This window comes from Mytilus trossulus, chromosome 3, assembly GCF_036588685.1.
Source record: "Mytilus trossulus isolate FHL-02 chromosome 3, PNRI_Mtr1.1.1.hap1, whole genome shotgun sequence".
NCBI classification, from domain to species: Eukaryota; Metazoa; Mollusca; class Bivalvia; order Mytilida; family Mytilidae; genus Mytilus; species Mytilus trossulus.
In genome coordinates this window covers 67,837,274-68,087,433 of record NC_086375.1, presented here as the reverse complement: position 1 = coordinate 68,087,433, position 250,160 = coordinate 67,837,274, and the positions used below count along the sequence as shown (strand labels likewise).

General features: G+C 31.9%; 9 protein-coding genes and 1 long non-coding RNA gene across 14 annotated transcripts; 4 read left to right on the top strand and 6 right to left on the bottom strand.

Annotated features, from left to right (window-relative positions):
- Nucleotides 1-4,285: 4,285 nt before the first annotated feature.
- Nucleotides 4,286-16,694, bottom strand: LOC134712217 (3-hydroxybutyryl-CoA dehydrogenase-like). The gene is made up of 8 exons (XM_063573546.1): nucleotides 16,386-16,694; nucleotides 11,592-11,728; nucleotides 10,730-10,835; nucleotides 9,771-9,865; nucleotides 8,995-9,091; nucleotides 8,204-8,302; nucleotides 6,584-6,709; nucleotides 4,286-6,183 (listed from the first exon to the last, which is right to left on the bottom strand). Exons 1-8 carry the CDS (start codon nucleotides 16,435-16,437, stop codon nucleotides 6,020-6,022), a joined length of 876 nt encoding a protein of 291 aa, XP_063429616.1. The 5' UTR covers nucleotides 16,438-16,694; the 3' UTR covers nucleotides 4,286-6,019.
- Nucleotides 16,695-16,709: 15 nt separating this feature from the next.
- On the top strand, nucleotides 16,710-35,556 carry LOC134712216 (calmodulin-lysine N-methyltransferase-like). Its single transcript, XM_063573545.1, has 11 exons — nucleotides 16,710-16,908; nucleotides 22,683-22,852; nucleotides 23,742-23,803; nucleotides 24,477-24,537; nucleotides 24,939-24,993; nucleotides 27,629-27,692; nucleotides 28,140-28,206; nucleotides 31,502-31,576; nucleotides 31,984-32,047; nucleotides 34,478-34,606; nucleotides 35,294-35,556. The coding sequence occupies exons 1-11, from the start codon at nucleotides 16,861-16,863 to the stop codon at nucleotides 35,372-35,374; spliced, it is 876 nt and encodes a 291-aa protein (XP_063429615.1). The 5' UTR covers nucleotides 16,710-16,860; the 3' UTR covers nucleotides 35,375-35,556.
- Nucleotides 35,557-40,598: 5,042 nt separating this feature from the next.
- LOC134712215 (egl nine homolog 1-like) lies at nucleotides 40,599-59,090 on the bottom strand. Its single transcript, XM_063573543.1, has 5 exons — nucleotides 57,951-59,090; nucleotides 53,169-53,288; nucleotides 50,832-50,968; nucleotides 45,291-45,355; nucleotides 40,599-42,805 (listed from the first exon to the last, which is right to left on the bottom strand). Exons 1-5 carry the CDS (start codon nucleotides 58,881-58,883, stop codon nucleotides 42,738-42,740), a joined length of 1,323 nt encoding a protein of 440 aa, XP_063429613.1. The 5' UTR covers nucleotides 58,884-59,090; the 3' UTR covers nucleotides 40,599-42,737.
- A 10,653-nt stretch (nucleotides 59,091-69,743) lies between these two features.
- LOC134712214 (patatin-like phospholipase domain-containing protein 7) lies at nucleotides 69,744-152,899 on the top strand. The gene is made up of 34 exons (XM_063573542.1): nucleotides 69,744-69,939; nucleotides 75,232-75,240; nucleotides 79,358-79,439; nucleotides 79,764-79,852; nucleotides 83,984-84,075; nucleotides 84,548-84,694; nucleotides 86,085-86,244; nucleotides 87,384-87,464; nucleotides 87,766-87,827; nucleotides 88,290-88,356; nucleotides 88,888-88,968; nucleotides 90,318-90,426; nucleotides 90,797-91,053; nucleotides 93,608-93,685; nucleotides 94,355-94,429; nucleotides 100,157-100,290; nucleotides 100,678-100,809; nucleotides 104,708-104,881; nucleotides 105,312-105,451; nucleotides 105,933-106,067; nucleotides 106,492-106,555; nucleotides 106,803-106,971; nucleotides 108,199-108,381; nucleotides 108,946-109,064; nucleotides 109,546-109,702; nucleotides 110,645-110,708; nucleotides 111,454-111,576; nucleotides 115,359-115,475; nucleotides 118,428-118,576; nucleotides 119,372-119,524; nucleotides 149,658-149,789; nucleotides 150,468-150,582; nucleotides 150,814-150,998; nucleotides 151,548-152,899. Exons 1-34 carry the CDS (start codon nucleotides 69,865-69,867, stop codon nucleotides 151,599-151,601), a joined length of 3,963 nt encoding a protein of 1,320 aa, XP_063429612.1. The 5' UTR covers nucleotides 69,744-69,864; the 3' UTR covers nucleotides 151,602-152,899.
- On the bottom strand, nucleotides 101,680-103,924 carry LOC134709664 (collagen alpha-2(VIII) chain-like). Its single transcript, XM_063569813.1, has 3 exons — nucleotides 103,806-103,924; nucleotides 102,661-102,714; nucleotides 101,680-102,161 (listed from the first exon to the last, which is right to left on the bottom strand). The coding sequence occupies exons 1-3, from the start codon at nucleotides 103,885-103,887 to the stop codon at nucleotides 101,746-101,748; spliced, it is 552 nt and encodes a 183-aa protein (XP_063425883.1). The 5' UTR covers nucleotides 103,888-103,924; the 3' UTR covers nucleotides 101,680-101,745.
- LOC134712213 (uncharacterized) lies at nucleotides 120,398-145,036 on the top strand. The gene is made up of 2 exons (XM_063573541.1): nucleotides 120,398-120,884; nucleotides 142,112-145,036. Exon 2 carries the CDS (start codon nucleotides 142,124-142,126, stop codon nucleotides 144,959-144,961), a length of 2,838 nt encoding a protein of 945 aa, XP_063429611.1. The 5' UTR covers nucleotides 120,398-120,884; nucleotides 142,112-142,123; the 3' UTR covers nucleotides 144,962-145,036.
- A 4,280-nt stretch (nucleotides 152,900-157,179) lies between the features above and the next one.
- Nucleotides 157,180-177,701, bottom strand: LOC134712212 (uncharacterized). Of its 2 annotated transcripts, none has more exons than XM_063573539.1 (11): nucleotides 177,555-177,701; nucleotides 172,274-173,543; nucleotides 171,250-171,394; nucleotides 170,625-170,728; nucleotides 169,906-170,053; nucleotides 169,201-169,532; nucleotides 167,699-167,819; nucleotides 166,749-167,024; nucleotides 165,189-165,269; nucleotides 164,427-164,594; nucleotides 157,180-163,647 (listed from the first exon to the last, which is right to left on the bottom strand). In XM_063573539.1, exons 2-10 carry the CDS (start codon nucleotides 173,495-173,497, stop codon nucleotides 164,431-164,433), a joined length of 2,595 nt encoding a protein of 864 aa, XP_063429609.1. In that variant the 5' UTR covers nucleotides 173,498-173,543; nucleotides 177,555-177,701; the 3' UTR covers nucleotides 157,180-163,647; nucleotides 164,427-164,430. The 2 variants fall into 2 exon arrangements, with proteins under 2 accessions (XP_063429609.1, XP_063429610.1); XM_063573540.1 differs by lacking the exon at nucleotides 177,555-177,701 and adding an exon at nucleotides 177,344-177,531.
- A 14,593-nt stretch (nucleotides 177,702-192,294) lies between these two features.
- Nucleotides 192,295-220,356, bottom strand: LOC134712211 (26S proteasome regulatory subunit 6B). Its single transcript, XM_063573538.1, has 9 exons — nucleotides 220,236-220,356; nucleotides 215,524-215,622; nucleotides 208,845-209,031; nucleotides 198,984-199,130; nucleotides 197,681-197,884; nucleotides 195,359-195,526; nucleotides 194,059-194,135; nucleotides 192,988-193,212; nucleotides 192,295-192,478 (listed from the first exon to the last, which is right to left on the bottom strand). Exons 1-9 carry the CDS (start codon nucleotides 220,266-220,268, stop codon nucleotides 192,365-192,367), a joined length of 1,254 nt encoding a protein of 417 aa, XP_063429608.1. The 5' UTR covers nucleotides 220,269-220,356; the 3' UTR covers nucleotides 192,295-192,364.
- LOC134712209 (uncharacterized) lies at nucleotides 211,205-215,181 on the bottom strand. The gene is made up of 5 exons (XR_010106264.1): nucleotides 214,554-215,181; nucleotides 213,513-213,720; nucleotides 212,944-213,010; nucleotides 212,507-212,578; nucleotides 211,205-211,523 (listed from the first exon to the last, which is right to left on the bottom strand). It is a non-coding gene; the product is annotated as an uncharacterized LOC134712209 (long non-coding RNA).
- LOC134712210 (clathrin heavy chain linker domain-containing protein 1-like) lies at nucleotides 220,295-239,126 on the top strand. 4 transcript variants are annotated; one of them, XM_063573534.1, is made up of 10 exons: nucleotides 220,295-220,412; nucleotides 222,790-222,974; nucleotides 223,403-223,590; nucleotides 224,131-224,276; nucleotides 224,635-224,967; nucleotides 227,050-227,103; nucleotides 228,631-228,873; nucleotides 236,389-236,563; nucleotides 237,463-237,848; nucleotides 238,754-239,126. In XM_063573534.1, exons 1-10 carry the CDS (start codon nucleotides 220,376-220,378, stop codon nucleotides 238,966-238,968), a joined length of 1,962 nt encoding a protein of 653 aa, XP_063429604.1. In that variant the 5' UTR covers nucleotides 220,295-220,375; the 3' UTR covers nucleotides 238,969-239,126. The 4 variants fall into 4 exon arrangements, with proteins under 4 accessions (XP_063429604.1, XP_063429603.1, XP_063429607.1 ...); XM_063573533.1 differs by lacking the exon at nucleotides 227,050-227,103 and adding an exon at nucleotides 225,714-225,767 and having other exon boundaries at nucleotides 238,754-239,125; XM_063573535.1 differs by lacking the exons at nucleotides 220,295-220,412; nucleotides 227,050-227,103 and adding exons at nucleotides 220,450-220,556; nucleotides 225,714-225,767.
- The last annotated feature ends 11,034 nt before the right edge of the window (nucleotides 239,127-250,160 follow it).

Below are 250,160 nucleotides of genomic sequence, written 5' to 3'. Positions count from 1 at the left end.
ATATGTCCTATGTCATACATCTAGAGGTCAATATGTCATGTCATACATCTAGATGTCGATTTGTCTTACGCATTCATCTAGAGGTCAATATGTCTAATGTCATACATCTAGAGGTTGATATGTCTAATGACATTTGTCTAAAGTTCAATATGTCTTATGTCATACATCAAGAGGCCAATATGTATTATGTCATTCATCTAAAGGTCAATATGACTTAAGTCATTCATCTAAAGGTCAATATGACTTATGTCATACATCTAGAGGTCAATACGTCTTATTATGTCATTCATCTCAAGGTCAATATGACTTATGTCATTCATCTAAAGGTCAATATGACTTTTGTCATACATCTAGAGGTCAATATGTCTTATGTCATTCATCTCAAGGTCAATATGACTTATGTCATTCATCTAAAGGTCAATATGACTTTTGTCATACATCTAGAGGTCAATATGTCTTATGTCATTCATTTAGAGGTCAATATGTCTCATGTCATACATCAAGAGACCAATGTATGGTATGTCATACATCAAGAGATTAATATGTCATACATCTATGATTTTTATCTTAAGGATTACATTTGGTATTTTATACATCAAGAGATCGATATGTTATATATCTAATGGTCAATGTGACTGGTCATTTATCTAGAGATCAATATGTTATACAGCAAGAGGTCAATATGTCATTCATTTAGAGGTCAATATGACATAATATGTCATAATTCTAGAGATAAAAATTTCATACCTAGAACTCAATATATCCTTTATCATACATCTAGAACTTGATATTTTGTACATCAATTTGTCTTTTGTCATATATCTAGAGATCAATATGTCTTATGTCATTCATTTAGAGGTCAATATGTCTCATGTCATACACCAAGAGACCAATGTATGGTATGTCATACATCAAGATATTAATATGTCATACATCTAAACTCAATATGTCTGTCAGAAATCAGGAGTTCAATATGTTTTATTTCATACAACAAGAGATCAATGTGTCTTACATCTAGAGGTCAATATGTCTTATGTCATACACTAAGATATCAATATGGCATACATATAGAACTCAATATATCTTATGTCATACATCTAGAGCTCAATAAGGTTTATGTCATATATCTAAAAGTCAATGTGCCAAACATCTAGTTATCAATGTGTCATACATCTGGAGGTCAATATGTCTTATGACATACATTTAGAGGTCAATATGTCATGTCATAGATATAGGAAGAAGTGGTGTGAGTGCCAATGAGACAACTCTCCATCCAAGTAACAATTTAAAAAGTAAACCATTATAGGTTTAAGTACAGCCTTCAACATTTATAAGTTTAAAAGTTGATATGTCTTATGTCATACATCTGAAAATTTCAGGCAGATACATCTTGACCTGATTAACAATTTTACTCCCTGTTAGATTTGCTCTAAATGCTTTGGTTTTTGAGTTATAAGCCAAAAACTGCATTTTACCCCTATGTTCTATTTTTAGCCATGGTGGCCATCTTGGTTGGTTGGCTTGGTCACCTGACATATTTTTTAAACTAGATACCCAAATGATGATTGTGGCCAAGTTTGGTTAAATTTGGCCCAGTAGTTTCAGAGGAGAAGATTTTTGTTACAGATTACCAAGATTTACGAAAAAATGATTAAAAATTGACTATAAAGGGCAATAACTCCTATAGGGGTCAACTGACCATTTTGGTGATTTTGACTTATATGTAAATCTTACTTTGCTGAACATTATTGCTGTTTACACTTTATCTCTATCTATTATAATATTCAAGATAATAACCAAAAACAGTAAAAATTCCTTAAAATTACCAATTCAGAGGCAGCAACCAAACAACAGGTTGTCTGATTCATCTGAAAATTTCAGGGCAGATACATCTTGACCTGATAAGCAATTTTACTCCCGCGGTCAGATTTACTCTTAATGCTTTGGTTCTTGAGTTATAAGCCAAAAACTGCATTTTACCCCTATGTTCTATTTTTAGCCATGGCGGCCATCTTGGTTGGTGGACTTAGTCACATGACACATTTTTTTAAACTAAATACCCCAATGATGATTGTGGCTAAGTTTGGTTAAATTTGGCTCAGTAGTTTCAGAGGAAAAGATTTTTGTAATAGTTAATGCTGGACGACGACAGACGTGGGTATTGGCTCTGCTCATTGTTGAAGGCTGTACAGTGACCTATAGTTGTTAATGTCTGTGTTATTTTGGTCTCTCATGGACAGTTGTCTCATTGGCAATCATACCACATCTTCTTTTTTATATATACAGTATGGATTTTCTTATTGTATAATGTCATACTGTGTCTCTTATCTACTTAATTACTCTGGTGGAAAGTTCTCTCATTAACAACCATACCACATCTCCTTATCTATGAAATGACTAAAAACAGATAACAATAGGATTTTTTTCCTGTGAACTATTTTTTAGCTCACCTGACATGAAAGGTCAAGTGAGCTTTTCTCATCACTTGGTATCCGTCGTAGTCCATCGTTGTCAGTTGTCATTAACTTTTACAAAAATCTTCTCCTCTGAATATACTGGGCCAAATTAAACCAAACTTGACAACAATCATCATTGGGGTATTTACTAATTTAGTTTAAAAAATGTGTCTGGTGACCTGGCCAACCAACCAAGATGGCCAGCATGGCTAAAAATAGAATGTAGTGGTAAAATGTAGATTTGGGCTTATATCTCTGAAACCAAAGCATTTAAAGCAAATCTGACATAGGATAAAATTGTTTATCAGGTCAGGATATATTAGCCCTGAAATTTTCAGATGAATCCGACAACCTGTAGTGGGGTTGCTGTCCCGAGGTTAGTAATTTTTACAGAAATTTTGCAGTTTTTTTGTTATTATCTTAGATATCATTACCTACAGTATCTAATAATATCTTTTATCGCTATTTTGCGCATTTTTCATTTGATTTTCTTTGTGATAATTTTCCTATCATGCTTCTTGCCGGAGATGGAAAAAGTATCGCTAGAAACTAAGCAGGCACGTGCATTGCTAACGAAATTGACATTGAAATTGACAACGTTGTCATAGGTAAAATAGCGATAAACAGATTATCATTGGTCATCTTAACTCGATTGCTTTTCTCACTTTCGCTGTACCAGCTCAAGCGAGAAAATCAATCTCGTTGAGATGATCAACGATAATCTATAAATATCTAATACTATTAATTATGTTTTAACCATATTTTAAATAATTTCCAAAGCAATCAGTAAATACAGGTGAGCGACACAGGCTCTTGCTAGCCTCTTGTTTTTTAATTCAATAACAATTCACCCTTCAATTTCAACAGTCCGTAGAAATATTTCTGATGCAGTGTTACATTACACTATCTCCTGCTGAGATGAATTAATTGGTTAAACTGACTAGAAAGAGGAGGAGAATATAGCATGGGTCAATAGTTGTTAATAGTTTTCAGCATAATTGACACAGATTTTTAGATAATCTATATGTGATCCACAAAAATTAATCAATAGTCCAGAATGCAGCTTACACAAACTATTATTTCATTGCTGCATTGCTACAGTGGAAATTGGAAGTTATATCCCAGAATGAAAGATATCAATGTGCCAAAATTACATAAAACAATAAACAAAAGATATTTTGCTGTGACCTTCACCTCCACTTGGTTATTTAAATGAGTTTTTAACATTACAAAAATTTTAAAAACTTGATGTGTTAAAATTAGACCATGAGGGACTGAAAGGTTCCATACTACGTTTGTACTCGAGTTTTTACATGATTTGCATATCTACAAAGGACTTGAGGATTAGTCTGTTAGAAATTTTTCCCTTGGTTCAAACTTTAATATACCACATCGCTGGAACTACTTTTGTAACATATGTAAATACTTTGTCATTTTCACTGTGATCTATTCCTACTAGATACAAAACGCATGCATGGGATCATCGAAGTACAAAAAATTTGAAATTAAAAACAAGAGTGTATGTCTCACCAGCTTATTTTTCAATTATGATTAAATAATAGAGCTGAGATGAAGGTCAAATGAACCCTATTGAATATCAACCAGATTCTTAGAATAAACCCCTCTATTACCTGAAGATAACTAAAATGTCAAATTTACTGTTGAAGAAAATATCAAACACTGTTTTCAAATCAGTTTTTAATTATAATAACAACAGTATATATTTACTAAACAACAACAAGAAATAAAAAATAAAATAAAATTAATTGTTTTTTGTTTTAAAAACTGTATATAAAACATTTATATTGTACAAACGATGTTAATCTAAAATACCTGATTTTTACACTACATACTTAAAAAACATATGAACCTGACTAATTAAATTTTTAACATATCTAATATAACTGTCCTTATAACTGCAGAATTTAATAGTGTGAAGTACAATCTGAGAGCTAATCTCAAGAAATAGTGTGTGGCAGATTAATTGGTGGGACGTAATATTTAATAATTCAGAAGGAAGAAAATATATATAACTTTTGTTCCCCTTCATAATTGCAAATATAAAATATATATCTGTTTGTAATCACATCTTAATCTTGCAAAGGGATTTTTGATAATTGTTAAAGTTAACAAGCCAATTGACAAGTAATAGTAAAAGTGATTTTTTTTCTCAAATGATTTGCTTTATTGCAATACAATGTACCAAAAGTCAAACATTTGACCATGAAGTCTGGATTCCAGATCACCAAAGAATAATAGCTGAACAAACATGATTATCAATTGTTTTATAAAATCATAGAAAACAATATAAGCGTATATATAAAACAATATTATCACAGACATTAAAACAATTATATCACAGACATTAGTATAATACTCTTCACTATACTACAGTTTCCTTTTTTCAATATGAAATATTATGCCATTATAGAAGTGTCATTTTTTTTTATCAGTTCAGTTTGTATTTAATTATTGGTGTAAGATAATTTTGTACACAAAATACATTGTTACATAAAATAAAATACCACATAACAGTTACAAGATGTCATTTTAAAAATTTTCATTTTTGAAAAATTCTTTTTCTACATTACATCGCATTTTCATATGAGCCACAATACCAACTGAAAAAAGTGTCACCATTTATCTATTATGCATGTACAGTTCCTGCTTTAGCTATATGATTGTATATATTTGACCAAAACAATACACTGTGCACAGGCCCATAGTCAGGAATTTCTAAGGGGGGGGGGGGGGGACTCACAAACTCGACTTTAACAGTCACAATTCGAACAGACTATTGATTTAACAGTGCTTATTTGATTTCAAGGGGAGATTGTCCGAACCCCCCTCTGGATAAGGGTATGGTGCACTTCATAGACAAAGGGTAACAGATCTTTACAACAAATTAACCAAAATAATCATAGAAACAGTACAACAGACCACATCAACCAACAACCGCTAATGCCTCTGAAAATAATCAACATATATACACCTTTAAAACAATAACTAAGGTTACACTTATATTCTTTCTTAGGGTATTTTAAAAAAAAAACTGCTTATTCATTTCCTGTACCCTATGAACACAAAGTGAGACAGATAAATGCCATTTTCTGGTGAACTAATGTTTGTTTTGACATAAATTCATATGTTTCCCTAATTCTCTCTGTTCAGGTGGCATAAACAGAAAGTTAATCCTAAAACCATTTAATCTACAAAAAACTATGAAATCCAACTGTACATGTTCTGAGGCAATTCTATCATGGTTCATTCTATTCCAATGTGAATTGCATGAGATTTGCTATTGAGAACCAGTAAGGTTTTTCTCAAGTCATTGTAAATAAAATAAGAAGTGCAGAACTAAAATGAAGTCATTTTCTTAAGTTTAATTCCATTGCTTCTAGTTTATCAAATGTGAGACATTTTGTGTGGCAAACTTTAGAAAAATGTCAGACACACAAATGAACAGGACACAAACTATTTGTCTTCTCACAAATAATGTGGGCCCATATAACGAAATGGTTGAGGAAAGATACATATCTTCAAGAGACAACATTTAAATTTAGCTAGGAATGATAAACTCTGATAACTTCTGTTATGTCTTTTCTACAGATAGGACAGGCATCTTTTCTGTTTAGTAACATCTTTGTACACTCATAACAAGCTACTAAATGATGACATGGACATATCACACTGTTTCTTGATCTATCCATACATATAGCACATTCTTCTGTAAAACATAAAATAGTAGGATTAAGTTGGATTGTTAAATTTGCAAGTCTCATGTTGTAGCCTTACTTTAATTGATATATACAGCCAATGGGTTACATTCCTATATACAACAGTTCAATACTTTACTAAGATTCTGCAGTACTTAAATGTAAATGGCAATATTTAAACATTTCAATTAAAAAGTTAGTTGGAACCATTCATGACCCACATTAAAATAACAAAAATTTCAAGTATTCAGAAGACCAAATACCAAGATTATTATATTGTAAAAATCTGATTCTGAAATCCCAAGTTTACCGTACTAGAAATAACATGTCTGAATATTTATTTTTTGTTAAATACAAAATCATGAAAAAAAAATTTCAATTGTAAAATACTATTGGTAATTCTTGATTTACCTTTTTTGGTTTCTTTGACAGTGACAACACTGCCCCCATGACCTCCTGGCTCCAAGGTCAAACTTGGAATGGTTTTCTCATATAGACACCCCATACCTGATGAGTTTAATATTCTTTCTAAACAAGCTGAAATAGAAATAATTCTTCACTCAGACATTTTTCATTGGTTTTATTCATTAAACTATTTAACATTAAATTTTGATTTGGTACATGTTTTACCATATATATTTTTGTAAGTTACAAATTGCTTCACATTTTGCTTGTGGTAAAATATTTGGAATAATAAATCATAATAATTACATTAGATGTATGTTTCATTATAATACGTTATTCTGATTGGCTAACTGCACATCACATGTTATTCCGTAAGCAATTGCATGAGACAATAAAATTTATCATTCATGATGACACGAGGTCCCACAATAAAGTGCACAGGTGAATTAAATAAAACTTGATAAAGATCGTGTTTTCATGATCCTAGCTAAAAAATGTAATTATAAGTATTGAATGCTTCTTTTTGTAACTTTATAGGGTTGTATAAGCGTTGACCTTGCGTACATTTTTAAAATGAAGCGCCGAAACAAAATGTACTTGGGTCAACGCTTTTACACCCCAATAAATTTACAAAAAGAAGCATTCAATTCTTAAATAAATTCAACCTCCATGAATTATTTCTATTATTATCAGTCAAAGATGGTAATTCTTCTTGTATGGTAGTGTTCTAGGTTCCCGTAATTGAAATAAATAATTACTAAAATTGAATTATTTGGTGTGTTTCTTGGGAAAAGAAGGAATTGAGCATTGCTACATCAAGTAATCACATTTCAAAATGATACTTTCCATGAAAAAGGATAGTTGAGTAATGCTCCAACAATTATTTGTGTATGCGGACTGCAGATAAATATTTAATGCCAAAGGAGTAGGTCCGGTAAGGACCGATTTTGGCCTCTAATTTCAGGTTCATCTGACGAAAGATTTTGACCACTTTTTAAACACTAAAGTGTCTATTTAATTTGAATTAATTAGTTAATGTGAAAGATTTTAACTGATTTAGTCATTACAAACGATCCAATTCAAGCACAAATATGAAAAATCTACCAAATATGCCGAAAAATGTCACTTTTCAGATGTTTTTTTGAAAAAATGGAAGTGGTTGCATCCGTGTTCATCCTCAACCTTTATATATGTTATGTATTATCGTCAAATACAACTTACATTTCAATATTAGGGATGAACACAAATGCGGCCACTTTCGTTTTACACTAAAACTGTCTAAAATTTAACTAAAATGCTAGAATTGTGAAGATTTCAGTAATTTAGAATGACTTAATGGTGCTAGTACAGGGTATATGTGCATTGTATTATCAAAAACAGCCCATATTTATGTAGCAGAAGCATTCTACTGTGCAATGAATAACTCAAAGTTTACATTTTATCAATTTTGTAAAACTGCTATATTTTGGGGCCAAAAAGGGGTCTTACTGAACCTACTGAATTCATTTGTATAATAACCAAAGTAATTCAATAAATGGTTTTATTTTTTAGAAACAGGCTTGAATGAAATATTGAACGATAACGTTAGTTCATCTTAAATATTTAGCATGGTTAGTGATGATATACCTTTCTTTCTTTCTTCTCTCTGCAGGTCAGATAAAATCAAAGGTTGTGTCCCAGATCTGAAGAATAGTACTTTACCCATCTTTTCCAACATTTCTCTTACTATAAAAAAAAAAACCAACCAATTGTTTTACAGCAAAAATAAATAATTCTGCAAAATACCTATACATTATATATCTGAATCACTACAATTTATCAAATTTGTTATTTGAAATGCATAATAAAATTGAGAATGTAAATGGGGAATGTGTCAAAGCGAAAACAACCCGACCGTAGAGCAGACAACAGCCGAAGGCCACCAATGAGTCTTCAATGTAGCGAGAAACTCCACTCCCTCACCCGGAGGTGTCCTTCAAATGGCCCCTTAATAAATATGTATACTAGTTCTAGTTCAGTGACAATGGACGTCATTCTAAACTCCCAATTATACCCAAGAAACTAAAATTAAAAATCACAAGACTAACAAAGGCCAGTGGCTCCTGACTTGGGACAGGCACAAAATTGCAGCGGGGTTAAACATGTAAACTTTATTTTATAATCTATTCCCTATGACGGTGGATTTAGTAAGGAACAGTTGATGCTATGAAAAGTTAAGTTCAAGCGCAGATGATGTGTGACATATTTTTTATGTATGATTTGACATTGATCCCTGTTAGTTTTTTTAGAATGGTGATTAGCTAACAAGTCTGTTGTAAACTTAATTTGCTACCATAAAATCACCAATTGGTGCTGTTGGAGCCTAAAATACATTTTTCTTAATTCATTGCTCAACAAATGACCTGTTAATTTACTACCTTTGGTTACATTTCTTTGAGAGGTATGTTGACAGGGAGTAAGTTCTACTTCTGGTATGGTAAATACTGGATACAGGAACCTTAATCCAATACATCTCTGTAAACATTCAAAAATATCACTTTAGAAGAAGTAAATACTGGATACAGGAACCTTAATCCAATACATCTCTGTAAACATTCAAAAATATCACTTTAAAAGAAGTAAATACTGGATACAGGAACCTTAATCCAATACATCTCTGTAAACATTCAAAAATATAACTTTAGAAGAAGTAAATACTGGATACAGGAACCTTAATCCAATACATCTCTGTAAACATTCAAAAACATCACTTTAGAAGAAGTAAAAACTGGATACAGGAACCTTAATCCAATACATCTCTGTAAACATTCAAAAATATCACTTTAGAAGAAGTAAAAACTGGATACAGGAACCTTAATCCAATACATCTCTGTAAACATTCAAAAATATCACTTTAGAAGTAATATTTTGATACCAGGTTGAATTCAAAAGCTGAAGTGATTTTTTAACATTTCTTATTTGAAATGAAAATGCAATATCTATAATTCAAACATTTTAAGAAACTGTCAAGTTAGAAAATCCACCCCATCAAATGTGTGGTGGATCATAGTTGATCATCAATAATCAAAATGAAAAAAATAAATCCAATATTATTTTTTTTTTTAATATATTTCTATACCGTATAAAATATCAGAATGGCATCAAAACATGTATTAGGAGATCTACAAACAATTAATACAGCATATTTCTATACCTCTTTGCCTTGAACTTTACAGAAAACATCATCAACTTTAAGTCTCAGTGAATTTGTGCATATTATTGACTCTGGTTTGCAGGAGTAAGTTATTCCTGAAAAAAAAATCAATGAATGTTTTATAGACATAGTTCATTTTAAATCATTTAATTCTAGATTTCATTTTTTTAAGGAGTAAATCATGAAGAAAAAAAACGCTGAAGGCATAATAGTAACACGACAAAATTATGCCCATGAGCTTATTGACAAAAAACATTCAGTTAATCAGAAGGTATGTTGAATCCAAAATTTAATTATGATATTATTAACTAAAAGATCTATTTGCTATTTGGTCTTCTGTTATAGTCATATGCTATTTTAGATTTTTAAATTCCAATGTGTAATTTAACTGTTTTATTTGTTTTTTGTCTATAAATTTTTAATTCCAATGTGTAATTTAACTGTTTTATTTGTTTTTTGTCTATAGATTTTTAATTCCAATGTGTAATTTAACTGTTTTATTTGTTTTTTGTCTATAGATTTTTTAATTCCAATGTGTAATTTAACTGTTTTATTTGTTTTTTGTCTATAGATTTTTAATTTCAATGTGTAATTTAACTGTATTATTTGTTTTTTGTCTATAGATTTTTAATTCCAATGTGTAATTTAACTGTATTATTTGTTTTTTGTCTATAGATTGAGTTATCTAAACAGGGTTGAATACTAATACACAAGTACCGGTAGATCGCCCAAAGTCAAGAACCTTTCAGTAATTTTTTGTCTACCTATATTTTTAATTCAGTGTTGATGAGTCTGAAAAAAGTCTGTGTTTATTTAACAACAACTTGTAAAAACGTATATAATATCTCTTAGATTTTATTTCATTCTGAAACTTTCTTTGATTTAAAATTGATGTCTACTGCACATCTCCATTAATCATATTATATAAAATAGGAGGAAAAACATTAATAGTAACATACTTTCCATTAGTTCATTTTTGATGCTTAAATCTTCAATGACACATTCAAATATAAAATCTGCATCATTGACTGTTTCTTCTAGTCTACTCATACACAACACTGGTCCCTAAAAAAAGAAAAAAAATGCATTGCTGCAAATTCATTCATTCAAGTTGTTAAACACTGTTCTTAGATCTTTGAATGTAGTTTTTATCAGTGTAAATAAAGATTGTGTTATATCAAAACCAATCACATAATACTGTAATTAGAATATTGAATATTGTTTTTATCAGTTTAATTCAAAATAATGATTTTGTTAATCTCCTTCACTAAATCCAATGGATGTTGGATATTAACTGATTGATATTTTAGTCTTATACACATGATGTTTTATGCATGTAATTTGTTATTGACTTTAAACTATCTTTTGGTAACAACAAGTACTCTAAGATCTGTACCCTGTGTCTTGTGTTTTTAATAGGGTTTTTATGTGCGTTGAATAGATCTGATGAGTTAAGCACTTTCTGACTGTTTTTTTATGGTTGGTTCTTATGTAGAACTATTATACCACTGCTCCAGGTTAGAGGAGGGTTTTGCAATAACAAACATAATTTACCCTGCCACATTCTGTATGTACCTGTCCCCATCAGGAGCCTCATCAAACTATTTGTGCTATGATAAATTAACAAGGTATTGTTATTTCTTCACCAATTCAGAATCTTTATATTTATCTCTTAGAGATCTGTAGACAATAGAAACTTTCTTTCATTGAATAGCTTGTAGAATGTGAATTTTAGTACTTAGTTCTGGTCAAAGCAAAAAATATGAAATTAACAGAAGCACCATCAAATGAAGAGCACAGTATTTCAATTCAATTTCTTACAATATAATTATTGGTTAGAAGTAGTCCATCATTTCGTAGTTCTTTTTTGTCATTCTCCATTCTACCGTAGACACTGTTCAGGGATCCAATGTTCACATCATGGATCTTTACTCTGTGTCCATAGTAAGCCATTTCACCTAGAATCATATCATACTTAGATCACATTTTATTCTGCACAATTCAATTTATTATTGACCGATTTTTTGGGAAGCATGTTTATATATAAACTTCGATTAATTTCAATTAGGGACTTTATTTAAATTTTTCAAGGATATAATCACTTTGTATTTTCTGATAAATACAACCATGTATGAATTCAATAACAGTCATGTATGACATATACCATTCAAGCTCCAGACCATTTTACAATACACAGTGACACCTTATCATAATTTGGAAATTTGCACACGTTGAACTATTTATTCATACAACAATCAGTTTTCCATTTGGGTGTAAGTTATTTTCGATTGTGACATAAACATTTTACAGGAATCTTTGTGATATCCAGTAGTAGTAGACAAATCCACCTTATCACTATTTGTCTGGCATTACTGTACAATGTATATCATGTACACAGGTTTCCGAAAAAAATTACGTAAAAAAACAAAATATCTGATGCTACGATGTAAAAGTTATTGTGGTATGATGTCAATTAAAGTTCAAGCGGCCAGGTCAGCCGGGAATAGCAATAAGTTGGGGTCTCACTAATTAGCGACAGCAAGCGACAACAAGCGACAACAAGCGTCAACAAGCGACAACAAGAAATATTTTAGCGACAACAAGCGACAAGAAGACTATTTAGCGACAACAATTTTTTTTTTTTATTAGATATAAAGAAATTTGTTTGTAATGTGTTTTTTTTTAAAATTACGAACAGATATGTCTAATTAAAATGTTTTATTATATAGATAGACGAAGAAATGAAACATTTGTGATGAAGAAAGAGATTGTGAAGTTTATATTAGTATATTGGTAGATGAAGAAATTAAACATTTGTGAAGAAGAAAGAGATTGAGTTTCTTTTTTTTATTTCTAAATATGAAGAATATGTTTAAGATAATGGATGTATCTGTTTTCATCAAAGTCAAAGTATAAATAAACGAATGGACATATATAAAAAAAAAATGTCAGCCCACCATCTGTTGAAGTGGTGGACTCTGGGATTGCGTTTAACTTTCTCCCATGAGTCAAGAATTTTTGCAATGGAATATAATATTTTGATTCATTTGCTTAATACTATGCTCTAAGTGTACTCTTGTTATGTCAATTCGATGCTTTATTTGTAGAACTCTTAGCCACGCTTTGCCATCTTTATTATTTAAGCGTGTTTCCAGACCCCACGACGAGGACGTGGTTCTACCTTGGGGTCCATATACATTTTTTTTTTTTTTTTTTTTTTTTATTATTTTTAGTCATTATATAGTAATATGTACATTCCTATCTATCATAAAATTTATACATTTTGTACATGGTGGTCCTATTTTGATAAGCCGTAGATTTTTACCACTAAGGTACACTGTATTTTTGCCCTTTTTGAAGTTGTAGTTTTAGCATTTTTAATACGTTTCCGTTGGCAAGGTTTACGTGCACATGCACTTGTTTTGGGGATTGTCAGCCCACCATCTGTTGAAGTGGTGGACTCTGGGATTGCGTTTAACTTTCTCCCATAAGTCAAGAATTTTTGCAATGCAAAAGCCTTTTCTTTCTCTGATTTGATCTGCCATAGAGCTTTTGTGCATTGAAAATGGCTTACCGAGGAGCTAAGCTCAAAGTCTCCATGTCCATAAAGTGCGCCATTGACAAGACTTTCTTGCAACTTTATTTCTTTGTGAATTTTATTAATTAACTCTGGAAGTTTCTCAGGCTTCCAATCTTGATTTAGTTTCAAGATGTGATTGATTGATTCACAATTATTGTTTTTCCATTGCAATGGAATTCTCGACTCTGTTTTTCGAGCATTGTACACGTAATCCCTTATAGTAGGAATAACTTTTTGCGTAAGATATGGACCAACGAGGTCTTCATATTTTCTTTCAATATCAGTAACCTTAGTGGAAAAATCTACCGTCGTATCTGCTTCTATCAGACCGTTATCCCCAAATAAGTCTGATAAAATTTGTTTTGCGTTCTTGTCATTTACGCCAACCTTTGTTCTCAAATGCCTTGTAACATTTTCACTCAAGTGCCTTGTGCACAATGTGAGTTCAGATGTTGGAAAACTGTCTTTGATAGCTTTTACTAAAGCCTTTTCCTCATCTGAACCAATCACAAGATTGCTATAACTAAGCAAGGTATCACTTATTGTTGTATCAAGCACTGAGGCAATATGAGTAAAAAAACGTTGGTAGGTGTGGCAAGCACCATCCCAATGCAAATAAATTGGTCCCATTATTATTGGGTTTGTGTTTTTCCCTTTGCCTTTAAGTTTGTTTTCCTGGAAAACAGTTGTTGTGACAAAGCAGGCGCCCAAATTGAATGTTCTGTCAACACCAGTTATTGATGATTTACAAGCACTGGCAAAATGCTTCATTTGGAAATCTGTGTAGCAGATAACACTTGGTGGTTTGCCTGCGGTCTGAACAATTTCTTTCAAAAAAGGATGCTTGGCAGAATTCATGTTAATAACAGTTTGCATGTCATCAGCAATATTTTGTTTGTTGAAAGGATTTTTTTCATTATTAACATGATATTTAACGTTTTGAACATATTTTGAGTCACGTGGCTGATGTTCAGATTCAAAGTTATCAGTGAAAATTTGTTTGACTGATTTTCCAGCTTCTATTTCTGACCTAACTTGCGATTTAGTATCAGGTGATGTTCTGATATATTCTTGATTTGTCAATTTAGCATTACCATGCTTGTTAACTACTTCAATAGGATAAGTTCCTATGTACTCTGCTATGGCTTTATTCATTGTTTCCAAAGAATGGCCAGGCATTTTATTTTGTTGAGACTTGGACAGGGTTTCTTTCTTTGATAATCATGCTTTGTTCATTTAATATTTGTCTAGAAACCCTGTCTTCAACCAAAGAGCTCATTGCAGAATATGTATGGTTTGTCTCCCCAATAATTTGTGTAAGTGGTTCTTTTCTTAGCAATATTTTCTCTACATTTATGCCATCCGTCAACAAATTTTTACTTGCATAAGCTTCTAATCTACTAATAGAAAGATCATAGTCAAATTTATGATCTTTTGTATGACAACATTGTGTACATATGAAATCACAGCTTTTAGTCTGACTTAAGATCCGAAACTGATCTTTTGTTAATTTCTGGCATTTCTGGTGAAACCATGTTTCACATTTTTCACAAAACACACACATTCGAGTGCAGTTTTTTGTACAATTACCACATGGGTGTGCCATTTTTAGAGTGTAAGACTATAATATTGCAGGGTATAACTTCCCTTACTATTTCCTTTGCCCAAGAGGAAAACCCTTATCCCAAGGGATTCAGTTTGGCACGGCGATGTGACAAAATAAGTGCGTTTCAATATATACCCTTGCCCAAGGGGATATCATGAACGGACGTGTCCACTATAGTATAATTATAATACTTCTAATGTGCATTTATCGAAGTTCGAGTCGTAACTTTTTTTTCCCTTGCCCAAAAGGAAACTGAAACCCTGTACCAAAGGGTTCGTTTGATACCGCGCAGTATCAAAGACGTACAAAGTAACTGATTTATTAATCAAAGGTAAACCGAGTTGCGTTTTAGATTCTAGCAATTGCACAGAGCACGTACTTTTGCGAGAATAATTGTGAAATACTGACAATTTACTTTATACTAAACATAAAAGTTAAATGGCTTCAGTCAGCTTGGTAGAGCAAAGGAAATGCATACTCTATGAAATTGAAACAAAAACAAAAAAAGGTCAACTTTCCTTTGAAGGATTTATTGAAACAAAAACATGAAATATTGTTTCCTTTCTAACAGTATAATTCATTGTTCTTGATAGGAACAACATTAGATGTGGCTTCACCCTAAGGTTATAACAGTACACACAATGTGGAACATCAAATGAGATTAACGACACGCGTGTCCCCTGTTTTATTGCTACAATAACATCCAATTAACACCTTTAACTTTGTACACGCGTCAGTCTATACAATTACACGCGCCAGAATATACAATCATTGTAAATATTGAACACCTGTTGAAAACTCAAGATTGTCATTAATTTCCTTTCATCTTCAATCAATATGCATAAACATAATAAATAACGTTTAATGAGGCAATAAACAAATATAAAAGATGAAAACATTCACATTTCAATTTTCTTGTCCTTTTGTTTGATTTCAGTTCTTTGTATTTCACTATTTGTGTCAAAATTTTCAGGACAATGATGCACAAATAAATCATTTTGCGAGCTTAATATATATCAATTTCAACTTTCTTGTCGCTAAAATTATTTTCTTTTACATATTTTTTTTAATTTTTAATACAATAATTAATTTTAATTAAAAAAAAAAAATTGTTGTCGCTAAATAGTCTTCTTGTCGCTTGTTGTCGCTAAAATATTTCTTGTTGTCGCTTGTTGTCGCTAAAATTCTTGTTGTCGCTAATTAGTGAGACCGATAAGTTGTATTACAAGCACTGTTATAAAGCATAAAAGAAATATAAAGATTAAGTAGTTAGTATACCAGACTTTTAATTTATCTTGATCTATATAATAATACATCATGCTGTTAGGAACAGTTTATTTTCTTATCCCAGTAAAAGGCCAGTCATTTTTGGAGTTAAAAATTATTGAAAATATGTATTTCAATTTCTGTCTAATTAATAATAATATACCTGCAATCTTTGTGCCAAGTAATCCAGCACCTATTATTGCTATTTTCACCATTTTTGTATTAATATGTGAACTACAGAGTGCCAGAATTGTTTATTACATATCTGTGTACTGTTTGTTTACCTCTGTGTCCACCATTTTTAATTTATTACCTCCCTTGATAGGGAGAACTTCTTGAGAAGTATTTTACTTTTTTATCATTTTTTTTCGAATTGAAATCAGCATAATTAATTGAATATTTACTTAAACCATTATTTTTAAAATTCATTGATATAAACTATTGATTTAAGTTTGAATTATGAATGAGGTACATATTACCTGAGACTACTGTTATAGTAGTCTCAGATATTACTCTGAAATAAAGTCTCCATTTGTTTTGAAAAGGGGAGGTAATTATGCAGTTAACACTAACAGGTGCTGTGTGAATGTAATGTAATCGATTTGACAGAACCAGTGCAGTACTAGTTGTGTTTAAACATGAATAGAAAGGAAAGAGCTAGACAGAGATGGCAAATTTTAAAAGAGGTGAAATTTATTTCGAAAATACATAATGAATACATGATAAACTGACATGATAGAAACTTCAATTACACCTCTTTGAATATATTAAATCATAACACAAAATCAATTCTTCTTTACTACACATTATTTATGATAGATTACTCTGATGTCCAACAGCTGTTTTGCCAGACAAACTGGGGACGTGGTCATGGTGGTCCCACAGCCTCAGCTTGTCAGGCAAAACAGCCGTTGGACGTCAGAGTAATCCCGGACTATATTTATAATTACTTAATTTTAAATCATCAAAGGAATCATATATATAAAGTCTAGTACACATATTACACAAAAGTTTTTAAGGTTCATCAGGACAAATGCTGGATAAATATGACATGTATGACCGTATTTGAACCTCTAAAACTACCATATGTATAGTCCAAATAATTATGACGTCTTTTAACCCTCTTGCTGCCAAAGGGACATTTATGGCTTCTACACACAAAACTTGTTGATTGTGTAGAACGTCAATGGTCTATTGTTAACGTCACAATATAGACGGGCACCTAAGACGTCCAAAGACGGCGGGAAAAGATAATTATGGCGGGAATGAAGTAAACTACAGCAAAGTTAGTTTTTGGTACTTGGAACAATTGTTCAGAAGAAAATGAGCGAAGACATAAACAGAAATTAATTATTTGTATGCTGAACTTATGGAATAAAGTGATCGTTTATATATTTTTAATATAATTTTAATATATTACTCTGTTGTTATTTTATTTCGAAAATATCTATTGCAGTGCATGTTTTCCCTCTTGCTTACGAGTAACCTATTCATAATACAAACATGATTTATATAAAAGCACTGATTAATTCACATGCGTGACGTCTGAATGAATAAAAGTAATGATAAATAATATATATTAGGGTAAGTCCCAGTCAAGCCATTTGAATCCACTTGTGATGTTGGTTATCCTTTTTGGTACAGTCTGTCTCAGTTTCATATCCAACTAGTTATTTAAATCAAAAGAATATAACATTTAAACTAAATAAATATTATCTGGATTTCTGATGGGCTCAAAAGGTTTCCCGAAAAAACTATAATGACGTCATTATAATATATGACGTCATCATCCTTCAATCATGGCGTCTGGGTCAGAAGACAGCAGTTCGGACATCGACGGAGAAATTTTAACGGATGACGAAGAAGTGTCCAGTGATGACGATGACTTGCAGTTTCCCGAGGGCGGACGAGGTCCCTGGATTCCTGTTTTTGACCAGCAAAATTATGTAAGAGATCACATCAATGACTTTATCACAGATGGTCCTGTTGGTCCAATCAATAGAAATCTCATAAACCCCCAACCTATAGATTATTTTGAAAATCAGTTATCTAATGGTGAAACAAGTTTATTTGAATTGTTAACCAATGAAACTAACAGATATGCAGCACAATTTTTCCAGCAACACCCTGTTCAGGACCTGCCACCGAATTCAAGAAGCAGACAGTGGATCGATGTTACTTTAGCAGAAATGAGAACATTTATTGGCCTATTGCTTCTCATGGGCATAATACAAAAACCAAGCATAGAATCATATTGGAGTACCAACTGTCTTTTAAGTACCCCTTCATTTGCTAATGCAATGAGTCGTAATAGATTTCAATTGATACTAAAATTCTTGCATGCAAATGATAATGAACAAAATCCGGCCAGAGACCACCCTGATTATGACCCCGCCGGAAAGTTAACAGAAATGGTAAACTTATGTAACCAAGGATTTTCAAGAAATTACAGGTGACTTATCATTATTAAATGTTTTATAATCTATAATTATTCAAATTTAAAAAAAAGAAGCATTTAGGAAAAAAAATGATTTTAGATATACTTGGAAGTACAAATACAATCATCATGTCTATGCACATTTTGGTTCTCAAGATACAGTATTATACATGTTATATATGAATATAGATTTAAATTAAAATTTACTATTGATTTTTAAACCTGGATGATAACTACAACTCTCCGCTTTCAATCATACTCTAACTTGACTCATTTGTCCTAGATTGTTATAATGGAAACAGCTGTAATGTACTTTTAAAATGTACTTCTGAATTCTGTATCATTTTGGTCTCTTGTGAAGAGTTGTCTCATTGGTAATCATACCACATCTTCTTTTTTATTTTTTTTATTAAGAATTAAAAAGTAACCTTTAACATTTAAACTAAAACAAAATATTTGTTTTCATGGTTACAACAAAGATTACAATTTATGGCAAAACACTCTATAAAATTGTTTTCAAATACGCTTACATTTTCTTTTATTATGTGTGTATCCGTTACTGTATATCTCTATGTTTAGATTAGCAAGAGATATAACAGTGGACGAAAGGATGGTTGGGTTTAAAGGTCGTCACCATATGGTTCAATATATGGCCAACAAAAAGGCACATCGGTGGGGCATTAAGCTGTGGACTCTTTCGGAATCTGACACCGGTTACACCCATCAAATTGTGGTGTACAAAGGCAGACAGGTACAAATATTAAATGAATCGAAAAACTTGAAAATGTTAGTGCATTTGTTGTATTTATAAAAAAATACTTTAAGTTCCAGTCGAACTGTAAAGTTGATAGCTGAGTCTGCAGAAAGAATAGGCGAAAATATTAATAAAGTAATCGCAAACCAGAAACTAAAAGATTACACCAAAAAAACAAAAAACTACAAATAAAACATAAAAAAATAAAAGAAATTATTAACTTACAATTTGTAATACTTGTACTATAATAACTGTAGGAATCGTGCATGAAGTATGTTTAATGTTCACTAAGTAATTAGATGTAATTAAATGTTATATCTTTTGAAAGAAAAGTTTTCAGTGACTGTCATCTGTATATTTTTTTAAGCTGTTGTTAACTTTTTTTTAAAATAAGTATTCGTCTCGTTATATACTCGAATAATTTAGTCCTACTTAAAATGACCACACCAACGGCTTACGTTTGTACCTTATATATATAATATATATGTATTTTCTTTTATGTTCTCTTTATAATATAAAGAACCTAAGCAGAAACTAAAATAATCATTTGTAGCGACAGAATGTAGTGCAATACCCAAACGGCCTTGGTTATCATACAGTTATGACTTTGGTGCAGCCACATTTGGAAAAACACCACCACGTAACCTTTGACAGTTTCTTTACAAGCCCAACGCTTTGCCATGATTTATTAAATATGAATACATACTCAACTGGAACTGTGTGTGTAAGGAGACGGGGAATGCCGAGATCATATCGCAACCTTAAACTGCCAAAAGGAAGTACAAAAGTATTAATTCAAGGATCTCTCATTGCTGTACATTGGTCAGACCGCAGAGCAGTTAATCTTCTTAGTACACTTGCATTACCCAGGTCAGCTTCTATATATACCGAAATATCTCTTACATACAAAATGAAGTACTATCACTTTCTTAGGTCTATTGATCTACAATATTTTGATAACGTATTACAGAAATAATATCATGAGACTATATCTTTTTTTTTGTCTGTGAGATATATATCATTTTCTTTTAATTAATGATAAAAAAAAAGAGAAAATACAAATGAAGTTGACAAAATCTACACACGTCCATCGCATACATGTAGCACATATTTTTTGTAATCCATTTTTGACTTATTGATAACTCATTCAAGATCGGTATAACTTTTGTGTTATAGAATGGAAAATCATGCAAATAGCAGAGGACAAGAAAATGAAGTGCCACAAGTTGTCTCTCTTTATAACAGAACAATGGGAGGTGTCGATCTTGGTGATCAACTCATATCAGAATATACTCCTGATATAAGATCTTTGAAAATGTGGAAAAAGGTTCTTATCAATTTACTGGCAACAGCAGAAGGTCAGTGTATGATTTTGTTTTTCAATGACTGCCTCAAATAACCTCGTTTAATACCCTTGAAGTGTTAATAAAGTTTTCCTACAAAAAAACGCATAACAACCTAGTGTATTATGTTCTCTAATAATTGCAAATGGTCCCAATCTTATCGATTTAGAGTACCGTGAGGTACCAATCCATGGGACAGCCCTAGTCAATCTACAACACACGTGATTTTGTACTTGGTATATCGCATTAACAAGTCTTACATATAATATCAATAATACAGAATACATTATTCACGTTTATTACGGACTTTAATTTTTTTGCACAGATTTAAGAAACAGAAAATTTCCGAATACATTTATATCTTAAATGCAAAGTCTGAATATGTCGAGATCTTACACGGTTTAAAATAGAACATAAAAATCTGACTGTGGTTAAAAAGCTTATACTTCTTTATAGATCATATATATATATTCGGCTATAAATGTAGAAGTAAAATCTCCGGATGGATAATTTGCATTCTCTTTCAATTTATTACAGTGAACGCCTACATTTGCTATAAAAGAAATAGAAATATCCTCAGAAAAATGAAAAGGCTAGACTTCGTCACGGAAATATGTAGATCATTAGTTCAAGTTCAGGTTGTTCATAACGAACGCAGAATAGGCAGACCGCCACAAAACCCTCCGGCGCGACTTCATGGCAGACATTTTATAGAGAGAGTCGCTGGCGGCAGAAGGAAGAAATGTCGTGTGTGTGATGCTCGTGTCAGGACATGGTGTCCAACTTGTATGGTTGGATTGTGCTTAGGACATTTTAGGCGATACCATTCGGTGATACATTACGAGGAATAAATACATAATGTATTAGTATCGTTTTAACGTGACAGTGATATTGTATTTCAGTTATAATAAGAACAGTTAACAATTGAATTACGTTTTTCTAGATTTTTATTCATTACAAAATATCATGATAACTTATTTTTGTTTTTGTACTATATTTTTAACATAAATACATAAATAATAACAACAGATGTGTAGCAGTATTTGTATAGTATACATTTAACTTGCTTTATGAAAACCAATTAAAGCTTTCTTGTAATTAGTTAAATTGTCTGTCTTTTTTTCAAAAAAAAACTTCCATCTTACAGGTAATTTCAGTTATGCATTTTTAATCAATATTAAATGAAAGTTTGCAATATATCTCGTTATTAACATGACTTAATTTATATGAATAATCACTTATCCGTAAAACGGATACATTAACGCGGGAAAAGTTACAGACGGCGGGATAACGCCGTTCTTCTCAGAAGCACAACTTTTGCAACGTCACAATCATGGAACGTAAAGGCAAATTTGGCGCGACAAAACAAGAAAAAAACTCGGCAGCAAGAGGGTTAAGGCTATTTTGTTTTTTTTCTGGGACGATTTCCTCTGACAGTAAGGGGTCCCATAAGAAAATAAAATAGCCTTGCAAGACGTCATAATTATTTGAACGTCATAATTATTTAAAAAAACTCTAGATCTGTGTACATGGTCACATGATGGTTTAGAGACATACCTGTGCAGTTTGGAAAGTTTTAATGCCTGGCATCCACTAGATATATAAAAGTTAAATTTATTTTGCATATCAGAAAGATAAATTGGTGGGCATTTTGTTCGTTCCTTCAGAAGATGTAAAAATAAACAAAGAGAAATACCTAAACATGCTAAAGGTACAAAGATTAGAATGCACAGTGAATATATTTTTTGTGTGTATGATAATGCTATTATGATGACAGTTACATATGTGCAATTTAAGACAAGACTCTATAAAATAAAATAAAATTGAAATCGGAATAAAAATACACAACATTATGGTTAGACTTTTCAGCTAGCCAAACAAAAGATGCAGTTTTACAATTCCAATGTCTTATTTCTTCCATCGCAGGCTTTAAGTGGGAGACAATCATCTGATACATGTAAACATTCAGCATCTGTCAGAAGGTTCAGTGGATATGGATTGTTAAATACAACTGTACAAGAAGTGGAGGGTTTCAAAGGTGCTGTGTGGTATAGATATACATGTCCTTACCAACAGGATTTACAAATGAATATAAGGTTTGTACAAATTGTATAAGAGTTTCATCAGTTTCTATAACTTAGTATATTTGTATGTCAAATTTTTGCTGATGGTTAGATTTTTGTTTTACTGGCCGGTACTTATCTTGTCTACATGTATCAGGTAAATATTACTACACTGATATTAAGGTAGTGCCTTCAAACTTAGATGTAAATGATCTTTTTCTGTAGAAGATAGCTTAAAGAAAAAAGATTTGTGTAATATAGCATGAAGAAGAAAGGTTTGTGTAAAAAGACAAAAAAGATCTGTGTAAGACAGTCTAAAGAAAAAAAGTCTTTGTATGATAGTGCATTGAATTCAATGAAGAATTTTGTTTAAGAGAACTGTTAAAAGGAGATGTACTAAATGTATAAGATAGAAAATTGAATAATTTCCCATTAAGATAGTAAGTAGAGGAAATTTCTATAAAGGATATGAAAATAAGTAGATGTCATATGATTGCCAATGTCACAACTATCCACCTTAGGCTTAATGGTGCAGATGTAAACAACTAAAGGAACTACTAGCAAAGGTTACCTACCACCTTCAACAATGATAAAAACCTGTACTGTAAAGTAAACTTTAAGCAATACTGGCATTTCTAAATTTTAAACAATTCAAAAAAGGAAACCAATGTCTTCATCATGATGATAGTGCAACATAATTAGATTAAAAAAAATAGGAGAGAATATACATAGGGTTATTATTCATTCTCTTTTTTCCCCTTCATTCTAGTTGTTAATTTTATGACTTACTATATTTTACTAGACTTAGCTTTTCAAGTTTAAAATACAGGTTTTACAATATTGACGTTATTTGAGGATAGTTTTATTTAAGATATTGTGGTGTGATTTCCAAACATTTATTTTACATCTTTTCTGTTTGTAGACATCTTCCTGGAACAATAAATGCAGACACATTGTTGGGTTTTAACAACACTGGAAATGTTTGTAAGTAGTCATGTAGTTAGTTAATGTGAAAATTTTTATACAATCACAAAATTGATTTAAGATACATATTAAATGAAATTTAAGCTTTCAATTGAATAGTACCAGTCTTATAAATTTCAGAACTTACAAATCAATTTTTTTAATTGTAGTGCTAAAATATGGATACATGAAAATGGGAGTTCTTTGAAAGTTTTTATTTTTAAACAAATGGCCCTAGGGTAAAGTGTCCTCTCTTATTCCACTTAACCAATTGAAACCAAAATAACAGATTGATTCTCTTGGGGAAAAAAATGTTTCTTTGAGAATTTCATTTTAGTTCATCAACTAAATGGCTACCATTTTTTTGTGTAACTTTTACCATTCTAGAATTATGCACCTTTACAAATTGAAAAAAAATCTGATTTTCTTGATTCTGTTCTCTTACTTAAGTTTGCTTCAACCAAATGTAATGCAACATATGCACAATGCTCTTTCCCACAAAACTCAGATGAAGTACAATTTGATTAGTGTCATTTTTACCTTTCCTGAGTTATGTCCCTTTATAACACTTTAGTCAAGCAGAGACATCTTCTGTGTACCATGGACACCTTCACCATAAATTTGATTTTATAAAACAGTATTTTATTACATACAATCAACTATACATTTATTAAAATACTATTATACTTTTCAGGTGTATGGCCATCAGAAGAAATAATGGCTTATTATTGCGTGAAAAATATAGAGCAGTTCAAGTAAGTTTTAATTCTGAAAATGATCAAAGATGAGCATAAGTTTAACTATATATAAGAGAAAAAATTAAGTCTTTGTGTTGGATCTGTACAGTAAATTTATACAAAAAGTTAGTTTTGTTAACATAGCTTAACAAGTTTCTGTTTCAAATTAAACAAATAGTACTAAAGCTTTAAATAGAAAAAAGAAATCTAGACATAAAGAAACATATTTATTACATTGGTTGCAATGAATTACATTGATTTCCCAGTTAAATGAAAACTGATAATTTCACATGTGAAATATACATAGTTATTTAACCTTGCTTGTTTTAATTCTGTAAACATATAAAGGACCAAATTGATACCAAATGAATGGTTTAGTGATTGCAAGAAGATTTCAATAACTTATTTTTTTCTTATAGAAACTGTCATGTATGTGAACTTGGAGGAGGAATGACCTGTCTTGCTGGTATTGCTGTAAGTAGGAAGGTTTAATAATAGTATTATATTGCAAAGCTTGCATCTTCAATTTAGAGAAAAAAATCATTTGATTTCAACAATTTTGTATATTAAAATTATTTTGATTATCAAACATGTAGAGATAAAGTACCGACTACTAGCAGGTACAAGATTAGAACAATGTAAAATTGTTTGTTTAGCAGTTTTGTAACTATGTTTCAACACTTCAGTCATTTGTCTCTAATTATATTAGACTACGGAATGTACTATGAGGGCTGTCTATAATTAAACATTCAACCTTTGAAAATGGCAATTTTTTATTACAATTGTTGAAGTATTGTATATTCTTACTTCTTTACTCATTTATTTTTTTGATTTTTTGGAAAATGACGCAGTCATTGTTCCATTACTGCCGACCTGAACTTCATAACATTTCTCTGCCTACCGTTCTTGGTTTTGTATTTACTATTTTCCATACAAACTGGAATCTGCTTGTGTTATCATTATGCATGAACATTGTGTAGTTATCAGCCAGGAACCAGTTTACACTCGGTTTCATAATTTACTATACAAACAAACTGGTTCCTGCTTGCATTCCACTACACTCGAACAAAATGTTGTAGTTTGACGGGAACCAGTTTAGAATTTGTAAACTACAAAACGTAATCGGTTATTGTTCATTCCGTTTTGGTGTTTCATACCGACTTATATGGTTTGAATAAGCTTAAGACCCTTCAAACATTAATGTGATAGGTATATTAAAGACTGTTTTACAAAAGGATGGAACTGTTTTACTTTCAAAGTATGATGGAAAATAGGTTTTCTCAAGAAAATACCGCTAACGCTCGCAGAGGAATTGAAACGTACAAGTCAAGTCGGCACCTGGTTAAATTGGCATCTAGTCAAATCGGCACCTATTTGACGTCAATTCTGCATCCAATAATATTTGTTATATTATTTTCTATTCAATTAATTAATAACTGTTACCAAGTACATAGTGAATATGTTGTTGTGTATAAAGGTAAACAACGAAGCCCTTACCCAACTGTTGTTTTAACAATTAGACAATTATTAAAATAAAATGGAAAACTATGAGTCCCTTTCAATAAATCAAACTTTCATGCCAAACAATAAGCAAATTTAAGGTGTTTTTTTCCAGTAAAGTTTAAACAGCATTAAACCAACAATCCTGTAAAATGCTCAACTGGTTAAAATAATGCATAAAAATATCCAATATCTCATGTATTAGTCCAAATAATTATGACGTCTGGCAAGGATATTTTTTTTCTTTTCTTGGCGTCCCAGAAAAAAATTAACATAGCCTTGCGGTCATAGGAAGGTGTCCCAGAATAAAATTTAAAAAGCCTTGCCAGACGTAATAATTATTTGGACTACTCATATATATATCATTAAAAATACACCAATAAAGTCATTTAGTTGAGAAAAATAAATATATACAAAATGTGCATGCACACCCAAAAATGTGAAAGTGAGTATTTAACTCTTTTTGCTTAAATACTGAAAAAAATTCTGGCAACCCCTTTCTTATACTTACTCTTTTTGCTGAAAATACTGTTAAAAATATATATTTAACATGGGTGACGAATTGACTATATCAGGTGTCGATTTAACCAGGTGCTGATTTGTCCAGGTGCCAATTTAACCAGGTGCCGGTTTGACTAGAATTCTTTGACAATTGTTTGAAATTACCTGAGTTTCATTAGGCCTTTGATAACAGTAACAAAAAGATTATTTACTTAATATTTTGTGGGAGAAGGGGGTTCAGACTGTGGTATCAGGTCTGTTCGCGCCCAATACACTTTCACACCCTACATGTTCGCAGCTCGCACATTCGCACCCAAGGTCCGTTCGCACTCTACTCATTATCGCCCTATTTTAATTCAAATTCAAGTTGAATAATTGGAAAATCATGATTGTTGTTTTAAATTGCTTTGGTGTAAATACTGAATGTATTTATAGCTTGGTATGAGTAAAACATTGAATATTTTAAAGGAAAAACACAAAAGATAATTGTTTTTAACAGCTTGGTCCCTTTGATCTGAAACAACGAAGCAATAAAATTAACCAAAATATAGCAGTCCACTATTATAACCAAAACATGATAAAATTTATTCAACACACAGAAAAAAACATAGTCAGAATCTCACTTCATTTTGAAACAAGTCAATGAAACAAAGTTATAGCAATACACTAACTAAAACATGATTAAGAGTTATTCAACACAAAATAAAACGTTGACAAAATACCACTTTATTTAGAAAGGATTATTATTATTTTTAACAATACCCTATCCAAAACATGATTAAGATTTATTCAACACTTTATTTTTGAGACAATGACAACAATTATACTTATAAGAAAACACTTGCTTACAGAGTTATTAAACACAATTATTTTTTACAGGTACCAATTTTTCGTTCATAAGGGAAAACTTGAATTTTCTTGCATATTTTAAACTTTTGTAATTTTTATTTGTGGTCCTGCTGTACCAATGAAATCCAATTGGTATCCAATGATTAATAATGAATTCACAGAAGCATTAATAGTTTCAAACATGAAATCAAATAAAACTATCAAACTGTGAATTACAATAAATCACCAATATGTAAGATTTTATTTTCTATTTTTGTAGATGTGTATGCTGTCAGAGGCAAATAATATTTTAGTTACCGATGGAAATGAAGATTCTGTTTCAAGTAAGATTTGTCAATTATACCTTAGAGCACAATCAAGATTTGTTTAAGTTCTGTTTAAGTTTATGTTTTTGAGTACATTGTACTACCTTTTGAGTAAATAGCATCAAAGCTGGTATCATCATCAGCTATAGCCCTCTCCAGAAACTCATTTGCAGAATTGCTCTAAAATTAGTACTTGAAATTGGTAGTCTCCCTTCATGGGAAGTAGAACTGCTTCCCAGCAATAAAGAGTTTAAGATTAGAAGTGTTTAAACTCTGATATTTAAACATCAAATTTGGTTTATACAAATAGCTATTGCTAGGGATAAAATAATCCAAAATAAATGCACAACCCATTGTTAAATAAAGCAAATCTACATCTGCAATGATTATTTCTTAAGTGTCCATGTGCTACAAACAAACCGTCTTGTATATTAAAGATCTAACATGCATTCTTTTCATTTACAGATTTAAGTAAAATTATTGAAAACAAAGAGAATAAAGTTAGTTTTAAAGTTGAAGATTGTGACACAAGGTAAATTGCCAGTTTTGGTCGGAGAAGAAACTACCCTAAAGTCCTTTTAAAGAATGAGTTTACATTGAAAATTCTTTTATTGAGAGTGGTTCCTTCTAAAACAACATTTTGTAAGAAATATTGGAAAATTATACTTCATTTCTTGAAAAGGTGCTATTGGTAAGAGATTGCCAAGAGAAGATCATTTTAAATGAGTTATTCTCCCATGACCGGATCTAGGCATAGTTTTTTTCACAACAAGCAAAAACTCATAATATTCATCGTTTCTGGAATCATGTCTTTCACTGGAAAAGATAATCAATTTTGCAGGCCTTTATGATGTCATTTACCAGATAGAAGGCGCGTCTGTATCCCTGCTCAATTAAAAGTTTTCAGCACTTTTATTATACAATGTAATTTATGATCCATAATCTTGATTCCCCTAAGACTGAGGGAGGATGACAACCTTATTTTATTTTCATTCCCAAAATATTTTGTGCATTATTAAATATAACACTTTTCACCAATTTGATCAACATGCGCTGGAAGTGAAGATGCCTACATTTTAGTCATGTGGAGATGGAAGTCACATGACAGATTCAACTATATGAGACAAAACATCAAAAGCTGCCAAATTAACCTCATTTTGAAAACTTGTAATTACTATTTGCAAGAACTATACCCAATGTATACAGAATGTATTTTTCAAAGATATTACAAACATAAATTCATCTCATTTTTAATCTGACTAAAAAATACCTATGAAAGAAATGGCCATTTAAGTTCAAATATTGATATATGAATATAGACATGTTCATGGCATCACACTTACACCACAATAAACCTTTCTGCTCTTAAGTTTCAAGATTTATCAATAAAATTAACATAATTATGAAAGGCTTTAATAAGTTTACTTGCTATTTCAAGGATCAAATAATTGCTCTTATCTTACATTTTCCTTTATGCCCACGTCACACTGTCCCGATTTTAACGCCGATGACAACATGATTACAGAAAATTTCAAAATTGGGACTGATCGTATCCAGATCGGGCTCTTCATAGTGCCATCTTTAACCATCTTTAACCATCGGCCACTTTTTCAAGCCTTCGGGGACAACTTCGGGAATGGTTCTGAGTTTTTTAACATGTTAAAAAATCCCTGAAGGTGCGTCCGATGTTAAGGGTTCGTATTGAGTTCGTATCACCATCCTTACCATCGTAATGTCACCGGGAATGCATCTTTAAACATCGTATTGCATTCATGTTTCCATCCTTTCCATCAGACAGTTTTGACACTACGATGTCTACACGAATGAATCACGAAGCTACCCGAAGGTCTTACGATGGCAACACGACTTCGTGAAGACCTCGTAATCCCGTCGTGTTGCCATCAAATAAAAGTACGAATGCCACAAGATGGAAGTACGAAGGCCACAAGATGGAAGTACGAAGGCCACAAGATGGAAGTACGATGGCAATAAATCCAGCTAAATGTAAGTTAATGTTTGCGCTAAAATACATTTTAAGTGCCATGTGCTGGTCAGTCTAATACGACAGTTAAGAAAGACGTTCACAAAACATGGAGCTCATATCATATGATTCTATGAGAACAAGAAAGGTGACAGCGTTGATTCTATTAATTCAAATGGAACAAGAATAGCAGCTATTACAGGCTCAGGATTTACTTTTACAAGTAAAATATTATTTTTTGTCAATTTTTCATAACAAGTAACATAATGAAAATCATAAACGCGCCTCAATCGTACACCAACACTGCAGGTACACGTATATAGGGAAACCGACTTTTTCTTCATTATTCTGATTTTTTATGTAACGTCTGAGTTTTTGTCACACGAATGTTTACTCCATAACCATTTTGTTTTCTATATGTCATATTTTGCCGCATTTGTTGCTTTCCCCACATCCTTCTTTTTGTCTATATTATTATAATATTCTCCTGGAAAGAGCTCTTTTTGAATAAAAGGGATCAACAACATCACCTTACCTTTAAGATAGATCAGTAAACATGGGCATAATTATGGGCGATTATTCAGACTAGTGCACACATTTTACTGTTCAAACAAGGCGATGCCAAACGTGGCATCCCCTCGTATGTAACATATTGGGGACAAATATGGCCACTATATTTGTATATGACACATGCAGAAAATGGTAAATTGGATATGCATATTTGATACATAAACTATTTATTTAGAAATCAACCAAAACATTCAGTAACTGGAAATACCTTTAATATTGTCTTTAGAACCAGCAGGTAAAAAAATGAGCAACCAATTTCCTGTGTATTATGATATTTCAAGGAGAAAAAACAAGTCCATCTGCATGACCTTGACCTTTGGCCTTGAACGTAAAAAATGTCAGATCATTACCAGGAGGAACAATATACCAAATGTGGTTAAAATCTTTTGAAGCATATTGGTTTTAAAGTGTCCACAAGGGTTGTATTGCCTTGTATTACAACTGCCACTGTGACCTTGACCTTTGAACTTTAAAGTCAATAGCACTAAAGATATTCTTAACGAGTAACACCATACCAAGTCTTGAGCATTTTGGTTCTAGAGTGTCCATAACAAATTTATCTACACGCAGCTTACATGTAGTAGGCGAGGGGATAATAAACTAAGTTTATAAGAAATTCTGTTCGTATCATAAAAAAGTTAAAAACAGGTAGAACACATTTTTAGATCGTTTGTATACTTGTATTATGTACATACATGTTCTTTACCTTTATTTATCTTTTTTAAAACGCGTGATGACTTCGGCATATAATTTAAATGCATCGTAAGCTGTACACGACGTCTTTTAGACACTGTATGGCCATCGCACCATCATCGTAATCCATCGTGTTGCCTTCGTAATCCATCATTTAGCCTTTCATGATCCATCGTGTAGGCTTCGGCTGAGATATTAAGCTTAAATACCCGTCTTCGGTTAACCTTCGTATGTCCATCTTTTGCTATCATATATAATTTCGGCACCATTGTATAGACTTCGTTATTCATGGTACTTGCTTCGGTCAGTTTTGGGTATTTTAACGAGATGGGGACCAACTTCGTACGAACTTACAATTTTCGCATTCGGGTGTCCATCGTATATAAAAATCAGGACAGTGTGACGGGGGCATTACCTTTTTCAAAATTTTGCCTTCTCTTAGGTCTTTAAAGTCCACATGTTATGGTACCAAGTCCCAGGCAATGCATACTTTATAAAAATCTGAATATCACCATTATGGAGACTGAATATATATGCTAAGTCACATATACATATGCACCTAGTTTTAAATTTAAATTTTCAGAGTTCTTAGATGGGGAGATGGAGAGTTAGAACAAGATCTGACAAATAAATATGACTTTGTGTTGTGTGCTGACTGGTAAGCTAATCTATTACACAGAACCTGGTAAAATTCTAGGCCTTTCACTTATATTTATTTTAGCAGTACTGTCTATCCATTAAAGTCTTGTCTGAAACTACTCTGATTATCAATCTAAATCAAATTCCTGATAAATGTTCTGTTTAGCAAGCCATCTAACTAACATACTTGTCAGTTAATAGATAGAATCATTGATAACTCACTTTTCTAGTCAAATCAAATTTGCTATTGAGACTTTGTGTTTTGTAAAAAATTATTTGTTGGAAGAATATGATAACTGTGATGGTTTTCCTTAGATATAAGATTAAGACTGCTTAAGTTCTTTTTTTTTTTCCAGCATTATTTTCTCATTATTTTTAACAACGGCATAATTTTTGCGGTCACATATTTGTATCATTTTATTTCAGTTTGTTTTTTGAAGAAGGAAGAGAGGATCTAATCAAAAAAGTTTTTAATCTCTTGAAAGATACGGTATGTACAGAGATAAAGGGAGACAACAAATGTATCCATATGTACATGCACAATCTGGTACATTCAATTTACAGTCTAACTTTTTAGAAATATTTTTTTTCCTATCTGGAGCTTCCTTTTACAAAACTTCTTGGTACTTGTTTAGTTTTGATTTTTAAAGTGCAATTGATGCAGGTTATCTTAAACCTTAGAATTCTGATGATTAGATATAGGAAGATGTGGTGTGAGTGCCAATGAGACAACTCTCCATTCAAATAACAATTTATAAAAGTAAACCATTATAGGTCAATGTACAGCCTTCAAAACGGAGCCTTGGCTAACACCGAACAACAAGCTATAAAGGGCCCCAAAATTACTAGTGTAAAACCATTCAAACGGGAAAACCAAAGGTTTAATCTATATACAAAAAGAGAAACAAGTATAAATTACATAAACAAACGACAACTACAGTACATCAGATTCCTGACATAGGACAGGTGACTTAGGACAGTTTGCCATGATAAAATTCTCAGGTTGTCTCTATAAACGTCAAATCCATATGTATGACCATGATCTATATTAAAAGACTATGATGCTTTACTTTAAAAGTTTTCCCTTGTCTGTCTGTCTGTTCAAATGTATGTTTATCGTTCTAACAGTCAGTCCGATCCAAAGATGGTTTCTTTTCTCTAACTTTAGATTGCCACACCAAAATGATATGAAACCTATACACAATGCTTATTACTACAACATTCAGGGCAAGCTTGAATTTTTAGGGTGTCACTTTTATTGTTCTAGAGGTATGCTCCTTTAAAAATAGAAAAAAATGCTGATTTTTCTGTTTCCATTCTCTGACTTAAGTTTGACTCGGCCAAATTCTATAAAATTTATACTCGATGCTTAAAACCACAAGATACAGACCTAGTGGGAATTTCGATGGTGTCACTTTAAATGTTCTAGAGTTATGCCCTTTACAAATCCATTCAATTTTTACATTGAAAATTTTTCATCAATACCAAAAAAACTAAATGTTTGGTTACTGGAACAAGTCAGAAGTTATCAACCCAATCTTTTCAACCAAATTTAGTAATAAATTCAGAAATACTACAAAATTCATCATGTGAGAAATTATTAGGTGTTAAAATTGACAGCACGCTTAGCTGGAAAAACCAAATTGATCAAATTTGTGCTAGCATTTCATCAAGAATATACCTTCTTTCTAAATTAAAGAAATTTTTAGATATAAATGCCAGGAAAGCATATTATAACGGGTATATTCTGCCTCTCATCGATTACTGCTGTATTATTTGGGGAGAATGTAAAAATGAAGGGATAGTAAGAATATTAAAACTTCAAAAAAGAGCAGCAAGATTAATTCTTGATGCAGACCCATTATCCCCTTCAGCCCCCTTATTTAAAAAACTTGGTTGGATGACAGTAGAAAACAGAATCAAATACCACAAATATTTATTGCTATTTAAATGTATGCAGAAAGAAGCACCACAGTACCTAATTCAAAAGTTTCAACTTATATCTGTAAATAATCCTTATGCTTTAAGGGGTGTTACTCAAGGTAATTTGATAGTTCCAAAGCCAAAAACTGAACTGTTTAAAAAATCTTTTGCTTATTCTGGATCAGTTTTATGGAACGGACTACCTTATGAAATGCGTAAAGTGCAAAACACTTATTCTTTTAAACAAATTATAAAACAATACTTGAGACAGTCCCAATATTCAGTCTGAAATGATTGCAACTATTACTCTTAGAATGTATGATTTTAATGATTTGTATATATATACTAGGTCTATTTACCACATGCGATATGTAACTGTTTCATATCTTTTAATCATGGTACATGTACATTGAACTATTATGTCTTTATATGTTGTATGTTTGCTTTTTTCTCTTATTATTATCATTTTGTTTTTACTTGTATTACATACATGTATATGAGGGCCTCAGGGAAGATTAGTGATTGTAACTAACTGTGTTTACCCTCTTTAAATAAAGAATTTATTATTATTATTATTATTATTATTCCCTGAATTAAGTTAGCCTCAACCTAATCTTAAGAAACTTATACAAAATGCTTATAACCACAAAATACAGATCATGTAAGTTTATTTTGGTGGTATCACTCTTATTGTTCTAAAGTTATGCCCCTTTACAAATGAAAAAAAAATGCTGAATTTTTTGTTCCCATTCTCTTTTTTTGCCTCAAGCAAATGCTATGAAACTTATACTCAATTGTTGTTACCACAAAACTCAGATCAAGTACCAATTTGGGTAGCGTCACTATAACTGTTTTTCAGTTATGCCCCTTCATAACTTTATATGATAAACAAGCTGTTAGCAGGGGCAGGGGACACATTCATTTATTTATTTTTCATTTATTACAAAGCAAGCTAGACAATTCTTATGTTACATACTTTTATATTTGTAATTTCCAGGGAACATCATTAATGTTTGCTCCAAAAAGAGGCACCACTTTTGATGAATTTGTTTCTTTAGCCAAATCAGTATTTAATGTAGAAGTGATAGAGAATTATGATGATACTATCTGGGATTTACACTGCAAGGTAAAATGTGTTAATTGGTCTATGATAAAATCAGAAACATTAATTAAAATAAAACTTCTTAATCAATTGTTTACTGCAAAATGTTGCTTATGTTTGATTGTAAAAGCCCACCATCATCCAAATGAAGGTAGACACAATGTGTTTTTGTGGTTACTTTTTTGTTATTTATTTATTTAAACCTAATAAAAAATATACAATTGTTCATAAACTACATAGGTACAAGTTTTTCTACAGTATTTCTTAAAAATTTAAGATGTCAGGGTGACACAATTTTATAATAAAAGCATTCTGAAAATTAAATTTTTTAAAAGAAATATACAAATGGTTGTCATTATCAGTATTTTTTTGTGTATCCATGATTGAATTATAGTGTTGATAGCATGTCTTTGGTAAACCATTTAGAATTTTTTTCAACCTGTTTAGACTCATTCAGTCTAAACAGGTTCAAAACAAATCTTCAGGGTTTACCAAAAACACTGGAATTAATGTATGGCATACTTTACTAACATTTGTCTATTATTGAAGACTGTTTAATTAAATCCAAATATTTTTCTTATTTTTACATGTATTATAATATCAATTCTGCTTTCTACTATCCAAAATCATTTTATAAATAATCTGAATTTTCAGTTCTTATTAGTCTTAACATATTATATTTGTAACAAATTCTCTTCATATTATTTTCAGTTAAAAGCAGATGCCAATGGACTTTATGATGAGAATATACATTATCCATTGTATATGAAATTGACAAAGAAACTTACATGAACTACTCAACTTTTACCTTGTGATATTTATATTTACATGATATTTTTTTTTACCACTTTACATTCCTTCCAATGTTCAAGGTCCTAATATTTTTTTACCGCAATAAATAATTATTGACCTTAGTTTGCATCTTTTTCCTGCAAGTTTTATACTTTGCTCTGGCTTACAAATTCAAGTGGCCCACCATTTAATGCTTTGTAATGGCATAAATTATATAACTACTGGTAAAGTTTATCAAATTATATTTTCCAAAAATATGGATAAGATTGGTCACAATAAATCAAGAGAACAAATCAAACTAATATACAATTCAATAACAGACTACAATCCACATATACACATAACCCAATAACTGGTTAAGGAGTGATAATTCTCTTAAAAGTTATTTTACAATCAAAGTCCTTGAGAGAATTGAAGGGCTAAGATTGCTTTCATTTGACAATTGTGAATTAAAAATCAAATACTGCATTATATAATTTGTAAACAATGGAACATATTTGGGCAATGCTTTGAAATGAAGTTGTTTCCCTTTGTCCTAATTGTAGTTGAACCTATTTTTAGGACAGATAGATTAATATACCATACTCATCTTATGTAAGTTTTGATAAAACAGTTTTTTTCTTGGCTGTGTTGAAAGTTGAAAGATTACTTTCCAGTGATGATGTAAACTGTTTGTAAAAACTGGGTGCTTCAATGCTTGTATGCAGATGCCTTATGTTACTAAGTTTTCAACTGTCATATGTCTGTTGTCCTTGACCTCATTTTCATGGTTCAGCAACTTCTTAAAAAAATGTTTTGTTTTTTTGTTGAGCCTGCGACTTTTGTCGCAGAAAGCTTGACATAGGGATAGTGATCCAGCAGCGGCAGCAGTGTTAGCTAACTTTTTAAAACTTTAAATTTTAGAAGGTGGAAGACCTGGATGCTTCATACTTTGTATATAGATGCGGCCATGCCTCATGTTAAAAAGTTTCCGTCAGTCACATGTCCAATGTCCTTGACCTCATTTTCATGGTTCAGTGACTACTTGAAAAAAAAGTGTTTTTTTTGGTTATGTTGAATTCTCTCTTATTTTAAGTAATAGGATAACTATATTTGGTATTTGCAGACCTTGCAAGGTCCTCATGCTCCTCAGACAGTTTTCACTTGACCTCAACAAGGTTAAATTTTGGTGGTCAAGTCCATATCTCAGAAACTATAAGCAATAGGTCTTGTATGTTCAGTGTGGAAGTATTGTAAGGTGTACATGTCCAAAAGGCAGGTGTCATCTGACCTTGACCTCATTTTTATTGTTCAGTGGTTATAGTTAAGGTTTTGTGTTTTGGTCTATTATTCTTATACTGTATGCAATAGGTTTACTATATTAAGTCCATGGAATGACTGTAAGGTGTACATGTCTAGCAGGCAGGTATCATCTGACCTTGACCTTATTTTCATGGTTCAGTGGTCAAAGTTAAGTTTTTGAGTTTTGGTCTTTTTTTCTAATACTATATGCAATAGGTCAACTATATTTGGTGTATGGAAATATTTTATAATCTATATGTCAGTCGTGCAGGTTTTATTTAACCTTGACCTCATTTCACAGTCCATTGCTCAGTTTTAAGTTTTTGTGTTTTGGTCTGTTTTTCTTAAACTATAAGCAATATTTCAACTATATTTGTTGTATGGAAGAATTGTTAGCTGTACATGTCTGTCTGACATGGTTCATCTGACCTTGACCTCATTTTCATGGTTAATTTGTCAATGTTTAGTTTTCTTGGTTAATGTTAAGTTTATGTGACAGTTGTAATAAAGCTTTATATTTAGGACTATCAACATAGTATCAATGATTTGTAAAGAAGGTGAGACATTTCAGTGTGTGCACTCTTGTTTGTCATGTGAAAAACAGTACAGCAAAAAGGCCAAACACTAAGGTAAATTAAAATTATCAACCAATGCAACAACAGGAAAGCAGCTGTCATATTCCTGACTTAGTACAGGCATTTTCCAAAGAAAATGGTAGGTGTAACCAGGTTTTATTACTAGCTACACCTCCCACTTGTTTATAGTATCACTATATTAACAACTAGAGGCTCTAAAGAGCCTGTGTCGCTCACCTTGGTATATGTGAATTAAACAAAGGAAGCAGACAGTTCATGGCAAAATTGTGTTTAGGTGATTGTGATGTGTTTGTACATCTTACTTTACTGAACATTCTTGCTGCTTACAATTATTTTTATCTATAATGAACTTGTCCATGAAGTTTCAGTGGAAAATGTTAGTAAAAATTTATATGAAAATTGTTAAAAATTGATTATAAAGGACAATAACTTCTTAGGGGGTCAATTGACCATTTTGGTCATTTTGACTTATTTTTCAGTCTTAAATTGCTGTACATTATTGCTGTTTACAGTTTATCTCTATCTATAATAATATTCAAGATAATAACCAAAAACAGTAAAATTTCCTTAAAATTACCAATTTAGGGGCAGCAACCCAACAATAGGTTGTCTGATTCATCTGAAAAATTCAGGGCAAATAGATCTTGACCTGATAAACAATTTAACCCCATGTCAGATTTGCTCTAAATGCTTTGGTTTTTGAGTTATAAGCCAAAAACTGCATTTTACCCCTATGTTCTATTTTTAGCCATGGCGGCCATCTTGGTTGGTTGGCCGGGTCAAAAAACACAATTTTTAAACTAGATACATCAATGATAATTGTGGCCAAGTTTGGTTTAATTTGGCCTAGTAGTTTTAGAGGAGAAGATTTTTGTAAAAGTTAATGACGACTGACCACGACACCGGACGCCAAGTGATGATAAAAGCTCACTTGGCCTTTTAGGCCAGGTGAGCTAAAAATAAGTATTGGGATACTACATCTTGTATATGTGACCCTTACAAGGTCATGCTGGTAAAATAGGGTTTACCTGACCCAGACCTCATTTCATGGATCAGTAACCATGGTAGTCCATTCCTCAGGTACTATATATTTATTATATAGAAAGATTGCAAGGTGTACATGTTTGACAGTTAGGTTTTATCTGACCTGAACCACATTTTCATTCATCAATGTCAAGTTTTTGTGGTTAGTTGTATTTTTCAGATACTATAAGCAGTAGAACCACTATATTTGGTGTAATAAATGATATAAAATGGTCATGCCTGTCTTTTACCTCATTTTCATGAATTGTGATTCATTGGTCAATGTAAGGTTTCTGTGGTTTTCTTTTTATTCAATATTATTTACATACATTTAATATGACCTTGACCTCATTTACATGGATCATTGATGCTTAGTTTATGAGATGCTTTTAGTACTTGAATTTATAAGTAAACATCATTTATATATGGCTTGAGATTGATTTTAAGATCTGAGACTGTTTGTCAAATTGCATCATGTTATTTGTCCTTTTTAAGGTAGAAATGAGGCCTTGAAATTTCACTAATAAAGCCAATGTGTGAACTTAGGTACTCATAGATTGTGTCTGTGGTTGGTCCTAAATATGAATAGATGAAGACTGGATTGTGGATAAAAAACATAAACATATCCATGGTTATCTTTGAGGCAGAAGTGAATCAAGTCATAATGTCTTTCAAATATTTATACATAACCAAATATCCAAATTACAAATGGAACAGTCATTGCAAACCTGAGAAATACAAACAGCTATTTTGTAACAAAGGGTTAAGACAAGACACTACATAGAACCTGTAAACTTATATCAATGTAACATAACTTTTTGTTATACATGTGATAACGCTTGAAACCATAGCAGTACTGTCCTGTTTTGAACAGAAGAGTATAGATCTTTTTTATCAACTAAAATGAATTTTCAAAACGTATTCACAGTTTTTTTTCAAAGTACATATGATTTAATCAAACATATTTATAAAACATATAAATATAATTAGAAGATAAAGTAAATTAAAAACTTCAACTTTGCTCTGAATGACTTGACACTAGCCTTATACATACATGTACATGAAATGTAAAAACTGCATTCATTGCATTAAAGTACAATACAATGTCAATATTACATCTAACTGAACAACCAGTAGAAGTACATACACATCCACATACATCTGAGGCTATAATATAGTATATTAGTCCAAGAATACATGTTCATGTTTTGAGTCTCATTTAAAATGCACCTAAAGAATCATCAATTGATATCTCATATTTTATAAAGTGGACTGTGAGTAACAGCACAAATATAATTATGGTGCAGTTTTGCTCTCCATTTTTCTCTATATATTCTGGATTCATCTTCAATAATTTGCATTGTTTAAGATCCCTTTTGATGTGTTTGAGTTGTTGGGCTGCTGGTTTCATTGACATACACACACTACCATTTATTTATTTAACTTAACTAAAGCTTTATGTATGTGAAGAACATATGATTTTAAATCCTTGCATCTGTTATTCTACTTTGGCAAAATACCTGTTTCTAGATGTCAATTAACACAAATAGTTCAAATTTTTGGTTATCAGACTCCATTTCCCACATGAAAAATTTTCCCAATAAAGTCAATGGAATAATGCAGAGTACATCAAAGGCACAAACAGGGTATATTTTGTAAACATCTGAAAACTTCTTCGGCTGAGACCAACAAAAACTGCAAGAATAATCACTATAAGTTTGAGTAACCAAAGTTAGAGAATTTCTGAAAATGTGCAATGTTGGTACCAGAACCTCATTATCTATAATAACTTCATAACTAACGGTTTGTAAACAAGAGGGAATATTATATTTATATTATGAGGGTGACGGATTGGTGTTGAACATCCATTGCAATTATTACATTTACATAAGGATGAGATCTTTAATTTGATACCAACCCTCTTTTGTAAAACATGGACCTGCTGAGATAGGGTCTAAACATGCTAGTTAACCAGGTAATAGTTTGCAGAAAGACACACCATCCAACCCACAGTCCCACACACATTAATTTAACTCCAAACCAACCAGTCATTACTAAGATTGTTAATGTTTAAGTGGGTAAATTATGTTATTTTTGTATGCTTTTGTTGAAACAAATGGTTGTTTTTTTCAAATAAAGTTGTCTTATTTGTTTTGTAAATATTCCTCAAGTAAGTCACTGTCGTATTCATGTTGGACTAGTATATTGTGTGATCTCTGGATCTGGATCTTAGACCATGATATCACACTTTTTTTTCCTTGACCAACCAACAAAACACCTCAAATCAATATTAAATCAAACTCAGCACTTGAGAAAAATAAGAAAACATTTACATATTTTATTAAATTTAACAAAAATTTTATCAGACAAAACATGAAATGATGATGTAAACATCACATATATGCAAATGAGCAAGAACACATTTACGAAGATAAGCACATTCAAATGAAAAGAATAAGCACTTCATTGTTTACAGCTTGCATGATGCATATATTTTTTAACAGAAATTTCTATCCTTGAACAGAGATAATCTTAATAAAATCATGTGCACTTTTAGGAACAACATGTACAAATACCGCAAATAACACATTAGACACCTTTCATTTAATTTATAAGGCATTTACACCAGACCCATACCTGTCAACTTTTCAAAATGCCATGAGGGTTTTACATGCAATATGGTGCTCATAGTTCTGAAAAACCTTTAAAGGAGTCTTCAAATTTTTTTTAACATTGTTTATTTGCTTCTTCATACTTAAACAATAATATATCCTATTAAAATGGATTGTTTTGTTTTAAATTGTGGACAAATATTGTTCTTTCAAAATATCCATTTGGGAGCCTCCATTGAAGAAATCCCCAGCAAATAGTCACAGTTGGGAGGTTTGCAGACCATTCAGAAGGTTGTAATTGTTTGTTATATGTCATTGTATTTCATGAGGGCCTCAGGGAAGATTAGCTTTATAACTAACTGTGTAACCCTCTTTAAATAAAGAATTATTATTATTGCTAGTTTCTCATTTCCAGAATTCACTCCAAGGAATCTGCGTTTTTTTTTCATTGAACATACATTTAAAAAATCGGTACTTTTACACGAGTTTGAAAAATCTGTGATGAATGATAGACCAGAAATCCACTTTATTAAAAGTGGTTTAAAATTTGTTTGTGATATATAAAAAAATAACCATTTTGGGTATACCTCTGTTGAATTGTGAAGGCAAGATATTTATTTTTCCTATGAGAAATATTTCTGTAGCACCATTGGAAAACATAGAACTACTGTTCATAAGATATCATTTAAGCTCTGTCAAAGCACTATATAGAATATATTATAAAGAGTTTATACCTGAGAAATGTGTGTTATTTTAGAATATATACACAAAACACAAGTAGATACAGGGACCTAAAATAACAACAAATTCTATTACCGGTAATGTCCTTTACTATAATTCATCTTTGACCTTGGAAATCAAACAATGACTTTGACAACTCATAGTTAGATCTTACATGCTTATTAATAGATTTCAATTTGAAGCAATCAAGTTTTCAAGTGTCACTGTTTCCTTTAAAAAATATACATATCACTACATACGTTCTACCTATTGACTTCCTATTTTAAGATCCTTTATATAACTGATAACATTTACACAAATTTCTTGACACCTTTGTCTAACTTGTGAATTGCACACGATCTGCTATAGTTTTTATCATGTTTAAAGTGTTAAATATATTTTCAGGTGAATAAAATCAAAAAGTACATGTGTACCCAAAATTAAAAGAGTACTTCTGAAAGGTTAATTACAAAATTAGCATGACAGGCACATCTCTGTGTCCACACAGCCACTTCTGTAATTATTTCCACTTGTTGACATGTTCTGTTCATATCCTCAGCAATCAAGAGTTCTTATCAGAGAGGTATATTGATAATATATTTATTAAAAATTATTTAGTACTTTAAGGCCCCAAAAAATAATACATGTGTTTCTGATAACGTTTAGCTGGTTACTACTAGAGGAAACAGTCAGACTTTAACAGTGCTTGTTCCAAAATGGCATAAAAAGTGTTACGGTAGGCACTAAAATTTAGGATAGGTAGGGTTAGCTGAAACACATGTATTATTTTTTTGGCCTCATCATATATTGTCACATTGACAGCAACTTTTTACACAAAATACTATTATCTGACAAAGTAGATTTTATCTAACTGACAAAATATGCACTATGTGATTTTTAGCAGAGACAGAAATTGATATATCGTAAAAAATATGGTTAAAGCAATGTTTATTCCTAGAACAGAATGGGGCATCTAATATACTCTTAACATTTATATAGTACACTGCATCTAATATATTCTTAACAATCATATATAACTAAGAACCACAAACTTAAGCAACACCTGGGAATGATCAATCTTTAAAATTATAATTGAAATGATATGTAACAAATAATTAAAGTCTCAAAGACTTAAGTGTCACAGTTAACAGATCTTTGATCATGAGAATGTAATGGAACTATCTCTGGCTTCATACCTCCTACAAAATACAAAAGAAACATGTAGTGAGGATAAGAAAATACAAAGTAAAGATAAGAAAATAAAATCAGTAAAGAGTTCAGCAGCACCCCACCCCCCTTTTCTCCCAAACAAAATTTGTTATGTGCCCTGCTTTCCTATATACCCATCCTAAATTTCATTCTAAATTATTTTACCTACTTCCCATCCCCTTTTTCTGCCAGGAGACAGAAAACAAGTACAGTATATCTATATATATCTATGCTGTGTTTCAAGTTAATATTAGCCACCCATCCTTTTTACCTGTTAGTTGGTCACAGCTTTTGTCACACTGTTTTTTAAACAACTTTGACAAACTGTTGGTCTCTTTGATTTTGTCTTTAAAAATATAGATTCTTTTTTGCTGTGAGAACATGCAACATTTCTCGGAACAAGATTCATTAATGTCTATGGTTCTAAGATTGGTATTTATAAAATGCACTTTTAGCAATATAATGCTTTAGAATTTGAATTTCAACATATTCAAAGAAACTGATAATGAATAAAATCTTAATAGTGTGAACATTGAAAAAAAATTGTTACTTAAAAATACCGTAGCATTCTGATTCAATTTTTCCTTGTCAACATATTGTAAAATTTAGAACAAGAGTGCACACACTGAAATGTCTCGCCTTCTTTACTAATCATTGATATTATGTTGATAGTCCTAAGTATAAAGCTTTATTACAACTGTCACAGAAACTTAACATTAACCAAAATAACTAAATAAATACCAATGAACCATGAGAATGAGGTCAAGGTCAGATGAACCATACCAAGCAGACATATACAGCTAACAATGCTTCCATACAACATTTATAGTTGAACTATTACTTATAGTTTGAGAAAAATAGACCAAAACACAAAAACTATTCAATGAACCGTGAAAATGAGGTCAAGGTCAAATAAAACCTGCGCCACTGACATATAGATCATATAATATTTCTATAGACCAAATATAGTTGACCTATGGCTTATAGTATTAGATAAAGAGACCAAAACTCAAAAACTTAACTTTGACCACTGAACAATGAAAATGAGGTCAAGGTCAGATGACACCTGCCCGCTAGACATGTACACCTTACAATCATTCCATACAACAAATAGGGTAGACCTATTGCATAAAGTATGAGAAAAATAGACCAAAACACAAAAACTTAACTATAACCACTGAACCATGAAAATGAGGTCAAGGTCAGATGACACCTGCCAGTTGGACATGTACACCTTACGGTCCTTCCATACACAGAATATACTAGCCCTACTGCTTATAGTATCTGAGATATGGACTTGACCACCAAAACTTAACCTTGTTCACTGATCCATGAAATGAGGTCGAGGTCAAGTGAAAACTGTCTGACGGGCATGAGGACCTTGCAAGGTATGCACATATTAAATATAATTATCCTATTACTTATAATAAGAGAGAATTCAACATGACAAAAATTCTGAACTTTTTTTTCAAGTGTTCACTGAACCATGAAAATGAGGTCAAGGACATTGGACATGTGACTGACGGAAACTTTGTAACATGAGGCATCTATATACAAAGTATGAAGCACCCAGGTCTTTCACCTTCTAAAATATAAAGCTTTTAAGAAGTTAGCTAACGCCGCCGCCGGATCACTATCCCTATGTCGAGCTTTCTGCAAAAAAAATTGCAGGCTCGACAAAAATCACCATTCAACAGCATTGCCTTCAAATTTTTCCAGTTAATTTTTATTCACCACATTAAAAGCTTTTATTTATTGCCTATATATTTGACTGGTTCATATTTACTGCCTGCTTATAGTTTAACACTATGTGTTAAACCATAACATACAAGTCAACTTTGATATTGGTGTTTTAATTTTGTACCATCCAAGAGTTATGCCCCTTTGTTACATAATAAGTTTGGTTTTTCTTCGGTTACTGGAAGAATCTTTTGAAACTTGAACACAACCATTTGGATCATTAGTTTGCTTCTTATGGTTTTAACAATTGCTGTTTAATAGTTATGCCCTTAATTACCTTAAAATTGGAATTTATGCAGTTTCTTAATACATGTAATTACTATACAGCTTCACAAATCCTTTTTAAACTATATATATAATACAATATCATGAACCATAACAGACAATTGAGGCTTGACCTTTACTTTGCCATTTCAGAGTTATGCCCTTAGTCGCCTGAAAAAAGTTGTGTTTTCTTTTGTCTCTGGTTGATGAAATACTGTTTCACCAAACCACTGGAAACAAGGACATATTGTTATGAAGCATAAGTTTGAATGGTTTTACACTAGTCAACTTCAGGGCCCTTTGGGGCTTGCTGTTTCGGTGTGAGTCAAGGCTCTGTGTTAAAGACCGTACTTTGACCTATAATGGTTTACTTGAGAAATTGTGACTTGGATTGAGAGTTGTCTCATTGGCACTCATACCACATCTAAATAAAATATTTGTTTATTGAATTATAAATTAATATTTATGTACCTTTGTATCCCTTGATTGCCTTTTCACGTTGATCAGCATCATAATACCATACAGTTATTGCATATCTGAAAAACAAAAATAACATAGCTTTTCTTACAATACATAAAAAATAACAATACAAATTAACAGAAAAAGAATAAAACATATCATTTCAGGGATGAAGCTCCTACTAGGCCAGGATTGACAAAGTCTGTTTTGTCTACTTATGTATTGATCTTTTTTGCTATCATATTTTATCCCCAACAATTATAGTTCTGAAGAAGTTGACCTTAAAACAAAATGGGCAAAAATTGCCATTTAATGTTAATATTAGTATATTGTCAATTTTAATCATGTTGACTAAGTTTAGTTTCTCTCTATGTTTTTACTTGTTTTATTTCACTTGGCTGGCCAGGGTTTAACCAGTTTGCTCTTTAAAGATCAGTCCATCTATAGACAGGTGTTTTGGGATAAATTCATCAATGAAGTTTGCAGCTAATCACCCCTATTCATACACTCAGTTCATTTGTATATATCCGTCTGGTGACACTGATAGGTGATTAGAAATCAATAATATTTATAACACCAATCATCCTTATCATATACATCTTCAAATAAACTGTCCTCATGCAAATTACAACTTAACTCCACCTGATCAGTTGAAAATAACATTGGTAATACAGTGTGGTTAAATTATTATTCAAGAGCAATAACTCTTGTAAAGAATCAATTGACAATTTCAGCTGTATTGATTTATTTATAGATCTTTTCTTGCTATCTATAAAAGAACTTAGGGGGAAAAAAATGATTTTTTTTTTAAAGACATAACTTCCTCACAACAAATAAAATATCACAAATAATTAAGATTAATTGTTTTAAATGTTGGTGTTTGAACCTCATATTCAGCGACAGTCAATATATCAATAATGGCAGACTAGTAATCACTGTGAATGGTCTCTTAAGACCACTCAGCCGCCAAGGCCTTGCGAAAAATCAGGGTATCCGTTTCAATAATAAAAAATAAAATTAAATGATCATTCTATTGTCAGAGTTGGAACAAATCAACTCAACAGTGAAATTTCAACAAAGTTCAATCATGATACAATGAGTCAAAAGTGAGAATAATTATACAAAGAGTCAAAATTTAGAATAATCATACAAAGAGTCAAAATTTAGAATAATCATACAAAGAGTCAAAATTTAGAATAATCATACAAAGAGTCAAAATTTAGAATAATCATACAAAGAGTCAAAATTTAGAATAATTATGGATTGACTGTAATATTTTTTATGTCTATGAAGAAATAACATAAAAAATGTGGGGCACACTGAATAACGCGCGTAGCCGGTTATTTAACAGTGTGTACCACATTTTTTACGTTATTTCGAATAGACAGAAAAAATATTACAGTCATTTCTTATAATATAATTTTTTTTTCTAGATTCTATTTTAAACCGTAGAAGCCATGAAAAAACATTGTTGACGTCACGGTCACATGACTAAATTATGTCTCTGGGCTGATTACAAAATAACGTCAGCCAATCAGAAGACATGTTACGTTCAAAATTGAATTATTTATACATAGAGTCAAAACTTAGAAAAACTATACAAAGAGTCAAAATTTAGAATAATGGATACATATTAGAATACAGGAATGTATATTTCAGAACTTAGATTACTTTCAAGGACTAGCAAGTTCTACTAATTATGTAATACTAAATTTTTAACAAGTCCAGGATAAAGTACCAGTACATTTTGCTTTCAACCAGCAAATGTATCTTGTTAATTTTTTAATAAAGAATGATACAATTTGACAGCCAAGAATGTCCCTGCACATTTTGTTGCAATTTTCCTAGATGAAATGGGACATTACTCTGAGACGACTGACAACACAAAGGAGTAGTTCCGGTAAGGACCGATTTTGGCCTCAAATTTCAGTTTCATCTGACGAAAGATTTTGACCACTTTTTAAACACTTAAGTGTCTGTTTCATATGATTTAATTAATTTATGTGCAAGATTTTAACTTATTTAGTCATTAAAAATGATCCGATTCAAGCTCAAATATGAAAAATTTGTAAGGGTTCCGCGGAACCCAGTGTCTCGCCTACTATTGCTCTAAATCACAGGCTCAACAAAAATGAGGAAAAAAATCAATAAAAATATTCCTCTTGATATTATCTTTTGATTGTAAGAAGCTTCTGTCCAAGTTTGGTAAAAATCTAGGATAGTTAATGAATCTAATAAATGTTTTGAAAACTTTAACTGCAGACTGTATGCAATGTTAACTGGAAGAAAGTCCAAATTTACTTCTGGATACTATCTTATGATCATAAATAAGCTACTGTCCAAGTTAGGTACAAACCCAGGATAGTTTAAGAAAGTAAACTTTAACCACAGAGTGAATGTAATGTTTCCCTGCAGAAAAACTAAGTCCATTTAAAAGTAAATACGGAAAAAATGGATTTATTTTTTCACAAAATTTACTTCTGGATACTATCTTATGATCATAAGCAAGCTTCTGTCCAAGTTTTGTACAAACCAAGGATAGTTTAAGAAAGTTATTAAAATTCTAAAAACTTTAACCACAGAGTGAATGTAATGTTTCCCTGCAGAAAAAGAAAAAACTAAGTCCATTTATAAGTAAAATACGGAAAAAATGGAATTTTATTTTTACAAAATTTACTTCTGGATACTATCTTATGATCATAAACAAGCTTCTGTCCAAGTTTGGTACAAACCAAGGATAGTTTAAGAAAGTTATTAAAATTCTAAAAACTTTAACCACAGAGTGAACATGGTGAATGTAATGTTTCCCCGCAGAAAAAACTAAGTCCATTTATAAGTAAAATACGGAAAAATGGAATTTTATTTTTTCAAAATTTACTTCTGGATACTATTTTATGATCATAAACAAGCTTCGGTCCAAGTTTGGTAGAAATCCAGTATAGTTTAAGAAAGTTATTAAAATTTCAAAAACTTTAACCACAGAGTGAATATTTGTGGACGCCGCCGACGACGACGGAAAGTAGGATCGCTTAGTCTCGCTTTTTTGACTAAAGTCGAAGGCCTGACAAAAATCTACCAAATATGCGAAAAATTACACTTTTCAGATGGTTTTTGTCAAAAACGAAAGTGGCCGCATCTGTGTTCATCCTCAATCTTTACATATGTAATGTTTTATTATCAAATACAACTTCCATTTCAATATTTTGGATGAACACGAATGCAGCCACTTTTGTTTTACCCGGAAACCGTCTAAAATTTAACTAAAATGCTGGAATTGTGAGGATTTCAGTAATTTAGCACGACTTCATGGTGCTAGTACCCAATATATGTTCATTGTATTGTCAAAAACAGCCCATATTTGTGTAGCAGAACCATTTTACTATCCAATAACTAAGTAAAAGTTTACATTTTAACAATTTTGTAAAACTGCTATATTTTGGGGCCAAAAAGAGGTCTTACTGGACCTACTCCTTTAAAAGTCTGTGTGATTTGATTCTAAGCATAGTGCGTAAGAGCAGAGATCTTTCTCTGTGAAAATTTGCTATATTCTATATGAAACAGTAGAGTACAATTGATTTTAAAATGCATACAAATAGATCTTTTACAAAATTTGAAATTGCCAAACAGAAACTGAAATCATACTACGTGACATGAAAAGTTTTGCACATGACACTGTGACTGTGATTCCTTCACTAGTGTATGAGTTTCATAAAATTCTGATGCCACAAAATTAAGTTTGAGTGCAGAAACGAAAAAAATGCAATTTTTTAAGTTAAAAAGGGGCATTATAAGCTAAAATAGTAAGTGAATCAATGCCCAAATTCAAATCTGTCTGCAAGTCTTCGTTGTAAGGATTGTCTTTGAGTTTTATAAAATTTACTCTCAAGGTAAAACTTATGAAAGAGCAGAAAAATTTGGATTGACAGACAAGAGAACAGAAGAACAGTCAAGGGGAACACTTAATGTTCTCTGCCCTTACCCTACAGCAGGGACATTAAAAATAATTTAGAAAGTTAATCAAATATAACTCCCCTGCATCAAGATCAGAGAATCATAGACAAACTTCTTGATGCTGGTTCATTTAAGTTCAGAAACCTTAATCCAGACAGTTTTAGTAATTGTTCTGTGATTCTAAGAAAATATGTGGTCTTCAATATGATATAAGCAGAAAGGTAGTCTTTGATTTGGTATGGGAGACCCTAGAAATTACTGAGATAACAATTAGATTATCAGTTACTGTGGTTTCATTTATTTTCGTGAGTACAAATTTTCTTGGATTAAGGAAAACTTCGTGGATATTTAATTTCATGACTTTGTTGAACTGCATACAAGTCTATAGGAAATATGTCATTCATTGGTTGAACATATAATTTCATCTTTTCCCTCAAAATCCAAAGAAAATTGGTATCCACTGAATTAAAATGAATCCACAGTACACAACTTAATGTCCCAAGAAGAATTTGTGCAACTTTGGTTATATTTGTTTTCTACAAGGATTACTATAAATGTTTGTTTCCAAGAAGTTACAGATTAACATAGAATGTGAAGTGGATAATGATATCAGTGATGTTAGTACACAGACAAGATGAGTGATCTTTATATGTGACTAGCATTAATCTATCTACTTCATTTGGTCACATGGAAACTAAAATTAGCTAGAAAGGACAAGGACAAATAGGTTTTACAATTACATAATTTGAAATTTGCTACATGTATTACAAAAATAAATGATTTATGAGGAATACATAACTAAGAGTCAATCTGCCATGGTCTTTAACATTTATCATTCAAAAAAAATTATGTAAAGAATTACAATAGTTCTTTACAATGACTTCTGGCATATAAATAAAGAGATACGTGACCCATTGCAACTGATAAGTTATCAACTAAGTGCACTATGGAATGCACTTTTGCCACGTGACCAATAAGTATGCCTTAAACAAACACAATTCACCTATTTTAAAATGGATAAGATTTTTTCAAGTTTTTTTTAAACTTTAGAGACATTGAACTCAAGTACAGCACATCAACATTACATAACTGAAATAGTACATCATTCCAAAGTACTTAAAATACAAGTCCCATTTGTCTTTAAATCAGTATAAATAGTATTAAATGTTGTCATACTGCTAGGTATTTTTTAGAAGCAAATGTGTCGATGTCTGAGAAAATTATTAGACTTAACGCAATATGTTAGAAATGTAACAGCTCTCTGTACATACTTTTTTGTAGTGATACATCATATATTTTATTGTTAACTAACTTTTTAGAGGAAATAAAGTTGTAAATACTATGGAAACAGAAACTGAAATTTAAAAAAGACAGCAATATTTTGGTGTTACTTAAGATTTAAATTGAAGTAAAATAACTAAATAAGCATTCAAGTTTCAGTGAAAATAGGAAAACTTGATTTTGATATTTTGTTTTAAAGAAAAAAAAATTAAAATTAAAGTAACATACATATAAAACACTGGAATAGTTATTCAATGCTCAAAATATCAGACTAGGTGGAGACTGGAGGAGTTCAATCACACCAAAAATAGCTATACATACCTTGTTTTAAAAGCTTTCATTACTTCATGAGGGTTCCGTCGATCTGACCAGAAAAATAAAAGTCTATCAAACACTGGTTCAATACTAGCAACCCTGTCCTGACCCTCAGGGTAAATTCTAAGCAGGCCACCATATTTCTAAAATATATATATACAGATATTTAAGATAAACTTTGTCTGATTTTATGTACTAAATTTACAATTTTGAATCTGCTTGTAGAAATGGACTTTCCAGTTATCAAGATCTTTGAATTTTTACAACTGAAAGTCTAATGATACTTGTTAGGAAAGTCTATTGTCAGACTCATCAGTCATGTATGTAATATATGTTTCTTTAAGATTAAGGATATGTATACAGGCATGTACACTACATCTACAGTGAGTATGTTTTTCTAGGAACATATGATTTAATATCTTTGTTCTAGTTTATCTCCTGCATATTTGAGTACATACCTGTAAAATCAAAGGTAATTTATTTCATTCTATCTGTGTTACATGTTATACCTGTAAATCTTGCAGAGTTTAAAACATCTGATAACAGGACATAGGTTTATTTTTGTACAAGTAATACATGTAGTGTCAACATAGCTTTTATATTTTTTTGTTATCTTTATTTTTATATGCAGTGTTAAAAAATATGTCAATTCAGATAAAATACCATAGTAGGGGATTATTCATGTATATCAGACATCTGTCAGGACTGTTTATCTCAGTTGCTGTGTTATTTTTCTAATAACAATACAGACAACATACATCCTTAGCTCTCAAAATGCCATAACAGGAAAATCAATAGTTTCTTGTTGACATATTTCTAAGATAAAGTGTGACTTTTGTCTGAGATTTAGTTGATTTTGTAATTATTTAACCTTTCTGCGATATAGCCTTTTTGTGCTGATGCAGCATAAAGCAGTCACCAATAAATCAATTTATTTAACCCAGTTATTTACCAGAGCAAATCATCCTACATGTATGATACAATACCAGTTTTCATGTTTGATCACACACCTTTGAGTTTTGATATCAGTTTACTTTTTCATCTATTGTTCTACCTCCAAGCGTGAATGAAGAATAGAAACATGTTTAATTAGGTCTTCTTCCAACCAACAGTTAAATACTGTTGGGCATCCATTTGGTTGTGTGGGATGTAAGAGTATGTAGTCATGTCCCCATGTAGGAAGAGATAGATCTACCTCATGTATTCATTTATGTTGTGGTCAAGTTCTGAATATGCATGAAATATTTCCAACTGGACTACAAATAATCACTCAAAGAGTTAATCTTATGTTTGCAAATCAACTTGCAATTATGCTAATATAAACAGCCGGCTTTGAACAAGCTTAGGCTAACAAAGGAGTAGGTCCACCTACTTCGATAAGGACCGATTTTGGCCTCAAGTTTTTAAAAGTGTCTATTTTATTTGAATCAATTAATTAATTTGAAAGATTTTAACTGACTCATTAAAAACGATCTGATTCAAGCTCTGACAAATATGAAAATCTACCAAATATGCTGAAAAATGTATCTTTTCAGATGATTTGGCGAAAATTAAAGTGGCCGCATCCGTGTTCATCTTCAACAGACAACCTTTACATATGTTATGTATTATCATCAAATACAACTTACATTTCAATATTAAGGATGAGCATGAATGCCGCCACTTTCATTTTAAACGAAAACTGTCTACAATTTAACTAAAATGCTAGAATAGTGAAGATTTCAGTAATTTTGCACGACTTAATGGTGCTAGTACCTGATATATGTGCATTGTATTGTCAAAAACAGGCCACATTTATGTAGCAGAAGCATTCTACTGTCCAATAAATAACTAAAAGTTTACATTTTAACAATTTTGTAAAACTGTTATATTTTGGGGCCAAAAAGGGGTCCCTACTCCTTTAGGATATTACTCTTTAAACTCTGTTCCTTTTTTAGTTTATAGAAATTGTGCCAAAATACTTCAGCATTTATATCTTTTTGATAAAAATCTGACATCTTAAATCATCGATTGCCATAGACATGATTAACTTCATGGAGAACATAATAGCGCTAAAAGTTCTGAGTTATTCAGGCGTCTTAAATTGGACACGTTTTGGCGAATAACAATTATCTGACATGTTTAGGGGATGTATAATGGAAACATTTAGGCCAAATAAGACACGTTTGGTGGAATCTGACACATTTGTGGGGAAGGACATGTTTAGGAGTGTTACACATATATACATGCTATTTATGGATGTGTATTTATTCTTTATAAAGCTAAAAAGATATTTGGCAAGAACAGAACAAATGTTATAAAATTAAATGACATACTTTAAGTGATTGTATTTATATACCTTACCTTAGCTTCCCAGTTTTTATTGAGGTAATATATACATGTTATACATCTTCCATCATCATTTGGATTATCAACATGACGTAAATACTGTGTACCATTTCCAGGATAACATGCAACCATTGCCTTAAATATGTTAAAAGATGATTAATGATATAGTTATTTACGTCAAAAATCTAAAAACCATGGTAAAAATTTGAAAGTACTATTTGGATATTATGTCTAGGTCATCTTTCAATGTTTATCATTGAAAGACTTTGTTAATATACATCCAACTTGTTTAGACTTTAGTTGCATTTTGAACAAGATTTTTCTATTGTTGACCATCAAATGTTGACATCTATATGTCTTTTATGTTGTCTGGTTGCTGTGTCATTGATGTATACATCACAACACTTTTTTTTCAGAACATTTTAATCATATTTCATGAACATCATAGTTTCTCAAAAATCTAAATAGCCTAAAAAAAGTGCCTGGAAATTGGTAATCATCAAATTTATAAATTAAATTACGTAATAAGGTTATCAGTAGAAACATGTCACTGACAACAAAATTATCATGACATATATGTACATGTATATACTGATCAATCATACTATTATACATCAAATAGCAGCTTAATATCAGTGAGGGTGGCTAATAACATTTAAAGTTTAAAGATTTAAGCATTACTACAAGAACTATACAAATGTAACACATCAATGATCCATGAAAAATGAGGTCAAGGTCAGATAAGCCCTGTCAGATTACACCTTTACAGTAGGCTGCCACACTTTATAACAGGATACAACAATCGGCCACCCATGAGAATACTGTGCAGCTTTACTTAAATTTCAAACTTTTCACAAGAACAAAAAAACATTCAATTAATAAAATTGAGAATGGAAATGGGGAATGTGTCAAAGAGACAAAGGCAAAGGCCACCAATGGGTCTTCAATGCAGCGAGAAACTCCTGCACGGGAGTTATGTATGAATGAGATAATAGAAGGCATTAATGCTACACCAAACCAACAACACTATGAAACTTTGGTTCAACACCAGAAAACACTGAATACTATTTTGTGTGCTGGTAAGAGTAAAAGGTCATACATGTTCTAAGAAAATAAAATTACTTCTAAAAACTTGTTTTTAACATGATTATGTCTTTAATTTTGATAAATAAAGATTGCCATTGGGATGCAGTCTTATGATACTGTTGTCAGGTCATTAAAAATTGCATATTTTGGCTTTAATATTGATTCACTGATAGGGTCTTTGCATCGGAACTAAACACATTTATTTCTAAAAAACAGTTGTTGGCATGACACAGGTTATGTTCTTCTCATATATTTTATGATAGTATGTTACTAAACCCCTAACAGGAGGGATTGTGCCTGATATTCATATGATGAAGACATAATCTTTCAATCAGTTTAATTGAGGTCTGGAGCTGGCATGTCAGTTAACTGCTAGTAGTCTGTTGTTATTTATGTATTATTGTCATTTTATTTATTTTCTTTTGTTACATCTTTTGACATCGGACTCGGACTTCTCTTGAACTGAATTTTAATGTGCGTATTGTTATGCTTTTACTTTTCTACATTGGCTAGAGGTATAGGGAGAGGGTTGAGATCTCATAAACATGTTTAACCCCGCCGCAATTTTGCGCCTGTCCCAAGTCAGGAGCCTCTGGCCTTGGTTAGTCTTGTACGATTTTAAATTTTAGTTTCTTGTGTATTATTCAGAGTTTAGTATGACGTTCATTATCACTGTACTATTATGCATATTTATAGGGGCCAGCTGAAGGACATCTACGGATGCGGGAATTCTCGCTACATTGAAGACCCATTAGTTGCCTTCGGCTGTTGTCTGCTCTATGGTCGGGTGGTTGTCGCTTTGACATATTCACCATTTCCTTTCTCAATTTTATTGTTTACGATAAAACTTTCAACATGTACCAAACACTACCACATCACATCAATATCTCTAGTAAATTACTGAACTCTTATGACATTCCACACAATCAATTAAATATGCATTAATTGCATTCATAAATTGCACGTATAGTTTTTGTCGTAATTTTATTTTTCAATTCCTTATGTAAATTATATCAACTGCAATTGTACTAATTATGTCTTATAGCAGTGACATACCTTGTCAAATGACACATGAAAGTCATTTCACACAATGGCAGATTAAAAGAATATGTTACATATACATGATATATATATATATATACAAAATAACATACATGACATATATGCTTTTTCTGTTGAAACTAACAAATGTATGAAAGTCAATGGCATTATATATAGATGCAAATTTAAGTCCTTTCATGTGCCCTGCAAGCATACAATAAGCTAATAATATTGATATACATGTACTTCTTATCATAAATTTATTATTGATTCTTTGTCTCATTTCTTAAACACTGGACATAAAGCAAGCAACAATCAATCACAAAAAAGGGGATACATCATTGTTACGTTTTCTTCAATTAAGTCAATGTAAGCGAATTGCGAAACAGTCATCAATATTTCAGCAAATGATTTAATTTTTACTTCAAAATCCAGAAGAAAATAACATATCAAACTCGTCAAAGCCATGCAAAAACATGTGTAAGATAATCTCAACATACATGTATAAAAAATGATTTATAATTAGTAACCAAACACAGAACTGGCCATCCATCTAAACACTTATCTGAACTTACTGTGTTACAACATTTTGGCAAAAATGGAGGCCCGAACTAATTATAAGTATTAATGGGCCATTTTTATCTTTTTTCCAATATTATATATATACACATACACTACGTTTACATGTACATGTATATGCAACTTGAGTTAAAATATCTCTTATACATGTACAATGTATGTCTCACATGTACTTTGGTTAATATTATTCTTGCAGAATTACAAATTACATGAAGTATAATCAACAGTTAATGAAATTAAATAGTAGTGGCATGAAAGCCAATGAATGAGCATGATGAGACATCTCTACACAAAAGACCAAATGACATAGAATATTTAAAACAAATATTGGTACCTGTACTGCTCTCAAACAAAAATGAGCAAAACCAGTACTGTGTAGTCAGCTATGAATGGCTGTGAGTATTCAAAAGGTTTTTGTCCTTTCTGATACAAAACCAAATGCTAAATCTTTTATCCAATACAATTACAGATTAAAATATTTACAAACTGATTTATATATCTGAATAAGCATTTTAGCTATATCATATCATATATCATGTAAAAATGTATATACATACATGATAAACAGTATTACTTCATATCCTATATTACAAATGTATATGTTTTCCCCCCTATTTTCAATCATTTATTGATAATAAAAAAAAATACTGTGGTATACTTTAGTTTTTTGCATGTACAAAAATGTACAGTAGATCAGATGTGCATTGGTTTAGGGAGCTACCATTTGATTTTTATGGGGGGCTAGGATGAAATCGTTGTAATCCCTGTCCTGTCTTTTTATTTTTCACTCTATCTGGTCCTGCTTTTTTTTTTTAGTTTATCCTGACTTTTTTTACATAAATTGTCATTCTGACTTTTTTTTTTTGCAAGTGTCTCATCCTGCCTTTTTTTACTCAAAACTCCTGTCCTGCCTATTTTTTTCAAATTTCATCCTAGCCCCCCCCCCCCCCCCCCCCCCCATAAAAATCAAATGGTAGCTCCCTTATCCCTTTCCTCCATAGTGACGCCACCCCCTTTACTCCATAATGACGCCTTTTGACGCCTGTGTAGTACCTCAGTTGCAAGGCTTTGACAAAAAAGAATCTGCTTCAGACTTAATATAATCTGTATCCAATATGAAAAGGATATTCATAAGAATATCTGACTTGAATTTATTTGATGAAATATTTGTTTTTCGCAATTTGTTTATACTTTAAAGTATATGTTTAGCATTTTATTGAAAAATCCTATGCGAATCAGGTATGCCAAAAAAAATTGTCAATGGAGGAAAGGGTTAAATAACAAATGATCTTTAATATCAACATATTTTTCCTTTTGATTAATAAGATACAAAAAAACTAATTTAATATCCCTTCTCAAAGTAGACAAAGGTACATTTTTTAGCCTTTTATATATATTATTTAGAAATATAAACTGAGATGTTTTGAAATATAACCATCAATGATTACAGTTATAATACATGTACAGTTATGGGCCTCATTCAGAGTGAGCCTGTACTTGAAATTAGAACTTTTTAAAGTGTTTTCAACACATGTATAGTCATGATAGTACAAAGTCAGTTGCATGTACATGACTTTACATGAACATTTGCATCATGTACATTTTGTAAATCTTTGTGAACTATTTTTTTAAATAGGAATGGAATTTTTTCACAAATGTACAAGGTATGTTATGTCTGACATATGCATGTACATGATGTACATGTTGTACAATGTATCAGTATAAATTTTTGTAAAATCATGTAAATTTTAATATTGGTAACATTACATGTACATGTACATTGTATTAGTATAAATTCTTGTAAAATCATGTAAATTTTAATATTGGTAACATATACATGTACATGTATACATTTTGTACATGTACCATGCATAAAAATGTATAGATGTAAACTTGTGAGCAACTTTCATAGTTTGGTTCTATTAAATTTATTGATTCTTCAAGTTTGAACATTTTTCGGGGCTACATGTATTGATGTTGTGTTTGTAACTTTTACACTTTTAACTCTCATGTCATGTCTATCACAGGATATTTGCCTCTGAAAAAAAACCAAGTAAACAAACAAAATGAAAACAACAAAATAGTATCTACCTTTGTCCTCCCATTTACACTACAATTAGTCAATTTGCCAGCACACTTTAAAATGACAGCATCCATGGAGGATACAAGAAATCCAATGTCTTCACACCCCTCCTCACTACCATCAACCCAAGTTAAAACATCTCCTCTAACATGTTTCAAATTTGAATTTCCACGTTCAGAGTTCATTAGTTGTCCTTCTGTGAATAATCCTTTTCGATGCATGTCTTGGACTTGTTCATGAATTTCAAGTCCTTTTCCATTTCCTAGAAAATTGTCAATAACACACACGCCATAACGATTTAAACAATTGCATGCATAGTCTGCAAGCATTTCAGTCCTGGTTTCAAGTACTGAAAAGTATGTCTTGCTTGTGTCAAACTCTTCCTCCGTTGTTGGCGGCATTTTGTCAGAACTATTTCTTTTCTTAGAAGAGTGTCTAGCAATATTTTGTCGAACAGATTCTGATGTAAAAGGTTTTAACTCTGAAATATTTGAATGTAAGAAGAATTCCTTTGAGGAATTTTTGCCATTTTTTGGAACAGTAACTTGTTTATCTTCTTCCAAATTCAATTGTTCTAATCTGGTAACATTTCCAGCAGAATTCGAGGATCTTAATTCACTCATGGTTTTGTCAGTGTCAACAACTTTTAAACTTACATCTTCACTGTCACGTAACCCATCCACACGTGGGGAACCCTCCGGTATTGATATTTCGTTACTATTTATAGACGATTTTGTTTTTTGACCCAATTCTTGTTTTTCGTTTGATGGTTGTTCTGGCTTTTTGCACTTCTTCTTATGATACTTCCAGTCATATTTCTGATGCTCCCTGCAACAATACCATGTTCTTTTACAACCTGCACAGATCATTAAATTATTCACTTGGCCGCAAAGTTGGCAAACGTTGCGTATGTTCCCCTTGTCACGTACACATGCAGCCATTATTTCCTATGTTTACATTCATTTGATCCATTCCTCCATGACACAGATAGTGTTCAAGTTGTCACGAATACTAATGAATATTTGGCTGTTTGTGTTATTATACTTTAAAGATACATGATGGTCTACACGACGAAGCTGTCTTGAATATCACGACGAAATTGATGTTTTCGGTACTCAGACTGCTCTTTATTTGATCCGACAATATACCAAAAAACAAGATGTTAGTCTGCGACGCAAATGTCCTCGCCCGAAAGCTGAAGCTTCAGCATGTGTCGGTGCGATACGAACCTATTCAAGGCATAAAAACAATAATGAAAATAATTATATTTTCGTGTGAAATGAAGGAATGACACAGACAAGATGACTTCTTGCACTGCAGAAGAAGAAGTTTTATATTTCAATTATTAAAATGATGGGCCGCTCACAAGAAGCTTTATAGGGGTACAAGTCAAATCGGCATACATTAGACATCAATAAAAGTTAAAAAAAAAACAATAACAAAAGGAATCATAAAATATAAATATGTATAGTTCCAATTCATATTAGGTATGTATCGTAATCATTGGCAACAGAACAATTTTTTGGCCCTCCCCCTTTTTTCTTAAATCCATTATCTTTTTGGTTTTCCATTATTTTCTTTTTGTATAAAGTCTGTATAAATCTATATACTATGAGCTTATATTTAACTTGTATTTGCTTTTTACTATCAATTCCAAGATTACTATCAAAAGCGGTCACTGAATGATCTCTGGACCATTGTATGTGTTGACTGAGCATGAGTAGTCTCAGCTGATCCGGATATGTAATAAAAGACTATCGTATGGTGTGATTGCCAGTGACTGCCTTGGAATTGGTAGTAGGTAACGAATACATGTTACTTCAAGTATAAATAATTGTATTCACGCGAAAATTATTCCAATTAAAGTGGGGAAATAACGGCGGATTTGAATTAAAACTGCTTTGAATACAAATCACCGATGTTGTCGAGACTTCAGAGGATGAGTGAAGTGTTTACATATTATTAAAAGAACAATCAACTGCCGAAAAATTCAAATGTCAATATACAACTGTCAATATATACAGATTTGGTTTTGAAGTTTGCATGATTTTTTATTAATTGTTAGTGGCTTTGCACTAGTTGCAAGTACTCTCAGATCTGTTCATTGTGTGTGGGGTTTTTTTGTCGGGATGTACAAGTACCCGGCCACGTCCACTTGTATTTTTGTCCATCTGATGAGTTAAGCCTTTTCAGTGGCAGATCCAGAATTTGTCATAAGTGAGGGCCCACTGGCTGCCTAAGAGGGGACCCGATTTTGTCACGCTTCAAAAGGAGGACCCCCTAAATTCTTTTCATAGATACAGAGATATGGTTTGATAGTTTGGCTGTGCATGTAGTATTAAACTAATTTATTATCATTGATTTTGTTTCAAAAAAAGAAGAATAGATATCAAATATGCAATATATTGCTACATGTGTACAAGTATAAGAATTACTGATCCTATATCTTTGGTTGTTTTTTTGACACGGAAATAGTACAATTGAAGTATCGCCAAACCAGGAACATATATAATTAGGTATACTGATCCCAGTTCAAACATAGTATATGATTCTAACTAAAAGAAATTACACATATCAAGCACTACTTACATATTCATTAATGTGTACTAAAGAGTTGCATTAAAAAACACAAAGTAAACAGCTTGAAACAAGAAAATCCACATAAAATATATAATTCAAACAGCTTAATTCGTATGTCACCAAGAGCAGATACTATAGAGCAAACACAACGTAGAAGAAACAACAAAATCATACCAAAACTTTACGACAAAGTATTGATGATTTCAGATTCCTAATTGTGAACTTTCCATTTCTTTGAAGCAAGGTACCAGCAGCGCCTGCATACGGAAAATATATCTCCCAATTGATACGATATTCCCTGGCCTATATTTCCTATCATGATTTCCTTGATAAAGGAAATTATTAAACCAAGAGTTCCAAATGGTGAGCATGAAACCATCCCTTCGTGAATTTTACGGACGCCATCACGAGTTATAGAATATCTGTTTCACAGCTGATATCGGATATTTTCCTTATGTCGTTACTATAATCCCGTTCCCTTTTCACGATTTTGACCAACCGAATTAGACTATTCACCGGGTTTGTTATAACAGGAGCAACACGACGGGTGCTACACGTGGAGCAAGATATACTTACCCTTCCGGAGCACCGGAGACCACCCTCAGTTTTTAGTGTACTATTCTTTGACTGTTTGTCTTTTTCGTTTTTTGCCATGGCATTGTCAGTTTATTTTCGATCTATGAGTTTGACAGTCCCTCTGGTATCTCTCGCCTCTACTTACCGTTATAAGTACAACAATAAAGCACACACAATTCAGAAGTACAACAATAAATCACCCACAATACATAACATAAACATCATAACACATTATAGAATTGCATGTAGTCCAAGCAGAGACATATAATATTACATGTATCTAGTCCACGTGTATATTACAAATTAGAGGCAACGTGTTAGCATATTGCCAAACACTAACTTCGCCATCCTGTGACGTCTATACATGCATGTAGTACCAGAAAAAGAACTTCTGTCCTATGTATAAGTTTGTAAAACTAAAGTGCCACTGTTTATTATCGGTCACGAGTTTTGATGACTGCACGTTACGCCAGATACACTATATTAAAAAAAACTTTATTGGTGATCACTGGAACGGATAAACTGGCAGAATTCTGGACAGCTTTGTAAGCAAAGAAGCAAGCTGTTGGAGGAGACACCTATATAATTTTGCCGCACCCTTTCTTTTGCCAAAATTAATATTATTCAATTGAAAATAACAGGAAAATGAAAGAAGGCATGGTTGACTTTAACAAACTGACCGAGCGTGTCTGTGTACTTTACAACACCCAACACAGACAAACGGATGATCCACTATGGCAAGCGATTTCTCAGTAGTACTACATTTCTGAAGAAAACGAGGCCCGCCATTGGGGTGTCCAAGTTGTCACATTATCACTATGTTTTTGCCAATAGAGTAGCCGTGATAATCATTAATTACTTTGCTCAACAAAATAATTAAAAATGCAGTCCTAGATTATGAATATAATACTGAAATATTTGGTCTGGTAATCAAATATAATATAATAAAGAGCCAAGTAAGTCACATAATCATAATCCTCATGAGGAGGCTCTAAGACCAACGTGACCACATCTATTCTCAATGAGTGGTTGTTCTATATCATGTCGAAAGTGACAAGCAAAACAAAACAAAAATTAAAACAAAAATAAAACAAAAACAGTAAATAAAACCAAGAAAAAAAAGGACGTGGCTAATGCCGGCTCTGATTAAAATACCCTTATTCAAACCGGCAACATAGCCTATTTCTATAGAAGTGGCTATTTTGCCGGTACCAGCAATGTACGTTGAATTTATTAATTTGTAGTTTATTTGTGAAGAGTGAAATTTAATATTCACTTTTTAAAAGTACTATGAAAATGTGCACTGTCAAGTTCATAAAAGAATCAAATAATTACTGATGTACCAGTAGTAAATAAGTATACAGCTAAAGTTATACATCATTTGAGACACACATAATCGTTTAAAAGCATTTATCAGTTGAAGTATAAATAACTATCAAGAATGCATAGCCAGAAGAAAAAAAACTAAAATAAATATTGGAATCCATTTGTTGCAATGACATCATATTTAAACATGTACAAAATGTAGTTGTAATTATTTCTGAAATCAATCAGTGACCGTCTTATGCAACTTTGTATGCATAAGAATTAAATCTCAGATTTTTGTAACTGTGTATTATAAATAAAAACATAAGTAAAAGATCTCTTTGCATCATAAATTTTATAAAATTGTCATACAAATATAACAAAGTCAATCGCATAGCTTCAAAAATAAAAATAAAAGGCATGTGAATTGCATATGTGTAAACAAAAATGTGTTTAGCTTGGCTTACCATGCTCAGGAAAATAGTATATTTTCTATTTCCCAGCACCAGCAACAACTTCACTATATTGCTAGAGCTGGTCAAATAGCCATTTCTCATGATAGAAATAGGCTAATTTGCCGGCTTGAATTAAGATATTTTGATCAGAGCGAAATAGCCACTACCAAAAAAAAATAATATTGTCCCACTCACACACACAATGTTTCAAAGAGTTGTCAACTGAGACTATATTGGCTATTATCATTAACAATATTAGTTAACTTGTCGAATTTTTCTACGGATTTTCCATAAGCTTTTTTTTAATACTTGAAGGGAGATTCATATAAGATATAAACAATAAACAGAAATCGAGGCGCCATAGTAGATAGTACCCATTGGAATACCGATAATATAGTTTTAAATTATAGAATTTTTGCAATAATGGAAAAAAATATCTTGATGAAGGAATCGTTTAAATAGAGAGAAAAAATGGGCATTCAAACAATTGAATAAATATATGAATTAGTATTGAACGAATATGACAGATTATAAAAAGATTGGATTACCTCCCTTGTTTACCAATCTTCTAAATTTGAGTAAGAAAAAGCAGAAACGATCAAAACAAAGTCATGAACTTCACTCCTCCTGATAAGTTTGCAGAAGAATGGAAAAAGCGTATTTCAGACATTTCAAATTTAGAAGTAAAAACGGTAAAAGTTTTTATCATCGAATAAGCTAATAATTTGCATTCTGATGTGTTTAGAAAAAGACTAAAAGTGTATGCAAGTCTGTCAGAGACCACAAATTTTAGACTGACAAACATTTTGATGGTAAAAAATCAAAGTGCACACTATATTATTTTGCAGGGTTTAATACTGTAAAGAAGAAAATATTGAGTGATTTGTTGAAGAACTTTCGAGTTAGATCTTTAATTTACTCTGTTCTGTTAGACATGTTGTGTTAAATTTTACATGTAAGTTCTGCTGAACTTGAAGACATCTTCCATAAAGGGTCATGATCGTATGTAAAATCTTTACAACAATCTACATTAATGAATGAGTTACACAGGTTGACCCAAGTTCAAATAGTGTAATGACATAATGGACAACTTTCGAGTTCGATGCATTTCTGTCAAAAACTCTAGTTTTAGTGAACATCATTTATGCGTTAATTGTCAATGTGAACGAGATTCATGAATGGTGGAGGGATTTTTTAGCAGCACAGAATTTTGAATGTTTTAAGTGTTACATCGCACCCAAAGTCTTAAATTAACATTTTAATAGTTACTTTACACACTTTGAACTGTAATATAGACCTTATAAACTGTAAATAATTATTTTATGTCCATGTAACTGTCTCCAACGCGCGACGTGGCGTGAGTGTTGGCTACGGTGTGTTTACCTTTTGCTTCAATATAAACATCTAGATTTTACCATTATCATCGCTTGTGCGTCATTTTATCATTTTTAGTGATATTATAAACTTTTTATTAATTTACCAGAACTTTTTATGCATTTCTAGTAAATCCAATATGGCGACCCACTAAAGTCCGTGCAGAAATTTGGCGCCATTTTTTCTCATTGAACATTTGTACAATCATCTCACATCTGAACATTTCATTGCCATATTAGTCTTCATATCGCTTATATATTATAATCTGCAATTTACTAATGACAACAAACAAACTTAGAAAATACATTGCAAGACAGCAACCTACAGTACAAGGTATCCAAAGAAGAACCCCTTTGTTGTTATCTGACAGCAAAGGAACAAGGCTTGAAAGAGAAATCCAATCAGACAACGCAATCCATGACAAAATTGTCTTTAAATGCAAACCAGGGGCCTCTACACAACAGTGTGTTGATTGGTTAAAAGAAAATTTTAAAACCGAAATCAAAAACTTTGGAGATATTCATCTATATGTATGGGCAGCTACATGCAACCTGACTACTAAACACAGAGGTGGCTCTATTTCTCTAACAACATCAAATAATAGTTCAATAGATCTAGTACTACAACTGTACAGAGACATTATAAGCTTCATTGAAAAATTTCCATCCTGCCGGGTTACCTTTTTGAATATCCCAGTATATTCCATATTCAAATACAATGAAAATCTAAAGGTACCCAATCCTGAGGACGTAATTGAACAAGACCATAACTTACTCCATCAGATCCACATTCTCAACGCTGAGATAAACAAACTAAATCGTTCATTGAGAGTCACATCACCAGACTTTAATGTAAACCTATGTGTTAATCCAAAACACACCACACGTAGAGGACAAGGAATTGCCTCCAAATTATCCTATAACTTTGAACTTTATCAGGACGGGATTCATCCCAGATATTTACTAAATACAGTTTGGTTACATAAACTTGTACTACAAATAAGATTTGATTGCTGGTTTGTTTAAATTCTACCTTAAAGTACTCTATAAAGGAATATATTGTGGTCAGTGTGGATGTTCCCACGCTACACCAATACCAACCTATATACAGAGATCCAAGACATACTGTAGACAACTTTTAAGTAAGTGTATATATAGATACCTAATTTTATCAATTTTATCCAAGTCGACGGTAAGTGTGGATGTCACCACGCTATACCAAATCCAATCGTAACTGATTTGCTATTAATAAAATTTCAGTAGTCCAATTATTTATCAGTGGTAAGTGTGGATGTATCCACGCTAAACCAAAACAGATTCATTAATATAATCCGCCGCCTTAAAAAAGCTGATTTATTACTAAGCTTCTCTATACCAGAAATTAAATTGTGCGTTACACAACACTGGTAAGTGTGGATGTCACCACGCTATACCAATACCTATTTTACCTGATTTATCAATAAAATTTATGTGCCCGAAGTAGCTTTTCCGAAAAACAGCAACAATATTTCACTTATCGCAGAATTCATACTAATTTGCCATATATATACCAATACTTGTGCATTACACAACACTGGTAAGTGTGGATGTCACCACGCTATACCAACTCCACCTCATCTATCTGATTTATCAATAAAATTTGTATCCATAGTAGCTTTCTTAAAAAGCTGTATCAAGATTTCATATATAACAGAACCTATTCTATACCAGAAATTAACTCTGCGTTTCATAATACTGGTAAGTGTGGATGTCACCACGCTATACCAATTCCACCTCATCTATCTGATTTATCAATAAAATTTGAATCCGTAGTAGCTTTCCCAAAAAGCAGTATCAAGATCTTATATCAAACCGATTTTACTCTATTCCAGAAATTTAATTGTGCGTTACATATATCTGGTAAGTGTGGATGTCACCACGCTAATCCAATACAGACTCGATATTAAATCCTGTTGCCCTACAATCTTTCCAAAAAAGAGGTATCAAGATTTCATTTAATACATAATTAACCTAGCTAGACCTCTATATATATATATATATACTTAATACCGAATCTATAACTCATACAGCATTATTACATGGTAAGTGTGGATGTTACCACGCTATACCAAATATAATTAATCAAAGGAGGTAAATTTTAACATCATAATTTTCGTGAAAGATAGAATACTTCTGTGGCTCCCACTGGAACAACTATAGGATACAATAACACAAACAGCATCAGGTATTAGACTCAGGTGTTGTGGTAAGTGTGGACGTCACCACGCTATACCATAGATATACATATAATCCAGGAAATCTTTAGCTAGCTTCTCATTCTTTTATCTAAAACACAGCTGACTCCATAATTACACAGACCTTCTTATTGTGGACATTGTTAATATCTCTAGCGGTAAGTGTGGATGTCACCACGCTATACCTCATCAGAATACAGAAATATATAGTCTAAACGCTAAACTTCTTACTTCAAACACATCTGTTGGCAATTACACTAACTCTTCTCTTGTGGATATCAGTATTACATAAAGTGGTAAGTGTGGACGTCACCACGCTATACCAAAATCTTCATCTTCTTTACAGACAGCGTCTTCTAACATATCACACATCTGGTTGTATTTATTCTGGAGGTCCGACCTGTTGTGGAATTAGGCGAAATTTTTCTTATATATAAATAAAAATCAACTAACAGCAGCTCTAAACAACGTGGTAAGTGTGGATGTTCCCACGCTATACCAAGATCCTATCTACGATACAATCCAACATCAACTCTGTTCAGAAACAAATATTATCCTTGGTAAGTGTGGATGTCACCACGCTATTCCATCATCTCAAGCTTTATCTGATAAAAACATACCTAAAATCAATCTTTCTATTATGGCAACTCTAAGACCAACTAGAGACCGGATACCTACACAAGTCTTCACTCCATCTAAGGTCAACGTCTCAGTAAAATCCTACTTACTGAATGAGCAAAAAGCCATCGGGAAAATAGTGGACGCCACCATACGACCAACAGATGTAGACTTGCAATATAAACATGGTAATATTATCTTGGAATTCACTGCAGCAACATTTCTGCATTTCAGCAAAACTCTACTTCAACATCTTGAGGCTCATACTGATGTCACATGTAGCATACATGATAAACAGGACAAATCTGGTAAGGTGGTAGAACAATCTATTGCAGTTAAATGCAATCAAAACCAGCGTCAACATTACAGAATCAACCTATATAACACCACCTGTAGAGTGGAAGTGAATGGACGTAACCACCACATGTTTTTTGATGAATTACAGGCTATATCTAAACAAATGGACTGCATCAAAGACTATTCATCTGTCAATAAGAAAATTAGGGAAGAATGTATTAAATTGCAACAAACATCTGCAAAGAAAATAAATAAAACATCTCCTCCTGCCATCCTGAACAACGGTGCATGTGATGATCAAACTGAGACTACCAACACACTCTCTAAAGAGCTGACTGTTGTGAACAAAAACCACCAGGACACAGTTAAAAAAGGTGCTGACAAATCAGATCCAGACAATATTTGTCCTAAATGTAATCGAACACTACTTTCACGAGGCGTCTTCTGTATTAAAGGCAACCATTGGATTCACTATGCCTGTGAAAAGCTAAAAAAATCTGAAATTGAAGAACTTGAAAAAGAGTCGAACAACATCCAGTACACTTGTACCATATGTAATGCAAGAGACTCTATACCTGCTGATGGAAATATACCAACCAGGCAATCACAAAAAGTCAAGAAACTTATGCCAGTTGTCATTCCGGATGTTGCATCACCAATTTCTTGTGTCTCCGCTGCCAGGGCTATCTTAAATGAGGAAACAGTCATCAGAGATCAAATAGAGGACCTGCCTCAACCAATTGTACAGTCACATCTGTCACTTACAAACAGAGTCCCAATAACAGTCACAAGAAATGACATTTCCTTATCTGACAAAGAATTACGGCAAAAGGAAGGCAAACTGCGTAAAATGGAAGAGGAATTAAAAAAGGAAAAAGTGACAATTAATGATGCACTGAAAGACCAGGCACATCTAAAAACATACTCCCTCAGTCTAGAGGCCAAAGTAAAAGAACTGGAAAGCTCAAATAAGATATTGAGGATGAAAATTGTAGGTACACAACACTCAGGCTCTACTGAAACCATGAACAAACAACCTCAACCTATCTTTCAAGAAAATCAACCAGTGTATACTCCTCAACACACAAATAGTATGGATACTTACATCTCATCACTTGAAAATAACATCATCAAAGATAGAATAACCCATATTGAAAATACTCGTCAGTTATATAGACAAATGCACGACATGGAACTGCAGTCCATCCAACAGAGGCTCAGAACTCTAGAACTGACATTATCACAATCAGCTAGGCCACACTATCAGCCATATCATACAAGCCACTTCCAAATGCAGTACCCAATTCCACAGGGCCCTGCCTACATGGCTAGATTACCTACATATCCCCAGCAGTACAGACCAATGAGCACCAACTGGCCAGGTCAACCACAACACACGCCAGCTTACCTTCCAAACATGCAAAGACCAATATTTCCTTCGCATGGATTACCTCCACATCCTTCAAATATTCCGCCTCCATCTTATTTCCATCATCAAACAACGGTAAACAACCAACATAACCGTCAACCAGCCCAGCAAACATTTACAGGAGCAAACCTGCACTTCAGGCATGACAACAAAAACAACCAAACTGTGAATACTGTTATTAATTCCACAACAGGGCCTCAAGCAACCAATTTGGTCAATCAGCCTCATAAATCTGTCACAACTACACCTCCGACAGAAAATGCAATCTCAAACATGGCAACAACACCAACCATGTTAAATCCTACAGATACATCTGAACTTCTTAACACAGTAAGTGAAATCAAAAGGTCACAACAAGAACTCACAACAGAACCTGAGGACGTCAGCAGTACGTTAAACAAGGAACAATCTATACCTGACAAAGAAGTTCCAAATGTTCAAAGAAATCAAATATCACAGGAAGCTATTGGACCCAGCTCAAATACTGAGGATTATCCAACAAATCAGCCGGACTCTTTTTTAGAACTTTGCCAGAACATCCAGATAATCACATAGCACAGGATGCCTCTACTTCAACTTTACTAAGAATATCCTCCTTCAATTGTAAAAATGTATATAACTCCCAATCTTGTATAAAAGACATTTTAGATTTTACCGATTTTATATGTATTCAGGAACATTGGCTATTCAAGTTTGAACAGGACAATATAGGAGATCTCTTTAACAAAACATCTTGGACATGCAAGTCAGTTGACGAAAACAACCCTATACCTCCAACTCAAAAACCTAGAGGATATGGTGGAGTAGCTATACTTTGGAAACAGCATCTCGATCATCTTGTAGAAAAAATTAATGATGGCTCAGAGAGAATTATATGTATAAAGATAAATGTAAAACCAAAGCCAATTCTATTAATCTGTGCTTATATGCCATGTAGAGGGTCAAAACAGGCAAACGAACAGTTCAAAGAATGTCTTGACCAGCTCCACGAGATAATTCTCAAATACTCCGACACATGTACACCTGTCCTATGTGGAGACTGGAACTGTGATCTGATGAAAACATCTATTAAATCAGCACGGTTAAAGGAACTCGAAGACTTCATAAGTTCTAAGAAGCTATTGTTTAAAGCAACCCCATTAACATTCATTCATCCAAATGGCAATGAAACATCAACAATTGACTATATCTTTGTACACGACAGTCTAGCCGATAAAGTTTACAACACCATTAGACTGGATATGTTGTCAAACAACACCTCTGACCACTATCCTCTTTTAACGGAAATTGAAACCGAGATTATTAGCAAGAAAAAACAAGACCAACCAGTAGTGTCAAATAAAATCAAATGGGATAAGATAGATTTACAACAATACCAAGATAGTTTAACAAAATGCCTTCAAGAAAATCCCATTGACTACTTGAATGATTCAACTGCAATAACAAGACTTATGGAAACCATAGTTACAGCTCAAAAAAATATAGTACCATCATCAAAAATATCAACCCAACGAAACAGACATATCTGGAATGATGAAATTGAACAATCACTGAAAATGAATAAATCATCACTTGATAAATGGAAATTAGAAGGAAAACCAACAGCTGGCGAAACTATGCAAGAAAGGAAAAAAACTAAAAAGCAACTGCGCAAAGCACGGAGACAAGAAATTGCGCGGCAACGAGATGAATCGCTACAGAAGATCATGAACGCTAAGCAAAGAGATAGCAAAATATTCCATAGACTTGTAAATGCACAAAGGAAAACCAAAAAATCTTCCATATCAGACCTGACTGTAGAAGACAAAACCTATTCTTCTCGGGAAGAAATACTTCAAGGTTGGAACGAGCATTTCAGCAAGCTCGCAACACCTGAGTCTAATACCACGAACTCGGATCATGCCAACAAAGAATTTGATATAGACATTATTGAAGAAATCTGCAAACAAAATGCTGTACCATTAACTTTCACAGCTGAAGAAATTGACAAAGCCATAAACCAACTGAACACCAACAAGGCACCTGATATATACGGTATTACAGCAGAACATGTCAAATATGGTGGAGATACATTACTGCAGGCAATAACATCTATAATCAACAACATCTGCTCCTCTGCAACCATACCAGACTGCATAAAACATGGAATCTTAACACCAATATTCAAAAACAAAGGACTACCAAATGAGGCAAAAAATTATAGAGGAATCACTGTACTCCCAATTATCGGGAAAATCCTTGAAATACTACTGAGGAAACTGCTAAGAGACATCATCGATATTCTCCAAAACCGATTACAAAGAGGTTTCACTCCTGGGGTATCGCCTTTATATAGCGCACTCATACTCCTAGAATCCATAGCAGAATCAATGGACCAAAAGATTCCTGTTTTTGTAGCTCTGCTAGACGCCAAATCTGCATTTGATGTTGTCAATCTTAACAGCTTACACCGTAAACTCTTTCTATCAGGAGTCGGTGGGACCCTCTGGCTACTTATCCGCCAACTGAGTACATACGCCACAACCTCTATAAAATGGAACGGTCTAATGTCAAAACCATTTCCTGTACAACAAGGAGTAAGACAAGGCGGCATATTAAGCACCGAACTGTACAAAGTTTACATCAATGATGTATTGGACCAATTAGAAAACAGTGGCCTTGGCACCTACATAGGAAATATATACTGTGGATCCCCAACTTGCGCAGATGATGTTGCTCTCATTGCCAATTCTCCTAATGACCTCCAAACAATGATAAGTACGGTTGAGAATTACAGCTTGCAAGAGAAATACTCACTCCAACCAACAAAAAGTGTTGTATTAAAACATGAACCACCTTCAAAAGATACAGGCTTCAGCTTCAAAATTAATAACATAGAAATGAATGAGCCAGATTCAGCTGTGCATATTGGCATAAAACACAGCTCTGATTTAAAAAAAACTACCAGCATCCATGTTGATGAAAACATCTCAAAGGCAAGACGAACTATGTATAGCCTGATGGGGGCTGGTCTGCATGGAAAGAATGGGCTAAATCCAATAACATGTCTTCACATTTTCAACGTTTATGTTCTTCCCGTTCTTATCTATGGAATTGACATTCTTCTTCCAGACAATAAACAATTAGAGCCACTAGAAGTATTCTATCGAAAATCAATTAAACAGATCTTGTCGCTTCCCAACAACACGGCGGATGCAGCAATTTATACTATAGCAGGAGTTATACCACTCCAAGGCATTATACACAAAGCAGCCTTAAACATATACAACAAGATTTGTGGTATGGAATCATCCGTTGAAAAAGATCTGGCAGAAAGACAACTCTTGATATCCGGATTTAACTCCAAAAACTGGTTCTCTAAAATACGTTGCTTACTTGCACAATATAACCTACAATCAGCTCATGAACTTATACAGAACCCGGTCAGTAGATACAGATGGAAAGCAATTGTTAAGAAGGCGGTGGACAACGTTTGGTATGAACAACTCAGGACAAAAGTATCATTATTCAGCTCTCTTCGCAATTTATCTGCAAACAATATTCTATGGTACAATATTCATCCATGTCTGGCAAGTGTTGGTACCTCTGCACAAGATATTAGCCGCCTACAACCAAAATTAAAGCTATTAACAGGAACTTATTACCTGCAAAGCAATAAGGCTGCATTTAACCAGAATTCAATAGATCCAACTTGTCTTCTCTGCAACGAAAATTCAGAAACTGTTGAACATTTTATTCTAGATTGTAAACCTCTGAATAATATTCGTATACCATACTTGTATGAATTAGACTGCTTTCTTCGTAGCATTAAAAACTGTGATAAATGCTTTAACCTAACCAGCTTAGTAATAAATAAACAGCTTATTTTAGACCCAAGTAGATTATTATGCGCATGTGGCTGTAGATGCAAATGCATGGACAACTGCTTCAAAGTGGAGTATATAAATAGAAAACTGTGCTATGCGTTACATACCAAAAGAAATGAACTTTTGAAAGCTCTACCGTCAAACAAACGAAAGGGCCATTGAATGTAGCCAGCATTCACCCCACGGGCGTAGATTTTTACTTTTTTGTTTACCAAAGACCCCTGTAAATATAGTCCTGTAAATATATATATTGTGAACTTTTAAACCGATTCTGAAAAGAAGTGCTCCTTTGAAGGAGGGAATTCCTTACACAGATACAGATAAGGCGCATCGCCACTTCGGTTCCAATACACCTTATCGCTATTTTTCCGCCATTACTGGATATCACACGGATTCCCGTAAAATTTTGACATCATAAAACAAAATATCTGATGCCACAATGGAAAAGTGATTGTTGTATGCGTCAAAAGGTCAAGCGGCCGGGTCAACCAGCCGAGTAGGCTAATAGCAATAAGGTGTATGTTGAGCTAGGTGTTAAAAACCTATAATGCTATATTGCATGAATTATTCCGCAAATGAAAAAATACTCATTATTGACAATCAGCACTGCTGTCATTAGGGAATTGTGATAAGGTACTTACAAAACAAACATTATTTCTAGTTTATCCTGCACAATGACGATCACTAAGACGCTTGATGAACGTTAATAGTGCAGGGATACAGGCGATCCCCTCTATCTGGTAAAGGATGTCATGAAGGCTCTCATAGTTGATGATTTTTTTCTGATGAAGGATGAACTCGAAAGTGGTCTATTGAACAATCTGTTTGTTCTGTGACGTAACATCATAAGCACTATGACAAAGCAAATATTCAGCAAAGTGCACAAATTCAAAAGTTGTCTATTTGATAGAATCAATAGATATAATAAGATGTGGTATTAGTGCCAATAAGACAACTCTCCATCCAAGTCAAATTTTGAATTATAAAAGTAAACCCTTACTTTCTGGAAATCTGCAATGGTTGACCCCGAGAATCAGCTCTCAAGTTTCCATTGTGGCGACAGATATTTTCTATTAAGATGACAAAATTTGACAGGAACATTTGTGATGTCTAGAAATGGCAGACAAATAGCGATAAGGTGTATGAAATCATTCCCCTCAATAGTTGGTATTATTGACTATCATTATAATTGTTGTCAAAAGTGTAAGATATTTCCAAATAGAGATTAGAAGTTTTAACCTTATCAATGCCCTTTACAGTTCTTGAAGCCATGTTGAATAGGGGTAGATTTTCATAATTGATGTAAAAATGGTTTATAAATAAGGGGAAACATCATTGCAACTTATGTTCTACCTCGCTTTGCTTGTTTGAACATAAATTATTTCTTATGCTATTAAAGAAACAACAAAGACTAATATGGCAGGAGATACACACCAAACAGTTTTAATATAACATTTCAAAATACATGTATGCCGTGCAATTAAATATTTAAGTCCATACATCATGCGCCATAGTATTATCTATAAAATCATCTCAACCGTTCTACTAATATTTACAAAAAGAAAATACAAAGAATTAGGGTTTATACAAAGCATAATATTTCAATCTAAATGTAATAAAGTTGTCAAACAAGTTAGGTGTGTGAATTCTCGATGAAATGAAAAGGCCAAAAGGGCACATAAAACAGTATATAAAGTCCGAAAACAGAATTACTCAGTATTGCGCAACAGAAATGGAAAGAAATCTCTGACAAACGAAAAGAAATATAAAGAATTGTTACTTGGAAACATGCATAGGATTTACCTGTACTTTCATCTCTATCCCCAAAATCTACTCTGCATACAATTATGAATATTGCTGCAATAAACATGAAGTCTGACATTGTACTGACTTTATGGTCTGATCAAACATTTTGTACCTGATTATGTCAACAATTTAGTTTATTTTCATTTTATTCATATTTGATATTTTAATATCCCAAGTCTGAAATAAACATTTAATCAATAACTCATACAACATCTTCCTATACATGTATCTACATTGTATTAAACCAACTAGCAAGTCAATGAAAAACAGGAAGGTAGTTTTTTTCATAAGACAAAAATTATAATTAAAAGGAACAGATTGAAATTTCAAATAATCTTTATTTCATCATTCATACATCTTTTTCAGATTTGATGACGATCTAAATCAAATTGGTATCCATTAATTTTATCTTTCATTTTAATAAACTGTACCAGCCATAGACAGTAAAATATTTTCTAAAATATCCGGTACTGAAAACCGGATTGCAGGATTCGGTCCATACAGCACATTTTGTCCCTCTTCAAATCTATGGATTCCACCATTGTTAGCATCAGCGACAATGTAATATGGTGTTATTCAATTGTAACATAATTTATTTTTTTCCCTGAAAAAAAGATCTGCCATTTGATTTGATTGTCATTTGTTACATCATATTTGCTATGGATTTGGAATCTGCCCTAGAGTTGGAACTCACAATAGATTTGAGTCCTACATTCATATATATATATATATACATGTATGTACAAATAGCTTGAAATGGTATGCTTGACAACATTATTATAGGCTAGACTATAAGTTTATGGGCACAAAACAGTCCACTATTGGAAGTCCTAATCCAACTCTAACTTTTGTCAACCTGGGATGTTGTAATACTTAATGTAAAACAAAAGCTGATGATAAAAACCTACCATCTACACAGTGAAAGAGCTGCATTCAGTCAGAATCAAGTTAACCTCACATATGATATGAAGATTCAAATATGATAGAGTACTTATGCTCTTACATTTACATTTATTCACATGTCATACTTTCTTTTCTATCTTCATATTTCCACACTCAGTCACAACCTGGGCTCTCCTTCAATTTGTTTTATTAAGCATTAATGCTTTTGTTATATTCTACACTAATTAAATATCTTATCTTATCTTGTACTTTAAATATTTTGACTTTATTTTAAATAATTAATAAAAAAAGAAATACAACAATAAACTCTTATTCTTCAATATAAGTTGTTTTATACATTGTAATAAAATGTGATGGTCTTTCTAGTGAAAATCCAAGGTCAGTCTTTTATCTCTTCTAGAGAGCCACTGAATAGAATGAAACCAAACATGGCATGAATGTTCCTTATGAGGTTCTGACTAAGTGTTGTTACTTTGTAACTGATCTATCATCCAAGATGGCTGCCAGCGGGGGACTTAGTTTAACACAGGACCCTATTGGAAATGCATACAAATGACTTCTTTTAGAGAACTGTTGAATGGAATGAAACCAAACATGGCATGAATGTTCCTTATGAGGTACCGACCAAGTGATGTTACTTTGTAGTTGATCCATAATCCAAGATGGCCACCAGCAGGGGACTTAGTTTAACATAGGACCATACGGAAAATGCATACAAATGACTTTTTAGTGAACAACTGAAAGGAATGAAACAAAACATAGTATGAATGTTCCTAATGAGATGCTGACCAAGTGTTGTTACTATGTCGCCAATCAAACATCCAAGATGACCGCCAGTGTTGGGACTTAGTTTAAAAATAGGACCCTATGGGAAATGCATACAAAAGTCTTCTTTTAAAACCACTGAATGGAATGAAACCCAACATAGCATGAATGTTCCTTATGAGTTGCTGACCAAGTTTTGTAACTTTGTAGCAAAATTTTATCTTTATTTAATATGATTTCAAAAACTAAGGTAGTGTGAGGTGAGTGATACAAGCTCTTTAGAGCCTCTGGTTTGAGTTTGAGTCACCAAATCATAGAAAACATAGTTGACGAAGAGTTAAAAATGTATTGCTCTTTGAAGGACAAAGTGTTGAACTTAATTTAAAACACAATACAGGTTTGAAATTGTTTGAAATATTAAGATAAGATATTTTATAAGTGTAGAAAATATAACAAAAGAACTGATGCTAAATCAAACATTTTATTTTTGGGTTTAATTTTCAACAGGATAGTGTATTGCACAAAAGCAAATGAACAGGGTAAACATATTTTTTTTGGGGGAGGGGGGTCAATTGGCTACTTCATGTCTTGCACAAAAGCAAAAATTGAATATAAATTCAAATCATATAACCAGTTCTTTGACTAGGTACAGTTATTCTGTGTCAGAAACCTATAATTGTGTCAAAAATTTAATAACATCCCAACTTCAGACCTGTATCAAGCCTGAATATTGTGTCCATTTTCAATTTATGGCCCTAACTTTTCAGGGCTGGACATCTACGGTCGTATCCAGCTGTGCTCAGCAAAGCAATTTATTATTTGAATATATATAAGCCATTAGAAGTTTTTTTTTACCTTGCTGTGAATCAAAAATAGTAAAAAGGTTCCTTGAAACATACAGTCTCCCAAATAAAGTTCAGAGAGGGTATTAGATTTGCTCAGTGTTTCTTCTTTCTTCTTTCTCACACCTGAACTTATCTGCTGCATTACTTTGAATCTGAAAGTCAGATGTACTTTATGGTTGGATAATATGTATAAGGTCTTATGTATAATTGTGACAGATGTATTTGTTTTGTGCAACTTTGAAAGGACAGAGAAAGTGTTGGTCTACTATACCGTCTATTTTGTTGTTTTTCTTTTTGGGGAGGGATGTTTTGTAATATTTTAATCCTTAAAACCATATTATTTTAAGTTAAATGGGTGTATATATACTATAGAGCAAAATTGTTACAAACATGTTTACTTTTTAGATTGGTAATGGAAAAGATTTAAGCCCCTATAGACTCCCGTACTATTTTCTATTTTTTAGAAGAATCTTTTTGATTTTTTGTTTTAATTGACAAATTGTAATCTGATCTTGTTGTATTGATTGTTTTGTTGAATATTTACCAATTCTTAGACAAAAAATGAAGTATAGTTTCACCCAGTATGATTCATGTCAATCAAATTTTTGAAACATAACCATGGTTTTATGATTTAATGATCAGATCAATAATATTGTGTAATACTGTTATAGTTTGTCATCCTGATTTACCAAATGGAGATACATGTACAAATTGTAGTAATATGTGTGATTGCTTGATGGGACATGTAATCTTTGGATGTATTTAAAATTTCAAGTTTGCAATAAGGTAATTTAGAATTATGGATATTATGCTTTATCTAATTGCTTTGGGGAAAATGCCTAGATTAATGACATGATGATTTTTTTACAATGATGACTGAAAATATCTGTTGTCAAGCAAGAGGATGTAAGAAAACTGACAAAAGAAATTAGCCAGTCTTTGATAATGTTTATCAGAAATTAATTAACAAATTTTGGACAAAAAATAAAGTCTTTTCAGAGTCTGATAAGAAAAAAAAAGAAGAAATATTTGATGGTCTCCCATGAACTCATGTGCTATAACTTTACCCTTATGATTGATTGCTTGGTGTTTCACACCTCTATCAGCACTATTTTGTTATTTCATTGTGGTCAGCTTTTTTGGTAGAGGAAACTTTTCCTTTGACTGACTAACCCAGACAGAACCTCTGACTGTTGGTAGGGAAACTGACAATCCTTATGAATTGAGATTTAGAGTAGAGCAGTAGTTGAACTACTTAGACCACTACACCGCTGAGACCTGTTAACCATATGATATCAGAAATAATTTTCTAAAGTTGTATTGTCGAGTTTGTACAGAAAGCTTAACATAGTGATAAGGTGGTGGCTGCTGCGTTAACTTATCTCTTGAAAGCTTAATATTTCAGAAGATAAAAGACCTGGATCCTTCATACATTGTATATAGATTAGATGCTTCATGCTATGAATTTTCCATCTGTCATATCCATTGTCCTTGACCTCATTATCATGGTTCAGTGACATTCTTAATTTCTCTCTCATGATAGATAATAGGATAACTAGATTTGGTATATGCATACCTTGTAAGGTCCTCATGCCTGTCACAGTTTTCACTTGACCTTAACCTCATTACACAAATCAATGAACAAGGTTATGTTTTTGTGGTTTAGTCCATATCTCAGATACTATGGGCAATAGGTCTATATTTGGTGTATGGAATGATTGTAAGTTGTATAAGTCTGTCTGACCATGATCTCATTTTCATGGTTCATTGGTCAACCTTAATTTTTCCTGGTTTAGTTTGTTTCTTAAAAAATTATGGAAAAGGTTAACTATATTTTAAGTATGTAATGATTGAAAGGTGTACAAGTCTGTCTGGAAGGGTTCATCTGACCAAAGACATATTTTCATGGTTCATTGATTTGTTTAGTTTTCCTGGTTCAGTTTGTTTCTTTGATGTGCAACAGTTCAACTATGTTTTATATTTGGTGTATGGAATGATTGTAAGGTGCACATGTATTTCCAGTTCGTTTAGCTGACCTTGACCTCATTTCGTGGATCAAGTTAAATTGATGTGATAATTGTTTCAAAATATTATATTAAGGACTTTCAACATAATATCAATGGTTAGTAAAGAAGGTGAAACACTTCAGCATGTGCACTCTTGTTATAAAAGATAAGCAGCAAAAGATGCTCTTCCAAATCCTGTCATTAGTTTGTTGGTTGTTAGCCACAACAAAAAAATGTTACTTGTAGCAACCTAGTTAAAAATACAAGGCATCTCTTTCAGTTATTCTATCATGACATTAAATCTTTTGAATTATGAGAAAATTTTTAAATGACAACAATTATTTTTTCTAATTTCAGAGTATAATGATAGCTATTGGTGTAGCTATTATTACATTCCTGGTAGTTTTATTCTTTGGAGTATGGAAGCTAAGGACAAAAGGTTGGTTTTTATTACGGAATATACTGTTAACAGCTTAAAAGAGGGACGAAAGATACCAGAGGGACAGTCAAACTCGTAAATGGAAAATAAACTGACAACGCCATGGCTAAAAATGAAAAAGACCAACAATAGTACAATAGTACACATGACACAACATAGAAAACTAAAGAATGAGCAACACGAACCCCACCAAAAACTAGGGGTGATCTCAGATGCTCAATAATTAAGTTATTGAGTATTTGGAATGGCATTAGGGAAGAAGATAAATTTATAACATGACTATTTAAATAATGAGGTTAAGTAATGTCTTATTTTTATCTACAGTTTTGCCAAGCCGGGCTGGGATGCCGAGAAAACCTAGATTTAGAAAAAGAGATAAGATGCTGTTTTATGGAAGGAGAATGTTGAGAAAGGTATAGAATACATATTTTGAATAATTGCCCTCACAGAGGGTGCTGCATAATTTAAGCCTTTCAAGGAACACATCCATCATGCATGGCTTATTTATGTAAAGCTTTTACTCTCTGACTGACTACATGAAAACTAGGCAAATCCTGATATCATAGATTATTTTTGTTTTTTTGTAATTTATAGACAATTACTGGTAATCTTTTTTCTAAATTTATTATCCAAAATTTTATTTGCTAATGTCTTTTAAAAAGAACGTTTTGTGAAAATCTGCATTTGATCAGCTTTCTGTTGGTTAAGCTGGATTATTAAACTAAATTTGTTGAAAAATAGAATTCATTCCTTTAGAAAAGTAAAATATTTACATTTTCAGTTTCCTAAAATTACTCTGTTGTATAGGGACCTCCTTTCCCTTTCTTGTCTTAGTTATTTTTATCGTTTTTAAGTTGCCTTTTCCTGTGAGATTGTATAACCTAGATAACATATAAAGTACAAAAATATTTTAGTTGTTTGAAGAGGTTTACTGATGAAACAATCAACACATATTTTTTTGTTCTTCATACATGAATAGGATGATGTGGTATAATTGGCAATGAGTCAACACTTTACCAGGGACCAAATGAAATAGAAATTAACAACTATGTATCACTGTATGGCCTTAACCATACCACATAGTCAGCTATGAAATACCCTGGAATGACAAAACCTAACCCTCCACCTAACATGGGACAGTGGTGGAACAGCACAACATATAATCAAATGCTTATTTCCTTTCAATGGTGTTTCTGTTTCATATATTCTTATTTTGCTGTCTCTAGGAAAAAATGTGATATATTTCAGAAAAACTAATTGGTGATAAACAGCTAGAATAAAATGTTTTTTTTTCACCTTATACACCACATGATAAAGTCTGTATCATAAATGGAAGTATCCTTTATTCTTAATAAATCCCAAATTTATCAAATTTTATTATAATTAATACTGAACAAATCCCTGATAAACTTGTTTTCTATTGAAAAGACATCTTACATCTGCAATATTTCTCTCAACAACTTTATTTCTAAAATAATATTCAGTGGCATAGGTGTAATATTTTTTTTTATCCACAGGATTTTAGTTTTTTTCAAAGCAAAACTTATTACAAATATGTGAAATGGAGAAAACAAACTTTGTTCATATCTTTTTTCTAGTTAAATGTAGTCCTTGCTTATCACCCCTGATGATGTTATATTTATTGTTTATAACAGGGCAGCTTAGTAGCTACAGAAGTGGCTGGTTTGGCAAGTTTAATTCTGTGTTTTTTTGTATAGATTGCCACTGTCACATTATTTAATTTCTTAGATTTAATTTATATCACTGTATTGATTCTACTCACTGACTACTTGTTATCTTTCTGTGTGCTACTCATACTCTTTGTATAGTTTAGTTATGTCTAGTGTTGAAAATAATAACCTGGATTTTATAGGTTGGATAAAAAAAAGATTCTGCATGTAAATCTGTTTATAGATAACTATATAAACTTTATCTAGTAATGTATAATCCAAGAATTATGATATAACAGTAATGGTATAACTACAATGGATGAACAAAAATGTCAGAAATACCAATGTAAAAGACAGATAAACAATTTTCAGGAACTCAAGATGAACAAAAACAAGGTCACCATTTGCCTTTAAACAATGAGTGGATATTCACACTTAAAAGTTTAGAAAATGACAGGGTACAATTTAATTGTGCTTAAACAGATCACAGGATTTTTTTTTTCATATTATCATTGCTTTGTAGTTTACAAGATTTAAAGTGGATAACAAAACTAACTTACTTTTTATGTATCACAGTTTTGAATTGCTGTATCAATGGTATAAACATCCCAACTCCTTTTACTTACCCTTCAAAAGATAACATTGACTTTTTGGTTATTAATGGAAAAAAATCTTATCAAACAGATTCCACATGCACATTTTGAGTTGTGATTAACATAAGTGAGTTATCCTCCTTGTTTTATCAGTAAATTTAGATAAAAAAGGAAAGTGTAAAAAGAAAGCTAACAACAGTTTTTTGCTTTTTTTAAATGGTGGATGCCCTTCTGAAACATATAAGAAATGGCTAGTACTGGGGATATAATTTGGAACTCTGTTCTTTTTCTTTTTTTGCATAAATTTTCACAGCAATTAGAAATCATTAAATGTATACAGAGGTGCAATTTACCTTGTTCAAGGAAGGAAAGATATGCCATCTGTTTGAGTAATACGTGTATAAATATTAATTATAATTTTTTTAGTAACTTTCAAAGTATTTTTTTTTTTTTAATATGCATCTCAGACTATTGAAGTAACAACCAATTTGTATTTGAAACAATTGCAGTGTAATCTTATGTTTTCAAATTATTAAATAGAATAGATTGTATCTTATTCTAACGGGGTCAATTCATATTAAATCATTTAAAAGAATAACAATACAATTGAGGGTACCAGAGTTAACTTTTGTTAATAGGTCAATCAGATAATCTTATTTATGAAAGACTTTTAAATTAAATTCATATGTACATTTATTACAATTAGTTAATAAACTAGGAAGGCTAAGTTTGTGATTCTGCTTAACTTAAAAATTAAAACTTGGTATGGTTCTTCTGTTGCTTTATTTTAAAACATTTTGGCATTTAATATGAATTACTAGTTAGAATTGCATCCTTTTAGATTTTTTATACATCTTTTATTCTGAGAATAAAGCATAATACGTAGAGAAAAAAAACATGATAAATTTTTACAGAAGATGTATGGAAAATAAGATTAAAGATTTAAAAGAGTATTAGTACTGAAAAGTTGCCATGGAAATAAGACAGATTTGACAGTAGCAAAGACATACTAACTGGTGACAAGGAGCTAAACAATTTAAATAAACATATTCATATGCTTCAGTCAAATACAAATGGATGATACCACAGATTTGTATAGTGATACAAATCCTCCATAAAGTTACATAATTTTAGAATCAGATTCTTGAAGACAAAAAATCAAAAGAGTACCTTTTGGTTTTTGTTTGATATGTTAAGCTCACCTGTCCAAACGATGTTGTCATCTTTTAACTTTTACAAAAATCTTCTTCTCTGAAACTACTAGGCCACATTCAACCAAACTTTACCACAAAAAAATAGAGATATTTAGTTTTAAAAATGTGTCTAATGACCCTTCCTCTCACCCACCCCTATTTGCCAACCAAGATGGCCAACATGTTTTAAGAATGAGCATAGAGGTTAAATAAAAGTGTTTTATTTTGAAAACCACTATAAATACAGAAAATCTAAAAGTGTCAAAATATATAGGTACAAGAAGATGTGGTACAAGTGCCAGTGACTGAGATAACTCTCCATCCAAGAAACAATTTGTAAAAAGTGTTCCATTATATGTAAAAGTACGGCTATCAACCAAAGCCTTGGCTGACACTGAACAGCAAGCTATAAAGGGCCTCAAAGTGACTAATGTAAAACAATTCAAACAGGAAAATCAGGTTTAATCCAGATAAAAAAAACAAGAAACACTTATGAACCACATCAACAAATGACAACCACTGAACAACAAATTCCTGACTTAGGACAGGTGCAAACAAATGCAGCAGATTTAAACATTTTAACTGGCAACACCCTCCCCCCTTACCTCAAAAATTAGAAAAAAACCCCACTATAACAGTTCAATTGAAATGGCATACACTGAACAAATAAATTTGATCTATTACACAATGTAAATACAAAATTAATTTAAAAAAAAAGGGGTGAGATGTAAAACAATATCAGTAGTATGTTTAAAATGTTGAGATCTACTATTTGTTCATTACAACTAAATTGTCTGGAGTCTTCTAACAGGAGTTATTGCCTTAAATGACAAATTTTACTATTTTTTTCTCTTCATTTTTGCCTTTTACCTTGAAAAGTGTCATTGTTACAATAGATTTATAGAGTGATAGAAACTTTAAACATTAAAAGTGATCAGCAAAACAAAATCTACAAATAAGTCTAATGACATAATTCTGCAGTCGAATGGTTATTTTAAAAGATGTTGCTAGTTAAAGATAGTTGAACATTTTATAATTCATGAAACCAAGATTTTCTGGTTGAAAATAAAATTTGATTTCGTTTACAGGTTAAAAGTTTTACAAAAAACACAGTTGGTTCTTTGCCACAAGGAAGAGGAAAGATAAAGAATAAACAACTTGTTTTAAAACTGGCAAGAAAGTAGGTTTAAAACTTATTATTGCTTGTATTTTGACCATTGTATTTCATTTCAGGTATAAAAATAAATTCTACCATTGCATAAAAGTTGATTATACATTATTTATTGAAAACTATAATATATAGATAGACACTTTAAATTGAAAAGTGATCAGCAAGACAAGATCTACAAATAAATCCACATGGATGAAATTCGCATGCAACTCCATATATAGATCTTCATCAATTATGAAAACAAATCTCATGCAAATTATGGCAAAAAAATACCAATGAAAATTCAGACATTTTTGTCAAAGTCATTTATAAAGTTACTTGATATTACCGGTTAGTTGAAATGATAGGACATTTTTTTTAGTAGGAACTCACTTTTGTCCTATGACTGTATTTGTTACATGCTATAATAGATGTTTTAAGTACAAGCTAAGTTAACTTAATTCAGTATAACTATACATGTAATGTACAATTTTATTTGTAGGTTATTACAGATGAGAAGACATTCAGCTTTACCCCAGCTGAGACATAAAGAACCACCACAGTCTTTCCTAGAAACTGATTCATCAGAGATAGAGGAATCAGACCACAGACTTCCTCCAGAAGTGTTATACATGTTAAGGAGCACTAGGTAAATACCTTTAATTCAAAATGTAAAATGGCAATATTTAAAAAAAATCATTGCAGTATAATTTTTTTTTATAGCTTACATATATCATTAGTATGGAGATTTTTTATAACACATACAGTCATTATCACCTGCACTTAAAACGTTAAAATATACCACTAAACTATAACTATACTAAACAGCAGTAATTCATCCTAACCATCCTTGAAATGTACATAAAGTATATTTCTGGTCATTTTGTCCAAACTGATATTGTGATACATTAAAACCAAGTTGATAGTTTTCCCTACAGATAAATATTTTTGGTCATAACTTAAAGAGGTTTTCAGTGACTAAATTAAAGAGTGTACAATACATGCATGTAAAACTAAAGCAAAACAGATCTTATTGACTAATCAAATGATAATATTTTTAGGACAACAATGACTATTTTCTCTCTGAATATTTAACTCTAGTCCTTCATAGGTTAAATAGTTAGATATAGGCCCTAATATCACCATTCTGGTTTATTGCATAGTTTTCTAAGGAGTTCTTTTTGTCCACAGTAAAAATAGTTGTTCGAATACATTTTGATGCCCAACCTACGATAGAAGAGGGGCATTATGTTTTCTGGTCTATGCCTCCGTTCTTCCGTCTGTGCGTCCGTGCATCAGTTCGCTTCAGGTTAAAGTTTTTGGTCACGGTAGTTTTTAAAGAAGTTGAAGTCCAATCAACTTGAAACTTAGTACACATGTTCCCCATGATATGATCTTTCTAATGTTAATGCCGAACTATAGTTTTGACCCCAATTTTATGGTCCACTGAACATAGAAAATGATAGTGTGAAGTTCAGGTTAAAGTCTTTGGTCAAGGTAGTTTTTGATGAAGTTAAAGTCCAATCAACTTGAAACTTAGTACACATGTTTCCTATGATATGATCTTTCTAATTTTAATTCAAAATTAAAGTTTTGACCCCAATTTCACGGTCTACTGAATGAGAAAATGATAGTGCAAGTGGGGCATCCGTGTACTATGGACACATTCTTGTTTTGAAATTTATTATATATTTCATTGCATTAGATGCTACACATTTCTTAAAGCTTAAAGGAGCAGAACTTGCATTAAAATAATTTCCAAACCTTTTTTTAGCGTCCTAAGCAGTATGGGTTGTGAAGGCTATATGGTGAAATATAGTTGCTAACATTTTCTTTGTATAGTATCTGGTTGGGATTTGTCTCATTGACAATCATACCACATCTTCTTATTTTTACATAAACAATTATTTAATGCAGCATGTTGTCCTTTTTTATCTAAGTATGATTGACAAAATGAAAATAGGAGATGTCTCTTAGTAACTTATATTGAAATCACATTATGGCTGTTTATTTAATATTGTCTATTTCTTTATTTATAGAGTATTTGGACATTTTGAGAAGCCGTTATTCCTGGAGTTGGTGAAACACATGGAAACAAAGAACATATCAGCTGGTTCCTATTTATTTAGGATTGGGGACCAAGATGATAGTATTTATGTTGTACAGAGTGGAAAGCTCAAAGTTACAATCAAAGAACAGGTAAACATATAAATTGTGCAATTTCTATGTGCCCCATATTCTTTATAATGTATTTCATTCTGAAACGTCAAGATTTGCTAGTATGCTCTATGCAGGATATTTGTCTCATTATGAATCTTACTACATCTCTTTATTTAACCAAATTTTCAAACAGAAATAGATTCAATGTTTCCCTTTTCAGTTTAATATTTTATTACACTGAAAAATTAGGCCAAAAAGGTTTTATTGAACCCTATCCTTATCATGAAAATCAGCCATTTAAAGACACTCAGTAATGCAGTTATGTTGAAGTTATTTGAAGGGGAAAAAAATAAATCTTTTCATGCCCCAGCAATAGCAGAGGGGCATTTAGTTTTACCCTTGTCCATCTGTACGTACTTACATACATGATGGTCATCCATACATCTGTACCTCCATACATCCTAAAATTTGTTTCTGTTCTCTTACTTAAGTTTGTCTCAGGGCTATTCCAGAAAAAAATGTAGTGGGGGGTTGGAAGGCACATTGTATTAATAATACATGGGTGATGGGTATCAGAGCAACTTTTCCCACTATAATGCACTATAATTCTCAATTACAATTGTCCAGGTGGCGGGTGCTGACAAAAACTGCCTTCCAATCCCTCCATACATTTTTACTGGAATAGCCCTTAACCAAATGTTATGAATCTTACACACAATGCTTATATCCACAAAACAGTGATCATGTTTGAATTGTGGTGGTGTCACTTTAACCAATCTAGAGTTATAGCCCTTTACAAATGGAAAAATTGCTGAATTTATTGTTTCTGTTTGCTTACTTAAGTTTGCCTCAACCAAATGTTATGAAACTTATACACAATGCTTATCACCAGAAAACTCAGATCAAGTACACATTTGGGTAGTGTTACTTTTACCGTTCTAAAATTATTTCCCTTTATGATGTTTTTATACAAGCGAGGGTATCATCTGTGTCCCTGTGGACACATTCCCCATTTATTTTAATAAATCATGTTCTAACAACTATAGAAACAGTAGGAAGAAAAATTGAGATCAGATTAAATTTAAAGTCTTTTAGATTTAAATGATTTGATATATGTGATGAAATAAAAGGTAGATGTTATGAATTTGATGTAATTGTTCAAATGATTTATTTGACAGGACAGTACAGAATGTCTGGTGAAGTATGTAACAACAGGAGAAAGTCTTCATAGTTTACTTAGTATACTGGATGTCTTAACGGTAAGTAGCTGGAAAACTGGTCTTTTAAATGGATCTAGTGGTAAAACAAAATGAAAATTTGTTTGTTTATTTTTTTGGTTTCAGAATCAATCAATCATTTAGAACAAATAATGTTAGTTATATTAGAAAAAAGGTTTTCCACCGATTAATTTTATCATTGGCTTTTTCCATCAATGGCCAATCATATTCATTGGATAATGTAATTTAATATTTTCTTATTCAGATGAAATTTATAAAAAAAATTGTAATTATAATATTTTAAGTCTTTTGAAAATTAATCACATATTACTATTTTCTATAGGGACATGTACGGCCGTATAAGACAGTCAGTGCCAAAGCTGCAGTAGACACAGTTGTCCTCAGGTAATTAGTCAGTGAAGTTGTAAAACGTTCCTTCAGACCATGAAATGTGATTTTTGATAAAAGTTGAACACTGAGTCCAGCAATTGTTTTAAATAGAACACAACTTTAAGTGATAAGAACAATACACCTGCTTTTAATATACATTTCATCAATTTTCCCTTGTTCACATTGTGCAGTCATTTGATGAGCTCAGCAATAAGTTTTATTTTGCATTTCTCATGATAATTTAGTCCTTTATAAGTGTCATTTTAAAACTATGAAAGAAAATGTTTTTTTATTGGTTACACATGAAACTTGAAATCAAAAACAGTGACTTGTAAGGTAATTTAATTTTGCCATCCATCGCAATGGGATGTTAGGAACATAGAAAAATCTCATACTTTTACAGTCACAATTATTTCCTGATTTTTACGAAATTATTATCAAGGATATATGTTTAAATTTCATTCCTTATATTTTCAGACTTCCAGCATTAGCATTTCAGTCCTTGTTTGAAAGATTCCCAGAATCTCTAGTTCGGGTAGTTCAGGTAAATTCAGAACTTTATAATCTATAGTCTGGGTAGTTCAGTTAATATCATCAGAGTTATAGAATCTATAGTCTAGGAAGTTCAGTTAAGTTTAGAGTTATAGAATCTTAAGTCAGGGTAGCTGATAAATTTCAGAGTTACAGAATCTATAGTCTAAGATATTCAGTTAAGTTCGGAGTTATATTATCTAAGGAACAGCTTTTTTATTAATGTTCTTCTTCTAATAGTCACAGAGAGGCCTTCAACATGGAACAAAAACAATAGATTTAAAGCTAATGCATGGAAGTATTATTGTTTATGTTAATAGCTGACATGTATGTCATTGAAATGTCAGTTTCAGTTGGACTTGGTTAATCTGATTGCTACAATGAAAAAAACCCAGACAATACATATGTGCTTTATTGTGACATATTATCTTAATTTTTGCTAATAGTATTTAAAATGAAGTTGTTTGCCAATAAGAAATTTCTATGATCTATCTATCTGTTATTGATTAAAATTGATTTAATTTTAAGATATTTATTTTTTCAGATTATCATGATTAGATTACAGAGGGTAACATTTACAGCATTACATAATTACCTTGGTCTCAGTTCAGAATTACTTAAATCAGTAAGTTATCACATTTACAGCATTACATAATTACCTTGGTCTCAGTTCAGAATTACTTAAATCAGTAAGTTATCACATTTACAGCCTTACATAATTACCTTGGTCTTAGTTCAGAATTACTTAAATCAGTAAGTTATCACATTTACAGCATTACATAACTACCTTGGTCTCAGTTCAGAATTACTTAAATCAGTAAGTTATCACATTTACAGCATTACATAATTACCTTGGTCTCAGTTCAGAATTACTTAAATCAGTAAGTTATCACATTTACAGCATTACATAATTACCTTGGTCTCAGTTCAGATTTACTTAAATCAGTAAGTTATCACATTTACAGCATTACATAATTACCTTGGTCTCAGTTCAGAATTACTTAAATCAGTAAGTTATCACATTTACAGCATTACATAATTACCTTGGTCTCAGTTCAGAATTACTTAAATCAGTAAGTTATCAGTAAATATGTGACAATTTAGATCTAAGTCCAGCATTTCAAGTCAGTTATCTATACTTGGGACAGTATCCCTAATGTGCCTTGAAATGAGGAACTCAAAAGTCATGTGTAAGCAAAATATCTCTGTGTAGTGATATTTGACACTTTTCTATGATAAACAAGTGACTGAGTTTACCCATTTGAGTTAATTTAGAAAGTAGGGGAACACAGAACAAATGTGTAAAATCTATGGAGCTATTAAATGTGTTCAAAGTATTAAATTTTCAAAGAACTTATTGTGTTAAAAATGGAATTTTCTACCATGAGGAGCCACATCACAAAAGGATACTTGGGGTTTGCTAATTTACAGAAAAAGTAATCTCACTGCCTACCCCGAAAATTTAACCACATATGTCAAAATGTCTCTGCTTCAAAACAAGCCATCACACATATCCAAGTTAACGATAAGGACAGAGTAACAGAAGGAACCCTTACCATAAACACTTATAAAGAAACTAATATGCATCTTGACCCAATTACAATAAATTTAGAAAAGAGTTTATTTGATCAAAGAGGAGAAAGGGTTAAAATAAAAGAATATATATATATTTCAGTAATTGCTGCAGAATTACTGAGAGAGAATTTTGCAGTAGGTGCTGTAGAAATATGAAAAAGGGATAGGTGGTATGATAGCCAATGAGACAGCTATCCAACAAAGTTAAAATGAAGTGGTTGTAAGCAATTATAGGCAACAGTTTAGCCTTCAAATAAAAAAAAAACTATACCTAAAGTACATTTGAAAATTTCCTAGGTCATTCCATAAGATTAAGCAAATACATCTTCTTACACAACATTGACTATTATTTAGTTTGACATGTATTTCATCACATTTGAACTATTTTTTGCATTGTAGCAATCAGATAAACCAAGTTTACTCTCAATATCCAGCATTAGTAACCCTAACAACTGGCCAACTAGTCCTCGTAAACACAGAGGAAGTTTAGACATGGAGAAGTCAGAGGGTATAAATACTTTACCTTACAATTAATTATATAGATTCATATATGATCAATTTGGTTACTTGATAATAGGATTTTTGATTTTTGAAAATTTATTTTTTCTCAATTTTTAAAAACAACTATTAAACACCTTTTTTTATATATAGATCTCCTCAAGGGAGTTGAATGATAAACTTTTTGCCAAAGAAATAATATTATTTGTATCTAGAGATACAATTTGTCTCTTTACTTATACATTAACACTTTATAAGTCAGGTGGCTTTTAAAGATTTCATGATTTCAACTTTGTTTTCATAAATATGATGAAATAGGTAATTATTCTATTAAAGAGATTATTGAAAATGTACAATTCTCTATTAATATTTGATTTAAGCTTCCAGAAATCCAAAGTTTTTTATTGACAACTCTGCTGACAAACCAAGGTCAGATTTTGATGTTGCTTGTGAGAGAGCAGGTGTAGAGAACATAGGATCCACTGAGATCGTAGATGATGGACAACCTACTCCTAAGCTTAAGATACCATCTGATACTGGTACTAAGAGTCATCATTCAGATACCAGTCAGGAAATAACTGATGATGTTATTTTACAGTTGGCAAAGAAAGATTTAGTTAATATTATCAAAATTCAGGTATAATTTTGTTAAAAACTAATTTTAGAAAGAAAAAAAACAAAGTTATAAACTTGTGTTAAAGATGGAGCCCTTTGTGATAAATTAGTGATATTCATACCTGTCAACCTGTGACGATGAAAATGCAGGTCATGACCTGCATTGAAGAATCAAATCTCAGGTCATAACGCGTACGAACTTTTTCGAGCTGAATTTCAGTACTTATGGTACATTTTTGTCGAGCCTTCAACTTTAGTTGAAAAAACGAGACTAAGCGATCCTACATTCCGTCGGCGTGGTCGTCGGCGGCGTCCACAAATATTCACTCTGTGGTTAAAGTTTTTGAAATTTTAATAACTTTCTTAAACTTCACTGGATTTCTACCAAACTTGGACAGAAGCTTGTTTATGATCATAAGATAGTATCCAGAAGTAAATTTTGTGAAAATAAAATTCAATTTTTTCCGTATTTTACTTATAAATGGACTTAGTTTTTCTGCGGAAAAACATAACATTCACTCTGTGGTTAAAGTTTTTAAAATTTTAATTACTTTCTTAAACTATCCTGGGTTTGTACCAAACTTGGACAGAAGCTTGTTCATGATCATAAGATAGTATCCAGAAGTTAATTTTGTGAAAATAAAATTTGTTTTTTTCTGTATTTTTCTTATGAATGGATTTAGTTTTTCTGCGGGAAAACATTACATTCACTCTGTGGTTAAAAGTTTTTAAAATTTTAATAACTTTCTTAAACAATCCTTAGTTTGTACCAAACTTGGACAGAAGCTTGTTTATAATCATTAGATAGTATCCAGAAGTTAATTTTGTAAAACAATAAATCCATTTTTTCCGTATTTTACTTTAAATGGACTTAGATTTTCTGCCAAGTAACAACACATTCACTCTGTGATTAAATTTTTAAAAATTTTGATAACTTTCTTAAAAACTTGGGACAGAAGCTTCTTACAATCAAAAGATAGTATCAAGCGGAATATTTTTATTGATTTTTTCCCTCATTTTTGTTGAGCCTGCAATTTACAGCAAAAGTAGGCGAGACACTGGGTTCCGCGGAACCCTTACAAATTTTCTTGTAGAGTATATCAAAGATACCACAACATCAATGCATGTTCACTTGGTTAAGTCATTTTAAATCCTATTAATTATTATTTCATTGCACTTTTAAAGATTTTTATAATTCTGTGTAACAGTCTTATGTTCTTTACTATTTGTAATCATCCAAATAAAGAATTAAAATTGTTCAAAAGTAATTTTTAAATGTTTGAGATTACTGGCTATGTAGCCTTTAAAAATGCCAATCTGAATGAAGTAGGAAATTAGACTGTGATAAAATATAGTAATATAGTTAAAGAAGGTATAAATGTAAAAAATAATTTTCAACTTTTTTTTTTAAAATTGTATAAAGGTATATAAATAATAAAAATTTAGTTTTCAATATGTATTTGAATTTTATATTTATTAATGATTTAATCTTTTTCACCCATAAAACGTAAATAATTTTGAATGGTGACAAATAAGGGGAAGTAACTCTAGACGTCTACTTGAAATATGTTTACAATTTATTTACGACCTAAAGCTAAGGTAATTGGTGTTAATTAACAGTTTGTTTGACACCAAAGCTGTCAAGTGAAGCCATACACTTAATGGGTCACTTAATTTGACAGTTTGCATAGCTAAATGAACTTCCTGTTCATGGAAGAATTACGAATTTGCCGGTATTTCAAAGGAATATTACTTATGAAATCAATCTCAAAGCTAAGAAAAACGGGTGAAATCGGGTCATTTTCGGAATTCCCGGGTTATTTTAATGACCCGGTGGGTGTCCCGGGTGATCCCTCATAATTGTGAAAATCTCGGGTCACACCCGCAGAATACGGGTCAGTTGACAGGTATGGATATTCAATTCTAACATCTGTATACTTTGAGAAGCTTCATTGCCAGAGTGGTCTAAGTAGTTTTTCTACACTAGCACTAGCCTGTCAATAATGGGGTTGTGAGTATTAACCCAACACTTAGCAGGTACAAAACTCCTAATTGATAAGGATGGGCAATTTTCATACAAAGATCTATGGTTCTCTCTAGCCAATCTGGCCTTTTCCACTAAAGAAACTAGCTGTAAAAATATAGCAAAAAGTGCTCAAAGTGGCTGTTAACACCAACAATCAATCAGTCATTTATATACTTTATTTTAACTTGGGTATCAAAAAAGTTTTGATATACTAAAGGGCATTCCAGTATGCTTTAACCAAAAGTTGCAACTGTGAATTAAAACACAAAAAAGTAGGGGACACAAAATAAACCTCTATTGGGTATTATAAAAGTTCAAAAGTTTTATGTTTGCAGCCTTCATTGGACTTAGCTATAGATATTTACGGAATGTACATCTTATGCATTAAACTTATTACTTATCAGAACAAAGTGCTTGTCTGGGTTGAATTTATTAATTAAAAGGACAAAGTGCCTTTCTGTGATGACCGACAGAATGAGTTTTGGTATGGCCTTATTATGAATTTTTCATGTTAAAAAATTGTCAATGTCATCTTTTTTTTTTATCATAGGACCAATCATTATTAGATGACAAGTTGAAAGTAAGAAGAATGAAGGGAGGACACTCAATAATAAGGCAGGGGGATCAGGTAAGATATTCACTGCTGACCAGTCATTGTGTTTATACAGCAAGTCTGTTTATTTATTGTAACATAAAAAAAATATGCACAGATTTGATAATGTTTACAATAACCATTTGATTTTATAGAACCTATATATAACTTTGTTTATAAATTTGGAGGCTTTGTGGAATTTAGTCCACTATTTATTTTGCTGCATCCAGACAAAATAAGATGCTTCAATTTTAGATTCAAAATCATAACTATAGAAAAGTAAGATTAACCTAGGATTCAGGAGAATTCCAACCTAGTGTTTATGTGGTTGACAGAGTAAAGGAAAAGTAGATATAGTTAAAAGATGTGCGTGGAATGAATAGTTAGATAATTCTAAGACATTGACTTAAGCTGTAATTTTTCATTTGTATTTAACTTCCTTGTATTAATTAAAAACCAACATGTGGTTATTGGATATCAATAGTATTAAAATGAAATGAGTTAGTCTTTCTGCTATATAAATGATAAAAGAATATCTGAAGGGTCTCACTGCATAAATAAGATTAGTTTCTTATTTTAATCTACTTGTTTAGAAGTACCTAACCGTGAAATTATGTCTCAAAAACAAAATTCATATGACATTGAGGTACACACAAGTCTGATTTATCCTTAGAAACAAGATATTTAATACATTTTTCCTTACAGGATGCTAGTTTGATATTTGTGGTAACAGGATCGTTGAATGTTGTACAGCAGATGATTGGTGATGAAAAGAAGGAGGTATGATGCTAAATATAGCCATGATGACATAGTTTTGGTTTATTTCACGACTTTATTTTAGGTGGACAGAATAGAATATTTTGAGTCTATTATGTTTATATGATTTTTATGACATAAAATTTTCTCAGACATTGATTGTTCATTCAAATTCCTCCTACACATTCATAACTCTTTCTAACAAGGTAATACAATTCTAACAACAGTCAAATAACATGCTCTGAAAGTCCTGTTCTCACTTAAGTTTGTGTGTAATTTTAGTTTATGTTTTCTGTACTATAATTGTTTTCATTGTTTTGGACATGTACTAACATAAAGGTTAAATATTCAATGTTCCTTCTAAAGTAAGATTTGTATTATAAAATGTTTTCAGTGTGCATTGATGTTGTAACAAGGCTTTTTAAATAAATGTGTTTAATCTTCTAATATCCATATACATGTAGGATTAAATTTTTTTTTATATAAGTTGTCCTTTTTATATGACTGCAAAAATTAAAATTTTTGTGGTGGTATATTGGTATCATGTCGTTGTCATCTTCAGCGCCAACGTCAGCGTTTTCCTAAGACAGGTGGTTTCTAGATAAAAACTTTAGTATAAGTAAATAGAAATCAATAAAATTTTAGCACAATGTTTATAAACACAAAAGAAAGGTAAGGATTGATTTTGGGGGTTATGGTCCCAAAGGTTTATGAATAAGGGGCCCAAAGTTTTTGATCGAAGTAGTTTTTGATGAAGTTGCAGTTCAATCAACTTGAAACTTAGTATTCATGTTCCCTATGATACGATCATTGTAACTTAAATGCCAAATAAGAGTTTTTACCCCAATTTTAGGACAACTGAACATAGAAAATGATAGTGGGAGTGGGGCATCATTGTACTTTGGCCACATTCTTGTTTTTAATAGTTATTCAATACTTTTTTCAGAATAGAAAAGTGAGTTGAAACATACTTTATCTATAAACATGTTAAACTCTTTCTTGGTAAACATCACAATCCTGATTTCAAATAAGTATATGAAGCATAAACAACCGTATATCAATTTTAGATATTAGAGTTACCTCCCTTTTATCTGCACAAGTATCTATTATGTTTAGGTCTACTACAGTTAACTATTGTTTGCCTTTCTTATACCCCGTTCACACTATGCATTTTTAAACCGGGTTCGACCCGAATTAATTAATCCAGATTAAATTTCAATAGTGTGAACACGTTAAACTGGGGCGAACCCGGATTAAAATTACCCCTCATCTGAGGTGGAGTTAATATGGGGCGAACCGGGATTAGTTACCCCACATTCTAGTGTGAACGCAAAGTGGAGTTAATGTGGGGTTGTTGCCATAGCGTTACGTGACGTTTTCTGCCGTCTGTCATTGCCAATACAGAATATATATTTTTTTCTACCATATAGTGACTGCCTTCAACAAATTGAAGATTATGTCACAGGAGGAAACTTACAACAAGACATAAATTGAAAAAATGTACAATTTTTTAAAAATATACGAAAAAATTAAAGATATTAATTGTTTTGTATAATAAAGTAAGATGTTGTAATTAAGTTAATATTGATGCTTTGAAATTGAAGATTTGAAAGAGTCTACTGAAGTGCAAATTACAATGTTATCTGGTAGTTTGTTCCAGTAAGTAATAGTTCTTAGAAATTATGATTATTTTCTGTACTGTTTTTTGCAGGACGGAATTTGGAAACTGTTCGAATTAGAATGTCTTGTTTGTCTTTTTTGTGGAATTAATTTGTTATTTTTAGGAATTGCAAACTTTTCGTGTTCAATTTTGTAAACCATTACCAATCTGGAGTCTATTCTTCTGTCAGAGAGACTGCGCTATTCAAGATGTTGTAACATGTTACCAACGCTTGAGGTGTTTCTGTATTTGTTGGTAACAAAACGCGCAGCCCTCCTTTGAACTTTTTCAATTCTATTTATGTCTTGTTTTAAGTATGGATCCCAAGTAGGTATTACGGGGCGCCGAATGGGACTCTTGTGGTTTTGTACAAAATTCAATTCTGTCATAACAAAATCATTTTTGTCTTACAAAACTATGTGCTACAGACTTGTTTTGTAGGAACTTCAATTTTGTGATGACAAAATTCATTTGTGTAGACAAAATTCATTTTTGTGATGACAAAATTCATTTTTGTAGACAAAATTCATATTTGTCATGACAAAAGTCAATTTTGTCTAAAAGGTATGCAAATATAAATATATTTGCATACAAAATTGACTTTGTGAGACAAAATTGACTTTTGTGAGACAAAATTGACCTCTGTGAGACAAAATTAACTTTTGTGAGACAAAATTGACTTTTGTGAGACAAAATTGACTTTTGTGAGACAAAATTGACTTTTGTGAGACAAAATTGACTTTTGTGAGACAAAATTCAATTTTGTCAATTTTGTTGAGACAAAAGTCAATTTTGTTAATTTTGTTGAGACAAAAGTCAATTTTGTCAATTTTGTTGAGACAAAAATCAATTTTGTCAATTTTGTTGAGACAAAAGTCAATTTTGTCAATTTTGTTGAGACAAAAGTCAATTTTGTCAATTTTGTTGAGACAAAAATCAATTTTGTCAATTTTGTTGAGACAACAGTCAATTTTGTTAATTTTGTTGAGACAAAAGTCAATTTTGTCAATTTTGTTGAGACAAAAATCAATTTGTCAATTTTGTTGAGACAAAAGTCAATTTTGTTAATTTTGTTGAGACAAAAGTCAATTTTGTCAATTTTGTTGAGACAAAAGTCAATTTTGTTGAGACAATAGTCAATTTTGTGACCACAAAATTCATTTTTGTGACGACAAAATTCAATTTTGTAACAACAAAATTGACTTTTATGAGACAAAATTGACTTTGGTGAGACAAAATTGACTTTCGTGATACAAAAATCAATTTTGTTGAGACAAAAATCAATTTTGTCAATTTTGTTGAGACAAAATTCAATTTTGTCAATTTTGTCTCACAAAAGTCAATTATGTCTCACATTGGTCAATTTTGTCTCACAAAAGTCAATTTTGTCAATTTTGTTGATCACATTGGTCAATTTTGTCAATTTTGTTGATCACATTGGTCAATTTTGTCTCACAAAAGTCAATTTTGTCAATTTTGTTGAGACAAAAGTCAATTTTGTCAATTTTGTCTCACAAAAGTCAATTTTGTCAATTTTGTTGAGACAAAAGTCAATTTTGTTGAGACAAAAGTCAATTTTGTCAATTTTGTCTCACAAAAGTCAATTTTGTGTAACAAAAGTCAATTTTGTGTAACAAAAGTCGATTTTGTATGCAAATGAGTTCACAGAAACCAAACTAAACTAATTTCAATACAAAATTAACTTTTGTCGCCCAATTTTCAAATTAGGTAACAAAAGTCAAGTCTGTGTAACAAAAATGAATTTTGTCATGACAAAAGTGACTTTTGTGCGCTGATAGATAAGTTTGTATGACAAAATTTTAAATTTGTAGTATGATACAAATTTTGTTAAACTGAACTAATTTTTGTTGAACAAAAGTCACTTTTGTCCGTACAAAATTGAATTTTGAGTACAAAACCACAAGAGTCCTATTCGGCGCCCCGTAAGTAGAGCAAGCATACTCTATTGATGGTCTTACTAGGGACTTATATGCTTGCTCTTTAATGGATGTTGAACTTATGTTCAGGTGTCTCCTTAGAAAGCCAAGTGTGCTATTTGCTTTCTTGCATATGTTGTTAATATGCACATCCCATTTAAGGCTGGAACTGATGGTGACCCCCAGTTACACTTATCTGGGTGGAATGTCATTTTCCAGGTAGTTCCCCACGATGCCAGTTTGTCAAGATCTTTTTGTAGTGTTACTGCATCAAAGTTTGATTTTATTGCCAAATAAATTATTGTGTCGTCTGCAAATAAACGTACTGTAGATGTTAGACCAGTTGGAATGTCATTAATACAGTACAGGAAGAGACTTGGTCCAAGAACTGACCCCTGTTACTTTCAACGTGGTGAGAAGGGAAAATTCAGTTAGAATAGGACAATTCAACAAGAAACACCCTTGTTTTTTCTTCAATTATAAGAACAATGGGTGGCTTGGGGTATCTTCGTTCGGCACCGGAATGTAGACAGAGAATTAAAAACTTTTAAAAGAAACTACTTTAATGCAAAGAACAGCAACAAATTGAGTGGAGATGGCAGAACAACTTGAAGATATTATGATGAACTTGATGACATTTTAGGAGGGCGCCCGGCAGTAAATCATGTAAATTTTCTTTTAAAAAATCAAATGTTTCTTTGTTGATTCTGAAGTTTTGGATCCATACTTCATCAGTAAAACATGGAACTATATACAGTCCCACCAATTCTGTGAACGGGGTTTGCTCCATACCCTCCTTTCTGCCGGTTGTAAATTTGAGCGTCTATTCATCAATAATAAGTTGTTTCTTGCCATCAAATACATCCTTATTCTTCTCAACCTAGCAAACCTATTTTTATATGCCCACCTATGATAGTAGAGGGGCATTATGTTTTCTGGTCTGTGCGTCCGTTCGTCCGTCTGTCCCGCTTCAGGTTAAAGTTTTTGGTCAAGGTAGTTTTTGTTGAAGTTGAAGTCCAATCGACTTCAAACTTAGTACACATGTTCCCTATGATATGATCTTTCTAATTTTAAGCCAATTTTTACCCCTATTTCACGGTCCACTGAACATAGAAAATGATAGTGCGAGTGGGGCATTCGTGTACTGAGGACATTTTCTTGTTTCGCTTTAAATTTGTAATCTTCCGCCGATTATTCCGTATCAGTGACAAAAGAAAGAAGAACAGTACCGTGGCGGTTTCCATTTCGTTTGTTGTCACAGACACTGTTTACAAGATGTTGTGCATGCGTGTCTATTTTTGTTGAAGGGGAAAACCCAAAGTGGGGTAATTCTTTTTCAAGTGTGAACCGGTGTAATTAATTCGGTTTAGATTTCATAGTGTGAACACGGTATTAGAAAAAACAGTAGTTTCCTGTTTAAAGATACTTTCATTTTCTTTGACTGAATGGGCATGTAACTTTTTATCACTGTTTATGAATAAAAAGATAACTGCTTTTCTTCATTAATAACTGTTAAAGAAACATACTGTTGTGGAAAAAGATGTGTGCTAAGTGTCCTTTATAAAAAATCAATTATTGCTAAATTATGGGATCTTTGCAAAAAAATATCAATTGGTATGTGTAATTTTTTGTTCAGCTGATTTTGAAAGACATAACTACCTTAGGTGTTTGTACCCTTTCAATGAAAATGTATTATGAAGAAAACAATATTTTCAAGATGCTATTTTTGAATACTTATCTGTTTGCATTTTAGCAAACATTGCAATATATTGTCTTTATGTTCCTGACTGCTAAAAAGCTGGTAAACTTGATAAATTGCACATCACTCCTTGTCAAAACTGTTCCTTACACAATTAGATTGCCTATTGCTGGATGCTTTTATTGCTTGACATGCATTTAAATTGTATCCAGCTATACCATTGATTGCATGTTGTTTTTTTTTTAATGTAGAAAGAGAAAATGTGGTATGATTGCCAATGAAACAACTCTCCGCCAGAGACCGAATGTCATAGAAATTTACAACTATAGGTCCTAGAACAATCTTCAACATGGACCAAAATCTAAGGATAATGCTTGAGCACAGAAAACATGAAATTTAATTGAGTTTCAAAGAAAATATATGCTAATCTAACATATCTATTGTGTATTTTTCAGACATTGCTGTTTGTTGCTTTACCTGGAGAGATTGTTGGTTCCCTGGCCGTGCTGACAGGAGAACCCTCCTTCTTTACAATGCGTGCCAAAGTAGATACTATTGTAGTAACTATATCCAAAGTAGAATTTTACAGGTAAGGAAAGTCTGCAGTTAAAAGTTTTCAAAACATTTATTAGATTCATAAACTATGCTGGGTTTTTACCAAACTTGGACAGAAGCTTCTTACAATCAAAAGATTGTATCAAGAGGAATAGTTTTATTGACTTTTTTCCTCATTTTTGTTGAGCCTGCAATTTACAGAAAAAGTAGGAGAGACACTGGATTCTGCAGAACCCTTACACATGTTTGTGTATTTTCAGTATTATGAGGGAACAGCCTTCTGTAGTATTGAATGTAGCCCATACCATGGCGGTTAGACATGTTTTTTTGTGTATTTTCAGTATTATGAGGGAACAGCCTTCTGTAGTATTGAATGTAGCCATTACCATTGCAGTTAGACTTGTTTTTTGTGTATTTTCAGTATTATGAGGGAACAGCCTTCTGTAGTATTGAATGTAGCCCATACCACTGCTGTCAGAATTGCACCATTTGTCAGACAGATTGACTTTGCTTTAGACTGGATGATGATTGAAGCTGGAAAAGCATTATTCAGGTAGGTGAACTTATTTTTAATAGAAAATAATATTCATGCTAATTTCATTTAATTATTGTACTTCAATGTTGAATCCATAAGTAGATTTTATATGTATAAAAAAAGCTTGTCAGAATAGGTAACAGAAGAAAGAAACTTAGCAAAATGTCAAGGATCAACATATATTAAGAAAGGAATACTAGCTGTTACTGACATCCCAGCTCCAGACCTCAATTAAACTGATGGAATTATTTTGTCTTCATCATATGAAAATGCAGCACAATCTCTCCCAATAGGGGTTTAGTATCATACCATCATAAATATATGAGAAGAACAAAACCTGTATAATGCAAACAACTGGTGTCAGAATAACTAATTTTTCTGATGCCAAGACTTCATGAGTGAATTAATATTAATTCCATAAAATTCAATATTTAATCACCTTAGTTTTCTTGTTTGAATTTTTTACCTCTGTCATTTTGGGGCTTTTTATAGCTGACTATGCTGTATTGTTGAAGGCCATACAGTGACCTATAGTTAGATTTCAATTTCTGTGTCATTTGGTCTCTTATGGAGAGTGTCTCATTGGCAGTCACACCACATCTTATTATTTGTACAACAATATTGTAACTATATCCCTTCTAAATAAGTCTGTTTGAAGGTTTGGTAAGTTTTTGAGGTAAATGACAACTTTTTTGTACTTTTATAGAATATAATCATTAAAGAAAGAATGTAAAATACCTGAATGTATAAGATGCCTGCATGTTAATTTATATCTATGATGCCTGTATTAAAACCCTGGTGTGATAATTTGTTTGTTAATATTTTTCAGTAAACTATATATTTATTGATGTGTCATTTTGGTTTCTTGTGGAGAGTTGTCTCATTGGCATCCTACCACATCTTCTTTTTTTTTATATATATAATGTATAATGAAGAAATAAATTACTGATAAATTTATTGAGCAATCAGATATCCTGAAAAAGAGGTGTAATCATCATCGTCACTATAAACATTATTACTTTCACATGACTTAATGGTAACTTGGTCTCCCTTTTGTAATTCTAAAACCATGTTAATAGTTGCTTGAACATGTTGATTCCCCAATGTCCATCCTCCTGACATCTTCACATCATTGTACCAAAGATGGACCACAAGTTTCTGGCCCTTGTCACTCATTACTGTGGAAGAGAATTGATAAACGCCAACTATTGGTGCAGTGAATATTCCAGAACTGGGATTGTAGCCATTTTGTATATTGGTCACAACTTTGTCAAATTTAATGGTATCTTTTACTACAAGTGATTGCACCTTTGTTAGAATAGCTGAAAAGGCAGGGGTTGTCTTTTTATTTAGACTGCAACAACCATTGTCTGAAAATATCAAAAGTTTAATGTTAATTAGACAATATACGTATAGTGTCTTGAAATATGAAATTTATTTGTGTGAGGCTTGACCGAGCATTTTCTGTTCCTAGCCGAATACAAATAAATTTCATATTTTAGGTCACTATACCTATATTGTCTTTACACTGAATTCGATAAAAAAAAAATTAAAAGAAATATTCTGTTGAAAATTTCCATACCTTAAAGCAATGGTCTTTCAGGAATAAACAACATTTTTATTTACAGAAAACAGTACCTCAACCATGCATATAAAATAAATGATCGAAATAAAGTATTACAAGAGAGGCGAAAGGTAGTAAAGAGATGTTCAAAATCATAAGTCTGAAGCAAACTGGAAGTGCAATGGCAAAAAACAAAACAACATCTAAAAGACAAACAATAGAATACAAAAAAAACAGCAACCAGAACATTATTATGTTATTAACTCTTTGAAACTCAACTTAAAACATGAAGGTTTTATACATACCTGAACCTTTCAGTTTCAACACCATTCCAATGAGGTCTCCTACAAGAGAACTCCCTTAAAACAAAGACAAACTTAATTGATTAATATATTATTAAAATTTGATGATAAAAAGATTTGCATGCAAAATTTTGAGTTTGTTATAAATGAGTAAAATTAAATAATCCTTCTTTTGATAAATATTTTGTTCAAGTTGTCTTTGCATTCGTGTAAACTAGTAGTAACTTAATAAAGTGATACATAACGATTTTTCAAAGTTGATATCCTGTCAGAATATAATGAAACAGCATTGAATGTACTTCAGTTTGGTCGAAATCATTTGTATTCAGTGTACAGTACCAAATGGTCACAGATTAAATAATTATAAATAATGGGAAGTTACCTACCTGAAAAGTTGAAACAATTACAACTATGATACTATAAGTTATCTACGTTCATATCCGTAGATATGAATATTTTAACACCCTGAAGTACGCCAGTACACCATGAGGCGTAGCCGAAGGGTGAACAGGGCACTGAAGGGTGTTAAAATATCCATATCTACGGATATAAACGTAGATAACAAATTTATCCCTGGTCTTAGTCCCAATAAGATGAGTTTTTATGGAAATTTGGGTACAAAGGTTAACGTGAAAACAACATTTTTTTTCACTATCTAAAAAGGTTTTATTGAAATTTGGAAATTTTACATATTTTTTAAGGGGTGTGGTAGAACCATACTGGTAGTCAAATATAAGATGTTTTTAATACGGAGACAGAGAAACTGGATTGAGTCAAATTTGGGGCTCAATGTTGTGAAAATTAGGTCATAGAAGTATGATGCAATGTGGGTCATTTGCATAGCTAGGTCAGTAGTCCCATGAGTGTAAATGATCAGCATAATAGGAAAAAATCATTAATGAACTAAATATTTATTTACAAACATCATAGATAATCTATAGAATTCAATATTCCACAAGGAGCAATCATGGAACAAGGGAAAACTTGCATGAAATTCCCCGGGATAATGGTTAGCAACGTCCAGTGATATGGGTTAGCAACACCCAGGGGCTATGGGTTTTGTAACGATGTGCATTAACCAATCAACATCCTAGATATATACTAAGCCGGGGATAAAATAATAATATTTTATTAAGTTTCACACTTACCAAGATTTGAGTTGCATGTTCCTTTCACCATCTCTCCGAACAAGATCAGTGCAAGGACAGGAATGCAGCATATCATTTTCATGGTGTACTTTGCTTTTTCAAAATCTTATGAATTCAATCAATTGGTAACATTTCAATACTGTCACAGCATATTTATACATAGAAATTTAAGTACTACAATAATTAAGGTAGTGAGAGTAATTAAATGTAATTTGATATATTTAATGTCTTTTGTCATGCAACACTATAGAAATTCTAGAACAATGTTCACATAACTTTTTCCAGGAATAATCCTATCTGCTGTTAAGTTACTCTATGTATAACATAACTTTATAATAAAGTACTATTGGCCAAATGCCAACTAAAAAATATGCAGTATCTAGAATTTATTTTTTCAATTAACCCAACATAAACATCCTGTCTTTAGTTAGGAAACTGGATTTGGACAGTTATTTTTATGGATACCAATATTTGTGGATTGAGTGGAAATTTATTATGCTCCATAAATGGACATTGTGTTTTTTGGTCTGTGTGTTTGTTTGTTTGTCCATCCATCTATCCGTCCGTCTGTCCCACTTCAGGTTAAGATTTTTGGTCGGGGTAGTTTTTGATGAAGTTGAAGTCCAATCAACTTGAAACTTAGTACACATAATTCCTGTATTATAATCTTTCTTATCTTAAATGCCAAATTAAAGTTTTTACCCAATTTTCATGGTTCACTGAACATAGAAAATGGTAGTGCCAATAAATTTGTTAATTCTTTTTGTAACTTTATAGGGTTGTAAAAGCGTTGACCATGCGTACATTTTTAGAATGAAGCGCTTCCGCGCTTCATACAAAATGTACTTCGGTCAACGCTTTTACACCCCAATAAATTCATTCAATTCTTAAATAAATTTCAGACAAGGGGACCAGTCAGACAGTGTATATATCATACTAACAGGACGTCTAAGATCTGTTAGAACACATCACAATGGTAAAAAATCACTTGTGGCTGAGTATGGACGAGGAGAACTGGTTGGCATTGTGGAAGTTCTTACAGACACTGCTAGAACAACCACTATAATGGCTGTCAGGTAAGAAGGTGTACAGAACTATACAGGAATGCCCAAAATATTGAAATGAAAAAACTTTATAATTAGGTAGCAGTTAGGATTGGTGTTTTTGTAATGATTGGTAGGAAAGAGCTTGAGATGAAGTTGATAGACATTACTTTTTTAAATACCACACTCATGTTTGCTTGTCATAAATTCAAGTCAGATATAGCTTAAGGACAATTGATTTGATTCTCAAATGCACTTAAGATAAACTCTGAACTACATTACTGTATAAGGTATCAATTATCATGAACTCAAAAAAATCTTACGTTTAAAGGACTGACCCTTTTGTTTGAAAGAAGTTATGTAATGTTTTATTTTGTATAGTAGGTCACAGTTCAAGATCATATAATTGAAACATACTTTTTATTACAAAGTTCATAATATGATAGTAATTACATTTTTACAGAGACACAGAATGTGCCCATTTGCCAGGTGATTTACTAAATCTAATTAAACGAAAGTACCCACAGATTGTAACAAGGCTGATACATTTGTTAGGACAAAGAATTCTTGGTCATATTGAAACAAGAGATGAAGTACACATGAGTAAGTTACATACATGGTATTTGATAAATAAAATATATTTTACTCATATTGTAGTTTTCAATTCTAGATTAGATGCTAAATATGGTGACAACACAGGAACTCAGGAACTAGCATTTTTGCTAATTATTTAAAAAATGTGCATGGAAAACCTGAATGGATGCACAGAAAATGTACACATCAAAAGTATCCAGCAATATTAGATCTTATGGACCTATGATAGATAGAAAGCAAAATCTATTTTCAGGCAAAAATACAAATAAGTCATCAGTTTATTGATGTTATTGCCCTTTAGTAGGCTTTACTGATGAATTTTATGAACAAATACTCTTTTGGATTCTATCTCAATACTTCAGGCTTATAATCCTCAAGTTGGAAGTTTTAAGTGAAATAAAAAAAAATGTGAATGCTTTCCTGTAATCTTGATAGAAACTTAAATTCAAAAATAGATTAAATTACATTATTTTATCATTATTTATTTCAGATCTTGATCATGTCTCAGGTATAGACAAGAAGGTATCAGTGGGTAACTTGTCTACAATAGCAGTATTAGGTTCCAATAAAGATGTGCCTTTAACTAGCTTTACTTTGGAATTACAGCATAGTCTACAAGCTATTGGTTAGTAGAGACAAAGTATATATTATCTGGCAATAGTTTGATGAATTTGTGTATGCATTTAGAACTTGTTAAAATTCATCTGAATGTTAAATATAAATGATATATCCCAGTATGTAACATTTATAATTCTAGAGATTACAATCAATTTAAATCATGAAGTAGGTTTATTAAAGTGTAAAATGCATGTTAAAAGCTTTGAAATATACTGTTTTATAAGTTAATTTTTTTAACAAAATTGTTTTTAAAATGCTTTACCCCTGATCTTGTTATTTACGAATATTTGCAATTTTTATTGGGGGAAAAGCAACAGGAAATGTATCATTGCATTTTCATTTTTTAAAAGCATTATTTCCTGAAATTGCAATAATCAATCTCTCATTTTTCTTCAAAAAAAAAATTAAAGTATATATATAATCAATTGCAGGTAATACAACCAGATTAACCAGTGATATAGTCAAACAAAACTTAGGAACTGGTGCTTTTGAAAGGTAAATTTTGTGAACTATTTCAGATAATTAATTATAGTATTTTTTAAGCGACCAAAAGTTTATGGCTCTACATTTCATTTTAGATATAGAACTCATAACAGAAATTGTTTTCAAAAATACTTTTCTCCTATTGGTAGATAGTTTTATATAATAATACTCAGTCTGATGGCTAAAACAATTTCAATTACACGGGATAAAATTATTTCATTCGTGTTGATTTGATAGGAATATTGTCTGTATTTTCCAGTATAAATGAGTTCCGACTATTTAACTGGCTTGGTCAACAAGAAGACATGAACATCATAACCTTATATCAGTGTGACTATTCCATGACAAAGTGGACCAAACATTGTATCAGACAAGCTGACTGTATATTAATTGTAGGGCTCGCCAAAAATGACCCTTCAGTAGGGGAGGTAATTATTGATATGTGATATGCCTACTTTTTTAAACAATTATTGCTTTTATTATATCCACTGCTATATTGGATTTTTCTTGTCCATTCAACCATATGTCTAACAAGTATTTCTGACACACTTTCTCAAATACTATTGAACAGAATGATTTCATCTTTGGTCCTTTGATCAGTAGCTTGATGGTGATAAGTTGTATACGCTCATAATGCTGGCGATTTTTGAATCTGTAAGACACCTTATTCATGATTGCTGATCCTTTGGATTTTTGTATGGAATTGACAAAATCCCAAACCAACTAATTGTCTTGCGGATTGGCAGACAGCCATGTAGGAAAAAACTTATTTCTGTTACCAACTCCTACAGTTTTCGATCAAGATCCCTGAAACTTCACAGGTAGATTGCACATATTTTGAATTTTTGTGCCTGATAAGATGGAGTTTTCAAGTTCTATAGTTTTCAACCATTGAAGGTAGATTGATGGTATACCGCCTTCTTGGATTGTACAATCACAGTACAAAATCGGTTTAGTTATTTGCCTAAATCTGCCAATTTAGAGACAGAATTGTAATTCAATAGTTAGACTGTTTTTCTATTTGAAGAAAACCTGTTTATTAATGGATTCATTCAAAATATTTTATCCAATATCATTTTTTGGGGGTTTTAAACTATTTTTTTCAAATAAGCCATTTAAGGGGGAATTAACTCTTTTAGTACAAAATTTATACTGGGCTAAAAGGGAAATTTTTAATTTTTACTTGTAGCAAGAAAACAAGTTCGGTGACACCATGTTTTCTTTTTATTTTCTTCAAACATATTATGAAACCTTTCTTCTCACAATTTATTTCAAAATTCTATCTCATAGAATTTTTTTTATGCACACTGATGTGTTTTTTCATGAACAAACTAACCAAATTTTTGCAATTTTCAACGACTCATTGCTTGAAAAATAGCACGGTGACCCATACTTTTTATTAAATTTTTGAAAAGAGCATAGTAAAATCTTCATTTTGGCAAATTATAAAAAAATCTGTCTCAAAAAATATATACTGGTGATCTACCTTAAAGACAGATTGTACACATATTAAAGTTGTGCACCTGTTATCATAATTGTTGGAGGAATCTTTGAGGTTTCACAGACTTGGGAGCCTAGTTATTATCCAACAAAGTTAACAACTGTAACTGCAATGCAAGCATTCTTTATTGATTATTCACACATATTTCTTACAGGTAGAACAACAGATGGAGAACATAGCTGTACGAGCTCAGAAAGAGTTGGTTCTGTTACATGACGAGGATGCAGAATCACCTAAAGGGACAATAGAATGGTTAAATGCTAGGGGATGGTGTTCATCACATCATCATATTAGATGTCCTAAAAGGGTTCTCAAAAAACAAGCTGAAATTAGAGTGGTAGGAGTATAGTCTTGTTTATTTATTTTCTTTGGCACTTATGTAGCTCAATTTTAGGATGTGAAAATAGATGCCTCTGGTATGGCAACTATCACCAATAAGTTATAGTAGTTGAGCTAAATAAGACAAACATTAAAAATGTGGATTATAAAGACACTTATTTTACTTCTTCTGGTTCCTGGTCATTATTCAACAAATGTTACCAAAAAGTCAGAAGGGGGTGTTATGCGGTATGTTGTCATAGAAATTTCTGTCAAACTATTTTACTTGATTTTAGTCTTGATTACCTATTACTAGTTTTTATCAGTTTATAATATAGGCTTATAGAAGTTCATTTAGTCACACAAAGTTGACATAAAGAAAGAAAGAATATTTTTAAAATAAATTATAACAATTCATTGGATTCATGAATCAACACAATAAAGTCATAAACAAAAAAATGAAATAAACTATAAAAATTTGTACCGTGTACATGAAAGTTACATAATGAATCAGTTGTAAAGGTCAATGTAAGAAATTTATTTGTTGACTTCTCAGATAAAGTTATACACAATGTACTTTCAGGTTGAAAGTTATGAAAGGGTTTATCAAACAAAGCCAGACAGATTATCAGATTTTTCACGTCTTGCAAGATTTTTGACGGGGACATCTGTTGGCTTAGTATTAGGTGGGGGAGGAGCAAGGTAAGATACAAGATTCTGATTTAAGTTTGATCTTGGAAATCTTCCAAAATTTTGAGGATCTGTCTTAATCAATTTTATAATCAATAACATACGTTGTGGAAAAGAATGTTTTATTTTAATCAATCAATCTATTCTATACAAAACCAGTTCTGTTTTAGAAGTACATTGTATTCATCACAATGTAGCTGGTTTGTATTAGTTCACAAATTTAATTTAGACTTCATGTTCAAACTTTCAAACTCATTTGTCTTACTCTACAAAGAACTTGTCGTATAACCTGACTGTTGGATTCATATAAACTACCAATGTGGCTCAAACACATTGCTTATCTGACAAACAGCTTAAGTAAGTGCAAGTGTTAAAAAAACACACCATTTGAATGAACATCATGAAATAATAAAAATATCATGTTTATTGTCTGCTGGTGTACAGTCATATTATATAATAAACAAAATTCAACAGTTGAGGCTTTTTCTTTCAGAGGCCTTTCACATATAGGGATTGTAAAGGCCTTACTGGAGGCTGAAGTCCCAATAGATATGGTAGGGGGAACCAGTATGGGCTCCTTTGTAGGTGCTGTATGGTGTGAAGATAGAAATATAACCAGATTTACACAGAGATGTAGAGAATGGTCCATGGTTTGTATAATATTAAATCAAACTATGGTTAATGATCCTATGTTTTTGTTATGTAAACAATGCATAGGACTTCATCTGGATTTAATTGTATTGGCATTCAATTTCAACTTTGTTGTGATTTGGCTTGTAAATAAGTGTTTTTTGCATATTCCTTATTACTCAAATTCAGTTCTTGGACCCGTAGGGTCGAGGGCCAATACAGCTGACCGAGAATCTATACCAGTGCCAAAACAGAAACAGCCAGTTCATAACACTTTTATTAAATGATTATAAGAAAATTAAAAACTGTACTCAATACAGGGCCAATATGTTTTTTTCCCCACCTTTTTCTGTATTGGCCCTGTTTTTCTTTAAAACAAACGTGATCAATACAGGGCCAATACATTTTTTCCCACTTTTTTCCTGTATTGGCCCTGTTTTTTTCCGTATTAGCCCTGTTCGAAGAGCAATATCAAATCTTGATTTATATTGACAGTGAAACGTTTTCAATATTGCACATGATGATTTATCCGTATTAGGGCTTATTTGCTCATATCATTTAAAAGTATATTATCAGTATTAGAAAGTGAAACAGAAAGATTGATTAATGAATTTAATATTTTTTTTGTGTTGAGCAATACTTATATGCTTATTTTGAGGTGGTCAGTTTTGGTTGGTACCGGAACACAAAGTGTATAGAGAGAACCACAGAATTTCAGCATGAAAATTACCAATCCTAGTCAATTAAAATAGGAGTTGAGCATACCTGCCAGATGCATGATTGGAACTCACAATATCAGTGTCGACATGCTTATGATTCAGTAGTAGGACTACTTAGACCACTAGGCTATTAAGGCCCCTTTTAAATTATTTTTACAATAAAGCAAATTTTATTTACATATAACAAATATTTAGTTTTTTTCCTCCATGAAATTTGAATTGTAAACATTTGTTATTTTACAGGACATGACATCAATTTGGCAGAAAGTATTAGATCTGACTTATCCTATTACCTCAATGTTTACAGGTATATAATCATATAGAGAAATGTTAAAACAATGTACCCTTTAGTTTGCTTTTTTTGTCAGTGAATAAGGATAACTTTAAAAATTAAAAAAAAGAAAGAGACAGATTAAAATAGTGGGATTTTTTATCAAATCAGTTTTAAAAAAGAAATGTACTTCTTGATATAAAAAAAAGATGTGGTATGATTGCCAGTGAGACAACTCTCCACAAGAGACTAAACGACACAGAAAAAATTAACAACTATAGGTAACCATACACCCTTCAATAACGAGCAAAGCCCATACACCATAGTCAGATATAAAAGGCCCCGAAATGACAATGTAAAACAATTCAAATAAGAAAGCTAACTTTTGTACAAAAATTGAACGAAAAGCAAATATGTAGCACATAAACAAACAAAAACAACCAATGAATTACAGGCTCCTGACTTGGGCCAGACACATACATACAGAATGTAATCCATTTTACAGAGCAAAATATTTAATCTATAAAATTCAATAATATGTTGAGTTTTTATCTCTCTTTAAATATTTTCTTTATATTTGTTATGCAGTCACTTGAAACAACAGAAATTGAATAAAATGACAGAAAGATTAAAGATCACTAGACTCACACATACTGAAAAATAATAGCACTATAATTGCCAAAATATATAATCACACAATTGCTGAAAAGTAATCAATTAGCTCTGAATTATGTAAATGAAATAGTTTTTGAAAATGTATATGTGCTTTACTTTACTTTAGGTCAATCCTTTAATGTGACATTAGAGAAAACCTTCAAAGACCGACAAATAGAAGATTTATGGATTCCATACTTCTGTATTACTACTGATATTACAAGTTCTTCAATGAGAATACATACTCATGGTAAGATTAAATCTTGGTATTCATATTTCCCATTATGTATCTTCATTACAAGTAGCCTATAGATTTGAATGATTTTTTTTTTTTTTTTAAATATTTACAATTTTCTCTTACAATCTGGAAGTATGTGTGAATACATTTGTATATCAAAATTATTGTGGCTTTATAGTACCAGAATATGGGGGGGGGGGGGGGGGGGGCGGGGGGGGGGGGGGGTCTGGAGATCATGGAAAATAGTAACTAATTTGTATTTGAAAGGTCACATGAGCTTTTGCGACCACTTAAACATCTGTCTTCAATGGTGCCATCTGATGTAAGTTGTCAGTACCCCATTCTTAACTTTTTTTAAAATCTTCTCTGAAGAGACTACTGGGCCAAATACTACAAAACTTCAGCTAAATGTTCCTTGGTATCTAGGTTCAAAAAATGTACATCCCGTAACAGAGTAGTGATCGAATTCGCGTTTCTTTATCGTCAGAATAAGTTACGTTATCGACAAACTTATTTCAGAAGTGACATAATTTAATTTTAGTCATTGACAAAATATTTCATCTCCAACATGTAAGTTTTCATTCTTTAAGTCAAAGTTTTTTTAACACAGTAAAACATTTTTTATAATCAACCTCTGTCATTGGCATTTTCATTTTAACGGTAAAGGATCAAATACAGGATCTCCGAAATTTCTATCATTTGTTACGAGGAAATTATAATTCAATCGAACATATGTCTTTGTTCATGACACATATTATGAAATACAAAGGAGTTGAAATGATCAAATACTTTCGAACTGAAGGAAACAAAAATACATAATCTAGAATGTGTGTTCTGTCATAAACAATGGTTTTGTCGTGCGAATTGACGAGATCATGTTACATGTAACTGATCTTAGCTGTAGAAACAGTTGGGGTGACCTCGATAAAATCTTTATCAATTTAATATAAGCGATAAATATTCATGACTACAATGATAATGAATTTAATGGAGTCACATCCACTGTTTCTACTGTAAACATGAACTCGTCGGTTAGTGCAATGAAGACACTTTTAAAGATTGAGATTGTTGGTTTATTCTTTACACCTTCGAGGTATTAAAATTATTTCAGTGTTTATTTAAAGTTGAATTTATTTTCAAATCTCTTCTGTTTAAAAATTCGAAACTTCCGTTTAAGATTTCTGTGGTAAACTATCTATTAAATAGTTAGGACCATTTTATAATAAATACCCTTTTGTACAAGAATACTTTCTTTATAGAAGTATAGATCTGCTGGTTATAGATTTTTTTTTATAACTTTCATTATTGTGACGACGCGCAATGAAATTCAGATTAATTTATAAATGAAGTTGTATATAAATTTTTGGTCATAATCACAAATCTTTTAAACAGTTCGACGAGTGCGTCAATGTTACAGTAGTCTGTTTACTGTAAGCTACTAAGCTTGGCCTGATTCATCTGTCATTTATGGAAACTAATTCACCACTTTCTGAGACATTCATTTTTATTTCACCATCAGACATGGAGCTACATTTGTAACTAAAGGAAAACTCTCAAATTAAAGAAATTTGCCATGATATGCTGAAACTTTCTTATAATCAATTAAACCACTGCGTTGCTTAGATATGTGATTTTTCATGGTCAAACTTTTTCATTGTTAACGGACATTTTGAGATTTTCAAAATCAACATTCAAAATTTAGAACTTCATGAACATGTACAGGAAGGTGAATTATTGCACATCTATGTACTACTTAAAATTGTACTTCGATCTGTTACGTCCTTAAAATGTTCTGACCGTCCTAAGATTTAATGTACCGTTTTTCTCATGGATGGAGTGTGGTCACTCTGTAAATTACCCCATATCTTTTCATTTTCCTATTTACCGAAGGTTCCATGTGAAAATTTCCATTGGATCATATCTGTTAAACTAAATGTACAAAACAGGCTCAAGAAAAGGCGAAATTTCTTTTTCAAACCCAAACTAGAAATCCATTTTTTTCTAATAGAGCACCTGACATTATCGTCAATGAGTTCAGGCATGTGAAAAATTATATAATCATACACAAGAAAGAAACCCTGAACAGGCTTTCAGCAATAATTTATACCTATTTAATATTAAGTAAATATTAACATGTACATGTATTTGATAAAGTACAGATATAACAAAGAAACTGCCCGGTATCTGACATAAGAGTACACTTTTTACTGCACGCGTAGTTGGGTGCGTTCACTAAGAGGACACTTGTACCGAACTACGCGTGAAGTATGAGTACAGAATCGTCCCATACAGGACATTTTCTATGTTATCCTAGTATATTATGACAGTTAAGAATAGAATCTGGTCAAATTTTGAAGTTGAACATGTGGGAATTTTTTATTTTGCCATGGACCATTTAATTTTCATGGAGAAAGGGGCCTGGTAGTTTTAAGAAAACAATATTCTATAAACCCTGATTTTGATTTAAAAAATCTGCTGCCTCAATATTTTTGTCATATGAAAAAAAAAAAGAACAAAATTTTCCTGTATAAATTGTTATAGAAACCAGAAAAAATGTGTCTATGAGACACAGATGCTCCCGCCAAACAGGAAGAAGACAAATGACAGACCTGAAAAGGGGAGACAATTCACCTTGATAAAGCTTTAGACCAAATATCAAACCAATCTGACATACACAAGCCAATATATATTTGACAAAAAAATTTATAGACCAGACGTTCAGACAAGGGTAAACCTTAATGCCCTGTCACCTAAAGGCGGGGGGCATAAAAATCTGACCTGTGAAGCGGTTATTAAATTATTCTGAGATACATAACTATATACCCCTCCCCTCTTCCCCTGCTGAAAATCAAATGATTCGTGCCTTAGCAGATGTTTGTTAGCACTAAGTTGTTCAATTAACGTGGTTAAGCAGAAATGTACGTGTATTTCGACAAAAATTGGTAAATTAACACCAGAAATTCCTTTGTTTGATCGAAGAGTTTTCTTGCTTCAAGCTGAATAATTCACACCATGAAAAAAATTATTTAAAAACCAAAGTTCCAACGAGCTTTTTCACGTCGAAATGGTGCATGGACATATTTTGTTTTATATTATTAGAATTATTTTCAATATTATCGGTATTAAACTTGATTATCGACACATGAAAGTTTGTCAGCATTGTCAATCTTTTTAACGTTAAAGTACCAATAGTTTGGTCACTACTCAATTAAGTTTGTCGATAACGTAGCTAATTTTGACGGTAAAGAAACATCAATTCAATCACTTCTCTGTTACGGGCTGTATGTCTGGATTTGATCCATCGAAAAAACATGACCACTGCTCCTATAAATAGAACAAAGCAATAAAATGTAATTTTTGGCTTTTACCTGTATCAAAAATGAGAGCAAATCTTACTTGGGTAAAAGGATCAGCCAGTCAAGTTCTATCTCTTTTACCCATTTAAAAGTTATTCCCCTTAAAATGTGAATTTTGGGTAAATATCAGAGTTTTTGGTTCATATCTGAATAGATTTAATATTTAAAATAAAGTTTTGGTTTGTACTTTTCATGCATAAGTGGCATATTTGTTTTACCAAATAGTCTTGGACATTCCTTACACAAGCAAAGTTCATGTTGCCATTATTTTAAAGTGTTAATTTTTCATACATTTCTTCTAAGCAGACAATCTTGGCAGTATGTCCCTGTCATTCACATTATGTGTACATGCTACTTTGATGTTGCCTTTTCCAAATTTAGACCGGTTTTGAATGAATTAGAATGAGATTAACAAGTATAATTTCTTCTACATTTCAGGCAGTTTATGGCGATATGTGAGAGCCAGTATGTCACTGTCTGGATATTTGCCACCATTGTGTGATCCTGTAGATGCCCATTACTTACTGGATGGAGGCTATGTCAATAACTTGCCTGGTTTGTCTGATCTTTATTTGATAGACTAAATATAAACTATTGTTAATTCAGATTATTGCAAGTTAGGAAATAATTACACACAGATATATGTATTTTGGTATATGACATGAAACATTTATAGGCTGTTTGTACATGTAGATATCGGAGAAATATTGTCTTCATTTTACATTAGGAAATAACTGGTATATATAGTATCAAATAACAGAATGTGAGTTCTTATTATTGCGATACTCAAGAAGTTGCATTATTTGCATTAATAAAAGCTACACAATAATTTCTGAATATACAGTATTGCGCTTTCAACAAGCACAGTTTTAAATGAAGCCTTTATAATTCTGTCATATTCAAAATAATTATTTGTGCTTTCAAGGAATTATAACATTGTCTTTTTTTTATCCTGCGTAAAACATTGTGGGGGACATAGAAATAGTTTCCCCACTCTTACAGATACAATTCTTGTGAGATTTTTTTAAAAGTTAGGTTAATATCTCAGACAAGTTCTATATTGGTGGACAATTGACTTTTTTCTTTTTATACCCCCGCTTTAAAAAAAGGGGGGGGTATACTGTTTTACCTCTTTCTGTCCTTCTGTCAGTCCGTCCGTCCCATGAATATTTTTTGTCGCATTTTTCTCAGGAACTACAATACAAGGATTTCTGAAATTTGGCTTCAGGGTTTATCTAAGTCAGCTATACCGTGTGATGCGTTTTCAGGTTGATCACTTGACAACTTCCTGTTTACATAACACTTTTATGATTTTACACATGATAAAATTGAGAATGGAAATGGGGAATGTGTCAAAGAGACAACAACCAAGTTGAAAATTTCGTCACATTTTTCTCAGGAACTACAATACAAGGATTTCTGAAATTTGGTTTCAGGATTAATATAAGTCAGCTATACCGTGTGATGCGTTTTCAGATTCATCACTAGACAACTTCCTGTTTACCGAACACTTGCATATTTTTACACTATTTATATTATCCACTTGCGGCAGGGGTATCATCAGTGAGCAGTAGCTCGCAGTTTCACTTGTTTAAGAGTTGTGCCCTTTAGAAATATTGAATTTATGGGTAATTGCCTTGTCAGGGCTCTCATGGGTACAATTCTTGCCAGATTTTTTATTAAACTTATACTATAGGTTAATACCAGCAATATCATGGACAAGTTCTTAAATGGTAGAGGAAAGTTTGTGTTTCAAATAATTATGCCCCTTAGAGATATTAAATATGTGGAAAATGGCCTTGTTAGAAATCACACATGTACAATTCTGGTCAGATTTTAGATCCTTATACTTTAGGTTAATTTCAGCAATATCCCAAAATATGAAATTGTGGACAATCAACTTTTTAGCTCACCTGGCCCGAAGGGCCAAGTGAGCTTTTCCCATCATTTGGCGTCCGCCGTCGTCCGTTGTCATGCGTTAACTTTTACAAAAATCTTCTTCTCTGAAACTACTGGGCCAAATTTAACCAAACTTGGCCACAATCATCATTGGGGTATCTAGTTCAAAAAAAGTGTCCGGTGACCAAGCCAACCAACCAAGATGGCCGCCATGGCTAAAAATAGAACATAGGGGTAAAATGCAGTTTTTGGCTTATAGCTCAAAAACCAAAGCAATCAGAGGAAATCTGACAGGAAGTAAAATTGTTTATCAGGTCAAGATCTATCTGCCCAGAAATTTTCAGATGAATCGGACAACCCTTTGTTGGGTTGCTGCCCCTGAATTGGTAATTTTAAGGAAATTTTACTGTTTTTGGTTATTATCTTGAATGTTATTATAGATAGAGATAAAGTGTAAACAGCAATAAGTTCAGAAAAGTAAGATTTACAAAAAAGTCAACATGACCGAAATGGTCAATTGACCCCTTAAGGAGTTGTTGCCCTTTATAGTCAATTTTAAACCATTTTTTCGTAAATCTTAGTAATGTTACAAAAATCTTCTCCTCTGAAACTACTGGGCCAAATTGATCCAAACTTGGCCACAGTCATCTTTGGGGTATCTTGTTTAAAAAATGTGTGGGGTGACCCGAACATCCGACCAAGATGGCCACCACGACTAAAAATAGAACATGGGGTAAAATGCAATTTTGGCTTTTAACTCAAAAACCAAAGCATTTAGAGCAAATCTGACGAGGGTAGAATTGTTTATCAGGTCAAGATCTATTATCCCTGAAATTTTCAGATGAATTGGACAACCCTTTGTTGGGTTGCTGCCCCTGAATTGGTAATTTTAAGGAAATTTTGCTGTTATTGGTTATTATCTTGAATATTATTATAGATAATGATAAACTGTAAACAGCAATAATGTTCAGAAAAGTAAGATTTACAAATAAGTCAACGTGACTGAAATGGTCAATTGACCCTTTAAGGAGTTGTCCTCTATAGTCAATTTTTAACAATTTTCCTAAAATTTGTAAATTTTTACTGACATTTTCCACTGAAACTACTGGGCCAAGTTCATTATAGATAAAGATAATTGTAAGCAGCAAGAATGTTCAGTAAAGTAAGATGTAGGAACACATAACCATCACCAAAACACAATTTTTGTCATGAATCCATCTGCTTTCCTTGTTTAATATTCACATAGACCAAGGTGAGCAACACAGGCTCTTTAGAGCCTCTAGTTAGGAAGAGTTATGCCCTTTAAAAATATTAGATAAGTGCAATGTGGCAGATGTGGGTGTTAGTTACCATGACAAGTGCATCAAATTTTCCCTCAATTGTTTGCATATTTCTATCTTATACTTCAGCTCAACTTAGAAGTGTTTTTCTTTGTTGAACAAAAAAAAACTAATAAAGATTTAAAAAATAGCTTTGGGACAAACTCCCTACAACAGTAACAAGAAAAACACATTGATAAGCTTTTTTTAAGAAGATAGTGCATATAGCATTTACCTTTGTATTATGAATAATTGTATCATTATTTTTTATTTTTTTCTATTAAAACAGCTGATGTAATGAAACAGTTAGGGGCCAACTCTATATTTGCTGTAGATGTTGGGAGTCGAGATTCCACAGAGTCTTATAACTATGGAGATAAAATCTCTGGTTTCTGGTTACTGGCTAACAAATGGAGTCCATGGTCAGAAACAGTTAAGGTATATAACTGGACTTTCATTAATTTGTTGCTTTAAATTTTTTACATTTTTTAAAGCCATAAAGAAAAAAGAGGAAGAAAGCAATTTCTTTTTAAATTTTACGGCAACATTATTACTTAATTAAAATCTTAATATCAATATCTATAAAATATGATACCCTAAGCTGACTTGATTGTATAGCTAACCATGACAATACTAAATGCAACATTGGTATTCTTTCGACTTAAGAGAGTCCACTCAGTTTCCTACAAACATAACTTAAGCTTCATCTATATTTCAACAAACTATTAAGAAAACTTTATAAAAGCCAATTAAGTTTCTACATACATTGATTATTTATATAACATTACAACTGGTACATTGGATGTTTATGGTTAATGTGAACATTCATTTTAGTCGTCACCAAGTTTTAGAGTTATATAGATTTGCATTTTTATGGATGTTTGATTTCGTGTTTTCAAGATTGATATGAACAACCTATAGAAACATTGTAAATAGATGAGAATTTGAACTGTGGATACCTCCTTGCCAACAAAGTTGATGAAAACTGGTATCCCGTTGAAAGTTAATCCACAGTGATTTTCTTCAATATTTTTATATCTTTTCTGAAACTTCAAAAAAAAATCAAGTAACAGACAGTTTAGGACTGAAGGTCACAGGACAAAAAGTCACAGACAAAAAGTCACAAAACAAAAAGATACTTATCAGTTTTGAGATTATTTTTGTCCTATGACTTTCTGTATGCTAACCCTTACATCATTGTGGTATTTAAGATATACTTTTTTTCTTGTAAAGGTACCTGATATGGCAGAAATCCAGTCCCGCTTAGCCTATGTATCATGTGTACGTCAGTTGGACCATGTTAAAAACAGTGACTATTGTGAATACATAAGACCACCAATAGATAAATATGGAACACTGCAGTTTGGAAGCTTTGATGAAATAGCTGTAAGATATTAGTCATAAAATTAAGTCACAAAATCACATAATCACAAACCAATGTACAAGGTTCTGAAAACTACACAAAAAAATCCAGCTGATGTAAATATTTCTACTGTATTTTAATGTCCCAACTCTGTTGCTTAAAATAAATCTTTGGATATATCATGTTGGGGTTGTAGAAAAAAAGACAAAAAGTATAAGAAGGGTTTCTATAAAAAAAAAATGATATAACATACAACAGAAACAGCTAATGAACGCAATCTTTATGTTCATTGTTTACAGTTCAGTAGCAAATACTTCATGCATGTTCAGGACAAGAACAAATTAACAGTCCATATCCAGAGGACAAAATAAGAGTAAAAGTTTAGAATTGTGTGACACAGAAAAATATCACTCAACAACCCAATAATTCTAGGTGTTGAGATATTTGTTTCCCCCTTTTTTGCTATTTTGATGGCATAAAGTTTTTTTTATCTGTACACTGCAAAATAATGTAAATAGTGTGAAGATTACTAATGAGAACATTTATAAAACATAAGCAAAAACAAGACATTTCATGTTATTTTAGGATATTGGAATTGAGATTATCATAAAACAAAAATGGATTTAAAAAAAAAAATCAGACATTTTTATAAAAAAAAATTAGGCATTTTTATTTTCCAAATGTTTCGTTATTTTTGTGAAATGAGATCACTAACTAATCCTCATAAGAATTTTTATTTTCTCATGAAGCTGATAAAAAAATATTAGACCATTGTAATTGAACAACTTTTTTATTTTATTGACTGATTATTTTAAATGTGTATTATCTTTATTATTTGAATCACCTTTTTTAAGAAAAAAAAATTTAAAAAAGAAATCACAAGATTGTTGTTATAATAAATATAATAAACAATTGTTGAATTTTACTTAAATGAAACTATTATCAGTAATTTAAATGTTTATTTAGTTAATCATAAGTTAACTTTTTACCTGACCAGGTGGTCAGTAGGTGTCAAAATTGAAAGTCTTCAAGGAATACACCAAATTTACCTGTAAACTTAATCCCTATACAAAAAGGTGTGAAGAAAAGATGCCACTTTGATGGACTTTGTATATTGCAATTTCCCCATTTAAGAAAATGTTCCTTAGACATTATAAATTGTCATTACACAGGGCAATAAAACTATTGTTTTATCAAATCCTGTCTTTTGTTCTTTTTGAAATTGTTGACGTCGTATATTGTAAATATTTGGATGTCTCAGCTGATGTAGAAGATGTGAAGATATATAAAGACTTTTGAACTGTACCATATATACTCAAATGCATTTTGAAGTTAGTCAAGTCAACAAGTAATAATCCTGTAAAGATCAAAGAGAAAATTAAGGTAGGTTTTTTATTATTTATTTATTTAATTTTAAGAAGGCTTCAATCAATTAATATTAAGTTTTAACATTAAATTATTTTTTTCCGTATAGTTTTTTCAAATGTTATTGTATGGTCTATTTTTCTTGGGTTTTTTTAAAATATTTTTTCTTAAATTGAAAAGATAAAGTAGGCAAAGTGTAAAAATTAATTTATTGTAGCCATACAGTTATGTATTACTATGTGGTAGATAAAATAGTTGTGTGATAAACTGACAAAAAGTTGCAGGACAAAATTTCTAAAAAATAATAGGGCAAAAAGTCCTTTTTTTTTTATTGTTTAAATATAAAAGAAAAAAATTGAAGAAAAAAAATAATATACTTACAGGATCCATAGGTTTTACAGTTTAGGCAATTGTAAATGTTGTTAAATGAATATTTTTAAGAATTAAATTATACAAATGGTAGATTTCTGGGCAATAAGAAGCCAATTTGACAGCTTGTTTTCTTGACAATTGGTCCGAGACCACCATTGTCGTCCCTTGATTTTCGTTGTTCACAAATATAGTCCCTAGTGTTGACAGTGGGTTACTTGCCATTAATTTTTATACCCCTTCCAAATTTATTTCTCCATGTTCAATGCCTCAAATTGCAAGTAGGGGGATGAAATTACACTGTAAAAAAATTTGGGTCCAGAATTTTAAAGGAAAGTAGTGATTTGGTCCAGCTGAAAAAGGTTGAAAATGAGCACTTCGGAAGCTGTCAAAAGATTTCAAGACGCCCTAAATATAAAATTGTCCATATTTTGAGTTAGAGGCGATGAAGTTTTCTATAAATTTGATATGATTTGTCCCAAAAGTAGTACAACACACTGTAAAAGTTTCTTTGAGAAAGCGCAGGTGGGATTTTTTTTATTTTCATTTATGTTCTAAAAGAAATGCACTACGAATTAATTGTGTTCTCGGACCTAAGAGGTGAAATCTGTAAATATAGAAATTGTACTCTGGCAACTTCCCTAAATGATTTGATGGTATCAACTTGTCAAATAGCATGAAACTAAAGGATTTAAACTTTTATTTTATAGAATTTCTGCAAAAATGACAAATTTTGGCATTTTATGGTCAAAATAGGCATTTTATAACTTTTCCAATATTGATGTATAAATGGCATCCTGACTTTCTATCTGACAGGTTTTAATGTGTCAATATTTGTGTTTTTATGCCTTTATCTGCTTCTTTTACTTATTTATGAACTCTGAATCTACAGAAAAGAAGTTTATCTCAGATAAAATGTGCAAAGTGTGTTGTATAAATGACCCTTGTCTAACGCCTTGTTTGGATGAAGTCAATAGTGGGAAGCTTGGTATATAAAAATTTGATGTCCATATTAGAGACCTCACTAAATTTGTATCAAATGCACTTTACAATGTCTATTGTACCTGTTCCATTTCACATAATATATTTCTTTTCTTCTGTAGGATAGCAAGTGGTTTAAATATAAGCCTGTTGAGAATAAATTGCATGCAAGTTTTTCCCTAAAAAGGCAAAACTCTTTGTTTCAGCCCATACTGCTTGTAAGAAAAGTTAATTGTAAGAGTCTTTTTGTGCTCAGATTTGTTGTATCATGTCACATGAGTATAGAAATGATAAAAAAGACACAAATTTTTATTTTTTATAGCCTCAATATGCATTTTTTAATGTAAATATGTGGCACGGCCTAAATTGACCCTAATTTTTTTCCAGTCTTACTTGGCCTAAGACCCTTTTAAACTAATATGATATGTTATTTGTAACTTTTCTTTCCATTTAAAGTACTTTAAATACATATGTGAGGATTATTTTTAACCAAAAAGCTTCACAAATTTAAAATTGCTGGAAAATATTACATCTTTATGTAAGGTCCCCCTTCATTGAAAAACCTAAATTTTTAGGCGCGGGCTGATATAAATTTGACTTTTGAATAATTATGCCAAGTCTGATAAATCAAATGAGTACTCTATTGCTTTTAGTACATGATAAGTTATATATGAAGGCATTTAAAAAGAATTTTTTTGCAATATTTTAATTTTTAAAGCCCCAAATGTTGATAGTTGAAATTTTTCAATTTTAACGTCAAAATTTTACACGCAAAGATGAGTATAGAACTTAACTTAATGTCTATAATATACATCCTATTGTCATGAAACTTTGTAAGCAGTGTTATAATACATTTAACTTTGTTCATATCAAGTTTTTTTAAGATTTGTCAACTCTTTCTACCCTATTAGGTCTGAGACCACCATTGTCGTCCCTTGATTTTCGTTGTTCACAAATATAGTCCCCAGTGTTGACAGTGGGTTACTTGCCATTAATTTTTATACCCCTTCCAAATTTATTTCTCCATGTTCAATGCCTCAAATTGCAAGTAGGGGGATGAAATTACACTGTAAAAAAATTTGGGTCCAGAATTTTAAAGGAAAGTAGTGATTTGGTCCAGCTGAAAAAGGTTGAAAATGAGCACTTCGGAAGCTGTCAAAAGATTTCAAGACGCCCTAAATATAAAATTGTCCATATTTTGAGTTAGAGGCGATGAAGTTTTCTATAAATTTGATATGATTTGTCCCAAAAGTAGTACAACACACTGTAAAAGTTTCTTTGAGAAAGCGCAGGTGGGATTTTTTTTATTTTCATTTATGTTCTAAAAGAAATGCACTACGAATTAATTGTGTTCTCGGACTAATTATTTAATTATTATTGAATTTTGTCAGAAAAATAAAATTTTTTAAGTTATTTTATTTATCATATTTGCAAAATTGATACAAAATGATATCTTAAAAAGTGATTTATTTATTAAAGAAAACGTTATCTCTTAACATAGTTATGAACTGTGACTTTCTGTCCTACATAAACAGACTTATTGTTGTAGTAATAGAGAATAAAATAACATGTTGAAGGTTTTTCACTAGATTTTAATTCTATTTATCTTGAGTTTTGAAGTTTTAAAACCTAGAGTATAATACTTTTTTGTCTGATTATCAATACATGTATTTCTGTACAGTCAGACACAACATTATTAATTCTTAGATTGAAAAGTTTTTATCCAAGACATTTAGATATTTTCTTCAGCAATGACTAAAATGTGCTAAATGATTTTTAAAAAATATATATTTCAACTTTGAGTGTGTTACTTTGCTTCCCTTGAGTAACGTATTACTAGTAGGTCAAAAACATTTAAGTGATAATTTCTTTTCGTTCATGAGAGCTCAGACTTATAATTAATGAATAATGCTTATCAAAATGTTCCAAGATTTAAGTTATATTTGTGTGTAAAATAAGTTATCATTAAAAAAATTCTTCTTATTTTTCTATAAATATTGAGATTTTTGTTGCTGAAAGGTTTGATGGCAAGGGTTTGAATTTGCATATTACATTTTGTTTATATGTTTGAGCTTGAAATAGAGTTTAGAAAATATCATAAAATATTTATTTTTAAATTCAAATTTGTGCAAGACATTTGATTAACTAATCCTTCTGATTTGTTGAAAAAGTGTCACTTTGGGTAAGACAAATAAAAATGAATGGGCATCCTGAAAGTTTAGGAAAAAGTTTTGACCAATAACTGATCAAATTTATTTGCATGTTTGGAAAAGAGCTTAGATAAGAAATTTAAGAAATTTTCCTTGTTGATAGATAAATGTACTATCCTAGACTTGCAACTTTTATACACAAAATAATGAAGCCAAATAAATAAGGTTGTTAAAATTGCAATTTTTAGTACAAATAAACTATGATCTGTCAGTTATTTTAAGTACATGTTTATTAATCCTGTAGTAAACAAGGATTGTATATAAAGAAAGTAGAGAAGCATCAACTAAAACCTTAGTGGTATAAAGAATATAAAAGAAAATTTGATTATGCCCTGTTAAGGAGGCTTGCGGGTATAAGATTTTCAGAAAAAAAATAAACATTTATTTTTTCATTACAAATTTTATCAATAACCTTAACTAGTTGTTACTTTATCATATTGCACAAAAATCATTCCAAAAAGTCAATTCGTGTTGGCCCCAACTGACTTTGAAAATGTAGATATCATTGAAAAAGCTCCAAATTATCTCCCTTTGGTGCAAAAATGCCATTTTTTGGCATTGAAATTAAATATCTTTTTCAACTCATCGGTGACCTATATTTTTAATTGTTGTATAAGCTGTACACAAACTAAATAATTGTAAAATTTTAGCTATTTCTGTAATTAAGTTCTTTTTTAATTTCGATATTACCGATATTTCTCCTATTAGTTCAACAGAAAAAAAGGACATTAACAAAAATGCATGCTCCTTTTGGAGACAGATTGTGAGCGTAAATGAACGATGACCCCATTTTTTTATTTCATTTTTCTATTAAGTATAAGATAAAGTTCATTTATAGAAAAATATATCGAAATCCTATATTAAATAAAAATTTCGATCTAGACCCGTGAGCCCCCTTAAAACAAATAAACATTACTGTATGAATATGGTACCCAAAGATGTAACTGAATTGCCTTTTTGTTTGTTGGTTAAACTTGAAATTAGGATCATTTTTATGCCCCACCTACGATAGAAGAGGGGCATTATGTTTTCTGGTCTGTACATCCTTTTTGTCCGTCTGTCTGTTGTACCGTCCGTATTTCCGTTTGTCCCAGTTTCAGGCTAATGTTTTTGGTCAAAGTAGTTTTTGATGAAGTCTAATCAACTTGAAACTAAGTACACATGTTCCTTATGCTATGATCTTTCTAATTTTAATAACAAATAAGAGTTTTGACCCAAATTTCACAGTCCACTGAACATAGAAAATGATAGTGCGAGTGGGGCATCCGTGTACTGGGGACACATTCTTGTTTATAATTGAGATGTATCCACCATTCTTTGTACAAATAAAAACATAAAAAAGAGACATTACGTTTGTATACGCAAAGCATTTAGATTGAAATTATGGGAAATTTATTACTATTATATCATTGATGTAGATGGCATATCTGATGATCTCTGTGTCTGTTGATCTGTTTACTTGTTTCTTTCTCCATTCTTCTGTCCACACTATTATCAAAGGCTCTAAATTGCCTGATGGCTTAGTACAATTCTCTTTTTATTTCTTGAATCATATAAAATTAATGTGGTAGAAACAGAATAAATCATCTTGTAGCCAAAACTCATCAACTTAATTTCTATGCATTTTCCTGTTTTCTTTATTAGTTCATTATGCTCCTGTATAAAAACTGTAGATGTTGATAAGTCTACATAAAGGGGTCGACATATATATCCACAACTCCTCACTATATCCACAATTCCTCACTATATCCATATCTTCTTCTTGTATACATAGATCATCTTTGCACCCACAGTATCCTATAACACTGGTTGGATATAATTAAATTCAACAGAAGATATTTTACAAAGTACTATTTTGCACTGGCTGTTTTATGTATGAACATAGTTATTCTTGGGAATTCATATATAAAAAAATTTACTGCTCTATTTTTAAAAATGGAGGACCATGGAAAATATTTGACCTCTGTTCATTATAGTATTTCAATAATCAAAAATGGAAAATGTAGATTGACAAAAATATGTTTTTGAAGTCCATGATAAAAAAAGCTTCCAATTCTAAAAAGGTAAAAAATATTACTACAAATAATAGATTTAATGTAAAATGTAGAATTTTAAAAAGTAATAATACCAATCTCTTAAATTTGAAACAAATTTGTAGTCTTTTTGACTGCAAAGAAATTGTTTAGAAATATGAAATAAAAAAACATATGTCCCAAAGTTAGTTTCCATTCTCTAACTTTTTATGCTTTTTACAACAAAACACAGATCAATTTTGAATTTCAGTTTTGTCACTATGACTGTCTAGAGTTATGCTCATTTTTAAAAGTGAAAAATTGCTGAATTTTAGTCTCTGTAAACTTTTTCCTCAACCTAATGTTAAGAACTTGCTGAATTTAGTTTCTGTTCTCTAATTTTAGTTTGCCTCAACCAAATGCTATGAAACTTATACACAATACTTATAATCAGAAAACACAGATCATGTTTGAATTTTGGTGTTGAACTCCATAAGCGTTTTAGAATTATGCCTCTGTTCTCTAACTTAACTTTTCCTCAACCTAATGCTTAGAAACTAATACACCTGGCTTATTACCCCAAAACACAGATCAAGTTTGGTTTTGATAGTGTCACTTTATCTGATTAAGTGTTATGCCCCTTCATAAATGGAAAAATTGCTGAATTTTTCATACCGTTCTCTAACTTAGGTTTGCCTCAACCAAATGTTATGAAACTTATGCACAATACTTATTACCACAAAACACAGATATAGTACACTTTTGGGTAGTGTCACTTAAACTGTTCTTCAGTTATGTCCCTTTCCAACTTTATATGATATGCAAGTCGGGGCAACTGTGTCCCATGGACACATTCCACATTTATTAAATTTTTTCAACTTTGCCATATAAGGGGAATTAACTCAGATAATGTAAACTTTGCAAAGGAATTTGTTATGAACCTTAAAATAAGATAAGCACCTATTTCCTTTGTGGTAAGAAAAAGAGGCTTTTTTTTAACTTTTATTTTAGATGGCACACTATTGGAGCTATTTTATCATTTAGGTTTTTTTCTACCACACAAAAATTGTGGTTTGTATGCAATCTTCTTCAATCTGACAATTTTTCAAAACCCGTAGCTTGTAAAAAACTATACATGTTTTTGGATATTTGTAAATAATGCATGAAATAAAACTTCACTGGCAAATTGTTAAAAAAAAATCTGTTATACTCATCCACCTTAACAATTGTATCATGTAATTTCCTGCATAAATAGAAATACTGGGGATCTGTCAGTCTGTCCTGTCTTGTAAGTGTTCTCACATGACTAATTCTAACCAGATTGTTATGAAACTTATACCAAGGGTTTATATCAGCAATGACTTGAAAAAGAACAAAATCAGTGCTGATCAATTATTTTTATAAGTGTTGTTTCCATTCCAAACCTTAAGTTTACAGAAAATTGCATGTAAGAGCTCTCATTTCTACAATGTTAGTCAAAATTTTATGAAACTCATATCATAGGTTTATATCATATGTCTTTGATTAGTTTGAAAATTAGTGCAGATCAAATATTTTTGAAAAGAGTTATGTCTCATTGAAATATTAATTTTATGGAAAATTGCCTTGTGAGCTCTGTACAATTCTTTGCAGACGTTTTTAGAGTTACATTAAGGTTTATATCATCAATGCTTTTGATGAGGTCAAAATCAGTGCAGATTTATTTGTTTTAAAAGAGTTTTGCCCCTTGGAAATATTGATTGTAGGGAAAAATGCCTTGTTTGCTCTCTCATGTGTACAATTCTTGTCAGATTTAATGAAATTTATATTATAAATTTATATCAGCAATGTCTATAACACTTTAAATAATCAGTGTGAATGAAAAAAATTAAATTCTAATATAAATGGCATGCTCTGAAGCCTTCATTTCTAAAAAGAGATTGATCAATTGTTTTAAAAAGATGTTTCATTTTAGAATTGTGCCAATGCTTATTAGACTGGTTAGATTATTCAAATAAGGGGAATGCAGCTTTGTAAAAAAAAAATATATTGAAAATCTTTTTAAACATAAGATAAATTATAGATTAGGATTTCAGTTGACTGGATTTTTACAGATTAGTTTCTGTTGCTAAATAATTTACCCAAAATAAAAGTTCATGCCTCTGTGTGTCAGTTATTGTGTCTTTCTATCTGGTTTGCAAGGATTCTTATGCATAGAATTCTTGATAGGTTTTTATGAACTCTTTTTTTCAAAGATTTTAAAGCATTGGCTAGGACATTTTAAAAAGTCTATGACAAACAATGAATTTTAAAAGGAGTTATGATTCTTGGAAATGTCTATTATATTAAAAATTTAATTATAATTGACTAAGCTCGTATTTCTCATGTGAGTTTAATGAAATTATATCAACGATTTATATTGGTAATTTTTTAAACAAGTTAAAAAATCAGTACTGATCAATTATTTTAACTGCTGTAATGTGGCTTTTAATGTGATTTTTTTTTTAAATTGCTCTCAAGTTTGCATATCTTAAAAGATATATTTAAGAAATTTATGTCAAAGGTCTTTATTAGTTGTGTTAATTGACTTTAAAATCAGCACTGATCATCTATTTTGTAAGGTATTATCTCAATTTTAAATATTATTAGCTCACCTGGCCCGAAGGGCCAAGTGAGCTTTTCTCATCACTTGGCGTCAGTCGTCCGTCGTCGTCCGTCGTCGTTAACTTTTAGAAAAATCTTCTCCTCTGAAACTACTGGGCCAAATGAAACCAAACTTGGCCACAATCATCATTGGGGTATCTAGTTTAAAAAATGTGTGACGTGACCCGCAAAACAAAACAAGATGGCCACCATGGCTAAAAATAGAACATAGGGGTAAAATGCAGTTTTTGGCTTATAACTCAAAAACCAAAGCATTTTGTCAGGGTAAAATTGTAAATCAGGTCAAGATCTATCTGCTATGAAATTTTCAGATGAATCCGACAACCCGTTGTCAGGTTGCTGCCCCTGAATTGGTAATTTTAGGGAAATTCTGTCCATTTTCACTTATTATCTTGAATATTATTATAGATAGAGATAAACTGTAAACAGCAATAATGTTCAGCAAAGTAAGATCTACAAATAAGTCAACATTACCAAAATGGTCAGTTGACCCCTTTAAGAGTTATTGCCCTTTATAGTCAATTTTTAACCATTTTTCGTTAATCTTAGTAATCTTTTACAAAAATCTTCTCTGAAACTACTGGGCCAAATAAAACCAAACTTGGCCGCAATCATTATTGGGGTTCCTAGTTAAAAAAATGTGTGGCGTGACCTGGCCAACCAACCAAGATGGCTGCCATGGCTAAAAATAGAACATAGGGGTAAAATGCAGTTTTTGGCTTATAACTCAAAAACCAAACCTTTTAGAGCAAATCTGACATGGGGTAAAATTGTATATCTAGGCAAGATCTAACTGCCCTGAGTTATTGTCCTTTATAGTCAATTTTTAACAATTTTCCTGAAATTTGTAAATTTTTACTAACATTTTCCACTGAAACTACTGGGCCAAGTTTAATATAGATAGAAATAATTGTTAGCAGCAAGAATCTTCAGTAAAATAAGATGTACAAACACTTCACCATCACAAAAACATAATGTTGTCATGAATCCATCTGCGTCCTTTGTTTAATATTCACATAGACCAAGGTGAGCGACACAGGCTCTTTAGAGCCTCTAGTTTGTATTGAACATTATGTTGAAAGTACTCTGAAATCTAAATTTACTGTCTGATAAGGTCAGTTAAAGGGTTACCTCTAATGAAAATAAAGATTTGTTGTGTAGCAGTTGTATAAATATGGCACACCTCATTTCTTTACAATTGCTTAGCCCCATCCACTCCATCATAGTCTATTGACCTTGAAACTTTATTTGTAAAAGTTTGTAATAAAGTCAGTTTAAAGTGAAACACTTATGATAAGTTTTTGGCATTTTGTATGCAGTAATTTAAGCTTTGACACATCTCATTTCTAAGGAGATCATTTGGGGCATCTGTGTACTATGGAAACATTCTTGTTTTAAAAGAGTTATGCCACTTGGAAATGATATTTTTTGGGAAAATGGCATTATAAGCGCTCTCACAGGTACAATTATTGCAATATTTCTATAAAACTTATACTATAGGATGATATCAGCAATATCTCTGACCAGTTCTATAATGGTGGCTGATCATTTTTTATGAGAGAGTAATGCTGCTAACAAATAAAAAATGTATGGAAAATAGCCTAGTTTATGCTCTCACAGGAACAATTCTGCCAGACTTTTATAAAACTTTAAGTATAGGTTAATATCAGCTATATCTTTAACAAATGACTGTTTAACTTTAAGAGTTATGTCCCTTGGAAATATTAGATGTATGGAAAATGGCCTCATTAGAACTCTCATTGGTACAATTCTTGCCCGATTTTATTAAACTTATACTATAGGTTATTATCGCTATTTTGTGCATTTTTCCTTTGATCTTTTTTTGTGATAATTTTCATATCATGCTACTCGCTTGAGATGGAAAAAACTAAGGACGCCACGTGCGTTGTTAACGAAATTGACATTGAAATTGACAACGTCGTCATAGGTAAAATAGCGATAAAAAGATTATCATTGGTCATCTCAACTCGATTGCTTTTCTCACTTTCGCTGTTCCAGCTCAAGCGAGAAAATCAACGATAATCTATAAATATCAGCAATATCTTGTACCAGTTTTTAATGGATGCCTACGGACTTTTGAAAAAAGAGTTATGCCCCTTGGAAATATTAGATTTATTGAAACTGGCCTCATTAGCTCTATCACAGATAAAATTCCTTCCAGATTCTTATAAAACTTATACCATAGGTCAATATCAGCAGTATCTCTGACAAGTTCTAAAATGGTGGATGATCGACATGTGGTTAAAAAGAGTTATGCTTCTTGGAAATATAAAATATTAAGGACCTGGGGGAACGCTGTTCTTTTATTGTACTTAATTTTGAATGAAAATTGATGTACAATTTATTGGTGAATTTGTTGTCATATACATTCATTTGTGTTGCCTAAAATCGTCCATTGGCTGCTTTTTTTATATGTATATAATCCTGATAAATCATGAATTCATGGGCCTGATAACAAGAACAGTTTTTGTCAGGTTTAATGAAACTTATATATATAGGTCTATATCAGCACTGTCTTAGACAAGTTTGAAAATCAATGCTGATCAATTATTTGTAACAGAGTTATACCCCTTAGAATCATAAATGATATGGAAATTATATTTCAAGCACTCTCATGTGAACAAATCCTACCAGGTTGTTATGAAACTTAAGCAATAGGTTAAAGAAGCAATGTCTTTGACAAGTTTAAAAATAAGTGGCAATCAATCATTATTAAAAGAGTTATACCCCTTGAAAATGTTTGTTAATTTGCAGAGTCATTAACAATGTATTAGTTTGTGATTAGGTCTAGTTAATGTTGAAGTACTAGTGGTAAATGTCAATAATATTAAGTATGAAGTTGTTTAGCATTGGCACATTGAGATTATATCCTGTCCCCTCAGTCATGGTTTATTGACTTTGAAACTTTTGCCTATAGGGATAAGAAGATGTGATATGAGTGCCAATGAGATAACTCATCATCCAAGTCATAATTTGTAAAAAGTAAACAGTATAGGTCAACTTATTGCTAGCCAACTTGTTTGTGATAAGTTAATTTTAAGAGGAACCATTAGTGGTGGGTGAATGATTTTTGGTATGCAGTTGTATAATCATTGGTATAGCTCATTTCCATGTTATTTTTTGCCTCAGCACCTCAGCCATTGTATATTGACCCATCCCTACTTTCAATCTCAATGTTATTTGAAACTTTTGCAGAGTTTGCATGTTTTTGTTGTGATTAGGTCAGCTCAAGGGGAACCATTAGTGTTAGGCTGAAGTTAATTGATATTCAGTTGTTTAAGCATTAGTACATCTCATTTCCTATGTGGCCCTATCCCCTCAGTCAAACTTAGGTTTTTTCAGTATACGGATATGGATAGTAAAGTGCACATTGCTAGAAAACAAAGAAATATCGATGACATCGCCAAATACGTTAATAAAGTAATACAAATAGACAGGAAATACTAAAAAAATTATAAAAATCATTGATTAACAAAATTTTAATCTGCTAATTCCCTGTGGAATATGCATATAAATTATATTAATTACTGGGAAGCATGTTGCAAAGAAGCAAAGTTTCAATGACACTGATACTCCAGTCTGCGACGTTCTCAACGTTTTCGGAATCCATTTTGATGTCTTATTTGCAATCTTTGGGATGTCTTCGGGGTAGGTGGTAGATGAAAGAGAGATAGAGACATGATAGTGATAATAGCTAAATGTTTTGAATTTTACAATGGTGCTAATCTCATTTCCTATGTGGCCCTATCCCCTCAGTCAAACTTAGGTTTTTTCAGTATACGGATATGGATAGTAAAGTGCACATTGCTAGAAAACAAAGAAATATTGATGACATCGCCAAATACGTTAATAAAGTAATACAAATAGATAGGAAATACTAAAAAAATTAAAAAAATCATTGTTTAACAAAATTTTAATCTGCTAATTCCCTGTGGAATATGCATATAAATTATATTAATTACGGGGAAGCATGTTGCAAAGAAGCAAAGTTTCAATGACACTGATACTCCAGTCTGCGACGTTCTCAACGTTTTCGGAATCCATTTTGATGTCTTATTTGCAATCTTTGGGATGTCTTCGGGGTAGGTGGTAGATGAAAGAGAGATAGAGACATGATAGTGCTAATAGCTAAATGTTTTGAATTTTACAATGGTGCCGGTTTCATTTTAGAGCGTCAAGGAAAAAATAGTAAAATTTTGTAAAATTTGACTTTGAATAAAATACACTTTCAATTCGATCTACTTCTGGAAACCTATATTACATGAAAATTTGGAATCTCTACTTTTGTTTTCATTCTTTGTTGAAAAATCTAGTACCCTACCACCTATACCGGTTTTGCATTCTTTCCAGACATGATAAAAATACCGCTGACGTCGGCAGTAAAAATAAACGTCATTTTCGCTATTTTTTCAGTCTCATGTTTAATGTGGAAGAAATTTCATTACTTTACAACAAATAATATACATAATGTTATACAGAATTAAAATCTGCTATTTATTATCTTTCTTTATGTTATAATTCAACTAGTAAAAATGAACAAAACAATGAGAAAATACTTGTTTTTTATTATTATGAAATGGAAAAAAATTACTTTGGTCTAAGAAAATTTTGAAACCTTGCTATCCCTAGTCAAAGTCTATTGACCTTGAAACTTTTGCTTAGTTTACATGCACTAGGATGTCATTAGAGCAGTAAGATATCAATTTACCAGTCAGCAATATTTGCTATGCAAATTATTCTGCATTTGCAAGTCTTGTTTCAGTATAGATTATATAGCCTCACCCCCTCATCATGGTTCTTTGACTTTGAAACTTATACATAAATAGTTTGTGTGTTTAGGTTTATTTATAGGGAAGGACTATGATAAGTCATTGGTATTTGGTATGCAGTTGTATTGGCATATCTCATTTCAGTAGACATTGTTAAACATGTTCTTTCAGTCATGGTTCATTGACCTAAAATATTTCATAACTTATATGTTAAAGCATTGCTATTTTAATTATGCCCCACCTACATTAGTAGAGAGGCATTATGTTTTCTGGTCTGTGTGTCCATTCTTCCGCCCCTCTTCAGGTTAAAGTTTTTGGTCAAGGTAGTTTTTGATTAAGTTGAAGTCCAATCAACTTGAAACTTGGTACACATGTTCTCTATGATATGATCTTTTTAATTTTAATGCCAAATTAGAGTTTTGACCCCAATTTCATGGTTCACTGAACATAGAAAATGATAGTGAAAATTTCAGGTTAAAGTTTTCTGGTCAAAATAGTTTTTGATGAAAATGAAGTCCAATCAACTTGAAACTTAGTATACATGTTTCCTATGATATGATCTTTCTAATTTTAATGCCAAAATAGAGTTTTTACCCTAATTTTATGGTCCACTATACACAGAAAATGACAGTGCGAGTGGGGCATCCGTGTACTATGGACACATTCTTGTTATTTCAACATTTGCATTATCAAAATTACAAAAAGGCAAGACATATCTCTGTGTTAACAGTTTATTGGAAATATCAAATATAATGAAAATCACATTGCATTTGCTCTGAAGCCTTCATTTCTTTGAAGATTAATAAAAAGTTTTTGAAGAACAAAGAAAAGTGCCTTGTTATAACCCACAAACCTAGGATAGAAATATGTGAGTGACGCAGTGTACATTGGAACTCTGTTCTTTTATTCAACTAAAATTTATCTTTTGGGCTCCCACAACATAGATGTGAACGCCCTATTGTTCATCCATCCATTTGTGATTTTCATCTAATTGAGGGAATTGTTACTTTAAGAACTTTTCTCATCACTTGGATGCCAATTTCTTCCATTGTACAAAAATATTTTTCTCTGATATATAAAAATGATAGAATCTGAAGCAAGATGATATATCAAATACTCTTGTTTGAACATTTTAAAGACAAAATATACACCTCAAACATGTCCTTACTTCTTTTTGATACAATTGTTACCCATTATTAGAATTTTTTCTTGAGTCACATAATGGAATGGCAGAGAGGAAAATTTCTGAACTAATAGATTGATATGATATCCATCTGTGGTAAAAAAAAATTCTAAATCTGAGGTTATGTGTTTTCTACATCTTGGTTGATAGATACCCATGTCGTCTACTTGATGTCTAATTGTTCTGCATTACTGTAAAAGAAAAATTGAAAACTTATGCAAATGGTGTGTTTTTAAAAGAAAACACTTCATAATTGAGAAGAAAATTGTTGTCTTATTTGTTTCTAATAACTTATAAAATATTTGTTACCATAGTAAACATTACAGTAAGCATTTATCACCTTTTCTAACAAAGAGCTTCGATTCTTTTGTTCTATTTCAACTGGGTTTCAGCCTGAATGTTAAACATTTATCCAAATCATAAAAAGTCTTAAATAAACAATTTACAGTGCATGGGCTCAATTACAGTGGCAGATCCAGAAATTTCCATAAGTGAGGGCCCACTGACTGAGGGGTCCCGCTTCCATCACGCTTCAGTGATTCCCTATATAACCAACCAAAATTTTTCCAAAAAAGGGGGGCCTGGGTCTGGGCCTGGGCCGCCTTTTAATTATATCAGAGACATATAATAATGCATCATTTGTCTCTGATTATATGCAGCTTCGTTTTGTGATTATAACATGAAACTGTAGAATGACTGCAAGATATGAGCTAAAAAAAATCTCTCTCATGATTTGATTATTTTAGTATCATAGTTTGCATAAAACTTTGGGTGAATCCCTCTGTGCCAATTGGGGGATCATATTTAGAGTTATTGCCCTTTAATGATGAAGATTTAAACTTATTTTGCCTTATCTTGAAAAACATAATTATGAGAAATTTGATGGAGGAAAAAATTATTGGTAGGATAAGATCTACAATATACCAACAAGACTGAGTGGGCACATGTAAACTACCCTAAAGTAAAACTATAACTAAACTAAACATATCTTTTATTGAGAATATGAGATTGATTAAATAAAATGAAATGGAGGGATAATACCCTAACAATATCTGTTTATGTTCATTAATCTCAGTTGCAGTAAATCTTATAAATCATGCAGACAAGTATATTTGATATGGTCGCTTTTCTGTGAATTGTTTTATGTTATTTGCCTCAATTGATACAGGTGCACATAACAGGGTTAATCCACACTTTTAGTAGTTTTTTAATGCTTGATTCCTCTTTTACTTATACAGTCTATTGTTCTGAGTCTGTCATGTAGAAATTTGTTTTAAAGCAATCTCATTTTCTTTGATTTTCTTCATATCATCATTAGAAATAAAAACAGGATCTCAAACTCTCAAGACGTCCATTGCATACATGTGTTTGCAATCCGACACCTCATGCTAGAATTTTTCAGCACCGACCAATGATATTTAACATTTACATCATGAGCAAATAGATTGCCTTAAATGGAGATGATTACCCATTCTTCTGATAAGCCAAAAATAAACACACTCCATATTTAAAAGTTCAAAATCTAATGGCCTTATTTATGTACAAAAAATGAATGAAAAACACAGATGTAACACATTAACAAACGACAACCACTGAATAACAGGCTCCTGGCTTGGGACTGGCACATACATACAAAATGTGGCAGGGTTAAACATGTTAGCACAATCTCAACCCTCCCCTAAACCTCAGGTAGTGGTTTAACAGTACAAAATTGTCCATTTGGTCTTGTTAGTGCTCTCACAGGTACAATTTTTGTCATTTATTTTAAAAACTTACTATTAGGTTAATATCAGCAATATCTTGTAGGTTTTATAATCATGTATGATCGACTTTTTTAAAAAGAGTTATGCCCTTGTAATATTAAATTTATGGTAAATGGCCTTGTAAGAACTCTCATGTGTACAATTCTTATTTATAATACTGAATGCTGTAAATATCAGCAATACCTTGGACATCAAATTTTTAAGTTTTATCCTAGTCTGTCTGTCTGTACTTGCATCCCAAAATTGGTTTCCATTCTTTAACTTTAGTTTGCCTCAACCAAATGTTATGAAACATATCCACAATGTTTATTACCACAAAACACAGATCAGGTTTGAATTTTTGTGGCGTCCCTTTCATCATTCTAGAGTTATGCCCCTTTTCAAATGGAATTTTTCTTTTCTGTTCTCCAACTTGGCTCAACCAAATGTTATGAAACTTATACACAATGCTCATTACCACAAAACACAGATCAAGTTTGAATTTTGGTGGTGTCACTTTCACTGTTTTATAGTCATGCCTCTTTACAAATAAAAAAATTGCTGAAATATTTGTTTCTGTTCTCTAACTTTAGTTTGCCTCAACCAAATGTTATAAAACTTATGCACAATGCTAATTACCACTAAAACAGAGATCAAGTTTGAATTTTGGTATGTTACTTTTGCCCCTTAAGGGCATACGATAAAGTTACAGGGGAGATAATGACGTTGCTAACGTAAAATGTTTTTGCGACGTCAAACTATGACATATCAGGAAAAGATGCATTTTTGACTTATTTTGATCTATCAAACTGATTTAATTTGAAAACGAGTGCATGGACCCTATTTTTTTAAACAACATTTTGTTTCATTTTGCAGGGAGATTATGTGGACCAAATTTTAGAAAACTGTAAATAGTCCAATTTTTTTTAGTTTGATAAAATATCCATAAAAAAAATCCCTTTTTTCTCAATTCATGACCATTTGATAAATATGACTTATTTTTTATAGAAAAAACATAAATTTTTAGGATACTTATAAAATGCAGAAGTTACAAATTATTTAACAAAAAACAAATTGTGTTTATCTTTTAAAACAACAAAGTTATGGATTTCTTTCGAAAGGTAAAATACGGCCAGAAATACGAATTTTTAGCAAATAGACAGAATTTCGACCTCATTTAACCCAAAAATTAAAATTCATGAAGGTATATTCTTATTTCATATTTGATTTTATCAGGCAAAAAGTAGTTAATATAAAAAATTTCATCAAACTGTAAATACGGGATAAAAACTGTATCTTATGCCCTTATTTTTCGTTTACGTTCTCTAACTTAAGTTTGTCTCAACTAAATGTTATGAAACCTATAAACAATGCTAATTTAGGTAGTTTTTTACAAGTCTTGAGTTTTGTCCTTTTATAATGTTAAATGCAAGCAGGCCATCATCTTAGTCCCATGGACACATTAAATAGTTATGCCCCTTGAATATGAAAAATGCAGGGGACATTGGATCTCTGTTCTTTATAAATGTATAATGAAATATCGCTACATTGTACAACGAGTAGTTTAAAATCACATAAATCATGTTTCCTTCTTATTTTTGTTGCTAGGCAAAATCATCTTAGGTGACCTCTTTAAGAAAATATCTATGAGAAACTCAAAAAAAATTTACACTACAAGAACTTCAATTATAATACTGTACATTTAGAGATTTGAACATCTAAAGGGTGATAAACTTACCATACCCATTGTTTTTCAATTGCAAGTAACCTGACTATACTTTATTCACATCTGCTAGTTATGAACTTTGGGGAATTAAGAGATCAATGGAGTTTCATCTGATTTTGACTTTTGTTGGTTGGTTACTGTTTCATCAGCATTATAAATATGATGTTTTCTCCAGAACACTGGTCTTACACTGTTAGCATAATATCAATTACACTTAGTGAAATGTTTATATTATACCGGGTTGGATCTAGCCATTTTGTAAGAGGGGTTTCAACCAAGTGGAAAAAAGGAGTTTACTAGTATCCTTAATTCTTATACAACTGCAAAAAATATTTTGCGTTGTATAATGCGTTCATGTCGTCCTGGTCCGAAGAGACGCATTTAGTGTCTGGACAATAACTTCAGTTTTAGTGAATGGATCTCTCTAAATTTTTACAAGAAGGTTTAATACCACTTAAGGATGGTTGGGATTGATTTTGGGGTTTATGGTCCTAATAGTTAAGGAATTAGGTGCGGAAAAGGGTGTTAAAATAAGCAATTTTGTAGTTTTCAAACATTAACTTATGTTTAAGTGTATGAATCTCTCTGAATTATACCACAAATTCCCATACCATAAAGGGATGGTTAGTATTGACTTTGGGGGGTTATGGTTTGAAATGTTTTGGAATTAGAGGGTAAAACTAGGTTTTATCTGGTCAATGGACATTCAAGCCAATTTTTAAAAAAGCAGTGAAAGGGAGGTAGTTCAAAAACATTGAACATTCAATGTTGGGTATAATTGAATTTACCTCCCTTACACTACATGTAAATTACATATAAAGTAATGTCAGGTTTTTGACTAATTGCAAAAAAAAGTGTAATGGTAGTAGTTTTCACTTTAATTTTTTCCAAATTATTAAAAAGTTTGAAGAAGAGAACTTTAATTGCACAATACTGTGCAATAGCTTTGTACGATCTTGACATTTGTTTTTTGTCAGAAACCCTTATTGTGTCAAAAATTTGATCAGAATCCAAATTCAGAGCTGTAATGTTGTGTCCATACCCCAACTGTTCAGGTTTCGATATCTGCAGACATATAAAGCTACTGCCTGCGGAACACCTGGTTTATCATGAAACTAACTATAAGCAGTGACACTTCTCTCATTTCCATGGAGGCTATAAGGACCTGCTCCCTGACTCCTGGTCTATTCACTGAAATTTTCTTATTTTACAGTTAATTACATGTATTAGTTTGTGATTAGGTCAGTTTAGTGGAAGTCACATTCATGGAGATCGTATGCCCTTGCCCTATCATCATGGCTTTATATTGACATTAAAACTTGTGCTAATTTTACAATGTGATTAAGTTTGTGTTTATAATAGCTTAGAAATTGTGCATATTTGAGTTCATGGCAATTTTTTTGTCCCTGTCAAAGCAAAGGAGGCTTTAAATTTTACCCTTGTCTGTCTGTACGTCCTTCTGTATGCCCGTACTTTCATAAGTCTGTACATCCCAAAATTGGTTTCAGTTCACTAAAAATTGCAGATCAAGTTGAATAATTACTAGTAATTACTTTCACCTATATAAAGTTACCAATGGTTTCAGTTCTCTTACTTAATTGGCCTCTACCAAATGCAATTAATCTTATGCACAATGCGTATTACCATAAAATGCAAATCCAGTTTGAATTTTGTTGTTGTTACCTCTACATTCATAGAGTTATGTGCCTTTACCAATTGAAAAATGGCTGAATTTTTGGTTTCTATTCTAACTTTTTTTGCCACAACCAAATGTTATGAAACTAATACAGTATGGTTATTATTACAACTAAACTCGAATCAAATACTTATACCTTTATTGAGTTATGTCCCTTTATTACGTTACATGCAATTAGGTGCATTATGTGTGTCCCATGGACACATTCCCAATTTATTTAATTACAGTTTGCAGCCTTGTATTGTCTACATTTGTTTATAGTAAGCACCTCCTTTCAAAATTTTATCCACAATACTGGACAAAATGTCATAAAATCCTATAGTACAATGTACTGCATAGTGCACAACCTTTCTGTCAATTTCTTTCCTAGGGTTAGAAAAACAATGTGGACTTAACAAGCCTTTCTATGTTAATGTTTTTTGGATACCCATATTAGCAAAACTTAGACTTAACTATAAATGTAACAAATAAGGGAGTTTTGGAATGGATTTATGATATTAGAACATAGTAGAAATTGCTGCATGTAGAAAAGCATACTTGAGTAACTGTCCACTGGAGCTTTGATTATAGCCTTAAAATCCAAAATGACAGTCTCAATTAAAAATTTAATAATTTTTATGCCCCACCTACGATAGTAGAGGGGCATTATGTTTTCTGATCTGTGCGTCAGTCTGTCTGTTCGTTCGTCCGTCTGTCCTGCTTCAGGTTAAAGTTTTTGGTCAAGGTAGTTTTTGATGAAGTTGAAGTCCAATCAACTTGAAACTTAGTATACATGTGCCCTATGATATGATCTTTCTAATTTAAATGCCAAATTAGAGTTTTAAACCCCAATTTAACTGTTCACTGAACATAGAAAATGATGGTGCAAATTTCAGGTTAAAGTTTTTGGTCAAGGTAATTTTTGATAAAGTAAGTCCAATCAAATTGAAACTTAGTACACATGTTCCCTTTGATGAGATCATTCTAATTTAAATGCCAAATTAGAGAATTTATTCCAATTTCAGGGTCAACTAAACATAGAAAATGATAGTGTGAGTGGGGCATCCATGTACTGTGGACACATTCTTGTTTTTTTGTGTTTTCAAATTGTATTTACTCTGGTTGAAGAAACTATATTTACGAAATTTAAAAAAATGAAAGCAAATGATCCATGACATAAAATTAAATCGCTGATGTCTTTCTGATGAATACAACATATATATAGAAAGTAATGATAATTTTTTTCTCTTAACTTTTTGAATTAGTAATAGTGCATTTAGATTCATTTCATTTTTTGTCGATTGATACCAAACTTGGAAACTTGGACATAAGCTTGTTTATGAGCATAAGATAGAACCCAGAAGTAAATTTTGTTAAAGAAATATTTCCTGTTTTTCGGTATATTACTTTATTCCCTCTGTGGTTTAAGTTTTAAAATTTCTTAAACTATCCTGGATTTGTACCAAACATGAACAGAGCCTGGTTATGATCAAAAGCTTATACCTAGTAGGGAATTTTGTAAAAACAAATATTTCCTGTTTTTCCGTATACTACTTATAAATGAACTTTGTATTTCTACCAGTTATCATACAGTCTGCTGTTAAAAGTTTTAAAAACATTTATTAGATTCATAACCAATCCTGATTATTATCTTGGACAGAAGCTTCTTACCCTTACAAGTTTTTTAATGCTTCAATTATGTTATAGATATTACAATTTGAGCAAAAACTGTTAAGTGAACAGGTTTTGTCCATAAACACTTATTTCTGATGCTTTGTTGAAAGAATCTATTGTGAATTTTGCATTGTTGCATGCTGCAGTTTCCCTGCTATTTATCAGAAGGATGTCATGTTATTCATATAAATTAAAAAACTTGATACACTATAGTATAATTTTGATTCTTTATTATTACAGAATTTGTAAAAGATGGCTCATCACCAAGGTGTCCTTCCACACTGCAATACCCATGAGTCCATGCTCACATGCTTAGAGACAGTCATCAGTGATGTTCACCTAGATCTCACCAGCATTGATTCAGAGGTCAACAAATGTTTACCCACCAAACACCAGGTGCCAGGCAACACTGTTACACCACCTTTCTTCACAGAGCCAGCTAGCAAGATACCAATTTGGACAGGAATCCTACCAGTAGTTGCTGAACTCACCAAGTCTCATTCATCTGCTATTAACACGTCCGACTGTATTTCCTGTGTTCCAAACCTACCCAACATTCTCCTGTCGTTAGAGAAGGAAGTTGACCGCCATGTACAGTTTGTTACCTACATCTATGAGAAGATAAATGCCATGCCATCAATAAACAACACAGCTTCTATAGTTACATCTCAGTCTCACCTGATGCGCTCATCTTCTATGAGTCGCTGTAAGATTCGCACCAATCCAAGTCTTCCAATTCTTCAGCGATCACCAAAGGTTCTAAACTTGTCTCAGTCACACTTATATGACATCACATCAGTAAGTCAGCAGATGAATACCTCCACTTGTAGTACAGAGTCTTTACAAGATGCAGCAGACAATCAACCCAGTCCACCATGCTTATGTTGCAGAAATTGTGCCAATGCCTTGAGATGGTTCAGTGAATCCATATGCAGTAAAGTCCAGTCCTTGAAAGATCAGTGTCACAACCTCCAGTCAATACTTATGGCAGAACTAAAAGAAAGAGAAAAAGAACTTATGATACAACTAGCCCAGAAACGTAAAGCCAAACAGACAGTTACCAACAATTTCAGTCGTCTAGAGGGCCTAGGTCAACAAGGTATTTCCATATGCTCCAGCATCCAGATATTTGCACCAGTTAACTGGGATCAGTCTACCAGTAGTATTTACAACCAACCAAGTACCAGGTATGCAGCAGACGGTCAGTCATGTGATGAAGAGTCTACCAATCCAACTATACCAACCTTGTCAACAACAGAAGGGTCATACAGTATTACCATGAGCCAAGTTCCTGAGCAATCTCCTCCACCAGCACCTCAGGTTAGCCTCTGTTCTGAACCAAACATGTACCAAGACAACATTTATGATGAACCTATTGTCCATGTCAAGCAAGAGATAACTAATCAGCAACCATCAGCCAATACAACAGCAGATATGCTCTACAGAACTGTACCACAGAGTCCTATGCCGGAGCTGTTAGAGTACCAACGTAGACGTAGTAGTTCCATGAACCAATATAGCTGCCCCATCAGCAAAGACAACTTCCGCAAACGTTCTCACACAATTAGCCATCCTGCTTCAGCCAAACAACAGTTGAGAGACTCAGATCATTATTCCACCATAGATGAGATGGCAGAGGTTTACCAGACTGAAGATGAGCCACAACTTCCATTACTTCATGTCAATTCTTCCATTGGTGTAACTTTTCCTAACAACAAACCAAGAAAGATGAAGAAGTCCAAGAGTTCCATACTGGTCCGTGCCAATAAGCTGAAGCACTTCATCACCAAAAAGTTCAGTAGAAAGAGTTGGGGTGGTCAAGAAGTTAAGAAATCACCTACTTCAGCTGATGTCAATCCTCCAGAAGTCCACTTTTTCGAGTACGCCTTCTCAGATGATGATTCCTACACTTGTCCTGTCAACACAACTACTGATGACACACTTGGTAACTTGTCTACTGTTACAGGTACTGAAGACACACAAACCTCACTCAAGATTGACAGATCAGTTATAGCTAAGACAGATGCACAGATGACCTTCACATCTTCTACAAGTCTTGACTACAATTCCCTTCATGATCATATAGCTACCATTGAAAGAGAACTCAACACATCAGCTTCTTCAGACTTTGTTATGTCAGACCAACCAGCCTGTAACTCTTCCATCAGAAACCAGTCTTTCATCAGCCAACCTAAGACAGGACATATGCAGATGATTATTCCAGCAAAGATTTCTTCTAGCCGTTTTGAGGCCCTACTTATTTCACGTCCAGACAGCCTTTCAACCATTTCTGATATTGAACAGATTGAGACAACACCAGCAGCAGCTTCCAGTAGCATTCAGCCATGTACAAACACTGTATCAAAAGATGTAAACCATGACAATGCAACACGTAAGCGTCTATTGTTTGACTCTAAAGGGTATGCCAGCCCTACCAGTGAAAGTATCTACAGTTTCCATGATGATAGCAGTTTTGATGTTAGCCAGAGTTATGCAACCTTCCGTAAGCTTCAGAAGATATCTAGCACACCATATCATCAACCTGTCAAAACCATCGTTCAGAGTACACCATATGTCGTATCTACAGCAACCACTAGTATTCCACAGCAACTTCTAAATCATCTGTGCCAAGGTCATTCATCTGCTGAAGGTCGCCAGAACATGTTAAAGCTTTGCCACATTAAGCCATACCTCATACATGGAAAAGTGACACTACCGTATCTCTTGCAGCTGATCAACAACAACAGATATAGTTACAGTGACTTACCAGGGTACAACCCAGGAACCAAGCAGATCTCCCAGCAGATGATTTCTTGTGTTTGGTCACAGACTAACAGGTCCCACATCTTTGCACGTAACCTGATTTGGCGTCTGTTCACCCTAGCCGAGCTGTTTGGCGGTAATACAGATAACCTGAGGGGAGACATCATTGCTGCTGTACAAAGTGCCACTATTGAACAGTACAATATTACAGACCATACCTGGCAGTGGAAGTGTGTTCCCTTCATCCACAAGAGCATTAACTACTTGTTCCAGCATAAACTCCGTCATCCAGTATTCCTTTGTTTACTTCAGCAGAGTGTATGTTAGTTTCATGTGACATTGTCTTTCTATCAGAAGATTACAAGAAGAACATTCTGATTGAACATATGATATTTTTCAAAAGACTATACTATAAAGTTGGCAAACAACATATATAAAGCTATATCATGTGAAAAAAAATGTTATATGATACATAAGTAAAAAAAAAAAATAATGTGTTAAACAAGACATTTTTATGAAAACACTGTCATTTTGTAAGATAAAAATGAAGAAAAAAGTTAATTCACTTGGTTTTTTTTTTAAAGTTTTTGTGAAAAGATTACAATTTGTTATTGTCAATGTGATATTTTTTTTTACAAACATTATAAAGTTCAATCTAGTCTAGAAATATTTTAAGAAAGGATTAGTTAGAATTTACATAATTTTACAGAAATAGATATTTTCCTCTTGTAACTGATTGACCTGTTTGAAAGTTTGAAAGTAAGCAAAAAGTTTTCTAAAAATCAGATATAATAAATGTAATATTTGAAAAGCCTAATCCAGATCTTTAAAAAAAAAATCAAGATTTATGATTTTTGAAAAAACATAATGTTATCTTAGTCGTTTGTATATATGAGTAAATGGAAGAGTTTAAGGCTGGGTTGCTGCAATAATATGTAAAAATTAGTTCTTTTTTTGTGCATGTATTTGTAATAATAATAATTGAATAGGGCATTGTAAAGTATATGTGTGTAATATAATTAATAGATAAAGAGTGTATATAATGTAAAAAAAAAAAGCAATCTTATTTATTTCTGAAGACAAAATAATTTAAAGAGTATTATTATCTATGTGTAAAATGTAAATATGTAAAAAATGTATAAACTGTTCTTAAAATAAATTATTTATTTATGAAAATATTTTTGTTGTCCTATAGCCTAGAAATGTTTAATATGACACCTACAAAGAACACTTACAAAGTTAAACAAAAACAAAATACTGTGGGATCATTTGAACAAGAAAAAAAAGATCATTCGATTATGTACAGGTAAAAAAATTATTTAGGATTAATGGCATTATGTCTGCTCTATGGTCGGGTTGTTGTCGCTTTGACACATTCCCCACTTCCTTTCTCACTTTCATAAGAAGATGTGGTATGAGTGCCAATGAGACAACTCTCCATAAAATTTGTTAACCAATTTAGCTCAAAGTATGTCAAGTTAGTCAAGATTATTATGGTCTTGGGTATAAAATGATTGTGAATAAATAAGTCTATCACAGATCTTCCATCAACACTACTTGTCCTGAATATGCATGAAATATTTGCCACTGGACGTTAAGCAACCAACAATCAATCAATCCATCAACAATATATATAAACAAGGAGATGTGGTATGATTGTCAATGAGACAATTCTTCTCAAGAGACCAAAATGACACAGAAACTATGTTCTCCAAATATCAAAAAACATAGTACTGGTATACATTGAGAAAACATAGCACTGTTATTCATTGAGAAAACATAGCACTGTTATACATTGAGAAAACATAGCACTGTTATACATTGAGAAAACATAGCACTGTTATACATTGAGAAAACATAGTACTGGCATACATTGAGAAAATAAAGTACTGGTCTTCATTCAGAAAACATAGCACTGGTATACATTGAGAAAATAAAGTACTGGTCTTTATTCAGAAAACATAGCACTGGTATACATTGAGAAAACATAGTACTGGCATACATTGAGAAAACATAGTACTGGCATACATTGAGAAAACAGCACTGGCATACATTGAGAAAATAAAGTACTGGTCTTCATTCAGAAAATATAGCACTGGTATACATTGAGAAAACATAGTACTGGCATACATTGAGAAAATAAAGTACTGGTCTTCATTCAGAAAACATAGCACTGGTATACATTGAGAAAACATAGTACTGGCATACATTGAGAAAACATAGTACTGGTCTACATTGAGAAAACATAGTACTGGCACACATTGAGAAAACATAGTACTGGTCTTCATTCAGAAAACATAGCACTGGTATACATTGAGAAAATAAAGTACTGGTCTTCATTGAGAAAATATAGTACCAGTATACATCGAGAAAACATAGCACTGGTATACATTGAGAAAATATAGTACTGGTCTACATTGAGAAAACATAGCACTGGTATACATTGAGAAAATATAGTACTGGCATACATTGAGAAGCTAATGATTCTCTAAACAATTACACAACAATTCTATATAGAGGTAGACATTCAGAGTGCTACAGCAGGCAGGTGTCTATACATTATGTAAATATAAAAAAGAGAAAATGTGGAATGATTGCCAATATGAGGCAGCTACCCCCTAAGACCAAACGACACAAACATTAGCAACGATTGATCACTGTATGTCCTTCAACAATGAGCAAAACTCATACTGCATAATTTACTAAATAAGGACAAGAAGTCACAAATATAAAACAAATCAAATGAGAGAAACAGCCTGATTTATGTACAAAACTATTTACAATAAACAAATATGATATTCAGCATCAAACAACAACTACAAAATTATAGGCTCATGACTTTCGACAGCCATGTACAGAATGTGATAGTGTTTAATATGTTTGCTAGTGCCAAACCTCCCTCTTACCTAGTACAGTTGTGTAACAGTTCAACATGAGAAAGAAAAAAAAACAGTTGAAAAAGGTGAAACTTATCAGATAAAGCACAAAAAAAGCAATGCAAAGCACAAAAGACAAAAAGTGCAGATCTGAGAGTACTCAAAATTACTAAAAGCTAATTTAAAGCCAAAAACAACTACCTGTATAAAAAGTAGTATACATGATACATGTACAATTAGAAATGATGATTTTCAATTAGACAGTAACCTAACAACACAAACATAAAAAAATAATCTAGAGATCATTTTCAGCATCCCAATGACACAAAAAGATATTCATTTAGAGGTTCAACAATAAACAGGACTGATGTTTTAACCATGTCAACTGACAGAAATCTCTGTTTTAAAAGTTCTAAACCTGCTGGTATGAATTCATTCAAAGAACCAAAAACAAGAAAATGTGGCATCAATGATATAATTGCCAAGGAGATAGCTATTCATCAAAGACATATGACATAGTAGCTATCCACTATAGACCACCATACAAAATTCAATACTGAACAAAACTCATTATGCAACACAAGCTAAAAGAGGCCCCCAAAACAATTCAAAATCCTGATATATGTACAAAACAAAAAAGGAAAAGAAAATTCATAAGAGACATTCAAAAATTTGATAAAATACATGTATTTGTTCATTGTGGCTTGAAGGAAAACAAAGTCCTTTATGTCTGCATTAATCTAAAACTTGTTTGCTCACCTGGCCAAAAGGCCTTGTAAGCTATTGCCTGCATTATCATACATCATCATAAAATCTCCACTGAAACTACCACTTAACATGAATGTTCCTAGGGGAATGTAGCTTGAAAATTGTAACTGGTGATTATATCTATAAAAATAACCACAGATTTTGGTTACCATGTCTTGGACACAATAAAATATTGAGAAAACCTTTAAAATGTAAAAATGATAACAACAATAAGATCTACAAATAAGTAAACATCAACAGTAATCCTCGGTTGATTATAGGAGTTTTTGCCCTTGAAAGACAATTTTTTGCCATTTGATTTGTAGAAACTGATTTAGATGAAGAGGAATTGCTAACAGCAAAATTTTCAGCAAAATAAGATTTTCAAAAAGACAAAACTGCTAATTGAACAATTAAATCCTTATAGGAGTTACTGCCCTTGAAAGATGTTGCCATATAAATATATATATTTAATACATTATAGAAATTACACAATGGATACATTTTAACTTGAAGAGGAGAAACTTCATTAGCAGTATACATCTCTGGTAGTTGATTGTCAATAATGACACTTCAGTGATTTATTTTTTTAAACCATTTTTTGCCTGAAACTATAATACATACAGGGAAATTGTAAATAGCAAAAATTCAAAAAACAGGGCCTTTAAGCAGACTTTATGGTGGTTTTTTTCTCATTGAAGTCCATACAGTTGCCTACAATTGCTTACATCCACTTCATTTTAATTTGGATTGGTACTTTTCTCATTGTCAATCAAACCACATTTCCTTATTTTTATATTGTACATCTTATATTTGGTAGGCAATTGTATTAGTGTTGTCACATTTCATTTCTATGAAGATTATTTGGTCAAGTTCCCTTAGTTATGGATGATTGACTTTGAACCTTTCCATAGTTCATAACTTCTTATTTTGTTGAAATGTTGCCATTTCAATTTCAAATTTTTAATTATATTATCAAAATTAAACCAAGTACAATGTATAGGTAGATATTTTTATTTTAAAGTACAACTACATATACATAAAATACAATATATAACAATTTTAAACATGTATGTATATACCAAACAGCCTTTAGAGGTGTATGATGCGCTGTCATTTATGTGTGAAAAATCATATGAATCAATTTAAACCAAGTATGTATTCTAAATGTTGAGGTCTACAAACTTCATTATCATTGTAGGCCTATGGTATTCTTTTGTAAAAAAAGTTGTTGATTATGACACAAGTGTCAGAATGGAATAAGGGTTGAATGCTCCAATAACCAGTCCAAGTCAGAATGTTTGGTAGTTATTTATTAAGATTTTTTCTGAAGTAATATATGAAAAACAGCTTTGTACACCTATGCCAATTAGAACTGAGTATTTTTTCTTTTTCTATAGGATGTAGGTTACCAGCATGGTAAAGCATTACTGAATGGATGGATAAAAGGTGGATTAGTTGATGAATTATTCAGACCTAAGCCTGGTCATAGAAAAGCTTTCAAAGATCAACCACAAATGAAGAGAGTACAGGTTAGTATACAATATGTACCAGAAAGGCTTTGATTAACATACCATATTCAATTAATTAGGTCAACAAGAAAGTGTACATTCACTAAATTGGGGCAACAAGAAAAAGATCATATGCACTATATTGGGGCAATAAGAAAAAGATCATATGCACTATATTGGGTCAACAAGAAAGAACAGTTTGTTCTAAATATGGTCAGTGAGACAATACACTATCCTCTAAATAGAGTAAATAATGTAAAAGAGCACTATCCATTAAATAGGATAAAATAAAAAGAGCATTATCAGCTAATTAGGTTCAGAGAGAAAAAACAGTATCTACTTCAAAGGTCAATGAGAAAGAGCATCATCCAATATATATCACAATTACTTGAAGTTAAAAAAAGTTTGCGTTTGTTTTACATCATAATAAAAAGTGACTGTTGCATGACACCAGAAGGTTATTCAGAGACAGATCTAGTTTCATTTGGAGCAAATTCTGCTGAATACCCAATGATGTAAATACATCTATATGTTATGTAGATTTTACATATAATATAGCATAGTTTCTAAAATCTAAACAGGGATTGTCAGACACTACACAATGAAAAGACATAACAATTTATATGACCTGTCACAATGTAAGTCAGTTATTACATTAGTTACCAGATTATTATGATAAATGATTTCTGTTAATTTCAGACAATGGCACAGCCTTCACTTGCTAAGTTTACAGATCTTGCTGAGTTAGTATCTAAAATAGAAGAACCTAGTCCTTCATCTAATGTCTCACAGAGTAGCTTCGATACTGACGATGGTAAGTTAATTCTATGGTGATAATTCTTAGGGAAAAATGTTAAAGATTTCCACGTTGAAAGATGTGTCAAAATATTACAAGTCTCTCTGCTAATCTCGTGAATGTCCATGAAATATTTGACACTTGACATTAAGCAAGCAATTATCACTCAAGTAATTAAAACCTCTGCAAATCAACCCATATCAGTAATGTAGCAATGTTATAAGTAAGTTGTAATTTATTTTTCTTCAGAAATAAATGAAGCAATGTTTGACGATGGAAATGAGGAAGATGATGATGATGATGAATATGAAGATGATGACGATGATGATGATGACATTGATATTGAGGATGTAATTAATGCTGATATTATAGAGGAAAAGGAGGATGATCTGAGTGGAGATGACAACAAAGGATTAAGTGTTGGAATCAGTAAAGTAAGTTTATATTGAGTTATGTCACTAGCTGGCAGAATGGTTATTGTATCTAAATAATATCAATTTGGAACACAAACAATCAATAAGTTGTCATTTTTGTAGTTATTGCCCTTGAATTAAATGTTTTACCTGTTATTGTTTTTGGCAATAACTATAGTAGATAGAGATAAATTGAAAACAATTAACTCATCAGCAAAACAATATGAACAAAAGTGAAATCTAATTTATGAATAACATTTTAAAATTTAAGGTTGAAAATTACCATAGGTCATTGTGAGCAACACAGTTCTTTAGAGTCGGTAGTTGTCTTTCACCTGTTTTTATTATATTTCTGAATATAATGCTGCACACATTGTCCAAATAGGAAGGACTTACCATCACAGATATTATCACTTGTTGAGGTATGGAAAACATAATTTGTTGTTAAGGGTTTTTTTTAGCTTTTTTTTTTAGATGATCACATTTAGACTCTATGGAAAATTAACACTTTATAGGTTTTAGTAAACATGAATCGAGAAATAATTTGTGGATTTTATTTATGTATTTCAGTCTGATGGATCACTGAGACACAGAATAGGAAAATCATCTGACCAATCAGTTTAGTTGATACCAGATATGACCAATCAAAAAACAGATATCATTAAAGAAGATAGAAGACAAAATACTAACATGATATACTTCTTGTGTTTTATTTATGAAATATTTATATTCTTAAAAAGTGAAGGTTATTTTGTCATCAAATTTTATTTATGTTTTCAATTTAAAATTGACCTACTGTCAAAATCTATATTAAGTGTTCTTTGCAGTTTTAGGAACATCAACATGATAAATTGTAAGAGTGTTTTTTTCCAAGAAATTTGATCTTGAACTGATAAAAACTAGAATTTTAAAAGTACGTATTTAAAACAGCTTTATGAAAACACATAAATCCAGTGAAAAGAGTGGATTTTTAAAGTAAAAAAAAACTTAGAAAATATCCACACATATTTTTTGGTTAGAAGTTTTGCTTCAAATTTTGATTTGTGTGTCAATAATTAATTAACCACAGCAAAAACTACATAGTGTGTATATGCCTAAGTTAACATATATTCATTTAAAGGATTCACCATGAGTTTGAAATTTATATTAAGTTTGACGTAAAATAAATTTTTATATTATAATTTTGTGTCTTTCTGACTGTGTAAATATTCTTGTATTAATATTTTTATTACATTTGCTGTTAGTATTCATGATAACCTTTCTTCCAGAACTATATACTAACAGAGGTAGAAGTAGTACACTGCTAGTGTAATCCTTAATGTCTTGTTTTTTGTTCACAAGTGTCTAACCATTTGTATAAGTATTTAGATAATGTAATGACAGCATTACTGGTGATTTCTATAAGCTAATGTGCCTTATTTATTTGCTTTAATTGTATATGCAGATAATACTTATTTTCTGTGAAATTCCTGACTATAAAATGGGGAATATTGAAATTTGTCTTCTACACTAAACAGTGTTTCATTATCCCTTTGAAGTGCTATGTATTATTAGAATCGGATAAATGAAGATTTACCCTCTGTTTCTTTATACATCTATTCAATTTCCATGGTTAATTGGTGATAACCCTGTGTATATTACTGGTGGAAAACTTTAGCATTTAATTAAAGTAATATTTTACTTTTGGATTCTTAAAGCTAGTGGTTAATAGTTAAGGGACTTTTGCTCAATCCTATTCGAGTTTGTTTGTCCTTTCTAAACCAAGGTGGAGCAAACCAATATTGTACAATCCAATCCAGGGCATTGATTCAAAGATCTTGAATTATTGTGATACTTTGTTACTGTATGCAAGTGTTTGTTGTTTTATTTTTGTTGATGTGTACATGTGAATGACTATTGAAAAATAAATTTATTTATAATTATGGGTTTTTTTTATATTAGAGAAAACAAGGAATAAGTTGTCAAATTGAGAGCAACCTGGGTTTTCTGTATTTTGAAAGGTGCTTTCAGGCTTTTTTTTTACCTGCCACAATCTATGCATTTTTTTCAATCTATCAAGGACCATAAATCCTGAACGGCAAAAATGAAAATGGGCATTATTTAACTTGACCACCATTTTGTCATTAGTCACATCATTTTAGAATTTTAAGAGCATTGGTTGAACAATTCATAAGTTATTGCATGAAAACAAAATAAAGTGAAAATTTCAAATATTTGTATTTCAAGGACCATATCTCCTGATTGGCAAAAATAAAAATCTTCAATATTAAATTTGTCAACAGTTTTCCCTCAGTTACAGCATATCACAATGTTAAAAGTATTGGTTAAAGACTTCATAAGTATTGCACTGAAACAAATTAAAGTAACATTTTTCAATCTACCAAAAACCATTTAACTTCTAGACTGCAAAAGCGAAAAATCATCAATATCTTATAACATCTATCATTTCATAAGTAACACAATATTCAAATTTTCAAAGTATGGTCAAGAGGATCATAAGTAATTGCACAGAAAAAACATAAGGTGCCATTTTTCAAAAGATCAAGAACCATAACTCCTGAAATGTAACTTTCAAAACTGCCATAATTGAACTTGCACTTTACTTTGTCACCAGTAACAACATATAGATTGAAAACCCTTGGTAGAACGGTTTATATGTTATTGAACAGAAACCACATAATGTGCCATTTGTTTAACATTTGAATTCATGGTTTACCTCTACCCTGAAACCAATGAAAATTGGTATCCAACGAATAATAATGAATCCACAGTAGTTTGTGATTAGGTCAAATAAATGGTGAACCACAAGTGGTAGGTCAATCATATCTGGTATGCATTTGTATAAACATTGGCACATCTCATTACCATGGAGATTATTTAACCCTGCCTGCTCAATTATGGTCTATCAACTTCAAAATGTTTGCTTAGTTAATATTCATTACTTTGTTATTAGATCAGTTTAAAAGGAACTGCTAATGTACAGTCAATGATATTTGTATGCTTTATTGGCTTTTGCAAGTATTGTTTCCATGGAGATTATAAAGCCCCAACCCCCTCTTCATGGTTCATTGACTTTGAAACTTTGATATAGTTTACAAGTGTTTGTTTGTTTAATGGGAATGAATTTAAAAAAACATCAATGGTACTTGGAATGCAGTTGTTTTAGCATTGGCAGATCTCATTAACATAGAGATTGCCATGTACCTCCTGCACTTTAGTAAGTATGCTGGTACATATACACTTTAGTGTTGAGATCAGCCTGCTGGTGCTATTAAGTGAGTAGAGAAGTATGCGGACACACTTCAGTGTGTAGATAAGCTACTGCTGTTGTTACTAGTTTACTCCTGCACTTTAGTAAGTAGATCAGTGTGCTGGTACACTTATGTGAGTAGATCAGTATGCTGGTACCATTGAGTAAGAAGATCAGTATGTTGGTACCTTTGAGTAAGTAGATCAGTATTCTGGTACCTTTGAGTAAGAAGATCAGTATGCTGGTACCTTTGAGTAAGAAAACCAGTATGTTGGTACCTTTGAGTAAGTAGATCAGTATTCTGGTACCTTTGAGTAAGTAGATCAGTATGCTGGTACCTTTGAGTAAGTAGATCAGTATGCTGGTACCTTTGAGTAAGTAGATCAGTATTCTGGTACCTTTGAGTAAGTAGATCAGTATGCTGGTACCTTTGAGTAAGTAGATCAGTATTCTGGTACCTTTGAGTAAGTAGATCAGTATTCTGGTACCTTTGAATAAGTAGATCAGTATGCTGTTACACTAATGTGAGTTGATCAGTATTCTGGTACCTTTGAGTAAGTAGATCAGTATGCTGGTACCTTTGAGTAAGTAGATCAGTATGCTGGTACCTTTGAGTAAGTAGATCAGTATTCTGGTACCTTTGAGTAAGTAGATCAGTATGCTGTTACACTAATGTGAGTTGATCAGTATGCTGGTACCTTTGAATAAGTAGATCAGTATGCTGGTACCTTTGAGTAAGTAGATCAGTGTGTTGGTACACTTATGTGAGTAGATCAGTATGCTGGTACTTTTGAGTAAGTAGATCAGTGTGCTGGTGCTGTAGATCAATCATCAATGTGATGGTACACTTAAGTGAGGCGATCAGATTGCTGGTACACTTATCTGAGTGGATCTTGAGTGAGTAGTTCAGCATGTGGGACACTTATGTGAGTAATTTGATTTTTCGATTTTTAGTGTTTTAAGTTGACGCCACTTTTAAGAACCCAATTTAGGCCAAGTGGCAGCCAGTTTTTGTTGGTGGAGGAAGCCATATTGCCCAAAGAAAACCACTGACCTTAGAAAGGAAATCTGTTAATCCTAGTCCAGATTTGAGTTGAGTGCACTCGCACAAGCGTGGTTTGAACTCACAACCTCAGTGTTGACTGGCTAGTGATTACAATAGTAACTACGTAGACCACTCAGCTACCAAGGCCCCACTTATGTGACTAGGTCAGTGTGCTGGTGCTCTTCAGTGACTATCAGCTTGTTGGTAGAATTATGTGTGCTAGTACCATAAGTAAGTACATTTAAATCAGGACAATGTGCTCAGTAGATCTATCATCAATGTGATGGTGCACTTTAGTGAGGGGATAAGTGTGCTGGTAGCCTGATAAACTTCAATTAGTATATCATTGTGCTGGTACATTGTCAAGAGTAGACCAGTGTAAAGGTATATTGTAGTGAGTAAATTAGTTTAAGGGTACATTTAAGTAAAATCAGTATACAGGAACACTTAAGAAAGTAGATAAGTATGCTGGTACATGTACACTTTAGTGTTGAGATCAGCCTGCTGGTGCTATTGAGTGAGTAGAGAAGTGTGCGGACACACTTCAGTGAGTAGTGAGCTACTGCTGTTGTAACTAGTTTACAGCGTACATCAAAATTATGAAATATTAAGCATGAGTTTAAAAAAAATGTAAATATATAAATATATTGCCAGTTTCATGCCTCAGTGATTCGGCTTGGTTTTAAAATTTTGGATAATGATTCAAAATCAATGATATTTTAACTGTTTCCAATAAGTTAAATAATATTTTTTAAACAGTCTGATGACATATGGATAAAAGGGTATGTGTCAACATATATGACGCAAAAGTACTGCACACACTTGAAAAAACAAAAAGAAAGGAACATCTCTTTTACTGTTGTGCATCTCAAAGTCACTGAAGCCTTCCCAAATGGAAGAAACCCTTACACCTATTTACACATGTTTGGGCAGAATTCATTGCTAGATATCAATCATGCCATATGTGTCTTCATCTGCTCTAACTCAAAATATGGACAATTTTATGTTAAGAGGGTCTTGAAATCTTTTGACAGCTTCCAAAGTGCTAATTTTTAACCTTTTTCAACTGGACCAAATCATTACTTCACTTTACAATTCATGACCCAAATTTTTTGACAGTGTCATTTCATCCCCGACTTGCTATTTGAGGAATAAAACATGGAGAAATACATTTGGAAGGGGTACAAAAAAAATTGGCAAGAAACACACTGACCGCACTAGGGACTATATTTGTGGACAACGGAATTCAAAGGACATCAATTGTGGTCATGGACCAAGAAATGCCATAAATTGCCTAATAATCTCACTGCAAACAATATAACTAATATACACATGATAATTTTCAAGGTTGTGTGATGTATATAAGGTTGCTGTCTCATTGGTGATGAATATCCCACACATATTGGTATGGCAGATAGTTAAACTATCATATACACGGCCAATTTTGCATAGGTACTATGTCTGTACCAAAATCTGTAGTACGTGAAATCTACTTTTCATATTCAGTACTATTTTGTTACTCTAAAAGTATTGTAATATTTAGGTACCTGTATTTTACAGTACTTGATTTGTACTTGAAAATTTAAGTACTACATATTTTTGGTTACATCACATTTTAAGCAATTTGATAGTATGTCTACTTCCAATCTCTTCATATTATGATTTTTAAACATGGAATATTGTGATTGCTTTTGGTATTATTTCTGTACCAAAAATTTTAAGTACAAATCTAGTAATGTAAAATACAGGTACGTAAATAGTACAATAATTTTAAAGTAAAGAAATAGTACTAAATATCAAAAGTAAATTTTCAGTACTACAGATTTTAAGTACAAAAATAGTATCTATGCAAAATTGGCTGTGTATTAATATGCAAAGACCAAAACTGAATAAAAACTAAGAATAAATGTATTGAGAAGTCATTTAATATAACAACAAGTATATTTAACAATGCTGATAGAAGGATTAGGTAACACATAATGTATTACTGTCAGTCATAATACACCAGCACTATCATTCTATAAAAACATCCATACTAATATAAATGGAGCAATGGATTAGAAAGAATTGTCTTTTTATTTCTTATATATCAAAACATATAATATATCAAAATGATTCAATTAATCATCTAGCATGATTCAACATACTTTCATGATTACCGGTAATGTAAAAGAAAATAGGGGTTTATTACTCTGGACTTAAGTTTCTAGATATCTTTTATTTACTTAATAACTAAAATAGTTTGCACATTCAATGTGTCTACTAAATTTTTACACAGGAACACAAATTTTGAGCTGATTGTAAAAAGCAATTTCAAGTTAGTGTTAAACAGGTATAAATAAAAGAAAATCAATCAATATTATATTATAAATAAAACATATATTAAAAGCTTTTATTTATCTGTAACATTATTTTAATTATATAATTCTACATAAAAAAAGATGAATAAAATCCACTCTTGCTTTTATACTAGCTTTACATTTATTTTCTTGATTCATGTCAAGAAAATAGTCTACTTTTGAAAATTCATGTGCATCAAAATCTGTAAACATTATATTGTACTCTATTAGTCCAATCTAACTTGTAAACTATATATTCTAATCTTTACTGAAGAGTTTCCATTTTTTTCCAATACATTTTATTGAAAGAATGAATTAACATCAGATCACATTGAAGTAACCTGCTGTTAAAATGTGCCTTCCCTTTTTAGGGTTATATGATTGAAGTCATACAAAATGGCATACTAAGGATAGATGTATGAGGATTTATAAAATTTTATGACTTTGTGCTTTTATCTAAATATTTACTCATATCCATAATGTAGCTTCAAATGTTTAGGAATATGAACAAAATCTAAACACATCATCATCATCAACAAAACATATACATGTATGAGAGTACCTATTTATAGAAATGTGAAATTAATAATACAGAAACTAACAAACAATTTGAAAAAAATCCCAAGTAATGTCATGAAAAGCATTCCCAAATTTCTTTGCAAGGATTAAACTGACTTTTGTCATGAGCTATCAAAAAAAAAAGACCAGTTGTTCGACCCCAAACGACCAAGATACAACTTAAATGAATTTATTATAATTTCACTTCCATCATTATGTCTCACCTAAGCAAATGTCATTGGGTAAATAATTGGATTATATCACACCCAATCTGTACAAGGCCAAGCATACATTTTGACTATATTTTCCAGTTACGGTGAAAACAGATAGGCTAAGTTAGTCAGATTAAAAATGATGTAGTTAAGCAGATTAAGACATGATAAAATAATATTCATAATGAGCAGTATTCACAAGTATATGTTAAACTGGCCTAGTATGAGTACAAACAAAGAAATATCCAGGGTATACATGTCTGTCTACAGCAAGTTAAGTAAATGTACTGCATTTCTGATAATACTTTAAGGATGTTGGCTCCTCTGTCTTTAAATAATTAGTATTTTGAAAGACTGTTATACATTGATAGTATATAATTAAAGGGGCTTAAAAGCAGATTTTTTTTTTTATCTATATCCTTTTTTATGAGATATAATAAATTGAAAACTTGGCAGGAAATTATAATATCTTAGACTTTTCATCAATTTAACACTGGCACCTTTTTCCTATGAATAAATAAAAAGAATTTTATAAGCTTTTTAAAATACAGGTAACAAAATTATGAAAAGAAAAGTAGAGGCTAGCAGACAAAATTTTGAATGGCACTACATGAATAATGACAAAAAGTCAAAACGAAGAGCAGCAAACATCTTTAACATATGATTATGTAGTTTATAAACAGATGAGCTATGTATATGTACATAAAATTACAATGGTGATCCTGTCTACAGAATAATACCAGGTAAAACCTATTGATAGCAATACATGTACTGGAATCAATTGAAATATACAACAACAATAATTGCACTTATATTCTATTTTCATAACCTTCTTAATACAAATGTAAATCAATAATAATATACTATTTATACACATAGGGATTTTCCATAATTTGCACCAAAATTATGTATCAAGTAGCACTAAGAAATTAAACAATTGCTCAATGCCCAGCATTATACAGTATCAAGCTTTTCTTATCAGTCCCTCACTTTTTTGTTATATCTTTTACTTCAATCTAGTTTTATAATAAGAACAAAAATTCATTAAAATCCGACCAAAAAAAAAAGATTCTGAAGTTCTGATATTTGGATCCCCAGTAAATACTTGTTAATCTTTAGGCTATGGAAAAAGAATTCAAATATCCCATTCAATATATGAATAAGCAATAAAAATTTATATATAAAAGTATATATAGCAACAGAAGAGAAAAGAAAGAATTATATGGTAGTATAGGGGTATAAAAAAACCTTTTGTCTTTTAGAAATGCATAGATTACATTTATATTCATAATTCTCATTTTTCTATTTTTTTCTTTGTCTTTCCCTAAAACGATGAATGTTATTCTTTCAATGTAATCTTTTTAGACATAAAATTTGTTTTGTCTTTACATTATCTTACTTGATGCATAATAGACGACAGACATGTACCATAACAGTACAAAACCATAGTGCAAGAGAGCATTTAAGGGTACAAATTACATTCAATTTGCAGTGGAAACTATAATTTAAACATCAAATTGAGTTAAGAATTGGAAGATTCATCTAAAATTATCGACTAAGGAAGATAAGTAATATTTTTAATATTATGTTTAATAATGACATCACTGATATTTTAAAAACAGATACTAGATTCATGTCCCATGCAATAATTTATGCAGTTTTCTTGACAAGTATTATTGTACAACTACAAATCATTTTCAAAATTTTAATCTTTGAGTTTTATACTTCATAGATATTTGTTTTTTTTAAATTACCATGGATAGGAAGAATAGTATGTTGTGCTTAATGTACTTTATTTTGTTTGTTTAAAAAGTAGTGATAAAATCTGAAAAGTTGATTCAAGTCAGCAACTTAAAGGTTCTGCATGCAATCTTTAACCCCAAAACTGTTAGGTGCAAGATATAAAACAAATCTTTATAAAAATAATCATGTTTGTGAAATGTTATAGGTGATAATCATGCACACACACACATACATACACAAAGCTACATATATATATATATATGACTCAATTCATTGAGCGTTATCATTTACAAAGATTGTCCAAGTGTTTAAAATATAATTAGTTATAGCACATTCCTATAGTAAAGCTAAGCATTAAACAAAGATAATTCTAATATAAACTCTACATAATCATATAATAATAACATCAATATAAATATTTCAAGGAAGTAATAATGGTTTTGAAATAAAAGTATGTTACTCCTGATAAAAAGAAAGACTAGAAAAATGATCTTTTAGGAAAAGGGAAAAGATCTTTCCATGATTTTCAATGACACTTTGATATAGACACAGAATGCACAACCAAAAAGCTTTGTATTTTGAGAAATTTCATAGTTGGATAAAGCTTATAGTGATGAAATATATAGTAATACCAATATTTAAATAAGTCTTCATTTTTTCTATTAAATTGTATATCAAATTATAAAAGAATGATCATACAAGTTTGGGGAGGAATGAACAATTAACGTAGTAATGATAAGGCCCTAAATATTTCAGAAAAATGCCATTAATAGTGTCAAAATAAGGGATATTGATTGAGAGTTCACAATGTATGGCTTATGAAATGGGTAGGGCTAATTTTCCATATATTTGTTTCACACACAGGGAAAAAACCTAAATATTGTCAAAACCTACTGCAAATTAAATATTAAGAAGTCTACATCATATACTAAATAATGTTGCTTCACATAACTTTACATGTTTCTGTGAAATCAAAATGTTATTCAAGCTGAATTTTGTGGATGAAAATAATAACTTGTGAGAATAGCACAATCTACATTATAAATCACTTAATTTCCTCCCCAATGTCATATTTTACTATTTTCAATCTAAACAAGGCTTGAAAGGATTTCTAACAAAATACTTAAAATTGAAAAATATCAATAACAATCCGTTGTAAAAATAAAGGCTTCTTTCAAATAAAATAAACATATCATTAATTTTCTAAGATGAAGTAATTCTGCTTAAAACTTTAAAAAAGAATAACAAAACTTATCATGTGTTGTATTAAATGTAAATATATATCACACTCAGAATATAAACCGGTATCAACAGTAACAAAAACATTTATGTATAGAGTCGTAGATAAAATTGCTAACAATAAATAGTAACAAGTTTATCACATATACTTTTACAATAATTTGAAATATTAACAATGTATGCTTCTCTAGATTATGTACAATTACCAGTAAATATGCACATATTATCATATGGATTAGTGTACACATATTCAAACCAAAATATTTTCCTATATCATTTGCATTAAAAAATTTCTCACTAACCTAAATGAAAAGAATTTTCAGCTTTATTATCTTACAAAGATAAGCATCCCTGATTTTTCATACTCAATGCTTTAAAGGGGTTCTGTAGTGTATTGATTGATTGAAGGCTTATTGATGTGCTTCAGCAAACATCACATGCAAAATCAGCCGAATTACATGTTAATAAGATAGTAATATACTCTGCTTTGTTCTGACATGTTGAGTCTTTATTTTTGAATTGGCCTATCACAAGGTACAAATCAAAACATACTTATTCTGAGGGTAGGAAGAGATTAGTTGAAATTTAGAGATCACAGAGATACAAATTTCACAGAGATAAACATATGTACATTGAAAATTAAATTTTAGAGGTATAGGTCACTACTTTTCTTCTTATGATGAATATGGTTATAAATTCTAATATTTTATACAAACAAGCATATATATCCCCTGAAAATGACATATTATTTCTTATCTCCCCTGAATAAGTAACATATTTTTTATTTCTCAAAAAAGGAAATTATTTAATAAAGTGTACAGAATACAATACTATTATCTTCTTTCATCTACTAGAAAAGGGATCATGAATTCTCATTCTCATGTGAATGTATGCATTTTTTTAAAACAAACAAATAAGCAGCATATTCAAAATGGCTTCAAACAACATGGATACATAATTATCAAGCATTTACAAAACTAATAAGAAAATTCAACAGTTGAAGGAACTGATTTCATGATATTCTGCTTTTGAATTTTACATGTGTATGCCAATGCGTCTACATACAACTACTAATAATCTATCAAAAACACTTAGGTTTACACTGCATTGATTTAATTGGGTGCACCAGAATAAAATATATCAGTATATGATGGTAAGTTTTAAAGTGTTTGAGAAATAATGTCAGATGTATAATTTAACCATAGGTATTGAAGCAAAAAATGTATGTCAGGATGGCTTACTTTTATAAAGAGGTAGTTATGTTTCTATGGATCCCACATATGTTTAATGGATTCGTGTTAGATTAATGGCGACTTGGTATCCCAGAACCTACTTTAGAGGTAACAGTTATTAAACTCCCAAAATTGTGAAAAGTAAGAATGACCATTATTTTATATAGATAATGTATAAACATCCCAATAATTAATGATAAATCTTTTCCAATGGCAATTAACAAGTAATGTAGGCTAGAGTGACCTTATTTTGATGGGCTACTACCTCACTTCACTGTATGCATCCTCAAATCAACAAATTATCCTAAAGACCTAAACCACTCCTGAAAACCAAACTTATTCGTAAAAGTATGTCAGGTAACCTATTGTTTGTTTGATTCAAATTGAGAATGGAAATTGGGAATGTGTCAAAGACCAATCAAAAAGAAGAAAACAGCTGAAGGCCACCAATGGGTCTTTTTTACTCCTGTATACCATGGTATAAAACCGTGTGTGATTACTTTCAAAATTAAAGTAAGCTATAAAGGTGAAGTCAATAATGTGCAAAATGCTGTTATGCTGCCCTAGATGCACAAACAACAATACTTATTACATTGTGTCTTATAACTGAACTTTAGTCTTAAACTTTAAGTGTTACTGAGCGTTAATGTGTATATTCTTATGGATGTACCCTAAACTGAGAGTAATTACCAGCCCATTTCAAATTTGATGAGAAAAACTAAATTTATCATAAATCTATAATGTTTTTTAAATGCAAATCATCTTAATCTGCAAAAAAAAATCTCAGAAAAACAACTGACTGAATAGCAAGTATTTCGTAAAAAGTGTCTCCTTTTCAAAAAAAATATTTTTGACAACCAGGAAAGAGTCAAGTTTTTAAAACTTTTTAAAAAGTGTTCAACAGTAAATACAGTAAAATCAGTCTTAACAAATAAATATATCAGTAAATCTGTCATCAATCACAATTTCCTAGAGAATGATGGGTAATAATATCTTGTGGTTACTGTGAAAACCCGTAACTTCTGATATGTGTTTGATTCCAGTGAAAAGATCTGAAATGAGAGTTATTACATCATTAATTTGTGTGTAAAAAATCAAAATTAAAATTATGTTGTGTTCTGTTTTTTTGTGTTCCTATAACTGTTAATTCAGAAATTATTGCAAGGTTTTCATTAATGTGAGTATTATGACTGGAGTCCACCAGTTAGATTGAGCTTACTAAAATGATATTGCATAAATAAAACAACATAGCATATATTGGTGTCTTTCACCTGGTTAAATTATCAAAATTGATAGCATGTTGGAAGCATGTAATATTAAGTTTTTTCTAGTATCACAAACACTAAACATAATCAATGAAATAAAAGACAGACATGTGCACCTATTTACAATCATTATACACACCAAATATACAGGTCAATTTACTTATATAGACTAAACCACAAAGTACTTAACATTGACCAATGAACCATGAAAATGAAGAAAATGAATGCCAGACAGACATGTACGCCTTACAATCAATCCTTACACCAACTATACTGTTTCATTTGGGGTTATAACACCTCAGAAACAGACCAACAACAATTGTTGATGTATTGATTAGGATTGATTAATTATTGCTTTGAACCACCTCGGCCCAAAATGCCTATATTATGGCTAGCCTATTGCTTATCGTATCTGATAAACAGACGAAACAATGGAAACTTAACACAATGACCAATGAATGTTATAGTTTATGATGGAGTTTCACTGTAACAGCAAATTAAGCTATTTAAGTGTAAATATGTAGCATATATAAAATGAAATGCAGTCAGGCTTCAAGTAAACTTACCTTTTTAAACATTGATAAACATCTCCCTGTATAACTGTGGCATACTGAGGAAAGGATAAACCCGTAACATCTCCCGGATACCTTCCAAATGTTGGAAAGCATAAAAATTTAATTCACTGAGTCTCACTAATACCAAACCATATCTAGAGGGCTGATCAGGATAGGTAACTGGAAATATAAATAAAATGATTACAAAGTTGAGTTTGAGGCAAATCAATATACCGTACTTTGTGACCTGATAATTTTAAAATGTGTGTAGTTACATTGTTTTCAGCTGCTCACAGGTTCATATCCATTTCCTTGGTTCTACAAGTGTGATTGCATGCATGGTACAACTTGACCATACCTAAAGATATCTGGCAAACATACCATTGGTTTGAATCAGCTGAATAACCTGTTCATGTTTGACCATATGTAATTAAGAATAAGGGCAACATAAGATGTAACTTTGGATAAGAAGTTGAATGATCTGGATCAACTTTTTTTAATTTTTGAAACAAAATCAGTTGGGACTTTTCAACCATTTTTGAATATTTTCTCCAGAGAAACAAACTGATCTATTTTTGATTATATAGTACCCCTATAAATTGATACATACACTATCTCCATGAATGAATAAAAAAAAACTTATCATGCTTCTAAACTATAGATTAAAGAAAGAATATATCAACATGATATCTTGATAAATCTCTCATCTTATTATAACGCCTCGTTAAAAATTTCCCTGCTAAGTAGGTATAATGAAAATAAGTATATACTTACTTGATAGATAATATTCTAAAAAGTCTAACAGTTCTGCTTGAAGCTGTCGAACTTTTTCTTTGTCTATAAGACCAGGCACATCTGTAATAAGTACATTCATAATAGATTATTGACATGAATACAACCAATTTTTAATAAGTACATTCATAATAGAATATTGACATGAATACAACCAATTTTATGATTTATTTATGTGAATTTAGATTCCGAAACTATTTAAAATGGGAAGCCAGCTATAATTTTTCAGTTATAACTTTGGAGAATTGTGTAATGCAGAGGTTGCCTTATCACTCAGCTGGTTTGTTTTATCGTCATTTATTAGGAGTAAATCAGTTGTACTATTTAATAGGATGAGTGGTTAATGCAAATAAAATTTTATTAACATACAGATCATATATTCATGCTTTGTTTGTGAGTGAAGTGTGAACTCAGGATCTGTATTTAGATAAGATCAGTTTGAATTATCTACAGCTTTCTTGCTTTCTTTTATTCAAATTTGAAATACAGAAAACAGTTGACAGATAATTTGATAGCATGTACAACACACAATAACAAGACATGGTCAGCTGATCATTATCATTTTGTTTCATATTACATTTGGTTTATTAGAAAGACAATCAAAACCCATAAATTGCTGTTTATAGGTTAATTACATGATTGACAGTTGTCTCCCCTGTCATTTGTGAGATTCTCAAGTTACAACTCTAAAACTGATTCATTAGTAAGATTTTACAAAATTGGGACAATTTGAGGACCTTTAAGAACTCAATCATCCACAATTAACAGATCAACAGAACAGTAGATTCTATGATGCTGTCATAAATTTTAATTCTAATTTACTAACACACCAAAAACACAATGTATTATGTCCCCCTACTATAGCAGATTGGGCATTAAAAAATAATATTATATGGCAAACAATTATGGTACAGAATGAAAAAATATAAAAGAACCATTACTGTAAATATCCATTTTAATCTTTAATTTATAACTGTGAAACATCAACAATTGAAGATAATGTGACATAATAAATTTGTTTAAATAGATATTTTCCATCAATATCTAAAATATGTGTCTTAATTGTTGCAATATTCATCCTGTAACATTTACTGTAAATTCATAAATTATTGCGTGCATTTATTATTGCGATTCTGTCATTTTAGACTTCATTGCGATTTTAAATTTTACGATTTTGAGAAAATCCTGTTTAATCCATATATAATTTTTCATAATGCGAGTTTAAATTATTGCGTTTACAACTCTCTCGCATTTTTCGCAATAATAAAAACCTCGCATTAATTTCTGAATTTACAGTACTTAGATCAACACGTCAAAAAGTGGTGTCAATTTATTAAAAGGATTGATTATAAAACTTATAAACAATGAAATAAAACACTGTACTAAGTACTAAAGTGCAGGTCCATTTATTGCTTTTTATATTTTTTGTGATAGACAAACACTCAACAGATATCAAAGTTCTCCATTCAGAAAGTGGTAGAGAAAAATAAATAATGCTTCCTTTCATGAGTACAACTAAAAATATTTTATTTTATAACTCACCTGGATTGAGCAAAACAAGAGTTGAAAGAATTGTAAATTCATCATCATCTAAACCAAGTAACTTCACATTATCACCGGTATTTTCAAAATGTTCCCCGAGAATACGATAAAACGGGAAATATTTCCAAATATGTTCCCTCTCTATCACTGACCATCCAAAATAGGAATATTGTTTTGTTTCCAAAATATAATATCTACAGTGGTTCAATATACTTATTGGATAAAGGGCCTGCTGTAGCATCCGGACTTGATCTTCCAGTGCAAGTTTACGGAATGCTGAAAAAGTACAATATCTTTTAATGTCTTGTACAATAACTACTACATTTAGATGAACAAATAGCGTATTTATGTAAATAGTGAAGGTAAAACCTTTGTAATTTATAAAAAAAAATGCTTGAGTGACGGTATAATAAATTGAGAAATTACAATAGTATATGGCATTTTCAGTAGCAAACATATCAAACCTATACACCAATATGCAATCATGGAGATCTGGGTTTGTTTTTTGTTGTGTTTTTTTTTTTCCTTTTTTGGGGGGGGGGGGGGGATATTGGGATATTGGTTTAGGGATGATATGTGTGATATTGGAAAATCATATCATATTCACTTTTCTATATACTAAAAACAGATGTCTTATTTACGAGACATGATATTTTTTAACCATGTTGGGTTACATCTTACAGTTTTAAAAGTTTCATAACATAACATATAGTCATTCAAATTGAATAGGTTTGAAACTAATGTTGTTGAAAAGAATTCATGAATTGCAAAACATTTGAACTTCTGATTCCACTTCCAATATGAAAATCTTGTTATTTACATTTTTATCTGATAATTATGAAAACGTAAAAAAATTAGTTCAACTTTCAAAATTCATATATATCTGATTTTTTTTTATATATAAGTCAAAGGTTTTTGCACAGGACAAAAAAATAAAAATATAAACTTACGTTGACATTTTTTGGCAAATTTGATAATAACAGAAGAATGGTAGTAAAATGGTTTGACAATTTCTTCCCAAATCTCAGCCACATCTGTTATAGATAAAATATTCTTCTCACTATCCCGCTTCTGAAAAAATATGAGATTTAGAGATTAATTACACCTTATGTAAGAATCCTGGGTTTTGATTGGTTGATAGCCAGTGTATTTTTCACCAATTTACTATTATGAAATGAATATCGTTAATTTTTTAAAACCACTGGAGTATATGCAAAAATGATATGCCTTTTTTACCATCTCTGCCATGGTATTTGCCAAAAAATACTCTATCCGACTGGACGCTTGTGACGTCACGATCATCAATGCGTTTTTGAACATTTACATTCAGTGTAATTAAACAAATATAGCATGTTCTTGAGGGGTATTTGCGAAAAATACCAGTCTTGAGCCTTACGGCTCATTCTCTCGACTGGCATTTTTCGCAAATACCCCTCCTTAACATGATATATCTGTTCAGTAATTATTTTAAATAAAATGTAATTTTGTCAGAAAGTCTCTGTATCAAATTCTTCTTCTTTTGGTTTACAATATTCCATCGTCATCCGATTATAACATACTGTTCGCATACATGGACTATGACTATTTACAATTTTTTTTACCCCAATCTAAACAAAATTTGTTAGGATTCCCTGGAACCAAGTGTCTCACATACTTTTGCTGTTAATCACAGGCTAACAAAATGAGGAAAAAAAATAATAACAATATACCTCTTGATACTAACTTTTGATTGTAAGAAGCTTCTGTCCAAGTTTAGGATAGTTTAAAAATCTAATAAATGTTTTAAAACTTTAACTCTAGACTAAATGTAATATTTCCTGGCAGAAAATTAAGTCCTTTATATGTAAAATATGGAAAAACAAGATTTTTTTTAACAAAATTAAAAATAAGTGAAACTGATTCTACCATCCTCTTTCTTTTGAAAGTGATAACATTTGAATATTCAAAAAAGGGATTAGGAAATATTGTTTGTAAGTCCCCAAAACCAACAAAGTTTTTATAAGAGTGCAACTCTGACTGTCTTTCTTGCCTTCTTTAATGACCATACTTGATTTAGTGTTGGTCTTCTCAAAGACACAAGTTTTACCAGAAGTAACATTATCAAAAATCTATGACAATCAGGTCAAGGTCAGATATACTTGGCAAGACAGACATTTACACCTTACAATCATTCCTTACACCAAATATAGTTGAACTTTTGCTTATAGTATCAAAGAAATGAACCAAGCCATGAAAACTGAACAATGAGCAATGAACAATTTATGTGAGGTCAAGGTCAGATGTATCATGCCACACAGATATGTAAACCTAACAATCATTCCATACACCAAATATAATCAACATATTGCTCATAGTATCTAAGAAACAGACTTTACCCAGAAAACAAAACATTGACCGATGAGCCGTGAAAATAAGGTCAGATAAAATCTTGAATATTTAACAATTGACTTACAGTTATCTGAATACTTTTTAAATCTTTATCACAATCTTCAATCCATTTAATTGTCTCCGCATAATCTTCTCTACATGCAGGTTTAAACACAGACATCTGCTTGACTATCTTCTGTGGGGAAGAACCATCTTCTTCACTACTTTTACTATGTGGTCTCTTGATCTGGACAGATTCAGGAGTATCAATTTCTGTTTTCACTGTAGAATTACTACTCAAGTCTTCTAATGAAAACCCTACTCTGTCATCACCTTCTGTTCTTGTCCCTGATTGGTTTTTAACTTCTAATGAGATCGCATATTTGACTGCATTTGGTTGTCTTCCAATTCTACTTCCTTAAAATAATAAAGAAAAGTACTTTCAGTACTCCAGATATCCAGTTGAAATCATACAAAAGAACAAGAGCCCTCTGCTACAGAAGGTAAACATAATCAAAATGGCATATTTCCATTTGGAAAATCTGTTCTCATAGCCATATTGCAAAAAATACTTTTCTGCATTTTAGTTTATATATTTTTTTCATATAAATTAAAGAATAATGATCAAAAATATTATCAAACAAAGAAAATGTAGTTACCGGTATGTAAATTTTTGTAGGTTCAAACAACTTTATACATGTTTGTTGAGGATGCATTCTCATATAACATGTTTGTGAGCACCCAACCCTTGCCTAACCTAACCTCATTAATCTAATATATTATTAATTACCTTCTATTGACATGCCAGCATCAACACATTTTTTATATCTACAACTTTTACACAGATTTCTGGTGGAGGTATTTATTTCACATGACCCTGTTTTTGAACATCTGTATTTACCAAGCTCTCTCTCCTTTGCCATTCTTCTAAAGAATCCCTAGAAAAATATACATTTAGTGTGAATATTGTTATACATTGATCATTTATTTTCTATACAGCTGATGAATTCTTTCTTTTAACAACTTCATTCAGTTCTACTTGAATTTGTTCCAAGTTCTTCCCGAAAGAAAGAATATACTATTTCTGATGAGGCCAACTAAAACTAATTTTAAGATTGTAATCTTAGTTGTAGAAATAAAAATTGGGGAAGGTGGGAGGTTTTTATTTTTTAATTCTATTTCCTCTCAAATCCTTTTGTAAAGTGTTCTTTGTGTAATAATGTAATATAAATATCTTATATAAAGAATTCTGCATATTTTATCATATATTTCTAAATTCTAAAATAAAACTTCTGATTGGCAACCACATTTCTTATTGCAACAGAAACCATTTTTCTTTGGCTTTCTGAGCTATGTTTTTTGTGTCCACAAAATAAAGTTGTAATTCAGGAATGTCAACAAAATTTTCACTTAAAATCAAGGTTATAAATGTTTGCTTTCAACCCCTTAAGAGAAGTTGCGTATATCTAAACAGCATAGAGTATAGGCAAATGTATCTTTTATCCTCACCTTACACCCCTCACAGGTTAGAGCTCCAAAATGGAATCCTGATGATGGAGCACCACAAACTCGACAAGGGATATCTCCTACATTCTCTTTTTTGACATCACTTCCTGTAAAAGAAAGAAAGTTATATATGTCAGATCATCAGTTGTTTTGATATCTTAGCTGTCAATATAATTACTTATGTTCTATGAAAAACAATGGTCATAATGGTTCTGAGAAGTTGAAGATTTATAGAAAAGTCGATACAACATTCACTTATTACCACACTCCCCTCCTGCCTTATCTTAATCTGGTGTATGAGAAATCAAAGAGGAACAAGTAAATTATTAATACATAATTCAGAAATATTTATTCAATTTCATAACTTAACTGAGTCGCCTAAATCAGTTTTCACAGTGTAAATTCCATGGAAAATTGAATTTGTTTAGATAATTCCTGAACTCTCATTTGTAAAACATATACAATTACTACCTATTTGGCCTAAGCTGCCAATTGTTTTTATCAAACCAGAAATGGAAATAACTTTATTAACAATAAACATTAAGTTTTGGTAAGAATACATCCATAAATACCCAGGAGTATGAACATTGAATGTCAAGAATGACAAACATTTTTAATTTTTATTTACCTGGACTATACATGTTTAATGACAAACATTTCTGTAGACGACAGTACTGACATTGGACACGACTTTCAGCAGTCATCTGACATTTCTTATCACGTAAACAAACATATTTTGTTTTGTCATTCCTGCAAGATCTCATGAAGAATTTCTAAAATAAAAAAGAAAATGGTTTTCTTCACATCCTTTAGTTGATTCAGACAAATGTTATCAGTCATAAATCTTCTACATGTATATAAATATTTCATCTACACATAAATCATTGTTAATCTAGACTGCAGTTGCTAAAAAAATGTAAAGCCAGAGAGGCTTGTTGCCTTTCAATCATGGATTATAGTCATCCATATATTAATATATTTATATCTATTTAAGCAACACAGCTCTTCAGTCTTGGTTTTTTCTGTCTGAATAATGCTTTGCAAACCATGGCTAAGTACGTAGCTAAGACATTGTACTGTGGATTCATTATTATTTGTTGGATACCAATTTTTGTAGGTTTCGTGGAACAAGTAAACCACAAATTCAAATGGTCAACCAATTACAAATATTCTATAGACTTTGTACACAAAATCGGCAAAACAACAAATCAAATCTCCACGGAAATGCAAGTTTTCCTCAACCCACGAAAATTGATACACAAGAAAATAAATGAATCCATAGTATGCCATATACATGTACATGTAATGCTTCAATTGCAAGCACATTTAAAATGAGATCTATGTACAACTGACTTGAGATATCAGCATGGTCTCATGTATATCTACTCAAAACTCTTGTTAATCTTTGGTTGTTCCTTTAGTACTTTTTTGGTTGGTCCTGTTAAATTCACATTTATTTTAATAGATTTGAGAGAATATTCAGCTTGGGATATGGTATACACATGTGTCTATTGTTGAAGACTATATGCTTCCCTCTCAATGTCTTTTTGCTTTTGTCTTTGGAGTGCCCTCTCATTCATTTTTATCATTATTGTTTAGTATACTACTCATCTCCTTTTACTTGTATCTCTAATGACAAAATATAAATTTACCTTACAAGCCTCACAAGCAAAGGCTCCACAGTAAAATCCAGCTGCTTTATCACCACAAACCTGGCAAACCATATCACCTTTCATCCACTTTTTACCTTGCTTCTTCGGTGGAGTTACATCACTTTTTACTTGATTCATTTTAGAATCACTAGAAGAAACTTTGTCAACACCAACATTTTCTAAAGGAAATGATGTCTTTAAAATCTCAGACTCTATCAGTTCATCTAAATCATCATCAACCACTTGTTGTGTTGTGTTCATCTGAGAATCCAAATCAAAATTTGTTGATGAAACTTGATTGTCATACTGGTTCCCGGATGATAAATGGTGAAGAGATATGTCCTTGACTAAACCAGGTCTACTTACTGAAGGGTCATCCATTGCCTCCAATTTCAATTCTAATAAGTTTATATTCCTTGCACCATTCTTTGTACTATGTATACATCTAATTGGAATAAGATTCTTCTGTTCTTGATTCTCGTCATTAAGTTGTTCTTTAAGAGATTGAAGTGAAAATTTTTCAATAAATTGAGAACCTGTTTTGAACAGTTTCTCCTTAAGGATACCTGGATTTATGTTTTCTTCGGTTTTTGGTTTCTGATTGACTGTCAAATTTATTGCTTCTTCATTACTCTTTTCGTATCGAGTGATTTTTTCTTTGGGAAAAGAGGATCGATAATCCTTTAAGCTATCTAACGGAACATTTCTATCATTGAAATCATTTACTGGAATATATCTATTGTGAAAACTGTTTAAAGGGACACTACTCTGTCCACAATAATCAAAGAAATCATCAGGTTCAGACTTTATGAAAGATGTATCAACTGTAGTTCTATTCAACTGATGATGAATATGATTTAATTTTGGAGTTCTTTTTTCCTGAAAACTTTCAAAACTACTCCAACCAATGGATCTACTATCATCAGAAAAAGTCAGACCATTTGGTTGTTTAAGGGTTGTGTAAAATTTAGTAGGTTCATTATAAGTAGTACCATTCAATAATTTTGTGGTAAAACTATTTGAACTGTCCTCTACAAATCCTCCATTATTCACAGGCGAGAAAGACCTTGAATCATGAAAATTTGTGTCAATGGAAGACGGTGAATCTAAGAAACTATCACTATTAAAATATTGTGCCCAATCCTCAGATCCTGATTCCTCTCTTATCCTCTTCTTGAAAAGCTTCTTTGGTGCATAAAAAGCTTGATTCAGCTCTTCATCCATAGCTGATGAAGAGCCTGTTTATCTTAACATCTGTCCGTTTATACATCTAAAACGAAAGAAAAATCAGTTTCTTTAAATAACTATTTACATTGTACATGTATTTATTTGGGTTAACTTTTTGTACATGAAAAATACGCTGAAAGATTTGAGACACAATATTTTGCTACTTTAAATTCATATACTAAGTAGAAGTTGCAATATGGTGAAGGTGTTTTCAAATCACTGAAGACTTTGTAATTGTGGTATTTTTTGTCACATTTTCTCAAGTCAGGAGACTATAATTTAGTGGTGATTTTTTTGTTGCTGTATATCATTTTTTGTTTTATTATTTATTTTGTTTACATAAATCATGTCACTAGTTTTCTTGTTTCTTGTTGTAATTTGTTTTATATTTTTCTTTCATGGCTTTTTATATATCAGTCTCTGAGCAATAGGTTTGTTAATTATCGAAAGCCATAGTTATAGTTATTAATTTCTACATCATTTGGTCTTTGGTTGAGCGTTGTCTGATTGGCAGTCATACAATATATTATATATACATGTACATGAATCATTTTGTGGAACATTTAAAGCAGATTTCAAAATAATAAAACTTATTAGTAATTTAACTAATAAAAAAAACAAAAAAGGAACAAAATTTCTGGCAAGTTTTGCCTAGTTAAGACAATAATGTATCCCTGTTATCCAACACTTTTTTCATTATGATTTTCACTTCATTGGGTAATTGGGGGAAATCATGCGGTAATGTTAAGGCAACATATAAGAAAGTTTCAAAAAGAGCATACATTCTTATATGATGAGTACCATTGTAAATTCAATCATTAAGGTGATTCTTAATAATGTACATTTTAAAAGCCTCATGTTTGTTCTGTTTTCTCTCTATTTTGTTATTTATTTTTTTCTCAAGTAACAATCCTATTATTTGGATTTTAAACATATATAATTAATTCTGAATATAGCAAATACATGTTTCCTTATTTTTCTAACAGAACTGTAAATATTCTTTTTTGACAGTACAATGTATCAACACACAACACAAACAAAACAAAAGTATTACAATATAAAAATGATTTATAAACTGTTGACACAGACTTATGTCTTACCTTTATGTTATTTTGATAATATAATGCAAATGTTTAAATCAAAATAGCAATACTTTAATGTGTAAACTGTACAAAGTATTTATGGTCAATGAACCAGACCAAATAACCTCCATAAAAATGAAAAATATCAATGCTAATACAACTGGATAGCAAAAGGAGTTCCTCTTGGAATGGTATACACTTTTTTGTTTAGGGGCCAGCTGTTTTTATTTTTATGCTTTTACATTTTTCTCACTGATACACATAGTTAATATGGCTTCTACTGACGAAAGCTCCATGGAGCTAATGTGTTTAGAGACTACTTATGTCAGTACAACTTTCCTATATTGCCAGCTGAGGCACACCTCCAGGTGCGGGAGTTTCTCGCTGCATTGAAGACTCTTTGGTGGCCTTAGGCTGTTGCCTGCTATTTGGTCAAGTTGTTGTCTCTCTGACACATCCCCATTTCCATTCTCAATTTTAACATTTGCTAATGCAACAGCATACTGATTTCAATACCATGTACCTACTACTAGTGGTCCCCATAAAACTTAACTAATCACCAACCAATATGTTGCTGATAAAGTTGAGGGAAACAGATTGCGGGTAAGCCTTGCTTCTTTAATTTCATGAAGGGGACAAAATATTTATACAAACGATAGTTGACAATTGACAATACGATGGTACATACATAAGCATAACTCCAAATTGTAAGCTAAAAAGCATAGAAAACATTTTATGTCTAGCAAACAAGAACAAAAATGAAGCAAAGCATAGAAAGATCCAATCTAAACAGACCTTAAATAATATAAACAGCTTTGCTTCATTGTCACACGATCGGACAATTAAATGAATTTTAAAAGTGGTGCATTCATAACATAAAAAGGGTAAATACTATAATATTATTTAAATAGGTATTTGCTATCTTCAATCCCATGATTCAAAATGAAAGATTGGTTGAAAGTTGCTGCAAAATCTGATTAATCATTTATTTACTAAAAGCAATGAAACAGCAATTTTTTATTTAATGATTCTTTTTTTTTTATCTATGTATACAAATAAATTAAAACATTTATACAATAGAGTGAATTTATCATGTTTATATTAGCCAATAATTATATTTGCTGTAGAGAACGAGGTAAATGGTAATTGGGCTATATTTGAATTTTTATAAAATTTGTACACATTTATTACTTGTTGGACATGTTGAACAGCATCTGAATAAAGAAAAAAAAATATGAAGCATTTAATTTATAATATCATATCAGAGATATTATAAATTCTAAATCTATGAAATGGCAAAATATGATAATACAGAAATTACAGAATGTTAATAAAAATTGGCAAAAAAAACATACGTATTATTTCACTTAATGCCTTTTCTAAAATGATAAAAACAGCAAAAGTAATCTAGTGACTCAAAATATTTAAATATTGTTAGCATGGAAAAGTTTCAGCAATATAACAAACATATTTATACTATTATAAAGTGTTCACTACAAATGCTAATAAGAAAGAGAAAAATCCTCAATCAAAAGCAAAAACTTTTAAAATAAGGAGCTGAAGTCATTTAAAATTTTAGTCATGTGACTAACTTAAACTACTTGTAGATTTGGTAAATCTGTTCTTTTTCGCTTTTATCAGCTGCTCTTTTTGATCTATTATCTATAGTAGTTTTACAAGATACCAGAATATGAAAATCTGTGTACAAAATTTCACTTCAAGGCAATGAACCTGACTCATCTTGTACATGTGTAAAGCTGCTGATTTTAACATGTACATGTATTTATGCATGGTTAATACATTTCTATAAATGATCATTATAAGGTATAAATTGCAGACAGGTTTGATCCAGTACATGTGCAAATGTAGTTTCAAAGATGGATATTTTTATTTAGATGTTAACACAATGACAACAAAGATTGACACCTAAGTAAGGTCAATAGTTCACAGTGTCCCCTAAGAAAAAGTAACGAGCTCAATAAACATTGTACATGTAGGTTCCAACAACTTTACCTTCATCAACTCATGAAAACATGTTGAATAGAGAATAGAGCCCTCTCACTGTAAAAAACATATTTAATTACTGAAAATTTGACCATTTGCAAATATCACTGACAAGAAGTGCAACTGGAGATTATTTTGTATACGTTTTCTTTAAAGATTCAATATTCTGCCAGAAATTTAAACAACTATGATGACCATTTTATAATACACCTTTAATATCGCTTATCCTGGCTAACCCAGCCACTTGAACTTTTGACACATACAACAATTACTTTTTCAGTGTGGCGTCAGATATTTTGTTTTATGATGTCAAAATTTTAGTGGAACCTGTGTGATATCCAGTAATGGCGGACAAATAAACTTATTTACACTGTATTTTGCCTCCGAATGACCTTATATCACCTCCGAATAACCTTTTGACGTCAAGCAACAATCACATTTTAGTTGTGACGTCAAATATTTTGAATTATGAAGTCAAAGTTTACGGAAACCTGTGTGATGTTATGTAATGGCTGACTTATTTGCATACAAGTGTAAATATGTCTATAGCCATAAGGTGTATGGCAACAAGGAAGGCATTTATATCAGACCATCATTTTAGATGTATTTACTTTGAAAGTGAATAGACTTGCACCTTAGAAGTGTTTTTTGTGTATAAAAGATTCCCAAATTCCAGTCTTCCATACATGTAGAGCAAATTTCTTGACATATACATGTATATGCATTTCATGGAAAATTTAGTTGAGAATTAACTAACCTGAAAATAAATGACATTCATTACTGGCATAAAAATTGTCATCTAAGAATAGGAAAAAATATCGTTTTGTTATTTTAGTTAACAAAGACTGTCTTCAAACTAAAAAATAATTCGGTCAGTAGGGGTTGTAATCAGTAAGATAAATATATCCACAGAGGTACAAGGTCGAAGAAAAAGTAGGTCAATGCAAGTGAATAAAAACAGTATTTACCGCTGTGACACTACAGAATAGGAAATTTAAGCAGCTATACTACACATTGCTGACTTTATGACATTGAGTGAAAAGGGTTGTCTTTAGAATGCACCACAAAGTGTTTGTTTACACGATCTCGGCTGTCACGTTCCAAATCATCGGAAGTCCTTCTGACGTATTTTGATATCGCCATACACCAAAGCGAACCTCTAAATGCAACGTTCCCTAAAATCTTGAACCAACTCGAAATATTGCCATGAACCGAACTACAAAAAACAGATAATTTATTTCTTTATCTGAAATTTCAAATTTCAAGACTGAATAATTGCATTCTAAAAAAAAATTGATATATATTTTTTTTAATTTAGTCAAGGATTTGTATAGTGCTATACAAATCCTTGATTTAGTCAAGAAATTCGGTTCAAAACCTTGTTATATAAAAAAGAAGATGTGGTTTGATTGCCAATGAGACAACTATCCACAAAAGACCAAAATGACACAAACATTAACAATTATAGGTCACCGTTATAGTCCAGTTGAGGATAAGGGTCGAAAAGGGGAGATGACCCATGAATGATAAAACTGAGTGTCCATCCATGACTGTAAATCTATTTGGTTCATCGGGGGCCATCATAAATAGAACTTTTTATTTGTTTTGGAGATCAGAAATGCTATCGTGTATCATGATCAGTTGAACAAATTAATGCTTGTCGGCATCAACAGCCGTCCCAAGGACACGGATGCCCCATCCGCACTATCATTTTCTATGTTCAGTGGACCGTGAAAATGGGGTATAATTTCCAATTTGACATTAAAATCGGATATATCATATCAGTCATATCATAATTAAGGAACATGTGTACTAATTCTTAACGGTTGATTGGATTTCAACTTCATCAAAAACTACCCGGCTCGACCAAAAACTTTAACCTGAAGCGGGACAGACGGACGGACGGACGGACGGACGCACAGACCAGACAACATCATGCCCATGAATTAGGCATAACAAGTAAAAATATACTGAACGAATAAACTTAATTGATCTATGTCACACTATATAAAATGCAATATTTAAAATGAAGTCAAAAAGACCAACTATAACCTGGGACAAAACGGCTTTAATTGAAATACTAACGTACACGTACATGTAACTTTAAATATGATAATTTTGTTGTTAGTGCAGAAGGATATTTGTTGTATACTGACCGGTCATATACGCGAGTGCCAGACTCGGATTGAAAAGGAGACTTTTTATGGATTTTTAAAGTGAAATGTCTACAACTGTATTGTCTCTAATAGGCGTAAAATCATCACCAATATATGGTACTTCACACGGAAAGGGCGAGGTCACTTATGATCATAGTTGTTATTGTTATTTTATTTTTTGCCCAAAGTGTTTTGAAACTTTTTTTATCCTCTCAAGAAAACAAGTTTTTTAATCAGTTAACCATATGCAGTATAACGTAATCAGAGATCAATATTTTAATTAGATTGATTAGCATATAGACAATAATAGTGCATTGACTTGACATATCAACAATATAAGGATGAGGTTTAGAAACGGGGAAATGCGAGGCTGTGCCGAGCTATTTCCCCGTTTCGGGCGGAATCCTTATATCGTTGATATGTCAAGTCAATGCACTATTATTGTCTTTATACTGCAATCTAAAAAAAACATTTTCAATTGATGTTTAATGCGTTAATGTTATTTATTTGATATAAATATTGGGAAAAATCCCCTTTAAAGGGGCCTCATATCATGCTAGCGGAGAAATATACAACACAATGAAATGTACGTTTACCTGTTGAAACCCACACTCGATGGTGAACGAAATCGTTTGGGTATGGTCTAGAATATAAACCATAAGCATAAAACATAATAATTTATAGGTAGCAAAAATAAATATAAACAAATGAAATATTTTCACCAATAATACAAGGTTGAGTCGTCCCAGGCATCGTTGTATGCATTGGAAACAAGAGCAGGTTGAAGAGGTCGTATGAATAATTAAATATTATTTCAGCAATTTCTATTTAAATATTCATGAGGAAAAAAGTGATATCGGGTCAGTGACTGTATATATGACAAAGAAATATACAGTCAACGCATTTTGACTGCTCAAATAGAACGAGTGCAGTATAAATAACAATAAACAGTTACCTCATCATCATTCAAATAATCTGTGTACTGTCGATAAACATGTTCAAATAAACATGCTGTAATTAAACTCGGTGTGCTCTGTGTGTTTGCATAACGTGAGACACCTTCAGAAATGAATCTGATATAAGCTGACCATTTATTAAGACACTAGCCCATCCACTACCTTAAAGCCAACTTCCAAGAGCTACGAGTGTGGTCTTTCCTATGTGTGGCCGCCGAACACCATGACAAAGATTCCTCTACATACATCCGAGGTCAGTTTCATTGCATTAGTCTATTGTGAAATTGGTTGGTCAAAAGCAACTACAGCTGTTTTACCTGGATTGTCAGCTTTTTGTATAGCGCCCAATAAGCTCAATAAATGTCGTATCATTGCTACAGATTTAGCTTGATCAAGAAACAGAGATGAAAGGGCAGTATTGATGGTATTTTATATTCCCCTCTATCAACAATCAAGCATGATAGGCGGACCATGACATGTTTGTCCCAACCTCAGCCATAAGAAGTTAATTTTTCGCTTCATCTTTGAACCACTTGATTTGAATTTTCCGCTTTTAATGCCAGCTATAGACATATCAGTTGATAGTTTTACTTCCACCTATGGGATATCTGCTTCGCTGAATCTCATTACAGCTGGTTAAAGATTCGAATAACTCTCTGGTAAAAAGCATTCCAACATAGCTTCAGATTGGTCAAATGTTTTCAAAACTCCTTGAAAATCGTAAAAAATATGTTTAGAAATGTGGTGAGGATTCCTTTCATTTTTCAAATAAAAGCAACGATCATTCTTGCAAATTAGAACCAATATATAATGGTTAAAGCTAGATGCTTGTTTGTTAAGTTTATAGCTGTAAAACACAGTTTCCCCCGCATATTCACAGTGTCTAATGCAGTAGTTAGGCTTTTGTTCAATCATAGAATTTCATATTCCCTATTTTCTGTTCAAAAACATACCTACTTTCTTTAGAATTTGTATAAATTTTGGCCATTTACTTTGTAATTAATGATAAGTTTTTAACCCATTAAAACTGATTAAAAGACAGTTCATGTGTCCTAGTTAAGCTAACAAGGATTCTATAAGTAAAACCAAAACTCAATCGTCTCAAAAGTTTGAATATTATAATGTACATATGAAGCAGATTTTAAAGATAAGACCGTTGGTTTTCTCGTTTGAATGGTTTTACACTAGTAATTTAGGGGCCCTTTATAGCTTGTTGATCGGTGTGAGCCAAGACTCCGTGATGAAGGCCGTACATTGACCTATAATGGTTTACTTTTATAAATTGTTATTTGGACGGAGAGTTGTCTCAATGGTACTCATGCCACATCTTCCTATATCTATATTTTCCCCCCAACACTACCTCACAAATGCTGACAGTTTTCATTAATTTGGTATTTGATAATTCACGCCTTGGTCTTACAGACTCCACAGTCAATCTAAAGCTAGCGATATATCTAATTATTGGTTAGAAAATGCCATGAATATAAAGTTCACGAGTTCTTGCTTAACAATGCTACACACCTGTTAAAATAACAAATCACAAGACCACTGATGGCACTATTAATGCATAGTTTAGAAAGTGTTTTTTTTTCTCGAAATGTCAGTGTTATATAAAATCAGGATGACACTGTCACTATTGTAAAATGGAGTATTGTAAACGAGAAGTCGGAAATAACAAAGAATGAAAAGAAAATACAAATAGAAAAACAACAGCTAACAAATCACAATATCTAAAAATAAAAACTGAGCAACACGAGCCCCATCAAAAACTAGGAGTGATCTCAGGTGCTTCGGTAGGCCTATAGGCAGACAATACAATCTCCGCGTGTGGGACCTGTCATGTTGATCATGAAAGTACAAACCGGTGATAAATCGAATCTAATTCGGTAGGTCACATTCGTGTAAAACGGGACGGGACTATAGTCAATAGACAATTAGAACGTATCCGTCGTCATTAGTGAAACGGTTATTCCATACCATGATAACGACCAATCAACTCGTAATGACATCCGTTAAATTTACGAATAGATAATTTCAACTTCACCATGCACTTGGCACTCGTGGTTTAATAGTTTCCTTGTGAGCAGCAACCCCCTTTCAAGGATAGAAAATACATACAAGTCCTGATATATACAATATCGTCTCAACTGAGAGATATATACTCCATACAAAGGCGTTGCTAAAATGTAGTTACATAGAAATGGACAGTTCACAAATGGGAAGCTAATTTTTGATTTTATATATCTAATTTTATATCACTAGGATCAGAAATAATGTGGAGGTATGCAGGCAGTTGCCTCCTTTTTCTGATAACACACATCAAACAAATGATAAAACCTAGAGAGAAAAGAACCTAATAAAAAAAATATATATATGTATTTGTTTAAGCTCATGTCCAATATTAATAAAAGACAGTTGCCTTGTGTGTCTTTTGTTAAAGAGCAATTTTCAATATCCCATGTTATAATGAGATATTGATTAACAAACCAAGAACATATGAACGACGTCAACAGAAGAAGGGCAAATGCAGCAGCTGAAACCTTATGTAAAGAATTTTTTTTTAAATTTTTTCGATTTGTTGATAACACTTTCAAACATCTAAAAATATAAAGTCGTCAAATATACTAGCTACAAAAAAAATCGTAAGGGTTCTGCGGAACCCAGTGTCTCGTCTTCTTTAGCTGTTAATCGCTGGCTCAACAAAAATGAAGAAAAAAGTTAATAAAAATATTCCTCTACTATCGATACTATCTTTGATTGTAAGAAGTTTCTGGCCAAGTTTGGTGAAAATCTAGGATGGTTTATGAATCTAATGAATATTTTTTTATATTTTAACTGCAGACTGTATGTAATGTTAACTGGATTTTTATAAGTAAAATACGGATAAAAAATATTTTTCAACTAAATTTACTTCTGGATACTATCTTGTGATTACAAACACGCTAAAGTAGAAATCCAGGATAGTTTAAGAAAGTTATCAAAATTTTAAAAACTGTAACCACATAGTGAATGAAATGTTTGCTGGCAGAAAAAACTAAGTCCGTTTATAAGTAAAATACAAAAAAACAGGAATTTTTCTTTTTCAAAATTTTCTTCGGGATACTATCGTAATATGAACAATCATAAACAAGCTTCTTTCCAAGTTTAGAAGAAAGCAGGATAGTTTTAGAAAATTATTAAAATTTCAAAAACTTTATCCACAGAGTGAATATTTGTGGACGCCGCCGACGACGACAAATGTCGAAGGCTCGACAACCAAGTTGAAATACTATTTTCTTCGGAAAAAGGCTGTACCAAATGAGGATTATGGCAGTTGCTGTTCACTTGTTCCGTTGGTTGATATCGTTTGATTTGTCAGTTTTTAAGGACTATTCGTTTTTGAATTTCGCCTCAACTGATTAAATTATGACCCATTTTAAATCGCGTGCTCGAATATATAGAAGTATAACGCAATCCGAGAATTATATTTTAGATTGAATTTACCTTTTTGAGTTCGGTATTTTTATTATGCCATTTTATACCAGGATTACAATTTGGGCGAAAGAAGCTACTGTAAATAAAGGCAACAGTAGTATACCGCTGTTCAAAACTCGTAAATCCATGCACAAAAAACAAAATCGGGGTAACAAACTAAAACTGAGGGAAACACATTAAATATAAAGAACAACGACACAACATTAAAATTTAACACACACAGAAACGGACAAAATCCAATGAGAATAACAAATATAACATCAAAACCAAATACATGAATTTGGGATAGAAAAGTACCGTGACACGTCTTATAGTAATGTGAATTAACGCTCAAATATAAGAGAAAACAAACGACCCAACGGAAACACAACATTAAAATGTAACACACACAGAAACGAAATATAATATAACAATGGCTATGTTCCTGACTTGGTACAGGACATTTTTTTAAAGAAAAACAAATTGTGGGTTGAGCCTGGTTTAGTGGCATGCCAAACCTCGCACTTTGATAACAATGTTAAATATAACATTAAAATGACAACTTTATATTACAGGACCACAATACAAAATAAGACGCACTTTTCTTTAAAAAACTCACCAGTGACGCTCGTATAAAAAAGGTTTAAAGGCTTAACAAAGTACAAAGTTAGAGTGAAATGGGATACGCAATAATTATTCCAAAAAGGTTGCCAAATACATCTAATGAAATCCGTCCCTGAACGAACGACATTCTAAAATTGAGAATGGAAATGGGGAATGTGTCAAAGAGTCAACAACCCGACCTAAGAGCAGAACACAGTCTAAGGCCATCGACGGGTCTTCAATACAGCGAGAAAATGCTATCCCGCACCCAGATGCGTGCTTCAGCTGGCCCCTAAACAAAAGTGTGTACTAGTTCAGTGATAATGGACGTCATACTTAAGTTGCGGGGTTAAACATGTTTTTCGAGATCTCAACCCTCCTTCTATACCTCTAGCCAATGTGGAAAAACAAACAGACAGTAATACACACAGTAAAACTCAGTTGAAAAGAAGTCCGAGTCTGATGTCAGAATAGGTAAAAGAAACTAAGCAAAATGACAATGATACACACATTCACAAAAGACTACTAGCAGTTACTGACATACCAGCTCTAGGCCCCAATTTAACTGATTGAAAGAGTATGTCATCATTATATGAATAATATCAAGCTGATAATGCTTCCCGATAGTGTTTTAGTATCATACCATCATAGCTAATATAAGGAGAACATAACCCGTGTCATGCCGACAACTGGTTATAGAATAAATCTGTTTATTTCCGATGCAAAAATCCTACAAGTGAATCAACATTTAAGCCAAAATATGCCATCTTTTATGACCTTAATTTCATTGGCAAGAAGGGATATAGTTATGTACTCATAATGAAATAAAAAAAAAAAAAACAGCTATTGCTTATTTTACCAATGCTTGTATGTTGCGACCTAAACTTTGGTCTGTTAGTTTTCTCGTTTGAATTGTTTTACATTTGTCATTTCGGGGCCTTTATAGCTGACTATGCGGTTTGGGCTTTGCTCATTGTTGAAGGCCGTGCGGTGACCTATAGTTAATATATGTCATTTCGTCTCTTGTGGCGAGTTGTCCCATTGCAAGGCAATCGTACCATATCTTCTTTTTTATATTTTTGTCCGGGCTATACTAAAAATTCAGAATATTAGAGGAACATAGAACATAACACAAACAACTGCCCAGGTGTGCTTAGGTGGTCACAAAATCTCCCTACCTATTATAATGCCTTTTATTACAAATATACTAGTTCGGCCATGGCTTCCACAAGAAAAGTATATTGTCAAATACTGAAGTAGTGATTAACCTGAATAGAGGGACAGATTTCATATAAACGTTCTGGGTCGATGCCACTGCTGGTAGAGATTTATTTCTCCGAAGGTATCACCAGCCAGTATTTTTGTGCTGACATGAATTAACATATGGGATTATATGGTTATATTTATAAATTACCTGTTTATAATATTTTGAATCTTTGAAATACATAAGGCTTTTCTACCTCAGACATAGATTACCTTAGCTGTATTTGGCAAAACTTTTTGGAATTTTGGTCCTCAATGCTCTTCAACTTCGTACTTTATTTGGTCTTTTTAACTCACTGATGAGTCTTTTGTAGACGAAACGCGAGTCTTGGCGTATATAAAAAATTTAGTCCTGGTATCTATGAGGAGTTTATATCTGACAAACATAATGTAGATATATCGAAGACTTTAATTTTACTCCAAGATACACTGAACATGTGTATCTACATTCTTAATCAGCGGAATACTACGCAGTTAACAAATTGTTTTATCTCATCAGAGACATATAATACCATATAATACAATTGTATTATATGTCTCTGATCTCATACAGAGATTTTACAATCTTACAATTTGATTTGTTTTTGTGTTTTAACGCCACTTTTAAACACCGCATTTATGCTATTTCCAGGCGACCAGTATTTTTTTTCTAATAGTATATTTTCTTGAGATGAGTTAGGCCTATGTTTTAGGAACTATTTGACAGCTATTTTAACCCCAAAAGAATGAAGAAGATCGGTATCCTAAGTGTTCCAACAGAGAGTACTAGATTAATATAAATGAAATTTCGACTGTTACAAGAACAACATCTAGATGAGAAATAGCATATGAATATCGAAACAAAAATAAAGGGGTCATATTATTCGTATGTTTAAACGCCGAATAGTTTATATTCTACACATGCACTGCGCAAAATATGCCAGAAACCAGAAAGTATAAGACTAAGTGCGATGGCGTTGCAAAAAGTAAAAACACAAAAATACCGAACTCCGAGGAAAATTCAAAAAGGAAAATCAAAAATCAAAAGGCAAAATAAAAAGTCCAAACACATCAAACGAATGGATAACAACTGTCATATTCCTGACTTGGTACAGGCATTCTCTAATGTAGAAAATGGTGGATTGAACCTGGTTTTAAAGCTAGCTAAACCTCTCACTTGTATGACAGTCGCATCAAATTCCATTACATTGTCAACGATGTATGAACAAAACAAACATACTCAAAGAGTAAAAATGTCAAAAATAGGGGTACAGCAGTCAATATTGTGTTATCATCTTAATATCACTATAAAAACAACAAATGTAACGAAGAATCACAAAAAGGCAAACATCAAATTTAACATACTCATTTTGCTTTTCTTGTACCACTTAATTTATGTATATAAAGTCTACCCGTAAAGGAAAGAATGTTTTCATTGCTGGTGTAAAAATGCGCGTCTGAAATTCGTACAGGTAGACATAAAAAATAATTTTGTCGTTAAAAGTATGAACAAAACAAACATACTTGCATCACTATAAAAACATCAAATGTAACGAAGAATCACAAAAAGGCATACATCAAATTTAACATACTCATTTTGCTTTTCTTGTACCACTTAATTTATGTATATAAAGTCTACCCGTAAAGGAAAGAAGGTTTTCCTTACTGGTATAAAAATGCGCGTTTGAAATTCGTACAGGTAGACATAAAAATAATTTTGTCGTTAAAAGTATGAACAAAACAAACATACTTGCAACACTATAAAAACAACAAATGTAAACGAAGAAGCACAAAAAGGCATACATCAAAATTAATATACTCATTTTGCTTTTCTTATACTACTTAATTTATCTTTATAAAGTCTACCCGGAAAGAATAGAAGGTTTCTTTGCTGGTGTTAAATTGCGCGTTTGAAATTCGCACAGGTAGACATAAAAATAATTTTGTCGTTGAAAGTATGAAGGTTTACATACATGCATAGTCACGTAAAGTTGATATAACAAACAACAGACTCAACCGTAAATGTAATAATATTAAATAAATAAGGTATGGTTCAAAGTATGACGGGATACATACGTACAGTATCACATCAAATGTATAAAATAAAAAACAGACTTAACAGAAATTTAAAGTATTTTATTGAATGAAATAATTTTATCATTCATAGTATGTCAAAATCCATAAGTAAGAGTTATTTAAGTAAATGAAATAATTTTGTCGTTCAAAGCATGATGTTTTTATATAACCACAGAGTCAATTCAAAAGAATATCGCAAAAATTTACAAGCAATATTAATAAAGACTAATAAAATAATACTATAACGCGTTATTAAGATGATAACCAACGTCAGTACGCATAATCTATACTTCAAGACCATCTTGTATTATTTGTGAAGTTGATACGGAATATTTATCAACAAGTTCTGGGTATCTTCCGATGAACTTTTTTAGAAAAAGGACGAGACGTTCTTTGACATACCCTTGGTTCATCAACTTTCTGCTCAGACACTGGTGACGTTGTACAAAGTCTGAATAGGAGCTGCAAGCTCTTGAATACCTAATAAGTTGGGACTAAGGTGGGGGAAATTGATAATTTCAAAATTGAAATCGTCTCGTTTGTCATAGATTCTGGTACTGAGATGACTGTGTATGTCAAATTCGAGGTATAAGTCTAAAAATGAGGCGGAGGAAGCCGTGTCTGTGGTCTCTTTAATTTCTAGTTCTGGTGGGTATAATAATGGAACTCAATCAGAAAAGTTCGGATTGTTAATGGAAAGAACATCATCAATATATCTGAAAGTGAAATTAAATAACCTGGCTTCTTTGATCTTCTTGTTTTTAACAAGTGTCTGAAGGAACTCCGATTCATATGAAAATAAGAAGAGATCGGCAAGGAGAGGCACACAATTCGTTCCCATAGGAATGCCGACAATTTGTTGAAAAAGTCTACCTCCAAATTCAACAAATATATTGTCAATAAGAAACTCTAGCATACTGATCACTTGTTCCTCTGTGTAGTATGTTTTACCCTTTTGTTCCTTATTAACAAAATATGCCTTATGGTATCCCAACGTGATAAATTTATAGCGTATGCTACCATTTTTATGATGAAAAGCATTGTGGATTATTTCTTTTAGACGATTTTTCAATTTCACATGGGGAATGGTTGTATACAAGGTTGAAAAATCAAAAGTTTTCTTAGAACTAATTTCAGAAAAAGATCGAGATTTAAAATTATCCAGAGGTTCTTTAGAGTTTTTAACCCGAGGAATCGCATGAACTCTAGAGAGAGAGAGAGATCGTGTCCGTAAACAATAGAAGCCTCCTACGAATGGGCGTGTCAAAATTTTTGTTTGTATTTTGTAAGAGATAACTTCTCTCTTCGTTTCAGTCCTTTGGCAACATTTTCCTTGAGATTGACTTGATATAATGTAAGCTAGAAAATAATAAGTTGAAATGCGTCTTCAATGTCTATGTTTGTTATCAAAGAGACTTTTTCTCTTGAAAAATGTAACGATATATCACCAATAGTCCGTCCACAATTTGTACGTGCGTTCCCATCATTGTCATTCGCTGATATTTCTTTACAAATTTAAGTTAAACTATTATATAATACAAACGGCATTTGTAAATTTTGTTTTGCATGTGCCAATAGTACATGTCACTATTTAATCAATTTTTATTTCGGAAGCCTCACATAGAGCTATACCTTTATGTCATACATTGTAAGGAAGCATTCGATTATGAATACGATTTCCTACCATCACCACTCCATTTGAGGACGCCTAAACTTGGGATGAAATGACTAGTACATACATACTTTGATCAGACATACACATGCCCTTGTCTTATGATAAAACGTTTTTCTCAAGAAGAAGTGTTATGCCGAGTTTCAGTTCAATCCAATTTGCTTCATTAATCAAGGAACATTGTAAGTGTGTATGTGAGAATAAAACATACTCTTTATAAATCTGGTTTGTCCGATTAGATTGATCTTCTTAAGGAGAGATCAAAGTTTGAAAGACAACAATGTATAAATAATTGATAAGAATGGAGCTATATGACCAAAAAAGGCCATCTGAATAATATGTGACACAGATATATTTCCCCATTCTTTGGGAGCAAAAAACGTTGTTGCCTTTTTCATTTGCTGTTGTGTCGCCTTATTAAAACTCCAGTAATAAACTCTAAGCTGATTGAGGAATATGAGATAGAAGAAGATTTCATATACATTAATGACCCACTAGGGATATACTGGGATGATGGGGTAATTTACACAGGCTGATTGAAGAATATGAGATCGAAGAAGACTTCATATACATTAATGACCCACTAGGGAAATACTGTGATGATGGGGTAATTCACACACACAAGCTGATTGAAGAATATGAGATAGAAGAAGATTTCATATACATTAATGACCCACTAGGGATATACTATGATGATGGGGTAATTCACACAAGCTGATTGAAGAATATGAGATGGAAGAAGACTTCATATACAGTAATGACCCACTAGGGATATACTGTGATGATGGGGTAATTCAAACAAGCTGATTTAAGAATATGAGATCGAAGAAGACTTCATATACAGTAATAACCCACTAGGGATATACTGTGATGATGGGGGTAATTCAAACAAGCTGATTGAGGAATATGAGGTAGAAAAAGACTTCATTTACAGTAATGACCCACTAGGGATATACTGTGATGATGGGGTAATTCACACAAGCTGATTGAGGAATATGAGATAGAAGAAGACTTTATATACGGTAATGACCCATTAGGGATATACTGTGATGATGGGGTAATTCACACAAGCTGATTGAGGAATATGAGATAGAAGAAGACTTCATATACAGCAATGATCCATTAGGGATATACTGTGATGATGGGGTAATTCAAACAAGCTGATTAAGGTATATGAGATAGAAGAAGACTTCATATACAGTAATGACCCATTAGGGATATACTGTGATGATGGGGTAATTCACACAAGCTGATTGAGGAATACGAGATTGAAGAAGACTTCATATACAGCAATGATCCATTAGGGATATACTGTGATGATGGGGTAATTCAAACAAGCTGATTAAGGTATATGAGATAGAAGACTTCATATACATTAGTGACCCACTAGGGATATACTGTGATGCAAATGACTCCAGTGAAAATGAACTCCATTATGATTATTGAGCTGAATAGAGACATTTGGAATTTTCACAAACCAAGTGTCTCACCTACTTTTTCTGTTAATCACAGGCTCAGCAAAAATGAGGAAAAATATTAATAAAATTATTCCTTTTGATACTATCTTTTAATTGTAAGAAGCTTCTGTCCAAGTTTGGTATAAATCCAGGATAATTTTTGAATCTTATGTTTTATAAACTTTAACTGCAGACTGTATGTAATGTTAACTGGAAGAAAACTAAGTCCTTTTATAAGTAAAATACAGATACACAGGTATAAATTTTAACATAATTTCATTTTAGATACTCAAGCTTCTGTCCAAGTTTGGTACAAATTCAAACCAGTATAAAAAAGTTATTAAAATTTCATAAACTTTAACCACAGAGTGAATGTGTTGTTTCCTTGCAGAAAATCTAAGTCCATTTATCAGTAAAATACAGAAAAAATGGAATTTTACTTTTACAAAGTTTAGTTCTGGATACTATCTCATGATCATAAACAAGCTTCTGTCCAAGTTTGGTAGAAACCCAGTATAGTTTAAGAAAGTTATTAAAATTTCAAAAACTTTTAACCACTGAGTGAATATTTGTGGACACTGCAGGTGGATGTAGGATTGTTTAGTCTCGCTTTTTCGACTAAAGTCAAAGGCTTGACAAAACTGGAATTTAAAGTTCTTATATTATGAAAAAGATTTTAAATTGTGTGCAGTGAGTTCTCTTGGTAATTCTTTTTGTTTTGTTTCTTTTAAACTATTATCCAAGCATAAAGTTGAATTACTGCAACTTGTGAAGTTTGAACCTCTTATTTCAGTAAGTCTTAATGGTATGGTTTGGTGATTTTCCTGTTGTTTGAGTTGGGGTTTCTACTGGGAGATATCTCTACCAATTTTTTTTGGATATCTTCTGCTGTTGTTTTTTCTATGGTCAAATTGTTGTCTCTTTGACACATTCCCCATTTCCCTTCTCAATTATATTCTTTGCATTCAAAGTGTCTTTGTTCAGGTGTAATACATAATTTTAGGTTAATAATCTAAGTTACGGGGTTACTTTGTAATTTGCAGGTCAATTCTTTTAGTGTTTTTTATTTTCAAAAAGATCCTTATGTTTGTATTTAAAATTGGTGATGCCTTTATCTGTTCCTGTGAAGATGGCTTGACAATGTTTTCATTCAAAAAGCAATGCTGTGGGCCTGAGACTGAATTTGTTTTGTCTTTTTGAAGATCAGATGCTACCAAATGTCTTTTCATACATGAAGCATGGATCTAAATTCTTGCCTGGCTTTCCTTAATATTTGTTCCCATCCTATTAGTGATCCCTAAATTTCTTTCACACTTTGATTCATGTATTATTTACAGTAACGTTGCCCAACTTTTAAAGAGGTTTTTTAATCCCATTAGAGACCACTCATATTAAATCTGCAAAAATTTGTTTTAAAATCTGACATCAAATTTCCCATTTCAATCCATAGATTTTTAATTTTAAACATGTTATTGGTACAAAAATCGCTGATGTAAATTAATAGGATCACACACTTTTAACAGTATGCATCATTCAAAAATGGTGTTCTTGGTGAAAAAATACCACAAAATACTGAAATAATCATAATTTCACCACCTTATAGGCTGTAAAATGACATTCTTTTACCCTTTTTTAATGTTACAGATAGATTGGTTAATACACCAGAAACAAAGTTAGTGACAATTTGATTATTGTAAATCATTGAAATAGAATTTTTTATATCAACAACAAATAGATTTTTTTTTTTGTAAAAAATCTTTCAATTTGAATGGATTCTCAGCAGAATGTGTATACAAATGTTTATATCGACTTTCTTGAATCAATCTTGGTTAGCTGAATATCAAACATGAAAATTTTCATTGTAGATAACAGAAATCATTTTTTTCCCTAAAATTTAAGTTGAGAATTAATAGTTAAGAACAAAAAGACAAATCAGCATACATCACAGACTGACAGACAAGAAATATTGTCTGCCCTGTCACCACTCCAGATTTTGATGGATGTAAAAGCAAAATCTACTTCAGCTGTGTGTCTTTCCTTAACCCTGATTAAGCCTTCCGAGCTTAAAAATTGTCATTAATAGAAATAAGAAATGACAAATGATATTTTAATGATATTCTATTACTGACATTTAATAATAATAATGATTGTTCTTTTCTGAAATTATTTGTAGAATTCATGTTCTGTTTCATCTTTCTTGATGTTATTCTTGTAACCCTTCTCAAAGTCTTTAGCTAAGACAATATATCTGTTTTCTCTTACAGCCTGCATGCCAGCCTAGGAAATTAAAAAAAAAGTATGTAAATTAAAACATTAAATGTTTTCAATAGAAACATGAGAAACTACATAGGTTTCTTCCTAAACAAATAAAACTTAATAAAATGTACTTCAGAAATGAATATGTGCCTATGGCTAAAGACAAATGCTTTGGACACATCCTATTGATTAAGAAATATTTTCATTTTAGAGAATATTGATGACAAAGCTTTTATTTATTTCAGAGCACCAGTTCACAATCTTACTATTTTTTAATAAAATAAATTAGGTGTTTTGACTCCTAAAATTATAATCAGTATTTGTTCAATAATATAACCTACATTTTACCAACACTTGAAAATGATATTGTTCTCATTAATAGCAAATATATCACTCTCAGTACTCTTTTTAAATTGACATATCAAGCCTTGAAGAAAATTTTAATAAAACTAAAACCAGTAAATCTTCTACCTTTAGAGAACTGTCAAATGAAATTTTAAGATAGTAAAATTAAATAGTAAGCTGCCTACCTCTTGACATATAGCATTTATATCAGCACCACTGATTTTATCTGGTCTGGCCACATAATCCTCCAGATCTACTTCTTCACTTAAATTCATTTTAGAGGTGATTGTGGAGAATATCAGACGTTTTTGTCGACGATCTGGCATTGGGAACTCGATTTTTCTGTCCAATCTTCCAGGTCTTAACAAAGCTGGATCTAATGTATCATGTCTATTTGTTGCCATGATTACCTAAAATAAAAGAAAAGTTTTTTGTTATATTTTATTTGGTAAGACTAACTTACAATATGATATGAATTTGTTAAGGTGGTACCTAACACTACAGGGAGATAAATTTGTAAAATCAGCTTAAAGTTTTAATGACGTTGTGTTGTTAAGGGAATAAAAAGCTTCTCAATGATCAAAATCAGTGTTTGTCAAACTGCTATATAACCAGTGTAATTTTTCTGATAAAATTCTTGGTTCAAATTTTTTTAAATTTTTATATTTTTGTCAGATGGTCAAAGTAAATATATATTCAAAATTTTATGAAAATTAAATGAGTCAGATTAATTTTAGTCAAATTTCATTGGGTGTTTCAGTACTTCAATGATGACAAATGAATCTCAATATCAACTTCTGAACAACATTTCACTTTATTTCTGCATTGTCATTTACTTATTTGATCATGAAGGATGAACTAAATAAGAAAGGGCATGTAGCTTTCTATTATAAGACTTCAATCATGAATTCAATTTTTGTTTGCGAAAATCTTCTAACTGAATTCTCATAATAGTTAGTGGTTCAGTTGTTGATGCTTTATAACAACAAAATGGTCGGTACTGACCATAACAGATATAGTTTTAACTCATGAAAAGTGTATTTTGCTTGATATCAAATCATCACTTGGTTACTTGTGTGTGACTTTGTATGTATCATGTTGTTTCAAAAAGATTTTATTTTATTATCATTAAATGTGAAATTACTGTGCCAAGAATTTATAGCTGTCTTGAGTATCAATACATTAAGAACTAAAGTTAGATCTATATGAGTAAATTCTAAGATGATTTGCAGTACATCATTATGTTAAACCTTTACCTTGACATTAACAGTCTGATCAAAGCCATCCATCTGATTAAGTAATTCCAACAAAATTCTTTGAACTTCTCTGTCAGCTGAAAACAAATCATTAGAACTATAATAACATATTCCTTTATAAAATTTAAGGACATGTACAGGAATCACTACATAATCAGCCATTTTGCCAAGGTTGTTCACTACTTGCAATAACTAGAAACCATTGAGATGGGAGCCATCTCTGTGGGCCCAACTGTCAATAATGTGGGGTAAATGAGTTGTATGGATAATCTGATATGAAGCATTATTTGAAGTTATAACATAGTCTCATGTGTGATTTAGAGCGGACACGATCTTCACCACAGGACACAGGGTTGTCAACTGAACCCAAAGTTTTTTTTATCTTGACCTTTGACCTAGGAAGTTGTACATACATCATGACACGCCCTCTGGTGGTGGTTAAAATGGATGTTAAGTATTAAGTGCCAGTCTTTGTAAGAATCAGGCAATTTAGGTAAAAATCAAAACATGATCATAAAAAACCCACCGAGCTAATCATGCTATTTAATACTAACCATCGTCCTGAGTTAAAAATAATTGGTGTTTCGTTTGTGTGTGTCTGGTAATATCAAATAACTTGGTTAGAAAATTGGTTAGAATGATAGCAAATCATAGCAAATTACAGAGTTATCTTCCCTTATTCGATAATTTCTAGTGCATTTCAACCAAATTGTATATTCTATTACCAGAACAGAAAACGGGAATAAATGTTATTTTTGTGCATAACTACATTTTATGAACTGAAATCAATGTCAAATTGGGTGGGTTTTTTTTGTCATGTTTTCACCACTGCCTGATTCTTAGGCAGACTGGCACTTAAGTATAAAATCATAAAGGTTATCTAGATATGGAGCGGACACGATCTTCACCACAGGACACGGGGTTGTCAACTGAAACCAAAGTTTTTTTACCTTGACCTTTGACCTAGGAAGTTGTACATACATCATGACACGCCCTCTGGTGGTGGTTAATAAACATGTAAAGTATAAAGTATGAAATCATAATGGTTCTCTAGATATGGAGCAGACACAAAGTTAAAGTGTTACGGACAGACGGATGGACAGATCACTATAGGGCGACCCGCCTGAAGGCGAGGCCCTAATAGATGCATACATTTGATTCAAAATTTCAAGTATTTCTTTAATATTTCTTTTAATCCTACTGTACCACATTTTGATGTCTCATATACATTTCCCCAATATAACTTTTTGTTTATTTACGAATTTATTTATTGTTGCTAAATACTTTTCCAATCATTTACCTCCTGTTTGGGCATCAAATCTTTTGGTAGCTATAGCATCAATTTCATCTATAAATATAATGGCAGGAGCATTTTCTTTGGCTAGCCTGAAAACATCTCTCACCATTCTTGGTCCCTCTCCTAGGTATTTCTGAACAAACTCTGATCCAACAACACGAATGAATGATGCTGTCAAAGAAATAAATAAATTTAATATGAATTCCTGATCTAGAAAGTTAACTTATAAAATTTGTTTGCAGCATAATATACAGTGTTCCCGCCTGCCCTAAATAGAAGGGCGCCCCGCCCTTGGTGCCCTTACCCCCGCCCTTCTGCCCTCCAAAGCCAAAGAATGCCCCCCTCTGCCTTTTCAAAAGATACATTTTACAAATTTCATGCCTTCTGGTGTTTCCGGTAAAATTGTTACCTGATTGTGTAACACTAATTAACTGACAATGGGATTAAGTTAAATACCTAATGCCTTTGGCAGTTTTATCACCTCTGCTAATGATTGTTCACTGCTAATTAGTGGATTTAAGATAATTGAACAAATACTAGATATTTAATACAGAATGAAAATAACCACGAGTATGAAATTAAAAGAAGAACCTAAGAAATTTGTTTTTGAACAAAACAAGATTGCACCACTTCCTGTTTTATTTCTTGTATTATAATCCTCCTTACATAGGAGCACTTAACAAATGCTTTTATTTTTTAACCATAATGGATTTTATACCTACTGTTATATATGCAATGTATTATAACCTCATTATAATATAATCCTCTCTTGTATCACCTGTTATATTTATAAAACTCCTTACTTAGAAGCACTTTGGTGTGCACTTCTGAATACTTTTTGTAACAATTTAAATGATTTCAAGTTAGGTAACTTTCAATAACACAAATACTATATGTCTAAACAAGTAATTTTAATGTAGATAATTTAATTACATAACAAATTCAATTTTGTTTAGCTCCATCTTTCAGAGCTACTTGTTTATTTTTATAGACTTGTATAATTAAGTTATATAAATTATAAAATAATAAAAAAAGATTTTTCTTAGGATTTTTTTCCTGATAAAAATGCACAGTTTGCATAAATTAACATCAATTAAAATAATATGCCTTGTGTCATGGTATGATAATTTGATAATAAAAAAATCTTAATGGAACCAACACTTGGAACACATTAATTTCTGAATAGGGTTAACATACAAGTAATGTTCTGCAGCTGAGCCTAGCAATATATAAAATTGAGAAAGGAAATGGTGAATATGTCAAAGCGACAACCACCCGACCATAGAGCAGACAACAGCCGAAGGCAACCAATGGGTCTTCAATGTAGCGAGAATTCCCGCACCCATAGGTGTTATATACATGTATTCAAGGTTATTAATACACTGCCAAACAGTGCCCTTACAATTTGGGTTATTGCCCTAAATTGCCCTTTTCAGACAAGTAGCACCCTTCTGCCCTGAGATTCAAGCTGGAACACTGATATACCAGGACTTTTACAGGTATATGCAATATAAATCATGACGGCTCTCATGTCTTAGGAATGATATGTATAATAATTGCTCTCACTAAATAATTATCTGTACTTTCAAAAGAATATTTAAAAAATCAACAATGAAATGTCTTCCAGCAAAAACAATTTTCAGTTTAGTACTTATATCAAGATGAGCACAAAAGTTGATACAATATTGCTAGTACATATAGATTTTCAAGTTTAAAATTAAAACACAGAACAACCATCTTAACAATGTGTACTTATACATTTTTATTTTTTCCAAAGATGAGCCTGCCTTGTATAAAATTTAGATCAGACTGAGACCAATGTTGAAGAACTGTTTAACTAGATATGCAATAAAATATTCTCGCTACATTGAAGACCTGTTGCTGTTGTTTTTTCTATGATAGGGTTGTTGTCTCTTCGACACATTCCCCATTTCCATTCTCAATTTTATGTAGTGTATAAATACTCCAGCTTTAACATTTAAAATTTTATAATACAGAACTAAAGGAGAAATGTAAACAAATTTTCTCAAAGATTAATATAGAGCACGGGGAAATAACAATAGTGGAATTATTTGTACTAAATCAGGGAAGTTTTCTATTAATATAACACAATTGGTCTCTGAGATGTTGACCAAAAGGATTTTTTTCTTGAAATTTCTCAAGACAAAAATATTGGTCATAGGGGTTCAAAATTATTGTTCTAACCAGTCATTTTCATTAGCCAAGGGTTACAATTTAGTTCCCTCCTCTCAACCTGACAAAAACAAAGAAAGGGAACTGGATTGTAACCCTAGGCTAGCGAAGATGTTAAACAATATACAGTACCTGTTGTATGATGGGCAACTGCCTTGGCTAACATGGTTTTACCACAACCTGGAGGACCATACATCAACACTCCCCTAGGCGGATCAATACCAATCTGTTTATACAAGTCAAAATGTGTCAGTGGCAGCTCAACCGCCTCTCGTACTTCCTGCTTCTGGATGTCCATTCCACCAATATCTGAGTACAATACATCAGGTTTCTCATCTGAAAAAAGAAACTTTCTACAATGAATTGAAACTATGAAAAAGAACAAATCTAGATAACTAATTCACAACACAAATTCATATCAGAGGGGTGATAGGAGGGGTCCTGATCCCGATCCCGGGCTTAAAAACATGTCATCCCGGACTTAAAAACACCAAATCCTGAGGTCCCGAAATCCAAATAAAAAATTCCCAGATCCCAAAAGGGTCAATCCCGAAATCCTGGGCTTTAAAACAGCCAATCCCAGAGTCCCGATAAAGGTCCGATCCCCTTCATATCACTTGAAACGCAAAAAGAAACAGTGCTTTGGTTGTTATTTATCATCTTTATAGTCACAGTTTGTTGCATTTTTTTAAGCCTTATTCTTTGCTAGATGTCAATAGAACTACATTTTCTAGATGCATTGAAGCAAACAGTGACAGGGTATAATTTAATAAATTCAGACTATAATTGGGAAAGAATTTTGAGAAATATCAGGGGTCTATCTAAAATCTAAGGACAGATGGATAATTTAACTCTTGCTTGTCATTTTCATAAAAATGTTTTATTCATACATTGGTAAAGAGATAAGGGCTTCCCATTATTTCATTTATTCTATTTAAAAAGAGATTTAGGTAATGACTAAGTTAACTTTATTCATATTCAATGCAATATTGCTTATTCATATTTTTTTCCCAATGTACACAAATCTGTAAAAATTCTGATTCTGTAATTCTTAAAATAACAAAATTCTAAAAACAAAATGTAAAATATAATTCAATGGCATGCACAACTCTCAATTTTTTTTTCAGTTAATTTTTTGCAAATTTACATAGACATGATCTTTTGGGAACTATATTTTAGAGTGTAACATACATTGGTTAAGAGATAAGAGGTTTCCACTACCGGTTTTCTTTAGTCAAGCTTACTGGTTCTCTTAAATTGACATGGAATAGAGTTGAACATTCATTGATTAGTGAAAAAAAATCTGTTCATTTCTATATCTGCAGTGTTGTATTCTAACTTTTTTTTTTACACACAGTGGAGTATAAGAAACTTCTATGATTTTAGGTAAATATTGATCAGCAATACATGAATACATTATAGTGTAAATACTGACCTGATGATAACATAGTAATACTACTATCTGCTTCAGGAGGAAGGACGTCAACAAGAGCATTGCTGTGTTTATGTAAGGCAACACTGGCCGAAGGTTTCAGCAGTTCCCTATCTATTGTCGAAAGAATTCTAACATAGTAGTTTGAACCTGAAAGGCAAAACTGTTACAATGTATCATACAGAATAATGAAAATATCTAAGAAAAACAATGTCAAATTCATTAAAAAAAATATATACGAGCAGTAAATTGAAAGTTAAAATAAACAGAAAGTAACAAACACTCTTAAGAATTTAAAAGAATTGCACTATGTTCTTTATGTTTAGGCCTGAACAAAAGTACAAGATTAAAGTGAAACAAATTATATTCATTCTATTCAAAAAGAGATTTAGGTAATGACTAAAAGAGGGATGAAAGATACCAAAGGGACAGTCAAACTCATAAATCTAAAACAAACTGACAACGCCATGGCTAAAAATGAAAAAGACAAACAGAAAAACAATAGTACACATGACACAACATAGAAAACTAAAGAATAAACAACACGAACCCCACCAAAAACTAGGGGTGATCTCAGGTGCTCCGGAAGGGTAAGCAGATCCTGCTCCACATGCGGCACCCGTCGTGTTGCTTATGTGATTACAAATCCGGTAAATAGTCTAATTCGGTAGGTCAAATTCATGAAAGGGAAGGGGATTGTAGTTACGACGTGAGGAACATATCCGATATCATTTGTGAAATGGTTATTCCATAACGGTCAACCAACTCGTGATGGCGTCCGTAAAATTTACGAAGGGATGATTTCAACTTCACCATTTGGAACTCTTGATTTAATAGCTTCCTTGTGAGCAGTAACCCTCTATCAAGAAAATCATGATAGGAAATGCAAGCACGGGAATATCGTATCAATTAAGAGATATATACCCCGTATGCAGGTGCTGCTGGAATGTTGCTACTTAGAAATGGAAAGTTCACAACTGGAAAGCTGAAATCATCTCTTTTGTCGTAAAGTTTTGTCTTCAACCGACCCTCATTGTCAATTTCTAGATGTAAGTCAAGATATGAAGCTGTCTTAACTGTATCTGTAGTATCCTTTATCTCCAATTCGATGGGATAGATGCGTTCCACATAGTCACCAAATTTTGAATTGTTTAGTGAAAGAACGTCATCTATATAGCGGAAAGTAGTCTGTAGAGTTAAAGGATATTGCTAACTTCTTATCTTTCTTCCTAAGAAGTTCCTGCATGAAGTCAGCCTCATAATAATAAAGAAACAAGTCAGCAAGTAGAGGGGCACAGTTTGTTCCCATTGGGATGCCGACAGTCTGTTGAAAAACACGTCCTCCGAACGCAACAAATATGTTGTCAATCAAGAAATCAAGCATCTTGATAATATCGGTTTCAGAGAATTTTTTGTTTGAATCAGAGTGATTCTTTACAAAGTAGGATTTATCCCTCCCTAAGACAAGATACTTGTATCTACGTTGGCCATTCTTTTTTATGACTAAGTTAACTTTATTCATGATTTTAATATTGCTTTATACAAAATTCTCAGAAATGATCCTGAATATGTTTAATTGTCATTTGTTCCATGTTTGCATTGTGTTCTGATTCTTTGTAAATATTTTTTTAGGGTAAATTTATTTCTGTTTGATGTGATGCGGTTCTACTCTTATTTTAATTGTCTTTTGTTTATACTGTATCTTTTCTGTGGTAATCTGTTATGTAATAGGGAAATGTGTGTTAACACCTGAGCAAACATCCAACCTCATATCTTCTTGCAAATTCTTTGACCTGACAATTAAACCATCCTAATCTAACTTTCGGCCCTATATTTTAATTTTGCTAATAAATGTGTCAGTGAACAAAATCCTCAAAGTCACACATAATGAGTTCATATTAATTTCATAGTAATTTAAATAATTTAATTACCCCTGATTTCTTTCAGAACACACCATTTGAACTCATGATATGTAAAATTAAGGATTTAGTGCTCACATAATTTTTCCTGCTATCACCTATCTTGTAAATAAACTCCTGGGAAATACTGTGTAGCAATGCCATTGGTATCCATGTTTGAATTAAACATAAATCATAATTTAAGTACAACTTTTATTTTATATATATACATCACAATTATAATTTTGGCCCTTGGGGAAACTACTCAGCTAAAAAATTAAATTTTTTGCTCCATGCCTAAACCAAGAGCCTAGCTATGTGCATACTGAAAAGTAGCAAAGTATAGACCCCTGGCTTGACATCACACCAATCCAATTGGAACGATGGTTCAAAATAAATGCATGAGGCTATCAGGAAGCCTATGAGGCTATCATTCCTAGAGGCTATCATGCCTATGAGGCTATGAGGAAGCCTATAATGAGACAATGAGGAAGCCTGTAAGGAGGCTATGAGGAAGCCTAGTAGTGTTGATGTTGAATTGGTGTTGGAATGAATTTGTATGAAATTTGACAGTTTATCCCCAGAAATTCTTGGGGGATGAGTGAAATTTTTGAAACAACCAGTGATAAAATTTCATAAATGAAATCAATAAACATAATGCTGAGATTGCTTCCCCTGTCATGGCAATATTGAAGGTGAAAGGAGGGGTCGGTGGGAGGCAAGTTTTTAGCTAAAACACTATTAGCACTATTAGCCAAGATTATTCTATAACTGCTTAATCTGCATTTAGATAAATGAATACTCAAGGCAGCATACACAGGTTTTTAATACACAACTTCTTAATGGGATACTCCTTAGTGGGAGGAGTTAAAACTGCACCCATATTAATGTATCAAGAAACAAAGGACAAAGGAAGCCAAATGCCACAAGTGGTCACTAATTAACAAGACATGTATATTTGTATTGGAACTGATGAAATCAGACCTCCTGCTAAGAACATGTGATAAACTTCATATCTAACTGATTGACATATGATAATAAATCTGTTTCATCTCAACAGCAAAGAAAATACACATCCTGGGAAAATCCTAAAATAATGACTACTGAGTAATTAAAATCAAATTATGTATAAACATAACTTATATAACATATAAGCACCAATTTATACAAAATTCTCAGAAATGATCCTGAATATGTTTAATTGTCATTTGTTCCATGTTTGCATTGTGTTCTGATTCTTTGTAAATATTTTTTTAGGGTAAATTTATTTCTGTTTGATGTGATGCGGTTCTACTCTTATTTTAATTGTCTTTTGTTTATACTGTATCTTTTCTGTGGTAATCTGTTATGTAATAGGGAAATGTGTGTTAACACCTGAGCAAACATCCAACCTCATATCTTCTTGCAAATTCTTTGACCTGACAATTAAACCATCCTAATCTAACTTTCGGCCCTATATTTTAATTTTGCTAATAAATGTGTCAGTGAACAAAATCCTCAAAGTCACACATAATGAGTTCATATTAATTTCATAGTAATTTAAATAATTTAATTACCCCTGATTTCTTTCAGAACACACCATTTGAACTCATGATATGTAAAATTAAGGATTTAGTGCTCACATAATTTTTCCTGCTATCACCTATCTTGTAAATAAACTCCTGGGAAATACTGTGTAGCAATGCCATTGGTATCCATGTTTGAATTAAACATAAATCATAATTTAAGTACAACTTTTATTTTATATATATACATCACAATTATAATTTTGGCCCTTGGGGAAACTACTCAGCTAAAAAATTAAATTTTTTGCTCCATGCCTAAACCAAGAGCCTAGCTATGTGCATACTGAAAAGTAGCAAAGTATAGACCCCTGGCTTGACATCACACCAATCCAATTGGAACGATGGTTCAAAATAAATGCATGAGGCTATCAGGAAGCCTATGAGGCTATCATTCCTAGAGGCTATCATGCCTATGAGGCTATGAGGAAGCCTATAATGAGACAATGAGGAAGCCTGTAAGGAGGCTATGAGGAAGCCTAGTAGTGTTGATGTTGAATTGGTGTTGGAATGAATTTGTATGAAATTTGACAGTTTATCCCCAGAAATTCTTGGGGGATGAGTGAAATTTTTGAAACAACCAGTGATAAAATTTCATAAATGGCCATAACACAGATGGTAACAGCTGAGTGTCCCCAAGGATTTGTGAGGTTAGGGAGGGGGTACCTTCAATAAAGCCATAAAATAAAAAAAATAAAATAAAAAAAAATAAAAATAATAAATGTTATCACATAATAATACACAATATCAAAATCAATTGTCAAACAAAAACAATATCATCCAGAATCTCTGTAAAAAACATGCGTATGGAATATTTGAAAATGAGCATGCCCTTAAATTCTACCTAACCTACTTTGAGCTGTTTTAATAGATGCTGGCGTTACCCTAATGTATCTGATGTAACTATCTGAAGTCCAGCGCCCTAATGTTTTTATCAAGTGATCTTCTATTTTTGCCTTACCAGCACTTGTAGCTGCCCCAATTCTAAAACTATGACCATTATAATGACTTGAGTTGAAACCACATATATCCAGTACTTTTTTAATACAAGTGATGAAATATTGTCTCTCCAGAGGTTTCTTATCAATGGTTATGAAAAGTGGATCAGTTTGATTAGTAGGAGAAAATTCTTTCCTTATTTGTATATATTCTAACAAAATTGTGTAAGGGCAGATAAGCTGACCTAATTTATGTAGCTGTATATTTATGCCTTTTCTAAAAGGATCTGTTTTTGATTGTTTTAATTTCAAAACTACTAAGTCTGAGTGAAATACAACATCTTCAATACATAAATTAATATGTGGATCAAACTGTGAGGCCTTTGACACTGTAAACTCGCCACATCTCAAAAATCCATAAAATGCGACAATGCATGCAGTTCTTAACATTAAATCAGTAAACTTGGAACAAAAACCTTTTCTCAAACAATTTACAATTTTTTCCAAAATTTCGAAAGTTATTGGTAATCTTATGTGATTTTTTGTTTTTTGCAGTCTTTTTACAGAATTTAAAACATAATCAAGTCTGATTAAAGGTGTATTATGAGCAGATTGTAAGGGATCATTTTGATTACCCTGTACATATTTATACCTAATTCCACACAAATATAGTTTAATGGTAGAGTATTGTAAACTCAGAATTTTAAAGCAGTGGGCTATGAAATAAATTAAAATATCCTCAGAAATAGGAGGTAAATTAGAAAATTGAAAACCATTCAATAACATAAAAGTCTCAAATTTTCTGAACCCAGTATCATAAACAGTTCTTGTAGTATTAGCAATAGCACTGTTCCAAAGTTCATTCACTGCTTGATTTAGGACCACATTACATCTGAGCTGCTTGGGCACTTCATTGGATGTTGTGCTGCACTGGGAGCTAGTTTGCGGAATCTGTCTATCTGTAAACGAGATAGAGCATCACTTATATCATTCTGATATCCTGGAACATGTTTGGCACTAAAATGAAAGTTGAATTTACAAGCACACCATGTAAGTTTCCTCATTAATTTCATTATTTGTAAACACTTTGAACGGCCCTTTTTTACTATAGCCACTGTAGCTTCATTGTCACACCAGAAAAGAATGCGTTTTGTTGTCCACTGTGAGCCCCACAGTATTGCGGATACTACAATGGGGTATAATTCAAGAAAAGCCATTGAAAATGTTTTGTCAGGATAAGCAATGTTTGATGGCCATGATGAATAAAACCATTCTCCCTTGAAATATCCACCAAATCCTTTTGTTGATGAGGCATCAGTAAAAAGTTCCATATCATAACTTGAGTAAAATTGTCTACTATAAAACATGTTCACACCATTCCAGCTGCTCAGAAAAAGTAACCAAAATTCTAGGTCAACACGGCATTCCTTATCTAATTTAACATAATGATGCAAATCATTGACAGTAGTGGACAGCCCTATGAGGTATGAAACAAAGGATCTACCAGGTAAAATGACACGTGAAGCAAAGTTTAAGTGACCCAAAAGCTGCAACAATTCCCTTTTTGTACAAGATTTTTTCCTGCATAAATTTTTGATGAATTCACAAATGCGATCAACTTTATTAAGAGGTAGTCGAGCTTCCATTTTTTCAGAATCTAGAATAATACCCAAATATTCTAAACATTTTACAGGACCTATTGTCTTATGTTTTGCTATAGGAATGTTCAGTTTTTTGAAAATCATCATCATTATAGCCATAGTCCTCTCACCATCAGCATCTGGTGGATCTATGGTTAGGAAATCATCCAATAAATGCAAAATACTATTAACTTTGTAATTGTTTTCTGCAATATGACACAAAGCTTGGGATAAATGGTCAAAAATTTTGGGGCTTGAACGACATCCAAAAGTTAAACGGACATAAAAATAATACATTTTTTCCCATTTTATGCAGAAAAGAGGCCACTGACTTGGTACAATTGGACAATTTTTGAACGCGTCGGATATGTCGAACTTGCAAAGCCAGGAATTTCTTCCAAATTTCAAAATAACATCAATGGCGTCATCTATTCTAACATAAGACATTGAGCAATCCTGTTTGTCAATAAGATCATTAATACTAAGATGTTTATCATCATTATGTGGTGAAGATAAGTCCAATATTAAACGCTTTTTACCAGAATATTTCCCTTCTGCAATACCAATTGGGCTTACCCTATATTTTTGAAAAGGGGGATCCTTAAAAGGCCCATACAAGAAACCTTTAAAAACTTCTTTCTCTATCAAATCAGAAACCACATCTGGTTGTGTCCTAGCAGATAAACTATTCCTACATTCTTTTGTAGGTAAATCTGTTGTAGATACCATAGTATCAAATCCTTTCTCTAAGCCATTGCATAAATAGTTAACAAATTTTTTGTCAGGATGAGAAATTAATTCTTTTGCAAGTTTAATAACATTAATTGGAGTAGTAGCCAGATATGGGAAATCATGTAGTCATTGACCTTGCTTATTTGTTATTATTTTCTCAAACTTTTGTGAAGAGTTTACTGTATGTGGCTTAGATTGTACTTCAGTCCTACCTTGAGAGGGGAAAACTTTTTGACAAGATAATAGGGTATGACCAGGGACTTTACATCTGCTACAGATATGTGAAAAATGACAAAAACTCCTGGTACAACCCCTACTGGTATTAAAATTATTGCACACCTCCCGCCCAGAATGATAAATTTTCTTTCTACCTAACTTATCAGTAGTGTCTACCTGCCTTGATACTTTATCTGGGTAGTCTTGATGTGTCATGGAGGTTTGCATAGGACAAAAAGCAGTAGTGTGATCAACCAAATTACAAATTTTGCAAACATTTACATTCCCACCAGCAACTATTAATGAAAGAAGATCCCTATCTCTTTTGCTCCAGTCAACCTTAATCCTTCTCTCCCTTAAAAGAGCTGCTGATTTTGCAGAAAACAATTTATGGTAATCATAAAATCTGTCACCATAAAAATTACTAATATCTATAATCTCATCTTCATAAGCATCTAGCTCTGCTCTACGGTCAGGGTAAACTGATGACATGACCCTCTTAAACTTGCCAAATGCCTTAATGAATTCTTGAATTGTGAGTTTTCTATTAAGACGGGGATCTGGCTTCCCAGAAATATTTAACTCTAACCCATTAGCTGCAACAGAGTGAATTTGGGGAGTTTCATAGTTTGGGATAAGAAGAGATGCCAAATTAACATCCTTACCGTCAATGATTTGCTTTTGAATAGAAGGAGATATAATGTCCACATTAGAATATTCATCCGAACGCACTCCACATGAAACATTTCCAACTTGTGGTCCTGAGAAGAAAGATACATGCTCTTGTGTATTTCCATGTAAAACGGTATTATTTCCTCTGTTAGAAGTTTCACTCCTATTCCCAATCCCTGCATGGTTGTACCACTGTTGAAGGTTGAATTCGCGATCTCTACCTGTGTCATGAGTACAATTGTCTCTGTAAATTAGCTGTTTGAAGGTCTCTTGAAGTCCTTCAAAACACTGAGCTATGTTCCTGTCTGTTCCACCATTCTCATTTTCACCATTTGAAACACTGCTTCTGTGTTGATGCACTGATTCTGCTAATGTAATTGGAAGAGTGCTCTCTGGTGAGGAATCTGCGTTAATCTCATCACTAACGGTGTCTGTCTGTTGTGTCTCTAAAGATGTTACTCCATCAAAACAATTCTCTACATAAAGTTGTTTTAACACTTGTTTTGACATACCAGAAGGTGTTCTTATTCCCTTTTTGTTAAGTTCTTCTTTTAGTTTGTTTATTGTCCAGTTAGAAGGGTTATTAGAATCCCATTGGGTCTCATACGGAGAACTCCTAGTTTTCCTTCGAACACCTTTTCCTCTGCCAGACATTTTGTTGTCAGTTACATATATTTCAAAATAATGTTTATTTTTCCAGGTTATATAGTTTGAATTATATTAAGTTGTTTAAAAACTGTAATATAGCTTTTGTAAAGTAATCCAAACACTGAAAGTTGTTTAAAAACTGTAATATAGCTTTTGTAAAGTAATCCAAACACTGAAAGTTCAAGTTTTTAGCTAAAACACTATAAGCACTATTAGCCAAGATTATTCTATAACTGCTTAATCTGCATTTAGATAAATGAATACTCAAGGCAGCATACACAGGTTTTTAATACACAACTTCTTAATGGGATACTCCTTAGTGGGAGGAGTTAAAACTGCACCCATATTAATGTATCAAGAAACAAAGGACAAAGGAAGCCAAATGCCACAAGTGGTCACTAATTAACAAGACATGTATATTTGTATTGGAACTGATGAAATCAGACCTCCTGCTAAGAACATGTGATAAACTTCATATCTAACTGATTGACATATGATAATAAATCTGTTTCATCTCAACAGCAAAGAAAATACACATCCTGGGAAAATCCTAAAATAATGACTACTGAGTAATTAAAATCAAATTATGTATAAACATAACTTATATAACATATAAGCACCAATTATTCATATTTTTTTTTCAATGTACACAAATCCTTTAAAATTCTGATTCTTAAAATAATGACATTGCCAAAACAAAATGTAAAATATAATTTGATGGCATGCACAACTCTCAATATTTTTTTTCAGTTCATTTTTTGCAAATTTACATAAGACATGATCTATATTTTAGAGTGACGAAAGTGGAAACTAATCCAGGACAATTAAAACAAGTTAAAATCATTCCAATTTTTTTTTAAATTATACTAGAACACACCGATATTGCAGGTTCGTGACTGAATTAAAGTATATAACTAAGTGTAAGCCTTATTTTAGTATTGGTATTGTCATCTGAAAAATTCATGTTGATTATAAGATGCACAGTTTTCTCTGCTTTCAAAATCTTTCAGTTTGAACCGGTCGACCTGAAACTTGTCAATTATTGGTAATATTTATTATTTGGAAAACAAAAGGTCCTGGAATGGAGTATCTTTTAATCAACAGCATTGTCCTATATTGGTTGTTTTACGTCATGCTGGCTAACAAATTGAAAACTATACCTATACGACTTATTTCAAGTCCAGAATTTAAGAATTTGTATTGTCATCTTAGAAGATCATACTGCTTAAAATACTACAATGGGGGAACAATGTGACAATGATTGAATTTAGTAGTGTCAACCCTGTGATTATGACCTGTGTTTATGGCAAAATCCGTTTGGTGGTGTGCCTGTCAGATGCAGAACATACAGATAAGGTAATAGGTAACAGGTGAATATACTAATGGTATCGGTATCAGATTCGACCTGGAACTTATTAGTGGAGTAATTTTTAATCCACACCATTGTCCTATATTAGCTATATATAAAGTTGAATTCTTTGATTGATCGTTTTTATCCAATGCCGGCTGACAAATTTGACCTCGTTATTTTAGTATTATAGATGTTGTCAATACAAACCTGTAGTAGAACCAACAATGCCAGTATTTTGATCTACTGCTTCCAGAAACTGTCCTATAACAAGGGGTACACTCTGAATTCTTTTCACTTCTTCCTGAGCATGCAAGTATTCTTTCTTTAAATTCTTCTGTTCGTCTTTAATGTATTCTTCTTGTACCTCTAAAAATTCAAGTTGTCTTTGAAGTTTCTGAAAAAAAAGTTCAGAGTTGTGGTGTTACTGTAGGTATTTATCAAGCAGTATAAAGAGATGCAAATGGACAATTATTCCTCAAAATAATTAACTTTTGCTCAACCTAATTACTATCTGGAAACCATTTTTCTAAGAACAAAAATTCCATTTTTAGGAGGTGACTTCGACCTATTGACCCAAAAACATCTGTGTATGTGTTCCACTTGTTTCTTGTAGCATCATAATAGGTGCATAACAAAAGTATGTACCAGTATATATTTTACTGTCAGAATAGACAATAAAATAGGTTGAACCCTGAACAGTTGGGACAAATTTGGACACAAGCTTGATACTGTCTGAATTTGGATTGTGATCAAATTTTCTACATAATATAGGTTTCTGACACAAAAAAATGTGGTCAAAGATTTTGCAAAACTTGTGTGCAATACTGTGCAATTGAAGATTTCTTTGAAATATTTAGAATTAAAAATATATGAATCCCTTTAAAAAGTTGTAAACAAACCCACCCCCAAAACTTATTGAAACCTCCTTTGAAGCAATAACCCAAAAACTCAATCCCAGCAATTCCTTTGTAGTATTGAGCCTTGTAGTAAATTTCAGAGAGATCTATACACTTAAACACAAGTTATTGTCTGGAAACTGGGAAAATGCTTTTTTTTCCCTTTTTAGTCCCCTAATTACTACATGTTTGGGGTAATTAACCCAATAATCAATCTCAGCCTTCCTTTTGTTATTTGGAAACATTTGGTACAATGTCAGAGAGATCCATACACCAACACACAAGTTCTTGTGTGGAAACTAGAAAAATACTTGTTTTTGGCCCCTAATTCCTAAACTGTTTGCCCCATTATAACCCTTAAAATAAAATAAACATATTAAAATCCAAAACTTTCTACTTGTGGTATTAAACATTGTGGTACAATTTCAGAGCAAAAGAAATACTTACAATATATACACAAATTATTATCCTGAAACTAGATAAATGTTATGAACCTTCTTAAAAAAAATCATAGAGATCCATTTACTTAAGGTGGCACCCTACAGATATAGCAATTTTTTTCCCCCCATTGAATTTTTTTTTAAATTTGCATACATATACTATGCAATGGCCTCTATAAAAATTTGAGTTAAAAATAGTATGTCACCAGACTCGTTTCCATGGTAACGGTCGCCAAAGTTGGTATATCACGTGTATGCATATATACATACCTGATGTAGAAACTCTGGATTTTTTTTAAGCCTTTGAAAGTATTTTGAAAGGTTTGTTTTACATTTATTACAAAATTATTATTTAAAATGAAAATAAAACACAAATAATGGCAGTTTTATTCATTTTAATTGATTTCAGCTCCAATTTCATCAACATTGCACCACCAAAAAAAACACAGATTTTGTTAAAAATTTCTATTTTTCTTAAATTTCCAAAAAAATGGTCCAATGAATATTTTTTTAAATTTGACATAAGATGGTCATTACAATGAGCTTTGAAAAGAAATAAAAAAAAATATGGGTCACCAGACTATTTTTTGCCCCAAAAACGTTTTTGTGACCCCTAACGAAACAGTGATCAACAGCAGTTTTTTGTATATCATTCATCATCGGTGACCAAACTTCACCAAAGTGTGACATATGTTGTCATATCCTTTGTTAAACTTTCACAGAATAATAGTTTCACAAGGCAATGAAATGAGAACATTTATTTTGTTTCTATGAACAACGGTTACCATGGCAACAGGACAAGAAGTTGGAAAATTCAAGTTTGTGCATTGTTCTGTCAGATGTGCAAGAGTTACAACAAAACAGACAATAGAAGATCAAATCCCATGATTTTAGAGCAACAACACATGGCTTCTATGTAAATGTGAACAAATACTATGATACATTATAATGCAGCTTACATTAGCATTACTGTGGTATTAAATGAGCAAAATAAATTAGTCAGAAGTTAGCAAAAATCACCAAATTTTTTTTTTTTTAATTTATTGAGATAACAGTCATGCAAGTAAATGGATAAAAAGACTTTGTCACCTTTTCCACAATAAATGATTTAAGTTGATGAAGCATAATGATAATACATTATATATTTCAGTTGTCATAGTAACATAACCAAAAAATTATAAAATTATAACTTTTTCAAAGGTTTTTCAACTTTCTTTATTTTGAATGCCTCAATAATCAAGCAAACATATAATTTTTATATTTACAAATATGTAAATAGTTTACTCCTCTGATTCAGTCAAGTATTGATTGATAGTCATAGCATTATTAAAGTTCACTTTGTTCTCAGTCAAAATTGTCAATCCTTCTATATTGAATAGTACATGTTGCTCCCAGTCAGATATATCATATTACTATTAGTTGCAATTCTTTTCTTTTAAAATCTTTGTTTTCTGGTTATCTGTAAGTGTTTCCCTCTCTAATTTCTTATTCATACTTTCCCAAACTCTCTGGGTAAACTTTCCTGGGGAATATTCTGATGCTGCATTTACCTGAAAGGTTAATTTATTTATTTGTAATGAAAAGGTGTAATATATACAAATAAACTACTTAATCTATATATTATTTCAGTGAGTGCAAAATTAATCCAATCATGCATTACATAATCAATTTAAAAAGATTATAGTATACCTGACTAACAAAGGTACTCCTTAAGTGTTTTATACATTTTGTAATATGATATATGGCCAGGTTTTTGAAGTGATTGCAATAATTAGGTCAGCTGATGGGTATGCATTTTATATTGCTTCTGCATATGATGGACATCCTTTTGAGTGGTTTTTGTTATGTGTACATGTACAATGACACTTTGGACACTTGACAATATATATGCTATAGGCAGCATTATAGTTTCCAATTCAAATTCAAGGTCTACATGTATATTTAATAGGTGTGACCTTTACTGTCTACCTTAAATCAATACAGTTGAACTGTTCTTTTTGGTATAAATTTACATATACAGCATGTGACCAAGTTTGTGATAAACATAAGTAATCTACATCACATAGTTATCTTCATTTTCATAATTTTGGCACATAAGAACCATTGGCAGTCTTGATAATATACTTTGTATTTGAATTATAAAATACAGTACAAATCAATAGTGTAAAATGTGAATCACTGTGACCTTCTTTTGCCTGGAAGCTGAGTTACTAACTGAGTCTCTGAGAGTGTATTTATAAGTTTGCATGATCTGACACCTTTTAGTTGCTGAGAATAGATACCTTTGTTGTATATGAAATTGGATGTTTAATGTTACCAAAGTCAATGAAGTGGAAAATGTAGGTCAGTGACATATGTGTACAAGTTTACATGATCCTTCATTTTATAGTTGAGTCTACTAAATATATTGTCCAAAAAGAAATGTTATAAATGCCTACAAAACACAATTATTAGATTAAAAAGTATCAAATGAAACCTCAAGTTTTTTCTCAAAGGTAACTACATGTAATCATCCTAAAATGTATGTATTTACCATTGACAGCCATCCTTCATTTTTCTGCATAACTGCTGTTAAAAACCTGCTGTTAAATGATTACCATGGGACCTACAATTGATAACAAATATAAAAAAAAATTAAATAAGTAAATTTATATTATATAGATTTATAATAAGTGAGAGTTTTAAATTACTTGTTATCAATGTTGGTTGTTCAATATCAAAATAATGAAAATAATGATAAAAAAAGCCATTTCTTTTAATGAAAAAACTATAAATCCACTCACATTGAAACTTAGAAAAAAAATCATATTCCATATAATAACAAGATCATTGCTAAGTATGGCATCCTCTCACCATAGAAGACTGTTGCTTTCACATGGTTGTTTAGAATCTACAATGTCCACTTTCACCTTGACATTTGGGAATATCTTTTCTATTAATAAAGTTTAAGCCTAAATTCTTTAAATTTACCTGTATCACTTTCATAGTTTCAACCAGTACCAAACATTTGCCATTCTGCAACAAAACTAGCTTCAACCTAATGAAAAAAGTAGTAACAAAATCTACAAATATATATAAATGAAAGTGCATGCAGTGTTCAAATACTATAGCTGAATCATATTACATTTAAAATTAACTGGAAACTCAGACGGTTAACAATGAAATTTGTAATAATAATATGTATAAAGGCTTTCAAAACCAAATAGGTTTCATTAAATTTGTTGAAATTATACATTAATATAGATTTCATTTAATAAATACAAATGTTACTAATTCTAGTTCAATATTTTTTGTTGAAACAAATTCTGACATGTTTTATACATAAAAGTCTTTAAGTATATATATAACAATGCTTTACCACAAAATTGATTTAAAAAATTTACCCTAAACTTGAAATTATTTCCAAGATCTTTTAAATCATTTTTATGACTGCTTAAGTGCAAATATGAATATAATTATGGTCCTCATTATACTTTATATCCACATAGGAAAATTATGAAAAAACAACTTTGAAATTATATGACTAAAGATTTAATTACCTTCCAATTATTCATTAAATTAACCATGTTTAAAACTGTTTCTTCTTTTGAATTTATTTACAGCATTCTTTTGCAACTGCAAATATTTTCTTTACAGTTTCATTCTCCTTTTTCTTTTTAAGTATGGCTGATGAATTCACATAAAGTACATTCAATCCATTAAGGAAATTGTTGAAATGTGTGGCACAAATTCCTGCATGTATCATTCCTGAAAAATATGATATGAAATGTCATTCTGCACATCATGGCTCATGTATTGGTTAATTAGATAAACTATAAACTATTTAGACTTAGTTCATAATTTTATTACAATTGATTTTTTCAATTTATATTTATATAATATGATTGTGAATTCATGTTTATCTATTTTCTTATAGATCACAGACTCATATTTATTTCTAATAATGTGGAATGAGGGTGGGTGCCCCCCTCCTTCTTGATTTTCTTTTTTGCCTTCATGCATTATTCTGCATTCTACACATTATTCTAGGTGTTTTAAATGACTAAATATGTAAGGTATCAGACCACTTGGTCTCTGATCACATGCAAAAGAAGACTTATCAAATATGAAAATTCTGGTGATAAAATAAAGAAAACTAATATTTTAAGTTTGTAAAACATTATTTTTGTGAATGAATCATTGTGACTGCATTTGTTTACTTTTTCAATTCTAATTTTATTTATGGTTATATAATTGCTACCAAATAAGTATTTACAAAAGAATCCTCCCCTTTTGGATGCAAAACTAAAAAGTCCCTTATGTATAGATGTCTTTGTGTTCATTGCAAAAATGATAAATAACTTCCAGGGGCAAAATTCCAGAAAAATTACTAAGTCCAGCTTCATAAAAAATTTGAGCAGCACTTCCCCTCAAAATAAAGCTTTTTACCCTCAAACCACATAAACCCCAGACCATAATAGAGGGGAATTGAAGAAAGAAAAAGAGAGGTGTGGGGCAGGTTCATTTATTCAAGACATGAAACCATACACCTTCTCCACCCAGTAAAATTAAAATGTTTAAAGAGAAAATTGAACTCTTACCATGTACAGCTTTTGAATTGATAACAATTCACCAGTTCCATTTCTCTCCTCGTTTCAACACTGTTACACATGTATGATAAGCAGGTTACATTCACTGCAGCTACAACGATATGGTATGGACAAAATGCTCCACGGCCTCCGCCTCGGCTCCTGGTCCAAGCCTTGACGGTCGTATTTCCGTTCACAGACAGTATCCGCAGGGGACAGTTTTATATCTTAACGAACTTATTCTGCACTAGGTGATCAACTAGAGCTATCCTTCGACCTTCTTTCCAGGTTTCGTCAAACGGAGAGTCACTGTCTGTGATCGGACGCCGAATTTCTCCAACTTCCAAAAACTTATATCATATGATCTTATAAGTTGAGAATCATTTAAGACTGTGTGAACTTTCAAGTTGAAGCTATTCATATTCTTTATTTTAAAAGAACGCATGCATTTATCCTTTCTGATAAACCTTCCTTTCTTCTGAGCGATGGGCTGTAACTTAGAAGTTGTTTACACACGTTGTCAACAGACGACATTGGAACTGTTACCGTGACCTAGATATATAGGCGATATATCCTAATTTTTTTTAACGGGAACCAGTTTTACATCAGTAAAACGTTGTTATCTCCCTTAGTGTCGGGAGCTACCTTAAACTAAAGTTATTGTCCGGAAACCGATATGTTATACCACTATAGGATAAACAAAAATTTAAAAAATGCAGTCATATAAAAAGACCTCTGATAGTTTTCATCAAAGTAATTTACTGATTTACTTTTGGAACTGTCAATGGGATTCCAATCCACTATCAAACAAACACGATAATTTATTTTGATGAACATGATGAAGAAATAAACCATAACAAGCATACTTGTATTAGTTGGGAAATCCATAAAAAATATCAATGGAAGAGATCTAAGCTCTCTGTAAAAATTGTATATATTTTAGATTTAAATTCAGTCAACAAATAAATGCAGTAATATTTACCTTATATTTGACATATAAGTCTTCTATGTCAGTACTCAGTGGGTCAAGCTGTGTTAATGTTTGAGATGTTCCGGGTCGAGATTCAACAGCAGAATCTTCCTAAAATTGAAAAAAAAAACATTTAAGCTTTGAACAATCAAATAAAACAAGTGGTTTGTACAAGGTCCATTAAGCCTTTAAACATGGTAAAGACCATAAAGTTTCAAAACATTTTTATCTTGTGATTTCAGAGTAGACGATTTTTTTATTGGCTCTAAAGCTTCTTTAAAAGCCAATTTTGCGTAGAGACCCCAATCAACACTTAAAGGTGTCCTAAAGTGGCAGCCACATGTTATGAGAACATATACAATGTATTCTCTTACATAAAAATTAGGAGTTGAAATGGTTTTTTTCAATTTGATGATTAATCATTAAAAATGTTAATTAAATGTAAGTTTTTAACAGCCTGGTCCCTTTGATATGAAACAATAAATGAAAGTGAAATTGTCAATATCAAATTTGACCTCCATTTTGTCATCAGTATCAACATATTAAAATTTGAAAAGCTTAGATTGAATGGTTCATGAGTAAATGCAACAAAGTGAATGGAAACGCCATTTTACAATCTTTCAAGAACCATAACTTTTGAACGGTAAAAGTCAAAATCGTCATTTAATATTAAACTTGACCACTTTTTTGACATCAGTAACAACATACTAAAATTTGGGAAGCTTTGGTAGAACAGTTCATGCGTAAATGCACGGACACGACTGGAAACTCCATTTTTCAATCTTTCAAGAACCATAACTACTGAGCGGTAAAAGTCAAAATCGTCATTATTGATCTTGACCTCCATTTTGTCATCAGTAACAACATATTAAAATTTGGGAAGCTTTGGTAGAACACTTTATGCGTAAATGCACGGACACAACTGGAAACTCCATTTTTCAATCTTCCAAGAACCATAACTCCTGAACGCCATTATTGAACTTGACCTTCATTTAGTTGTCCGTAACAACATACTTAAAATTTTAAAAGCTTTGATTGAACGGTTCATGAGTTAATGCATGGACAACATTTGATTGCCACCCGTCCGCCCAACCGACCGCCGTACATCCCCAATTCAATAACCGACATTTTTGTCACAAAAATCCGGTTAAATATACCAGTACAGGCTATTATAACCAAAACATGGTAAAATTTATTCAACACAAAAAAAAAAACCAGTCAGAATCTCACTTTATTTTGAAACAAGTCAATGAAACAAAGTTATAGCAATACACTATTAAACAAAAACATGAATAATAGTTATTCAACACAAAATAAAAAGTTGGCAGAATCACACTTTATTTAGAAAGGATTATTATTAGGGTGAGAACGTACTTTGGGTGCAAACATGTAGGGTGCGAACTGAAAGGGGGCGAACGTACTTTGGGTGCAAACATGTAGGGTGCGAACTGAAAGGGGTGCGAACTGAAAGGGGGCGAACGTACTTTGGGGGCGAACTTTGAAGGTAAATTGCTTAAATATAACTGTAATCCAAAAATATTAGGAGTCACGTTAGATGAAAAACTATCATTTCTCAAACACATCGAAAATGTGGAACAAAAAGCACATAAAGCAATTAGCCTACTTAGAATGATCAAAGGAGTTGCAAAAGTCTCTACAAAAATTCTACTTCAAATTTACCAAAGTATTGTCCTTTCCACCTTAGAATATGCAAGTAGTGTTTGGCAGACCTGTGAAACCAATATAACAGACAAACTGAACAAAATTCAACGAAAGGGATTAGCTATATGCCTTAATGTTACTCCAACATCAAGTGTAGAGACTTTGGAAGTAGTTTCTGGAATCCTACCAATACATCTGCGTAGAGAAGAAATTGCAACTCGTACACTTGCAAAAATCAACTCATATGATATCTCCATTCCAATAAAACAAATCCTGGATGATTGGAAAACAATTGACATCCCTGAAAAATATGTATCTCCAGTGGGAAAAATGATTCTTCAGGCAGAAGACATGAAGGTATGTACAGGTGTTGATGTAAATGGTATAGAATCAGAATTTCAGTTTAATGGGTTACAAAGATATAAATCTCCTCCAGATTATTGGAAAAACCTTGGAAATTCCAAATCAAGATCAACAGACCAAAAAAATGTTGGAAAACACATAATAATGGAAAAACTAAGTCATCTTCCGGCAAATTCATGTATAGCATTTACTGATGGGTCCTGTCTTGGTAGTCCTGGTCCTGTAGGAGCAGGTGCTGTCATTTTTCCATCAAATAATCAACCACAAATTGAAATTAGTAAAGCTGTATCCAAGAAAGGATCAATACTACTCGGAGAACTGATCGCCATTAAACTTGTTGTTGACCACTTTTTAATATCAGAAAACAGACAAAACACAGACTCAATTACACTTTTTTCAGATAGTCAGACCTCCATTGGAATTTTAACTTTAAACTGGAAATCAGAAAATTACATCAAAGTCATAAGAGAAATTAAGAAAAACATGAAAGTATTAAAGATGAATGGAATTCCATTAAATTTTGAATGGACACCTGGTCATGCTGATATCCAAGGAAATGACATTGCTGATTCACTGGCCAAAAAAGGAGCTAAAGAAGCTGAAAAAATAGAAGAACCATCAGAAGTAACCAGGCAGGATATAAAACGTGCAGCAAGAGAAAGTGTTTTAGGAAAATGGCAGAACCAATGGGAATCAAGTCAACGTGGCAGAAATTATTTTAACTATCATCAAAAAGTTTGTCAAAAAATACCAAAAGATTTACCATTCAAATGGTCGTTTTCAATTATTACTAGTTTGAGAACAGGTTATTGTGATCTAAATGATTATAAATCCAAAATCATACCATCAACAGACAAAAATTGTTCCTGTGGAGAGCCAGAAACTGTAGAACACTACCTTTTACATTGTTCTAACTATGAGGAGGCTAGAGAGAGGATGAGAACATCTATTTACTTTATAACAGGAAATATACATATGGATTTAGACACCTTACTAGGAATCGATGAAGAAGACATTAATACAGACAATCAAAATGAGATATTGTGCCATCTGGAAAATTATTTAACGAAGTCTGGTAGATTCAAAAACACTATACAGTAAAAAACACTATAATTCTAAATAAAAATTAAGTCAAAATCCGAATTTTAATTCCTAAGACAAAGTCACAAAAGGCAATTATGGTAATCAGATGGCCATCCCAATGATTGACATTAAATTAAAATCGATATTAAACTTTACTTTGATATGAATTTGATGTTCTGACATAAACTGTTAAAATTGGCATTGCATCATTTAAAGTGTGCACATCAGCGTGCTCATATCTGCATTAGACTCTTTATTTGTGCAAAATGAAGTTGTCTAGAACTTTATTTTCGTTTTTAAAGTCACATTTTTCAAAACCGGATGTTGACTTGACAATGGTAAAACATGGACCATAAACGGATACGTAAAATCCGTGTATGTTAACATAGAACTACTGAGCGAAGAAGCTCTTTCCACGTTATTTCTTCAACAAAATACTTGAAATGAACGTTAGATACAGGTATCAATGATACTATTAGCATTTTTGAAGAAATGTAGGATGCATAATTGAATTTCCCACCTGTGCACATGCGCACATGTGTTCTTGTTCATACAACGTAGTGCTGACGATTTTTTTAAATGATTTATCAAATCATGTTTATAAATGTATTTATTATATATTTTAAATCAATTAGATACAAGCTGCTGAAATGTACGAAAATAATTGGGAATGGACCGATTAATTTATACGATGTCCGGTACTGAAAATAGTTTACCTGTCACCTGAACAGGTAGTTTTCAGCTGTCCAACAACTAATTAGCCTTGATTAAAATTAGAAAGTATTGAAGTAGGGGTTGTTTTGATAGTAATTAATCAGCATGTCACTTTTATGACCGGAAATGTATGGCTGTTAAAGGCAAAATGTTGGGTCAAAAAGATCGTGAATTTATATGTTAAAATGACCGAAAAAGCCTTTGAAACTAAAAAGTAGATGACCGTTTCATGCTTTGCCCAGCCGGTCTTTTACCGGACATTATACAAATGACCGGCATATATGACCGTTTTGGAAGCCTTGGAGTGAACATTACATATGTGAAGAAACTACAAAAGAGGAAACGTACACAAGTGTTTACAGTGTCATTTGGGACACTTACTAAAGACTAAAGATACTTTGGGTGCAAACATGTAGGGTGCCAACTGAAAGGGGGCGAACATGAGTGGGTGCGAACGGACAAGGATTCGAACAGATCCAGATTCCTTTAATCTTCAATCTTTGTCGTGATGATAGAGTAAATTATCCTCTCTTGTAAAATTATTAGATTCCTCTGTAATATTTATCATTTGTTATGATAAACCTTAGTACAAATGAGTAATTCATAAACTTTTATTTATTACAAGTCAATTATATACATTTCATCACTCTTTTCACCCTAAAGGTGGGTTACATTTTAGGGGCCGAATTGACTTGGGACATTCTGTATTCTTGGGACAGAACAAATTATATGAAACCGGCCAGATGACAATGCATAATTTGATGGGATTATAAATGAAATTAAACATGGAAGTTCCATTTGTTTCTCATAGATTTAGCTAATTTAGAAAATAATGATAACATAATTCACATAAATGTATAAAGTCATCAAATTAAAATGATAACAATGCAAAAATCAACTACTTTTTCTGGAACTGCAAGACCGATTTCTTCCATTTTTCCTCTTCTGGTTTTTTCGTTTGAAGCAGTGGGCAGCGGAAAAACGAAAATTGCATATTAGAAACCAGTAAAACGTCACTTCCTGTCTACCAAATTGTTTGAAAATGGCGAACCTGCATAGGGAAAAGACAAATGAAGATCGTACGAATTGTCATTTGCTTTAGGGCATATTTATATGATTTTTTAATGATAAAGATTTTTTTGGCTTGCCAGAAAACTAAAAAAACCACCGACATAAACCCTCAAGTTTGCCCTTGAAAATACAGATGAGGGTGGATAGGAGGGGTTTGTTATTTTTGATTTTTTGTTGCTAAATTAGTGTAAATTATAAATTTATAGTTGATGCTGGCGAATAATCTTCAATAATTGAAAGATCGCTAGAAACCTAAAGAAGAAGAAGAAGGTCCTGATCCCGAAATCCCAGGCTTAAAAACACGAAATCCTGAGGTCCCGAATTTAAATAAATTAAAATCCCGGTTCCTGAAATTCAAAAAAGGAATTCCCGCATCCCAAAGGCGTAAATTCCGAAATCCCAAACTTAAAAACAACCGATCCTGGAGTCCCGATAAAGGTCCTATCCCCCCTCAGAGATGAACTCAGCCTCAGCCAGGCTAAGGTGCTCTCTCAGGAAATTCATGCTCCAATACCTATACTATTAGTGTCATTAGTGAGACCTCCCATTTTAGGAATTATAGTGGTTTTGGCACGTTTAAAAGACATATGGTCAAATCAGTACGCACAATATTCACTTTGTCACCTAGTCCAAATAATTATGACGTCTTGAAAGGCTATTATATTTTTTTCTTTGACGCCTTACTTTCGAAGTAAGACGTCAAAGAAAAAAAATATAATAGCCTTTCAAGACATCATAATTATTTGGACTATTTGTCACCAAGTCAAATGAGGACTTGGTTAAATTTCAGCACCCGTGATAAGATAAGATAAGATAAGAAAACTTTATTTTGGTTTCGGCATGAGTACAAATAAGCAACACAAGCTCTAAGGAGCTTTTGACCGAATATAAAAACATATAAATAACATAAAAACAGTGCATTTTGACATATAAAACAACCTGTAATACAAAGTTGAAATCTCACATACATAGCATGCAATAAAAATGAGCAACAAATTTTCAAATGAAGTAAAAACATGCTTGACCAGAGCAACCAAAAGCAGCATAAATAATAAACAGTTCAAGAATTATCTGCAAGCAGAACAGTGACATTCCAAACTGTTCCAGGACTGAACAAGACTTTTAAAATGTGAAAAACTGTTTTCAGTCCTGAAATGGGTTGGAAGACTGTTCCATCAAGTAGCAGCAGCAAATTTGAACGATTTTTTACCATAAAGGGATGACATTACCTGTCAATGGAATTTCAAGAATATTTACATACCTGAAAGAATATTTAGATTTTTTGACATTCACCAAATTTGTAAGCACACAGGAGCGATGTTGTTTATAATTTTAAAAGTTTCTAGAGCCATTGTTCTTATCCGTCTGATCTGCAAGGAAGGCACCTTAGCTTTAAGTAAGAGGTCCTCGTAGGAGCTGGTAAAATCACAAAATGGAGTGCTCTTTCCTGCACCTTTTCTAGTTTTTTGGAATTTTTCTCAGTGCAAAAATGCCATGCCAAAGGGCAAAAATTAAAATTACTAAGAATAAAAGTATGAAATATAGTAAGTTTACTAAGTCTATCCAAAAATGAGCCTAAACGTTTTAAAACATTTAATTGCTGTGATGCCTTCCTACAGATTGAGCTGATATGAACATCAAAATTTATTTTGATAATTTATTTTGATATTTTTTTTTTATAGTTTTAATATATTTAGGCACCAAAAGAAACTTGTTTATCAGGTACACTCTGATGGTCTGTGAGTCTGTTCTTTTCTAAAAAAAATTTTTTTTTTTACTACTAATGTCAATGTACATGTGCATTATGTACATGTATGTATGTTTATTCTTTGCATATGGATAACCCATGATGATAACAGATCTAGAAGTTCCAATGGCAATGGAAACTTTTTCTTATAAACAATGTAATAATATCTATTCCTATATAGACATGATAGATAGAAAATGCAAAAAAAAAAATCTTGTTAAAAATATGTCGCATTTAAAATAGATTATTAAATAACAGTAATCCATAACAGATGGTGATTTTAAATATTAAATAGAATATTAGATATTAACCCTCTCTAATAGTAATTCATTATAAAGTGGTTCATGAGTGTTTCATGTTTTTTTGTTTTTTATATTGTTGTGTCAGATCTAGACTGTTTGTTTTCCTGTTTGAATGGTTTTACACTAGTTTTTTTTTGTATAGCATGCTGTTCGGTGTAAGCCAAGGCTCTGTGTTGAAGACTGTACTTTGACCTATAACGGTTAACTTGTACAAATTCAATTGCGACTTGGATGGAGAGTTGTTTCATTGGAACTCATACCACATCTTCTTATATCTATATAAAATAAACTACATCACTTATACTTATGCTTTCAATGCTTCTTTTCTATTAACAGTATCAACTTTAAGCCGGTCTGGAACTCCAGTAAACTGTTTGCCAAAGTTACCTCCTATTATTACCAGTGAGATTGATAGATCTTTCCTGCTAGATTTAAATGACTACATTAGATATGAGACTGATAAACTGGCACATGGTGATGATGATCAAAGATATACTATATATAAGTCAGTTTTCAACAGGGTAAGGTTTGTTTTAATCTTTCCAAAATTTTTCAAAATCTCAACTCTATATATTATACATGTACATGCAACTCGTCTAAACATCAACCCAACAATGTTAGATCTGTAAATTTGCTTTTGCAAATTTTTGGTTCTTCCCTCGCCGGGATTCGAAACCCATGCTACTGTGATATCGTGACACCAAATCGCCTGCACTGCAGCCGTCCCGATAGACCACATGTACATGTATATATATGAAAAAAATATCAATTAAGATTTCTCTTATTGACAAATTGGGCTAATTTTAAATAATACCCTTATTTTACTTACATTTTGTAAAAGTACTCCTTTAGAAAAAATGTTAGTGTTTGACAGTATCTTTTCATAGTTTTCTGGTTTAAATGTTACATGTATATATGCTAGAAATGATGAAATGTTTTTCCATTTTAGATTATCGAACATGTTTCTGCATACAAACCATTACTGACAGCTATTAAAAAAGAATATGAAGATACTATAGAAGCCATTAAGAAAGGTCAAAGGGAGGCAGATTTTTTACATGGCAAATTAAAGGCCATGGCATCAGAGCCTTCAACCATCAGGAATTATAGAAAAAGAGCTGATGAATTGGACGAAAGGTAAAGCAAATGTTTTATATTATATAATGTCATTTCTTCTTGCATCCTTTCAAATTTTAAAGAAGGATTATGCTTATCAAAATGTTTTATGAGTACATTAAAAGTAAACTCACAGGCAGACAAGGTGACCTACAGTTGTTAATTTCTGTGTTACTTTGTCTTTTCCAAAGAGTTGCCATCACTGGCAATCATACCATATCATCTTTTTTTATATGTATATGTTTTTGTTTTGTTTCACCTTGATTTTGTTCTAATTTGAATAAAGTTAAACTTTGTTCATCATGATGTGAACACTTTAAATTATAGGACCTCACTCATAGATTGGTCTTAAAGGAGTTCAACTACTATATCACTAGCATGTCAACACTGGGGTTATATAATATGAGTTCAAACCCTGCATGTTTAAGGTGTGTTACTCCAGTCTTCATTTGACTATGTACATGATGTATAGCTAGGATTGTCAGTTTTCCGCTGAAGTTCTATATTATCTATGGGCACTCTGGCTTCCTTTAATTTTGTCATGTTTTGTAATTTTAACAGAATTTTAGTGATCCAAAAAGACAATGATAGATTACAGAAAGAACTGAATGAACTTCAGCAGAAAAGAAAAGAGAGAGAAGAATTAGACAGAGAAGTTACTGAACCACCAAAGAGAGAATTGAAAAAAGACAGTCGTATGATTCCAGGTAATTATGGTGTATTATTTTAGATAAGTTTAAAGGTTTTAATCATCTGAATATAATTCTTAGTGAAATCAAAATGCAAACTTGGACAAATAGAAATGTACACTAATGTGAAATATTCAAATATTCATCTCAAACACTGTATAACATGAACCCTGTGCATATGGTCCATTAAAGAAGTTTCATAGCCATGCAAAAGTTGATATGTTACCAAACTTTAGGGAATTATTAACAGGTGATCCATCTATTAATAGATACCAAGAGATGTATATAAGCTTATTGTAGCCTTAAGTTGATGTGATGAATATGTTTGTATTATGTTGTTTAATTTGTCAATCTTAATGGTGAAAATTTATTTTAGGGTTAACATTAGAAGAATCAACAGATCTAACTCTTCTATACAGAAATTATGAAAAGCTTGACAGGCAATTGAAAGAACTTAACATAAGTTTTAGAACAAGATATGTCCCTAAATCTCACAAACTTGAATTAAAAGAGAGATTGGATAATAAAGTTAATGAACGAGATGACCTTTTAAGGCAAGGACAGATATATAGGTACAAAAGGTCAAAGCTAAAAATAGCTGTGGAAGCAGCCCAGGCTTACAACAGAGTGAAGCCCCCTCACCAAACTGTTGGAGATGCTGTTATATTTGCATTAGCTCAGGCTAGAGGTCTACAGAAACAGGAGAAGGGTAGGTATCAGATTTTTTTTTGATTTTTTTTTAGGAAATATGTAGACACAATATGTATTTTTAGAAACTAGTTTTAAAATGTTGACTTAGAGATTAGAGATGTATAGTCTCAAAAGAAAAAAACAATTGTAGGATATTTAAGTAAAAAAGTTAAGTGCATTTGATATCCCTACAGTGATTTTTTTTAGAAAATTTGCATAAAAGCTTCTTTTCTCATTGTCACTTTAAATATGTAATATAACATGTACATGAATATTCATTTGCTACTTCAAGAGATTAATAAGGTAAAAAATTTAAGGGTCAATGCAATCAATTTCTAGTAATGCTAGAAATAAGTGAACAAAAAACCCATCCTTTCCAATATGTAACAGTTTAAAGGTGTGAAAATAGCATTTTTAGTTGGGGGATGTCATTAATTACCTCCCCTGTAACTTTATCATATGCACTTAAGGATGTACTTTCGTAGGTGATCTAAGGTAAAATTAAATAAATCATGATTTCAAAATTGATACTTTAAGCTGGAAGAGTATTAGTAAAGGATTAAAATAAGCTTAAAATATTGATAGGTCATGGAGCTTCTTTTCGAGATATTTGATTTATAAAAATTGTCCCGAAAAGACTTGATTTAGACTGTAACCTTATAAACGATTGGTATCACTTTGGTCTCAAATCAAAAGATTAACTTATTTCGAAAAGGCTGCAGGGTGTATTTTTAATTACACTAAATTAAAATGATTTCATTTTAGGAATGAATTTATGTTATAAGTACAATGCTACTGAAGAGTATTCATTTGATGGAGGTATTTGATGTTGACAAATCACAGTGTTCCCCATGTCTTCCACTGCACATAAACCCAAACTTAAGTGTCTGACCTAATATGTAAATTCTGCATGTTTAATGAAATTTGACTTAATTAATACATGTATAATGTTGTAATGAAAATGCTTTTTAAGATTTTGTGATTTAATCTGTTTCTCAGGTACTATAATTTATTAGTAATAATAACTGCTATACATGTATATAGTGTATGGAATGAGTGTAAGGTGTACATGTCTGTCTGAAATGGTTGATCTAACTAAAACCTCAGTTTATGTGACACTTGTAGCAAAACCTTCATATGACAGACTTTCAACATGAATTCAATGATAAATATTTAACTGGCGAGACATTTCAATGCACTCTTGTTAAGAGTTATATTAAAATAAGAAAACAAGGTATTATTGCCAATGAGATAACTATAAACAAGTATCTGTCTGAATATATAGACTTGTCCCCATTTTGTTACCCTAGTTGTCTGCTTGAATTCTAGTATTAATAACAACTGGTACACTACACAGGATGCATTCATACATGTATGTAGCTATATAGGTTTATATAACATGGATTCATAAAAACAGGGTCATCTGCATCTGACAGGTATTCCATAAATTTAGTCATTGGTCTCATTTACAAAGTAACACCATAATATCATTGTCAGGCTGACATGAACATATTTTGTGTTGAAGACCTTTCTTTGACCTTTAATGGTTTTTATTTTACAAATTGTGACTTGGATGGAGAGTTTTCTCATTGGCACTCATAAAAAAAATGTACCACATCCTCTTATATCTATGAATAATTTGCCACTGGACAGGGGATCCAGCAATTTTAAAAAGGGGGGTTCCAATTTCCAAACCCAGGACAAACTATATGTCCCCATTCAAATGCATTGATCAGCCAAAAAAAAGGGGGGTTCCAACTATATGTCCCAATTCAAATGCATTGACCGGCCCAAAAAAAGGGGGGGTTCCAACCCCCGGACCCCCCCCCTGGATTCGCCCGTGCTGGATGTTAAGTAACCAACTATCAATCAATAATATCAGACATAGTTATGTAACCATGGGATAGCAATTTTTTTTATGTTATGTAGGAGATCTCAAAAGTATTGAATTTTACAATACAATTTCTTAATAGTCACTGCCATTAGGTACATATCTAGATAAGCACATCCCAAGGTAAGTTGATAAACCAGCTTGAATGTATTTATATTTTTATCTTACTGTATACTACTTTTTCTCAAATAAGAGGCTGATTTTTTCTAGTTGAGAAACTGTTGAAGCATTGGAAAGATTATGTATCTCATGATCAAAATTTTGGTGAGCCATGCTAGAAACAAGAACATTATGTTTGTCGTTTATCACATTGTTATCTTTATTTATGCATCTGTTTTTGTTTACCTAATATTGAAACGTTACTTTGTTAAACAGTTAAAAGTTGTCACAATGTGTATTGAATTATTGATATATCTTGTTGGTGTATGATAATATTTTTTTTAAGTTTTATACCCCTTTTCTAGTAAGAAGAGAGTAAATACATAGTTATGCACATGGTCATCTGTCCATTAGTCTATCTTAATTTTTCTGTCCATAAGTCTGTTTGTTTGTCAGTCATGATATATGCAGTACTTTTTTCCCTCTGTCACAAATTTCCTGAATCTAGTGATGATATTTAAAGTACTGCTAGATCTAAATTTGATTTAGGTTTTTTAAAGTTTTAACACAATGTCATGATCATGGAACACACAATATAGGTCAAGGTCAATTTTAATGTTTATATATATTTACTGTATAAGAGTTATGACCCTTTTATAGTTAGCTTGTAAATTGACATTTCATTGGTTTTTGTATAAGTTTGACTGAATCTTTATTAAAAACAATATTTTCAAATTTGAACACAATATCATGGATCATAATAATGAAAACAGGTCAAGATCGATTTGGAGGATTTTAAACAGATATATTATGTTAAGGAGGGGTATTTGCGAAAAATACCAGTCGAGAGAATGTTAAATTTCGCGAGCTGTAAGGCGAGGGAAATTCATTCTCAAAACTGGTATTTTTCGCAAATACCCCTCAAGAACATGATATATCTGTTTAATTACACTGAAAGTTAATGTTCAAAAACGCATTCATGATCGTGACGTTACAAGCGTCCAGTCGGATGGAGTATTTTTTGGCAAATACCACGGCAGAGAGGGTAAATAAGGCATATTCTTTTGGCAAATACCCCAGCGGCGTTAAAAAATGAACGATATTTATTTGATAACAGTAAATGGGTGAAAAATACACTGGCTATCGACCAATCAAAATTCAGCATTCTTACATAAGGTGTTATTATGACATATATTGTGCAAGATTTATTCCCATGAGTATCCTCTAAATTTTAATTTTATTGGTTTCTTAGTGATAATTAAGTACAGGTTGACAATATTATATTTTAACACCTTTTTTTTTTAAAGTATCTTTTATGCAATGCAAGTAAAACTAAATTTCATTTAAGGCAATTTACCTTTATTGATTTTTTTGCAGGTATGTGTACCTGTACTACCTAGTTTTAGTTCATCTTATTCATTATTTTTTAATTTATCAACATGATCATTTGCAATAAGTTATTTTAGAGTTGTTAATTAGGTTTTAGATAATGTGTGAATCTGAAAACATCAAATTTCATCAAGTTTTACACACACGATGCATGTCACATTCATGTAGTGACCTAAATGTAATGGTTCAGTGGTCAAATTTATGATATTGTGACTATGGTATTTCATGATATTCAATTTTCAGGTCCTTAAAAAATATTATACAGTGACTGTTAGTGTATCTTTTTCTTTTCATTTTAAACAGAACTATCTCCTGGAGAAGGACAACAACAAAGGGATGGTTCACCATCAGCTCCACAAACACTCACCACAACATCGTTTGATGATGATGATCCAAGTAAGGAAAAAGAGGCTGAGATGATGTTAGAATACATAGAAAAATTCAATGAATTGTTTGAGGATGGGATGTATGAAGATGCTGCTATTCATGCTGCTAACAGTCCAAAAGGGATACTTAGGACATCTGCTACACTGGCTAAATTCAGAGGTAATTATTTTCTTTCTTTAAGTCCAAACATATGCTGCTACTTTAACTATTTTAATAATTAATATAGTATCCAAAGAAATTGTCAACTTAATATGTCTTTTGTTTTGGGGTTAAAGATTGCATATAATGCAATCAAAACACTATGGTACCCACTTCATACTTAAATCTTCCAAGGTTTCTCTTTACTCTTCATACATTTTGTAGTTCAAACAAAATAGTCCAGAGAAGTGATCATTCTTTAGATCCTCTCCAGCTAATGTCATGCAGTTTATCAGCTATAGAATTACCATATTTGTCAGGAAAACAATTTTGTAATTAAAAACTACATGAGGAATGCATGGTGTATGAATCTTTAAAATAGATTCGGCTACAAAAGTACAATCATGAACAAATTCATATGGTCCACTTGATAAAAACCAAGCAAATTTTTCTTTCAAATATAGTTTACATGTTTATATTAAAATATTAAAATATTAAAATATTAAAATATTAAAGGAGAAATGGTATGATAGCCAATGAGACAACTATTCATGAGAGTCCACATAATGTGGATTTAAGAAAACTTATGATCACTAGCAGTGACCATAAGATCTTCAACATTGAGCAAAACCCATTTAGTGTATTCTAACAGCTATAAAAGCCCAAAAGTGACAAAATGTGAATGAATTCAAACAAGAAAACCAATTAACAGTATGAATTATGATAATACAATAACTATGGTGTTCCTCTACCTAATTTGAGATCTGGTGTCTGAAGAGCTCTGAGGGGAAAGACGGCCATTGTTTCTTATTAATTTTTTATAGGGGGGGGGGGTATCTTTAGATAGTCTACATACAAAGAATGAACAAAATAATAGCTAGAACATGTAGAAAGGTTGACAATATTGCAATCAACTGTTGTTTTATGTAATTTCATTTCCTTATTTAAGAATCATGGAGTCAATTTGGATCAATGGAAGAGATCTGCACCTTCTCAATCAAAACATTTGATTAAAGTTGAAAGTTAACTATCTAAAATTCAACTGAATTCTATCATTTAACAACTACTACACTAATCTTTGAAATTTTAATTGTGTATCACTGAACTGCAGGCTAGGGTCATTATACAAAATGCTTATAACCACAAAATACAGATCAAGTTTGAATTTTGTTGGAATCACTTTTTAATGTCCTAAAGTGGTGCCTCTTTACAAATGGAATAATTGATGATTTTTTGTCAAGTCTACGACAAAAGTCTCAGAAAGATGGATATTCATTTAGGGACAGTGATCAGGCGGCGGCTATGGGGGCGGCGGCTATGGGGGCAGTGGCGGTGTTAGCTAACTTCTTCAAAGCTTTATATTTTAGACAGTGGCAGACCAGGATGCCTCAGACTTTGTATATAGATGCCCTCATGTTACAAAGTTTCAATTAGTCACATGTCCAATGTCTTTGACCTCATTTTCATGGATCAGTGGCTACTTTAAAAAAAATTAAGATTTTTTGTAATGTTAAATTCTCTCTTATTAAAAGTAATAGGAAAACTGCATTTGGTATGTGCCTACCTTGCAAGGTTTTCATGCACACCAGACAGTTTTCACTTGACCTCGACCTCATTCATGGATCAGTGAACAAGGTTTAGTTTTGGTGGTCAAGTCCATATCAAAGATACAATAGGCAATAGGTCTAGTATATTCAGTGTATGGAAGGACCATAAGGTGTACATGTCCAACTGGCAGGTGTCATCTGACCTTGACCTCATTTTCATTGTTAGGTGGTTATAGTTAATTTTTATGTTTTGGTCGATTTTTCTTATACTGTATGCAATATGTCTACTATATTTGGTGTATGGAATGATTGTAAGGTGTACATGTCCAACTGGCAGTTGTCACCTGACCTTGACCTCATTTTCATGGTTCAGTGGTCTAAGTTAAGTTTTTTACTTTTTTTTTTTTTTTTCTGATACTTTATGCAATAGGTCGACTATATTTGTTGCATGGAAATATCTTGTGATCTATATGTCAGTTGCACAGGTTTTATTTGACCTTGACCTCATTTTTATGGTTAATTGCTCAGTGTTAAGTTTTTGTGATTTGATCTGTTTTTCTTAAGCTATAAGCAATTGGTCAACTATTTTTGTTGTATAGAAGAATTGTTAGATGTATGTGTCTGCCTGGCTTAGTTCATTTGTCCTTGACCTCATTAATAATTCATTGGTCAATGTTTAGTTTTCTTGGTTAATTTTAAGTTTATGTGACAGTTGTACAAGTAATGAAGCTTTACATTTAGGACTATCAACATAATATCAATGATTAATAACATGGCGAGACATTTTAGTGTGTTCACTAATGTTTGTTTCTGTTCTTTTTATGAAACTTTTACACACTACTTTTTACCACAAAATTCATATCAGGTACAAATTTTGGTAGCGTCACTTTTACTGTGCTTCAGTTATGTCCCTTTATATCAATATATATAGGATATGCAAGCGGGGGCATCATCTGTGTCCCATGGACACATTCCCCATTTATTGATTTAAGTTGTCCAAGTCTTGTGTCTTTGATGAGTATATTTTACAATGCAATCATTATAGAATCCATACATGTACCCCAAAAACACCTTCTCCAAAACTTAATAAAACATAATAAACAAATCAAGGACCATACTTTGACTCAAACTGGTTTACTTTTACAAGTTGTGACTTGGATGGAGAGTTGCCTCGTTGGCACTCATATTACATCTTCTTATATCTATTGAATGAATGACACTTTCATGATTATAATTGCTAGTACATATGTATAGAAATTTCTTAAGCAAGTAAAAAATTTAAGGTTGTTGTCCCTTTGAGACAATTAAAACATGATGGTGACTTGCCAAATTGAATGTCTATCCATGTACATTGCCAATTTGGAACTTTTGCTTATAAAAAAATGCATGATGACCATCACTGTGAAACAGAACCCCATGTAAAAAACAAAGAAATAGCTAAAACAATCATCAGGAGGGAGCACAACAAATACATCTGTAGAGTCAAACATACTAACACAAGTTTGATAATTACTATCCACACTGATCTGTGTCCACACTTTTACAATAATAAAAAAAAAAACTACTGAATTGCAGGCTCCTGACTGGATAGGCACATAATGAAAGTGGCATGCTTAATATGTTTTGGAGTAGTTTGTTACTTAGCTATATAAACATTTAAGTTTTATACTATAGAATAAAAAGATGTTGTATAATTGCTATTGAGACAACTAATGGTAACCAACAGAATCTAATTTATCTTTTTTCAGTGACTTTATGTATTGAATGGCCTTTAAGTCTATATTATACCAAATCTTTTTCAACTTCAATATTTGCTGAGGACGTCTTGAAGAAATCTTTTCTTTTAAACTCATGGATCATTACCAGATTGATTTCTTTTTATAGTAAAAGTAAACGAAGGTAGCCAAAATTAAAATTAAGATTCCTGAATATGACATTATAAGTTAAATTATTTTAGGTACTGATAGTTTAATGCAATCTGACTGTTATCTGCTGGCTTTATAATTTTATTCAGCTTGGTTTTTTTGGTGGTTTTTTGGGGGGGGAAGGGGGCAAGGAACTCTGTGTACTTCCTTTACTGAAGTTTACAACTTTTGTATCTATTGTGTTAAATATTTTATACCTTAAAATAAAAGACATTAGAAGTAAACAACAAAACTCAAAATTATGGTATAGTGAATTGCTTCGAGATCACAAGAAATTGATACATTTTTATTTTACATTTAAACTACACAGTGATTAAGTATGCATATTCAGCTTTTTGATATCCTGATTTATTCCTTACCTTTAATGGTATGTATTTAAATGAGGTACTTTAAATCAATAATGTGTCATAGAACTTTACAAGTATAAACAAATTGTTACATTGATAATAGAATGGATTGATTGCTAGCTTTAACTATTGGTGGTAAAGGTCAAGGTTCAAAGCTATGATGACAATTCATTCTAGTTACTATATGTGGTAAACTTTGGAACTTATACATGTGAAATTTTCATTGATATATTTGTGGATCCCTATTTCACTGCTTGTTATAACTGCTTCACTGGTAAGTGGATTTTATTTCAATCATCCACAGTAAGAACTTATAAGGATTAGTTAGCTATTAAATATTTCATGATCATTTTTTGTATAACTGTTGTGGTAATGGAAAGCTGTTAGTTTATAGAAAATGATGTAAACATATAAGCAAACAATAGAATTTATTACAGTTTACAAATTAGACATATCTATATAAAACACCGTATGATAGAGGGTAATATCATGACTTTAATTTATTTTATACAAGTTTTAGTTAAGGTATTTAAAATCCTGGTTCAATAAACAATGCAAGCTTTATGCACCAACTTCCTAAATCAATAGAGATTAATGTGAGCTTGTTAAATTTGTTAAAAATCTTTAAAGGGAATTTCGGAGTGTCTTGTACATAATTACCCCTTGGACAGTAAATTTAAACAGCATAACAGGTGAAAAGCCATTATACTAATTTACAAAATCATTAAAGGTTTATTTTAGGCAGGTATAAACGCTCATGTTTCTATAAACAACAAATTAAAACATGTTATGATCAGGACATTATTGTTTTTGATAAAGAGAGAATACAATAACTAAAAAGATATTGATCAGCCGTCTGAATTTAGCATCAATTATTTAGGTCAAAAGTAAAGGGGCGTTTTGTATTCCGATGTCAATAATTACCTTTCACAATACCTTTTGTATGCTGTCCTGTTTGGTAGTTTTTCTTGTAAGTATGTTAAGTTGATTTATTTGTTCAAAATACAGGCACTTAAAGACAAACTCAGAAAAACATACTTACATGTAATATTAGAATAGAAACATTGATTTTTTTATTTCGGTTTGCGGTTGACAAATATTTGAACTTTTTACATGCATTACAGTGTTAGGAATATTTAAAAAAAATTTAAGAATACATTAACTTACTGGTGGACATACTTTTTCACTTTTGTTTATGTTCAAATGGAAAAAAATGATTTTATTTTTTATCATTACGTGTTTGAATTATGGTTTGTTGACTTGTTTCAATTAGACGTCTTATTTGAACAGAGCATTGATCCACATTTAATAAACTGAATGAATCACTTTAGTGCATAAATCTGTTTATAATTTAGTCATTGATATGGTCTTTTCTGCAGATTTACAGTTTATGTAGATTTACAGTTTATGAATGTTAATTTTTTTAACAAACTATGTGTGTCTATCCCATTAAAGGCTGTTAAGGGGGCTAGCGGGTCTAAATCAACTTTTTTATTTTATATAGGATTTCTCTATATTTTTCTATAAATTTACTTTATCTTATACCTAATGGAAAAATGAAATAAAAAAATGGGGTCACCGTGCATTTACGCTCACAATCTGCCTTCGAAAAAAGCATACATTTTTGTAAATGTCCTTTTTTTCTGTTGAACTAATAGGAGAAATATTGGTAATATCGAAATAAAAAAAGAACTAAATTACAGAAACTAGTTAAATTTTACAATTATTCAGTTTATGTACAGCCTTTTTTGAAAACAACAATAAAAAATATAGGTCACCGATGAGTTTAAAAAGATATTTCATTTTTAAAGCCAAAAAATAGCATTTTTGCACCAAAGGGAGATAATTTGGAGCTTTTTCAATGTTATCTAAATTTTAAAAGTCACCTGGGACCAACATGTATTGATTTTTTGGAAAAATCTTGTACCATAAGATAAAGTAACAACTACTAAAGGTAATTAATAAAATTTGTAAAGAAAAATGAATGTTTGATTTTTTTCTGAAAATCTTATACCCGCGAGCCTCCTTAAATTTAAAAAGCTTTCTTGTTTTCTTGTTTTACATTTGTCATTATGAGGCTTTCTACAGCTGACTGCAGTATGAGCTTTGCTCATTGTTGAAGGTCTTACTGTGACCAATAGTTGTTTATTTCTGTGTCATTTGGTCTCTTGTAGAGAATTGTCTCATTAGAAATAATAACACATCTTTTTTATGTATAGATGGTCTCAGCTAGATTGGACAAATTTTGGAGTATTTTTTGTTTTACAAACTTTCAAATATGTTTTTTCTGAAGACAAAATGAAAGTCAAGTTAAATATTTATGAATGTCACTTTTATTGTTCAGGAGTTGTGGTTCTTGTGATATTGAAAAGTGCTAGGACACAAATAAATGTTAAGAAGTCCAGTTTTCTGCCACTCTGACAGCCTCTTGTTAAATATTGTTTGCAAAAGATTAAATTAAATGTCAAAACCAAGGGAAGTAGTTTTATATATAACAAATCTCCCTGTTGAAAAGATAATAAGTTTAATATAGATGTAACCATTATCCAAATTGGGAAGATTGAAAAGATATGATGCATGCATTTATTTATAGCCTCCATAACCAGGCACTGATTGCTTACCATGTTATTTTTCTATCCTCTTGAAATCATACACTGGTCTGTACTTTTTTTTAAAGCCTAAAATTGTTATCAAAAGTTTTGTACATAAATGTATAATGATGACATACTGTGATACAGATACAGTTTGGATTTTGTTCCTGTTTGTTTGACTCTACAAGTTCCTTGGATGTCTCATGAAAATAATACTTGTGCTGAATTACTGCTGTTAATGTTTGTAGATCTAGAGCTGATTTTCTGTACATTAGTGTATAATAACGAGATACAGATTCAGTTTGAATTTTGTTCCTGTTTGAATTTTCAATTTTTCGTGGACTTTAAATAATAAACTTTCAATTAAATTTCACTTGGTTGATAAATTTTCCAGATTAGAAGCTGAGTTTTGGTTCATTTGTGTATAATGATGACTTGCACATCAAATTTGTGTTTTCATTCTGGTTGACTTATTCTGATACATCTAGTTTTATATTGCTGAATATTGAAAGAAATTTAGAGTGATCTAAAGAGACAGAAACCCCCTAATATGTTAAAGGGTATATAACAATGAATACCGTATGACAGATTGTGTTAGAACTGGGAAAATTCATATATATATATGTTGTGACTTAAGTTTGTAACAAAACTTTCATGAAGTACTTGCTATTGGTAAGCAATTTAAGAAAGTCAATCACCAATGGTTTAATGTTGATAAGAAATTTTGTCAAAACTAATCATTAGACTATTATAGTATACAATACCCATTGATTTTTCAGAATAGACCTTGAAGTATTCTATATTCTTCTATCACAAGATGAGGTTTTATTACCGGTTATTGTGATACATTAATTATAGAGTGTAAAAGACTGTCTTTGCATTGATTGATTGATTGGTCGATTGATTATTTTGTATTATCTATTTACTGACATCAGGGACGTATATAAGTCCTTGCTGACATCTTGGCAAAGTTCAGAGTACAATGTAATTAGTGCTATAAACTTTAGAATAAATCTTTTGAGGATTTGATAGGATTTTTCCAAACAAAAAATAACGTGTGATACTCATAGATTATATACCAATTGCTTCAGCATAATGCATCTTATACATTTTCTCATTTAAACAGATGTAAAAGTGCATGGAAATGTCAGAAGTCCACTTCTTGCTTTCTGCGATGCCGTTATGGCATCTGTGAGTGCAGTAGGAAGTAAGCCAAACCACAAATTGTCTGATGAATGTGTAGAATGTGTGTTAAATGAAAACAGATTAGATCTATTAGCTCATTGGATAGCACAAGATAGGTATGTATAAAGATAGAAAAGAAATACATCAATAACCTAGCAACTTGGCAATTAAAAGCTGTGTTGCCTTAAATAACAAACAGGTCTCGTACCATTTGGAAATTTTTGTAATGTTGTTAATTTTATTATAATTTAACAGTGTAGTGCAAAGACTTATATACTTAAATATATACAGTACACTTTCTGTAAAAAAAAAAAACCTATAGCAACCATTGATTCCTGTAAAGTGAATTTTGCTTACATCTGTGATTTCATTTTCATGGTAGATAACTCTTGTACAAATCAAGAAACTTAAAAGGTTATTCCCCTGTAAATAATTGGTTTGTTTTGTAATATATGTAAAGTATAATAATTGAAGATTTAACATGTGTGTTCAAAACATTTAATGAAGAAACTGTTGTGATAAATAACAGCTGCTGCAAGTTTTGCGGAATTAGTACACCTTTGGTCTGGAAACTGGTAAATATTTAACATGTGCCAGCTGATAAAAAGGTAGCAAGTTGTTATTGTTTGACATAAGCTCTATTTCAAGTTATAAAAATGAACTTCCATATATTAAAAGGAACAATCTCTTACTGTAAGGTGTTAAAAATTGTGAAAATAAGTGTGTTCCATAAGTATGACAAATGTAGTCATCTGTGACAAAAAATCTTTGAAGGAAAACTGTACAAGGTATTGGCAACTATTAAATTTTATTACTGATGACTTCAACCTATTAATAAAATGCTTAGTAGCTTGCTTCTAATAGCAAAAACCTTAGTCAGTGGTCAAGTTTGGAAAAATTGTGATAAGTGATACTATTAATTCCATACATATTAGAGGAAAAAAATCTTTATCAAACAGTTTTTTACCTCCCTTATGTTCAGAGAAAATAATTTTGTTATGTATTTCTTTTAAAGGTTATCACTGAACCATCAGATTGGTGATAGAATTGTTGACCATTGTAATTGTCAGGTTCCGTGTAAGTGTAGTTGTCAAGCCTTAGCTCAGAACGTCTACAGTAAACTACATCTATACAGACAGGCTGTAATCTGTATGCTAAAACAAGGACGGGTCCATACTGGAATGGAATACGCCAAACACAAATATCCATTGTCAAAACAAGAATATTTAGAACTGCTGAGAACATGTCCATCTTTACCATTAATGCATTCATTAGTTGAAGAGGATGGTGAAGGAACACGGACTTTGCCCCTTGGTGTAGTGATATTGGTGCTCTTAGAAAATAGTCATTTTGACCTTGTGATAAGATTCATGCAGGATTTACAGAATACCCCATCTACAGGTTTGTATGGATTATTATTATACATAGCTTTAGATAATTTAATGATTTTATTACTGGAATATATTTATAAAAATAAATACAACTGGTTGCTTTTAATACATATTTTCAGGTCCATTCAACAAAACAAATTGTTCAGCAATACATGAAATTAATGTCCTCTAGAATAAATGGCTTATTAAATCAATGTCTATATTCAGACAATAACATTAGCAAACAAAGGGTAACTGCCATGAGCATGATGAGGACATCATTACAAGAGAAAACATCAATAGCATAATATAGGTAAAACACATAAAAAATCAATTACAAACCAACCGCGCGACGCGACAAAGTTACTGAGAATTGTGGAAAATCACGCGCTTACCACAGCGCTATCCAAAAATCCTGGGGAGAACACTGCATAATGATGGTTTTAAGTAATAAAAAAAAACAACAATTGAACAACAGAACTCTTTATCTTCAAAATCATACAGAGGAATTTTTCATGACATTAGGTGACTTTATAAAATTCACAAGCAATTGAACATTTTCACTCCAGATGGAATTTACTGACCCGAAATATTTGGTATTATATAGGTCACTAACACATAACACACCATGAAACTAATAATATCTCATTTGCGTAAATTCCTGTATTCACTTAAAATTTTTATAAAGATATTTTTTAATATACTAGTAGATGTATACCATTTATAAAATAAAATTGAGAATGGAAATGGGGAATGTGTCAAAGAGACAACAACCCGACGATAGAAAAAACAACAGCAGAAGGTCATTTATGTTTAGTTGCTGAATTGGATGGAAAAAAACAGGAAGCTTTCTGACTTGCATAACATTTCTTTGCACACCTAAAGCATAATATAAAACCTTCTATTCTTCCATTGAATAACTTTAATCCATTTCAGATGATCAGAACACTAGCTTATTTCATTCAGCCATGATGGATGATATGGATACAACAGCAGATCAATGGGACAGTCTTGTCAAGCTTCTACAGGACCAGGGTTATGAGGAGACATCAGTTAAACTCTTGTCATCAATACATGTACTGTCTGCAGTAAAAACTGTGTTATATGATAGTCTTAAAGTGGAATCACCTGAGAATGAGCCTGCATCATAGTGGATGATTGTATGATCAACATATTTTGATCTATAGTTATATGAATTTTGGAAATTAAAACAATAATATGAGAAGATTGAATTAGTTTTGTGTGTAATTAAAGTGAATGTAAACAAACTAAGAAAATATTGATTCTTTTTTAATCATAGGTACAAATGCATTTTGTTGTCTTTTATTGTCAGACACAATTCTGTCTACACTTTCAAAGTAAATAACTTTGATATCATGTTTTCTTGTATTGACTTATTTGTCATCTTTAAAGCCATCATTTGGTGTTCAGTGTCTATTATGAATATTTGAAATGTTCTTGGGACTGTATCATCAGTTTGTTGTAAGATAAATATGAATCAAATAAGGTATCTGGCTACCATTGTCAAAAATAAAATATTCTCTAGCTTCAGATGCTGAATAAATTAATCTTTTATAACGAATCCAATACTGTAAATTCAGAAATTATTGTGTGCATTTATTATTTCGATTTTGTCATTTAAGACTTTTTTCAAAATAATAAAAACCTCACATTAATTTCTGAATTTACTGTATGTCAGACAATTTCTTGGGGACAATAAATTGGAAAACTATTAACATGATTGCAATTATTAAATAAATATTTTTCAAAAAACTGTTAGGGTATAGTCCAATTATAATGTCTAGATTCAATGTATAAGTAGTTTTAGACTGGAAGAAAGTTTTCCAGTTAGAAACCAAGCATTGTGGGCTTTAATGGGAGACTTCAATCTATGTAGTTGTATGTTTATGTTTGATGATAAAAGATTTCTCCTATTGGTAAGTTCATAATAAGACATGCATGCTTAAGTGATTTGAAATGTAATGTCTTGTACTTATATGCACTAAGTGCTGATGATGTGAGGACTTTTATGTTTTGTCATGGTTATCAGATTGTAATAACCTTATATGTGATTAAAACTTGATAAAATGTTATGAACTTGATTAAGGTTGACAAAAATATCATGAAGAAATTAAAAAAAAAGTTTTAAAAAAAATGCACACACAACTAATTATACCTCCGCTTTAAAAAAGGGGGGGTATACTGTTTAACCTCTGTCTGTCCTTCCGTCAGTCAGTCCGTCCGTCCCATGAATATTTTTCGTCGCATTTTTCTCAGGAACTACAATACAAGGATTTCTGAAATTTGGTTTCAGGGTTTATCTAAGTCAGCTATACCGTGTGATGCGTTTTCAGATTGATCACTTGACAACTTCCTGTTAACCGAACACTTGTATGATTTTACACATGATAGCCAAGTTGACAATTTTCGTCACATTTTTCTCAGGAACCACAATACAAGGATTTCTGAAATTTGGTTTCAGGATTTATATAAGTCAGCTATACCATGTGATGCGTTTTCAGATTCATCACTCGACAACTTCCTGTTTACCAAACACTTGCATACTTTTACACTATTAATATTATCCACTTGCGGCGGGGGTATCATCAGTGAGCAGTAGCTCGCAGTTTCACTTGTTATGAGTGCTTTTTCAGTGTTGGTCACCACTAAGATTTATAGCTAGGTTGATGGTTTTAATATTGTCTTCATTAAAAATAACTATGGTAAAAAAATACTAAAGATAAAAAAAAGATGATGAGATGATACCAAGGGGCAATCAAAAACCATCAGTTAAATAGATGGAAACTACCAAAGCCAAAAGATAAAGACCATGAGAAGTCAATTCCCATTTCAATAAAAATCAGAAAAATGATATGAACCACTTTGGCAGATAAACACTGAACTGATCAACCAATTCATGATGATGACTGTTAATAGTTCTTATCTTCTCTGAAACCTCTGCAGATAAAAGTAATAAGTCTATGTAACTTCTACGTTTTCCAGTTTTTATAGCCATAGCAACAAAATGTCAGGGCATATCTATTTACCTGTGTTAGCCATCAGTCTTTCATCCCACCATCTGGATACATTGTTTGTCTGGCTTTCTCCTCCTACAGTTTTAGAGGTACAATTTTAATATTTTGTCGGATGTTCATACACATAAAGAAGATGTGCATGGCCACATGATTTTGAGGGTTTTTTCCAAATATTTTGAAAATGACAGGTAGTTGGACTTTTATCATTATTTTTTAGCTCACCTGGCCCGAAGTGCCAAGTGAGCTTTTCTCACCACTTGGCGTCCATCGTCCGTCTTCGTCGTCGTCGTTAACATTTAACATTTTGAACTTCTTCTAGAAAACTACTGAATGGAATGAAACCCAACATGGCATGAATGTTCCTTATGAGGTGCTGACTAAGTGTTGTTACTTTGTAGTCGATCCATCATCCAAGATGGCCGCCCGCGGAGGACTTAATTTAACATAGGACCCTATGGGAAATGCATACAAATGACTTCTTTTAGAGATCTAATGAATGGAATGAAACCAAACATGGCATGAATGTTCCTTATGAGGTGCTGACCAAGTGTTGTTACTTTCTGCTGATCCATCATCCAAGATGGCTGCCAGCAGGGGACTTACTTTAACATAGGACCCTATGGGAAATGCATACAAATGACTTCTTTTAAAGAACCACTGAATGGAATGAAACCAAACATGGCATGAATGTTCCTTATGAGGTGCTGACCAAGTGTTGTTACTTTGTAGCCGATCCATCATCCAAGATGGCCGAGAGCAGGGGACTTACTTTAACATAGGACCCTATGGGAAATGCATACAAATGACTTCTTTTAAAGAACCACTGAATGGAATGAAACCAAACATGGCATGAATGTTCCTTATGAGGTGCTGACCAAGTTTTGTTACTTTATAGCCGATCCATCATCCAAGATGGCCGCCAGCAGAGGACTTACTTTAACATAGGACCCTATGGGAAATGCATACAAATGACTTCTTTTAGAGATCTACTGAATGGAATGAAACCAAACATGGCATGAATGTTCATTATGAGGTGCTGACCAAGTGTTGTTACTTTGTAGTCGATCCATCATCCAAGATGGCCGCCAGCAGAGGACTTAATTTAACATAGGACCCTATGGGAAAGGCATACAAATGACTTCTTTTAGAGAACCACTAAAATGGAATGAAATCAAACATATAGCAAGAATGTTCCTTATGAGGTGCTGACCAAGTGTTGTTACTTTGTAGCCGATCCATTATCCAAGATGGCCGCCAGCGGGGGGACTTACTTTAACATGGTACCCTTTGGAAGATGCATAAAAATGACTTCTTTTAGAAATCCACTGGATGGAATGAAATCAAACATGGCATGAATGTTCCTTTAAAATGAGGTGCTGACCAAGTGTTGTTACTTTATGGCCGATCCAACATCCAAGATGGCTGCCAGCAGGAGGACTTAGTTTAACATAGGACCCTATATGGGAAATGCATTCAACTGACTTCTTATAGAGAACCACTGAATGGAATAAGACAAAACATAGCATGAATGTTCCTTATGAGGTGCTGACCAAGTTTTGTTACTTTGTAGCCGATCCATCATCCAAGATGGCCACCAGCAGGGGACTTACTTTAACATAGGACCCTATGAGAAATGCATACAAATGACTTCTTTTAGAGATCTACTGAATGGAATGAAACCAAACATGGCATGAATGTTCCTTATGAGGTGTTGACCAAGTATTGTTACTTTGTAGTCGATCCATCATCCAAGATGGCCGCCAGTGGGGGACTTTTGAATGAAATCAAACATAGCCTGAGGTTCCTTTTCTTATGAGGTTGTGTTGTTACTTTTAGCCAAATTTTATATTTGTTTATATGATTTCTAAACCCCAAGTAAAATCAGGTGAGCGATACAGGCTCTTGAGAGCCTCTAGTTTTTTGTACTAGCTTCATAAAGAGATCATAGTTTGTTCAGTTATCTTCTACAATTACATCATCATACAGTGTTAATTGCTTATTTCCTATGGTCAGGCGAGGGGCATCATTTGTGTCTTAAAGACAGTGTAACAATTTCAAGTTGTATGCCAACATCACTGTTTGTCAAATCCAAAATATGTGGAGCAATACTCATGCATATGGCAGAACAGAAAAGGGAGTGGGTAATTTCCATATCTTGTTTTCTTCTTAACTCACATAATTGAATCATTGATTTTCAAAAAAAATTATGTTTTTTCAGTGAGTTTTATAATGCCTAGTCGAAAATCATAGATTTGATCAAATTCCCTAACAATTATTTGATTAAACAAAACTACTATAAAAAAAAAATCCAAATTCATTGTTACAAATCAAAATAGATAAATGAATTCAGCATTACAGATAGCTCTGACTTTGCTCCAAGATATGAGTTTTTATCTCATTATTTAACAGCTCTAGATACCTTTCAAGATTATAAATAAAAGTCATGTCTTAGAAATATCCCATCCCCTTTGTACTTTCACCCTGTATGCTTTCTTTTTCAAACCACATAGCGATGACAGTTGTAAATAAAAAGAGACATATAAAACTTGATTGGTTTGAATATTGCTGACTTAATATTTATTGGAAAATAAGTCATGCATATGAAGGATATGAACAAACAACACCATCAATTCCGTAGGTTCTGCTTGGAATGAGAAAATTAGCAGGAAATTGTTTTGAGCCATGATTTGAGTTTATGAACATATAGATAATTGTGCCTTGTCAGGAAGCCGTAAATACATTACTTTATGGAAAGGAATTACCTGGTATTTATTTCCTAATAACATAAAATTCATTCTCTCTGCGTGTCTGCTTCAGAAGACGAATTTACTTGGTAATTGGAACCTTTATATTTGGTGAAAACATTTCCGTTATTTTCACATTGATGCTATCATCTCTCTATCATAGATGTTTTAACTATCATGCATGTACGGTTTATCATGAAAATTTGGAAAGTGGCTAACTTTACTATTTTTAAAAAGGTATTACATCGAGAACAACTCGAAAGAGTCAACGTTCTATTCTTGTCATAGGGATTCAAATCTTGTTACAACAGCAACTTCATTGGCTGTTTGTTAAACGTTTGATATTTCAAAAAGCAGAAGAGTTGTATATACAATGTCATTAGAACAGTTTCTCCGATTCTATAAGATATTTTCGCGGATGGAAAGAATGAGTATATATGACCTCAGCTATCAAGAGTTAAAACGAAATCTCATATGTTTCAGATGAAATTCATAATGCCACTTTGATACTAGAAATACAATATAGAGGTAAATTCTGAAAATATTATATGGTTGTATAAATCTACCTAACTTAAATGTGATTCACGGATTACTCCCTTTAACAAATGTGGTTTCAAGAAGGTTTATAATTAAGTTTACAAGTATGGACACAGACGCAAATTGTCAGTGGGGTTAAAGGTCGTTACAAATGCATTGAAAGCTAGACTCAGAGGCGGATTTAGGGGGGGCAGGGGGCCCTGGCCCCCCCTTTTGGGAAAAAATTTGGTTGCTTATATAGGGAATCACTGAAGCGTGACTGAAGCGGGCCCCCTCTTAGGTCAGTTAGTGGGCCCCACTTATGAAAATCCGCCACTGAGACTGGAAATGTGTATTAACAAATTGAGTTGATGTGTACATGTCTTCATTCAAATGCATTGACTGATAAAAAAGGGGGCTTCAACTTCCAACCCTCTCTATTAATTAGTTGTTTGAGTGTTTGAATATGGAGTTTGTTAATAAATAGCTGCACTGTAAGCGCATGATATGTCTTGATTCCGTTTTAAGCTTGCTTAAAGGTTGAACTATTTTGTTTTGTTCAATTATTAGTCTATTTGTTTTGTTCAATTATTAGTCTATTTGTTTTCTCATTTCATTTGTTTTATATTTGTCATTTTAAGGTCTTTTATAGCTGCATGACTGTGCTGTATGAGCTTTTGTCATTGTCGAATGCTATTTGGGGACCTGTAGTTGTTAATCTTGTTTTAAATTTTGAAATGTAGCTGAAGTCAACAGACATAGACAATTCGCCAAAGTTTTATAAAATGATGTGGAAGTGTTTATGTGAATAATTGAGATGGGAAATGAGGAAAGTGTCAAAGTGACAACAACCCAACCATAGAGTAGACAACAGCTGAAGGCCTCCAATAGATTTTCAATGTAGCCAGAAACTCCTGCACTTATAGGTGTCCAAAAACTATAATATCCCTTCTTTTTTTTAGCATATAAATTCTCTCTTTTTTAAGGATGAAATCTCTCTTCATAACATGGAAATGAAAATTCTGAAATTTATAATTAAGTTTATCATATCCTTAAATGGTCATTATTCGATAGCAGTTTTAGTTCATAATCTTCAATGAAACTATCAATGTAAAAGCAAAATATTTCTTGTTGAATCTTGAAATTTTCTTTTTTCACGTCAATGATACTTTTTTTATCCTCTTTTAAAAACTGCAATCAAAGTACATTGTGACAGTAACGGCTATTGATTGAAGCTTTTATGTTAGCCAAAAAAACAATCAGAGCTGTAAATAGCAAACATGGAAATCCTTTGCTTTTCTTCGTGCATATGATTTATTGAATGTTGTCCATATTATATAGAAGTTCGTTCTGTGTTTAAACATAACTTTTGGAAAAGGTAAATATAAAAAAGAAGATGTGGTATTTTTGCCAATGAGAAAACTATCCACAAAACGACACAAACATTAACAACTATATGTAACCGTACGGCCTTCAACAATGAGCAAAGCCCATACCGCATAGTCAGCTATAAAATGACATTTATTTATGGAGTAACAACGTGTTATTTGAACGTGTTTTTTAGTATAATCTATTTAAAGTTTTAATTGACTGCTTCTATACCATGGTCAAAATGGAAGTCATGCAACTACTTTTGCTGTCATTTTGAAACGTGAAATTTCTTGCTTTGGAATTTTGTTCTGATGAAACAAATAATGTCACCACTTGAAAAAAGAGAAGCAAACTTTTGTCCATTACTTACGAATAATAATCGTATATGTCCACCCATCTTTTAATGCAACTCCTACAACACTTAATATGTTTAAGTGGGACACTAGTTTAATGAGTATAGAAACAAGTTATGCTCTTCCCTACAGCTTTTAGTGAAATCATTAAGGTCTTTCCTTTTACAAAAGGGAAAGACCTTACTGTATTTCTTCTGTTTATTATTATTATTCTTCCGCCAAACTTTGACAAATTTATCCGCGTTAACCGTAAGACGTGTCGCTTTCATATTCACACTTGTTATCGGTGTCATGAATACCTATCCTGAACTCACCCTGTGAGTCGAAATATTTTGTCGGTTCGGAGTAATCCCTCCGAAACCCAAAAACCTTGTTATCGTTCCAACACCGTAACCGTAATAGGTAGAAAAAAAACAAAGGGTGAAATTTATTCAGGACCAGACCCCGGTTCTTCGTTACATTTGGATCGAAAAGATTCAACGACTCATTAGTAGGGTTATGCCCCTATGAAAATTAACCGGTGTCGGTTGACCACCAAAACTCAGAAACCGTAAGTCGTAGACACCTTGGATCTTCACCATTCATCATCAATTCATGTATCTTTGAAAAATACCTCAAGGTCAAATGTGTATGTTGACCTTGTCCTTTGACCTAACACCTTGTTATGGGATAATCTCAAAAACCATTATACTTACAGAAGTTTTAAATAGTGGAAAATGTTTGGGTCATTATGGCGCAACTTTGTTACATTTTGACCGAAGAGATTTGACCTTTCTATAAGGGGCATAACCCCTGTTTTAGGTTTCTGAAAAGACAAAATCAGCTTTTACTATATAACCAAAGGTCCTAGACCCTTGGGGTCTTCAGTAATGGCATTGGGGACTATTGACCTTGACAAAGGTCAAAAGGTCAAAGGTCAAGGTCATGTCCCAGATAGCGAATTTAGTGTTTTTAACCTTATATAAAGGATTTTTAGTGTATTTTAAAGCTTTTCAATGCATTCTATGTCTATTGGAACATGTATTTTCCATTATAAAAGGAAAGACCTCTCAATTGTTCAAGAACAATTGACATTTTAATTAAGGTCTTTCCTTTTACTAAAGGGAAAGACCTTACTGTATTTCTTCTGATTATTAAGGTCTTTCCTTTTACTAAAGGGAAAGACCTTACTGTATTTCTTCTGATTATTATTATTATTATTCTTCTTGTTCCGCCAAACTTTGACAAAATTTCCCTCCGTAACCGTAAGACGTGTCGCTTTCATGTTCACACTTTGTATCGGTGTCATGAATACCTATCTGGAACTCACCCTGTGAGTCGAAATATTTTGTCGGTTCGGAGTAATCCCTCCGAAACCCAAAAACCTTGTTATCGTTCCAACACCGTAACCGTAATAGGTAAAAAAAAAATGAAGGGTGAAATTTGTTCAGGACCAGACCCCGGTTCTTCGTTACATTTGGATCGAAAAAATTCAACGACTCATTGGTAGGGTTATGCCCCTATGAAAATTAACCGGTGTCGGTTGGCCACCAAAACTCAGAAACCGTAAGTTGTAGACACATAGGATCTTCACCAATCATCATCATATCATGTATCTTTAAAAAATACCTCAAGGTCAAATTTGTATGTTGACCTTGACATTTGACCTAACACCTTGTTATGGGATAATCTCAGAAACCATTATACGTACAGAAGTTTTAAATGGTGGAAAATGTTTGGGTCATTATGGCGCAACTTTGTTACATTTTGACCAAAGAGATTTGACCTTTCTATAAGGGGCATAACCCCTGTTTTAGGTTTCTGGAAAGACAAAATCAGCTTTTACTTTATAACCAAAGGTCCTAGACCCATGGGGTCTTCGGCAATGACATTTGGGACTAATGACCTTGACAAAGGTCAAAAGGTCAAAGGTCAAGGTCATGTCCCAAATAGCGAATTTGGTGTTTTTAACCTTATTTAAAGGTTTTTCAGTGTGTTTTAAAGCTTTTCAATACATTCTACGTCTATTTGAACATGTATTTTACATTACAAAAGGAAAGACCTCTCAATTGTTCAAGAACAATTGACAGTTTAATTATTATTATTATTCTTCTTGTTCCGCCAAACTTTGACAAAATTTCCCTCCGTAACCGTAAGACGTGTCGCTTTCATGTTCACACTTTGTATCGGTGTCATGAATACCTATCCGGAACTCACCCTGTGAGTCGAAATATTTTGTCGGTTCGGAGTAATCCCTCCGAAACCCAAAAACCTTGTTATCGTTCCAACACCGTAACCGTAATAGGTAGAAAAAAAATGATGGGTGAAATTTGTTCAGGACCAGACCCCGGTTCTTCGTTACATTTGGATCGAAAAGATTCAACGACTCATTGGTAGGGTTATGCCCCTATGAAAATTAACCAGTGTCGGTTGGCCACCAAAACTCAGAAACCGTAAGTCGTAGACACATAGGATCTTCACCAATCATCATCATTTCATATATCTTTAAAAAATACCTCAAGGTCAAATTTGTATGTTGACCTTGACCTTTGACCTAACACCTTGTTATGGGATAATCTCAGACACCATTATACTTACAGAAGTTTTAAATGGTGGAAAATGTTTGGGTCATTATGCCGCAACTTTGTTACATTTTGACCAAAGAGATTTGACCTTTCTATAAGGGGCATAACCCCTGTTTTAGGTTTTTGAAAAGACAAAATGAGCTTTTACTATATAACCAAAGGTCCTAGACCCTTGGGGTCTTCAGTAATGGCATTGGGGACCAATGACCTTGACAAAGGTCAAAAGGTCAAAGGTCAAGGTCATGTCCCAGATAGCGAATTTAGTGTTTTTAACCTTATTTAAAGGATTTTTAGTGTGTTTTCGAGCTTTTTAAGGTTGACCTTGACCTTTTCAATACATTCTACGTCTGTTGGAACATGTATTTTACATTAAAAAAGGAAAGACCTCTCAATTGTTCAAGAACAATTGACAGTTTAATTATATATATTTTTGTTCTATATATATATTATCCAGAAGACAGCATAAATCTATGATTTATTTATTAATGTAAATTGAGAATAACTAATTGCTTAGGTTGCTTTTTTATTGTTTCATTAGTATTCTTTCTTCTTCTTGTTGTTCTTCTTGTATAATTTTAATTGTCTTGATCATTGGCTCAGATCATTGGTCAGAGCTTTCTGGTCCACTATAGGTTGATTATTGGACAAGCCCCGTTCATGTCATAAATTGTTTTAAAAGAATCTTTCAAATTGTTCATATTACCAGTCCACCCCTTTACCATGTATACTCTTTTTAATGCAATTTACAAAACCTTTATGATATATCATATATATATATATGTCTCATGTATTATATGTCTCTAATAAGAGTATACAGAAAATAGCCAACCAGAAAATTCAATATGTATCGGATTGTTTAGACGATACTGCACCAACAGGGAAACGCATATGGTCCGAGACCACAATTTTTTTTTTCGTTGTTCTTTTTTCGTTGTCCCTAGTGTTAACAGTGGGTTACTTGCCAATAATTTTTATACCCCTTCCAAATTTATTTCTCCATGTTTAATGCCTCAAATTGTAAGTAGGGGGGGGGGGGGGGGGGGAAATTACACTGTAAAACATTTGGGTCCAGAATTTTACAGGAAAGTAGTGATTTGGTCCAGTTGAAAATGGTTAAAAATTACCGGCACTTCGGAAGCTGTCAAAAGATTTCAAGACACCCTAAACACAAAATTGTCCATATTTTGAGTTAGAGGCGATGAAGTTTTCTATAATTTTGATATAATTTGTCCCAAAAGTGGTACAACACACTGTAAAAATTTCATTGAGAAAGCGCAGGTGGGATTTTTTTAATTTTCATTTATGTTCTAAAAGAAATGCACTACGAATTAATTGTGTTCTCGGACCATATGCCATGATTTGTGCAACGATTCCTAAAAAAAAGATGAAAGAAAATGAAGTTTATTGAATGATTGACAAACATTTCTTCACAAAACAGATGTCTCTCGACAGTGTCAATATTTTCAAAAGTTATATTGGATCTAGATTTGCTATTTTATAGGAGGCTTACGCATGGATTTTCGTTATCAATTTTGTATGGAATGTCGCATCTGAATTTTTTTGCATGTTGTTGTGTCATTCTAAAGGAAATGCATCTTGTCTTTCACAGTGCACAAATGTTTCCATCTTTCTATTTCACAATTATAAGCATTAATGCGAAATTCTCTCGGGTGTCTTTACACCACTTGAGATAATCTTCATATGAATTTTTTTAACATTAGGTCTTCAGTTTAAGAGTGTAACCTCCAGACAGATTTGTG

Coding starts and splice junctions, on each gene's coding strand:
- LOC134712216 (XM_063573545.1), top strand. CDS start 16,861: ATGAATAGAAAGGAAAGAGCTAGACAGAGATGGCAAATTTTAAAAGAG. Junction 24,538..24,938: donor AAAAATATAGAGCAGTTCAA/GTAAGTTTTAAT, acceptor TTTTTCTTATAG/AAACTGTCATGTATGTGAAC. Junction 27,693..28,139: donor AAATGAAGATTCTGTTTCAA/GTAAGATTTGTC, acceptor TTTCATTTACAG/ATTTAAGTAAAATTATTGAA.
- LOC134712212 (XM_063573539.1), bottom strand. CDS start 173,497: ATGGATGAAGAGCTGAATCAAGCTTTTTATGCACCAAAGAAGCTTTTC. Junction 171,395..172,273: donor TTGCTTGTGAGGCTTGTAAG/GTAAATTTATAT, acceptor TTTTTATTTTAG/AAATTCTTCATGAGATCTTG. Junction 167,820..169,200: donor TAAAAAGTATTCAGATAACT/GTAAGTCAATTG, acceptor ATATTTTTTCAG/AAGCGGGATAGTGAGAAGAA.
- LOC134712214 (XM_063573542.1), top strand. CDS start 69,865: ATGAAAACATCTATTAAATCAGCACGGTTAAAGGAACTCGAAGACTTC. Junction 79,853..83,983: donor GAAGGAGAATGTTGAGAAAG/GTATAGAATACA, acceptor TTTCGTTTACAG/GTTAAAAGTTTTACAAAAAA. Junction 149,790..150,467: donor CACAAATGAAGAGAGTACAG/GTTAGTATACAA, acceptor TGTTAATTTCAG/ACAATGGCACAGCCTTCACT.
- LOC134712215 (XM_063573543.1), bottom strand. CDS start 58,883: ATGGCTGCATGTGTACGTGACAAGGGGAACATACGCAACGTTTGCCAA. Junction 53,289..57,950: donor GTGTAAATGGGAGGACAAAG/GTAGATACTATT, acceptor AACATATTTAAG/GCAATGGTTGCATGTTATCC. Junction 45,356..50,831: donor ATGAAAGCTTTTAAAACAAG/GTATGTATAGCT, acceptor TTTGTTTTTCAG/ATATGCAATAACTGTATGGT.
- LOC134709664 (XM_063569813.1), bottom strand. CDS start 103,887: ATGAAAATGATATGCTGCATTCCTGTCCTTGCACTGATCTTGTTCGGA. Junction 102,715..103,805: donor AACATGCAACTCAAATCTTG/GTAAGTGTGAAA, acceptor CTTTGTTTTAAG/GGAGTTCTCTTGTAGGAGAC. Junction 102,162..102,660: donor GTTGAAACTGAAAGGTTCAG/GTATGTATAAAA, acceptor TGATATTTTCAG/ACAATGGTTGTTGCAGTCTA.
- LOC134712211 (XM_063573538.1), bottom strand. CDS start 220,268: ATGGAAGAAATCGGTCTTGCAGTTCCAGAAAAA. Junction 199,131..208,844: donor CATTGTTGGTTCTACTACAG/GTTTGTATTGAC, acceptor TTTGCCTTTCAG/GTTCAAACTACTATGTTAGA. Junction 195,527..197,680: donor AGTTGCCCATCATACAACAG/GTACTGTATATT, acceptor TTTCTTTGACAG/CATCATTCATTCGTGTTGTT.
- LOC134712213 (XM_063573541.1), top strand. CDS start 142,124: ATGGCTCATCACCAAGGTGTCCTTCCACACTGCAATACCCATGAGTCC.
- LOC134712210 (XM_063573534.1), top strand. CDS start 220,376: ATGGCGAACCTGCATAGGGAAAAGACAAATGAAGATC. Junction 227,104..228,630: donor ATCTCATGATCAAAATTTTG/GTGAGCCATGCT, acceptor CATTTTAAACAG/AACTATCTCCTGGAGAAGGA. Junction 228,874..236,388: donor TACACTGGCTAAATTCAGAG/GTAATTATTTTC, acceptor TCATTTAAACAG/ATGTAAAAGTGCATGGAAAT.
- LOC134712217 (XM_063573546.1), bottom strand. CDS start 16,437: ATGGTGAAAATAGCAATAATAGGTGCTGGATTACTTGGCACAAAGATT. Junction 9,092..9,770: donor GTAAAGTTCAAGGCAAAGAG/GTATAGAAATAT, acceptor GAATGTTTACAG/AGATGTATTGGATTAAGGTT. Junction 6,710..8,203: donor GAGAGAAGAAAGAAAGAAAG/GTATATCATCAC, acceptor TTTCTATTTCAG/CTTGTTTAGAAAGAATATTA.